A 288,358-nucleotide genomic window follows, 5' to 3' on the forward strand; every position below is an offset into this window, starting at 1 on the left:
GTCTCCCAGCATGACAACGACCCGAAACACACAGCCAGGGCAACTAAAGAGTGCCTCCGTAAGAAGCATCTCAAGGTCCTGGAGTGGCCTAGCCATTTAGATTCCATCACTCACAGTTGAAGAGTACCTATGATAAAAATTACAGACTTCTACATGCTTTGTAAGTGGGAAAACCTGCAAAATCGGCCGTGTATCAAATACTTGTTCTCCCCACTGTATATATTTTGTACACACTATACAGATTAATTAAAATGATGTAGATATTGTCCCTGTGGGAAGAGTTGGTCATGAGACTTTTTCCCAGTATTGCTGTATTCAAAAGAAACATATTAAAACCATGTATTCCAGGTGAGCATGTGCCTTCCCATGAACATTGAGACTCCTCTGGGCCAGGCTTTCATCCTCCTCCTCTTCAATGTGTGGGCGTTCGTGATGGTCTGCATCTGCTACATCTCCATCTACCTGGATGTACAGAAGCCCCAGTTCCCCAGCCACAGCGCAGATGCTAAGATAGCCAAACGCATGTCTGTCCTCATCTTTACTGACTTCCTCTGCATGGCGCCCTTCTCGTTTTTTGCTATGTCCGCTGCCTTTAAGGTTCCACTGATCACGGTCACCAACTCCAAGATACTGCTGGTGTTGTTCTTCCCTATCAATTCCTGTGCCAATCCTTTCCCCTATGTAATATTTACACAGGCCTATAGGAAAGATGCCTATCTGTTACTGAGTAGCATGGGCTTATGCCATACTAAAGCTAATATGTACCAAACGGAGGCATATTGCTGTGAGAATGTAGCAAAGACTAGTTCTGAGCCTCTGGGGACCAGAAGGACAACACTAAGGATGGACATTCTGCCATTACAGAACCAGTACCTGAAAGAGGTTCGGGATTAAGGGTAAATGACATGCGTCCTAATCCTAGACCAGAATCTAAAACACTCTTTAATGTGCTGGGTGTCATATTCAATGAACTCTAAGAGGACGGTTGTAAATGTATAATTTTTTCCTTATAATATTTTGTGAACTCTTTTACATTTTGATTCGTTACAAATAAAGTACAACCCATTTTCCAAAAAAATTGGGACACTGAGTATGCAAGGGACAAGGCCGAAAACCAATACTGGATGGCTATGATCTTTGGGCCCTCAGGCGGCACGGCATTAAAAACAGACACAATTCTGGAAATCATTGCATGGGCTCAGGAACACAGACAATAGAAAACTATTGTCTGTGAACACAGTACTTCCCTGCATCCACAAATGCAAGTTAAAACTCTACCATGCAAAGAAGAAACAATATATAAGCAATATCCAGAAAGGCCGCCACCTCATCTGGGCCCGAGCTCATTTACGGTGGACTGAGGTGAAGTGGAAAACTGTGGTCTGACAAATCAAAATGTGCAATTCTTTTTTGGAATCATGGACGCTGCGCACAGTTCAAAAGCCAGCATCTGTGATGTTATGGGGGTGCATTAGTGCACATGGCATGGGTGACTTGCACATCTGTGAAGGCACCATTAATGCTGAACAATATATACAGGTTTTGGAGCAACATATGCTGCCATCTGCCGTCTTTTTCAGGGAAGGCTTTGCTTATTTCAGGAAGACAATGCCAAACCACATTCTGCACGTATTACAACAGCATGGCTCTGTAGTAGAAGAGTCTGAGTGCTAAACTGGCCTGCCTGCAGTCCAGACCTGTCACCCATTGAAAACATTTGATGCATTATGAAATGAAAAATACGACAACGGAGAACTGGTGAGCAGCTGAAATCCACTATCAAACAAAGTTTGAAAATATTTCACTTTCAGAATAACAGCAGTTGGTCTCCTCAGTTCCCAAACGCTGACAGAGTATTATTAAAAGATGTGATGCAACAAAATGGCAAACATGCCAATGCCCCAACATTTTGGAAACGTTGCTGGCATCAAATTCAAAATGTACTTTTCCCAAAACAATAACATTTCTCAGTTTCAAAATTTGATATGTTTCTGTGTTATATCTGTGTTTCAATATATACTGTATTTTTTTATTATATTTATCTTTTGCAATAATGTCAAGCACTATCAGAAAGTATCCACAGACATTTGTTAAACCACAAGTTTTAAACCAGACTTGAATTTCAGGAAAGGCCAATTGTATAATTGTGTTTTTTTTAACAGTGTTTCACAACTGCTAACACACATTTCCAGAATGTGAGCCACATTTACTCAAAACACCCACAGTAATGACCAAACCCCAGAATTCTTGTACCATATGTTACACTCAAAATCATACTGTCTGGTATACAGGTGCAATATTTGAATATCATCAAAAAGTTGATTCATTTCTGTAATTCCATTCAAAAAGTGAAACTTGTATATTATATTCATTCATTACACACAGACTGATATATTTCAAACGTTTATTTCTTTTAATTGTGATGATTATAACTGACAACTAATGAAAATCCCAAATTCAGTATCTCAGAAAATTTTAATATTACTTAAGACCAATACAAAAAAAGGATTTTTTGAAATGTAGGCCAACTGAAAAGTATGAACATGAAAAGTATGAGCATGTACAGCACTCAATTCTTAGTTAGGGCTCCTTTTGCCTGAATTACTGCAGCAATGCGGCGTGGCATGGAGTCGATCAGTCTGTGGCACTGCTCAGGTGTTATGAGAGCCCAGGCTGCTCTGATAGTGGCCTTCAGCTCTTCTGCATTGTTGGGTCTGGCGTATTGCATCTTCCTCTTCACAATACCTCATACCTTTTCTATAGGGTTAAGGTCAGGCGAGTTTGCTGGACAATTAAGAACAGGGATACCATGGTCCTTAAACCAGGTACTGGTAGCTTTGGCACTGTGTGTAGGTGCCAAGTCCTGTTGGAAAATGAAATCTGCATCCCCATAAAGTTGGTCAGCAGCAGGAAGCATGAAGTGCTCTAAAACTTCCTGGTAGACAGCTGCGTTGATCTTGGACCTCAGAAAACACAGTGGACCAACACCATCAGATGACATGGCACCCCAAACCATCACATGACTGTGGAAACTTTACACTGGACTTCAAGCAATGTGGATTTTGTGCATGTGACTCTCTTCCTCCAAACTCTGGGACCTTCATTTCCAAAGGAAATGCAAAATGTACTTTCATCAGAGAACATAACTCAGCAGCAGTCCAGTCCTTTTTGTCTTTAGCCCAGACGAGACGCTTCTGACGCTGTGTCTTTTCAAGAGTGGCTTGACACAAGGAATGCAACAGCTGAAACCCATGTTTTGCATAAGTCTGTGCGTGGTGGTTCTTGAAGCACTGACTCCAGCTGCAGTCCACTCTTTGTGAATCTCCCCCACATTTTTTAATGGGTTTTGTTTCACAATCCTCTCCAGGGGGCGATTATCCTTATTGCTTGTACACTTTTTTCTACCACATCTTTTCCTTCCCTTCGCCTCTCTATTAATGTGCTTGGACACAGAGCTCTGTGAACAGCCAGCCTCTTTAGCTATGACCTTTTGTGTCTTGCCCTCCTTGTGCAAGGTGTCAATGGTCGTCTTTTGGACAGCTGTCAAGTCAGCAGTCTTCCCCATGATTGTGTTGCCTACAGAACTAGACTGAGAGACCATTTAAAGGCCTTTGCAGGTGTTTTTGGTTAATTAGCTGATTAGAGTGTGGCACTAGGTGTCTTCAATATTGAACCTTTTCTGAGATACTGAATTTGGGGTTTTCATTAGTTGTCAGTTATAATCATCAAAATTAAAAGAAATAAACACTTGAAATATATCAGTCTGTATGGAATGAATGTATACATTATACAAGTCTCACTTTTTGAATGGAATTACTGAAACAAATCAACCTTTTGATGATATTCTAATAATATGACCAGCACCTGTATATAAGTAATCTTTGTCCTACAAAACCATCAAATACAATTATACTACTGAATACTGATTGCACACTGCTGAAAGCAATTGAAAAATATATTGTAAAAAGCTATTGGTTAATGAATCAGTAACCATAATGTGTCTGTACTCTGCATGATAGTATAGACCAGAGGTCTCAAACCGGTTCCACGGAAGGCAGAGTGTCTGCAGGTTTTCGCTCTCACCTTGTACTTAACTGACTAATTAGGTCACTAATTGGTTCGTTTCTACCCCCACCTGGTTGTTTAGGTCTGAACTGGGAACCAGTTTAAAGGAAAACCCAAAAACCTGCAGACACATGGCCCTCCGTGGAACCGGTTTGAGACCTCTGGTATAGACTGTAAATGATATCTAGAGAGTATGCTGAAGTGTACAAAAATCTAAATGTACACTTCTGTTCAAAAGTTTGGGGTCACTTTGAAATGTCCTTATTTTTGAAAGGAAGGTCCATTAAAATAATGTAAAATTGATCAGAAATACAGTGTAGACGCTGTAAAAGTTGTAAAGGATCTGTAATGGAATATCTATATCATATTTAATGGCGTACAGAGGCTCATTATCAGCAACCAGCAGTCCTGTGTTCCAATGGCACGTTGTGTTTGCTAATACAAGTTTATCATTTTAAAAGGCTAAGTGAACATTAGAAAACACTTTTACAAGTATGTTAGCACCACCTGAAACTGTTATGCTGATTAAAGAAGCAGTAAATACAGATTTCTCTTAAGGGGGGCGTTTTCACCCAAGTTACCCTAATAGTGGGTTAATGATCTCTTTCTGGAATTTAGCAAAGTGGTTTTAAATATCTTTTTAGTGTGTTAGCGATTGTGAAAAACACATTGTTACAGGCATGTGTACAAAAGTCAAAGAGCGCCGCTCTGTGGACATGTTGCGCATATGTAAATTGGCTCCTCGTGAATAGCGGTTCAGTAATAAAACTACTACATAATTGATTAGTTGTCATTTTGATAATTACATCACTAGTTTTAGGATTACATTTTATAGTTGCCTGATTACATTACTGGTACAACAGTGCGACCGTCTAAATTTGAAATGTAAATACTTGTCAATATTTGCAGCAGCTGTTAAGCGACAGTGCGTAGATAAAATGAGATCAATAACCAAAGGGAATGAAGAGTCCCCGCCCTACAATGTGCTCGCTGCGACGACTATCACGTCACCAGAAAAGTTTACTTCGCGGTCCGGAGGGAAACGTGATTTTTAACCGCAGAGGATCTTTTCCAGACAAAAACCGTTTGAAAGTTCATTCTGGGTCAAAAGGAAGCTCGGTGTTATTCGCCAATGTTCAGAATGGTAAATACATGTGTTAACGTGTCAGAGTGCACCAAAGCTACTTCGACAGAAGAATAAAACGTTTGGAGAGGGGGTCGGGAATAAAATATCGTTGTCCGCGCACTGCACACTATTTTACTATGGCAAAAAAGTGGATAACGTGTTTATGTTCATGGATTGTTTTACTTAATCCGACTTTTGGCACACTTTTGGGGGATCAAGTCAATGGTAAGTTGAAATGCAATAATTATTAAATTTTCTGTCAGAAGTTGCCTAGATTTAAATCAGTTCCTTAGAATTGTTATGGTCTGTTTGGTAAATTCAGTTTTAGAGTTATACCAATGTAACTGTATGTAATAACACAATGATTTCTGTGAACTTATTTCTCAAAACGCCATTATATGACATTAAATGTACCCTTTGTTGAATGGGGTTGTATAAGATTTAAAAGGCTTGTGTCGTTGGTACATTAATCCATTAAAGGAGATTAGCAGCTAGAATTTCATACTTGTACATGTACTTTATTACCTTAAATAGAAAGACCCAGCATTCATTGTTTATGTTTGGGAGTTTCATAAAATCTATAATATATATATTTTTTTCAAATGTGATAGTTTGAACCAGACATAATAAAGGTATTCAGAAATAGGTTGCTATTTCTGTGGGCATATATCAAGGCATGGATTTTCTAGGCTTTGTTGGGGCCCACTCTTCACGATTGTATGGTACATCATCCTACAGAACGGGACTTCAATCCCAGCCCACAGTACGCTGCCCAGGCTTTCATGGAGCAACATTCAGGTGGTAGTGATTAAAACCGGGCTGGCTTCTGGAATGTATACAACTTCCCCGTAGCAACCAGTCAGATTAGTTACACTTCCAGGGTGCAACATGCGAAGAATTCCAAAGCCTGGGCTGTGACTTGGAATGTCAGTGTGTTGGTTCCATAGTGTTCTAACGCATTGTTTGGCATGTGTTTTGCCAATTCAGGGCAGTACAGTATGATAAGGAGTTGTTTCCATTCTATTTGACATGCATCCACACTGGTGAGCGAGCGGTGTGTAGGATGTATAGCGTCTTGTATGTTTGTGGGTTATGTGCGAGGGTATGCAGCCTTTGTCCCTGTTTGTGGAGGTGGGGAACTGACAATGCAATCTTCTTTTTTACAATCTTCTTTTTCACACAGTAGAACATTGCTTGGCCCTATAGAGGTTTGAGTGTATAATGCTGAATATATTTAAAAAAAAAACACATATATTCTCTTCTCATTCCATTGGTTTTGCACAGTAGGGGCTGTGCGGCTTGCCAGTGTGTCACACAGAGTGTAGGGGAATGGAAAGAGAAGTGAAATGACAAACTAAGACTTTCACCTCTAGCATCACTTGACTCACTCTTCACGACTTGCAGCGCGGTAGAAAGGTTGGCTTCCCGTGATAACGTATTTGTTTAACTCTGAAAATGGGTGGTGTTTCCTCTTTGCCCAGTCCACTGAAAAATGGTGGCCGTTAGCCTGGTCTGCTAATTCTGTCATTCCAACTCCTTTGGCCAGGCTTAATACCATTATGACTACAGTAGTTTGAAATATTGGGCAAATAGGCCTGGCTTGATTTTACTTAGACAGCCATGTGGATAATAGACTTGCTTCATGTCTGTCTGGGTTGTCTTGCCAACAATTACCATTTGATCTGGGATCAGACTAAAGCAATATCACTTGACTGAGATATTGTAGCGGGTGATCTGAACATTACTGACAGACTCTTATTTTTAAACTTAGTTTTGTTATATTGTATGTGTTGCTCCCTTAGCAATGGGAGAGGAGGAGTCTGGTATGCAAATGCAGTGTGGTTTTTAATATAAGTCTAACAGTTTCACCTTCTCCTGCTCAGTCTTAATACAGATTAGAAACTTACATTTTAATTGCTGAGTACTCTCCAATCCTCTATGTAGATGTTTTTGTTTATTTAAGAAGTATTCTCCAGATATTGACTATTGATCTAAGGCCAGATAAATGACTGAGATATTCTCCACTACAGCAATAGGCTTTAGAAATAACCATTCCTTCCTGCTCTCATATAGCTGAGCGTTATGGGAGTTCCCATATTTACCGTGTCTCTGGAAGACCTGCGCTTGGCCATAGGGATGACTCCGCCCACATGTCAAGACGTCACGGTCACTCCCCCGAACCTACTGCGCCCCCAGAGCCCCTCATTGCCGGAGCCCATGCCTCCAGGATCCACCTCAGCCGGGATGACATCAGAAAACTGAGGTTACCGTCTAAAAACTATTGTTTCTATTGGAAGCTAGGGTTTTCCTAACTTCACTGTGTCACGTTTTTTTTAATTACCACTAGGTGTTGTTTTACGATTCACGAACCATTCTGGAAATACACACATTAATCAATGCGTGAGCCGTACTGGTAGCTTCAAATGCGCAGCATGTCGATGTGTGTTTCATTTTCAAATCTAAAATCGAGCTCAGCTCCGCTCAACTCAACTGAATTCTCTTGGACCCGTCCAGGTTCCGACCCACGGTGGGGACTATTCACCTGTCAGAGGGTCATGAGGCCAAGTTCAACTGCTCCATCGACGTCCCTGAAGCCCACCTGGACCTCATCGTGCTCTGGTGGAAGAACAACATGGAGCTTTCCGGGAACCATCAGGTGGTCATCAACGAACTGCAGACTACTTCAAATGGGGTCATGACCCTGTTGTCCACCGTCAGGTAACTCTGATGGGATGACTGGGGTGGGAGCGGGGGACGTTCCCCGCACACAGGATCTGAGGAGAGCAGTGCGTCGATACCTCCGTCCTTTGCGAATGCTAGTTGTTTAATAACTGCTTGAGTCACAAGCCACAGTTGACCTACGTCAGAGATCGAAAAACACGAAACTCATGAGGCCACAGGGCTACAAATCAGGTGTGAATGTTCTGAAACAGTGTTTCCTTTTCGGGTGTGTTTCAGCTTAAGTCGAGTGCAGAGAGCTGACGCCGGGGACTACAGCTGCAGACTGAGAGTCAGTGACATAGTGATAGAGTCCCAGCCTATCAGCGTCCAAGTCGAAGGTAAGCCAAATCATTTACTTGAGTGGTTTTTAACAGTTAATGTCTGAGCTGATTAGTGTGAGCAACAAATGTCGCAGAGTCAATTTCTTCGTTTATTACTTAGTAGTAAAGTAGTTATTTTAGATGTAATGTGCTTTGTTGATCAGTGATTCTGCATTGGAAATGCCGTCAATCCGTAATCGCTGTGTGTTTTTAGGTCTGCCGACGTTCATCAGACAGCCAGATGACATGAACATAACCGTGAACAGATCTTTTAACCTGTGGTGTGAAGCGGTTGGCCCTCCCAATCCCGTCACTATCCGCTGGCTACGCAACGGGGTCCCTGAGATGGGGCACCTACCCTCACCCAGCAACTACACAGTAACGGGTATGTGAGGGAGACACACATACACACATTCTGTACACAGCTGCTGTGGAACATACCAGATTTTTCAATGTTCAATTATATTTTCTGGAATATAAGGAATTTTAAAAAGGGTCATATTTTATCAAAGTTAACCGGTTATTTTAGGGTGAAAATGAGAGGCAGCGTAAGTGACAGTGAGAGCAACTGGCCGTATGGGAGAGCGGGAGGGAGCTAGACTCAACCAAATCAAATGAAATGGAAAAGAAACACCCAGGAAAGAGCTGTCACTTATTGATTTGCGACCGTGTACAGGTAATCTTATTGGCGCTTGACTTGTGATGGAGTTGCCTGAATTGCTGGATATTAGAGAGGAACAGCCGTGCCTCCCCCTCTTGCCCCTTCCTGAAACTAGTCCTGAGATGCTATGTGCTCCTAGATGCTATGGGCACCTGTTAACGTTGCTTTTAGGATGGTAAGTTATGCTTATTCTATGTTGTTGTTAGCCTAAGCTAAGCATTGATGTCATTGCCAGTCGCAATTCCACAACAATATATTATAATAGCGGAATCAGCAACTTCCCTGTTGTGCACAAAGAAATTAAAGATCCCTCCTGTTTATTGTTTGTGGATTAACATTAGCTACCTTGCCTCCCTTATGCCTTTGCCTATTTAAGTAACCTACCTTATTACAAATGGTTGAATTGGGGAATGATTTAATAAACATACTGTATACAGTGAGGGAAAAGATTATTTGATCCCCTGCTGATTTTGTATGTTTGCCCACTGACAAATGATCAGTCTATAATTTTAATGGTAGGTTTATTTCAACAGTGAGAGACAGAATAATATGTTATAAATTGATTTGCATTTTAATGAGTGAAATAAGTATTTGATCCCCTCTCAATCAGAAAGATTTCTGGCTCTTAAGGGGAGTGCTGCTAATCTAAGTTTGTTACCATTATAAAAGGCACCTGTCCACAGAAGCAATCAGTCAATCAGATTCCAAACTCTCCACCATGGCCAAGACTAAAGAGCTGTCCAAGGATGTCAGGGACAAGATTGTAGACCTACACAAGGTTGGAATGGGCTACAAGATCATCGCCAAGCAGCTTGGTGAGAAGGTGACAACAGTTGGTGCAATTATTCGCAAATGGGAGAAACACAAAAGAACTGTCAATCTCCCTCGGTCTGGGGCTCCATGCAAGATCTCACCTTGTGGAGTTGCAATGATCATGAGAACAGTGAGTAATCAGCACAGAACTACACGGGAGGATCTTGTCAATGATCTCAAGGCAGCTGGGACCATAGTCACCAAGAAAGCAATTGGTGACACACTATGCCGTAAAGGACTGAAATCCTGCAGCGCCCGCAAGGTCCCCCTGCTCAAGAAAGCACATGTACAGGCCGAGTCTGAAGTTTGCCAGTGAACATCTGAATGATTGAGAGGAGAACTGGGTGAAAGTGTTGTGGTCTGATGAGAGCAAAATCGGACCACAACACTCGAGCTCTTTGGCATCAACTCGCCGTGTTTGGAGGAGGAGGAATGCTGCCTATGACCCCAAGAACACCATCCCCACCGTCAAACATGGAGGTGGAAACATTATGCTTTAGGAGTGTTTTTCTACTAAGGGGACAGGACAACTTGACCGCATCAAAGGGATGATGGACAGTGCCATGTACTGTCAAATCTTGGGTGAGAACCTCCTTCCCTCAGCCAGGGCATTGAAAATGGGTTGTGGATGGGTATTCCAGCATGTCGGTCTCTCACTGTTCAAATAAAACTACCATTAAAATTATAGACTGATAATTTCTTTGTCAGTGGGCAAACATACAAAATCAGCAGAGGGTCAAATACTTTTTTCCCTCATTGTATATATTTGGTTGTGTCAAAACACCTACTGGAAAAGTTGTTTCCAGCCCCTAAGATGAACCCCATTCTAACCATATTATAGCCTACAAATCAAAGGCCAAAACTGCTGAAAGCATTGGTGTGATTCAGTGTCTGCGGCACTCCAGATGAGGTGTTTTATGCAGAATCCTAAAATAGTCATTTTTGTACTAGGTGTCTGTATCGAGAGCTCAATGGTAGGAGACTGGATCAGAGACAAGAATCTTTCTATTTCAATTAGCATAGATTCTGCCAGTCATAGTGGTCATTTGAGGGGAGCCATATAAAGGCCATGACATACCCTGACATACCATGACATACCCCACTTATTTAATTTCTAATCGAGCACTCTCCATAGTTTACAATAAAACATAATGCCCTTAAACAGAAAAGTGATTATTCATAAAAATGTTAACACATTCTAAAATTGTGATTAACTTCAGAAGTTTTTAAAATTATTTTAATTGTTTCACAGTACTAATTATGTTTATTATTTTTCAGTGCAGTGGTGTGTGTGTGTCTGTTTGTGTGTGTGTGTAACAAGCGTGACAAGTGCAGAGCTGTGTTAGTGGTCTGAATACTATGTCACTGTTTCTGCATTCTCAGTGTTATATGGCTCTGTCCTCTCCTGTGAGTTATATCACCGTATCTTTATGGGCCTCTTGAATTTCAGTGCTGATTGGCTAAACAGTTTCAACCAGACAAACTCTATGCATGTGTACATTGTATACCTTAAAAGAACAAGTAAAATATTTCACCAAACCGGTCCTTTCAGTTAGTTTAGTTGGGTGAGAAAGTGTCTGCTGGTTAATGCTTGAGGTCCCACTGTTCACTACTGATAAAGATAATGTCCCCCTTTCATAGCAGAACTCTACATCTTGATTCCCTGGTGCTACCAAGGCCATTCAAGACTTGTGTGGGATATAATAAAACACAATTTGAATGGAAAGATTCTTGTGGTATTGAAAGTAATATTTGTTTGTTTTATTAGTAGTGAGTCGTGGTCCTTTACGAGTTCAGACGGTAATGAGTCGTGGTCCTTTACCAGCTCAGACGGTAATGAGTCGTGGTCCTTTACCAGCTCAGACGGTAATGAGTCGTGGTCCTTTACCAGCTCAGACGGTAATGAGTCGTGGTCCTTTACCAGCTCAGACGGTAATGAGTCGTGGTGCTTTACCAGCTCAGACGGTAATGAGTCGTGGTCCTTTACCAGCTCAGACGGTAATGAGTCGTGGTCCTTTACCAGCTCAGACGGTAATGAGTCGTGGTCCTTTACCAGCTCAGACGGTAATGAGTCATGGTCCTTTACCAGCTCAGACAGTAATGAGTCGTGGTCCTTTACCAGCTCAGACAGTAATGAGTCGTGGTCCTTTACCAGGTCATAGGGTAATGAGTCGTGGTCCTTTACCAGTTCGGACGGTAATGAGTTGTGGTCATCTATCAGCTCAGACACATTTTGGGCCTACTGACTGGTAGTTTGGAGGTATGGGGTTAACGGCCAGCGTGTGCTGTGTTTTTGGAGTGTTTGTAAAGGGGCTTACAGGCAGGCTGGATGGATCAGACCGAGGTTTGGCTCCTTTGACAAAGGGCTCATTCACGGGGCAGCCCTTAACCTCGCTCGGCTCTGCAGGGAGGGGTCGGCCACAGGCTCCGATCAGGGACTGCCTGGCTACAGGGCTGGCTGGCAGGGTCTGCTCACAACTACATCTCTGGATGTTACAAGGAGTCTTCCTTCCCGTTAACAATGAGCCACTTCCTGACACAATTCCCATTGAAGTATGGGTCTTTTATTTTGTTGCCATTATTACTAGGGGTGTAGCCTACTACGTGTCGCGTATCCTGGCAAACACTGAGCAATTTTATTTCCTGTATATTAATGTCCAGTCGGTTTTTTCCAGAACAACACCAATCTGTTACATAAGTGTTTTACTGACCCTGGCTATATTACAACCACACAGTCTTCTCTGATTGCAAGGGGATCTCCTGTCATTTGTAGATGTTTGAGTAGTCACTACTCAATTACTTTAGTGATATAGGCAGTGATTTGTTTACAGTGTAGGGTGCAGTGCATGTACAGTGCATGCTCGGCTCTTTCAGGTTGTTCTGCTACTAGGTTAGTTCTGTAGGGAAAGCTCGGTAAAATGGAGGCACCGAAAAAGATTGGAGACTGCCAAACCTGGTAATTACACACTGTGTGTGGGACTTGGAACCACAATCCAAGACTTCCAGGGTTACAAATAAAGATCATGCTTTTGGTTCGCTTTTGACATGGGTTTAAATACTACTGGATATGCTTCATGTGAGCTAAATGTGCCTTCCATCTGTGGAACCATTAGAATAGTCAGAAAAGTCCAATTCCCCTGATAGTCCCACAAAGTAATATTTGCATTACAGACTTTCCTTCGAAGCCTTTGGTAGCGATGTTGAAAGCGGACGGCACCGTTCGCTCAAATCCCAAAGCAGTGAAAGTGACATTACCCTGCCCCAGGACAGGTGTTCTGCTTGTGTTCACCAGAAATCCCATGCGTAGGGTCTTTAATGTTTCCTGACCAACTGTCCAATCTGGTCCTCATATAATCATGCCCCCCTTATTCATCCCCAGCTTTCTGAATCAGAGAGTTTTATTGCCAAGTTTCACAACAAACAAGGAATTTGCTCTGGCAGTTGGTGCAACAATTAATACAAAAGGAATAAGGGAAATAAAAACAAACAGTGGACTGAGCATAGAAATAGTAGAATGTGCATTAATAAATTACAAAAAATAACTAAAGTATATGTAAGGTGCAAGATTTTGTCCAGTTGGGGGTTGTTTATGTATGTGGGGAGGGGTTATAGATTTATCCAGTTGAGGGTTGTGTGTGTATTTGGAAGAGGGTTATAGATTTTTTCCATTGAGGGTTGTGTGTGTATGTTGGGAGCGGTTGTGTGTGTATGTTGTCTGTGTATGTTGTGTGTGTGTGTGTGTGTGTATGTTTCAAATGTGATTATCCTCTCTTTCCCCCGCAACAGTTAAAAGGAAGTACCATAGTTACTTCATTTATGCAAGCATTAATGTATATGTCTGTAATATACACTCACCTAAAGGATTATTAGGAACACCATACTAATACTGTGTTTGACCCCCTTTCGCCTTCAGAACTGCCTTAATTCTACGGGGCATTGATTCAACAAGGTGCTGAAAGCATTCTTTAGAAATGTTGGCCCATATTGATAGGATAGCATCTTGCAGTTGATGGAGATTTGTGGGATGCACATCCAGGGCACGAAGTTCCCGTTCCACCACATCCCAAAGATGCTCTATTGGGTTGGGATCTGGTGACTGTGGGGGCCATTTCAGTACAGTGAACTCATTGTCATTTTCAAGAAACCAATTTGAAATGATTCAAGCTTTGTGACATGGTGCATTATCCTGCTGGAAGTAGCCATCAGAGGATGGGTACATGGTTGTCATAAAGGGATGGACATGGTCAGAAACAATGCTTTGTTAGGCCGTGGCATTTAAACGATGCCCAATTGCCACTAAGGGGCCTAAAGTGTGCCAAGAAAACATCCCCCACACCATTACACCACCACCACCACCAGCCTGCACAGTGGTAACAAGGCATGATGGATCCATGTTCTCATTCTGTTTACGCCAAATTCGGACTCTACCAACAGAAATTGAGACTCATCAGACTAGACAACATTCTTCCAGTCTTCAACTGTCCAATTTTGGTGAGCTCGTGCAAATTGTAGCCTCTTTTTCCTATTTGTAGTGGAGATGAGTGGTACCCGGGGGGTCTTCTGCTGTTGTAGCCCATCCGCCTCAAGGTTGTGCGTGTTGTGGCTTCACAAATGCTTTGCTGCATACCTCGGTCTAATAATCCTTTAGGTGAGTGTATGTCTGTATGCAATTCTATGTAAGAATGACTTTAAGCCATCCCTGGCTCCCTTCAGCCGATTGACTTTCAGCCTGTGACTTTATGCTTTACTAGAATCCACTAACCAGTTGAAATGTTGTTGGCCATTTAGATATAAATGAAACAGAACTTGGTTTTGTAGGGGAGCCACCAACCAATGCAGTGAATGTGGGTGTATTGAGTGAGTGTCTGACCTCTGCAGTGAGTCGTCCCTTTTCACTCTTAGTACTTGTTTAATGATCTGTCATTTGAAAGGCCCTCTGAAAAACACTGTCTTTTGTCTGCTTCCGTGTAAGTGGCACACTAGCCCTTCATAGCACTGGTAAAAAGTGATTCTCTGTTTTGGTGGTGTTTATGTTTTACCAGTCATTCTTTTTACCTTTTTTAATTTTTTTTTTTTTAAAGAAAGGACATCTGAACTGGAACCTGTAGTGTTTTTTTCTTGACTATATTTAGCTAATCTAGCTGTTGCCTTAAATAGACTTCTATTTTAGTCAAAGCACATCATAGGTTGAGTAACTCTCTCTTTTTGGACCCTGGTAGTTAAAAGGGTGTTTTTTACATTGGTGTTAAACCACGGTTGTAGGTTGAGTTACTCACTTCGTCACTCTCTACAAAGGCTTACGTACAGTCTCTTTTCCTTTCTCATTTTGTAGTGGGAGTTTGCGTTGTATTACCTGTAATGCATTGTACATTTGCATTTTAGTAATTTGAAGATGATGTCTGGGACTTCTCAGATGAATAAAATAATTTTTAAACCTCACATTTTGTTCTAGATGTGTAACAAGATTTTTGTATTGTTACTAATCTATAATTATATTCACTATTATGCCCCATTTAGACATTTAGAAATTAAGTTTGGTCCTTTTTGGTCTGATGGCGCCACTTCTACAGCCAGCATCTTTAACATGTGTTCTCACTGTTCTCATTGGCATTCTGAGTTTTTTCAGCAAGCTGGTTCTTGTAGCTACATTGGGGAGAACAAGTATTTGATACACTGCTGATTTTGCAGGTTTTCCCACTTACAAAGCATGTAGAAGTCTGTAATTTATATGATAGGTACTCTTCAGCTGTGAGTGAAAAAAAAAAAAAAATCCAGGAAATCTAATTGTATGATTTTTAAGTAATTCATTTTCATTTTATTGCATGACATAAGTATTTGATACATCAGCATAGCAGAACTTAATATTTGGTACAGAAACCTTTGTTTGTAATTACAGAGATCATATGTTTCCTGTAGTTCTTGACCAGGTTTGCACACACTGCAGCAGGGATTTTGGCCCACTCCTCCATACAGACCTTCTCCAGATCCTTCAGGTTTCGGGGCTGTCGCTGGGCAATACGGACTTTCAGCTCCCTCCAAAGATTTTCTATTGGGTTCAGGTCTGGAGACTGGCAATGCCACTCCAGGACCTTGAGATGCTTCTTAAGGAGCCACTCCTTAGTTGCCCTAGCTGTGTGTTTCGGGTCGTTGTCATGCTGGAAGACCCAGCCAAGACCCATCTTCAATGCTCTTATTGAGGGAAGGAGGTTGTTGGCCAAGATCTTGCGATACATGGCCCCATCCCTCCTCCCCTCAATACAGTGCAGTCGTCCTGTCCCCTTTGCCGAAAAGCATCCCCAAAGAATGATGTTTCCACCTCCATGTTTCAAGGTTGGGATGGTGTTCTTGGGTCTGTACTCATCCTTCTTCTTCCTCCAAACACGGCGAGTGGAGTATAGACCAAAAAGCTCTATTTTTGTCTCATCAGACCACATGACATTCTCCCATTCCTCCTCTGGATGATCCAGATGGTCATTGGCAGACATCAGACTGGCCTGGACATGCGCTGGCTTGAGCAGGATGCGCTGCAGGATTTTAATCCATGACAGCGTAGTGTGTTATTAATGGTTTTCGTTGAGAATGTGGTCCCAGCTCTCTTCAGGTCATTGACCAGGTCCTGCCGTGTAGTTCTGGGCTGATCCCTCCACTTCCTCATGATCATTGATGCCCCACAAGGTGAGATCTTGCATGGATCCCCAGACCGAGGGAGATTGATCGTCATCTTGAACTTCTTCCATTTTCTAATTATTGCGCCAACAGTTGTCCTCTCACCAAGCTGCTTGCCTATTGTCCTGTAGCCCATCCCAGCCTTGTGCAGGTCTACAATTTTATCCCTGATGACCTTACACAGCTCTCTGGTCTTTGTCATTGTGGAGAGGTTGGAGTCTGTTTGATTGAGTGTGTGGACAGGTGTCTTTTATACAGGTAACAAGTTCAAACAGGTGCAGTTAATACAGGTAATGAGTAGAGAACAGGAGGGCTTCTTAAAGAAAAACTAACAGGTCTGTGAGAGCCGGAATTCTTACTGGTTGGTAAGTGATCAAATACTTATGTCATGCAATAAAATGCAAATTAATTATTTAAAAATCATACGATGTGATTTTCTGGATTTTTGACAACAATCTGAATTAAAACAGACCCATAGAAAAATGAAACCTCCAAAGCAATATTCATATGTCATCAAATGGGTTACCTGTCCAAATTAGATCACTTGCCATTGTTTATATTTTTTATATTTTTGTTTATGTTTTGTATATATTTTGTAGCCAAAGACTGGGCATCAGCGGGTCTTGTTTCTAGACACATACATTTTCTCCCTTCATAAGACTTAATGGTTTCTCACAAATATTTTATTTCATACACAACCACAGGAAAATGTGGCATTCTGGACATCAGGGGGTCTTGTTTCTAGACCCAGACTTTCTCCCTTGATAAGACTTAATGGTTTCTCACAAATATTTTATTTCATACACAACCACAGGAAAATGTGGCATTCTGTGATAAGTCAGAGAAAGCCTAAAGTCCAGTTAAGCTCACAAACTAAGCAAGTTTAATTACTAAAGCAGAGTAGAAACATTACATCATAGTATGAATTATCAAATAGTTAAAACCGAGCAATATTTCTGTATGTTGTGCATGACTAAATCAAGTCATGTTGTCTCTTATACAGTAAGTCTGGTGCATATCTATTGTGTCATCCTTTGGTTAAGCCTTTATTACATTCAATTGGAGTGGGAGCACCAAACCCTTTAAATGACTCATGAAATTCTTGGTTTTACGACCTAGAATGTTTGTACTTCCTTACTCTCTAGATATGCAGAAGAACTTAAAGTTGTATACTGTAGGGGTAAATGCTAATGTCACCATCTGATGAAAGGACACAACAGAAATTTATTAATTATTCAGAGGAATGTAAACAACGAGCTAAAGTGCTTTCAGTTCCGGTTAGCTATTATGTGCAGAAGGAGAAGTGCATTGTGGAATGATTTCCGAACTTGGGGGCAGAGCAAGCAAGTGCATTGTTGTGGAAAAGGTTTTCGAGCATGAAAACACTGGACAGTGTGGGAGAAAAAAACTGTTAGACAAAAGGGACATTATGGAGCAGGCCTACACGTCGTAAGCTTGGCAGCTCCAGGGTTCAAACACTGGCACTGTGTGTTGTGGTAGCCAGAGGAAGGAACCAGGCATTGACATAGATGTCCAACAGTCTGAACCCTGATAGTACAGAAGCGGTTGCAATGGGAAAATATGCACATGCTTAGGAACCAGAAGCGGTTGCAATGGGAAAATATGCACATGCTTAGTTAAATGTTTAGGTATGATTACACCCTATTCTGTCACCCTATTCTGAGGTACCAAATATATTGGGACAGATGAATATAATCCACAAATCAGGCACTTATATTTAGTAATTCAACACATTCTTTACATGCAATAACTGCCTGAAGTCTGTGACCCACCAGACGCTCTGTGTCTTTCCTGGTGATGGTCTGCCAGGCCTCTGCTGCAGTCATCTTCAGTTGTTGTTTATCTTATCTCCTGTAAATGAAAGACGTATTTGATTGACTTGGCTGGCCAAGCCAAATCTTTCCTTTTTATATAAATATAATAGCCCTTTCATCACATTTCAAAGATGAGGTGGTATATCAGTTCTGTTATTTTTTTACACCACCGACTTTCCTCTTGCCTGTACTTTGGTGTCTCTTCATCTTTGCCTCATCAATCCACGGTGCTTCTTTCCAGATCTCTGCAGGCACTTTTAGGTTTCAGTCTAGCCTGGTTGAAGTCTTCTGTGGGGTTGACACATGAACATCAACCACATGGAATGGTTCCTGATCGGGTTTCTTCTTCATTACGTCTGTAGTTACTTCTGTAGTTGTCCACTGGCTGTAATTTGGGATTGTTGAGCTGACTGGTGTGTTTCAAGGATGTTCCAAACAGTTGATTTTGGTGTCAGCAGTGTGTGCACAAACGATACCTTCAAAGAAATTCTAGTGAATGGGTATGGTGTCCATACTTTTGACAGGTACTATATATTTTATCCTCATATTATTTTTGGATTTCAAATCCAAACCTTTGAGACAAAATAATAACTGTAAAAAGGTTTCTGTCCTAATAATTACAGCGGGCACTGTGTATTTATATATATATATATATATATATATATATATGGATATATATATATGGATGGATATCTCTCTCTCTCTCTTATTTATTTATATATATATATATATATATATATATATATCATATGAATAAAAATATTTTATGACTTTTATTGACAAAGTGGGAGACTATTTAGCTGAAATCAAACCCATGTTGCAGAGGAGGATACTTTTTTTTAGAACATCACTACATCCCAAATAGTCTTTCCCAGCATTTGATCTCAAACTACAATACACCAGTCACATCACCAGTTCTCGTTTGGCCTACTCGGCACAAAAGCTCTTCATCCTATCCTGCTGACACTGCCTTTATCAGCCTTTTTCATGATAAATAACATTTATACTTACATAAAGAGTACCTGGCAGCCAACAGCATTCCAAACTTCATCCGACGGTTGGCTTGACTTAAGATAAACAGGGTCGGTCCTGGTTGGTCACTGGATTTAAGACCAGATTTCGCTCTGTTATCCATGGTCACTTAATCATCCCCAACTTTCAGTTGTCTCATTGATTCACTCTCCCGTCTTTCAAAATCACTTAGATAATTTCCTCCTGCCCTCTTCATCGAAAGTTGAGGTCAACTGGGTCTGCATTGAAGCTGTTCTGACAGCTTGTTGTTACCCAACACCCTACTGGGACACTGTTGGTTTATCCTTTCATTTTTCAGCCATCTGTGTATGTAGCAGGGCTTTCGTTAGTCGGCTATAGACACTTTCCAGAAGAATACAAATCAAATTGATTTTCAGCTGGGCAAAATAATCTTGTATTTATTACAGTATCGGCTATACTTTACATATATGTTGCTTTATTAAAACATTTATGATTTATCAGTAAAGATGAAATGGGAAATGTTGTACTATAAAACTTATGCTATCAGAACATAATTTTCTACTTTATTTTATTGTATGAACATCTTAGCTAATCATTTGAAAACAGTTACATAGAACTAACAGTATTTTAATGACTTCATATTGCTCTATGCTATATGTGTCCGGTATATTTCTCAAATGTCTGGGGAAAATGATATGTTGCTAATCACATTGTCTGGCGACAGTTTGTCCTGACAGAAGCCCTGACATGTATTCCTAATCCTTCTGTACAATTCAGTGAAGGTGTTCTGCTCTGTGGTGTTTTTGTCTGTAGGTGTGGACAGGTACACCCAGTTCAGCTGTGAGGCGCACAACCATAAAGGAGTCACTACTTCCAGAGAGGCTAACATCAACATTAAAGGTAATTGGGACTAGATCACATGGACAGAGGAGACCTGCCACATAAGCCGTCCTACACTCGGGCACTTCAATATTTCTCTTGTTTTCTTTATATATTTTTCAAAGCAAAAAGTCACACAGGAAACTATATTGAGGTTTTAGTCATTTGGCGGACACTCTTATGCAAGCAAATTTTAGAGAGAGTGGGATGGGTGGGCACTGGGCCCAGGCAGTAAATCTTGAAGAAAAGAAAAGCCCCATTGATATTTTTCAAGTGCACATTCAGACACAGCTAGCTGTCTAAGCAACAATACCGCTCCATATCTTAGAGGATCCGAATCCGACCTGTTCTCTGATTGTGACGTCTGTGTTTGGTGCGTCTGCAGTGCTCCCGGCTCCTGTCTCAAATGTCATGGTGGTACAGCGTGAATCCAACAAACTCGTTTTGAGATGGACCCCTGGACATGATGGATTCTCCCCTCTTACTGCCTGCCATATCAAAGTACGCATAATCCCATAGTCTTTGTCTAGTGGAGAATGACAGAAAAGCAGTATCAAGCCAAATAAACAGCTTCTGAACTGGTAACTTCACCCATTTTTGAATTCAAGCTAATATCTTCCAGTTTATGTCTAGGGAATTCTGCTTAAGGGTTGTTTTTAGTTTGGTTCCTAAACTACTTTGTAACAATTGGACACCCATTCTATATTTCTGGTGATAAATGTATGTTAAATGTCTACATGCCCTTGTGATGAACATGGAGCTTTTCCCCCAAGGTGAAAGAGGTGAGTCGGAGGAGAGGAGAGGTCAGGCAGACTAGGATAGTCAATGCTACAGTCCCTCCGTTCCAGAGTGATGTCCCGGGGTTACAGGCCATGACCCGGTACAACATGAGCGTCTTCTGTAGCAATGAGCTCGGCCAATCAGCAGACAGTGCCTGGGTCCAGAGCAACACTACAGAAGGAGGTAAGTGAGATAGCCGGAGTGAGATAGTAGTAAAGATACTGTACAGTCCAATGGACCCTGGTAGTTGCATTTAAACATGATATGGTCTAAAGATGTACCATGCGAATGGTTTCTCTTGAAAAACACTCAGTCATTGCTTTTATAGGGCTTCATGCATATCACATACTTGCATGAGATTCTGCCTAACTTTTCTAAACCGCCAGAACTCCTGGTCATGCGTAAAGGAGTGCCTCTATTTTAGATGCAAGGCTGTGTATTGTTACTGTAGTCTGGATCTAAACTGAATCAGTTTGGGTCTGAACAATTTTCTTTGTTCCCACATCCCATCGAGTATTCAGCCAGATCTTTATTTCCTCTCATCAGAAATAGTTAGAAGTGCGTAATACATTTAGAATGACAGGGATTTCTTAGACACCGTGCGTCACATTCAAAATGTGTCTGATATTATCTTTGCATATCTTCCTGAGAGGCCACATCGGATGTAGCGAGCCGGTAGTTGTTTCATGGATAAAGAAAACAGTTCATAGTTCACTGGGTGGAGCCACTTCCGACTTCCTGCCTAAACTAGAGCTGCCATGGGGTATTTAAGTAAACAGACCCAGTGGAAATATTTCCATGTAGAAACATCAGAAATGCTTTGCCCCCGAATGTATCTCCGTTATCGGGATGTAACGTCGAAGGACTGTCCGACTCTGGCTCATTAGGGCCGATGTGAACACTGAAATACTGACCACGCAAAACACCTAATAAAACTGAATGAGGGATAGTTGAGCATGAAGACAGCTCAAAGGTGGCGTTTCGGTGTTGTGACCCTCTGTGTCGCTCCGTTGTTCTTGCAGTCCCGTCGGTCTATCCCCGTAACGTCACCGTGAAGCTCAACGAGTCAATGCTGGTGATCCGGTGGAAAGCCCCCCCCCAGGACAAGGTCAACGGAATACTCACGGGGTACGACGTCATCGTCATGTATGGCAGGCAGGACAACAAGGTGAGACTCACGGAACCTCAAGGACAGGGATGCTGACACCCTTCACTGTAGGAATTCAGTCATTACAACGGTGGTTTTTGGTTAGATTTCAGCGGTGCCCCACCCCTCATCTGCGAACGTTATGTGCATTTCCCACGAGCAAACGAAAGATTCCTACGCGAGATCTAGGATAGCGTGAATTTCATACAACCCTTAAATGGTAGCTTAAAGTCTTTTGCAGGAATAATGTCAGTGTCAATCTGAAACTTCAGCACAGAGAATCAAGAACTGAGGTGGTTATTTGATTTCCCTTAAGTCAGTTCGTCCAATTACTGGCCCCAACTCTGGCCTCATTTCATTCTCCCAAAACGGAAGGTCAACTTCCTTATTCTTCTTTTATCTTGATCTAAAGGGTCATGGTATGTGTCCACTCCCACCAGTGAACCAGCCTGTAGAGTGCTTTATAACTCTCCCAGCATAGTGCTCTGTAGTACAATAGCAGGTTTCCTCCTCTTCCCATCTTGTCCAGGCTGTGCAGATTCAACATTTGACCCGCCTACCGCGAGTGTCTGAGTCAATGGTCGCTGCTGTACTGAATGGAAAACAACGGTTGAGCTCTGTGCCACACGGCACCCTATGCTCTGTTTCCAAACTTGGTCCAGGAGTCCACTAGGACTCCTTTTGGTGTTTGCGCTGGCTGATTGAAATAGTCAGCGCTTCGGAAATGTGGACCTGTGTATTTTCAGTGTCGTGAGTGCAGCCTGTGGGGCTTTTGCCGAGAAGTTGTGCGAGACAGTAGGCACGTGCCCCGTCCTGTCCAAATCTGACATCGCCACTCGGCACCACACACAAAGGCTTTGTAACGTCAGCTGTGAGTGAATGGATGCATGTATAATTGCAAGCGCGACGTCATCACCACACAAAGGCTTTGACAGAAACAACGTCAACACATCAGCGACTGGAAATTGTGATTAGACCAACGGCTAAAACCAGCAAACAGCTGTGTTCTAGAGAAATTATCAGTTGTACTTAACAATACACTGCTGTTGTCTTTTTTCTTTTCAATGTTATAATAGTAAGCTGAAACTACATGTGGTTGAACATACCACACGATAGATTTGAAATTTGACATTAGGCCAGCCAACATGTGCCCATGTGAAATACCCAATTAATTTCGCCGGTCATGGGGCAAAACGTTTGTGTAATGGAAAGGAAGGTTTTGAGTGAGGAACAGAAGGGTTAAAATTAAGAGACCACTGCAAATTGAACGCTTGTGTTCCTCACTCAAAACTTTCCTTTTCAACTTTTTTGGAAAATAAATAAAAATCAGTGGTCTCTTAATTCTTTCCAGAGCTGAATATAATTTTTCTAAGGATGCATCATGATCAGACTTGTAGTTTTAATGGACTTCAACAGCTGAAATGGAGATATGCATCCAAGTGTTATCAACAAAATCGTATCAAAAAATATACCCATACCAAAAACAGTGTATCTTAATACATTTCCACATAGCTCTTTTTGGTACTTCAGTAGCAAGAAGCCCTCCATGACAAGAAGAACAGAGTGGGCTAATAATATTATATAATATTTAATATTTATTCATGGCCAGCTATGTAAGTTTTAACATTGCCACCAAAGGTCTACTGCAGGATATATCTAAGTAGTAAGCTGAATTAAAATCTGTGCTTCAGTGTTATATATACACCAGAGATGGCAACTTAGACAACCTGCAGGCTGACCGCACTATGTGTTTTCTCCTAATCTTCCAAATCATGTAAGTAATCCAATCACATTACAGAGTTTGGGTAATCCAGATGTTATTTTACTGATTACAATTTTAGACAGTTAACTAGTAACTGTAACTGATTACATTTAGAAAGTAACTATACCCAACACTGATGGAAATGTGTTAGAACCTGATGGAATGAGATGTTCTCTGTGGCTGAACAGAGTCCTGAAAACAAGCCACATAAACTCCCAGTATTGTGTCCTGTTATGCTTGAGCTATTATAATTTGTCGAACAGTACATAAACAGAAATGTGTACAATCTCTCAGATCTCCTGTCAGTTAAAGGGCCTTGGTTAAAATACATTTCTCTAATATTTGAAGTAGTTCAATGAAACAAATAAGATGGTGTCAAAGAAACTACAGAGAGATGTGCTGTTGCCTTCCCTAACTAACTATTTATAGACAGGGAGTTTTCCACTGGTAACTGCTTCCAATGTATTGTTTCACACCAAAATGTTCATTCTACTAAATATACTGAAATGAAACTGAAATATTTTAACAACAAATTCAAGTATATTGTTGGGGAAGTGGGCCTTTAACTGTTCTGTCACTTTTTTTAACCTGTCCATGTGACATGTCACTGAGCCTGTCTATCAACAACCTAGTACAGTAGACTGCTACTTTACATGAATTCTATCACTGATCAGCTAGACAGTATATATATTTTTTTTTGTGCCACAGGCTAGCAAGGCCAGTCGGTGCTAGTCAAGCTCAGATCAATTTTATTTTTCCAAAATAAAAGGCCTGGTGTGAAACTGTCAGATTGAGACAGTACACAATGTGTACCTTCCACACTTCTGTGTTTTTCAGCGCTTCCGTTCACTCAGTCAGCATCTTAGCTGGTGACAGACGAACACCAGCTGTGGCCGTGCGGTGGTGTTGCACAACCGAGGGCTTTATCCCTGCCATGCATTGCCCCACAATCCCAATGTCTGCTCTGTGTATCCATACCGTCCCGATCACCGCACCGTCCCCATCACCAGGTCTGTGCCCTAACTGGCGACTTAGTGCACTGCGTTGTGATAGTGTATTACGTAAGGAATAGGGTGTCATTTGGAAAGCATGAGCATGTGGTTGATCAGGCTTTTCATCTTCCTCTTTTTTTTTTCGAGCCCTTAGCTTACCAGTGTTATCAGAAGTAGGAAAATCCAGAAAGGCTTATCAGTTTATTTATTTTGTCACGTTTTTTGAATTTGCTTACTAAGATTTTGTACATTTACAGTATTTGGTTTACAGTACTCAGAAAACAGTGGTTTTCCTGCTCCGAATGGTTTGCTGAACTTGATGATACACCAGTAACCGTTATTTTTAAGCGACCACTTCAAACACTGTCATCAAAGTGTTCACCTGTTAGTGGTTCAAATCACTGTCATCGCCTTATGTGTTCACCTGTTAGTGGTTCAAATCACTGTCATCGCCTTATGTGTTCATCTGTTGGTGGTTCAAATCACTGTCATCGCCTTAGGTGTTCACCTGTTGGTGGTTCAAATCACTGTCATCGCCTAAAGGTGTTCACCTTTTGGTGGTTCAAATCAATGTCATCAAAGTGTTCACCTGTTAGTGGTTCAAATCAATGTCATCAAAGTGTTCACCTGTTAGTGGTTCAAATCAATGTCATCAAAGTGTTCACCTGTTAGTGGTTCAAATCAATGTCATCGCTTTAGGTGTTCACCTGTTAGTGGTTCAAATCAATGTCATCAAAGTGTTCACCTGTTAGTGGTTCAAATCAATGTCATCGCTTTAGGTGTTCACTTGTTGGTGGTTCAAATCACTGTCATCGCCTTAGGTGTTCACCTGTTGGTGGTTCAAATCACTGTCATCGCCTTAGGTGTTCACCTGTTGGTGGTTCAAATCACTGTCATCGCCTTAGGTGTTCACCTGTTGGTGGTTCAAATCACTGTCATCGCCTTAGGTGTTCACCTGTTGGTGGTTCAAATCACTGTCATCGCCTTAGGTGTTCACCTGTTAGTGGTTCATATTCAGTTGGATGAAAATGTTTTCCTTCAGGAAATTAACATAAAGGGGGGGGGGGGGGGGCACATTTTCGTTTTTGCTCTAAGAAAGGAGTCTGTTAAAGCAATTTTAAAGTGAAACTTAGAGGCAAACCCTTCGAGGAGCCTTTTTCAAATGGTCCCTTGGAGAATGTTGAGTGTAGACCGCTGAATGAACCATAACCTCTGTAACACGTTGGTGTGTCCGTTAGATCCACAGCACATCCAACACTGCCACCGTGGCCCTGCAGGATTTCAACACCACATACAGTGTTCAGGTGGCTGCCTGCACACGAGTCGGGAGCGGCATGCTAAGTCCACCAGTCAGGATCTTCGTACCAGAGAACAGTGAGTAGGCCGCCCTATGAAGAGAGCTGGCAACACATTCACAACCTATACATAACACATACATAACACATTCATTAGCAGCACAGCAACCTTAAGTTGACGTTAATTTAAGGTCTTGCTTTTGAACGACAGGAACATTTTGAAAAATAGTATGCGTAGGCAATTTAATAGAAGGGTAAGCAAGACAGAATTTGTGAAATGAGCATCCCACCCATCAATCAACTTTAATTTGAGTGGAAATTGATTGTCCCTAAAGGGGACACATACACACACAGAAAACCTATGATACCAAATACAAGGTAGAGTGTTTAAACTTCGATCATTTTCAAATGCTGCTTATGTATTCTGTTATCGCAATCATACTTTGATTGAATGTACTTATTCATGGCCCGTCCGGTTCCAGATTGGCCCCTGGCTCCCTCTGCCAGTCCGGACATCAGAGGATCTGACTCTGTTTACATCGTATTAGGGGTTGTGTGTGGCTTCTGTCTCCTGTTGCTCGTCATCTGGGTCGCCATCTGCATGAGAGACAGGATACTGGACACACGCTTCGGGTATGATAGCACCTGAGTGCTTCCTGGCATTTTTCTTGTACGATGATGTACTGCGGCGGCTGTGATGTCCTGCAGGGTAGCCCAGTGTGCTGTAAGTTTTGGGCCAGTCAATGAAAGGCTGCTGGTCGTAAATCCTCGAGCCTATAAGGTGAAAATACGTCACTTAGTTAGAATCTGTTATTAGCATACTTAACTGGTAAAATGTAAATGCTCTACAGTACGCTGTATTTACCGACCTGATCCCTATTTTAAACCTACACTAACTGTGTGCCTTAGCAAGAAGTCGCTTGTCGACAGAGAGTTCGTTTATAGTATGGCTGTCTAAAGAGTATTGACGGATGGGCGTTTTATCTTATTAGTATTTTTCTAAATCTAACCAATAGTGTTGTCCGTACTGTAAGCATCTGATTGTGATTAGTTAAAATCCACTCTATTTTGACTCTACTGTATCAGCGTTAGAGGTGACTCTGTGTTTTTATACTTCAGGAGGTGAAGGGATAACAGTGCTGGGTCACTCTGGCTTCCTTTGTGGAAGTGATTGAATGTTGAGCCATGGATGAAGTTACTCACTATATCCTGTACCTTGTCAATAAAGCAGCCTGTTTCCTTTTAGCCATAGTAAACAACTGCACCTGTCTCCTGAGGTCTTGGCTTCAGTGATTGTGTCGTGTTCATTAAGCACCCAGAGGCAGAAAGTCTGACTCTTTCAGATTTGGTTATCTCATAAAATAATCCTGTTTGTTAGGGAAGACAATGGGGGGAAAATAACCTTTTTTTCTAACATGCAATGAAAATGGCCGTTTGTCATTGGACGAACCCAGGTTGTCCCCGTCTGTTTCAGTTTGTTGTCTTACATGTTCTATCTGTTAAACACAACTCTCACTAGTCTAACTACTGCTTATATGAAGACAGAGGTACAACAGCTGTGTTGGAAGGAAACACTCCCTCAACTTTCCAGTGTCTGGAATTCATTAGGTTAAAGCTGTGACTCAGTGTTGCTGTTCAGAGTATACAGATAAGAATGTGTCACGTTTTTCAGCTGGCAAACGACATTGCCAGACACAGGAAAGCATCAGTTCATGAACTTCATGATGAATCTAACCTGACAACTAAATGACACATTTTTTGTTTAGATTTATGTTTGCCATGGTAGGAACTTTTGTGTCTCTCTGGCTCCCCCTGCAGTCATATGTTTGGAAGTGGCGAGAAGCTTCAACCCATCGTGCAGTATGGAGCCCAGAGGTCCTACAACAGATCAGCCATTGAAATTACACGTATGTTAATCACATTTGTACTTCATTTATCCAGACTAGACTCTATACTCTACAAGGAATGGGTAAACTACAGCCTGGGAGATGGTTCAAATCAAGGTTTGAGAATAAAATAACATTTCTGGTCTCTCTGAAACCTGTTTATCTTGATGGAAAGTATGTGTAAATGATAATGGACCTTTTTTATGGAAGCCCTATTCTATCCTAAGGCCTACAAATATCTATTGTATTTCAATAAAGCCAAAAGGTTTTCCTAAACCTGTCATCTACTGTCTTATAAAATGACAACCTTGTTTTCAAAAACGTTGGGACGCTGTGTAAAAGTTGATGCTAGCAACATGTTTCAGAAAAGTTGGGACAGGGGCATGTTTACCACTGTGTTGCATCACCTCTTCTTTTAACAATAGCAATTGGGAAGTGAGGAGATCAGTTGCTGTAGTTTTGGAAGTTAAATGTTCCCATTCTTGCTATATTATTTCAGCTGCTCAACAATTTGGGGGCTCCTTTGTCGTATTTTTTGTTTCATATTGCACCAAATGCTTTCAATGGGTGACTGGTCTTGACTGCAGGCAGGCTAGTTTAGCACTCGGACTCTTTAACTACGGGGCCATGCTGTTGTAATACATGCAGAATGTGGTTTGGCATTGTCTTCCTGAAATAAGCAAGGCCCTCCCTGAAAAAGACGTTTAGCAGGTTTAGCAGCATATGTTGCTCCAAAACCTGTATATATTGTTCAGTATTAATGGTGCCTTCACAGATGTGCAAGTCACCAAATGCTCTATGTACTAATGCACCCCCATACCATCACAGATGCTGGGTTTTGAACTGTGAGCTGAGAACAAGCTGAATGGTCCCTGTTTTCTTTAATCCGGAGGATGCGGCATCCATGATTTCCCCCCAAAAATGTCACATTTTGATTAGTCAGTTTTCCACATCGCTTTAGTCCATCTTAAATGAGCTTGGGCCCAGAGAAGGCAGTGGCGGTTCTGGATCTTGTTTATATATGGTTACTTCGTTGCATGGTAGAGATTTAACTTGCAATTGTAGATGCTGCAACGTACTGTGTTCACAGACAATGGTTTCCGGCCTTGTCTCTTGCGTACAGAGATTTCTCCGGATTATCTGAATAATTTAATGATATTATGTACTGTAGATGATTTGATCCCCAAACTATGCAATTTTATTCTTAAATTGCTGTGCTATTTGCCCGCACAGTCTTTCACAGAGTGGTGAACCCCTCCCCATCTTTACTTACTCATCCTTTCTGGGATGCTCTTTTTATACCCAGTCATGTTACTGACCTGCTGACAATTGACCTAATTAGTTGTGAGATGTTCCACCAGGTTTTATATTAGCATTACACAACTTTTCCAGTCTTTTATTGCTCCTGTCCCAGCTTTTTTGAAATGTGTTGTATATTGAAGAAAAACAAGATCTATTTCTAAATAAAGTTCACTATTTATCCATATGCAGTTGGTAACCTGGGTGTGAGTGATGAACTCCAAGCCAAACTACAGGACTTTATGATCATGAGACACCTTCTCTCCATCGGGAAGGTGCTAGGAGAGGGTAAGGAGGACATTCTTTTGAACATGTATCGCACAAAATGTTCACGTTACAAGCTATGTCATTTTTTAATTGTTTAATCATTTGTGGAAGTTTTTCAGTCACATTTTATGGTGTAATATATTGCTACTGATAATTTACAGTTATTTCTGACTGTAAATTGTAAATAAATTTTTTATTGACCAGGGGAATTTGGCTCTGTGGTGGAGGGAACTCTGAAACAACCGAATGGAACATCAGAGAAAGTAGCAGTGAAAACCATGAAACGTAAGCTTGACTCCCATTTCTATAGGTCAGATTCTGAGAGGGTTTTTATTTTTGCTGCGTTTTGCGGAGTCAGCCAAGAAGAGACAGTCACTGAATGACTGACTGAGTGTGTGAATGACTGGCTGACTGAGTGTGTGAATGACTGGCTGACTGAGTGTGTGAATGACTGGCTGACTGAGTGTGTGAATGACTGGCTGACAGAGTGTGTGAATGACTGGCTGACTGAGTGTGTGAATGACTGACTGACTGAGTGTGTGAATGACTGACTGACTGAGTGTGTGAATGATTGACTGACTGAGTGTGTGAATGACTGACTGACTGAGTGTGTGACTGAGTGTGTGACTGACTGAGGGAGTGTGCGACTGACTGAGGGAGTGTGCGACTGACTGAGGGAGTGTGCGACTGACTGAGTGTGTGACTGAGTGACCCATTGTTTAATAGCATAGGGGTTAGAGACACAGTCTGCAGGGCAGTTTAGAGTGAGGGCAATGAAACATATTTCTCTCTCCCAACTAATGTCCTTGATAGAACTTATGTGATGAAATACATTAATTCCGTGAAAAAAACACAACAAAAATATTTAATTTTGATTGACAAACAAGTAGTATACATATTTTCACAAGTGTTCTAAGAATTGTATACAGTCTTTTCATTTCTATTCCTCTTCTGTCTATTTTTAAGTTAAACTGTTTTAATAGAACAAGTGAATACAGTTACCTGAAACCAAATCATAATGATACTCGAAAATAACTAGTCATTGTTACATGATGTAGGTCATTATTTTCATTATAGGTAGGCTACTGTATAGCTATATGCTAGCCATCTACAATAATCTGTTTAAAATGAAATGCATTAAATGTACATTTGTGATTCACAAATGGCGTTCCATAAAATAGGTTTTGGATTAGCACAGGAACTGGGTTTTGGCCACTTCTCAAAACAAAGTGGGCATTGGCCCATAAATGGCTGCCCTTGAACCCCCACCCTTGTTCTCCACAATCACTTCTACTAACGGCCTGGCCGAACTTGACTTGCCTAGTTTTTCTTGTTCTTACTCTGAGAGTGATATCATAGATGTTTGATGCGTTATTCACAGGCTGGCCCCACATCTGTTTGTGCTGTTTAAACAACTCATATTGCTATTCATGCCGTGTTTGGCATGCCAGTGACACAAGTTGGCAAGACGGTGCGAACAGATCTAATACCAGGCCCCTCTGGGTTTATTCGTAAGCCGTATTTTACAGGACAAAATGTATCATGCCACCTACTGGCAGTCTAGCCACACTACATCTGTAAACAACAACAGACAAACCACATTGACCAACCATTAAAGACAACAACAAAGTGCAGTAGTAAAATTGCGATACAATAACCTTGAGCTTGGTTTAGGAGACACGAAGTTAAGTCTGTTTATTGTCAAAATAACAGAAGAAATGTTTTTAAGTTGCCTCATACTGTTTTCCAGTGGATAACTTCTCTCAGAGGGAGATAGAGGAGTTCCTGAACGAGGCCGCTTGCATGAAGGATTTTGACCACCCTAACGTAATCAGGCTTCTAGGTAGGTCTTCTCGAAACGCTGAGGAGAGGTAACCGCCAAGTGACTTGGCAAGGTTTAGTCGACACTTTATTAACCAGGTTTTTTGCATTGACATGCTCCTAGGTGTGTGCCTGGAGGTGGGGTCTGGTCACTTCCCCAAGCCCATGGTGATCCTGCCCTTCATGAGATACGGAGACCTCCACAGCTTCCTGCTGCGCTCACGCCTGGGCGACAGTCCTCTGGTGAGCTATCCCACGGTTTCCTGAGGACCGCGGTCATTGTCTTAATACGGGGGGTGACGTTGTAATGATGTCGTCTTCTTGTTCTCCACAATTCAGTTCCTGCCCACTCAGACGCTCCTGAAGTTTATGATTGATATCGCCATGGGAATGGAATACCTCAGCGGGCGCAACTTCCTTCACCGCGACTTGGCTGCGCGCAACTGCATGTAAGTTTTTTTTTTTCCTCCCAGATTAACCAAAATCAACGTTTTTAAATGGATCATTCTGACTCATGTGTTTTGATCGATTCCTTGGTCTGGTCCTACAGGCTGCGTGATGACATGACCGTGTGTGTGGCGGACTTCGGCTTGTCAAAGAAGATCTACAGTGGTGATTACTACAGACAGGGAAGAATAGCCAAAATGCCGGTCAAATGGATAGCAGTGGAGAGCCTGGCGGACAGAGTCTTTACAGTAAAGAGTGATGTGGTAAGGAACATACACACATGCATTTGAATTTCATAAATTGATCAATGAAATTTATTGTTGCATCAGCAGTGGCTTTTACAGATGCGCAGTGGCTTAGAAAAAACTCCTTAGAGCAGGGGTGGGCAATATTTTTCACTGGGGGGCCACACTGAAAATGCCAGAGAGCTTCGTGGGCCAGATTACTTTTTTAACCAACATGCCTAAAAAACACACAACATAGCTAACTCTGTTAACTTGCGTGTTATATTTATGCATATTTATTTCCCATGCAACACCATTTTCATAATTGAACTTAATTTGCTTTAACAATGTTTTTCTTTTTCGGTCAACAACTGTTATTATGGCTGGCAAAGGCCTAAATAAATCCCTTTTTAGGGTTATTACTCAACAGAAATGTTGCAACACATATATATTTGCCTTAAAAATTAACTTTCAACTCAACAGAGTAAGCTACATTATATAAGGTATAGTGTATAACAGTTATATCGGTATAATAGTTATTAGGGCAGACAAGTCTATGAAATCACTTCTGAAGATTTTCACTCAAAGCAAATGTTGGTATAATTGTCGTCATCTAACTTCATACAGTATATTTTTTGTACTACATTCTTTTAACGACAGCGATTCCAGCAGCCCAGAGCAAAGAAATCAACTTTTAGGGCTACTCGCTCAATATGAACAGGAGAGCCTCGTATGGGCGTTGACAAGTGAGGTGAAGTCACGAGTAATTTCTGTTGAAGCAGTGTGCGGTTCTGTTGAAGCAGTGTGCGGTACTGCTGCAAGATGTTCATCAGTGAGGCTGCATCTGCGCTTGGACTTGTTGAATTTTGTAGCATCCCTGCTTTCGTTATCAGCTCGTAATCTTAGGCTCATTTCCAGAGATCGCTAGCCATCAATTGCGTATAGTAGTACGTACAAATGATAACTTCCGCGCGTGGATTGTGGTGCTGGTCCCTACCTATCATAGCAACGCAAATACCTAGTTTCAACTTAAATTTGAAAAATAAATAAATATGCAACAGTAAATAAAGTAACGAAATCTGCGGACCTCGTCAGGTATTTTTTATTATTTTCAAAGTTTTGGATATATCGCGGGCCGGATAGAATGACTCAACGGGACGGATTCGGGGGCTTTATCTTGCCCAAGTCTGCCTTTGAGTCAACATAAGGAGGAACCTAGAGAGGAACCAGACTCTGAGGGGTGGCCAGTCCTGTTTTGGCTGTGCCGGGTGAAGGTTAGAAGAGTACATGTCCTTTCAGGCCACATCAGTATTTTTGCACGTTCAGATGACAAGTAATAAATACGTGTGGGCTGTCCGGAGACACTAAGGCCCAACTCTAAGGTAACATCAGACAGGGCCCACCAGGCATGAAGTAAATCTAAGTCCAGTGCCTTACCATTCATATTCACACCCCTGGGCCAGAATACACTTAATCATAGACCTTTCTGAAGAGACATGTCTTTAGTAGAAATGTAATGGTTGAGACTGAGTCTGCGTCTCTCACCTTAATCGGCAGATAATTTCACAGTAGTCCTGCCTCCAGCTGTTTATTTAGTAATTCTATATTCAGTTAGGAGGCCTGCATCTTGTGATGTTAGTGTATGTATAAGTATGTATGGCTGGACCAGTTCAGGGACGTTCGTAGGAGCAAGTCCATGCGATGCTTTGTAGGTTAGCAGTGAAACCTTAAATCAATCCTAGCCTTAAAAGGCAGCCAGTGTAAAGAGGATAATATTGGAGTATTGGGATCACATTTCCTTTTTCTTTCCCACTGACCTGTGTGTACATTTCAGAAAAGGTTTCAGACACTTGAAAGCACTATAATTATAGTAACACCACTTCCCCTTATGTTAAATAAATGAGCAGAATAAAAAATGTAACATTTAAAAGAATAAGTAAATGTAAAAGCAAATTGAAATTACATCAAACATTATTTACACTTTGACATTTTGCAGATGTATTTCACATTATATCTTAGCAGCAGATAGTAATACCCCTGTGTTTTGACTTTCAGTGGGCGTTTGGTGTGACCATGTGGGAGATAGCGACACGGGGCATGACGCCATATCCTGGCATCCAGAACCATGAGATTTATGACTATCTACTGGAGGGCCACCGGCTAAAGCAACCAGCAGACTGCCTAGATGAACTGTGAGTATTTATTTTCTGTCTACAGGTCTGGGATTGAGTCAGGTTTTAGTAAATAGGAAAAGTTAATCTGGTACCAGTTCGGCATCTTCTGCGGTTGTCGATGATCTCCCATTCTGATTCAACAAAGAGATCAGCGACCAGGCTAAGGAACATGGCCAATATAGAAAAACGTTAGAAGCAATTGTAACATTTACATGTTGATTATCTAGCAGACACATGCTTATCCCGAAGGACTTAGTTCATATATTTTCATACAAGGCCCCCCTTAAGAATTGAAACCCACAACCATGGCGTGGACAGCACTGTGTTAAACCGACTGAGCTACACAGGCAAAAGACAACGTTTCAGTTCTGATTTGTCTGTCCACCTGTGCCTGCCCACCAGATATGAGATCATGTACAGCTGTTGGCGTGCAGACCCCTTGGATCGGCCCACCTTCATTCAGGTGAGAAAACTGCTGGAGAAGCATCTCTAGACTGTCTACATCCTAAATTGGATATTCAACTCATACGCTATGAGGGTAGGAGCCTTTCACTTCTACCTCATCATTCATTTTATGGACCTGATGTCCCAGGTATATGGGAACTGGCTTCGAGGTCCACAGTTTAATATCCCTGTTTTATAGCATCCTACTTTTCACCAAGCCCATAGGGCTCAATATAGGGAAAAGGGTGTCCATTTGGGATTCCCACATAGAGTTAGACAGACTGTGTGAATGTACTGAATACTGAAGTGGTGGGTTCTCAGGTCCAAGAACTACTGGAGAAGCTGACCGAGAAACTTCCGGGGGCCTCCACCAGCAAGGAAGACATTATCTACATCAACACCAGTTTCCCCGAGGAGGATCAGACCGGTGCTTGTGCAGACCCTCACCTGGACGAGCCCCTTTTCAGCTCCTCCCCTTCCTGCAGTCACAGCAACCAGTTCAGCACATCCCCTTCCTGTAGCCACCAGCTTAGCCCCTCCCCTGTCTTCAGGCAGCAGAAACCGGACCTCCCCCTTTTCAGTTCCTCCTCCTCCTGCAGTAAAAGTCACCAGATATTTCACGGCAGAGATCTGGTGACAGCGGACATCCATGAGAGTGCGGAGGAAAAGGTGGAGGAAGATGACCGTTATGTTATTGTCATCTCGAACACCAATCAGAGGGGGGACCCTGTCGTCGCCTTGATGGCAGCAGCTGAAACGGCGCCAGCTGAAGCGGCAACAACCGTAGATAGCCACACTCCCCTGTTGTCAGGGGACAGCCTGGGCGGGGCTGTGCATGGTGATAGCCGTGATTCGACGGGCAACGTCTCTGTGACGGAGCAACATGCAAGTGACACAACATTGTTGCTATGAATGAGGTGGAACACTGGGACTAGAAATCCAGTCATTTGAAACTAGAAAATAAACTCTTTCTCCCAGGGCTTCCATGTCGGATGAGGATACACAGCACCGGACACAAGTTGAAAATATAAGCGCTGGATTTTGCTCTGCAATTGCTATATTTTCCACAGTCAGAATTCAAGAATAAGTGGCATCTGGAACTTAAGTATTTGCCACAACATTCAGTATTTTATCTGCACTCCTGTCTTTTCAGGACAAACTAGTTGGTATTATTATAATGACCCAAACATTGGTTAGAACGGTTACCCGTCTTCCAAGGGAGCAGCGGTAATGTGTCTGATGTGTTGAGACTGGGGTAATCTGTAGTGTTGTGTTGCCACGCTTCAAATTCTGTTTCCCCCTGGCAATTGGAACTAATTTAAAAAAGACAAATCAAAACGGATTCCCTATTTATGGCATTGTTTTGTGTGGCATTATTAGAACAGAATTGACTTCTTTATTCCTTGATGCTTTGCATTAAAAAAGGTGTGATCAGTTGTCCTGAGGCTTTTTTATGTCAAATGGTTACCACTAGCAATCGGTTTTATTGCCAGATATGTACGAGATGCTTCATTTGCACATCACTATTAGAATACTTCCAATGAAATAAGCTTTGCTCAAGAATGAAGTCCGTGTATTCCAGGCAAATATTGAAAGCTGTGAACAAGGCACCAATATGGCCAACCACTGTTGTAGATCAGTACTAAGCTAGTCTTGTAGCTAACTAAAACATTCACACTGTGCCATAAAAGTAAAAATCGATGTAGTGTTTTTAAAGAGGCAATGTACTTTACATTATATGTTGTATGTCAAGAGTCACTGAAAAAAGTAATCATGTAGAGTGTGCAGCCTTGAGGTATTCCACCAAGGTTAGGCAATGGACCCTGAACAGTGCACAAGGTCTAATTGTATTTGAATGATTTTAATTCCAAAAGTTCAAAATTTTGCTAAACGCGAATATAGCCTGTTCAATGTTGATATCGAAATAACTGTTAAGTGATTTGCATGATTTGTTTTCATGATGCAATAAAAAAATTCAAATACAAAAATCTGACCTTTTTTTATTCTGAAAAATGTTAACATCCTGGAATTAATAACTCAACCACACCGTTTTACATTTGCCTGATCTTGTTGGGACACCGAACACTTCCATCCAATCTTCTGTTGAAGTCTAACACTTCCCCGAGTTGGTTTGTTGGAAAGGAGAATAAAACACCAGGAGTCAGGTCAATTACCGTATCATATGTCCATTTATTACAGAAGCTTCTGGAGACACGTGTCGCCGCACAATGTCTAAGGATCAACATTCAACAGATCATTTTATACTTCTACTACGCCCAAAAGATAGTCGTTAAATTCACAGAACAAGTGTGCTATTGGTCCAGTTCCAGTTCTATTCCTTATAAGGATAAACGCAAACATCTTCTTGTCCCCTCCTGGTTTCTGTCTGGCCTGTCAGACTATGTGTGTGTGTCTCTAACCTGTGTCCTGTTTCTCAAAAGACAGACATACTAAATCTTTCTCTCCCCGGCAACCGCTTGAACAGGGTTTCCTATTCTCCTACTTGCTCCTTCAGTTTCAGTTCATATTACAAACATTTAATATTTTGTTTCATTGGTTACAACAGCTTATAACAGTTCACTAACTTATACAATCAATTCATCTACATTGGTTACAACAGCTTATAACAGTTCACTAACTCATACAATCACTACATCTACACTTCCTAACCTTTACCCCCAAAAGCTAACATAATATTTTTATATTTCCCAATCCTAACCTCAATACTCCAACCTTTAGTACACACCCTAACCCCTAAACTACCCGAAATGTTACAGTTCTTAAGCTTATAAACTAGATTTGACTGTTTTTGGAGACTTCTGGCATAGTAAAAGTAGGATCACACGCACGACGATTTCAGTTTGCAATGGTTTTCATAATGTCTGGTCATTCAAAGCTTTTGCTTTACACGTTCCCGATGGGTTAATTGGTGCAAGGCATCCAATGCTGAAATGCAGGTGTGTGACGTTATTTCCACTCAGGTGAGTTGGCCAGCTCAGCTCTGCTCCGCTCGGCTCAGCCACGCAACAACATTACATCTACTGAAAACATGGCTGCTTCTGTACGGGTGAGGACGTGGAATTTCAGAAATACATCAGTGAAACCCTGGCTCCTGCTTTTGACAGGAATTGTTTTTCTAGGCGACGTAAATAGCAGGGTCATGGCAGCTCCAGAACCAGGACAATGGAGTATTACAGTTGTCAATGTAAGTATTTAGTTAGAAATTCTAGCTAGCTAACTTGCTAGCTGTCAAGCTAAAGAGCGTTCAACCTAGCTAGCTGGTAGAAAGAACAACAGTGCGATTCATCCAAGCTACGGTTCTACCTCCCAAAATAGCCAGCTAGCATCGACTAGGTTGCCTTGGGCTGGGTCGTTTTTTTTGGCTTTGTCGTGAACATATTCTGTCTTTATCTGCACGTAAGCTTTTGTAAGGTTAGTGTAAAGGTTGGTTTTGATGGAACTGTAAAATAATGGTACTGTAACGGTTGATTTTGAAAGCAATCTAGGAAAATGAACTACAGTACTGTATATGCAAGCTAAGAGAAGCCCCTTAGAGAAGTCCACTGTAACCAAATAACGTTAGCTAATTTCCAACCATTTAGTTAAGTAATTGCTAGCTACACAACATCTAGCTGACTATGTAAATAGTGATGGGCTACGTCCCAATACCTAGCACAGATCTCCTTTCTCCTGATTAAAATATCCACTTGTTCAGTACATTAACTACTTCCTATAACTCGAAGTAAAATCATTGATTAGGTGAGGTGAGTTTCCATCAGATTTCAGTAATTGAATGGGAGGGAACAAGGGCACAATGGATGGAAGGATAGAAAGGCTTATTGGAACTCAGACTCTGTTTTCCATAGAGGTCTTCAGGTGTCTGTACATATCCCATTCCAGAGTAATGTGAGAGCATCCGTGACCTGGCTGTCATACACTCAATGAGGGTGACCAGGGCCTGTCTAAAGGATCTGAGTAGGACCAAGTGCTGACCTAGGAGAAGTGCCACCTGTCCATGAAGCCTGAAATGTGACCTGAAAGGACATGATTCCTAAATCAGGCAAATTGTGTGGTTCAAGGTCAAATTGGAGGTTTTGATATTCCACAGAGGGCTGCACTGAGACATTTTTGTCAAGGAATTTGCAGGCATGAAAATGGCTGTTAATCAATTCTACATATTTTTAATGTAGTTGTAAATATTTTTGTGGGTGGGGATGTTTTTTTTTACCCCCCTCCCCAAACCTATTGCATTTCATTATATGCTCAAACCGACTGATTGATCCTGTCCTCAGTTAGTGCACGCCTGTTCTAAATCATCAGTTTGAATGCACATGGCAGGCCAAAACAGTATTCAGACTACCTTCAGGGCTAACCATTTCTCACTATTGTCTATGTTAACCCGTTTATTTTATTTTTTAGACCTCAAGACCCTTGCTTTTGAGGAAATCCATGTATAAAGACACCGACATCAAATTGAAAGGTATGTTGATGTGTCAACAGGGTTTACTACTGTAACTGTAAACTTAAGTTGGTTTCTACAGATTTCAATGACATCGTAGTTTTGTTTCATGGAGTGTTTTTGAGAGCTCTGCCAAATGTAGATACTCAACACAGGATCCAGATCATACAGTGGTTATGTAAAAGTGCCCAAAGAACTACCTTAACAGATTTGTTGTTTGTCTTTTAGTGGTGTCCTTTGGCTGTCCAGAGGAGGTGACATTTACCATTCAATGGTACTTGAAGTACTATCCCTGTCACAATGAATTCAATAATATTGAGGTAAGTACATGTACTAAACTATTTCTGAATTGTATTCCATAACCTGTTATTGTTTAAATGTGGAGCCGACAGTTCATTTTATATTTTTCTGTTGGTGCCATAAATGTCTGCTGTAATTACTATGCTCTAATTAAGTTACACATTTTCATAGTTGGTATGATCTGAATTATAATATTACTTACACAGTTTTTTTTCTCTTTATATTCAGCAGCTAATATATGGTTCAATTTTTTTAAACTGATATGTAATGTTAATTCGGAATATAAATCCATCACTTTAAAGGAAATGTATGAGAGGACGCCGCTGAGTCGAGGACAGAGCATGGATCCAAACCCGCTGGGTCCAGGGGAATGCATCGAGCACAAGCACAAACCCTTGACCTGCAACAAAGACCTGCGTTTCTTCCCAATGCTTAATGTATGACATTATTGCTTACGTACATTGGATCACTGGGTTTTTCACACTACTGGGCAGACCTGGTTACCCATTCACCACATTTGTTGAAACTGGCTGGGACAACATGCAGCACGGAAACAAAATATTAAAGTGAACATTTTGTTCGGTTGTGGAAACCATAAAATGAAAGTGACGGTTTTGGGTCCGTTCAGTACTTACAGGAAAGTATTATTTGCTATACTTTGTGTTTGACTTACTGACAAGCTTCTGTGGCAACCTTTTTTTCAGAAAGCCAAGGCGGAACCACGGCCTGTTGTACCGCCTGTTGAAGAGGTTGCGGTGAGATGTTGCAATGTTTTAGTCGGAGGGTGTCTCAGTTGTCCAGGGGTTGTGGTGTTACAAACTACTATACGTTGTTGGAACAAAGTGCAGGCTGTGAAAATCTTTTGGCTCTCACTTTTTGGCTTTGGGTACTTCTAATGCTCGTAAAACACCTGATGCTGAAGCCCTGGCCTGAAGGCTCATCTGTACGTTACACCACTTATTTAGTCCTCCACCACACCCACGATAAACTTTTTCTATTGCTGTTTTGTGAATTCTTATGGTTGTATGGTATTGGCCATACACCGCATAGACTAACATTTCTGGATCTAGGCTAAAATTCTTACTTGTTTTATTTTCAAAACAAATGTCGGTTCAATCCTACCCAGGGTTCGGATGAAAACTACACCAAGTGGACGACAGAGGAGTATGACCGAGTCTTCAGTTTTAAGAACGCCAGTGTGTCACTTAAAGACGATGTCATCGCCACCACATGGAAAGATGGCCCATATCTGCTCGTGGTCGTGATTAAGTCCGACAAACCGGAGGCGAATTGGAATCTAACTGGTGGGTTCACTACATGAACCACAATGCACCTCAACTGGGTTGAGTCCATTAGGCACTAGACAAATATAAAGATATTGCAAATATGACAAAAAGGAACAGACTGAAAAGGGGAGGGAGCTCTTTGAATTTTCAACTTCCCTACAAGGCTTACCAAGATGAAAGTAAAATGTGTTTTTGTAGTGTAAATACTATAAATTAATTTAAATTACATTTCATTGGCTACCATTTTAACATGTTGCTTGATTGTTGGCTCTTTCATGAATAGATAATGGATTATCTTTGCATTTGTATAAAAAAGTTTGATCTGTTATATCGACACTTTCGACACTTGTCAACACTTTCTGAGATTCATAATTTGGATAATGTTTTTGTGTTGAATGATATGCTATTTATTTATGTTTAATGTCTGTTGTATAATATCTTTATATTTGCAGTCAATGTGGTAATGAAAGGGACTCATGGTTACATCTCCATCACTGAATGGCCTCTAATGACTGTGAGTATTTATTGGATATATTATTTTCCCTCTTTTATTTGAGTTGGGAATGACTTTTGAAACGTTGACACATTGGCACATTGAATTAACAACTGTCGGAATTACATTGCACCATAACTCAATTGACGGGGCTGGTATCTGGCCAAGTGTACAGTAATCATTGTCATAGTGACATTGCCTATTTGAGAGGGAAGTTTTCTCCCTCTGCATTCAGTGGTTTATGGTGTCTCTGTGTTGTGTGTTCAGACCAGCAAAGACTAGATTTGCCGAAACACCATTATGTGCTGTTAGACAGTTCTGACAACTGTGTATTTGTATGTACATTCTCACTCCTCGTACAGAGGAGTCGGCTCAGTGCGGTGATGACGTGAGGAGCTTGAACCCTGTTATCAAATGCCGATTTGGGTGCATTGTGTTCTAACACCTGTCTTATCCACTTCCCTCAGTTTTACATGCTGATGTGTGTTGTGTACATCCTGTACGCCTTGCTCTGGTTTATGTGGGCTGCCTGCTACTGGAAGGACCTGCTGAGGATCCAGTTCTGGATAGCTGGAGTTATCTTCCTCGGCATGGTGGAGAAGGCTGTGTTCTGTGCCGAGTATGAGAACACCAACATGGTCGGGGCAGCCTGTGAGTTCACCCTCCACCACTCCCACACATTGATTTGGACCAATATAGCACCTAAGGAATATATTTTGCGAATGAAAAAACAAGTGATTGTCCCACTCAGTGCAAACCAGATGAGATGGTATATTGCTGCAGATTGCTGTGTTTGCCATGCTGGTTGAATGTGCTTGGAATTCTAAATGAATCACAGAGTGTAACCAGCAAAGCACCCCCACACCATCACACCTCCTCCATGCTTCATGGTGGGAACCACATATAGGGAGATCATGCGTTCACCCACTTTGCGTCTCACAAAGACATGGTGGTTGGAACAAAAAATCTAAGGGGCAGATTTTCATCAGTAAATTGTCCATTCCTTATGCTTGTTGGTCCAAGCAAGTTTCTTCTTGTTGGTATCCTTCAGTAGTGGTTTCTTTGTATCAGTTCCACCATAAAGGCCTGTTTCACTGAACAGTTGATGTTGACATGTCTGTAACTTGAACTCTGTGAATAATGTATTTGGGCTGCAATCTGAGGTGCAATAAATTGCAGATTTCTGAGGATGGTAACTTGCAGTGAACATATCCTCTGCAGCAGAGGTAACTCAGGGTCTTCGTTTCTTCTGGCAGTCCTTCGAAAGAGTTTCATCATAGTGCTTGATGGTTTTTGTCGACGACACTTTCAAAGGTCTTAATTTTACGTGTTTACTGACCTTAATGTCTTAAAGTAATGGACTATACTTTCTCTTTGCTTCTTTGAGCTGTTCTTGCCAGACATAATGATGACAGACATAATGATGTTCCACTATATACCCACACTACTATGAGTAAAGTAAAAAAAAAAAAAATTTGAGTCCGAGAATAATCTTGGCTCACGTTTTTACATCAGACAAGTTTTCTAAATTGCCTATAGAAATAAAAATGTGCCAATTGCCTATTTGGTTAATCGTTTGGTTCATCACTAGTTCTATTTGGTCTAGACCCCAGGATGAATATCTCCTTCCTCAGTTGGTAGCTAATAAGGATCTGAAAAGTCTTTATTAGCCCTGAACTTTTAATATTTACAGATGTTAATGATCTGAATGGATACCTGTACATGTAGTATATTAACAATGCAAAGCTTCCACAGTTGCTTTTACATAACCTACCAAAGTATTTCCAAGGCTAAGCGTTGAAAGTCAAAGGGGGTGTTAGATTCTGAGCTGTACCTCAGTGTTGTTGCTCACCCATGTTTTCGGTTAAGTTATCCAATGGCAATGTTGTTATTATTGCTGTTTTCAGCTCCGGGCCTGCTGATCTTTGCCGAACTCATCTCTGCCCTGAAAAGAACCCTGGCACGGCTGCTCGTCATCATCGTCAGTCTGGGATATGGCATAGTCAAGTGAGTTGACATGAAAGTAAAGGACTTCACGTGGCTCTAAATCTATGCGGGAGTCACCCGAGCGACCAGTCAACATGCGCTTTTGTCCTGTAAATTCACTGTGTGTTTTCCCTGTCAGGCCTCGACTGGGTACAGTGATGCACCGAGTGGTGGGACTGGGTGTCCTGTACTTTGCCTTTGCTGCCATCGAGGGCGTTCTCAGGATTACGGGTGTAAGTACCATTCCTGATCCTCTACCAAACTTTCTTTTAGAAAGTCTAATCTGATTTCTAGGGCTGTTTTAAAAAAATATTATATTTCCATTCCTGTTTTTGGGAATTATTCAACACATTTTTTATTCACTTAAGGGTCGTGACAACGGCCCGGCGCTCATTACTGCCATTGCTTTAGCTGTGATGGACTCCTGTGTTGTCTGGTTCATATCCTTGTAAAATTAGTTGTTTCATTGTTATTTATCCTTTTAGTTCATAATACACTACATCATTTTAGTGGGGGAGTTTCTTCGGTTACTCCTCTGTAAAGGGTTCAGTTATTTTCCTCTTCTCTAGTCTTTCTTCATGAATCACTCGGTCTCTCACCCGATTCCATTCTTCCTTTCTCTGTTCTTTTTTTAATCGATTCCTTCCTTCAGGCAAAGGACTCTGACCTGGCTCTATTGGCTAACATTCCTCTGGCTCTCCTTGACTCCTCTCTCTGCTGGTGGATATCCTCTGGCGTTCCTTTGGTCTTCCATGGGGCTCCTCTGTCCTCTGGCTGGGGCCGTGAGCCACTCAGGTCTTCCCTGGGATTTAGGCTCCACTACTTCCTATCTACTGATTCACTTCTAATCCATAGGGTCTCTGCATGCCAAGCCAGTAGCTACATGCTTTACCCACTTCTGCTCAAAACTAGATTGTGTTGAAGTGTGTAAGAGGGCAAATACTTGCTATTGTACTAGCTGGCAAACCTAGGAGTGAAGGTCAAGGAGCTGGGCCTGGCCTATAGCCCTTCCCACCTGGGACCTGATCTCTGCTTTAATCCCAGTCTTACTAGTCATTGTTCATAGAGGGAAAATGATTAGATCTTGTATGTTGTTATTCCTGATTTTGGTTATGTTTTGCAGTTAATGATTCAGTCGAATTCATGAAATCTTGTTAGTTACTTTCTGTACTATTAGTGTCTGATATCTAGCCCAGACGTTGTTCCCTTGACTGCCTCCTAACATATTCGTGAGCCTGGCTCAAACCATAAAGACACTGAAACTGAGGAGAAATCCAGTCAAGCTGTCTCTGTATAGACATTTTACCAACACACTCATCTTCGCAATCTTAGGTGAGTACGTTGTTCAATTGATTTGCATCCAGAAAGACAATTTTCTTGTTGTTTTTATCTTTGTGTCATAATTTATATTATAACTGGAATAACTCTTTATAAAGATTATGTAATGCTTTAATGTCTTCTCCATTGTCGAAAGGTTTTCCAAAATATTCTTAATTTGAATTTCACTATTCATTATTATTCCTCCCCTACCTTTAGCTTCAATAATTTTCATGGTGTGGACAACAAAGAAATTCAGACTAGCAGAATGTCAATCCGTGAGTATAAATTTGTTTAAAATTACCGCAAATGGACAACTCGGTCATCTCCAAGGTTTCTGAGCACTCTGCATTTCCTGAGACGCATTTTTCATTTTTTTTTTTAAATCAACAGCATTGAATCATATGCCTTTTAGAGTCATGTATTTAGCTATATCAGGGTTCACATTTTCATTCTGTTTCACAGGACTGGATGGAGCTCTGGGTAGATGATGCCTTCTGGAGGTTCCTGTTCTCCATCATACTGTTGGTTATCATGTTCTTATGGAGGCCGTCTGCTAACAACCAGAGGTAATGGTCTGTCTGTGGCCAGTGTTATGTTTTTATGAAGACTGACCATAGCAGTGGTCATGATTAACCTGCCGGTTATGTTCACAGAAATTTGCAGTGTGAGGGATGTTCCAGAGGCTTCTTTTTAGTCTGGTCAAAAGTATTTTTGTCAAATGCACAAAATAACATAGTGTCATTCTGAGCAGTGACATTCTTATGACATGGCATGTGACATCTATGCAGTAAGCATTAAGTAAAATATAAAGCAAAAAAATAGAAACAGGAAAAAGTCAACAATTGCTGCTAGTTTACATAAGAATAAACTAGCAGCAATTCCAAGGAGTCCCATGCCTTGGCTATGTTGTTACTATATCCACGGCAATATGTTGCCTTATCAAAAACCACCAAAAGTAAGAGAGAAAGTGCCATGTCTTTTGATTTTAGACACACCATAGGACTTCCTCTTAGATTGTTGTAGCACTATAACGCGTTACAACTGTTAATTCCATTTGAACTATTTTCTTCAGGTATGCGTTTACCCCTCTGATGGATGACTCTGACGATGAGGAGATAGAGGAGTTCCTGGTGTCAGCTAATATAGGTACGGTACCTGTTTTTTCTTTTTTACTCCAATAATGATCATGTGAACTTTGAGCATTGTGATATTGTTCTCTCTGTATACAGCTGATGGCATAAAGCTAAGAGCGACCAACTCTAAGAATGAGACTAACGGCTCAGCCAAGCCTCCAGGACCCAACCCGGTTAGTAGCAAAACAAAACCTTTGAAAATTGCTTGGTTGATTATGTTTGACTAAGCCATTTTGCACCAGTAAATCAGTGGCAACAAAACCCCTTCCAATTCAAACACAGTATGCAAACAAGACTTCTTTCTGTGCCAGTTGATTTTCAGGTTACTGAACATGATGACTTGACACTTTCCCCACTCAAATACAGGCATGCAATCTCTGCATGCAACATGCCCATTCACACGCCTATAGAAAGCTTACATCACATTGAAGGGGGTGCCAGTGTTTTAGAAAAGTTTGGGAACCAATGATCTAAACACACTTTGTATTATTGTGAAGTGAATTTGCATATAAAAAATTTCATAATTGGATTACTTTCCAGTGTCATTGTAATGCAGTGGGTGTAACTTATCACCTTCACAATCACACACCAAGTTAGTTGGCCTCCATCTCCATCCATCTGAGGTTGTGGTTATTCAGATATTTCGAGGATGCATTTAGCAGAACAAAGGGACAAGGTTGTTGAGGGACATCAGAGGCCATCAATATTCCTTGAGCACCATCAAAGTGATGATCAACAAGCTGAAGGTGAATGGCACTGCCAAAACCATGCATAAATCAGGCTGTCCCTTTGCACTCGATTACAATATTAACACCCAACTAACAGGCCAATGGGAACTTTGACAGAGATACAGGCTTCTTTGGCCAAGTCTGGACAAAGTGTGAATTTTTGGTCTGTATGTTAGGGTGGCAAGAATGAAGCCATTACTCAAAACCGCCCCGCTTGAATCTTTTAAATTCTGTAGCCGTTTATTCCTACAGAATCACAGGTGGGCTATTAGATATGAGCAAATCAAATTAGTTTTTCAATAGCACATTGTGTTATGGTAAATTTGCAACATTTTAATTCATGTTTGTTACTATACATATACTACCCTGTAAAGATGCCATTTCCTGGTGCTTTGCTGAGATTTACTTTGGTTCCTTGGTTGCATGGGATTTTTGGCCCTAACTAATTTTCCTTCCTGAAAATGTACTCCTATCAGATTTGCAGAACAGATGAGCATGTAGTGTGTATTCTAGTGAAGTGGTTTCCAACCCGGGGTACTACGACCCCTGGGGTACTTGAACTCTCCACCAGGGTACTTCTTAAGGCATGCAGGTTTAATGAGGGGGTTCTTGAACTCTCCACCAGGGTACTTCTTAAGGCTTGTGGGTTTAATGAGGGGGTACTTGAACTCTCCACGAGGGTACTTCTTAAGGCTTGTGGGTTTAATGAGGGGGTACTTGAACTCTCCACGAGGGTACTTCTTAAGGCTTGTGGGTTTAATGAGGGGGTGCAGGTAAGAATAGGGGGCATAGTTAAAAATGAAGTTTGGGAAACACAGGTCTAATAAATAGCATTGAAACAACAGGGGGCATTGTTGAGTAGTCATTGCTTTGTTCTGCTCCATTCTTTTCCCCCCACCTGTCCAGGATGAAGACTTGAAATGGGTGGAAGAGAACATCCCTACCTCTCTAACGGATGTGTAAGTATAAATTTCCTGCTCAATTGTGTATCAGCACGCAATGTTGTTTAAAGTGAATACCATTCAGGGGTGATTGTAAAAGCAAATATTTTGTTTATTCTAGAGCGCTACCTGTCCTTCTGGATTCTGATGAGGTGTGTATATTCTAAAAACAACACATTACAACTCTGGCATATATATACACACACACACACACACACACAGAGTATCTCAAGGAGTACACCCCTCACATTTTTGTAAATATTTGATTATAACTTTTCATGTGACAACACTGAAGAAATGACACTTTGCTACAATGTAAAGTAGTGAGTGTACCGCTTGTATAACAGTGTACATTTGCTGTCCCCTCAATAACTCAACACACAGCCATTCATGTCTATACCGCTGGCAACAAAAGGGAGTACACCCTTAGGTGAAAATGTCCAAATTGGCCCAACGTGTGAATATTTTGTGTGGCCAACATTATATTCCAGCACTGCCTTAACCCTCTTGGGCCTGGAGTTCAACAGAGCTTCACAGGTTGCCACTGGAGTCCTCTTCCACTCCTCCATGATGACATCACAGAGCTGGTGTATGTTAGATCTTGCGTTCCTCCTCCTTCCCTTTGAGGATGCCCCACAGATGCTCAATAGGGTTTAGGTCTGGAGACATGCTTGGCTAGTCTACCTTTACCCTCAGCTTCTTTAGCAAGGCAGTGGTCGTCTTGGAGGTGTGTTTGGGGTCGTTATCATGTTGGAATACTGCCTTACTGTCTTTGGGAGACAATGGCGAGGCCTGTTCTGAGTGGAATTTGTCCTGTTAAACCGCTGGTTTTGGCCACCATGCTGCAGCTCAGTGTCAGGGTCTTGGCAATCTTCTTATAGCCTAGGCCATCTTTATGTAGAGCAACAATTCTTTTTTTCAGATTGGTTTAGACATTAATGGATGTGTGTTAAGGTATTTTTAGGGGACAGCAAATTTACACTTATACAAGCTGTCCACTCACTACTTTGCATTGTAGCAAAGTGTCATTTCTTCACAGTGTTGTCACATGAAAATATATTTATATAATAAATAAGGGGTGTATATAGGTGTACTGTGTATATACAGTGGGGAAAACATGTATTTGATACACTGCCGATTTTGCAGGTTTTCCTACTTACAAAGCATGTAGAGGTCTGTCATTTTTATCATAGGTACACTTCAAAATGCTAATTAATTACTTAAAAATCATACAATGTGATTTTCTGGATTTTTGTTTTAGATTCCGTTGCTCACAGTTGAGTACCTATGATAACCTATGGAAAAAATGAGGGGGGGGGGAGAGACTCACCTAAAGGATTATTAGGAACACCTGTTCAATTTCTCATTAATGCAATTATCAAATCAACCAATCACATGGCAGTTGCTTCAATGCATTTAGGGGTGTGGTCCCGGTCAAGACAATCTCCTGAACTCCAAACTGAATGTCAGAATGGGAAAGAAAGGTGATTTAAGCAATTTTGAGCGTGGCATGGTTGTTGGTGCCAGACGGGCCGGTCTGAGTATTTCACAATATGCTCAGTTACTGGGATTTTCATGCACAAGCATTTCTAGGGTTTACAAAGAATGGTGTGAAAAGGGAAAAACGTCCAGTATGCGGAAGTCCTGTGGGCGAAAATGCCTTGTTGATGCTAGAGGTCAGAGGAGAATGGGCCAAATGATTGAAGCTGATAGAAGAGCAACTTTGACTGAAATAACCACTTGTTACAACCGAGGTATGCAGCAAAGCATTTGTGAAGCCACAACACGCACAACCTTGAGGCGGATGGGCTACAACAGCAGAAGACCCCCCCGGGTACCACTCATATCCACTACAAATAGGAAAAAGAGGCTACAATTTCCACAAGCTCACCAAAATTGGACAGTTGAAGACTGGAAGAATGTTGCCTGGTCTGATGAGTCTCGATTTCTGTTGAGACATTCAGATGGTAGAGTCAGAATCTGTTACCATCTGTTACCAACCTTGTTACCACTGTGCAGGCTGGTGGTGGTGGTGTAATGGTGTGGGGGATGTTTTCTTGGCACACTTTAGGCCCCTTAGTGTCAATTGGGCATCGTTTAAATGCCATGGCCTACCTGAGCATTGTTTATGACCATGTCCATCCCTTTATGACCACCATGTACCCATCCTCTGATGGCTACTTCCAGCAGGATAATGCACCATGTCACAAAGCTCGAATCATTTCAAATTGGTTTCTTGAACATGACAATGAGTTCACTGTACTGAAATGGCCCCCACAGTCACCAGATCTCAACCCAATAGAGCATCTTTGGGATGTGGTGGAACGGGAGCTTCGTGCCCTGGATGTGCATCCCACAAATCTCCATCAACTGCAAGATGCTATCCTATTAATATGGGCCAACATTTCTAAAGAATGCTTTCAGCACCTTGTTGAATCAATGCCACGTAGAATTAAGGCAGTTCTGAAGGCGAAAGGGGGTCAAACACAGTTTTAGTATGGTGTTCCTAATAATCCTTTAGGTGAATGTGTGTGTATATATATATATATATATAACTTCACCCTGCTTTTCATTTCATTAAATTCTCAGGTGGCACTATGTACAGTACTATGATATTGAAAAAAATTAATATTCTCTATTCTTTTACAAGGAAATCATGACCACAAAATACGAAATGTCCAAAATGGAGTAACACAGGTAGTCTTCTACCAACGGTGGGTGCAGATCAGATTGGTTCCTTCTGAGATTGGGTCCGGTTCATGGCATGGAAGAGACTGATATTTTGGAGTGTGGAACCTGTCATGTTCTTTCCAAGACTCGAACCTATGATGGTCTCTACAACATTACTGGGATGTAACTCAGCACCATTGACTGCAGTCAGCAGGGTCTTTTTCATTGTGCGTCACATGGAAGAAAACGGATTGAAACGACCTGAACTTGTCCAATGAGAAATTTTAGTTTTTATTTCCGTACTTAGCTTTTATGTTAAATGCTTTATTTATTAATGTTTTCGCTGACTAAAGTGGACATACTGTTTCTTGGAGATAAGAGGTCTTTATATTGTTTTAAAACCAATTGGATACATTACATAATGGCCATTTTTATTTTGATAGATACGAATCTGGAATCTCTATTAACCATTCAATATGCTTCCGAACCAAAGTATAGTGTGTGTTTTGGTTTTACAGATTGACCAGAAATCCTCACAAGTATAGTAAAACATTTTTGCCGGTCCCCATGTTGACGACATAAATTTCCGGTGTATGGGTTAAAATCAGAATTAGACTTACAAGTAGGGTTAGTGCCAGAATTGAGGTTTAGGCATTAGGGTTTAGGATTAAGGTTGTGCTGGGTAACGTTTAAGCAAACATATTAAGTTGTTGAGGTTGGATTTTTGTTTTAATTGTCCTCATGAGTATAGAAATGCAAGAATGTGCATGGTTATCTAGGATGTGACGCAAGTTGTGAGTTGCGCAGTACTAAACAGAAATGTTCAGGTCAATGCACCTGTAGAACTGCATGGCTGTGGTCTGTTCAGAAGGATGCAACACCAAACCGCATTCAGATAGAAATGTATAGCGTAGCACGTGTGTGTGTGTGTGTGCGTGCGTGTGCGTGTGTGTGCGTGCGTGTGTCTATACGTGTGTGTGTGCGTGCGTGCGTGTGTCTGTGTGTAATGAATAGATCGAAGTCGCTCTGGATGGGATTGTTTTCTCAATGGCTAAAATGTAAATGTAACTAAAAGGATTCTTTGTTTCATCTGCAACATTCACAACACGTCCCTTTGCTGAATGCACCGCCACGGAGCGGTTGGTTGAGGAATTGCTGTAGTTCTGGCCCATGATCTTCAGCAGTTGTGTGTTTTAGATATCAAAGAAATGTGTAGTGGAATCTTTGTCCCACATCACAGTGGCCGTAGGCGTTGGCCAATCAGGACAGCAGGGCGAGGCTGGTCATTGACTAGCTGTGTTTTTAATGAGCAGAGGGAGAGTCTTTAGCTTGCTTCCCTATCTGCAACAGTGTTTTACAATGTCTAAAGAAGTTGGGCAGCCAGCACAACACACCTGGGGCCAGGCTATGGCACTTGTTTTCTCTGGTAAAATAAAGAGCAATATTACCTGAGCTCGATTTTTGGTGTCCTAAATGGGACCTTAATCCCTATGTATTGTGCTTCTGTTGACTGAAGGACCCCCGTGGCATTTAGGACTAAAATTTTCATTTAACCCCCCCCCCCCCCCCCCCCCCCCACACACAAAAAAAATATTTTAATGTTGTTTTACGAAAGGATAATTAATTGGGAAAATTGTGTGATATGTTTTTGATATCTGCTATACTGTTAATCTGTTTATACTGTTAATCTGTTTCTTAGACTCCTCTAAATGTGAACCAGATATAATGGCCTCTTTTACCATTCATATATTAATGAGTGTTTATTTTGCCATTGGAAAGGGTTGCTGGTATTCCAGGTGTCCTGTTTGGTAAAGGTTTAAGATCTCTAAAGATCTTGTGTTCCTGTAAAGACAACAGGTACTGGTGCCATTTTGATTGTGTAGGTGTAAGTTAGTCTTCAGTTTTTTATTTGTGTTCATGAGACAACACAAACGTGGAGGTGTTGGTTTCATGTGGACGGACATTCCTGATCCTTGATGGATAATGTCTAGGGGTGTGCTCCATGTTTTTGTGCTGTCATTGCCTGGGGACAAGGTTCATTTACCACATCAGAGTTCCCTAGAACCTGTCCAGAACCTACTTGTTGACCCTTATGTTCTACCAACTGACCAAGTCCTCTCAGACCTTCACAGATTGGGTAGAGTTTAAGGTATGGTCCAAGTGATTGTTGGGGACCCTACTGTATTACCGCTTGTATAAATTAAGATTTAAATACTTAATTATTTTACCAGCTGTCTGTTTCTGTGAGTTGATTCTGTCCACAGAAAACATTGGTTTTGACTGACTTTTTATTTTATTTACCTGACTAGATGTTATCTGCCTTACACTATTTTTGAAGGGTTTATGTCTTCAGAACTATGCTTGAAATTCCTTCAGAAGTTGCCCACTATTCTATATAGTGTGCTACTTTGGACACCGGTCAGAAGTAGCCCACTGGGGAATAGTGTATCATTTCAGAGGCCCCTAGATCAATGTACCAGAATTGCCTGTATGTCTTCTAATTTCTGTTGACGTGGAACAGGGATAAATTACTCCGGCTGGGTGGGGTCAAACACCATCTAACACACCTGAAGTAAATCAACTAAATGCTCCTTTTTTTCCTAATGCATTTAGTTGACCTAGGTTTGTCAGCCATAGGGCAGGGCCCCGGAGGACTGGAGTTTCCAATCCCTGAGTAGAAACAGCATGCCTACCATGTTAGTGGTATGCCAGAGTGAGAAATCTGTATTTATGACGTTTGTTGAACATTGTTCTCTGATTATCTGCTTTCATTGTGGTCGTTAATTTTATTGTAAATAAAAAAACAACAACTTTATTTTACCAATATGTTTTTGTATTTTTGCGGTCACATGACAACCGATGTTCCACTGTCTATTTTGATCCTCCAGTATAGGGCTTCGGCCTGATCTAGTTAGGAGGATTTTCTCTGGCTGATGATGCTAACGGTGCCAAAGAGGTTCTCTGACACGGTGGTGGTCCTACAGTGTACCGCTGGCAGCACTCCCCAACTGTTAGATTTAACAGTCTGATTTGGATTTAACTGTCCTGGCAGATTCCTTACCCAACCATGTGTTCATATTGACTTTGGGTGATGTCCTCTAGTCTACTGAAATGAGATGGTATTCTGTTCCGTTTGTACAGCTGTTAGTGGGATGTGGACGGCACAAAAACGAACTCCTTTCCATCCTAAAAAACTCAGAATATTTCCATTTACTGTATTTACCATGAGGGAGAATGTGGGTCATGTTTTTTCATAGGGTGATTACCAGACTGAGCTATTTTCTTAAATCTTAGATTTTCAGAGTAATTACTAGCTGTCTTTCTTGAATGTTTAGTAACATAACAGTTGACAACATTTTGAGGAGGTGCACCCTATTGTATAGAACCAACAGTGTTCCAACAAAATGTTCCTCAGTTGCACTTGAATAAACCCTGACTTTTCCACAGAGGCCAGGAGCCTACAGCTGTTAATGCTGTAAAGAATGTAAAACGCTGCAATCTAGGGACCACGTCTTATGAAATCTTGAACAACGTCTTGCATGTATATGTCATGTCACAATGAAAGCTTGTTTATCAATAACATGTTTTAAAAGACTGCTTTCTTCAAATGGATCAAGTGAGGGAAAACTAGGTTGAATGACAGCATTGTTACAAACTTGATCGCTCCAGTCCAGGGGCTTTGTAGTACAGGGTTATGAAATCCTTGCGTAAAGCCAACCACAAATACAGGAGAACGTCAAGTCTTGGCGAGGTTAGTGACTAACAAGCCTGACATAGTTGTTGTCACCTCCCTCCATGGCCCTTGAAGTTCCCGTGTGTATGTTTATACATATCATTATAGTAATATAGAATTATACATTCAATAATATCAAATAAAGAGCCACATTTTAAAACCGAAAGATGGTTTGACAACTAATGTAGAAATCCTTTTCTGTGAGAAAGATCAAACGACTAATTTAGTCACTGTGCCTGTACTTAAAAAAATAAAAAAAAGGAAAATTTAAAAGGAAAGAAATGTCACTGTCACAAAGTTCACTGTATTATCGGTGTTGAGGATATTTCCAAACTGAACTTGGGCTATATTGTCACACAAACATCAGCAATAGCTCAATTTGATATATTTTATAGTACATAATGACTTTCCTAAGGTCAACACTTCCTTTGGCTGTCATTTCTTTTGGATACCAGTTACTTCTGAAGGCTCTCAAACTTACAGTTCCTTCATCACTCCTTACTCCTTCAAAAACAAATGGTTTTGGTAGAGGTTTGGTAAATATTTAATAAATGCTTTCAAGTGTGTGTAATCAATATCTAAGTTAACTATACAAAGTGGCAGACAAGTAGACATAATAACTGTTGTTTTTATTAACTACTCAAACCTACTAGATATTTTAGCATGTGGATGGATTGAGTTTTGTCCACAGGCTACTATTAGCTAGCATTACTATAGCCAGTAACCAGTTAGGGTTCACTAGCAAGCCTAATAGTTCATCAGTAGCCAGTTTGTTAGCAAGCTAGGCTTAGCTAGTATTAGTTCAGTTGTTGAGTTATACTATAAACATTCAATGCATATTTCATTTGATCAGGCAGGAACTTACTGGTATGAACAAAATAACCAAAAATTGACATGTTGTTTTTGTTATTTGTCTTTTTGTTATTCCATGTAAAATTTTAAAACAAATGATGAAAGTGCTTTTTTGAATTCAAAGAGAAAAATAAGATTTTTTTTTATTATTATTGCTCTCCGTTTTCACTTAGAAATCAACTATTGGACATCAAAGAAACATCTGTGTTTCGTTTTTCTGTTTTCACATTATACTGAATGATTCAATGACCAAAAGGGACACTGACCGCGTCGGTAAATAACCCATTGGTTGTGCTTTGAAATGGTTGAAAGCACAGTTGATGATAACATTCAATATTTAATAAAGTTCTGGTGGTCTTTCTGAGTGGGTAGATAACCCATTAAGTATGACCTGTGAGGCCCTCTTTACTGATCAAATTGTTGTACTGTATGTTTCATGTTAGCTGCACTGCTGATACCTTGGAGGTTTAGCCATAGAGGGAGGGAAATAAAAAAACACAGAGGCTGTCGAGTAGTGTACCTGGAGACCAAATAAGCACACATTCTGCTCTCCTCATCCACAGTTGGACAAACTTCAGACATTATTCCACATGGAAAACCATCCTCCGCCAACCTCTCCCTTTTCCTGCATAAAATAACCAGAACAAAAATGCCTCCTCTGTTTTTTTCCTACAGAACTATCCCACTGACAAAAATCTCCCTTTTCCCTGTTTTCATAAAGGGACTCACCAACCGGGCCGGGGGAAAGAAAGGCCCCACTGTTTCCCTTTCTGAACGACTTACTGGTTTTCTGTAGAATTCCATATTTGTTATTTCAGGACCCATTTTGAAATGGGTACAAAAGCAAAGAGGAGACAGAGGGAAGAGGTTGTATGTTGTCGTTTCAGTAGATAGAGTCGAGGCCGGAGGAATCCAGAGAATTCAGTATGCTGTGATGGTCATTTCATTTGTTGTGTAAATTAATAATAAAGTGTTGGAATTCTGCAGGAGCTATGTAACTAGACTAGAGATCACCTACTTAAATGTGATAATGTTAATTTCTCTTTCTGGGTTCCAACAGACCCCAGGACAATGTTGCACGCTACCATATATTGTAACTTGGTAATAAACCCTTGCACTTGGGCTTCTCCTGGAGGCCTCGTCTCCAAGGAATGCATATATCATTACTTTTAGGGGAAATAGCTCTGTTATGTAGCAGTGATTTATTGTGTGCCCCAGCCACCATTCTCCTATCCAACTGTCTCCTGCAATATCTCCCTGCCCTCGACTTCCATAAAACATGTCATCAAACAGGCCGAGCACACAGCCTCAAATTTGGCAGAAGGCATGTTACTAATAATTATAAAAGGAATTCTTGAGAATACATTGTTAAAGAGCATTGTTATTTTGAAGCACCTCCAATCGCAGCGTGGGTTTTTGTCTTCGGTCTTACTCCCTACTCCCCCAGCCCTCTATCCTGGAAGCTTGTGGTTCTTTTGATCTCCTTTATTGCAATTTAAACCCTGGGACGTGGGGAGATGGGAGTGGAGGAGAAAGAGAACGAAAGAGAGATGGCACATGTGGTGAACATTATACCCTCTCTCTCTGATAAACATATAATTGAAAAACACATTGAGGTATATCTTTAATTTCCTGATGGCTATTACTTTAGTAAAACAAAAAAAACTGATCTGATATTCCTTTGGTTCTAATACTGATCACCTTTGACCTGTATTCTGGTTTGTACGGTCGAGGGACTTTTTGAAAAACATGTTTCTTATTTTTTTTTTTTACTTCAGACCGGAGCATTGCAGATCATAGTACAGACCTCTTGCTTTCTGATAGGTTACTTGAGACCAGTGGTATTCAAACATTTTTTGAGGGACCCCATTTTTTCCAACTGATTATTGGGGATCCCATTGTTGGGTTTAGAATGCTTTTTCAACTTCACTAGAGTTCTCGGATGTTGACCCTAACTTTGAATACTACTGCTGTATATGGTATTTTTGGATACGAGTGCAAATCAGAAACATGTTGTGTAGGACTGTCTTTATTTCTTGTATGGAGAAAGCGTTATTTGCAATAGTATTAAACTAATTAAAACATTAGATGACTGATATGTACACTGCATTGGCAAGACCGCCAAGTATATACTGAATATCATCCTATCCAAGAGCTGTATTATTGCTTTCTTCTATTGTAAATATAAAAATGCTGTTGTTTAAGTTTTTGTCTTACAATCAAAAAGCCAGTAAGCCAGCAAAAAATTATAAAACAGGTAAAAGCCCACTGCAATGTGTTAAGAAACAACAAAATATTTAGATTATTCAGAGCTATGTGAGTGCTTCATGTTTAACAGGTTCAGAGTCTCTAATTCTCATACAAGTGCACTTATTTTGACTAGACCTGTATACAGTAAGCAGGGAAAAGGGTGCCCATTTGTACACAAAGAGGGGTTCAGCACTCTTCGAAAATGTACAGTTGTTTTCCATAAAAAATGTTAACAGAAATTGAAGTAGATTTTTTTGTTTTTCTTTAAACTAAAGAGTGGATATTTAAACAGATCTAGCCCATGGCCTTGCACATACACAAGCATTGCCTTTGGTCATCATTAAAACCCCAGGCTTGATTCCTGAGCCAGTCAGAGAAAATAATCAAACAAAATAAACTGCATAATATTACCATTCCGTTGCCACTCGGTCAGTCAGTTATACTCATTCTTATACTCAGCCGGTAAAAATCAACCATTCTCTCATTCATTTCAGTTCTCACAACTATACTTCATAGTCTCTACGTCAGTCCGGCATTGTCTCATCCGTTTCATTCTACCTCTCCCGCTGTACTTCCCACTCTTCTCTCCTCTTCCTCTCACTTGTTCCTCTCCTTCCTCTTCCTCTCACTTGTTCCTCTCCTTCCTCTTCCTCTCACTTCCCCCTGTTTTTTCCTTCTCATTTTCCTCATCCTCCTGACCCTCGGTCAGTCCGACCTTCCACCTCAGAAGTGATACGGCGACACCAGAATGTGCACCTTCGCCACGTGCTTCGCCTGGAAGGTGCGGTCGGTGTACTCGGACATGTCCACGTCCACGCTGACGTCCTGGGGCCCCGTTAGCCCCTGAACCAGGATCAGCTCCCCTGTCTGGCGGTCCGACCTCTGCATCACAAAGATCCCGCGGCTGTTGCCGCCGACGATACCGAATCTCAGGCTGTCCGGGCCGGGGCGGCCGGGGGCGGAGGCGGTCGCCATCCGGAACAGGGTGGCCGGAGTCTGGAGGTCGGAGGGGAGGGAGAGGTAGTGGAACGAGACTGTCTTAGGAGCCAGGTGACAGGATCGACTCTCCATGGGACAGGGGTTCCTCTCACACTGACTTCAGGGGAGAAGAAAGGAGATGTCAGAGGGGGGAACCGGCAGTATTTCACTTTTAGTTCATTTACGGGGGGGAACGCCAACGAATACAATAGTTAGTAATAGTACAAATCGTGACTGAAGTATTGTTACCGAAAAGTAATCCGTTATGCATGTCAATCCTTCTGGGAAAATGAAGATGAAAGTGTGCAATTATCTTCCTCTGCTGTGCTTGTGATTTTTAGTGAAATGGAGGAAACCTGTCACCCCGTAATGTTTCTGTCTTTATTCTTCCATCTACCAGTGCACCTGTAGGCTCAGTAAAAACATACTCTGAAACATACTAGTAAAACTATTTCTCTACCTGCATGTGCTCCTTCTTTCTGCTTCTTTCCTGGTTGCTTTCCTACTCTCTTTTTCGGTCTCCTTCCACCTCCACTCCCCCCTCATCCAGTTTATCCCCTGCCTCATTCTCCCTCTCCTCCACCAGCAGTCTTTCAACACACTGATGGTTCAGTAGGAGTGGACGGGGCTACATTTCATACCTTTATTGCTTTTAAATGAGGCAACTTGTGAGTTGGCAAACATGCCCTAAGATTGAGGCCAAGGCAGCTTGAAAGATGGTGGCGGTAATGATCAACTATGAGCAGAAGGCTAGGAGACAGAACCCCTAACAAGAACAGATGTTTGTGGGATTCGGATTTTAAAATGCTTGCTGGAAAATAAAATAGAAACCTGGAGATGTTATTTGGAGTTATTTTATGACTGATTGTCTCCAGTGTAATGAACACACGTCTAAACACAGTCGACAGAACATTGCTTGGCGACCCAAACTCCTTGCCTGGGCGAAACGTGTCTACAAACAGACATCACTCCAAACAGTCATCAGGAAGTAAAGCCAATAAAGTATAAACTTGTTTATAATGGAAGATGCCTTAAACGGGAACGTCCGTGCTAGAACGTGTTTCGAAGTGGATCCTGCGTACTGAACTCAAACAAGTCCAAAAGCAATCCTCCACATTCATCGCTGTTTAACTCCGGAGAACGGTTTTATACATCTGAAGAAAATCTTTCCCTCTTAATAGCAAAACAAAACAAAAAATCTGTCTTCCGTTGCCAGAAGAGTGGACATTTAGTCACGGAGGAATGAGAAAGAAAAATGTCCGTCACAGTGGCTCAATCAAAAGATTAAGAATAGCACACTCCCAGTTAGGCCGTGTCCGCCCACCCCCCTCGCCTGGGTCTCGTTGGTGGAATGTCTGGAACACCACCGCATGTGGGGGGGGGGGGGGGGGGTGGATCTCCAGTGGGCCGCACGCGAGGCCATGTTCATCTATCTACCTGTCGGCCCGTGTCTACTCACAGGGTTGACGTCTTGACATAGGTGACGTTGCCGTGTGGTCTGGGACAGGCTGGGCTCACACACTGGAATCCGCCCCCGGTGTTGATGCACGTCGTCCCCCTCGTGCAGTTGTGCTGCTGGGTCAGACACTCATCCACGTCTGCAGGTCGGCGTGACGGAGGGGTGGAGGGGCGGGGGGGGGGTGGAGGGGCGGGGAGGGAGAGCGAGAGAGAGAGAATAAATGAAACATGAAAATAAAGATTGAGACGTCCAGCCTCTGAATCGCCTGACTGACGCCCTGCTTCCTGGTTACCGTCTCCGGGGCTGCTAGGCTATAGGATTGCGGGACTGGCTGTTTATTTGGTAGTTTAGTTTAGTCTCCCCCAAACGGCTCGTCTCCGGTCCTGGACCGAGACATGTCTCCTGTTTTGCTGGGAAGTGGTGAGGTCATCTGTTCCATTTGTCAGTAGGGAAAGTATAGCTTGATAAAGTTGTGAAGAGCAGATGAAACTAGACGGGGGAGAAGACTCTACATCCAGACCAGAGGCTGACTAATACAGAGGAGCGATACAACTGGAGTCGTTATTTGGGTTAAAAATATCCTAGGCTCTTGAACATCTAAAACTAGGAATCTTTCTAAAAACTGCCCCTTGTCTTGAATCCATTGGTGTGACCCAAAGAGTAAATCACTGATTTGTCTGGGTCTGAGGAACAGTAAGTCCCACATCAGACCAATTAAACACACCCAATGCCAAGGCACAGGTTCTGTCCCAAACCATTACCCCAGCTCAAATCCTTAACCCTCTTCTAATCATTAGACCTCCCCATATCATTACTTCAGTATTGTTTCTACACAAGGATTTGACAGACTTTGTGGTTTTCAGACATAGCCCTTGTCCAGACCTCTGAGCCTGTTGCTTTATAGTCCCCAGCTCTGCAGGCCTAAGACTGATGCCCATGAATGGGCCATTGTCCTGCCCTGGATCTCCTCTTGTTCTGGATCTCCTCGATCTCCTCCTACCCTGTATTCCCTCCTACCCTATTTCTCCACCTACCGTATGATCTCCTTCTCCCCTCCATCCTCATTGCCTGCCCTACTCTCCTCCGGTCACTTACCCTCACAGCTCCTTCCGTCCGGCAGCAGTTTGTATCCACTGGGGCAGGTACATTGGTATGAACCAGGGACGTTGACACACTCAAACACACACAGCTTCCCCCCCTGGTCCAGACGGTACACCTCACACTCATTTACATCTGGGAAGAGAGGGAGAGGAGTTGATGATCACAAAGGTTGGACTACAGAAAAACAGTGGAATGTTGGGAAAAAGCGAGAGGGGAAAGAGAGAGAAAAGACAAACACTAACATCATACTTTCCATCATATTTCCAAGGATAAAGACAGGAATACAGGATAGAAGAATGGAAAAGGAAGGATAAGATAGACTTTAGAAGGACAGAGGGAAACATTGGGAAAAAATAATCCAGGGTGACGGGTCAGAACCCCTCAGTCAACTTTCCTGTCTGGGATGCGTTCTACAGAACGTTGTTTAATGCCTAATTGAGAGCCTGAGACCTTAACACCCATTTTACAGCTCAAGACGAGAACAATGTCTAGACACAATCCAATCAAACCTGCATTGGAGAATTTACAAAGTAGCTTTTTTCCTATGATCATTAGCTCCCACAACTTCCTACATCCGCCAGGGTGAAGCCGTTACAGGTGTGTTTTCAAGAATTGGACTGTTTGGGCTCGGCACAAATCTTGTAACTAAAGAGACTTTGTAAACATTGCTATGGTGGGTCTTGATGAGCCTCAGACATAACCTTTGACCTGTGTAACAATGCCCCACTGCAGCAGGAAACTTGGTTTCAGGCAGTATTTGTTATCTTTCTAATAACTGAAAAGTGGACATATTGCCACGTCTATCAGAGGTCTCAACTAGTGTTTGGTGGGTAGGAGCTAAGCACTGTTCCTAGACAACGTCAGCGTTACTCTGGCAGATGTGGCTGTCGGAGGCTCCGCTAACTCTAGGCTGCTGAGGGAAGGGCGGCTCATTGCAATGGGTGGAATGGATGGAAATCATGCAAAGGTAGACAATGTGATTACTACCATCACAGTCATTTAATTCCAGCTAGTACTCTGAGCCTGTCCTTCCCTATTAAGGCACCACCAGCAGCCTGATATGGCACTCATGGAACCCAGCTACAGTGTTGAGCCACAGCCTCTTTGGCACAACCTCTTAAACCAGATGGGACACCCCAGGCTAACCTGACCAAAATCACCAAGCTAACCTGACCAAACTCACCAAGCTAATTTGTCAAATCTCATCAGGCTAGCCTGAAAAAACTCACCTGGCTAATCTAACCAAACTCACTAGGCTAACCTGACCAAACTCACCAGGCTAATCTGACCAAACTCATCAGGCTAACCAAACTTGACAAGCAAGCCTAACCAAACTCACCAGACAAACCTAAACAAACTCATCAGGCTAACCTAGCCAAACTCACCAAGCTAATCTAACCATACTCACAAGGCTAACCTGATCAAACTCACCAGGCTAATCTAACCAAACTAACCAGGCTAACCTGACCAAATTTACCAGGCAAATCTAACCAGACTCACCAGGCTAACCTAACCAAACTCACCAGGCTAATCTAAACAAACTAACCAGGCAAATCTGATCAAACTCACCAGGCTAATCTAACCAAACACACCAAGCTAACCTGATCAAATTCACCAAGCTAATCTAACCAAACTCACCAGGTTAACCTGACCAAACTTACTATGCTAACTTGACCAAACTCATCAGGTTAACCTAACCAAACTCGCCAAGCAAGCCTAACCAAACTCACCAGGTAAACCTAAACAAACTCATCAGGCTTACCTAGCCAAACTCATCAGGCTAACCTAGCCAAACTCACCAAGCTAATCTAACCAAACTCACCAGGCTAATCTAACCAAACTCACCAGGCTAATCTAAACAAACACACTAAGCTAATCTAACCAAACTCACCAGGCTAATCTAACCAAACTCACCAGGCTAGATCACATTCTGTCTTACCCTGGCAGATACTGTTATCTGAGGTCCCGCTCATATGGAACCCGGCGTCGCAGCTACAGTGTTGGGCCCCAGCCACCTTGGCACAGCGGGGTCGTCGGCTGAACGCCGGGTCATTCATGACGCTCCACTCGGGTGGCGCTGAACGCCAGAGAGAGAGAAGACAGAAGTTATACTTTGTTTCCACTTTTGGTGTCCTGCGGGAGATTTTCACAGGGTCGTGCATTAAACAACACAACAACCACAAGTCAACCTCACACATGAACATTACGACACATGGAAAACATGAACACATACACGTTTTAACTAGGCAAGACAGCACTACAACTTTATGCATATATATATACGAATACAGTATGTACAAAAAAAATAATGAAATAAAAAGATATTAACAAACAAACTTGTACTTGTTTTTAGTTCTGCAGTTTATCTAAAAGGTATCACGTGTTGTTCAGCTGTAAGATGTCTATTACTGACCAGTCTGTGTCTGGTGCTGGCAGTTGGATCCACTCCAGCTCTGTGGACAGGTGCACTTGTACTGGTTGAGCCCCTCTACACATATCCCTCCATTCTGGCATGGGTTGCTGGAACACTCACTCACATCTATGGACACATTGATCACAGTAGTGAGGGGAAGTCCGACTCTTTCTACTGACTCGGGTCTTGTCGATTCGTTCAGTAAAAACTTTGAATATTTTGTGTCATGTTATTCATTGGAGTCAGTAATGCCTACACACCCCACCTGGGCCAATGAATGTCCATCATCATAATGCTGTTTGTGTCTTTTCAACTCCGCTGCCAGTCGTTCAAATGAATGAAACGACCGTTCAGCTGAACGATAAAACTGAACGAGTCAGTCCTTCACAAGTCTTTTTTTTACTTAGGCAAAGGCTCCGTGCTTGTTTTCATCTGTTTTTTTCATGACATCAGTAATCAACTATATACATTATTATAGTCAATTATCAGTTATAAACACGTATTTATGATGTTCCTGCCTTGGTCTATTTTTCTCTAAGGAAAAAATTAGTACTGAGTCACTACAAAGAATCGTTCAGAACTAACGAATCGTTCGCGACTTGCACATCTCTAGATCACAGCCAAGTGAGGGTGAATGAATAGGCTCTGTGCACAAGCGTATGGACGAACTTCCGTTTTAGCCAGATGTCGGCATATCATTTTCTGGTTTACTTAAGGCGATCACCTGCGTCGCCCAAAATTTCAGTTTTTAGTAGATGTCTCCAAGACCTGCCTAAAATAAGCATTAGTGATGTCCATCGAATTGTTGATGCCTGGTCCGCTGCTCCAACAAGCAAGCGGAACAAGGGATTTAAACTCTACGTATCGAGTTGTCTGCACAACTACGAGGGTAAGTAGTTTACTGTGGTGTGCCGGCCGTTTAGGTGTTTACTAATGCGGATGAATATTAGTAAGTAAACCGGAAACTGCAATACCGACTTTTAGACAAAAGCGGAAGTTCGTCACTACGCTGGTGCACAGAGTCTATTACAGATTTTCCCTTACCAAGATGGCTGCCCCGAAGTCCCTTGGAATGTCCATTCTCGAAATGGGTCATTCACAAGCAGCTTTCTTGAAGGCTTCATTTCGGAGGAATGATGACACTTTAATTAGAGCACTGACAGAACTGTTAATTTGGCTACATGGTTTGCAAATTGCAAACAACGAAAAACGCCAACTAACATTACACAACCATTTTGAAGATTATTGTATCTAAATAAATCTAAATAAATATGTGCAGGTTTCTAAACCACTCATATTTGCACTGATTAGAAAATTTAATAAATGCCACCAGGTAAAAATGTAAATTAACTTGAATATCACTATCAGATAAATTGTTAGCCCACTATTATGGTGTACGGTACAGATTTACACTTTTTGTGGATTTGGGGTGAATTTTGTGTGTTGTTCTGACCCTGAGCAAGGCACTAAACCCACATTTCTGTCCACTCAACTGGTAAAATAAGGGTACACACGGATAAAAAATGCTTTGATGAAGATCTGTTTCTTATTCAAATGACGTGGCTCTTTTATTTGAATTAAGCCAAATGATCTGGCTTAACAAAAATACTCATGATGTCCAAAGCAAGTATTTAATTTAATTCTGCGGTTGAAACTGTTGAAAATGCATAGTTGGTCCCTCAAATGAATGAATCCACTGTTAGTTCTCTGCTTGTCCCAGGCCAATCCAGAGGCTGTATAAAGGAGGGTATGTCTGCTCTCTGTCTAGGGTACTTGTGATACCTAATACAGCAGATGGGGACCAGACACACCCGGTACCATCACTTACAGAGGACAATTCATTCCTTTCACTGTCAATACCTCTCCAGACTCACTGTTCAAAGTGCTTGAAATAAGAGATGAGTCATTGCCGTCTGTATACATACTGTTTTAATACTGAGCTTGTTGGGATGAGACAAGGCTGTAACTACGAAATTAATACCACAAGGAAAACGAATCCACTATGGGCTACTGTGAGCACTAGTACACATAACATATTAATAGTTTATTTAGTTTTAGGCCTATCCCATTAACTACCTGTAACATTAACCCTAACCTCTAAGGTGCTGTTCAGGTTTTATCCTTGTTAAATCGAAGTTACATACAGTATAAAACCCCTCTAAAATGTCTAGTTCTGAAATTAATTTGTGATCCATTGTTGGTATCGTTTGAGATCGATGGACATTCAGAGCTGGAGAAATGGAGAGACTGGGAGATCGGGGTGTGTTGCCAAAGAATCACGTAAAAAAAAAACAGAGAACTATTGGCTTAGTTTTATTAGCATTCCTATGTATTTGTGTGTAATGTCTTCCACTGACTTCAAGAGTTTGTGTGTTTATGTAGTTGCTAAGAACAATTGAAAAACGATCTTGAATTCATTTGCATCAATTGATAAATCAGAAACGTTTTTTTCCTCCAGCTTGGAAACTTCATCTCACCAAAAACCCTTTTGCATTTGGCTGCAAACTGGATAATGCTAGCCTTTGGATATGAGAAGAGAAGAAATCTGACTCTCATTGGAGACTAGTTGCTTTATCATGGGATTTAGAATAATACGCAAACACACCCTGTACCTCTCCATCAAATCAAGGGGTGAATAGCCCGGAGAAGGACAGGTGGGGATATGACACATTACTCGGCTGCACGTGGAGGAATAACACACACACACCTGATTCAGGGTGACCTTGAATGGTGCGCCCCCTGAACAACCTGGCCGAGAGGGAAAAGGCAGCCTGTCCCGTGAGGCCAGCGGCTGGCTGGCTAAATATTGTTTGTGGTCCCTAAACTCAGATAAGTGCAGCAGAAGAAAAGGTCCATTCTTCGGTGTTGGAGCACCGATCCCTTGACTGAATAAAATCCCTCGTTAAAGTGGCATTAAATATCTCAGAGGACACAGGAAAACACCTGCCCTGGACTGCATTCCATTCCCCTCGCCCCTCCCTTATGTTTCACTGCATCGGGTCCCAAATGCCACCCCATTCCCTAAGCAGTGCCCTACTTAAAGGTGTAATACTATGTTGGCGTGTTATACACTTCCCTGACAGCAGGGTCATCTGTCAGACCTGTGTACACGACATACAGAAAATGGCAGCCACCCAGGAGCAGTCACCATATGATACGCTCTTCTGTGATCACCAGTCCCTTATGTCTCTGGCTTTTCCTACAGTCTCTGTGTCCAGGGTTTCCAGAAGACTAAGGTTAAGCCCATCACACCACGTTCATTCCAGTGCCATGAGACCCATGGTCTGACAACAAGCAACTATGTTAAGCATGTTATTGGTGGCTCGTATCTCGAGCCGACCCAGTCAATCGCTACCGGCAATTGCATTCCAAAGCAGCATCTGCTGAGACACACCAAAGCAGCATCTGCTGAGACACACTAAATGGGACATTCAGTGTGTTTCAGGTCTGTTTATGAATAACATGGGACATTCAGTGTGTCTCAGGTCTGTTTATGAAGAACATGGGACATTCAGTGTGTCTCAGGTTTGTTTATGAAGAACATGGGACATTCAAGTGTGTTTCAGGTATATTTCTGAATAACATGGGACATTCAGTGTGTCTCAGGTTTGTTTATGAAGAACATGGGACATTCTGTGTCTCAGGTCAATTTATGAATAACATGGGACATTCAGTGTGTCTCAAGTCTCTATATGAAGAACATGGGACATTCAGTATGTATCAGGTCTGTTTATGAATAACATGGGACATTCAGTGTGTCTCAGGTCTTTAGGTAAAGGAGATGGTGATGTTTCAAACGATCAGGAATATATGCACAATATCCTCTCTGTGGAGGCATTCTAAAGGGGATAGCCTGTATGTGGAGGACTACATTTAGAACTAGGCTTTAAAATAATATTGAGATGCTGAGAGTGAAAAAAATTAAAATATGTGGAAAGGAGTTTAAAAATATCCAAGTGAGTGAAGATAGTCTTCACATCTATACCTGTCTTGGTGGTCAGCTGGCCCCTGGAAAAGGCAAATAAACACCATTGGATTAGATCCAAAACGCAGTCAGTCCAGAGTTGAACACTTTCACGTTTTCTCTGTCCATATATCCCTCTGGCTGTCTCACCCAAAGCAGTTAGCCCTCAGACCTAAAGAGCCAGTGTCTAGCAGCCCTCTGCCCTCCTTCCCATACCTCTCTATCTTTCTCTCCCATTTACTCTTTCTCCCTCCATCTCTCCTCACTCCTCTTTCTCTCTTTCCCACTGAGCCTCTTTCTTCCTCCGTCATTGGTCCTTATGTTTCTCCAAGACCCTCTGTCTGAATGGATTACTGTGGATTGTGGAACAACAGAGGGTACTGGTTGTAGATGCCAGCAGTGTTGTTTTTTACAGCTTAACAAGCTAAACAAGCTGGGTCCGAGTAGTTCCTTTACAGGAATGTCTGTCTGTTAACCCTTTGGACTGTCAGATTAGATTTTTGTTCTGCTCGACCCCGAGTTGCAGAAAGTACACTACCTGGCACAAGAGAACAGATGGAAGCCTTCGATTATTTCATTAGGAAGCTTAATCTGAAAGGCTGAAACTAGGAATTGTCCAATACAAAAAGCATATTTTCATTTTCTGTTACAAAACAAGGGATTTTGCATTCCTTAAAGAATCAGACCCACGTCATCTGTGCACAGTGACATTGTTGTTAGCCAGTAGCTGCTTTAGCTACTCTCACTACATTTCTATTAAGTTACACGTCCAGTTGTGCAGAACAAGATGCCAGGTAAACAGTGAAAGTAAAATATGTCTGTGGTTAAAGTTAAATACTCATCAGATGAATGGAAGAAAACATGATGGACATCGTAAAAATTTTGCTTTGCTACCGGGTAATTTGATTACCCGGTAGCAAAGCAAAACATTATTAATTAACAAATAATGTATTGTCCACATAGGAAACCACATTATTGCGGTAGGATTATGTTTCTGCTGTGGAAAACTGGCTCCAATTAGGACCTTATTATCCCTTCATTAATACCCCTCTACCCCTCTCTCACTACCCCTCTATCTCTCCACCCATCTCTGTCTACACTCCTTCCCCACATCTCTGCCTCCCTCTCACTTTCTCTGCCCACCTCAACATCTCTCTGCCCCCCTCGGACAGTGTTAACAAAATAAAAGTGTCTTTTATTTTTTATGGGATTCACATTCAACTGGAGGTCATAACAGAATGGCACAATCATAAAACAAAACATGGCTACATAGAAAAAAAACCTGTTCAAAAAAATTTTTTTGGTAGTTTTGCCTGAAAACTTTCTTTGTCTACCTGATCTTGGTTGGTATCAATATATAAAGAAAATAATATATATATATATATATATATATATATATATATATATATATATATATATATATATATATATATATATATATATATACACACACACACTCACCTAAAGGATTATTAGGAACACCTGTTCAATTTCTCATTAATGCAATTTTCTAATCAATCGATCACATGGCAGTTGCTTCAATGCATTCAGGGGTGTGATCTTGGTCAAGATAATCTCCTGAACTCCAAACTGAATGTCAGAATTGGAAAGGTGATTTAAGAAATTTTGAGCGTGGCATGGTTGTTGGTGCCAGACGGGCTGGTCTGAGTATTTCACAATCTGTTCAGTTACTGGGATTTTCACACACAACCATTTCTAGGGTTTACAAAGAATGGTGTGAAAAGGGAAAAACATCCAGTATGCTGCAGTCCTGTGGGCGAAAATGCCTTGTTGATGCTAGAGGTCAGAGGAGAATGGACCGACTGATTCAAGCTGATAGAAGAGCAACTTTGACTGAAATAACCACTTGTTACAACCGAGGTATGCAGCAAAGCATTTGTGAAGCCACAACACGCACAACCTTGAGGCGGATGGGCTACAACAGCAGAAGACCCCCACCAGGGACCACTCATCTCCACTACAAATAGGCTACAATTTGCACAAGCTCACCAAAATTGGACAGTTGAAGACTGGAAGTATGTTGCCTGGTCTGATGAGTCTCGATTTCTGTTGAGACATTCAGATGGTAGAGTCAGAATTTGGCGTAAACAGAATGAGAACATGGATCCATTATGCCTTGTTACCACTGTGCAGGCTGGTGGTGGTGGTGTAATGGTGTGGGGGATGTTTTCTTGGCACACTTTAGGCCCCTTAGTGCCAATTGGGCATCGTTCAAATGCCACGGCCTACCTGAGCATTGTTTCTGACCATGTCCATCCCATTATGACCACCATGTACCCATCCTCTGATGGCTACTTCCAGCAGGATAATGCACCATGTCACAAAGCTCGAATCATTTCAAATTGGTTTCTTGAACATGACATTGAGTTCACTGTACTGAAATGGCCCCCACAGTCACCAGATCTCAACCCAATAGAGCATCTTTGGGATGTGGTGGAACGGGAGCTTCGTGCCCTGGATGTGCATCCCACAAATCTCCATCAACTGCAAGATGCTATCTTATCAATATGGGCCAACATTTCTAAAGAATGCTTTCAGCACCTTGTTGAATCAATGCCACGTAGAATTAAGGCAGTTCTGAAGGCGAAAGGGGGTCAAACACAGTATTAGTATGGTGTTCCTAATAAACCTTTAGGTGAGTGTATTTTATTTCATACACAAACCTACAGTATTGAATCTACTCCTGGGCTGAATTAAGCCTTCAGCCCTTATTTATCAAACCCCTGCTCTGACCGCTAGGCTCTCTGGGCTCTAGTGTCAGGTGGATTGACAGACACACTGAAATGTATGTCAAAGTGTCAGCTTTGTCAAGCAAAGGCATAAACAAGCAACGAGTCGGGATCCATCATTTCCCTCAGCCCGGCATTGATCCAGACCTTACCTTTACAGACCGGGCTGACACCGCTCCAGCTCCCGTTCTCCTGGCACACTCGTGTCCCAGGGCCAATCATTTGATAGCCAGTGGAACATGTAAAATGGACCTCATGGCCGATTAAGTACTTGGACCCAAACTTCCTGCCGTTGACCGGGGCTTCCAGGGAGGGACAGAGAGAGGGAGCTGTTGGAATAGGGAGAGGGAACGAGAGACAGGAGAGTGAGAGAAAAGGAACAACAAGAAGAGGAGAAGAGAGGAGTGCTAAGGTTAGAGGGTCTCAGATTTGCCACAACAGTTGTATTGCATTCCAGCATCCTGTAGTGTTTAGTGCCTGAGGACAAACCCGTATGAAACAGACACTGTTGGTACTGTTGGTAATTTAGGCCTCTAGGACCACTTCATGGGAAAAGACTGATTCAATGCCTCACAGGAACAGAGTTAAGCAATGCCTCATTTAAAAGCTGCCAAACTAAATAAATAAGCAACATAAAATTGTCCTGAAGGAATGGGCTTTTAATTTGGAGAAACTAGGCCTACTGCAAAATGTATAAAGGTTAAAATGGCATCAATAATGCCAGAGAACGGCAAGGTTTTACAGGAATTAGTACCTGCTGCTTTTTCTAAACCTGTGCTTGGTTTCATCATAAAGAGGTTCTGACTTCTTGTACAGCCTATGCTTTTGGAATAAACACCCCATTCCATGTCTATTACATAATACTGTACCTCCCAAAGTAGAAATGTTGGGCATATACAGAGCGTAAATATACAACACCAGAAATAGGAGTTAAGATATTTAAAGTAATTGCAAGCACATGGCAAAACAGGGGCTAGTTTCTTTTTCAAGAAAGCATTTTCATCTACGGTTCACACTTGCACACCCACACAGCGACCAATAAAGAACTGGGTGATATATATTACAGAGCGTTGTTTTCATTCTGATCGCTTCCTTTTCATCTGGACTTCGGGGAGTGACTGCCTTGCCTGAGAATGTATTGTTTCAACTTCTCCCCAGTCTGCCAAGAACTGTCATCCTGAAAGCCACGGATGGTGGAGAACCGAGTGGGTGAGAGAGGCTGGGATTCATTCTAGCTTGCTGCAGTCATGTTTTAGTGTCTTTTTTGATAATATTCAGGCCATACTTACACACTTCTGATTCAGACGAGTCATTGACAATGACACTAGGGTAGTAGTTGTGTTTTTATACCTCCTGAAAAGGCTGATATAATCATAATAGAGAAATTTATGTTTTTTGGTTGAGGGGGGATTCACACACATCCTATCAGCCAATGCCATCTGAGTATGTGAAAACATCCATTGGAAAAAAAAACAAGTGTGTGAATATTGTATTGGAGGCAAAGAGAAAGAAAGGACTGATTATACAGGTGGCGGACAAAATAACAGAAACATCTAACAAAATATCAACATCAAGGACCTAATAAGGTCCTTGATGCCACCATTTGCCTTCAGAACAACTCCAATCCTTCTTGAAATGCAGTCCTAGAAGTCCTCATATTAGTACTGGGATATCGCAACCATTCTTCAAGAAGAAAAGCCGGATATCTTCAAGAAGAAAAGCCTGATATTTTTAGGGATGGTTGAAATCCACTTTGCACTCAGCACTCTGAAACTTCCCAGAAAAGTTAAATGATTTGGTTCAATGAAAGGTTCTGGTGAATGAGGCCACAGAAGGTGTTTGACATCATCCTGGTGTTCATAAAGCCCCTCTTGAATGAGTTCAGCAGTGTGTATGGGGGCATTATCATCCTGGAATATTGGGACACCATGAAACAGAGGGAACAGTGTTTGCACCATTGGGTGCACCTGGTCCTGTAAAATGACCTCATGTTCCTTGGCCGTTAAACGACCATCAGAGCAATCCTCAGACCCAGTGACTCCCACAAGATGGCTGCCCATAACACTGCAGATCCCCCACCATGTTTAACAGTTGGTCGCAGACATTGCGGGCTCAAGGGACCCTTTAGCTTTCTCCAAACGTATACCCACCTGGATATTGGAGTTTTAGTTAAACATGACTCATCAGATCATGTAACTTTTTTACATTGCTCAAAGCCTGAGGTTTTGTGCTCCTTACACCAAGTTATGCATCACCGTACGCTGGCCTTGGATACAAGCGTTTTCTGAATGGCAGCCAAGCTATGTGAAGCTCACAACATACATTTTTTGTTGAGATGGGGTCACAAAGGTGGCGATTCAATTATGAGGTAATTTATGAGGCTGTGCTTTTGGGACATCAAGCAACTATCCTGTGGGTCAGCTTTGACTGTCGACCACTGCTCCTTGTCCATGTCTGGCATATGCAGTAATGATTTTTTTGACTGTTCCCCTTGACACATTAAATAATGTTGATGTTTTTGGGACAGATGCACCTGCAACTCGGGCACAGAGTATTTGGCCTATTTTGAACTCTGTTAATTGCCTCACATTGCTTCGAAAACTCAAATATCAGTGTAGTGATATTCAGACCACTTGCTGACAATGCAGGCCTATGAACTGCCAATCACCCAATGTGACTGGAACAAAATGGCACAGTTCCAGTGGGTCAGTTTCCTCTCCAATACTTGTTGTCTAAATGAAAGCATCCTCTCCCTCTTCTCTCTTCAAAACATAGCAGCTGACGACGGAATGTTAGGATCTTAAATTGTTTCGCCAATAGGACAGTGCAGTACAAGCAAAACACCAATTTCCACATTGACCGAATACACTTCCTGAGTTTTTATGGACGGGTCAACAACAGGTCTAAGAAAGTTCCCGTCACTGAAGTGCTATGCAGGGGTTTTAGATCAGACAACGGAAGAAACAATACTTTTAAATAAGAATTTCTGAAATCGACTTCCCTTAACTTCCTTAAACCCTTAACTTAGTTTTCTACTCTGTAGATGAATGTTGGTTAGAGAGCAAAATGGCCTGGTCCAGATCTGTACATATGATCATTTCAGGCTCCATTTCATTGCACTGTGGAGTGGTGGAGAATGGTCCTCCTCTCTAACTACTCACCAGCCGACTGATCGGCCTGAGGCAGCTTGGAGACAGAGTTCTGTAGGGTTGCCAGTTTGGACTTCATGATGCGCAGTCCCTCCGTGAACCTGATCTCCTGTCCTTTCAGAAACTTCTCCATCTGACGGAGAACACTCACCACCTGGTGTTTGTCCATGCAGTTCTGAGAGACAACGACATAGAACACAACATCTTCTCAATCTGATGGAAAATAACAAATACTGGTGATTTGATTAAATAATGCTGTTCAGAAAAGTAAATAGGTGTATCACAAAGATAAATGGCCTCATTTGAATTAAATAAACACAGAAACTGTGTTTGCCAATTAATGGATCCAAATGCCTCTTACATTGCTGTGCGATATTTGTAGGTTTTCTGAGCATCAACTGCTCATTTCAGGTCCTGTTATAACGTTACATTTAGGTTTTGGTCTGGCCATTGACCTGCGTTGTCTTATTTTCTGAATAAATAATGGGACCAATGTTGTTAGAAAGTACCTGTCAAATCTCTTCAAGATTTTAGGAAAAATGCTCTATGAACAGATAAGTGAAATTTCTGCCTTTTTGATGACATCTAGTTAGTCCTGTGAAAACCTAACACTGCATTCCACATTACTAACTTAATATCAATGCAGGGTTCAACATTAATGATGGCCCGCTGGCCTGGGGCCAGTAAGACCTAACGTTGGGCCAGTAGACAACGACTCAATTTCCACATTTAAATTCATAGCATCGTATTAAAAAGTTTACTTGTGATGTGTCTGTAGTGCTTCTTCTCCCACCTCAGTGTGGTATAGTACCGGAGTAATCTTTTTGACCAATAATATTTGATTGCTCGTCTGTTCTGACCAATGATAGTTTATATAATGCATTCAAGAGTGGGACCCAAACATGGCATGGTAGAATTGAAAGCAACGTAATCCTTTTTATATCGTGGAACAGTTTTCGTGGGTCGAAAACAATAATGGCAAGGGACGCGTGTACTGCTGTACCTGTCGTGCATTCCTGACAAAAGACGATAAGGCAGGGTCATTTTTCAAGGGAACAAACAACCACCGAAAACATGCTCTTAATAAGTCCCTGCAGCGTGTTGCGTGTATTGTAGCCAAACGGGCTGCTGACAACCCTGCAATTAATGAATGAGGTGGCACGTAGCCAAATTAAAAAACTAATTATGAACGCCTACCATGCTGGGAAGAATACGTCCATGACAGTCTGTGAATATGGACAGGGAAATCACATTACAAGAGAAGAGCTGGACATGGGCATAGAAGGGCATCCACCCAGCAGCAGAACCGGTAATCTGCTCCCTTGTTTGAGGGGGAACAGGAGGAGCCCTGCCAGACCCCTACAAAATGACCTCCAGCGGGCCTCTGGTCTGCATGTTTCTGACCAAACTGTCAGAAACAGACTCCATAAGGTTGGCATTTGGGCCCAATATCCTCTTGTGGGACCTGTGCTCACAGCCCAGCACCGTGCAGCTCGATTGGCATTTGCCAGAGAACAGCATAAATGGCAGGTCCACCATTGGCTCCCCGTTCTCTTCAGAGACAAGAGCAGGTTCATATTGAGTACACATGACAGCCGTGAAAGAGTCTGGAGACGCTGTGGTGAACGCTATGTTACCTGCAACATCATCCAGCATGACTGGTTTGGCAGTGGGCTAATGATGGTCTGGGGGGTCACACAGACCTCCACATGCTAGCCAACGGTAACCAGACTGCTGACTGCTGTTACATACTGGGATGAAATCCTCAGACCCATTGTCAGACCTTACGCTGGTGCAGTGGGCCCTGTTCCTCCTGGTGCAGGTCAATGCCCGGACTCATGTGATCAGAGTGTGTAGTCAGTTCTTGGGTGACAAAGGCATTAATGTCATTTGACTGGCTCTCACATTCCCTAGACCTATGGGGTTCTCCAATTGAGAACCTCTGGGACGTTATGTATCGGTGCATCCGACGCAGTCAAGTAGCACCACAGACTGTCCAGGAGCTCACTGATGCCCTTGACCCAGGTCTGGGAGGAGATCCCCCAGGACACCATCCGCCATCTCATCAGGAGTATGCCCAGACATTGTCGGGAGTGCATACAGGCATGTAGGGCCATACACACTACTGACACATTATGAGTTGCCTGGATTTCAATTGTTTACTTTGATTTTCGATGTGAGTTTGAATCCAGCCCTCAATCGGTTGGTGATTTTGTTTTCCATTGACTTTTGTTACATTTTGTTCTCAATGAATTGCACAATGTAAAGTAAAGATTTTCATCTTTAATATATTTTGTTTATTGAGATTTAAGTGTTCCCTTAATCTTTTGGAGTAGTTTACATTATCTAAATTATTTTATTAACATGCTTTAGTCATATCAAAATGCCAGTATCTTCATGAAACATAACATAACATGCACAACAGTGGTACAAATACATTTTCTGATGATTTGATATTTACATACAATAATTCTGTATGTTGTTTTTTTAACTTAAAGTAAAAATTCAGTCCAGGCCAGTATATTTCAGAGGATGTGCTCTTTAACACAAAGTTAACTTGTCATTTTAATTTGTTCTTAGTTTTTGTGTTATATTTATTTGTTTCAAATGTGACAGAAAATAATATTTATTTTGAGAATTCTCAGTAATCTACAGAAGTATTCTAGAATTGTATTGGGGTCTAAAGCATAGACATAATAAAGAGTAGACGCCGCATTGGCTGTTGGGGCGCGAGAAATACGGCCGCCATGTTTGACCGGTCATACTCCTATTTGCGTAGCAGCAGAAGCAACGATGCCAGAACACTGTGGAGCATACTTCTGCTCATATCGGCGGACCATCGAAAACAGGGCTCGGGGGATTACTTTTCACAAGTAAGATTTAACATTACCGTATTATTGGTTGTATTTTGTGACTAGAATATTACCAGAGAGTTGAGAAGGAGCAAGGATCTTTGATATTACTGTACTGAAATCGTATCCAGCTAGCTAGGCTATGTTTACTGCACCAGCCGGTGTTCACCCAGCGAACTGAGACTTGATAAGTCATATTCTATAACACTGACTTAGATTACAACTGACTCAAGAATGCTATTGTAGAAATAAAGCAAATATTACTGGTATAACATTGGCCAGCTAATTATATATTCATATAAATAAAAGACGGTATTATCATTGTTGTGCAGTACTAGCTTAGCTAGTAACTTAGTATTTTGGCGGTAGCTTCACTATTTTCAGAATCAAGTAACTTTTTTCAGTAGTAGTATCTCCTTTATTTACTTGGCCACACAAGCTACTTTTCTTGTCATGTGAAATTAGCACAACTTAAAGTAGCTTCCTATGTAACTAGCCTACTGCTGTGTTTGTGTAACTTTTTTTTTATATATATTTTTTTTGTGTTTTGTGTTACTTAGCTTGCTACATTTGACTGGGTGGTAGCTTTTGTGTAGTGAAGCTTTATTCATGACAGAGTAACTAATAGCTTAGCTCACTGCAATTTCCAAGTAACTTGCCCAACACTGTATTATTCACGTGTAATTCACCCTAACAAAAGTAAGTTACCTCTCATGTCTCATACCCACCACACTTAAAATAAAGGCAACAGAACATCTGATAGTAGAATGGTTTTCAAACAAGCTTATTATTTAGTTCAGCGGTATGTGCTCACCTACAGGTTCAGCCAAGATCACTTGGAGCTCCTATTTAATTCAATCAGAGCGTCAGGTAGGGTTGGTGTTCTTTTAATTACAATTTTGAAAATATACCTAATGAATATATTTGTCTTGTGAGTAATGTATGTATTGTGTGCCTGTTTTCCATATAAGGAGGCTGGAATAACAATCCATCGGCACTTCCAGGCCATCTTCCGCCGCCTGATGGTTCGGTGTGGTGTCTCACCTGTGTAAAGCACTATATAAATTATAATGTATTATTTTTAATTATTATTTTAATAAGGTGCTGAGTGCTGCAGAGAGGGTGATCCGCCAAGCTTCACCAATGCCAGCTCCTAAGGTGTCGACAGTCACAGACATCGTCCGGGAGGAGATTGGAACGGAGGATGTTTTTCTGCTTGGGGAACACATTGAGGAGACTCAGTTTGGCATCGACAACCATCATTCTGACTTGTTGTCATTGGTTGTGTCTGTGTTTCTCAAAATAAGGCTGCACCACATTACCAAACTCACCTCTCTTGAACTGCAGAAAGGGAGCACGAGGAAGAACTGTCCTCTTTCAGGGGTTTTAGAGCGTGTGCATGTGTGTGGTTCCACGACAATTCAAGACTTTAATCCTAAATTCCAGCATCCCAAAACTAATTCTAAGCTTTATCTGTACTTTAACCTTACTCATCACACATAGTATCTTTATGTCATATCTGTCATCATTCTGACAAGATTAACACTGAATCTGAAAGCAATGGCTTAAAACTGCCTGAAAACAGTGGTCTGTCACATTTTATGTGAATACTGCTGTAAGTGTTGTTGGGTCTGTAAATACCTCTGTTTGTTTGTGTTTCATGAACTCTAGCCTCATGGTGTGTGTCTCCAGGAATCCAAATGTTGGTCTCCTTTGCCTTACACTAAGTTTGTGAGCTTGTGTATAATGAAGTTTATCTTTACATTATGTCCTTGTTATTGTCTTAGCCCTGATCCCTTTCCCTCTGGGTTCTGAAAAGCACTTGTAACTGTGTTTTGAAAATTGCTACATTAATTAAGTTTGCAGACTTTTCAAGGGAGTTTCAACAAAGTAAATGTGTAGTTTAAATAAAAACAGTCACTTTTCATTTCATCCTGCTATTTTAGACTGGGACCCGTGTGAGTTTGTTGGGATGGGGGCTGTGAAATGAGAGAGAGAGAAATATATATTTCTGACTTTACTGCCACTATTTACACATTAGGTGTTTCAATCAGAATGATAGTCAAACTGGAAATGTTCCTGTTTTTCTCCCTTTTTGGGGATTATGTTCACAGTTTTGATGAATATAAAACTATGAATATTAAAATACGCCGAACCATGTGTCCTGTATCATAGCTACATGTATGACCTTTGCAGCAAAAAAACCCGCGTGAAAATCAGTAAGGTATTCACTGAGGTATGATTAATTAAATGCGCTGACAGGTCGTTTCACCTGCCAAAACAGATTACATTGAGTGGAGCAGCTGACCGGTCCAAGATGGCGGTCCCACGGCTCGTCAGCGCCAGTAGGCAGTAGCGGTCGATGCGGCGTCTATTCTTTATTATGTCTATGGTCTAAAGGGTCAAAAAGTAATAATTCTAATGTTCTGGAATGTTTTAGCCTATGACCAGACCTTAACTTAATTAGGATGATGTGGCATGACCTGAAATGAGTAGTTCATGCTTGAAAACCAATAAATATTGCTGAGTTAAAACAGTTCTGTAAGGAAGAGTGGTCCAACTTTTTATCAAAACAATTTAAGAGAATGTTAAAAAAAAATAAAGCTTGTGGTTTTACTTGCATACTCTGTGCATAACCTGCTCTGGAAAACTAAGCGGCACATACCAGCACTTAACTAGAAAATCAGAAAATACTGCAATGTTGGCAGTTTTACTAACAACAGCATGCCATCCTCAGCCACACAAATAACTTTGAAATCCAACCTTAGAATGTCTGGATGTGGATCGGTTCCGTAATGGTTGTGGCTACAAATATTGACAACTCACCAGTAGTCCCTGGCATTTCAAACAAATTACAATCCAATTCCCAACAAATTATTGTCTTATCTTGCCAACAAGACCAATGGAATAATATCACTATATTATTATCATTATGACTCTGGCCTTCCACCATTTTACAAGAGATTAAATTTTTTTGTATGATTCAAAAGAATTCCAGAAAGAGTTTAACATGACAAATCAAAATGAAAACCCCTGCTGTACAGTACTTCCATTAGCTACATACTGTATTTCAGCCTGATCCAGCAACACATATTTCAGTCTGGTACAGAATATGTAGTATTTCACTTTACTACATATTCCAGTCTGATACAGTACTTTACTGCATATTTCAGCCTGATACAGTACTTTACTGAATATTTCAGCCTGATACAGTACTTCATTGCATATTTCAGGTTGATACAGTACTTAATTACGTATTTCAGTCTGACACTCCCACCTAGTAGTTGTTTAGGTTACCAAAAAAGGAGTATCTAAAAAAAACAAATCAAAAGCAATTAAATGTTTCCATATTGTGTTCTGGCTCTGGCAAAATCCATCTTTTTCTGGAATCAATCAGACAGATCCCATCAGTTTCTGGGATCAATCAGACAAAAACCATCTGTTTCTGGGAACTATTAGACAGCACCATTCCGTTTCTGTTACCAATCAAACAAAAACCATTGGTTTCTGGGACCAATCAGACAGCACCCATTGGTTTCTGGGACCAATCAGACGGCATCCATCGGTTTTTAGGATGGCTGAAATAAATATTTATTCTAGGAATAACCACCTCTAAGGTATCTACCAGAGCGCAGCTTTCTATTGGGTTGGGAGATGTTGAGAGAGGGTTTGCCGAAGAGGGACTTGTAAATAAGGTGCTACAAGTGAGTCTGGTGTTGCACATTCAGAGAGGACCAGAGCTAAAAATCTAAGTGCTGTGTTGTAGGGCACACTGCTAATAAAGCAGGTGGCGATGTAATACACTATGTCCAATTTAGTGAGGTAACTATTAGCAACAAACCTGTAAATTACTTCACCAAAATCCAGGATTGGTAGAATGTAAATTTTTACAAGAACACGTTTTGCAGCGTGGGTGAACAATGTTTTATTGCAAAACAGGAAACCAATTCTGGATTCAATTTTAGACTGGAGATGGCTGATGTGGGTATGGAAAAAGAGAGCGCCGTCTAGCCAAAATCATAGCTAAGGTCCATTAGAGGTGAGAATATTTTTGGGTCAGGCAGATGGGAGTCATTTCCAAATGAAGAGCCTGCAATATAATTTTACCCGCACTGCGGAATGGATGTTTTGATTTGAGTAGTAGAATTGAGGAAAAGATGGAGAATTTGACTGAGGAGCTGATGGAGATTTTGAATTGAGGAGTAGATGATTTTGAATTAAGGAGTAGACAGATTTTGAATTGATGAGTAGACGCATATTTTGAATTAAGGAGTAGATGGCGAATTTCACTGAGGACTGAATGGAGATTTAGAATTTTGATTCAAATCAAAAAGAAAATTGAGATTTTGAATTAAGGAGTCGATGGAGATTTTAAACTAAGGATTAGATGAAAATGTTAAATTTTTGGGTAGATGGAGATTATGAATTAAGATGTAGATGGAGATGTAGATTTTTTGACAGGTAAGTCCTATGGGTGGTGTTCAAAACCAGACTCCTTGCTGAGAAGAAATTAACATCCAGGATTGTGGTGTAGCATTTGAATGTAGCAAGAAGCCTTGGTAGCCAAGCAACCTGACAAAATCCTTTGGGTTCAAAACCGCGCACCTGTAAGTTACTGGATGTGCATACCCTACTTAAAACATAATAGCCTGGATTCCTCCCATTCAGTCTGTGACCCCTGTGAACTATCCTAGCCCCAGCTGTCTCCACTATCCTGCAGACCCCTTCCTCCCCTGGGTCTGGCTGGCACACCCCTGGGGAAACATGTGAGAGACAGCCATGCCATGCACTCTTTGACAATCTCTCCATCTCTGTTGTTCTCTCAGTCGCTTTTCGTTAACTCTCTCATCGTTGTCGCTCTTTCCTCCTCTGTCTCTCATACCCCTTTGTCTGTCTGTCTCTCCTGCTGGTCCTCTCTCTCTCTTTATCTCTCTCCTTTTCTTCACTTTATCGTTCTACTCCATGTGTCAGACCTTACAGCAGCTGGACCAAAGCTGTTTGGCAGATGTGTGTCAGTGAGACCCATGTACAGAACCATGTCCCACTATATATTTTTCATGGCATAAAATACAAATGTAGTGCCCCAGAACACACCCTCTTCCTTATACGGCCCATAAAAAGTAGTGCACTATATAGGGAATAGGGTGCCACTTAGCACACATATTTAGATAATGAATTCTGAATGGACGAGCTTTGTATTCAGCTTCAGTGCATAGCATGGATGCCATGACCCAAAGAGCAGGGAGCTATTTGAGAGCAGGCTACTGACAGATAAGCTTGTTCCAATCTCTCAGAGAATTTGTAGTTAATCCTTTTAAGGCATAACAACATGTATTAAGGAAAATGTAATTCTTCAGGTGGGGGCATACCTAACATACCTGAAATTACAATCAATGTCCAGACTGAGTTCGGGAACTTGCCAGGATGTAACCTAAAACAGATTAGTGCTTTCGAGGCAGAGCTGCCACCAAAACTTCAATCTGCATCCAACTTCTAAAGGCTAATTCCCAGAGGTGCATTTCCCAAGAGTAGGGAATAACATTTGTTCCCAGTGCTCTATTCTTTGACATTGATTCCCGCAGGCTAAAGGGAAATGGCACCAGCTGATACAGTAGTAGACTGTACTCAGATCCATCCTAGCAACACACACACATCCAGAACACAGTACACTCATGTCGATCATAGCAACACACACAAATACAGTAGACTCATATCCGGACGGCAAGTTTTAAACGCCTGGCCAAAGATGCAGAAGGCATTCACAATTCAGCGATCATGGCTTCCTCATGCATTTTCAATGGTTAATTTACCATGCCCAATGAGATGGTTGTGTCCAAAAGTGTTAGCAACCTTGCACTTTGTTCAAATTATGCACCACTTCCGCTAGAAAATCTTAAAATATTGTGGTATCAGCATGTGTATTTCTTCAGTTTGCAATGAAACAAAATCAAAGCATCTGAATCATTTGCTACTTACTAGTCTAATTCACAATTAAATCCTAAAATGGCCCAGAAAACATTTTGGCACCTTCTAATAGTTAATAATTCGATATCAAACAGGCGATTATCCTCAATTTTTTTTATTTAAATCACTGTGCTTCATTGCAGATGCCTGCAATATGAAAATCAGCCATTCAACCAGTTTGACTAAAGAAAAAGTCCTTCTCCTTCTCCTGTTCAGTTTAACTGTGTGTACTGCAACAAGCATGGAGAAAAGAAAACCAGACAATGGTTTGAGGAGGTCAAACACAAAATTGTAGCCAAGCATAGAAAGTCTCAAGGCAACAAGTTCTCCTCCAGAGACATTAATGTTCCTGTCTCTACCATAAGAAAGGTCATACCACGGTAGCAAAACTCCCTAGACACAGCCACAAGAGAACCTGATGGGAGACAAAATATATTTTGAATTGTTAAGAAAGCACCTTGATCAACTGCCACACAAATTCAAGCTGACCTTCAGAAACAAAGTATGGCAGTTTCAACTCTCCAAGTCAGTGAAAGAGGGTTGTATGGCTGGAGACCCACTGCTGAGAGAGAGGGACATAAGAAACACCAACAGCAATTTGCCAAAACACACCTGAACACAAACACAATCCTTGTGGGACAATATCCTGTGGTTAGATGAGATTATATTAGAGCTTTCTGGTAAAGCACACCATCTTTTGGTTTACGGAAAACAAGATGACGCCTTCAAACAAGATGATCTTCCCCACAGTTAAACATGGAGGAGGTTCAGGTGATGTTTGGGGTTGCTTTGCTGGCTCTGGCACTGGGAGCCTTGAAGCTGTGCATGACATCATGAGATCAGGAGAATACCAAGGCATTTTGGAGTGCAATGTTGAACCCTGTGTTGGAAAGTGGGGTCGCCGTCAAAGGTCATCGGTCTTCCAGCAGGACAATGACCCCAAACACACTTCAAAAGCAACCAGAAATGGTTTAAGACAAAACACTGGATTGTTCTGAGGTGGACAGGAATTAATGTTTCCAGATCTAAATCATATTGAAAACATGTGGAGAAATCTGAAAACAGCAGTTGGTAAGCACCCTTCAAAGCTGTGAGAACAGGAGCAGTTAGCACAAGACTGGGTCAAACTGCCAGTACAGAAGTGGAGGACCTTCATCCATGGATAGGACACGCTTGATTCCAGTTATTTTTGATAAAGGATGTGCTATCAAAAATGTAATCGAGAGTGAAATTATAATGCCATTTCTGTTTTTTATTTTTTATTTAATTTGGTTATGAATAAAAAACAAATGTTCTTCAATACTTTTTAACACGGCTATATTTGCGTGTTCATGTAGCCTATAAGTTGCTAAGTAACTGCATAGTAGTCTATAGCTAATGCAAAGTCTGTTGTTGTAAAGGAAGGGGCGTAATCAATCACTTTTCCTTCAAACTATTCTTAAAAATATCTAAAAATCAGTTAACAGGTAGCCTACTATAAATACTGAAGTGTGAAGTACTAACCTGTCCACCATCACCATTGCAAGTATGGATAGTTGTCAGACACAGCAAAAGCAAACTGCTGCGCAGCACTGACAATGCCATAACTTAATCCAACTGGACTGGAGTTCGTATGATGTCCGAGTTTTTATCCTACTGGTATAAGCTTGTAAGGTGCTTAAAAAATTGAATGGTCAACCAAACTCAAAATGATATCCGATGCTCCTCGGAGGCGTTCGCACTACAGGGAGTTTGTTGAATCAGGATGAGAAGGTAGATGCTGATCATCAGGAGTGTGAGGTGTGACAGAGCGATGCTCGGGACGCGGCGCGGTCCGGTTTTGCGCTCTTGGATGAGAGAACCTGAATCTACTAGTTTAGCTAACCTCAGCAATGAATGTAGATATAATCCCTCCCACCGACACCCAAGTCGCCTTTCTCTCTCTCTCCATATTTTTTTTTTCTTACCAGGCTGTGTCCCCATTCCCAGGCAGACAGAGCATGCAACCATATGTGAGTTCATGGGGTGGAACAAAACTATTGCCATGTGGGTCATTACTCTATACTGGCATAGTGAGCAAGTCACCGCATAAGGGTACAGTTGGAGTTTACGCGCGCGTTAAAATCTGCCATTCGACCATTTACGCGCGCGCTTCAGAGACACTTTTTATACACTGTATAGGTTGTAATTGTTTTGTGGGACTAAATCACCCAAACTAATTATTTAATATGTACTTATATAAAAACAAGGGGAACGGGGTAACAGACATGTTACTGTACAAGGCAATAATGCAAACATAGCGTGCCAATGCATTACGCTTCCACCTGAAACTTAACAACCTGCTTGGAAAACCTGTTTATTCAAGAACTACAGGAACATGTTATATATGGTCACTAACTCATTATACGGGTTGAAGCGACACATACTGGAATTCAGTGGAACAACGTGCTCAAATTTAAACACGGTCCGCTCCACCCCGGCCCCCTATTCACTTTCTCATTCTCGCATTTCCGTCCTTCTCTGGCAGTCTCGTTTTCTCACATACAGACAGACGAGCACAAACACATGCCTACGCACTATCACAACGAATAGAATGTCGAATAGAATGGAGATTCAGAACTATTTATACAGCATAAATTAGTGATCCAGCGAGAAATACAGGATTAGAAAAATGTCAAATTATAAATCATTCCGCTGACAACAACATAATATAGTTCTCTTGCCAGCCTTAAATCCTCTATTATTGCTCCATGATGCTAAAAATAATTGACATATTTTTAGACCAATGGGTATTGCTATCAATTCAGAAGAAGAAGCCGCAACAATATTTGGACCAATTGCTTTGTAGAGTTTTCTTGAGCCTTGTCTCTGATAGGACATTGTACGTGGAAGAATACATAAAAATCAAGGATGTTCTTCGGTTTCTAAGAAGCCATTTTGAGAGCATGTTTCGGGCGATATGTCCTATGATGAAGAAGATGCAGAAGCCAACGAAAATGGTTACAAATCTGTCTGTTTCTCCCTCCGTCTCCAATATATCGATACCATGGCAGCAGTCAACCGGCGGGATGTTAATAGCAAAGCGGGGTATCAAGCTGTGCTTGCTGGGTTAATACGTCATTGAAATGAGAGAGGAGAAAGAATGTCTGTTGACTGTCTCTGTTCGAGACTTGTAACGGTTACCGTGAGTTTTTTCCAGTCTCCATGAAATCTACCAGCATCTCTCACGACACAAACCAACACCAACGGCCTCTGACTGAATAGCCTACTACAACTCACTCTTGATTCGAAAGGAGAAAGGCAAAGGCAGTTCCTATCGTTGTTGTGCCAACCTACCGTCCATGGCTTCTGTGAGCCTGGTCTCCAGTCCCCCAACCCCCGTTGTTCTTGACAAAAACATGACAGACTCTGAGCTTGCAGAGGAGGAAAGGTCGAGTAACATTCTTATCTGTCTGGAATTCTGTCTTCTTTACCCAATCTCATCTGTGCGTCTCAAGTTCATGCTTGTGTTACTGTTGTGTTATGAGCCGAATTCGAATTACTCAGACAACGCTTCGTTGTTGTAGACGGGCCTTTTCACATTATTATTTTATGCATGCGTTATAGCTAGTGAACTTGTAGTAACATTTTCCCAAAACTGAATTCCCACCACGAAAGACACATTTTGGTCTCGATGTCGTTTGTGTGAGCGGCAAAGAAACCTCCCGTCAACGTAACACTGTCATTGACTGAGTAAAAATATGGGATGGGTTCGGTTAGTTATCACGGTCATATTGTTGCATTCTGTGGGGGAGTTATGTGGGTGATGTAACAGCCGTAGTCCCGCCCCATTCACAATGCGCTTCTTTTGCACCCCCTATCGAACACCTCTCGCATTACTGAAAGGATTATGAATGAGAATCTGCTGTGCTGTAAATGCCAGTGCTGAGTGACTATGTTAGTCAGTTAATCCTTTCACACCCCTCACCATCATTAGCCTCTAATTCTATTTTTTATTTTTTTTAAACCCTACGTTATAGCCATTTGACAGTGTTATTATACATTTTGCTTGCAAACTGGGGCATTTAAAATACATTTTAGTAATTTGAGAGATGCTCTTGCCCTAAACGACTTATTATTATTTAGTGTTAGCTGTCTTGCTGAAGGACAGAACGACTGATGTTTCACCTTGTCAACTCAAGAATTTGATGTAGTTACTGGTCGTATTTAACTGCTAGGCTATCTGCAGGCCAGAAAGATAAAGGGAAGTTTGAAATGCACCTTTAGTTTGAAGTTTGTTTGAAAACTTGGGATCATTCTAATTGATATATGCAAATAAATGTCCACTTCTGATCTAAAAGTTTCAATAATATTTCATGTGGTTTTGAAAGAAATGCCCAAACTGGAATTGTAAACCCTTCAGAAGATAGCTAATGGGCATATTTTGGGACTTGGTTGAAAAACATGGGTGATCCATTTGGAATGGGATTACACCTGCGATTTTTATTTAATACTCACATGTAACATACTTACTATTGGAGGTATGCATGAATAACCATAATATTTCTGTTTTCTAAACATCCACTGCCAGTGTTTCCCATCTTTTGAAATGTATCCACTTTAAGGGCCATTCAAAGGAAAAGCATGTTAAGACATTTACATTCACCCTCACCCACATAGTAACTACAGCCCCATCACCAATCAGTCGGTTCTCCACTGTCATAACATGAACACATTAGTTCCCCTCCCTATAGCAAATATCCAGCATGAAGGTCACTCCATTCCAACCAAGGTTCACAAACAAATTAGCATGTAGTATTTACCCTTTTTACCTTCTCCCATCATCCATGTACATTTTCCCATGCCTGTTGAGCCCATTCAATTAATGAATAACTATTATCTGGTTGATATTAGCATGTAGCGTTAGTACTTGATAATTACTTAGACAAGAGACCACTGGCTACTCCAGTATCCCTTTACCCTCCCAAGAATACAGACTTACATTAACTGAATATTGCATCGTTCCATTTTGCACATCACCTGAATGTTAAAAATATGAATGCTTTAAATGTGTATGTGGCCCATAAAGTAGAGTTGTATAGGGTTGTAATGATTCTCACTAATGATACAGAAACATAGATTTTTTTTTTAGTTTGTTAAATGCAGTTTTTCTGATTTCATGGACCGTTGAAGTTCATCAAGCACTCTCTTTGCATTTCATTTTGAATGTGACTTTTCCACAGTTGGTTATTGAAATTAGAAGTGGCATATTTGGTTTTCTGGGAACCATTTTTTGTCATTGTCTACATTGCTGATGACATGTAATGATCTTTTTATTAAAGAGAGGATGGCGAATTGGAAGATGGAGAAATAGATGATGAAGGGATTGGGATTGAAGAGGAGAGTAAGGAAGAAGTGAAAGAGGTGAACGAGGAGAAGGAAGAGAAAGTCAAAGAGATTGAGAAGGAAAAGGAGAAAGGGAAAGAAAAAGACAAAGAAGACAAGATACACCGGCACTCCAGAAAAAGATACAAAAAAACAAGAGATAAAAGGAGGTCAAAGAGGAGGAGGCGCGACAGTCGGAAAGTAAGACCAGGAGCACGATATGTACCCCAGTCATAGTGTAATAACAGCATGCAGAAATGCTGTGTGTCAGTCTAAATCCATACCTATGCATGTAAAACACTACTTTCACATTATACTTATTTGGTTTATTATACATATATACATATTATACATATAGGTTTATTATGGGTTTATTTTGATTCCATATCTTCTACTTCTTGGGAGAGAGTGACATTGTGTGTGAGAGACACGGTTTAAAGTCATAACACATACATTGTTTCCTCTCTCCCAGCACCACTCTCCTTCCAGCAGTTCCAGTTCGGACAGTTACGAGTCATCGCCGGAGCGGCCAGAGAGGCCCGAAAGAGACAGGCCTAAGAACAAAAAGAACCCAGAGAGGGCTCACCGTGGCGGTGACTACGATAGCCAGTCTGCTCCGGTAATACTTAGTTATTACAATTCATTATCATTCAGATTTCCCATGCATAGGCATTTACAATAATGTATATAATACGTTTCTAATTATATATAAAAGTACTAGTAGGCAAGTGTAAACATGCTTTTGTATCGGCCTGTGAACGTTAATATGAAGTGTAATCCCAGTTTGTTACATCACACCACACAGAAACTCTTCACTAACCACATAACCGCGTGTCGGGACTGACTCTTTCCCAGCACGGCCGTGAACAATCCAGCACCGGCCATGGCAACTCCCAGAGGTCAGAGAGGTCAGCGGGTCAGCATAAGAGCGGTGGCGGAGATTACGACAAGTACAGTGACTACAGTGAAGACAAGTATGACTATGAAGGGGAGGTGGAGGATTATGAGGAGGAGGAGCCGTGGCAGGGTAAAGACTCCATGTCTCCGGGTCACGGCATGGGCAGGGGACGCGGATCCAAAGACCAGATGAAGAGAGGTGGCATGAGGGGCACGCAGAAACAACAGCAACAGTGTATGTGTCAATTGTGTCGGTTTGGCGCCAAAGTGTGTTTTTGAATGTTTGGCAAGTTGGCTACAGTTACAGTGTGTATTCCTCTCTGTCGTCTGACATGAGTTTTTGTATTTTATTACAGCTAACAGAAATGTTTAACCTAGATTGGTTTACTGTATTGGGTATGATTGATGTTACAGCGACTTGTGATTTTCAGTTGGGGGTCCGCGGGGGCGGGGCAGAGGAGCCGGAGGAAGGGGGCGGGGCATGCTGAACAAGAACAACAAGAAGCAGATGCAGCAGATGAAGGGCAACAAGAACTGGGTGCGCGGTCGGGGAAGAGGAGGCGGGGGCGAGCAGGCCGGAGAGGGCATGAAACAGGTAGGGAACAATCAATCAATCAATCAAATTTATTTATAAAGCCCTTTTTACAACAGCAGTTGTCACAAAGTGCTTTACAGAGACACCCGGCCTTAAACCCCAAGGAGCAAACAACAGTAGTGTTGAATTTCAACAAAGAGGGCTTTCTAAAATGGGATCAGTACACTTATATATCCTAATTCAACTTCCCTCTCCTTTTCGAAACACTAAAAGGAGAAAGGCTTGGACAGTTGGATCTCCTCTGATCTCCTCCTAGGATAATTAAAAAAGTAAATGTAGTAAATATTTATTGGGAACACGCTCTGGCGATGTTGCGATGTGCCTCAGTGGGTTTAAACGTCCTAACGATCCATGACAAAACTGATCTTGTATTTTTATAATCTGCTGACCAATAGATCTTTTCCCTCTGGTTACCCTGTCTCTAGGATGGCGGTGGGAAGGGCCCTCCTGGTGGTTTCCAGAAGAAACGTCCCATCATGACCAAGGAGTTCATCAACCAACACACCGTCGAGCACAATGGCAGATACATCTGTAAATACTTCCTGGAGGGACGATGCATCAAGGTCAGCTGAGTCAAGTCAGCACCTCTGAGGCTGTAGCAGCGCAGGTTTAAAAATGCTAGCAAGTGTATCAGGAATATCTGCTGGAGAAGCATTTTTAGCATAGCATTTTTAGCATAAGGTTTTTTTGACTATAGTGGAGCGCTGTGGTGCTCTTATGAAAATAGTGGCTGGCATGCAGATTCTTAAAATGTTGGCTAAACACGTGTACCTACAGTGAGGGAAAGAAGTATTTGATCCCCTGCTGATTTTGTAAGTTTGCCCACTGACAAAGAAATGATCAGTCTATCGTTTTAATGGTAGGTTTATTTGAACAGTGAGAGAAAAACGCATCCAGAAAATCCAGAAAAACGCATGCCAAAAACCTTTGTTGGCAATCACAGAGGTCAGACGTTTCTTGTAGTTGGCCACCAGGTTTGCACATCTCAGGAGGGATTTTGTCCCACTCCTCTTTGTAGATCTTCTCCAAGTCATTAAGATTTTTAGGCTGACGTTTGGCAACTCGAACCTTCAGCTCGCTCCACAAATTTTCTATGGGATTAAGGTCTGGAGACTGGCTAGGCCACTCCAGGACCTTAATGTGCTTCTTCTTGAGCCACTCCTTTGTTGCCTTGGCCGTGTGTTTTGGGTCATGCTGGAATACCCATCCACGACCCATTTTCAATGCCCTGGCAGAGGGAAGGATGTTCTCACCCAAGATTTGACAGTACATGGCACTGTCCATCATCCCTCCGATGTGGTGAAGTTGTCCTGTCCCCTTAGCAGAAAAACACTCCCAAAGCAAAATGTTTCCACCTCCATGTTTGACGGTGGGGATGGTGTTCTTGGGGTCATAGGCAGCATTCCTCCTCCTCCAAACACGGCGAGTTGAGTTGATGCCAAAGACCTCGATTTTGCTCTCATCGGACCACAACACTTTCACCCAGTTCTCCTCTCAATCATTCAGATGTTAATTGGCAAACTTCAGACTCGGCCTGTACATGTGCTTTCTTGAGCAGGAGGACCTTGCGGGCGCTGCAGGATTTCAGTCCTTTACGGCATAGTGTGTCACCAATTGTTTTCTTGGTGACTATGGTCCCAGCTGCCTTGAGATCATTGACAAGATCCTCCCGTGTAGTTCTGGGCGGATTCCTCACTGTTCTCATGATCATTGCAACTCCACGAGGTGAGATCTTGCATGGAGCCCCAGACCGAGGGGGACTGACAGTTCTTTTGTGTTTCTTCCATTTGCGAGTAATTGCACCAACTGTTGTCACCTTCTCACCAAGCTGCTTGGCGATGGTCTTGTAGCCCATTCCAGCCTTGTGTAGGTCTACAGTTTTGTCCCTGACATCCTTGGACAGCTCTTTAGTCTTGGCCATGGTGGAGAGTTTGGAATCTGATTGATTGCTTCTTTGGACAGGTGTCTTTTATACAGGTAACAAGCTGAGATTAGGAGCACTCCCTTTAAGAGTGTGCTCCTAATCTCAGTTTGTTACCTGTATAAAAGTCATCTGGGTGCTAGAAATCTTTCTGATTGAGAGGGGATCAAATACTTATTTCACTCATTAAAATGCAAATCAATTTAACATTTTTGACATGCGTTTGACATGGTCCTCAGTCGGAAAAGGGTGGCTTGCTCACTTCAGGTTGGTGGAGAGTGCCTGCCTCAAGTGGAGGAGTTTAAGTATCTAGGGGTCTTGTTCACGAGTGAGGGAAGGATGGAACGGGAGATTGACAGACGGATCGGTGCAGCTTCTGCAGTAATGCGGTCGATGTATCGGTCTGTCGTGGTGAAGAAAGAGCTGAGCCGCAAGGCGAAGCTCTCGATTTACCAGTCAATCTACGTTCCTACTCTCACCTATGGTCATGAGCTTTGGGTCATGACCGAAAGGACAAGATCCCGGATACAGGCGGCCGAAATGAGCTTTCTCCGCAGGGTGGCTGGGCGTTCCCTTAGAGATAGGGTGAGAAGCTCGGTCACCCGGGAGGAGCTCGGAGTAGAGCCGCTGCTCCTCCACATCGAGAGGGGTCAGCTGAGGTGGCTTGGGCATCTGTTTCGGATGCCTCCGGAACGCCTTCCAGGGAAGGTGTTCCGGTCCCGTCCCACCGGGAGGAGACCCCGGGGAAGACCTAGGACACGCTGGAGGGACTATGTCTCCCGGCTGGCCTGGGAACGCCTCGGTGTCCCCCCGGAAGAGCTGGCGGAAGTGTCTGGGGAGAGGGAAGTCTGGGCATCCCTGCTTAGACTGCTGCCCCCGCGACCCGGCCCCGGATGAAGCGGAAGAAGATGATGATGATGATGATGATGACATGCGTTTTTCTGATCAAATGTTCAAATAAAATCATTGAAATTATAGACTGATAATTTCTTTATCAGTAGGCAAATGTACAAAATCAGCAGGGGAACAAATTTTTTCCCTCACTGTACATGAACTGCTTATTGTGTTGCTTTAAACAAGTCTCCTAACCGAATTCTCAATGTCAAATGGTGTTCTCTTCCTTAGGGAGACCAGTGTAAGTTTGAACACGAACTGGTGACTCCGGACAAGAAGAAGGAGCTGTGTAAATTTTATCTTCAAGGGTACTGCAGTAAAGGGGACCACTGCATCTACATGCACAATATCCTTAATTCAGTGTGGATTCATGCGCTGGGGGAAATTTCAATTAATTTGAGTTTCAAGAAGTTAACTGTAATTCCAAAGATCCTCTCTCAAAAAGCTGTTGAAATAGAATTATCTTCGACCTGGCAATGTACATATTAATTCTAGAGTAGAGCTGGGAAAAAAAAACACATAAAATAATCGATAATGACTAAACCGGCCTCTTGTTACAGTATTTATTGTTTTGTACAATATGTGGAATATACTAGAGAAATTAGCTTGGATGTTTGTATGTTTGCTAATATGGGTAGTTAAGAATGGAACATTTGAGGGCTACAACAGTCAAACTAGTAGAAGTAGTTCAGATTGTGATAATTCTCATCTAGGACAGTCCGGTTTATCATTATGAAATCAATAGCAATGTACTGTACATGTCTGTCCACATCGCCCAGCTTTACTCAAATGTTTACATTTCTCTGAGACTAGAATAATTTCTCCATAATAATCCTTGACTCGTGGATGCACGTGAATATCCCTGCAAGTTCTATCATACTGGAGCCAAGTGCTACCAGGGAGACAACTGCAAGTTTTCCCATGACTCTCTGAACGATGTGACTAAAGACCTGCTTGATAAGGTAAGACAAACGCTTAAAACATCTCAAATGATGTGAACTAATGTCTGTCTAACTATTAAGCGGGAAACGTGTTGCTCTAATGGGTCATAATAGCAGCATCTAACAGCAATTACATTTAGAAAGTCTTTAGTCTGACCTGTAGGTAACTACCAGTGTTCAGCTTCAGTGTCAGACTGTTTGGTTCAGACTGTGTCCTATGAACTGGCTTCAGATCATCAACACAGAGGAGGAAATCGCCCATGAGGATGAGATGGAGTTGGAGGACCTGAGGAAACAGGGGATTGCCCCCCTGCCTAAACCCCCACCAGGGGTGGGTCTGCTGCCCACTCCAGGACCCGGTGGTCCCGGGCCAGGCCTGGGTACAGGAGGTCATAATCCAAACCTTGGCCCTGGACCCTCCAGTCCACAGGAGGGAGGAAACATCGGGGCGAATCCAGTAGGGAAGAAGATCCCATCTCTGTTTGAGATTGTGGTAAAACCTACGGTGGACTTGGCTCAGAAGATTGCCCAGAGGTGATTATTTTATCTGGTCCCGTTATCTTTAGTATAACGCAAAGGTCTGTTAACGTGAATGTTTCTGATTAATAAATCACCACCATTAATAATTCAAAATGTTTGCGTTGCAGTGGCTCCAACTTCAGCTCTCAGTCGGGGGGCCAGTTTTCCGGCGACGAGTTTGGAAGCGGGGGCCCCGAGGACAACATGCAGCAGAGCGGACCCAGCTGCCCCCCACCTGTTCCTTCTGGGTCTCCGCCATGCCCCATGGGGGCTCCCCTTCCATCCCATCTATCCCACACCGGCCCCCCAATGCAGCAGAAGCAGAGTCCCCCTGGACAGCATCAGCAACACCAGCCCCCCCACGGATTCCCCATGCCTCCACCTCCAGGTGACTACTAACCACACCCTCTGTCCACGACCGAGCCCCACCACGTGACTGTGGTGGTGGATCCGGTTAAAACCGCTCCTTTGTCACCTGTCACCCTCTCCAGGTCCACCGCCGCCCTTCCTGGGTAACCGACCAAACATGAACATGAACCCAAACATGAGCATGAACCTCCAGAGGCCCCCTCCGCCGTTCCCCCCGTTCCCGGACCCCATGCAGATGCTTCAGAACATGAACGTGCCCTTCCAGGCCCTGGGAGCCATGAGCCAGAACCCTGCCGAGTTCTTCAACATCTTCAGGAACCAGACTCAGACCGTGGGCCTGGGAGGTGGGTCTTACAACGGTCCTTGATGGATTAGCAGATGATAGCCATCGTTATGGCATGTGCAGGAATCAATTACGGGCAGTGTGTCTTCACACCAATGACTAAATTCTTGAACTTGAAAATGTTTGATGATTTTGCAGATTTGGATTTAGTCAAAACTCATTCCCTCCCCCCATCTTTCTGCCACCCTCTCCCTTTCTTTCTCTCTTCCTTCCTCCCTCTCATTCCTCTCCAAAAGCTGACTCGGGTATGCCCTCGGCGCAGAACCCCTCCCATCAGCCGGGGGGCGCTGACTCCCAGCTGCTGTCTCAGATGCAGAGTCTCCCACCTGCTGTCCAGTCCCAGATGCAGGGCCTTCCGCCTGCAGTACAAAAGGCCCTGTTCCTTCACCTACAGCAGCAGCAGCGGCAGGGCAGTGATCCACAAGGTCTGGACGACCAAGGCGGCAGGACCCCCAAAGGTGAATGTGAAGGAATATGTCAGTTATAATACTATAATACTAATCAGTCAAATTACCATAGGAACTGTTCCATCTGATTAATGTGATCAGGAAACCTGGGTTGAAATGTACACCACTAAGATCAATGATTCACACAATCCGCATGGATACTTGGTAACCATTCAGCGATGACTGTGTTTATCTTAACATGCTCCGCGTTGGTGTTCCAGATGACTCTGCTAACTGGTACTCCAGCGATGAGGATGATGGGAACTGCGTCACGGCCATTCTCAAAACTCTGAAGAAACAGAATGAGAAACTCCCGCAGGTGCCGCCATCCACCAAACCTCCCCCCTGCCCCCAGGTGGCCCCCGGGGACCCCAGGCTGCAGAAGGAGCGGGCCCAGCCCAGCGACCCCCGGATGAAGTCAGCCGACCCCCGGCAGAGACCCCCGGACAACATGAGGAAAGACCCGGACCCAAGCGGGGACCCGAGACAGGCCCGGGACCCCAGGAAGGTACAGACATCCAAACCGTACTGTCAAAAGCCTGGGCACGTGTCGCCTCAACATTTCTGTCTGTTACTCGGCGGGAACGTTGAGTCAGTCCCGCTGTTCACGGTCAGCGTCCCCTTCCTTCAAGTGAGCGTTTTCTGATTCTCTCTAAGGTGAGGCCCTTGGAGACACCTAACTCCTTCAAACCTGAGCTCCACCACCACCGCCAGCAGCACCGCAGCAAGGCTCCCCTCGGGGAGGACGATGAGGATGGGGAGAGGGAGCTGAGAGAGAGGGCGTCCCTCATCCCGCTGGACCCCTGCCCAGGTTATAGCCTAGCATTTCCGCCATTTTATATGTATTTATGTTTATAATGAGACATTTGCACGGTCAAATAATAATGGAATATAATGATTGTGTACACGGGCACGGAAATATCCCGAACAATGTTCCTGATATCGAACTTTGACCTCCTAGGGGTAACGCTCCGTGACCCTCGCTGCCAGCTGCAGCAGTTCAGTCACATCCGGGTGGACGTGGTGCTACAGAGGCCGGCGTTTGCCGCCGCCGTGGTCTGGTCGGCCGAGGACCTCATCCCCTCGCTGGTGCCCAAACAGGAGCACTCCATCAATCTGCCCCTACCGCCCCTCATCGCCGACGCCCAGATGAACCGAACCAACAGCAGGACCAGGACGTTATCCCCCGACCACTCCGCAAGCCCCGCCCCTCCGCACATGGACCCTCGCCTGGTCGCCGCCCGTCTGAAGGAGGGCGTGGGGGCGGGACTGGGCAGGCTGCCCTCCAGGACACTGGAGCCACGGAGCTCCACGGAGAGGCTGCTGGATCCCAGGCAACACAAAGCTCTGGGTCAGGACCCCCGAATTGGTCGCTCAGGTAGTCAGGACTCTAAGATACCTGGGCTGAGGGAGCTGGATGGAGGAGGTGAGGTAGGAGGAGGTGCTGGTGGAGACCCCAGGCTGCAGAGGAGCAGTGCTAGCTTAGCCTCTTCGTCCTCATCCTCCTCCTCCAAAACCACTGCGTTAACACTGTCGGGTCCGTCTCCGTCTAAACCAGAGGCCGAGAAGCCAGACATGCTGCCTCCGTACGCCCCAGGGCATCAATCCTCCACCGGCGGAGGGTTAGAGAGCCCCACCACCTCCACCCTGCTGGGGGGGATCAGCCTCTACGACCCCAGGAACCAGGCAGCGCAGCTGGGCCAGCGGGACGAGACAGAGCCCCAGAGGAAGACCGGGATCCTCAAACTTCCAGCCAAGAGAGACAACCACGCCAACCCTCCCGCATCGTCGTCGCCCAGAGGGGGCACAGAGATCACCCAGGAGGGGTGCGGGTCCAACAGTCGACCTCCTACTCTCTCCTCGGCTCCCACAGCGTCCGGGTCAGAGCTCCCCAGTTCCCCGGTGAAGCCCTCGGCGCCCGCGGTCCATCATCTACCCATCCAGGCCCTGGCAGGCCTGATCAGACCCCCCTACACAGACCCCAGACAGGCCAAACCGGTAGAGAAGGAGACCAGGCAGGACGAGGAGAAGGAGGACGATACGAGAGAGGAGGAGGAGGAGGACAAGGTGGAGGACGAGTCAAAGGAGGACGATGATGAGGAAACAGAAGACGATAGGCCGCTGAAAGATGTGTTCAAGACCTTTGACCCCACCGCCTCCCCCTTCTGTCAGTAAACAACCCTGTTTTTAAATGTAGATCAACACACACACTCCTCTGCTTAAATGTCCACATGGAGATTTACAACCCAGTTGAAGACATACTGGATTTTCTGTACATGGATTAGAAACGTGTATTATTATTATTATTATGTAACTTTACATATTTATTTATTTCAATTGTGTAAAAAAAAAAAAAGGTCGGTTCTATGAGATCTTTCCAAGAACAGACTAAAGTGTCACTTATTGTATGTTGACCGAGAGGCTCTAAGGCCAGTCTATCTACGAGGTCAGTAGGGGTCAATGTTGGGTGTGCAGTGACTTGGTTTGTCTAAAATATAACTATCTTGAGCATAAAGTGATGTTATTGGTTAAAAAAGGATGTTAAGTTATGGACAGTATTACGGTTTTAACTTTAACAGGAAAATTATGTACTATCATAACAGTGCTTGACTTGGCCATGAGTTGACCGGAGCTCAGTGCCATGCTTCCAATGTTTTACTGCTTGAGTTCCTTCACTAATGCAGAAGTCTGAAGTTATTTTAGCGGGGTTGAGTACAGGACATGAAGAGGGAGCGTGGGCGCGATGCCCAAATGTGTTTAATTAAAGGCAAACACAAAGGAAGAATTTGAAACCAAACACTCCCTGGATGCGGCTTGACTCTCTTTATACCTGCTTTGATTGGGCCGAATGTGTGGAGGGGCGGGGCCTCCTTGTCCACTGGTAACGTGCACTCCCTTTGCCAAGACCAGCTATCCATAGGTCAGGCAAACTATGGCAAACTACTAACAGTTCCTCTACATACATTCTTGAAAATCTGGGATCACAATTTAAAACCAGCACCTATTTCAGTTCAAGTCAAGCACTGCTTATAACTTAACTTTCAAAATGTTTGTTTATTGAAACAGTACAGTATTTTCAGCCTGGTGTACAACCCTTAAAAAAAAGAAAGTAAAAAAGAATCACTACATTCAAACGAGAACAAGGAATCCAGCATCACAAGACACCGTATAACCAGTGCACTAGTAAAATTATAACCTCTCTTTTCCTTCCGATTGTCTATTCCAATATTATTTAAGACACTTTTACATTTGTGTTCCTTGCTTACTATGGTGGTAATGATATGATATGCGAAAATGGTTAAACGTGGGTTTCATTTGGGAAGTTTTGTGTGCTTATGTACGGTGCTACTTTTGTTGGAGATTGAATGAACGGTTTTCTTTTTTTATTATACGGTATATGGTCACATTTTAAACGGCTTCTTTTGTATCTTAAATGCAGTGCTTTTCATGAATGGTGTAACGTTGGTTTTGTTATTTTGTTTCGTTTAATGTTAATATAGTTGTTGAGTACTGTCTGTAAGGTTGCACTCAAAGATGATCATCAATGCCTTTTTAATCAAAGTCTTAAATAAAAAAAAAAATCCATTTGACATCCTATTCAGAGATGTGGTCATGCATAACAAAATGTATGTCCATATATTATGTTTTATATGTAATTCATTGCACATGTGCTTCATAAGGTATTTATAAGGTATCTAGTATTTTTTCAGCGTGCTCACAAGTTTCATTATAGGAACATGAGACATTGGAGGTCTTTTTTTTACTCATGGGGCATCAATCAGTAAGTTGATATTTGTAATAAAGCATTTTTTATTTAAGTCTGTTTCAAAAAAAATACATAAATAATAAAATAACAGTTGACATGAGAGGCATGAATGCATTTTGGGATAAAATTAGGTATACAGTATATTAGTAATATTGACATCCTCGTTAGTAAAAGCACAGCAAAACAATTATCTTTCTGATCTTCTCCCCCCCAACATGGAATATGCTAAGCCAATCTGCACCGCCCTTTTTGGGTTGGAATAGGGCTAGCAACCAGGATAAGATCCTGGGTCACCCTGCAAAGCATATTAAAACAATTTGGGAGCCCGACATTTCAGTTCCTAAGTCACTTAGAAATGTACATGGTTTCGGTGTCATATATTTTCTTGCACCATTTCCAAGTGACTAGTCTGGGGTGTGTGTTAGGGTCACTTGAATCCTTGGTCCTTTATGTCTACAGGAGGGGCCAGGCTTGGGGATTCTCGGTGCAGGGAGGTTTTCCTCAAACCCAGATCATCAGTGTCTGGGTTAGAGTTCTGCTGGGCTCGGTGCATCTGAAGGTTCCTCTTCCACTGGAAACACATTGATGCGGCCTCCACTCCGTCTGAGTTTGGTTCTGGTTGTTTTAGACCCTGTTTGGCAAATTATCTGTTTTATCAGAGAATACATATATACTATATACCGATCAGCCATTATATTATGACCAATGACAGGTGAAGTGAATAACACCGTTAATCTCGTTATCATGGCACCTGTCAGTGGGTGGGATATATTAGGCAGCAAGTGAACATTTTGTCCTCAAAGTTGATGTGTTAGAAGCAGGAAAAAGTGTAAGGTTCTGAGTGACTTTGAAAAGGGCCAAAGTGTGATGGCTAGACAACTGGGTCAGAGCATCTCCAAAACTGCAGCACCTGTGGGGTGATCCCGGTCTGCAGTGGTCAGTACCTATCAAACGTGGTCCAAGGAAGAAAAAGTGGCAACAGGTTCATGAGTGGCTAAGGCTCATTGATGCACATGGGGAGAGAAGGCTAGCCCGTGTGGTCTGATTGAACAGACGAGCTACTGTAGCTCAAATTGCTGAAAAGGTTAATGCTGGTACTGATAGAAAGCTGTCAGAACACAGTGCATTGCAGTTTGTTGCGGCTGCATAGCCGTAGACCAGTCAGGGTGCCCATGCTGACCCTTGTCCACTGCCGAAAAGAATGGGCACATGAGCATCAGAACTGGAACACAGCGCAATGGAAGAAGGTGGCCTGGTCTGATGAATCACATTTCCTTTCACATCATGTGGATAGCCGAGTGCGTGTGTGTTGCTTACCTGGAGAACACATGGCACCAGGATGCACTATGGGAAGGAGGCAAGCTGGCACAGGCAGTGTGATGCTTTGGGCAATGTTCTGCTGGGAAACCTTGGGTCCTGCCATTCATGTGGATGTTACTGTGACATGTACCAACTACTTAAGCATTGTTGCAGACCATGTGCACCCTTTCATGGCAACGGTATTCCCTGATGGCATTGGCCTCTTTCAACAGGATAATGTGCCCTGCCACAAAGCAAAAATGGTTCAGGAATGGTTTGAGGAAAGCAACAACAAGTTCAAGGTGTTGACTTGGCCTCCCAATTCCCCAGATCTCAATCCAATCGAATATCTGTGGGATATGTTGGACAAACAGGCCCGATCCTTGGAGGCCCCACCAAGCAACTTACAGGACTTAAAGGATGTGCTGCAAACGTCTTTGTGCCTGATAACACAGCACAACTTCAGAGGTCTAGTGGAGTCCATGCCTCGATGGGTCACAGCTGTTTTGGCAGCAAAAGAGGGACCTACACCATATTAAGCAGGTGGTCATAATGTGATGGCTGATCAGGATGTGTATTATATATACAGTACCTCACAAAAGTGAGTACACCCCTCACATTTTTGTAAATATTTGAGTATATCTTTTAATGTGACAACACTGAAGAAATGACACTTTGCTACAATGTGAAGTAGTGAGTGTACAGCTTGTAGAACAGTGTACATTTGCTGTCCCTTCAAAATAACTTGACACACAGCCATTAATGTCTTAACCACTGGCAACAAAAGTGAGTACACCCCTAAGTGAACATGTCCAAATTGGGCCCAATTAGCCATTTCCCTCTCTGGTGTCATGTGACTTGATAGTGTTACAAGGTCTCAGATTTGAATGGGGAGCAGGTGTGTTAAATTTGGTGTCATCTCTCTCACACTCCCTCATACTGGTCACTGGAAGTTCAACATGGCACCTCATGGCAAAGAACAAAAATAATTGTTGCTCTACATAAAGATGGCCTAGGCTATAAGAAGATTGCCAAGACCCTGAAAGTGATCTGCAGCACGGTGGCCAAGACCAGTGCTTGTGCTCAGCCTCATATCCAGAGGTGGTCTTTGGGAAATAGATGAATGAGTGCTGCCAGCATTGCTGCCGAAGTTGAAGGGGTGGGTGGTCAGCCTGTCAGTGCTCAGACCATACGTCGCACACTGCATCAAATTGGTCTGCATGGCTGTCATCCGAGAAGGAAGCCTCTTCTAAAGTTGATGCACAAGAAATCCTGCAAACAGTTTGCTGAAGACAAGTAGACCAAGGACATGGATTACTGGAACCTGGATAAACTTATTTGGTTCAGATGGTGCCAAGCGTGTGTGGCAGCAACCAGGTGAGGAGTACAAACAAAAGTGTGTCTTGCCTACAGTCAAGGTGGTGGTGGGAGTGTCATGGTCTAGGGCTGCATGAGTGCTGCTGGCACTGGGGAGCTACAGTTCATTGAGGGAACCATGAATGCCAACATGTACTGTGACATACTGAAGCAGAGCATGATCCCCTCCCTTCGGAGACTGGGCTGCAGGGCAGTATTCCAACATGATAACAACCCCAAACACACCTCCAAGACGACCACTGCCTTGCTAAAGAAGCTGAGGCTAAAGGTGATGGACTGGCTAAGCATGTCTCCAAATCTAAACCCTATTGAGCATCTGTGGGGCATCCTCAAATGGAAGGTGGAGGAGCGCAAGGTCTCTAACATCCACCAGCTCTGTGATGTCGTCATGGAGGAGTGGAAGAGGACTCCAGTGGCAACCTGAAGCTCTGGTGAACTCCATTCCCAAGAGGGTTAAGGCAGTGCTGGAAAAAGATGGCGGCCACATAAAATATTGACACTTTGGGCCCAATTTGGACATTTTCACTTAGGGGTGTACTCACTTTTGTTGCCAGCGGTTTAGACATTAATGGCTGTGCGTTGGGTTATTTTAAGGGGACAGCAAATTTACACTGTTATACAAGCTGTACACTCACTACTTTACATTGTAGCAAAGTGTCATTTCTTCAGTGTTGTCACATTAAAAGATATAATCAAATATTTACAAAAATGGGACGGGTGTACTCACTTTTATGAGATACTGTATATATACAACACCTTTTCCAAAAGGGACATAAAATATAAATAAAAACAGAGTGCAATGATGTGCAAATCATTTAAATCCTATATACAATAGAAAATAGTACAAAGACAACATTATAATGTTGAAACTGAGGCATTTTATTGTTTTTTGGAAAATATACCCCCATTTTGAATTTGATGCTAGCAAAACATTTCAAAAAAGTTGGGACAGAGGCAACAAAAGACTGGAAAGGTTGTGTAATGCAAAAACATTTACCTGGTGGAACATCTCACAAATAAGTCAATTGGCTACAGGTCAGTAACACGATTAGCTATTAAAATATAATTCCAGAGAGGATGGTTCTGTCAGAAGTGAGGAGATGGAGGGGTTCACCACTCTGTGAAAGACTGCACAGGCAAATACTGCAACAATTTAAGAATAATGTCTCTCAACGTAAAATTGCAGAGTTTAGGGATCTCATCATCTACGATACATAACATTAAAAGATTCAGGGAATACGGAAAAATCTCTGTATGCAAGGGATAAGTTCAATATTGGATGGTCGGGATCTTTAGCACTGCATTAAAAACAGACACAATTCTGTAGTGGACATCACTGCATGGGCTCAGGAACACTTCCAAAAAACCATTGTCTGTGAACACAGTATGTCGCTGAATCCACAAATGCAAGTTAAATCTGTACCATGCAAAGAAGAAACCATATTTAAACAAGATCCAGAAACACTGCCGCCTTCTCTGGGCCAGAGCTAATTTAATGTGGACTGAGGCAAAGTGGATAACTGTCCTGTAGTCTGACAAATCAAAATAAATTTTTTGGGGGGGAATCAGGAATGTTGTGTCCACCGGACTAAAGAGGAGAGGAACCATTCAGCTTCTTATCAGCGCACAGTTCAAAAGCCAGCGTCCGTGATGGTATGGGGGTGCATTAGTACACATGGCATGGGTGACTTGAAAATCTGTGAAGGCACAACACTGCCTTCCAGGCAACGTCTCTTTTAGGGAAGGCCTTGCTTATTTCAGCAAGACAATGCCAAACCACATTCTGCATGTATTACAACAGCATGTATCCGTGGTAAAAGAGTCCAGGTGCTAAACAGGCCTGCCTGCAGTCCAGACCTGTCACCCATTGCAAACCTTTGGCGCATTGTGAAACAAAAAATGTGACAAAGGAGCCCCCATACTCTTGAGCAGCTGAAATCCTATATCAAGCAAGAATGGGAAAATATTTCACTTTCAAAACTAGAGCAACTGGTCTCCTCAATTCCCAAACACAGAGTATTTTTAAAATAAAAGGTGATGCAACACAGTGGTAAACATGCCCCTGTCCCAACTTTCTGAAATGTGTTGCTGGCATCAAATTCAAAATGGGCATGTATGTTTCCAAAAACAACAACATTTCAACATTTGATATGTTGTGTTTGTACTACTTTGAATTACGTTTAGGGATAAATGATTTGCACATCATGGCATTCTATTTTTATTTGGATATTTGCATTTTACCTGCACCAACTTTTTTTGGAAACGGGGTATTATATATTGTTGTATGTAGTTTTATATGTAGTTTCATCATTTGAATCACAGGACATTAGGCAAAAAAGGAGACAGGTACGCAGAGGGAGATAGAGAGGAAGGGCCCGACTGTGCTTGAACTGTTAAACCAGACTCCAGCATGAAAAGCAATGCACTTTCAAAACAGACAGGGACCATACAGTGTGTAGATCTTTCGGTACATGTGTATTTCTAAACGGATGGGGAACATACAGTGTGTAGATCATCTGGTACATGTGTATTTCTTTGTAAGGATCTGTTACCTTAATACAGGCCGTCTCTGCTGATCTGACCCCCTGCAGAACAACCTTAAGTAGGTTCTGGGCGTTCTTCACAAGAATCTCATCTGAAGACTTGCTTCCAGCCGTCAGTGCGTTAACACTGGAAACAGATTCCAAAATCACAACTTGGCTATAAGAACAACATTCCTACTGTACGTATTTACTTTCTGATAAAATGTAAGATAATTTAAGATATTTTGATTCAGTAGTTACATTAGTGAACACGATGGAATTAGGAATCTTTGATGTACATTTTTGTATATAGGAAGGTAACACGTGTGGAACGTCAGGGATTATTTTAATCCAATAATTTGAAAACAAACTGTTTCTTGACACTTTATGTTTTGTATAACATGTGTTCTTATGAATACATTGAATAGATTGGTTTAATTGTTGATTAATCACTCACCTGGAGATGATAGTGAGTTGATTAGTGATAGTGAGAATCTGTTCCACTCTTAAAGACAGCTCAGCGGAACACTGTTGGTCCAAACAGTGGTTTACTATGACCTTCAGAAAGTTGGTGATGGACTGGCAGTTTGAGACCACACCCTTTGCTGTGCCGACAAACATCTCTTTGTTCTGTAATATATATTTCAAAATGGCTTAATCTGTGATGGTAAATATAAAAAATGTAAGCATTCCAAGACAGAGGCTGAATTTATCCCAATTTAACCAGACTGCACTAAATTCTTTCCAGTTGAAACAATAAGTAGATGTATTGGTTGATTGATCTTCATCACCAGTATTGGTCCTTTCCTCCTCAGGTACTGGGCCATGTGGTAGATCTGGTCCGCCATCTCCCTGGTTACCTGGACGATACGGTTGCCCTGAGCATCCCACTGGTCTGTCTCTTGTTTGAGGAACAGGGAGGTATAGGTAAGAGAAGGAGTGGTTGTGGTGTACATGAGGGACCCGGTGGAGTTTGTCAGGAATGGGGTGTCCCCGCAGACAGCAGACTTTGAGGCCTCCTGTAAAGAAATAAGGTTTATATAAAGTGAATGTATTGAAATGTAAGAAAATGGACAAGTATTTTACACTGGCAATTAATTTTTTGGCTTAAGTAGACCATATGTAATAATAATGATCATAATTTATATTTTTAATGTATCCATTACTAAATTATTTAAATGATCAGCTATTTTATACTCACACATTGTTGAGTTGCCATCACCGATTCATGTTGGGGATTTTCACCACTTATACTGGCCTGTCCTGAGACATTAAAATTCTCTGTATTGATTAGCTGCCAGGGTGCAATCTCTGGTTGGTAATCAACCCTCTTCATGGTAGTACAAAGACTTGTCCCAGTCATCCACTTTTTGGAATCCCCTGATCTTCCACCCTGCAGACCAGCCTTGATAATAACAACATTGAATAGATTGTATGACATTATGATCAGTGTGAGACAATCCCCAAGTGCTTCAAAGAGCAAGCCTAACTCTACCAACAGACACAGGTCCACAATGAACAAAGCCCAACTCAAATAAAACAAACTACCTTGACTTTTTCCTTAGCCTCCTGGATTAGCTCATCCACCTTATAGAGCTCCTCAGTTACATAGCGAGCCTTAGCAGACCAGCATTGAATCCGTATCTCCAGGCTGAGAGTGTCGTCGATACAATGGCGCTCTGTTAAGAGTCTGGCTCGGCTCACTATATCTGAGATCTGGAAAGACAAATGATCGTTGATGGATCTCAGGGCAACTCGAACATGAGGCTGGCGAATGTAATTAAAACAGTCTTCAACACTCTTCGTTGCAGCTCTGACATTCTTGATGAACAATTCTGCAGCTGTGTCAAATCTTTCTTGGGCCTCCTCAGACATCTTGTCATCTTCATGATGCTCAGCAGCGGTGTAAGCGATGTTTAAGATGTTTTTAATCGGGTTGACATAGTCCTTATTTGCTTTGTTCAAATGGCCGGATATCACCCTAATTTTGATCAGCAGTTGTCTTTGGAGGAGTTCTGATCTGGCAAATTTAAGGATTCCTGAGAAGGGCAGAATGTTGTGGTTCTCAGCAACCTGTAAGAAAGCCTCAGTAAGAATCTTCAACTCCCCTTGAAGTTCTGTCAAAGTTTTCTCTTCATAGGCGCTTTTACAGTTCAAGCTAGTTAGTCTCGCTGCCTCTTGTATTCTCAGTGAGTTCTCGGACATGGCCGTCAATCTTTTCTGAGGGGTCAACTGTCTAATCAATGATTCCCTTGTTCCCAAAATAGTATCCAGGGATTTCAGTAAAATTTGGATAGACAGTGCCCATAAAATACAAGGCCCTTCAAGTTGATCTGCTTGACTTGGTGTTGATGAGCTAGCAAGTTCAGCCAGATGTCTTGTGTTGTTATGTGCTTTGTTCAGCTTGCTCTGTAAAGCCATAAAACTCTCCTGACATTCACTTGGGGTGGTTATATCAGACGATGTCAACAGCTGCACAACATTGGAACAAAGATTAATTACTTTGCTGAGCTCCTGAGCAGTGCCAATGTTCGGCTGACAACCTTGAAACATTGAAAAGATCTGCTGGTACCACGCTCCAGCAGCTGGTATGAGGACTTTTCTGAGGTTTTTGATCAAGTCAGACAGTAATGTACTGTGTTTGTAGAGAGTGTCTATGCTCATGTTCGAGCTCATTGCGGTCTCTTGAGCTGTCTGGACCAACTGAGGCGTCAGGGTCAATAACTCTGACCTGAAAATATCCAATGTCTGCTTATCGACAGTGTCAACAAGAATTGAAGCTTCTTTTGCCGCCTGAGCATAACAGTTTGACAGCTTGAGAACTCCTGTACAGGATTTGCTGAGAACCGTTACATCTTTTTCTTTAGTCACAGTCACAACTTCATACAACAGGGGCAGAAGGTCAAAATCAAAAGGTTTTGCTTCACCTGAAACAGCTGTCCCTTTTAAATCATATTGCAAATCTTTGCGTGCCATCATGGGATCTCCAATTTCTTTATCTGAGGGCTCAACTTTACATTCAACTGGTGAATGTCTTTCTGAAAGAACAGGAGACTGAAGGCAAACATCTCCTACTTCCTGATCTAGAGCTGATCCTTGAGCTTCATTGGTTATTCGAACTGAGGGTGAAACTCTGCAGTGGCGTGCGTCCTCTCGCAGTGGACTAAGAAGATGTGGATGTTTCTGTCCATCTAGTCCTTCTCTTAAAACTTGAAATTGCTGGATCATCACTGAGGCGTGGTCTGAAAAGCCAGAGGATACATCCAGACCTAGGTTGGAACTAGAACCTATCTCTCTGATAGCTCCAACCACCTTGGTCTGTGAAGCTTCAACTTGTTTCAACAGCACTAGTAGACCATTGCGATAAATAGGGTTGTTACTTTTGTCTAATTGCCTTCTAACAGTGTGGAACACCTGTTTTGTCTGGGAAATAAGGTTATCAGCTAGCTTGCGGAACAGCTTGAGGTTCTTAGCTTTATACGCTGCTTTGCATTCATGCCATTCATTAGCCATTTCAGAAACTGCCAAAGAAGTGAACTCTTTAACATTGAGGACGTCACAAAGAGCACCCTGCAGCTGAATGGTCTCCTCATCCCATCGCTGACACAGATCATGGAGTTTTTGCACAACTTCAAAGAACTTCTCAGAGTCTGAACTGTTGCTATCCAACTCCAGCATGAGAGGTTTGATCCCAGCCTTTAGCCGCGTGAAGCATGCCCTTGAGTTCTCCATGTTTTCTAGACCCTTAGAATCTGTGGCAAAAGATGAGATGAAACTGGCAACCTGGATCATCTTATCAGCCTGTGAGAGAAGATCCATGAGCAAGGGCTGCATAGAATCTGGGTTTTTCAGGAAATCTTTGCTTGAATCACCCACTAGAACCTGTCCAACCAAATCCACCAGCTCTTTGTGTGAACTTGACGCTATAACACCGGTGTCCAGAACAAGGTAGAGAACTGCAGTCATCATGACACGGTCAAGCAGCCAGATTCGCTGTATCAATGAAGAACAGATACTGTCTAATACCTGGTTCAGCTTATCATCATCAGGATTCTCTGGAAACCTTATGAGCCTGTTTATTTCTGACCAGAGCTGTAGGACATGTCGACAGTGATCGACCACACTGTGCTGAAGTTCCACCCGTGAGGAGTTAGCCACTGCGATGCAGTGGAAGACAAGGTCTCTTAAGAGGCTGTCAAAGTAACTGTCCCTGATCGAGGAAGAACTGGCAAGGAGCCTTATCAAACTGTCACGTCTCTCAGTATAGTACCCACACACACCTAAGACGCCACCACCTGCACGGCATTCACTCTTGAGTATTGTGACAATTTCATTCACTGTGCTTTCCACTTTGCTCAGAATGTATGTTTTGGAGGCTTGGGCCTGCTCACTGGTTGGGTGTTTTATGGTGGTGACAATGGCTGTGTGAAGCAAGGAGATGCATTTCTTTAAGGTGTCCAAACAACTGTGCAGGTTATCTGTTTGAGTAGGGTCCTGTAGAGAAAAACAAAACAAAGTCTTCAATTACCACTGGACCACTGGTTGACTTTTTTCCTTTTTATGTCAAAGACTGTTGAGTGCAAATTATTCTTTATTGTTTATCCAAGAGGATGGAGTTGATTCGGTGGAACCAAACTAATATTGTCATAGCTCATATTCTGTTCAGCTTGACCACTGAAAGATGTGAATGCAGCAATCAGTTGGTATTACAAGGCTGAGTTGAGAATGTTCCATCCAATTACCTGTAGGGCCTCAGCCCGTTCAACAACCAGTTTGTTCAGAAGAACCAGGGCCTCTGAAAACCTTTGGAAGGCCCTAAGTAAAGCTTTGATGTCCAGCGAGGAACCCAGAAGGGAAAGGCAGTCCAACACCCTCTTAGCAGCTGCTAGGACCTTTCTCACAGTAGCATCATCCTCTACTAAAAGTATCTGGACATAGCAATGGAAAGAATCGATAACAAGGATTTTCAGAGGTTCTTAGTAAAAACAGTCCTTTCTGCTAGTTGAGAGATGCCATAGTAAACACTGATATTTACATGCTAAACTACATACTTTGATCACTCCCAGCAGGACATTCTGTGTTGCTGAGATGAGCTCCTCTCTGTGCTCAGCTAGGCTAGGCTGAATACTGAGCTTCTGGGTTGCTAGGAGGACATGCTGACCAGACAGAATCATGGGCTCCACTAGGTATGACATGTCTCTCTTCATTTCCTCGTCGTCTGTGACTTCTGATCGCCTTAGAAGACAAAATAATACATTGGCAAAGCCAGCAAAGATGTATATGTTTATTCTTGAAAACAAAAATATATTTTCGGTCGGGAGATAAGAATTGCTGTGATGAAACAAGGCAAAAACTGGGAATTGGATATCACAAAACTCTGTGGAATGCAGAGCCTTCTTGTTGCAGCAAAGTCACTGCATGCAGGCAAACTCAGTGCACATTCCGAGACAAAGGATAGAGAGAATTGGAATGCAGGATCCCATCACCTGTAAGCAGCAGCAGCCATGTTCTCTGTTGCTCTGGCTACAACCTGTGCCGCCCCCTCCAGCTCGCTGAAATGTTCTGGTCCCTCCCGCCCGTCGGCCCCCTCATACAGCAGAACCAAGTAGACCAGGTGTGATGCGATCGGTGCCACCACCTTCTCTACTGCGGCTGTGTTGATCAGGCCTCCCTGCCCCAGGAGTGGTGCCATGTCGTACTGGGACACCGGGCGTGGAACCTACCAAGGAAACACACAAGTGATGTTATTAGAAGTTGAATTGGTAAATTAGGGATTCTCCAAAATGTGGATTTGTTTGTCGGTGGACACGTTTTCAGAACAAATGCAGAACTAGATTGTCTTTTATAAAGAACTATATAAAATATAGGTTAACTACATTGTTTTAAAGTACTACATTTTCTTAAGAGAAGATTAACACTTTCATTCTGCAATACCTGTTTGTCTTTTTTTTTTTTTTATAAAAAGGGCTCTCATTTTTCAACGAAATGTTGAACTTACCTGTGACGATGACAACTCTATCGACTATTCCGTTGGAGCATGGTGCTGTAGTCCTGTCTCATCTGGACATTAACATTAATAATTTACATGTGACTGAGCGAGATGCTCTGTGCTTGATGTCAGTGTTCCATGGCAACCAACTCATATCAGCTCACATTTCCTTATTATTATTTAAGACCAAAGGCTAACTATTGGTCTGCCACCAGAGGGTGCCACGCACCACAACAAAGGTATAGACTGCAACAATGTCAGGTTGGGAGAACATTTCTTAATTTAAAAGAAAGAGAAAACACGCTGTTTTAATCTCAGATTTATCAACAGATAAATATACAGCTTGAACGTGTTCAAACAATAACAGAACAATAATTGTATACAAATGATAATTCAGTGACAGTAGTAGATCTAAAACAAAACCCCAAATACCTATAGTGTGAGAAAGTTGAAACAACATACACATTTAAAATAAACCATCACAGTTACAACCAAAACATGTCAAGTGTTCACCTCTCTGCTAACACCCATAGATAATGATTTCAGGTGCAAAGAAGTGTGAGTGTGTACAGTATTTGGCATGCCAGTGAAATGAATGGGTGAAGTTAAAATATAAGGTACATTTGTTTTTACAGAGCCTGGTAGAGATCACTGCACAGGTCAGTTTTCAAAAGCTTCCACCTCTTCCTCATCATTATCACACAAAACCCCTCTGATCAGCCAGGCAAGGTTCTGATATGCGCCACATCTTTTTACACCTACCCTTGTTTCAGTTGGGGTTTGCACATTCATAAATGCAACAACCCTTCTTACGCTCACGGCTGTCAGTCTAAAAAGTCTCACATCCGCACGCAACTTCTCGCTTGTTCGTCCGTAACGTCGTTCAATATACATAAAGGTTTGGATTGTAATGGGTGGAAAACACAGATCCACACATTGAGATATAGACACTGGGGCCCATATTACAGGCTTATAGGTTTCTCACAAATTATTTCTCAATGAGCTACAGTATGTGCTTTAAAGGTGGAGATCTGAGTTCTGGGAGTCATGCTCATTAAAATGTATCACACAACTGTATACCTGTATACGAAAAGTGTCTGAGCTGCTTTTTTAAATATGTATCTCAGTTTGTAGCTTTATTTCAGCACACTTGCATTCCAACATGTTGATTTAAAACCGAGCAGTTCCCACAGGCCTTACTAGTTTATGTGGTGATGGAGGACAGAGCAGCACATTCCCTAACCTTTCTATTTTTAGGGCATTACTCACCCCTGTTTCTCTGCCATATGGGGGGGGGGGGGGGGGGGCTTCTCTTAATGGGATGTGGCTAAATAGGTGTCGTTTTTTTCAATTTCAGATATTCATCCAAGCCTGGATTCAAACTGCAGTGTTCAGCTTCACCATTGCATAACTGTGGTAAACATGAACTGAAACAAAAACAGGTACACAAAGCAACAGAGTTTGGACCCAAGTTATATTCGTCCAGCCACCAGGAGTAAAACATTCTTCTATTTGGTCACTGTCATGTTTTACATGATAAGGACCAGATATGAATCAACATTGAGGATTATAAAAACTCTGACATTTAAAACTTTAGAAAAAAGTTGTGGTGTTATTATTCATCTGGATACCTGGGCAATAGCTCTTTGCCAAAACAGCATTAGACATTTGATACTCAATGAATGTAGCCTATATTGCACTTTTTCATTACAACATTTTTAGTAGCTTAAAAAAATTGGAGAGATTGGAAAAACTACTCATTTTAACTGTCAAACTAAATGTTCTAACTAGCATCTGATGAATGGCTCAATACCAATACATTATCTTAACCTCTGAAACATCAAGGAATATTCATCCTTTTTGTACTACAATGTCATTACTACAGTTTATGCAGTAAACATCTTTCTCATCTTTGACCTAACTCATTCGAAGAAATCTGACAGTACCAACATTTCTGAAATCTTCTCAACTCCCGTCTGAGTCATGACCTCTGGCATACACCACTGATGAGATTATAATCTTAATTGCAGCAAGAAGAATGTTTCTTTGGCACAGAAATGCTTATCTAAATATGATTACTTTGTTTATGTACTCTACTCTATTCACTGTCTCAGTTGCCGGACTGTGAAGACAATTCTTTATGAAATGTGTCTAAATTAAGTGTAAATATAATATTCTAGCTACAGTGGTGTCGATGATATCTGCTTTTGTAACAACGGGCAGCTTCCTTGGGTAATGGCTGAGATGAGTTTCCATTTTAATATACATACAGATTTAGTATCTGGACCAGTATACTCATTAAAAACCTTAGTTATTTTGTTTGATGATCAGTCTTTCTTCATGAAAGTGACTACTTTAATGTGTGACAAAATGTATCTTTGTTTATGGTGAATAGGTCTACACATAACAATCGAATGATGATTTGAATGGACTTGAATTGGTTACCCACTTACTGTAGCAAACATTATGAGAGGAACATGTGAGATATTCAAGAGATATTTGTGAGCAGTATACAGTACGGAATTAAAAGAAACAATATTTCCCACTCAGGAAATGTCACCAGAATAATATACAAACTCATATACCATACTTTACATGACGTATCTTTGACCTTGAAACAAAAGGAAAATCTTTGGAAACATGGAATTAACTTGTATCAACTAGGACATCAGTGCTTTATAGAAAAACATATATATGCTTAACATTAGACTTCAAAACCCACAACAAACCCCTTCTCAAAGCCCCAATTTAACACAATATGGCTTCAATATGTATAAAAATAAATTTTGCTTTATTAAAACAGAGCCCTGAGGGTTTTCGTTGTCCTGTCCGATAATATCTGTGTCACCTCCATGTCATTTCCACTTCCTTTACAAGGACGTAAACTTCCTTGAGTATATTCAGGGATGTGCAACACTTGGACAGTTGCAGATAAAAATAGAATAAATTCCGCCGACACAATTCCCTGTTCCGATAAATCTCACGATAATTTCTCTTCTGAACAATTCATCTATCTGAACATGTTCATTCCTGTTGTCAGCGAGATACCTCCATTTATTGGATTGGCAGGAAGTTACCTTCAAAGGCTCCAAGGGACTAGTTGAATTATTTAGCGAGTGTCCTATTTGTTTGGCACCAAACTGAAGAAATACTGTTGGACCTTTGATATTATAGACATGAAATGTAATCAAAGCTTTAACAATGCGTGAGAGTGCTAACTGACACCTACAAAGGCTGAAAAGAGAGAAGGCCAAAGAGAGCAGCTTATCTTAAAGTTAGGAGGTTAAACTGAGGAGGTCATTTGACCACAATCCTGTTGTAGGACACAGAGGACACCTCTCAGGAGGGTATGAGGAGTTGGACACAAACACACACACACACACACACACACACACACACACACACACAGACAAGACACACACACTTGCTTAGTTGTTGGGGTATGAGGGCATTTGATTGGCCAGTGACCATTGTCTTGACCTCCTCCTCTGTATTCTGTCATAAAGGTCTGTGTTGACGATGTTCTCATTGAGAACACTGTAACATCAACAGAAAGTAACATCTTGAAAACTCATGCTAATAAAGATGTCCCCCCCTGATTTTCGGGTTATGATTTTGTTCACGAATCAAAGTGGATAATATCTAACAGACTGAAACAGGAAAGTAATCCTTGGGCTTGTCCAATAAGAAAAACAAATTCTCATTCGCTGTTGCAATGAATTAGGATCCTAATGAAAGTGACCATAGCAAACCACACCGACCATCACATCAGATGTCCGTTTCTTCCGTGATCTCCGGTCCCCCACCCACAAAATAGTAAAGTCTCCCTCCGAAAAATCCGGAGAATATTTCTTTCTCTTCCACATATGGAAGATTGAAGGGCCCTTGGTCCTGATTTGCTGGCTGTGATAAAAGCCCCCAGCTGATTGGATCATCCATTGACCCAATCCCTGCGCTCACTGACTGCTTTTGTCTCTCATTGGTTCTTTTCCACCCAATCCCAGCTCTCGTCACTATCCTTCCGGTTCATTTCGGCCTCGATGATCTCTCGGTAGCGCCGGCGGAAGAAACCCATCTGGGAGAGGGGGGAGGACCAGAGGAAAAGGGGTAGAAAAAAGGAAGAGAGGGAGAGAAAGTGAGGAGAGAAGAAAACACTTGCTGTTAACTCAGGGTCAGTGGTTAGGTGCAGTGGGGAGGGATGTTGCCCTAAGGCCAGATGTCTGACCTGGTAAGATTTACAAGCTTTTAAGACCACTGCCTCTGCTCATATAGGCCTCAACACCCGACAGTTGCTATAATCTCAGGTTCAGATGTTAGGGACAGATTGAGTAACGGCCAGACTTCTGACCATTTGTAATAGTCGCAATACAGCAAGTGCCTTGCAGAAAGGCAAAATGAAAGACTTTTCACCTTTTCAGCAATGGGAATCAAGCCAGCAAAACCTTCAGTAACCAAATGCTCTAAGTGCTACGCTGCCTGCTGCCCAGCTGTTCTTCAGGGTCAATGCTTTTATATTTTAGTGTCTATTATATAAGACATTCAGAGACTGACAGGAAAGTAAGACGAGTGGGTGAGTGTGGGCCAGCAGGGTGTCGGATTCCAACCCACGCTTGTACTGGTCCGTGCATCCCCGAGGCTGCGGCCGCCAGACCACTCCAAGTTATTCTAAGGGTCAGTGGGAAAGAGCAGCGGTTAGTGAGGTGGACCTACCGACAGATATTTGACCAGTCGAGTCTGTAATATACTGGCCATCGTGCAGAAACCACCAGGCATGAACCACGTGAGGGGATGTTCAGAACACCGGCCAGCACAGGGTTTGTGGACAGGATAAATCGTGAGACGCGTTGCCACGCAACGGTGACAGGGGTTTGGCTGTCAGCCATTCTGCTCCTGGATTTTTTATCTTGCTTTATCTTGTTTCTGCTCTTCTAAATGTTTTATTAAATGGTGACGTGATGGCTGTGTGTAGTGTTATCACTGTAACGTGTTTTACTGTTGTTGCAAGTTGGTTAGTAACTGCCACTCAGGGTTAAACAGGAATGTGCCTCAATCAGCAGCCAACAGGCAAACTGATTCAATTCGCCATTTCAAAAAGCATCGCGCTGTCTTCAACTGGATTTTGCACTCCTTAACATGGAGTGAAGCTTGTATGACAATCACACAGACTGATTCAGTAAATGCTGGGTAGATAGAAAGCAATGAAGACACACAGATGAATAGATAGCACACCCTGACAAATACTGACAGGCGGTAAATAAACAGACCATGGTGTGTGTCTAAACAAAGAGATGACACTACTGTAATCTGCGAGGCTAAGCTCAGCGGGGGAAAAAACTAAAGATGACGTTTTCCTCTCTCTCTCTTTCTAGCAGTAACTCCATTCATTCATCTCTCTGTTCGACCAGACCGTTCATTGATACGGACCTCAAGGCTACGTCCCAAACGTCACCCTATTCACTACAGGTCACTACTTCGGTCCAGGTCCAGGGCCCTTAACGGGAAACTGTAAAGACACGTGCAGCTCTTGTAAGAGGGGTTGATTTTGGCCGGGTAAAAGGACTTAGGGAAACAAATGGATGGATGGCTGGTTTTAAACGCGCACACACACGTAGAAACACGCACACACCCACGTAGAAAAATGCATGCACACGCATAGAAACACACACGCACTCGCACATACTCCCCATGCACACACAAGACATCCCGGGACCAACATTCCAGGGTTTAGTCGTGGTTTTCCCAGTGGGAAAAAGAAGGGAGTAGGAAAAGAGGAAAGAACAGACGTTTTGTGTGAAGAGATGCAAGGGGCCTCTGACCAAGTCATTGGTGTGATTGCCATTTCCCCTCCCGAGATCTCGCTTTGTTTCATGTGTGTGGAGTGCGGTGTGTGTGTGTGTGTTTATGGTCGGCGTAAATTATAGCAAGGTCCGTGTTTTGTTCCTCGTACGGTTGTTAAAGTCCAGCCAAGAGCAGCTTCTCATGTGACTGACTGCATGCCGCTCTAATCCAACTGGACTGTGTGAGAACTGAGCCCTGGAAAATGGAGCACTGACAATGGCTTGAGGACCGAAACATTGTGACTGCCCATAACAAATCACAATAATAGTTTATTACAAATGAAGGGGGAAAAAACTGGCACGGAAAAAAACAAGGGTTCATAGTGTCTATACACTCCGTAGGCCCACAAACAATACAGCTTGTTGTTTACGAGCTTAAGAACTGGGGGCAAACATGTTCTTCTGCCAATCGTCATTATTCGGTGGTGGTGACATTACCATGACACAGCAATTAAAGATAATTAGGTGGTGAGGGGAGATAATTAAATAGCTTGGAGATAATTATGATAGGATACATTTTTCATAAGCGTAAATCATGGGGCACAGTCTTTAATGACCCTAGCGTTTATTACTTTGTGTTCGAATTTTCAGAAAGTGTGATATCCCTACTGGTGTATTGGCTGAACCGAGTGCTGGATCATTTGGTAGTGACAGAAATGTATTTCCCCCCACTAAGAAACAGAATGATTTGACAATGATTCATATCTTTCATACCGGTCCAGGAAAATATCTCTCTGTGTACTCTGGTTTGGGATGTAAAGAAAACGTCTGGGAAACCCTGAAGCAAATGAATACTGTTGTTTGCGTTTCCCAACCAGAGGTGGTGGTCTAAGCTGGAGTCTAATAACACGGCGAGCCGCTAACGCATTACCAATTGCATTATAATTCATTCTTCAATCTTTCTTTGAGTAGCGACTATAGCAATAGATACTTCATTAGGTGTGCCATTAAGGGGTCGTTTTCCCACCTGGAAAGCTTAAGACGAATACAATTTATGCGTGAATCTCAGTATAAAATCACCTGCTAAAAGATATAATTCACTGTAATGAAGAAGACAATGTGTATTTCTGTTCCGCATTACCTTCCAGAGTAGCACTGCCAGCAGTAGGAAGATGAGTATTCCCACTAGCAGGCTGATGGCAATGATCCATCCGACCACATAGCCCCTTGGCTCCTGGCTGTGGAGCGCCTCGAACACCAGCTGCAACAGAATGACAATACAATTAAACACAGCCTCGATCACAGAGTTGCGTACAGCCGACTCTTGGAACACAACGTAAAGACACAACCTGGTGTTGTACATCAAATCACAGCCGTCTGGTTCAGTCTTAAACGTTTTTGAAATGATGTATACTTAAGTGTCCTATTTTTCCTTCAACAGGAAAGTTGAATCGAGTACATTTCTGAAGGATTCCATATGGTGTCTGAACATCAACTTAACATCAGCTGGGACACCACAGGAGTCCCTCCAGACGCAATCAGATGCGACAGAGATACATCTTAACATCCTCGCGTGCATGATTACATTCAATACACAGTATACAGGTTACAACTGACACCAGCAGCACGACAGAACAGAAGACGTCCCAAATGCACCATGCAAAGAATCAGGTGCTGATTTGGAAAAGAGGGAAAGACACGCGTATGATGTATACTTCCCGTTTGATAAAGCGACTCCAGTGAAAAGTCTGTTCCTTTTTAAACAGGCTCTTGGGAAGTTCCTTTTCTAGAACAATACAGACGTTATTACTTGGTTGTGACATGACTGACCAAAATCCCTGTTAATGTGCTCTACTATTGCTCGGATTCTGTAAGACTCAACAGTGAACTGTCGACAGTAGTGTACTTTAAAAGGAATAGGGTGCTGTGTGGGGCAGGGGGCCGGCCGTGTCAGGGGTGGGAATGTCTGGAGGAGTTCTCCAAATTGACATTTCAAATATGTTTGATGTCCAACAGGATGAATTAGATGATCCTTTGGCTGTATGTTGTATAAATCACACAACTCAAATAATCTCCAAATGAAAGAATACAATAAACAGTTCTGTTCACCAAGTCAACCAGGCCCGGCAGATAACATTTTAAAATCATACATCATAACTGGAAGTATGTATATAGCCATTTAATCATGTATGGAATGATTCCAAATGTTACGTCTCCGTGTGTATGAAATTAAACTTCATATTGTAATATTCTGTTTTTAAAATGATTTCCAAACTAGATGAATTCAGTGCTGCTGTATAATAATCTAATTTGTGAGCTTAATGTTTCCTAGTTGGCAAACAACAAATGAGAACAACAAACATTTTCAGTCTAGAAAATGAGGCAGACCACTAGAATATGATAAAGTTAATGTAATTGCTGACTGGCTCCTTCCCATGACAATGATTAATTGATACTCAGTAAATTATCAGTGTTTATTCTGACAAAACACTCAGTTGATTTAACCCTTCATGACTTAGCTAACTGTCAACCACAAGACAAGGGACAAGCTTGAACACTGAAGATGTTGACTGGTTACTAGCTGGGAAAGAGTGTGTGTTCGTCTGTGTGTATACACGCATGTGAATGCTACTGTGTCTGTGCATGCCAGGAATACAAAGACTGCATTATAAGTATGAAGGATGTCTCTCTGAATTACAAATGAGTGAACAAGAAACTGCTGGTTTAAGATTAATATCATTTTTCAGATATCACTGTTGGTACTTAAAGCTTGTCTTCAAATAATATGTGAAACAAAACATATTTTTGATCTGCTGATTGAGCTGGCTTGGTTTATTGGACAATACATACAGTTCCAGACCTGCAAAGCTCGTCCCATCTGACAGTCCAGACAGACTAAAACAAACGCTGAGGACATTAAAGAAAGATCTTGAATAGTATATGAACAAAGGTCTGGGCTGAGGGTGGGAAATCCTGCTGGTATTCATCCATCTCAGACAAACTTCCACAATAACACACCATCCCGACAGGAACATAACGAAACGTCTTGTGACCTTGAGGAGTATAAACAAACGTAACCTCTTCAAACCGTGATGTGTTCAGTCGAGAATACAGTCAAGGTGAGGCCAGCCTATTCCTTATGGAGTGCCCTACTGTTGAACAGGACCCACAGAACCTCAGCAGAAAACCATAACACTATAAAGGAAATAGGATGCCGTTTGGGACCGCGGACCGTCATCAGACCACTTTGCCGTGTGAGACTCCAGGTCTCACGGGATGTTAAGATCCAGATGAGGCAACGCCGGCTGAGAGACAGAGACACAGGAACTGAAGCCAGTTTGGTGATCAGGACAGATCACTCTGATTCACCCATTCTCTCTTGGGATCGTGGACGGTCCCTCCTGTCGTTACGGACGCCGGACCATTTGCGTTTGCGTGTACATGCTGACGGTATCAAATGAACGCGTACCAAAGCTTTTGGAACATTTATGCTCTGATTGTTCCTATTCATAGTGTTCTTCTAATATATACAACAATCACCGGACCTGTTGCCGTGACACACGGGAAAAGAGGACATCTAGTCAACTGTTAATGAACAGCAACCCTGCTGAGACCACAGTAGAGACTAACCAAGACTATATCCTCCCAGACGACCAGAAGTGATAATGATAACACCTAAAATATTTCACATATACCAGGCCTACCGCACTGCAGATGATCTGACAAGATAATTATAATGATTAAAATCTTTCTCTAGGGAAATCTGAGGGATATATACCAGGGTTAGTGAATTCAGAGACATGTCAAGGGGGTTGGGGGTAGTTCATTTAGCAGACACCCATGGGTTGAAGGTTCAACTGGGGAGAGGGGGACTTAAAGTTGTCACTGAGCGCTGAAAAGGCAGTCAGTCTCGTCTCAATCACGGCTGAAATTTGCCATTCCTCTCGGGGCCTGCAGTGAACTGGAGCGACTGGAGATCAGAAGATGCAGCAGCGCAGTGGGGCCTAGGTCTGGAGACGGAGCAGCGAGCTGGGGCCTGGAGGTCGTCAACTTAATCAGCTGAGAGGATCTGGGATGGAGGGACCCTGACTGCTCATCACTTCCCTCCACTGTTCCACAAGCACATGTCCAATCACTCAACCCATCTTTCTGTCTCAGAGAACAGGCCCTTGAGAAGCACAGCTGAGGACCCCCAAATACAATGACACCTTACACACACATAAACACATGCACACACGTTCAGGTGGTTCCCTATTAGGATTACATTTCTGCATCAGCTTCCACATTCAGCTTCTAGATTCAACACGCGAGTCAGCCTGATGCGCAACACATCACAGTCAAGGCATTGAAATGTCCAGATGACATTCAGTCAAGGCCGATATAATGTCTGAATGACCTTCAGTCAAGCCCGTTAGAGTGTCTGAATGACATTCAGTCAAGGCTGTTAGAATGTCAGAATGACATTCAGTCAAGGCTGTTAGAATGTCTGAATGACATTCAGTCAAGGCTGTTAGAATGTTTGAATGACATTCAGTCAAGGCCGTTAGAACGTCTGAATGACATTGGACAATTGGATGTGAACATAATGCACATGGCTCTGCAGTAGGAAATCTATATGAGTAATGTACTTACTGACGTGTCTTCTGATAGGCCATTAGGGAGTTCCAAGGCCTTCCTATCCACTCTCACGTTAGCCCTCGTCACAAACTGGATCAGCGACGAGCTGTCCTGTAAGTGTATATGTGAGTAAGTGTGTGTGTAAGAGAAAGGGGGTTTGTCATTACTTTACACTCACACTTTAACTCACATTATTAAAAGCCTGTGTAAAGCTTTGTAAATATACACGTTGAAGGCATGTAACAATTATTGAATGTATATATATATATTAATGTATTAATTAGTCAATGTAAAAAATAGACATAACATGTAACAACTACGTTATAAGCATGAAACGTCCATGTGATTAATGTAATTTTACCCTCTTGAGTATCTCTGTGTTCAGTAGGAGTTTCACATCTATACTGATAGCCTCCTCTTTGGCCTGGGAGCCCAAAGTGCACAACATGGACAAACATGCTCTTCCTGGCCGGTCGCAATCCTATTGGCGGAATGGTGGAGAGAAAGAGACAGCATGAGAGAGGGACCGGAAGAGAAACAGAGGGAGGAACAGATGTTTTACGACACTGAACACATCATATATCCATGAGGTAAACGATTTCCATAAGTCCTGAGATTCTACTGATTGCGACAGTCCAGATGTCTGTGTGTGTGTGCTTATTTTTGTGTCCATGTGTGTCTCTGTCTCTGCATGTGTGTTGAAGAGCTGGTTTTAGGAAAAAGCGAAATAAGCGGTCGTTTAGGGATCCCGACCGACATGGGTGAGTGGGCCCCAAATCAAATTTGGCTGTGCATGCGTTAACTTACCAGGACCCTACGGCCAGACTTGGTGAAGAAGGCGAAGATGGTGTGGAAGATACTGTCTCTATCCTGGGGAAGCGAACAGGGCTGAGGGTTCCGATGGGGGGTGCAGTTCCCCCGTCCCTCGGCCACCTGGAGTCAGGGGGGGGTTGGGGTTTGGGAGCGAGAACAGGAGAGCAAAACTCATCAGTTTTCTTCAACAATGTAGACATTCGACAAGTAGCTCCACAGCAAAATCAACCATTTGACTTTAAAAACCCTCTGAAGGTCATAAAATCTTCTCCCCATCCAGCACAGCATTCACAATGTGTTCACCAGTTCAACGCGCTGTCGACTTGTTTTAATTGTCAGGCTGCGCGACACTTCGTGAGCGATGGGAAAAGCCTGTGCCTGCTTCCCCTGACCGGATCTTGTTCAGATGACCGGCAGCTGGTGGGACTCACAGGGGAGTGAGGTTTACATTGGTTCTCATTGGACCTCTGGTCAAAAGTAACTTACTATGTGGGCTGTAGGGTGGCTTTTGGGATTCAGGCTGTCTATCAGGTGTACTGTCAGCTGATGCTGCCTGGCACCACCAACCACACCACAAACCACACCCCAAACCCCCAACCATCACTACCAACCACACCCCAAACCCCAACCGATCACCACCAACCACACCCCCAACCACCACCAACCACACTCCCAACCACCAACAACAACACCCCCAACCACAGCCACCAACTACCACCACCAACCACCACCAACCACACCCCCAACCACCATCAACCACCAACAACTACCACCACCACCACTATCAACCACCACCCCCAACAACACGACCAACCACAACCCCAACCACCACCACACCCCAACCTCTTTCTCTACACCACTAACTCTCTCTACACCCTCTCCCTCTACACCCCTATCTGTCGCTCTACACCCCTATTTTTCTTTAAAACCCTATCTCTCTTTGTTAAAATGCCAGGTTTTTGTGATCTAAAAGAATCAGACAAAGATAAATAATGTCAGAAATGTGTCCACTTTTAATGTGACCTATAATGTGAACAATTCATTTGAAAAACAAACTGAAATATTTGAAAGGGGGGAAAATGAAAAATAAAAACCTTACAATAACCTGGTTGCATAAGTGTGAACACCCTCTTATAACTGGGGATGTGGCTGTGTTCAGAATTAACAAATCACATTCAAACTTAGACACCTGCCGTCATTAAAAGTGACTCTGATTAATCACAAATAAAGTTCAGCTGTTCTAGTAGGATCTTCCTGACATTTTCTTAGTTGCATCTATCTCCCTCTGTACACCCCTATCTCTCTAAACTCATCTCTTTCTCTCTCAACACCCCATCTCTCTCTCTCTCTACACCCCTACAGTATGTCTCTCTCTCTCAACACCCCTATTTCACCATACACATAATGTAAGGGCTTTACTGGTATAGAAAACCTTTATTTATATTTCCAAAGCAAGTGATAGTGAATTATGACAATAAATAATAAAAACAATGTCTACCACCCAGACCCCTCCTTCTCTCCCCTCTAATCTCTCCACCCAGTGTTCTCTAACCTCTCTATTGTCTTTAATTCCACCCACCATCTTTCCTCCATCTCCCCCTTCACAGCACCTCTATGACTCTGGGCTTAACCGTTCAGTGTGTCCTGAGTTTGTATTGTTTCAGACCACTGCCTGGGGAGGATGTCCATGTCCTTAATGACACCCTGTTCTCTGTATTGCACACTATTATCTTTACTAGGGCCTTTTTGTTTCAAGCTGACAGCAGTGTACTCTGTAGGGGACAGGGAGCCATTTGGGACGCACTCTATGATTCATAGAATGGGCTAACTTTAACTCAGATCTAAGAGAGAAGAGGAAATAGAGAGAGAAAATGGGTGAGAATGAAGACGAGAGAAAGAGATGAAGATGAGGGAAAAGAGAAGAGGGGAGGGAGAAAAAGATATGGAGAGAAAAGTGGAGAAAGAGAAAGATGGCAAAGGAAAGCGAGCAATGTGTTTATCCTTATTTCAACCTAATTAACCTAATTGTACTTCTGAGAGTGAGACAAACAATGACCTTCCTAGAAGATAATTGAATAGTCTGAAATTCTGAACAGATTCATGGTATGTTTAGTTTCCCTAAGGTAAGAGCACAAGTCTTTTCTCTGTGATATATATTATCTATATAAATAAAGGCATTGCTGACCCTGAAGCATGTTATTATTTTAACAACGGCATCCAGTACCCTGGTTAATTAAAAATAATGTTGCTTTTGGCGTTAGTGTTAAGATCTCCATTTGGTCCCATCCAGATTGTTATCGACTGGGTTTAATTTGATTCATTGTTACTTTGTTAGAAACACCATACACTCCAATACACTTAAAACTGATTACTCGTATGTTTGACCCAACTGCCAGGTTGTAGGTGTTGGGTCACTAGTCGGTTTGTATTCTTTAAAAACAGCTGGGTTATTGATGCAGGGATAATGGTTATTTATGCTACGCTCGATACGGCATAAAGTGGGGAGAACAAGTATTTGATACACCGATTGCCGATTTTGCAGGTTTTCCCACTTACAAAGCATGTAGAAGTCTGTAAAATAAAAATCCAGAAAATCACATTGTATGATTTTTAAGTAATTAATTTGCATTTTATTGCATGACATAAGTATTTGATAAATCTGAAAAAAAGAACTTAATATTTGGTAAAGAAACCTTTGTTAGCAATTACAGAGAACATACGTTTCCTGTAGTTCTTGACCAGGTTTGCATACACTGCAGCAGGGATTTTGGCCCACTCCTCCATACAGACCTTCTCCAGATCCTTCAGGTTTCGTGGCTGTCACTGGGCAATACAGACTTTCAGTTCCCTCCAAAGGTTTTCTATTGGGTTCAGGTCTGGAGACTGGCTAGGCCACTCCAGGACCTTGAGATGCTTCTTACGGAGGCACTCCTTAGTTGCCCTGGCTGTGTGTTTTGGGTCGTTGTCATGCTGAAAGACCCATCTTCAATGCTCTTACTGAGGGAAGGAGGTTGTTGGCCAAGATCTCGCGGTACATGTCCCCATCCATCCTCCCCTCAATACAGTGCAGTCGTCCTGTCCCCTTTGCAGAAAAGCATCCTCAAAGAATGATGTTTCCACCTCCATGCTTCACGGTTGGGATGGTGTTCTTGGGGTTGTACTCATCCTTCTTCTTCCAGCCAAACACGGTGAGTGGAGTTTAGACCAAAAAGCTCTATTTTTGTCTCATCAGACCACATGACCTTCTCCCATTCCTCCTCTGGATCATCCAGATGGTCATTGGCAAACTTCAGACGGGTCTGGACATGCGCTGGCTTGAGTAGTGGGACCTTGCGTGTGCTGCAGGATTTTAATCCATGACTGGGTAGTGTGTTACTAATGGTTTTCTTTGAGACTGTGGTCCCAGCTCTCTTCAGGTCATTGACCAGGTCCTGCTGTGTAGTTCTGGGCTGATCCCTCACTTTCCTCATGATCATTGATGCCCCATGAGGTGAGATCTTGCATGGATCCCCAGACCGAGGGAGATTGACCGTCATCTTGAACTTTTTCCATTTTCTAATAATTGCACCAACAGTTGTTGCCCTCTCACCAAGCTGCTTGCCTATTGTCCTGTAGCCCATCCCAGCCTTGTTTAGGTCTACAATTTTATCCCTGATGTCCTTACACAGCTCTCTTGGCCATTGTGGAGAGGTTGGAGTATGTTTGATTGAGTGTGTGGACAGATGTATTTTATGCAGGTAACGAGTTCAAACAGGTGCAGTTAATACAAGTAATGAGTTGAGAACAGGAGGGATTCATAAAGAAAAATTAACAGGTCTGTGAGAGCTGGAATTCTCACAGGTTAGTAAGTGATTAAATACTTATGTCATACAATAAAATGCTAATTAATTATTTAAAAAACATACAATGTGATTTTTTGGATTTTTGTTATAGATTCCGTCTCTCACAGTTGAAGTGTACCTATGATAAGAATTACAGACCTCTACATGCTTTGTAAGTAGGAAAACCTGCAAAATCGGCAGTGTATCAAATACTTGTTCTTCCCACAGTATATGTGCAAACATGGCTATGGAATGTTCCTATGCATGACCCAACGCAGAGTACCTGGCTACAGCCCTTAGTTGTGGAAACAATCTAAAAGCCACTAACAGGCCGTGGCCCCTAGAAAATAATCTGTGGATGGTTAAATAAGTCAGTGCGTACATCATCCAAACAACCCAACATGTTGGGTTAATCTCAGAACCCAATTGGGTGGATCAAAATAACACTGCATGTGTTCTATCCACTGTTGAACCAATGCTTGGTTACCAAAAACAAGATGTCTAATAAAGGCTTAACTTGTTGTTGTTATTTTGTGTTTCACACTGAAATAAAACGGAAATATGTCAGGGTGAAAGTAGGTGTCTTTCAGCACATTGTTTGACTTCCGCCCCCTGTTTATCTTATCTGTGTGGCGCTAATAGATGTTTTTCACTATAATACAGTAGAAGAAAACCTCCCTGCAAGATGACCTCTTCTTATCCCAGCAGGGGCGGGGGGGGGCGGGGGTGGGGGGTGAGGAACGACACACGACTGAGTCAGTGTTAACACAAATCCTCTGTGACTTCCTGTTCACTACTCCTTGGGTTTTGGTTGTCCAGGGCCTTTGCTTGTGATCCCCGTGACTCCAGATCTACGTCAAGGATGTTACACAATACGCTCTGCAGGTGTGTGTGTCCCCCCCCAGGTTTCAACCTCAGTCCATCCCCCCGCTCGTTCCGTGCACGCCATCTAATCCCTCCAAGTGATTCCAGATGTGGTCATGCGGGGTGGGATAGTGTCTCGGCAGTCTCCACAGTGTCAGCTCCTGTCCTACTGGTTACGCAGTCGACACAATGTACCGGTTGAGCTCCCCCCCAGATCTATACATATGAAAGGGGTGCGGCAGGGGCCAAGAAAACACGGCACCCACTGTCACCAGAGTTTTTCTCAGCCTAAATGTTGTTGAGACAAAGTGATCGCTGAGGCTATAGTAGCTGTGTCAACATTTCTCCTTGATCCGCATTTATCTTGGCCTCAGAGGGTGCCTTGCACTGCTCGAATAGGTCCTGTGTTCCGTGACCCAAGACCACGGATCAACTAAAAGCCTATTATGGCGCCTTGTATTAAGTGTGTTAGCGAATGTGGTTCCAGAGCATTCAGCTGTGAAGGAAAACATGGGTGATGAACTTCAGTTGACCAAACGGAACAAATAACATGGAAGTCCCGCAGGTGGATGAACCACTAAAGAGGTGCTGCCCCTTGGGTAAATGGATGTGTGGTTGAATGGGCATACACATAAGGTTGCTCGTTATGGATTTTCTTTAGTCGTATTGTTCCTCTCTAGGTTTCTTCCATATAGTATTTTTTCTAGCCACTGTGCTTTTGTTTGATCTATTGACTATTAACTGCTTAAGAAAATGTGATTTTGCGAAAATAATGTGGATTGCAGAAGGTAAACTGCTGTAGGAAAGACTGACGGAGAGGTAGATAAACTGCTGTTGGACGGACGAATGGACAGGTAGACAGCCTGCCGTTAGACAGACAGATAGACAGGGAGACAACCTGCCGTTAGACAGACAGATAGACAGGTAGACAACCTGCCGTTAGACAGACTGACAGACAGGTAGACAACCTGCCGTTAGACAGACTGATGGACAGGTATACAGCCTGCCGTTAGACAGACAAATAGACAGGTAGACAACCTGCCGTTAGACAGACAGATAGACAGGTAGACAACATGCCGTTAGACAGACTGATGGACAGGTAGACAACCTGCCTTAAGACAGACAGATGGACAGGTAGAAAACCTGCCATTAGACAGACAGACAGGTAGACAACCTGCCGTTAGACAGACTGACAGACAGGTAGACCACCTGCCTTTAGACAGACTGACAGACAGGTAGACAACCTGCCGTTAGACAGACAGATGGACAGGTAGACAACACGCTGTTTGACAGACTGATGGACAGGTAGACAACCTGCCGTTAGACAGACTGACAGACAGGTAGACCACCTGCCTTTAGACAGACTGACAGACAGGTAGACAATCAAGACAGACTGATTTTTGGCAGACTAGACAGACAAACAAACCTGTGTGTCTATGATGTGAAACATGTCGGCCCCATTCCCCACCAGACGGTTGGGGATCCTGATGTCCACCATGGAGCCAGGTAACCTGCTAGGACCATTGTTGATCACCTGGAATAAGATGGTGGAGAAATGTTATGTAGAGGCAGATGAAGGGGGAGAGACAACAAAGAAGTCAGAGGTGATAGAGGTAAAGACCTGGGGTTATAGAGAGATGGTCGAAGATGGAAAATAAGGTGAATATTTACCTGTGGTACAGATCTACACTCTAAATAAAACTGACACGAATTGACTCAACCCACACTAGTGATACCAGTACCTGGAAGGTGAAGTTGAGAGGCTGGAAGTTACACTCCATGTCCTCTAGCTGAACGAAGCGAGACGCATCAACGGAGTTCCCATACACAAAGGACTGTGGGTTTACAGCACTGTGGATGGACAGTTAAACAGACATACAGACAGACATTTCAACAAACAGTCATTCAGACACAGTGCTTAGTATTTTACAGTACCAACAGATGCATGTCCATTTGACTATTCAAGGCTAACAAATCCCATTTTTGGATATTGCATATCTTTCAGTTCTTTCAGAATTGACAGTTTGGCTTAAAACAACTATATATTTATGTAAATATGCAGTGATTGGTTAGAAATGCAATACCCGTTGTCGTACTGGAGTGGTAGGTCAGTTCTATGCAATAATACAGTGATTTGAGCGTTTTATGTGGAAATTGTGCACTATGCAAGCCTTCACATAAAATGTGGGGAATGTTTGATTTCGCAAATAATTCTGCAATCCCACTTAAAAGCACTTTATCTCTAGCTGCACTTATTCAGAGGGTTCAGACAAGGGGGGGGGGGGGGATCCTGTCTCCTCCTACAACAATTTTCCTCTGAATAAGTGCAGCAAGATCTGTCATCTGATTATGCAGCTCTGTTACAGCTCCATTGTCTGATAACGTAACACTGCTGTAGTCATACTGTCAGATAATCTTGTCAGATAATGTAGCTCTTCTGTCTGATAATGTGATGTGACACTGCCCTCTGATAATGTAACTCTGCTTTCTGACCATGCTGTCTGATAATGTAGTCATGTTGCTATCTGTCTGGTGTGTTCAGTTGTCCAAGGTCCCAGGAAGAGACAACCAGACATACATCATACATTACCAGAGACAACAGCAGTCCATTTGCATACTGGTTTTACTCTAGTTCTCCTGGAAAGACTCAGATCTTCCTGTTTCCACTAGAGGTGTAACAATTTTCATTCTAGAATGATTAGGTTCGATTTCAAACTACGAAAAAAAAAAAAAGAGGTTTGCGATTCAGTGATTAAGTCACCGCACGTCATTGATTGTGGCCAGCTGTTAACACCTCCACCATATCCATGCAACTGATCATGTAAGGTTCATGTAAAGGAGTTGGCACTAAACCAATTGTTTTAAAAAAAAAACTGTTAAAACAATTATACTGCTCTATACTTGCAGACCTATTATTTGTTTAACTTTGGCAGCAACTATAAAACTCTACATTAGAGATTCTGCAGCAACAATAACACCTCCGATTTTCATATTGCCTTCAAAATAAATGTTGCGGTGTGTCTTTAGTGTGTATTGTGTAGGCTACATTTTCAAAGGAAAAACGATGTGGTGGAAAATATAAACATAATAAAATTACTAACTTTAATAAGTTAAAGGACACTGAGAAATGGTTAGAGCTTAAGTAAGTTAATTTAAAGAACATATCTAACATGAAAAAATAATGCTTGTCATCATTAGTTTCGGAGAGGGATTGTATTATAAATCCAACCACACGTTGTTTTACATCCCCCCACTGTAATGTACAAGAGATACTATTCAGTGCAGCACTGAATGTATTGAACAAAATACTCAGGAGAGTTTGTAACCCCCAATGCAACACTCTGTACTGTACATGGAATTCATACTGCCTCATTAGTTAGTAGCTAGTGGATTTTCTTAGGAGTCTGGTAGGCGATTCATGAACAGTTTTAGATAATGGTTATTTGAGAGTAAGTGGCAAGAAAAAACTCAAAGAAATAATAAATGCAAAAGCGAAGTTTATGGCAATGGATTTGCAGCCTTGACAAATAAATTCCAAGGTTTAAATAGTTATATTTAAATAGGCAACAAATGCTGGACATTGTTGCCTCCAATAATAAAATTATTTTTTCCATTGTAATTGTTAGCAAGTGTTCTATTTTTGAGAGTTGTTAAATTTTGAGTGTTAATTTAAATATTCTATGTTTTTGTTATTTTTACGCTGTATTAAAGTTATTTTAATAAAAAGCTATTGTTTTTTATTTACAAAACAGGGCCAAAAGTCTTAACAGCAGTGTAGTCAGCACTGAAAAAAAAGTTGATCATCGAAAATAGAGTTGAATCGTGACCTAAACATCGAAAGTCAAATCGAATTCAGGATTTGGAGAATTGTTACACCACTAGTTTCCACCTATGCTACCCATCTCACAGGACCAAGGCTCCGGTGGAGCTGCTCTTGTCTATATGCCAGCACAGTATCTTCTGAGTTGGCATTTACATAAACATTTCTTAACCATGAACTCTCACAAAGAATCTTTGAAATTTCAACAAAACAGAAAAGAAATTCCCAGGTACCAGAAAACAAAGTGACTGACAGGTCGGATCTGAAAATGTATCGTGATGGTTGTAAAGCTACCTCAAACATAAACCTCAGCTTTTCTTTGGAACCTAATAATGTCTTTTGACTAGATTAGGAGTTCCTTATCATGGGCATGGGTTTCACACGCATTGTGTAGCTTTGCCCTGAATATGGCCATTTGCATTGGACTTTCCAAAGAAAATATACACAAACAAATACTCTTGGCTCTGCATGATCATTTCCTACAATTTTAGAATTCAGAACTGCCTTAATTCTATGTGGCATTGATTCAACAAGGTGCTGAAAGCATTCTTTAGAAATGTTGGCCCATATTGATAGGATAGAATCTTGCAGTTGATGGAGATTTGTGGGATGCACATCCAGGGCACGAAGCTCTCGTTCCACCACATCCCAAAGATGCTCTATTGGGTTGAGATCTGGTGACTGTGGGGGCCATTTCAGTACAGTGAACTCATTGTCATGTTCAAGAAACCAATTTGAAATGATTCGAGCTTTGTGACATGGTGCATTATCCTGCTGGAAGTAGCCATCAGAGGATGGGTACATGGTGGTCATAAAGGGATGGACACGGTCAGAAACAATGCTCAGGTAGGCCGTGGCATTTAAACGATGCCCAATTGGCACTAAGGGGCCTAAAGTGTGCCAAGAAAACATCCCCCACACCATTACACCACCACCACCAGCCTGCACAGTGGTAACAAGGCATGATGGATCCATGTTCTCATTCTGTTTACGCGAAATTCGGACTCTACCATCTGAATGTCTCAACAGAAATCGAGACTCATCAGACCTGGCAACATTCTTCCAGTCTTCAACTGACCAATTTTGGTGAGCTTGTGCAAATTGTAGCCTCTTTTACCTATTTGTAGTGGAGATGAGTGGTACCCGGTGGGGTCTTCTGCTGTTGTAGCCCATCCGCCTCAAGGTTGTGCGTGTTGTGGCTTCACAAGTGCTTTGCTGCATACCTCGTTTGTAACGAGTGGTTATTTCAGTCAAAGTTGCTCTTCTATCAGCTTGAATCAGTCGGTCTTTCTCCTCTGACCTCTAGCACCAACAAGGCATTTTCGCCCACAGGACTTCCGCATACTGGATGTTTTTCCATTTTCACACCATTCTTTGTAAACCCTAGAAATGGTTGTGCGTGAAAATCCCAGTAACTGAGCAGATTGTGAAATACTCAGATTGGCCCGTCTGGCACCAACAACCATGCCACGCTCAAAATTGCTTAAATCACCTTTCTTTCCCATTCTGACATTCAGTTTGGAGTTCAGGAGATTGTCTTGACCAGGCCAACACCCCTAAATGCATTGAAGCAACTGCCATGTGATTGGTTGATTAGATAATTGCATTAATGAGAAATTGAACAGGTGTTCCTAATAATCCTTTAGGTGAGTGTATAATTATAAACAGGGTGGTTAGAATTCTGAATGCTGATTGGCTGAAAGCTGTGATAAGAATACCAAATATCACAGGCTAGATATCACATTAGTTTTTATGGCTATAATTAAGGTGGTAACTGGTTTATAATAGCAATAAGGCATCTCAGGGGTTCATGGTGTATTGAATATATTAATAAGAACTGCTGTTAACTGTGGTCTATTGACAATATACCACATCCTCTAGTGCAGAGTTGTCAAACCGGTTCCACGGAGGGCAGTTTTTCCTTTAAATTGGTTCCCAGTTCAGACCTAAACAACCAGGTGAGGATGGACCTAACTAATTAGTGACCTAATTAAACAATCAAGTACAAGGTGAGAGTGAAAACCAGCAGACACTCTGCCCTCCGTGGAACTGGTTCGACACCTCTGCTCTAGTGCCTAATTATTTAAACAAACCAGGTTGTAGTCAGGTGACATCATCGAATAACATATGGTGTAGCATACATTTTGAGGTTCAATATAGACAGGACTTCGAGCCACTCACCCAGTGATAATGGAGTCCACCTCATGGACCAGTGGGATAGACAGATCTAACGTATTGTCCTGCAGTTTGTGCTCCGGGTTGGCACTACAATGACAAAAACAAAAGAGGCCTTTCACATATAGTCGGATTCATGCAGATGATGACACAAGTTGATAATGTTTAAAAGGAGAAAAGTGAAAGAACCAGAAGAATAAGAAAAAGAACCAGAAGAATAAGAAAAGGTAGAGTGGTTAAAGTAAAACGTTTTCTATTCGAACGAGAAACATGAACGACAAAGCTAAGTACAGAATTCTGTCTGAAGAAGAAGAATAGCTTTTGTATTTATTCTACTGCTAACTCCCACTGAGGACGTATTCACCATCACTCACCCATCTGCTCAGTGGCAAACATGCATTGAAAATGACCTGCACATACAGTGGCTAGACAATGATGGCATCAGTTTATACATTAGTACACTAATAGTAATAATAATAGTAATAATAATAGTAAATATAATAGTAATAATTATAGTAATAATAATAGTGTAGTAGTGAAATTCCAAGGCAAATGCAATTACCAACGTCAATGTTAGCCAAAATATCGTCTTTCACAACTCTGAAACCCTGATTACATAATTTGTAAAGTGTCGAAATTAAATGATTATATGTTACGGATCCACGTTGTGTTTATGTAATTTGTAACTAATTACCTGGGTTTGGGCATACCAAGACTAAAACACACACATTAATCGAGAGTATAACGTCTCGACTTACCTTTTTGCATGAACGTAAAACTGCAACGTCTCGTTTTCCCCTGAAAGCCGGCTTGTGTCGAAGATGACTGCAAGATGATACTGAGGAAGCACAAAAAAAGATTGTAATTTTTGGGGAAGAAATTACAATTGGGAAAGTTAAGTAACACAATGTAAATGATGTAACTGTCAAAACCGTTTGTTTGCTTTGTTGGGCTCTTCAGGTTCTAATCACATTCCCAGTGACTGTATTTAGTAAAAGTGGTTATGGCACTGTTTTGATTAATAATTACAATGAGATTCACAGTGATTACAGACAACATTGTAAATGTGTAGGATGACATCCTGTTCTGTATGAAATAACGAAATAGTACATTGGATTGTCTGGAAATAAACGTTGGTCAAAACAACATGTAGGGCATTTGGGGGTGTGGGGCTTAAGGGTGCAGGGGGAAGAACATTCAAAACATTTGTTCTAATGTTCTAATGCTAACTGAGCCATGACAAGAGCTATACCTTAGTTTGTGCTCTCATGAAGGGAAATCCCACGCTGCATTTAAGGAAGTCTAAATCAACAAGAGCACAGGAAATGCCCTTCTCCTCCTGGAAGACACAAAAACACAGGAAAGGAGGTGAGGAGAGTGAGATGTCCTGAGGTGGAAACAGCATGAGAAAATAGGAATACCCAAAATATCGACAGACATAGGAGAAACATACACACAGGGATGGGGCATGAAGAGAGTCAAAGGATAGAGGACAGAAGAACGAGACATTGAGAGGAAATATACAGTATGCACTGTATAAAGGACATAGACAGCACAGAATGAGAAGAAGGAAGAGACAGGAGAAAGTGTGTGTGTCTGTGTGTGTGGAGGGGGGGGATCTAGAGCTCCACACTGGAACTGACAACTGTGACAGTGAGAAAGTGCACATTAATCATTGATGACATGCTGGTTCCTTCAATTCAAAACCTGTTCACAATGCGGGTTTAAATGTATTAATATACAATGACATGTGTTCAATGAACAGACTACAATAAAAATAAAATGATCACGCCCACACACTCTCTTCACTCCATGGCCTGTGTTTGGAAGCTTATATAAACATGGAGCTTCACCGGCTGGACTGTATAAACAGTGTGTCCCTGTCCATGTGTGTGTCTGTGTATTTGTCTGTGTATGTGTCTGTGTGTGTGTGTCTGTGTGTGTGTGTTTGTATAAACACTTTGGACTTGACCCTGTGAGGAGGAAGAATTCAAACAGTGAGAGTTCACTAAAGGGCTCATGTTTCTTTGTGTGTGTGTGTGTATGTGTGCTGTGTGTGTGTGTGTGTGGCGTGGTGTGAGTGTTTTGGAAGGGGGTGTGTACACGTGCTGTGTGTGTTATCAGTGTAAGTGTATTATAAGTGTGTGTGAGTGTGTTTGTTTTCGCGTACATGCTGGGTGTGCGTGTCTGTTTGTGCACGAGTACATGTCTGTGGAGGAGGATGAAGAAGACTGTGACGCATCACAACTTTGACAAGCCCGCTGATGAAACCAGACAAAGTAGTGCTTCTGGAATGTTCAGTAGAGCAGGAGCTGGAGAAGTTAAATCAAGGGACGAAAACATTTCAGAATTTATGCCCGCAGTGGAGAATCATACTGCAGACGTTAAGTCTTTTAAAATACTATATTGTTACTTATAACACAGCTGTCAGCTTGGAAATGTTTTTTTCAAATTTCTGTAGCGTACGGCAGCTTAACTTAAAAACTCCCTGGGCCGGACGCCAGTCAATCACAAGACATTGACACCAATATAGCTCCTTATTTCAGAGTGTCAAGGCAATGTTTATTTGTTCTCACGTCTTGGCCAGGGATTAAATTCACAACCTTCTGACCTTACTTCTGGCCTTTACAACATCTGAATAAGCAGCTTATTGACCAGTGAGCGGACTACCATCTCATACTTCTCACTCATACAGGTGGATGTAGACGCACCTGTTACTGTATCCTTAGAAGTCACCCTCATTCTCTTACTTTCACCCACCACCCATTAGCAGTCTTTAGGACTTCCCTCCTCTCTTCTTTGGTCACACAGCTAAGAGGAAATGCACTGTCAATCCATTGTCACTCCACCCCTCCCTCCCTTAGTCAGCATTTTCCCAGCTCCAGAGCCCAGGTGGTGGGGGGGCAAGTACCATCCCCAAACCCCCTGCATGGACACATCCAGGGTCCCGGCAGAGAGGGAGGGGACCCAAAAAGTACTGGCAATCGAGGAATTTCCTGTCTGTTTCCTGTTCTCCCGCAGTGCAGTTTGGATCCCCAGGGAAGGGTGTTAACTGGTGTGGGGGGGGGGGGGGCAGGTATGTGAAGGAAGAGAACTACAGTGAGACAAGAGAGGTAGAGGGACAGGCAGAGCGGAACATCTGAAATGCCTTCATCCCTATAAAAACTTTGGTGCGCGCAATGATCACTTAGTACATCAAGTTACAAATAAATAAATCACAAGTTCGTTATTTATCATATCTACTTATGATGTGTAACATTGCTTTGGCAATGGTTTCACATGCCTACAAAGCCCTTTAAATTGAACTGAGAGAGAGAGAGACAGAGAGAAAGAGAAGGGGGCAGGGGAGGGGGAGTAGTCAGCCTGTTTACCCATCACCCACCTGGCAGGGTCTTGAGAGGGAACAGAGCAGACATATGGCTTTTCCTCTCCATGGGGAGATGAGGGAGAGGGGACTGCTGTCTGTTTTTTCAGCTCTCCCTCCCTCTCTTTATCACTTTCTCTGGTATTTATCTCTTTCTGTATCACATTTTCTATGGTCTTTCACTGTTTTTACTCTCTTTCCAACCACGTTCTCGGCTTTCCTGAAATTCCTCCTGACCTTTGCTCTCTCTCTCTTTCTTTTCCCCCTCTTTTTCTGTCTTCACTTGCTTTCTTACTCCATCAACCTCCTTCCCCTCTCCTCTTTCAGTCTCTTTAGTATTTCTCTGCAGTGAGACTATTCATGACGGGATAACAAAAAAATCACTAATTTTGCTTAAGTTTCTTCAGTGTCAATAATTGCTCGCAGGGAATGGTACCAGTATCTCTGCCCGCCCTTTCTCCCTTTCTTCAACTGTCTCTGGCCTTCTTCATTACGATCCCATTACTCTTCTATCTCTCTTGCTCTCCCTGTGACCCTCTCTTTTTCGCTCCCTCCCTCTGTTTTCCTCTCAGTCTGGTATCTCCCAGTCTATGCCCTTTCATGTCAGGAATCCCACAGACGGTAGACGCCATTAAATCTCACTGGGTTCGTCAACCTTTCTTAAGTGTCAGCAGAAGGTATCAGCGGGACCGTAATTTGTGGGGATGATATTACCCGCGAGTCCTGTTTGACATTCCCAAAACATTTCACTCCCTGTCCTTCCTCTTCGCCCGCTGACCCGACTGTATCTCTGACACTCCCTGGTAGATTTCTACTTCTGAACTTTCACTCAAAACGTAGATCGTCGTAAGCAGAGTGGGACATAACCCAGACTCCCTGCCAGTCGGTCCTAACACTTGCCGACCATCTTTAAGACGGGAGCAGTATGGCGGAAGCTCCCCCGACACACCGGCTTATATTCATCTGAACTACAGCTGTCAAAGGGGAATGTGTTAATAAGTGCATGTGTCTTCGGCCTGACCCTTTTAAGCACATCACATGCTGCTGGACATCGCTGAAAACGTGCATCTAGCCGACATCAGTCAATGACGGCCAATGAGACTGTGTTTAATATGTGATTTAATAGAATTCATTACGTTTCAATTATCCATGTTTCGCGGGCCTTTTGAACCCATAGTTTAAAGAACAGTGTTTTATGGTTTGAGAGAATATCTTGATACTGTGAATGGCTATTGCCATGGGGAGGTTTAGAGAGCAGACTGATGGAGCTTAAAATACAACACATGGGTAGTCTTTGTTTTATGATCTAGAAGAGATACCGCTCTGCACAAGTCCGGCATTGTAGCTAATCAAAATATCTCAACCTGTTACATGAATACTTCAAACCGTTTGCATAATGTCATCTAATGTGCTTAGTAAGTTGTTCTAACCTGCTCCGAAAAGTCCACTGTGAATGTGCCCGATCTAAACAAACCTCTTTCCCTATGTCGTTGACCTCTACTTTTGTAGCTACTAACTGGGAATACAACTCCATGCTTTCTGGCGCTAGAAAAACAGTGGCAAGGCAGATTTACTATTGGTTTCCTGCTGTTATCTATGCAGCAGGTTGTGAGGAGGCACATACTCCTCGGCTATGATGTTTAGGTGTCCAAGAAATTCCCCCTAAATCAACACAAGTTCATCCCTTTCACCAACACCATTCCAACATTCCCTCTCACTGCTCCCTCCTTTCTATCTCTCCATCGTTCCAGAGATACGCTCCCTCCCTAACCTTCACAGCATAACTCACAAAGCAGTACCTGCTGTTTTGTCCTAAAATGGATTTAGCGTTTTCTAATGCTTTTCTTTGGTCTCTTCGGTTCAGTTCAAACACACCCTCACCATATGAATGTGGACTTCGCCACAATCACCATCCGTCTAAATCAGAACACTGCTTTGTTTAAAAGTCTAACACCGGTACGGCATCCTCCCGGTCCCTCAGAACGTCTTCAACCAGAACCTGTGCCGACGTTCCAGTCTACACTGCAGTCTATTTCAAAATACTTTAAAAGCCGGCAGTAGTGGCGCTGGCATAGGAAGAAATGTAATACTTCAGCTGTTATAATAGCATAGCCACAAAAGTGTCAAGCCCACCCATCTGGCAGTCCTGGAAGTCCTGTAGCCTTCATAGGACATTATTCCAGTTGGATTTGAACCCGTGTCAGTGGCCTATCCTCAGGCTCCCGGAGGAGCGTGTTGTTGTTGAGCTCCTGAAACCAATTTACCACCATGGGTTTTCAGACATCTCTGGTTGCAAGAGAAAACGAAAGACGACCAGACCAACACTCTAAAAGAAGGGGGGAAAGGGAGTTCATGCAAGCACACACACAAACTGAGAAAGAACCTCAGGGGAGTAGCAGGAGCTATGAGCTGGTAAGAGGGTAAAGAGGGGTCGTATACACACCTCTGACTTTCCCAAGCAAGAGATATGTCATTTTGAAATGTTTTGCACAGTAGTCAGAGGGAGGTTGTTGCTGTGTGAAACAATGCAGACCTGAGTATAAATATTATTCAGAATCCTCTCAAATACATCCTTATGCATATTACCCATTTTTGATTGAGCATGTCTGTTGCAATGGTCCAAACATTTCAGAAACCTCAACCGCTTGGCCACTCTTGGTAGGTAAAAACACACACACGAAGTCTTTGAAAGATTTCCAAAAGCATTTGAACCCCGGTCTGGCTGTGAGAGATTCCACTTTCTTCTACTAATATTGTTTGGTTTCTCTCAGTTAGTTTCTAATCCAGCTGATTCCTCGACCTCTCAGCTTCTAAAACAAAGAGTACCTCAACTTTTCACCTTTATGGACAAAGAGGGACTCTGTTACAGGCCGTAAGCCAATACTAAATGTCAACCTGACGATAACGATTCATTAAATTAGCCAGGTGAAACTAAAACACAAGATATTTCAGTCAAATAATATTGTGCTTATTAGATTCTATTCAAATATCCAGTCAGTTTTTGGTAGTCTTTTTTTCTATCGCTCTTTCCATCACTCTTAACCTCTACTTTAATTCTTTAACTCTTTGACCTCTATTTTCTCTCTCACGCACTCTCTGGTCTCCCTGTCTCTCTAATCAAAGCTGTGGTTGACTTATTCTGGATCTGACTGGACTGCAAAGCTTCTCATCTCTCTTCTTAGTCTACTTGTATTTTATGTAACGACAATGTATGGACAAAGAAGACTGACAGACAGCACTCAAAAAGAAACGTCCTGCTTCCAGCCAAAAACACAAACACTTGTATTTGTTGCCTGGGAAAATCATTTATAGTTTTTGGGGAAAAGTATTAGTTTAAATGCGTCAAAATCTGTAATAGAAATATTTTCACACACTACGCATAATGGGAATTGTTGGCTTCATTTGCTTTCACATCATAGCATATTCAGTGTCTTGTGCTTTTGTAAGATCTGAGAAACAATCCCAAAATTCATGGTTTTCAGGATTTTGCGGTTGTAGAAATCCTTTTCTGAATATTAGCTTCTGAGTCCAGCAATCATTTAACAGGGGTTGTTGAAAAATTTGAGAATGCTGGGAACATTTGTGTAATTTGGCAACCCTATCTCTTGACATGGTTGGCCAGTACTGAGTCAACCTAAGGAAACAGAGAGCTGCCATTACGTCTTTGATCTACACACACAGTCTGTCTTCTGTCATGCTCCTCTCTCCTCTTTCCTCTCTCCTCTCTCTTCTCCTTTACTCTATCCTCTCCCTCTTCTTCTCTCTACCCTCCACTCCTTCCCATCTCCTCTCATTTCCTACTCGTCTCTCCAGCCCAAGGCTAGGTTATGTCTGTCTCCCTCTTCCACAGTTGAGGCTAAGGCATTTTCTGAAGTTATTGCATTCCATGGACAATTTTAATTTCCTAAAGTTACCACTGATCATGATCAATTGTTAATTAGAAGCCAACTGGTTCTTACCATCCATGCTGATTGACTGAAAGCTGTGGTCAAATCAAATCATATAAAATGGTTGTGAAGAAATCTACTGTACTAATTGTGTTTATGATGACAATAAGGCAGCTCAATGATTCCTGTCTATGGCCAATATATCATCCACTTCTGCCTTTTTGCTTAAATAAACACTCCTCGTGATCCTTAACACATTTATTTAAACATTTCCAAGCAGCAACCCACAAACATAAAATAGACATGGTCTATAAAATGTAAAACAACACTTCAGCCTATAGAACTGCACAACAAATAAACTACGTAGTACTACAAACAGCAGAAAAAACAACATCAACAACAACATGAAGCCTAACATGTAGTCAGACAACACTTCTACTTTAATAATAACACAACAACTAAGATTTCTGCCAGAAGTTCATATGAACTACTTCCCTTCACACAACAGCTGGCCCTAGCAACCAGAGAAACAACAAGAACAAAACAGGAACACACCTTCTGCCAGTAGTTGATATAGAAGACCTCTTTGGAGAAGTTGAAGTAGATGTTGGTGTCGTAAGCGTCATCCCCTGTGTTGGAGATGGTCACGTTCAGAGAGACATTCCTCACTCCACCCAGGGCTAGATGTGGACTCACATGGAGCCTGAAGGCAGGAATACCACAGTTACTAAGATCTTACATGGGGACAGAGACAAGGAACACAATGGGAGAACTAGGTGGGTTGGGAATGGAACAGGCAGGGATAGGTGGAGGCAGTCAGCAGGAGGAATCAGCCATTTCAGATGATGGACTACTATATTTCAGTCAATGAGCTACTGTATTCCAGTTAATGAGCTACTGTATTCCAGTTAATGAACTACTTTATTCCAGTTAATGAACAACTATTTTCCACCTAATGACCTATTGTATTCCAGGTCATGAGCTACTTTATTCCAGCTAGTGAACTACTGTATTCCAGTTAATGAACTACTGTATTCCACTTGATCAACTACTGTGTTTCAGTATTGTATTTTGGTCAATGATCTACGGTATTCCCATGAATAAACTACTGTTTTCCAGTAAATGAACTACTGTATTCCAGTTAAAAATCTACTGTTCTTCAGTTGATTAACCATATTAGTTGAGGCATGCCATTCAGTCAATTAGAGCAGTGCTGATCAACCGCAATTGATTTCCGTTCCAAGAGATCATTATAGATCAAGTAATTCAGACTAATTTATTCAGAAAGCAACAGGCCTTGCTCTAGCAGGACTGTACGTTTTACTACACCGAACCACTGAATAACAGCAGCACACTGCCAATGACTCACACCACCTGACCTCACATGGAAAAGCATGGATGGTTTCCAATGGTCAAGGGAGCCAATGAGCATGCAGCATGGTTCCACTGACCACACCCAATCCTCCCGTGTGTACAGCATGATGTCAGTGGAGATGGGAGCGGCCAAAATACGAGACACGCCCCCACACCCACACATACGGGAAAACCTCTATGTGTGAATATGCTTCAGGGGAAAAAGGGGATTCTGATTTTGACATGCACAACGTGGACTGAATATAACTCTCTCAGACAGTCGTACACGAGACATAAAATAAGCTAATGGGTCAAACTGCAGAACAGACAGAAGGGAAGTGGAACAGGCAGACAGGCAGGAAGAGAGACAGATAAATACAAACAGACAGGCAGGCAATGTGTCTTTGTGCTGGTTTTTACCCAGAAAGCAGTAGTTGCCCATGGAGTCTCAGGTCAGCGGCACAGTCATCAGACAGACAGTTCTTCTCAAACCATGTCTAGAAATGGAAACAGAGGGAGAGAGGGAGGGAGAGAGAGAGGGAGATTGGGGGGAGAAGGAGATAGGCAAAGCCTCTACGTGACCTCATGATCTAATACATAAAAACACGCTTATTATATTGTACTTCTTATGGAGTTTTGAGAACACAACTGGTTTGCCTAAATTGAGCCCAAACCCCCATTGTAACCATAACCTCAACCTCCAGCCTAAAGAAGAAATGTAGGACCAGCAAACGAGGACCAGCAGAATGTCCTCACTAGTCCTGATTCACCATGGGTTACTACACTAGTGAGACCTGTGAATCAAGGTCTGACATTTGGTGTGTATGTGTGTGTCTGTTTGCGTGTGTGTCTACAGCATGGCTAGTCTCCTTTTACATTAAGAAGTTCCAGGGTATTTTCAGACTGTAAGAACAGCCAGCCAGTCATCTAGAACAGCTTTGTTTTTTGCTTGGCAGAAGACTGAATTAGCCTGCGTCCTATATAACAGCCTAGTGCAGAAGGGTACAGACTTGTCCCTGGTTTGACCATTAGGATTCTATAGGGGAATGGGAACTGTAGGGTGTGAAGAAAGACAGCCAATGAAACAGCCTTAATTCACATCAATTAGTTCTGGAACAGTTGAAAGCTAAAAGTTTACAACTATTCACTTTTTAAGGAGCAGAAGAGTTGGAAGTGAGATTGGTGGGTGTGGATTTGAATGTGAATGGAGGAGGAAGAGGAGATGGCTGGGGGAGGGACCAGAGTGTGTGTGTGGAGAAGGAAGACAACATGGTTGGAGGAGGAAGAGGACATGGTGGGGGAGGGGGGGGCTGGAAAAATAAATTCATCAATTTTCTGAATTCCACTCAAGGAAAGAAAACACAGCAGTAACACCAAGTTGTAACTGAAACCACCTCGTTATAATGTTCATTTGAGGTTATTCCTTTTAAGTTATTTCTCCAAATTACTCTGCTGGTAAATGCAGAGGAAGACGTGACTTTGCGTCTGTGTATCAGGAAAAGAGGGTCTGATACTGGAAATACTCTCAGTAACTAGTAATCCCTTTTGTAACTGAATATACAGCACATTATAATCCCTGATTGACCGGAATGTTCTGGCGAACTGATAAACTTGGGAGAGCAACAGACCAGGACGTTGTCCAGGGATGGTCAACTGAACAACTTGGCTGTTGTGCCAACACTCTTGGCACGGTCACTAGCGGTCGTTGTGTGGTGGAATTTCAACCTTCATAGGCCACCTCTTACCTCATTCCTTGCTGCAATCATGTCTCCTTTCCTCCAACGTAACACTGGCGACAGAGCAGGCAGGTCCTTGTCCAGGTGACCGTCGACGACATGCTTCCCCAGAGCGTAGGCCACTTCGAACGTGATGGCCGTGAACACGTCTTTCACGTCCTTCTGCAGAGACCCGCAAAAGAAGTCAATGGCTCTATAAGCACGACGTAATCTTGTAAGCCAGAAACACATCTTACATTTTCAGTTTGCCTTGAGAACGGGCTAAGTGATACCACCTAGAAAGGCCTTTATCTTGAGTTACCATCACCATCTCTGAGTGGTTTTTAAAATAGTTTCCTCCTGTTCTCTGGAAAATAAAAAAAAGAAATGCAGAGCCACCCAAGTTCAAGGACTGGATCTGTGTTTTAGAAGCCCACTTAGGCCAATCTGAACATTAATGTCCTGGCTCAGATATTATTTTTACACGAACCACCGTCTTTTCATGCTAAGTTCCAACTACCCAGATCGACATTTCAACAGGCCAGTCCAGCACAGCTCAACTGGTCGGGCTTGACTTGTTTCATTAGTAGGAACTGCAGAAATGTAATACATTTCATAACTAACAAACGGCCTTCTCGACCTCAGACGAAGGGTTTATTTTTGGCATGACGGCACACAGAAACAACAAAATGCTGAAAATGATTAAATCTCTGAATACGATCAAACCTCAACGTCCTCGTTTGAGAATACAGTTTGAAAGCAGACACATCTCGATTTTCATTCATCTCAGATCAATTTTAACTTAGATTTATTGGCATGGGAAACACTTCTCTACGTACCCTAAGCAAGTGGACCATTAGAAAGACACAGTATATGACAAAACATTGCCATGTTTCTCATGGCAACAGATGTCACCGCCCTTTCTCCTGACTACCTCATTCTGCATTGTCATGACATCTCGGTTCCCTGTTCTTAGGAGAGTTAAAGCCTCTGGTGGTGATTGGCTGCATCTTTCTGTCTGTTAACACCCAATGACCGGAAAAACCCATACAAGCCGATGGCTCTAGTTGCCAATACTAGTGTCTGCCATCTTGGAGCCAAACCCTTATGTAAACACAGCGCCCCCCACCCCCTGTTTTCATCACTCCATTTTCCACAGTCAGTGAACACACCCATCCCATTCCTCTTACAGACCATCAGCCCACACACACTGAAACAGACACACACACACTGAAACAGACACACACACACACAAGCACACACTGAAATGTACACACACACACACACACACACCTTGAAAGACACGCATGCATGCGCCGAAACACACACCTACACGCGCTGAAACGCATTCTGTAACACGTACACGCACACCCACTGACATCCTCTGTGTGAGGCTGGCTGTCTGCAGCTTCACAATGGTGAGAGAGTTATGGCAGGAAAGAGGAAAAGTGTGGGTATGGGCCAGACATTAATGGACAGAACCAGGCTCGGTATCAGCCCTTATTACCCCACTGGGAGGCGATACCACATGGCAGCCTGCCCTGGTAACTGGCAAGATCCAAATTGCACACTTCAATCAAAGGGGAGGGAAATGATTATCTAAGATCTGTTTAAGTTCATGAATTGATTGAAGTAAATTGTTGGACCGTGGACCTACCCACACAACTCTCTCACTTAAGCAGAGCATGGTCAAGCGAGCGCAGGCACAGTGTTACACAGGGTTACATTACTCCCGCCCCAGTAATTTAATAATGGATTTATGAAATAACGATTATCTATGTGAAAAATGAATGTTCTTTCATAGAACAAGTGCATTGGGGAACCAAACTACTATGGTAACTGTCTACAGAGGGTCCCTCTGCTCTGCCCTCCGTGGCTGGGAGGTGACCCTGACAGGGTGGAGGTGAAGGGAGTCTGGCAAAGTCCTCAACTCCCGGTAGTGTTTCAGCCTCCAAATGGCCCCTTCAACGGAGTGAACCTACCCCCCAGAGAACGCAAATCTATGAACACACACTCAACCCCAGGGACCAGGTCAGTGGCCGCTTTCAGTGGCAACTCAGCGCTCCAACACTATCTCATCTTTTCATGGAGTCACGGGAGAATAAGCGACATGCGTAAGACATAAGACATAGCTCTGATCCACAACCTCAGAACACAGGTCACCTTTAAGTAGGAGAGGAAAAAGTGCAGGGCCCTGGAAGTCATTAGGCGCTTCATTAAACGACTATGCTGTTTAGAATGGGTTACAGGGCGTTGCGTTAGATCTTGTCAAACAGAGACTGTGTTTTTGAGGGAGACAGAGACAGGGTTATTGTATACCACAGAGACTGTGTTATTTAGGGAGACTGAGGCTTTGTTATTGTCAGAGACAGAGACAGGGTTATTGTATACCACATAGACTGTGTTATTTAGGGAGACTGAGGCTTTGTTATTGTCAGAGACAGAGACAGAGTTATTGTATACCACAGAGACTGTGTTATTTAGGGAGACAGAGACAGGGTTATTGTATACCACAGAGACTGTGTTATTTGGGGAGACTAAGACTTTGTTATTGTCAGAGACAGAGACAGAGTTAATGTATACCACAGAGACTGTGTTATTTAGGGAGACTGAGACAGGGTTATTGTATATCACAGAGACTGTGTTATTTAGGGAGACTGAGACTTTGTTATTGTCAGAGACAGGGTTATTGTATACCACAGAGACTGTGTTATTTAGGGAGACTGAGACTTTGTTATTGTCAGAGACAGGGTTATTGTATACCACAGAGACTGTGTTATTGTGGAAGACCGAGTTATTGTGGGAAACAGAGACAATGATATGTGGGAGACAGAGACTATATTATGTGGGAGACAGAGAGTGTTTTATTGTGGGAGACAGAGAGTGTTTTATTGTGGTAGACAAAGACTGTTTTATTCAGGGAGATAGAGACTGTCAGAGAAAGAGACTGTGATATTGACCGAGAAAGTGATGTAGTGGGAGATCCTAGGCTGGGCACAGGAACAGAACGATGCCTGGCTGGACCCCATGATCCAGTGTTAATTCCTCAGTGGGCCATGCTTACATTAGGCGGCCATAAAAGATCCCTATATGTTCTTTACCCCACCAACCCAGCCTCTTACCTCAGCCACACCCATTCATCCACAGCCCCAGCTTTCTAACACAAACCTTTATCCTAAACTCCCCCAACCCAATATAGCCTCACAGCTTATGCCAGCCCCAACTCAGAATCCTTCCCCATCTTGGTGCTGCTGTAAACTCCTGTATTTATGGAACACATGAGTACCTGAGCTCCAACAGCGACACAGACCCTCTGGGTGTTAATGGCCTGTTGCATTTAATTGTGTGACTGGAATGGACCCACACAACAACTGGTCCGTCCATGGAGTTACCAGTCACACACACACACACACATGCACACGTGCACACACGAGACAGTTTGGAAGCTTGTGTGAGAGTACGTCACTTTCTCCAGTCAAAGGCTGTCATTGTATGAACCGACGGTCATTAGCAGTCACACCTCAGGCAGGGTCTGTACCCTTAAGACAGAAGGAGAATGTGTTTCTGTTCTTTAGAAAGACGTTGTCTTATAGAGAATGGATTATAAAAATAAAAGAGTTGAGATACTTGAATAATCGAATACACAGACAGAGAGAGAGTCAGAGTGAGAGAGAGGGGGGCACCACTTATAGAGAAAAGGACCAGAGAGAGAGAAAAGACAGGAGCGAGTTTCCATACACAGATTCTATGTCAGTAAAGTCATAAAAAAGTGATGGAAACCCGACATGTGCATAAAATATTATCACTGTTGACAGACCATTTCTTTGTTTGTGTGGTGGAGGAAATATTGACAGAATAACTGTCATCTCGAAGTAAACATGGAGTTGCACAATGCTAAGGTCTATATTATGTGGCCTTCCCACAACAGCTTGACGGAGCATTCCGTTGAAGCAAGAGATGAAATGCTACAGATTGAATATGTTATGAAGAACTTACAGACGAGCCAAGTGCAAAAGGATGCTTCTTTCTCGTAATTATTGCGTTACATATTATTGTGACACATGACTTAGGTGTGGCTGTCAAATAAAAACCGCATCTCACTTACATAGCCTTCTCATTACATAGCCAAGGTTAGCCAAACCACAGTGTATTGATGATCTACTGACTCGAGCGCAGGTGCCAAGACCAGACTGTAAAGTCAGAGGGGGTACATTCACAAAGGCAAAATAATGAAGTGGGTCAACGATCAGTCGATGTTGAAAACACGTCAAACTATCGAGTTTCATCCGGAATGTGGCAATGTAAGCAGACTGACATTAATGTGCACCTCGTCATGGTGCACTGCTTTTGATCTGCAGGTCAGTCTGGTGAAAACACTGGGAAATGCATAGACTTTTTTAGGCTGATTTTAAATGACTTCCATGACTATCTGTTGCCAGTTACAGTAGATGAAAACCTTGCCAGAGAAAAATAAAGATAGACTGAGAAAAAGAGAGTGAAATGGGTGGATGGGGGGGGGGGGTGGGGGTGGGGGGGGGGGCAAGAAAGGCTGCGTTTGAGCGAGGAAGAAGGAAGACACAGGGCCAATAAACCAGGGTCCATTTCCTCTAACGTTTTTGGCCTGTAACCCTTATAAAATGGCTGTCCATAAATGACTGTATAAAAAAAGGTTGTTATCCAACAAATAAAGTTTATTGTCATGATTGAAACTAAGGCAATCTTTCGCAACAATTTATTTACACCAATGTTTTCATACAGTCATATTACAACATGAACGATGTGGGGATGAAAATGCATCTAGGTCAGGTAGTACCTGTATATCATCTTCTGTTTGTCTAAAAGTGTGTTAAAAAAAATCTACTATCACTGATAATGCTCGTCATTTCCCACTCTGATTTACTACGTAGCTGTGTTCATCCGGCTCTAAGGAGTTCTGATGGAAACAGAAGAAAAACATGTGTTCCTGCGAATCTTCTCTACCAGAAAATGGCTTATCATATTTTGCTCAAACAGTTCAAAAGTTTGTAGGTAAAAAAGCAAAACTGGTTTGTATCAACACAATCGCATTACACAGGAACCGGATATTGCACACTGAAGGTTCTATGTACTCAGCCCCATTTCTTTCCCGTTTCCCTCGCAAAACCATTTTCATATCAGCTGACCCCACGTGAGACCATGACCCCTTGTTTAGGAAATGCTTCCCTTGCTAAACATCAGTCGCTACTCTCCTTGTTTCTCTAAACCCCTTCATCAGGTCATGGATCTGATTTCAACCCTAGAATACCCGCATCCTTTACAAGTCCTCCACACAGATCAGCCACCAAAAACCAGAAGCTAGTTGTCATTTGCCTATTTGTCCCTTGGCCATCCCACCGTTCTTTGACCTCTGACAACTTAACTAGCCACTAGGCTGTGTACAACACACATTAGCCTGCAACTCTTGTTTTTCATGTTGTACCAGTGGGAAAGGGGCTACTTCAGATGCTGAACATGAGCCAGTCCATAATTTGTTAGCCGGTTGGCTAACTTCACACAGGTGAAGCAGCTGAATTTGGATTTTCGCAGCAACAGACTCTAGTCTCCAATGCTATTTGACCAGAAAAAAAGCTGTGCCATCCTTTCCCGTCGTGGTCTCTTTCCGTCCCCTCCATTCCTCTCGCTATGTCTCTCTGTCACCCCAGTGGATGAGGAAGTATGACATCAGCCTCTCCAAGCTCTTTCTCCCGCGCGTCTACGCAGCCAGGCCCGTTCTCTTCAAAACGCAGGCACACTGTAGCCCACTGGTTGTAACGCCTCGCGCTTGGCTAAAACACACAGAGCAGCACATAAGACCCCCCCCCCCCCCCGGGGAACCTCCGGCAAACCATCCCCTTTCCTCTCCACATACACAGCCTCACACAGAGCCTGAGGATAAGGTTTCTTTAGGAGTTGTGTTAAGACTTCCTTTTAGGGAAGTCCCCCAGGTTTATGCAAACCGAGGGGAATTGTGTGCATACATTTTCTACAGAGCAAATCTATTTTTTCATTTATTATAACCGAACAAGTTTTTTTTACAATAGATACAATCGATAAATTCACCCCCCTCCTTCGCCCCATTAGCACGATTTACCAGACACAAACAAGGCATTATCTTCACCTGGACTAAAAAGCATCCCAAATGGAGTTTCAGGATAATGTCCTACAAGGCAGCAGAGCTGAGAAACAGTGGTCTTGTGAAAGGGGGAAGTGGATATAAACTTTGAGTGATGGATGGGAGTCATCCCCTCTGAAGTGATAAAAAAGACAGATGTTATTTGAAATATCCTGTGACAAGTCCATTCCCTTCGCAGATGTATAGACACTGTGCGTTAGCCACAAGGATCTTATCTGACTAGATGTTCCTATTGCATCCCAGAGGATTTAAGCGAGGGTCAGACTTTTCCTGATATGACCCGAGACAGTCTTAAGTCATTTCCCAGACATACAGTCGGCAACCAACCAGGGTTCAAACAGTATTCAACATCTTGCTTTAGCCTCCAGAGGGAATGGAACAGCCTCCACAGGGAATGGACAGGACTGGGAGGATGCTTGAAAGGGTCAGGAGGATGAGGAGGGGAAATGAGGAGGACAACAAGGAAGAGGAACAGTACAAGAAGGTGGAGGATTAGAAAGAGGAGGGAAAAAAATTACAAGGAGGTGTCTCTTCTCACAATGAATACGAGGCCTGGTGCCAGACCCAGGCTTTCATCAAGGCTGCTCAGTGTAGCGACATAGACTGACAATAATGAGAGCATGCGTCATCCTGGGCTTGGCTCAAACCCTCGTCTCGCGCGTCTGGGGCAGAGGACTCGGCCAGGAGAGATTAGCTGGGTCTACTCCGGCATGGTGGAAGACAAAGTAAAGGTGGAAACATGCTCAGATCACCCTCCAAGGTTACACACAAACTTGAACCCCGTTATAAATCACATCATATTTCTCATTCCTGATGCATGGCTACATGAACTGAAACATTTAGTCCTCACCAAACAAATCATGCTGTCAGACGGACTGAGGGTTTTTCCACTGGATCGATTCAATGCCAACATACACACACAAAACTCTAGAATGCACGCACACACACACACACACACACACACACACACACACGTGCACGCATGCACGTGCACCTTTTTTTGCCAATCCATTATACATTCTCCAAACCAAATAACCTTCAAAATGTCTCTCCTGTTTAACTAGGGAAGCCAGCAGCTCAAAAGGCAGTGTTAAGGTGTCTCTTAAGTTTCCATCCAAATCCTTCTATTTTTCAGCTGCTGGGTTTAATCTACATACAAGACTTTATAGACAAAATTTTTACTGTACATGACAGCAACTCTTTCAAATGGTTGGGTGGGAGAAAAGTCTGATTAAACTGAAGTTAACATAGTTGTAGAACATGAGGTACGGAACACTCTGAAAAGGAGCAAAATCAAATCTATTTGGGGTTGAACATCACAAAACCCTGTTTTAAATGAGACTCTATACAATGCTCTACATTTGAATAGTAGTAGTGGTGAAAAAGTTACAGAGTGTGTACTACCTCTACTTCCTGGCTGAAGGAGGGAACGTGTCGATATGGGAAGTCAGCATATTAGAGGACTTTCACTTTAAAGCAGGAAACCAGCACCACACGTGTGTGTAGAATGTGTGTGTGTGTGTGCGTACTAAGTGTATATGTACTCAGTGTGTGACTGTTCATCAGGAGGAAATGTGTACCATCTGTGAAGTTGTCTAACCCCAGGTGGAATCCGACTCTTGAAACAACAACACAAAACATTCCCTCACAACAGACAACAGAATCCTTCCTGATGGTAACCAGTAGTCCGAAGAGCTCTAAGAGGCTGAACGGATCATAGAGCCACACTTCTCTCCAAACAGCTTTTCTATATTATCCTTCACATGACCAGGCATATACATTGATCAGCAATTACATTAAGACCACTGACAGGTGAAGTGAATTACACTGATAATCCTGTTATCATGGCAACTGTCAGTGGGTGGGATATGTTAGGCAGTAAGTGGACATTCTGTCCTCAGAGTTGATGTGTTAGAAGCAGGAAAAATGGGCAAGCGTAAGGATCTGAGGGCCAAGGGCCAAATTGTGATGGCTAGATGACTGGGTCAGAGCATCTCCAAAACTGCAGCCCTTGTGGAGTGTTCCCAGTGTGCAGTGGTATGTACCTATCAAAAGTGGTCCAAGGAAGGAATAGGGCTGTTTTGGTGGCAAAAGAGGGACCTACACAATATTAGGCAGGTGGTCATAATGTCATGGCTGATCGGTATATCACCTTCATACAACTGGACATGGGAAGGAGAATAATTTGATTGCTTTCTGAAACTGTGTGTGTGTGTGTGTGTGTGTGTGCATACAGTTACAGTAAACCTTTATGAGCTCAGCCACATCATGTAAAAGGCATTCAGGACCCAACCTTGAAACATATTTTTTCTTTTTTAAAGCTGGAATTCATAGACACACACATGCACACACACAAGCACGCACACACACGTGCACACACTCAAAGTGCCACACCTCCACGTTGCTAAGATGACACATTAGCAGGTTAAAGAGGTATAAAGTAAAACTATCACGGTTTTAATAGGTATATTCTGAAAGCACACAAACAACATTGCAAGACCTTTGGATATCCATTCCATTGTGGATAACTAGAATGTTCTAAAGGGAGTGAAAACATCAAACTAACGATGAGTTAAGGAGTAAGTACCTTGTATTCCTTAACTCTTCCAGCGCAGGTGGAAGAGGTTATCAATACACAACACACACACAAACCCACACAATCACAAAAGACAGAAAACAATACACACATTAAACATAATACACCACAGACAAAGAACACCCATTAGACATTGTATGTTATGCCATAGACTATTTTCTATTTCATGACCTCATCCACTTTGGCACAATTTCACTTCTTACACTCTTAGCTTTTCCTGTCGACTGACAGGGCCATTGTTAAATCACTTAACTAACACAAAACGGAGTAAGCTATATGATGAAAACAAGCAAGAGGGTTTATTTGGTCGTTGCCTCCCCATTCTCTGAACTCCGGAGAATGCCAGAATTTTCAGTGACACCTGAAGACCTTGTCCACCTCTGCTCTGACCCCTGGCTGGCCTGACCTGTTGCTGGATTCATCCCTGTGGGAGTCACCTCCAGGAAAAACACTCACTTGGCTGAGGCTCAATGAAGCAAAACACATGTGCATAAACAAACACACAGAGACACACACACACGTACACACACAGAGACAAGGGCTCTCAATCAACATGAAACAAGTGCACAGTACCTTGTACTGCAGCAAAAGAAAGGAGAATTCAGACCAGTTCCTTTTATGGAAGCAACATGCTTGGCTTGGAGACTTGGAGCGAGCATGTGTTAAAGTATGTGTGTGCGTATGCATGTGTGTTTATGGGGCTGCAGTCAGTCTGAAGCATGGCTTCAATCACATTCTCAACAGCCACTATAAACAAATTAATTTGCAGCTCAACCAGAGAGTGGAGCATGGAATGGGCTATTTTACATTCTACTTACAAGTAATGTCTTCATACAGAAGATGATTCACGATTACGGACCAAAGCTGCCTGAGGCTGGAATCAGAATCAAGGTAAAGGATAGGCAATTATTTTCCCATTAAACTGCCTATTGTGATGTTAACACAATACTGGAGTCTAATCCAGTGTTGATTGGGGCAGCAGATTTGAATGGTAATCGGAAAAATGCTAGATAAATTATGTATCTGAGCCTATCAGGTTAAATAGTTGTGTTTCGGTCCTTGAGGGTCACAGTCAAACCTAATTGCTCTCTGAGGATCATGGAAAAATCTTCATTTTTGTCTTTGGGCAAACAAGTTAACCCTAATCGCTCCCCAGGCACTTCCATTAGCACCTCTACAATTCAGAAGGGAGGGGGGTCAGATTAAAATAGGAAGTCCAATTTCATCACCATTCTATAGTGTGGGTATACGTCGGGCCTGTTCCAAATACTCCAAATACACTCACCTAAAGGATTATTAGGAACACCATACTAATACTGTGTTTGACCCCCTTTCGCCTTCAGAACTGCCTTAATTCTACGTGGCATTGGCCCATATTGATAGGAAAGCATCTTGCAGTTGATGGAGATTTGTGGGGTGCACATCCAGGGCACAAAGCTCCCATTCCACCACATCCCAAAGATGCTCTATTGGGTTGAGATCTGGTGACTGTGGGCATGACAGTGAACTCATTGTCATGCTCAAGAAACCAATTTGAAATGATTCCGGCTTTGTGACATGGTGCATTATCCTGCTGGAAGTAGCCATCAGAGGATGGGTATATGGTGGTCATAAAGGGATGGACACGGTCAGAAACAATGCTCAGGTAGGCCGTGGCATTTAAACGATGCCCAATTGGCACTAAGGGGCCTAAAGTGTGCAAAGAAAACATCCCCCACACCATTACACCACCACCAGCAGCCTGCAGAGTGGTAACAAAGCATGATGGATCCATGTTCTCATACTGTTTACGCCAAATTCTGACTCTACCATCTGAATGTCTCAACAGAAATCGAGACTCATCAGATCAGGCAACATTCTTCCAGTCTTCAACTGTCCAATTTTGGTGAGCTTGTGCAAATTGTAGCCTCTTTTTCCTATTTGTAGTGGAGATGAGTGGTACCCGGTGGGGTCTTCTGCTCTTGTAGCCCATCCGCCTCAAGGTTGTGCATGTTGTGGCTTCACAAATGCTTTGCTGCATACCTCGGTTGTAACGAGTGGTTATTTCAGTCAAAGTTGCTCTTCTATCAGCTTGAATCAGTCGGCCCATTCTCCTCTGACCTCTAGCATCAACAAGGCATTTTCGCCCACAGGACTGCCGCATACTGGAGGTTTTTCCCTTTTCACACCATTCTTTGTAAACCCTAGAAATGGTTGTGCATGAAAATCCCAGTAACTGAGCAGATTGTGAAATACTAAGATTGGCCCGTCTGGCACCAACAACCATGCCACGCTCAAAATTGCTTAAATCACCTTTCTTTCCCATTCTGACATTCAGTTTGGAGTTCAGGAGATTGTCTTGACCAGGCCAACACCCCTAAATGCATGGAAGCAACTGCCATGTGATTGATTGATTAGATAATTGCATTAATGAGAAATTTAACAGGTGTTCCTAATAATCCTTTAGGTGAGTGTATAATGCTTTATAGGTTGAAAAGTGTTCCTTCACTCCCTTTTCTCATGAAGAATGTCATGTTCTTTCACAATTTATTTACTTCACAACAACACCAAGTAAGTTTAATGGCTTTCTGGAGTTTGAAGACATCCTGTCTTTGAGAAATACACTTCCTGTGGCATCCTGATAATGACTTAAACAGGTACCAAACATAAACAGGAATAGCATTTATTTATTTATTTCACATTTCATCATTTCATCTGACATTTCAAGAGACCTCTCTTGGAAAAAAGGGAAGAATATACAATTAAATCACAATGCATAAAGTAATGTAAGATAGTGAGTATGCCCCCTAGAATGTTGAGGTTTTTATATTTGGACATATTGACATGTAATATTCACTTCAAAAGTACTGACAGATAATGGTATCCTAATTTAACAAATGATGCTGAAAGAGTATACTTGAACTTGGCGGGATGACAAGTGCAGATTGCCAGCAACCTGGGGATTTCCTTCACTTGATTCTAATTGTTGCTATTTTATTGGACGGTAAAGGTAGGTTGTAACTTTTTCAATTGCATCTCTCCTTATTTAGTTAAATTGGGTTACCTCCATCAGTGAAAGTGGTCGTAATTTCTCTCAACAATCCACGTGTCTAAAACTGTAAAGAAAAAAAAGAAAATCCGGGGTCGTACATACTTTTTCATGTGACTGAACAGTAGCCAATGTCGAATGATCTAAAGCACTGTTTCCCAATTCTGGTCCTGGGGACCGAAAGGGGTGCATGTTTTTGTTTTTGTCCAAGCACTCACACACCTGATCCAAATGATATACTTGATGATAGGTTGATTAGGTCAATCAGGTGTGTAAGTGGTAGGTTAACATTTGAATCAGGTGTGTGAGCGCTTGGGCAAAAACAAAAACGTGCAACCCTTTGGGTCCCCAGGACCAGGACTGGGAAACAGTGATCTTAAGGAACGGTGTGATGTGCAGGAAATGCACCACATTATCCATAAATGATTAAAAAGGACTGATTCTGACGTCATGGCAACGGCACAATCATATCTGGATAAGCAGACATGGGTATTGTGGCGTTTCATCAAGCGTCCAGTCTGGCCCATCCCTGTCCCTGTTTGAGCTCCCTCTCCTATCTCTCCCATCCTGGTGACTGAGCGAAGAGCGCTCCAGATGCTTCCTGTTGCCTGCAGTCGATCCAGTCACAAATCCTGCTAGGGACACTTTTACCGGGACATTCACTGTTATTCTTGGATCCATTGTTTTAGGAGATTCAGAAAACTGTCAGTTAGGACTTTGTATCTGCTAACCGAAAGCTAAACATCTTTCAAATTCTGTGTGTGCTGGCTTCTGGCCAGGTTACTATTTGCAACGCACTTCAGTCAGGCATCAAGTAATGCTCAAAATGTTTTTAAACATGTGTAGCATTTACTCGTCCCCAAACCTGAACCCAACCATAAGAAGAAAAAACATGTAAACAAGTGACAAAGTGACTCAAAAGATTCAAAATCTTTCTCGACAAGATCTGTGTCATTAGAAAGAGTTCCCATCACTAGCGCGCACACACAAACACACACACACATCCTCAACCCTGACCCTTGGATTCCTACTTTCCCTGTTTGAGACTTCTGACCACTCCACAGCAGATCTGAGCAGAAAGATTACTGAGGTCATGTTAAATAGATAGGCAGAGGACAACCCTATTGTAGTGGAATGGTAGAAATGCCCCAGAAGTACAAAGCCCATCTGGCCCTGTAGGGTTAGGCAAACCCTTGTTTTACTCTATAATTATAACTAAGTTAATCATTACAATAAAAATCAAACACATGTAGCAGGTCGGTGTAGTAAAGGATCACGTCGCAGGAGTCAGATTATCTGTTACTAACATGTATTTACAATACTACATTAATTATGATAGGCCATGCATCCAATTATCTATTACAAACATGTATTTACAATACTACATTAATTATGATAGGCCATGCATCCAATTATCTATTACAAACATGTATTTACAATACTACATTAATTAAGGCAGGGCATGCATCCAATTATCTATTACAAAGATGCATTTACAATACTACATAAATTAAGGTAGGCCATGCATCGAATTATTTGTTACAAAGATGCATTTACAATACTACATAAATTAAGGTAGGCCATGCATCGAATTATTTGTTACAAAGATGCATTTACAATACTACATTGATTATGGTAGGCCATGCATCCAATTATCTATTACTAACATGTATTTACAATACTACATTAATTATGGTTGGCCATGCATCCAATTATCTATTACAAACATGTATTTACAATACTACATGAATTAAGGTAGGCCATGCATCCAATTATCTGTTACTAACATGTATTTACAATACTACATTAATTATGGTAGGCCATGCATCCAATTATCTGTTACTAACATGTATTTACAATACTACATTAATTATGGTTGGCCATGCATCCAATTATCTGTTACTAACATGTATTTACAATACTACATTAATTATGGTTGGCCATGCATCCAATTATCTGTTACTAACATGTATTTACAATACTACATTAAGTATGGTTGGCCATGCATCCAATTATCTGTTACTAACATGTATTTACAATACTACATTAATTATGGTTGGCCATGCATCCAATTATCTGTTACTAACATGTATTTACAATACTACATTAATTATGGTTGGCCATGCATCCAGTTATCTGTTACTAACATGTATTTACAATATTACATTAATTAAGGCAGGCCATGCATCCAATTATCTGTTACTAACATGTATTTACAATACTACATTAATTAAGGCAGACCATGCATCCAATTATCTGTTACTAACATGTATTTACAATGATACTTTCATGATCAACTTTTCTTTGAGAAAGTAAAACTAATAGCTCTTAATAGTTGGATGGAGATTAGGTCGTTCACAAGTCTTTTTTACTTAGGCTCCGTGTATGATTTCATGTGTTTATCATAACAATCAAAAATAAACTACTACTTAGCCCAATTATTTTAGACCTACCAGGTGTCCAATTGTCTGTTACAAACATGTATTTCTAATCATATTGTCTTTATCTATTTTTCTTTGCGAATGTAAAACTAACAGCGTATTCCATGGTTGGTTAGAACTCGGGTTTGGGCATACATTCCAATTGGGATTAAAGTTGGGGTTAAGGTTATGGTTAAGGTTATAGACTGTGACGGTGAGAAGAATCCATCCCTCAGTCAATCCTGGAAAATCCACATTGGAAGGCTTACAACAACCCAGTGCTGTAACGCTGTCTAATTCGCTCAAATACTGTCCAGTCTGACACATGCAGACAGTGCATTCTATGAAAGGCTTTACTCCAAGAACAGGATCCATTCAATGTTTCCACTGTATTTATTCCTGTAGGCTACTGCTACACAAATGGCATCCTATTCCCGACCAAGTGAACTACTTTTGACCAGAGTCTTCGAAGCAACCCAGTGCACTAAACACGGCATAGGGTACCATTTGGGACTCGTCCTCCATGCCTTTTAATATGTTTCCATTCTAAGCTTTATAAATAGAGTGGAGCTGCCGTGTTTTAATAGAAACCAGCTGGGCACTATTACCTTCCTCCTGCCGTGTGGATTCATTGTATCAGCTTTCTGTGTGTGTGTGCATGTTTGTGTGTGTATTAGTGCGCTTGTGCGTGCGTACGTATACGCGTGTGTTTGCGTGCTTGCCCGCATAGTTGCATTTGTGTGTGTGTGTGTGTGCGTGCGTAGTGTTATTGTATCAGCTTTCTTGGCCCTCGGTAAATGAAACCAGCGGAATGGCATCGGGGGAATAGAAAATGTCTTACCGCTGCAGAACTGTGAGGAGGCTAACAAAGCATGCAGTGTGGTAGCAGTGACGTCTGGATCTGGCCCGGTCTAAGAACATGCCAGTGGCAGCACCGAGGGTCTCTGGGTATGGTGGGGCATGGGCCATTCACCCGGGTTATGTATATCACCATTTCAGCCGCTGTTTGTGTGTATGCGTTTGTGGTTGCGTGTGGATCTTGCTCTGTTCCGAATGCGCCGGTGGCCGGGTCGATGTTCTGCAACCGTTAGCGTGTGAGTCAGGTTGAGCTACGGTTGTAGAATTTACAGTGTGTGTGTGTGGGTTGAGGTTGCCGAACCTTCAGTGTGTCTGGGCCAAGAGTCGACAACTCACAAGGTGACGCGTTACGGGGGGTGGGGGTGGGGGGGGGGGGGTTGGTGCTTCGCTTGTCCTTAAATAGAGTACAGCACGGGCGGTGTTAACAGTCATGTGGATGATGTAGCTGTTAAACTGAACCGCGTCCCACTCATGCAAGACTTTGGACGACATCCCATTTGGCTGTGGAATCGACGCGGGGTCTTAAGCCAACGACATGTTTCACGTCCTCAGTAAACATGCCACTTCCACGGATAGCTTTACGAGGCACAGGGGCGCTACGTCAGGTTTAACTGTCTCTGTGATCGCACCGTGCGGGCCGTTTACGGCGTCAGTGATCCATCCATCCTCATATGCATATTTACTTTTCGACAGGCCTGTCCCCAGGCCCCGTGGTGGTACGTGTAACAAATGTGCCCAGACCCTCTGCAGAGGGTCACCACCATCTGCGGTCATTAGAGTGGTGTAGCTAGATAGCATAGCAGGCTACTTGGTCCGTCACAGTCTCTGAGGAGAGTCTATATTAAGATGCAAAGCTCAAGCCCAACCCACAAACAGTTGTCTAGTAGCTAATTTAGCAACATGCTTTTGGGCCCCCTGGGAACTCCTCCTGGTGGCCCGTCTCTGGCTGAATGTTCAGTCTGGCCTATAGACAATATTCCCAGACCAGTCTGTGGTGTAATGTCCACATGGACCTATACACCATATCCCCAGTTAAGCCCCTAGTAGCCTTGCTTTGGCTGGAACTGTTTCATATCCTCTAACAGTGGCCTGGCACCGCTGGGTATTTAAAAGCCGACCACCCTGCTCTGATGTCTGAAACTTGGAGTTCCTTCTGGGGGGAAAAGATGGGTGAGAGCACTGGGCTTCGGCCGGTTACATTTAAAGTGAAGAGGCCATGGTGACCCACACCAAGGGGACGTCCAGACTGACAGCCAGCCAAGACAGAGGTAGAGCAGGGTTAACGACACCTCTTCATAACATCTACCTCTTCATAACACCTACATGTTTATTTCATCTACCCCTTCATAACATCAACCCCTTCATAACACCTATCCCTTTATAACATCTATCCCTTCATAACACCTACCTTTTCATAACATCTACCACTTTATAACACCTATATCTTCATAACATTTACCCCTTCATAACACCTACCTCTTCATAACATCTACCCTTTCATAACACCTACCTCTTCATAACATCTACTTCTTCATAACACCTACCTTTTTATAACATCAACCGCTTCATAACACCTACCGCTTCATAACACTGACCTCTTCATAACATCTACCTCTTTATAACATCTACCTTTTCATGACAGCCCATCCTATGTACCAATGAGGTGGACATAAGAGAACCCAAGTACCAAAGTATTTCCTGCTTCAGTTCTGTCAAAGGGAAAAAGCACTTGAGATCCAGATGCAAAACGTATACCAATACTAAATCAAACCTGCAAACTATTTCATGATTAACTTTCAAGGGTGTCTGCTAGAGTACAGTGAACTCAAAGACAATAAACAAAGAAAATGATTGAATTTGAGACTTAGAAAAGTAGGGGGGTAGAAAAAATAGGTTGTTTTTATAGTTCAGCTCTTTTAATCACTTAGTCAAGCACACCGCTCCTAGTCCCCCCATTACAACTACCCACATCATTCAGTTGATCGCCCTTGAAAAAATCTACCCCAATTCTAACTTTTGCCCTAAACCAAACAGTTAAGGCAAAATAATGTCAGGGAAACTGTCCTCATTCATCCAATTACTGATTTAACCACAGTTTGGGGATATACAGATCTGAAAAAAATTAAGAGACCACTGCACCATTTTATTTTCTTTCCAAAAAAGTTGAAAAGGAAAGTTTTGAGTGAGAAACAGAAGCATTCAATTTGCAGTGGTCTCTTAATTTTAACCCTTCTGTTCCTCACTCAAAACCTTCCTTTTCGAATTTTGTGGAAAGTAAAGAAAAAGGTGCAGTGGTCTCTTATTGTTTTCCGGACCTGTATATTAACTATAAACAACTATTTATTAACATCCATGTCATAGTTACTGTAAGCCAGAAACACACACACAAACCTTCCTGGTCAACCACCCAAATCATTTAAAATACATCATCATAACAAGCCTGTGGGGACTTCAGTAAATTATTTTAGAAAAAAAGATTTCAGCTAAAAATAACCAAAAAGTCCATCTGGATGTCTGGTTTGGCTTTCAACCGCCGTTCCCCTGCCAAACAAAACTCGTTTGAAATAATCAACTTCAAAGACTTGCATAATTTTGGCAATTGCTATAGAAAAATATGTTATTGCTGTAATATCAGGAGATCCACAATATGATTGGATTTACTGAGTAAGTGCTCATTTGTGATTCAGGTGTCAGGTGAAAGGACGTGTGAAACCTGTTTGGAACTAGAAGTCCATTACATGTCAGGTCAACAATTTAGCCTCAAGATTCATAGATCAACCAAATCTGTGTAAAAAGTATATTTGACTTTCTCTGATTGTTTTGCACCAATCCTGCGTCTTTGGCTTCGGGGGAGGTCCGCAGAAAACAGTCACAACTAATATCTCCCACATGTAATGTGGGATCACTCAGCTGTATAGAACAAGTGCCCGGTCTGCCTCGCCAACCGCTGTTCAGAGAGGGAGGACCACAGACATGTTCTCCATCATACTTGCATGAAGACAGTTGGCAACCTGACTGGCAACCTAAAGGTTCTAAGATTGACTCCCTGAGCCGACAAGGGGAAAACAAATCTCCTGTTCTCTGCTTGAGCAAGACAGTCGACCCTGACAGCCCCCTCGCATCTCTCCCATTCGAAGGGGTTGGGATAGAAGCTGAGGTAAAATTCTGACCGGACTTTGTGTTCCACTGATGATTAGATGAACATCCTCTGCCACCGCTCCCACTTCCGGTTTGGTGAGAGCCAGTCAGCCCAGCCCCCCCCCCCCCCCCCCCCCCGGACGCAACTCCCTTTAGGCTCTCCATTCCATCACCCATCGGAGCGAGATATAAACGGCGTGGTGGAGTTTGCGCGCGTGCGCGTTGCCAGCGTGTGCGAGTGCGTGTGTGAATGTGGGGCCGAGTCTCCCTGCGGATGTCGACGGCCACCAGCTGCTTTCCATTAGCATTCCTCAGCCTGGCTCATGTGGGCAGACATTTGAGGAAGATAAATGATGCAATTGGATGAGGAGACGGAATACCTCCATCCCCTCCCTCTCTCACCGTCTCTCCCCGTCCTTTAGACGCTCCCCCCTAAGCCCTAGGGTTTAACCGTTTTATTACGGGGACCGGTTTAGCACACGTCATCCCGTCTCAGAAAGTGTGCAGGCCCGTATGAAGCCACCCAGATCAATGCTGTGACATGGTTTCAATCCTTTTAATCTAACTGTAGTGTTACATCCAGCTACATGAACCCACAGAAACAATCACAGGGACGGCTAACTTCAGAGGGTCCCGTCGATCCCTATGGAATTAGCTACGTTAGCATCCTGTTGTTTTTGGGCTCGTATAAAATGGTCTGCATAGCGCTCTGCACCTTGATGGTCTTTTGCCTCTAGGGCAGTTCAAGTTGTTGATAGAGGACCTCCTTGTTGCGGAATGTAATTGCTTTTCTTAAACTGCTGGTAAATATTGTATGTTTTTGTTACGTTGTGTGTTGTACATTGTGTATGATTTGTGTCCATGCAGGCCTCCTTTGCAAAAGTTAATTGGTCTCAATGGGATTTCCCTCCTAAAATAAATAATGGATGTTTTTGTTTGTCTCTCCCTCTATCGCTCTCTCTCTCTTCCTTTCCATCTGTCTTTCTATCTCTCTCTCTCCCCTCTCTCACTCTCTTCCTCCATCCCATCTCTCTCCCTCTGTCCCATCTCCCTCCTCTACCTCTCCCTCTCTCTTGCCACATTACTCCTGATTATGGTGATTCTCAAGTCCCCACTCACAAACACACAGAGGATTAGACAAGTGCTTTGCTCCTGGTTATTTTCCTCATCCATATCCACTGTGTCTAAGGATACACTGAGAGCCGTCAGGGCTGCAGTCTAAGCAGTGTGGTGGTGTGGTTTTGGTTAGGTTGGGTTCTCGTACTGTGGCTATTCCACTTGTGTGGGATTCTGAGCTAGCGGAGATGAGTAAGTGAGCATTGTATTTGGTACTGAGTCTTTGGTCGGCTTTTGGGCTATTACCGATTCAGGCTGTAGCTCTGTAGAAGAGTGTACAACTAAGAAATCGTAAAAGTAATTGATATAACATATTCACACGTCTCTGTTCCTCTCGCCGCACAACAAATGCAGGAAAGTATACCCTTTCAACACACCAAACTTACAGTAAGCCAATTCAATTCAAACATGAAGTGTTTGTGTGTGTGTGTGTGTCTGTTATTCGGTGAATGTAAAATGCTGAACATGTGTTAAATGAATCTTATACAAAATATAATGCACAAATAAATGTCACACCTTTTCTAAACTCACATAGGAAAGTCAAATACAACTGGGTTACATCAAAAGACATTAAAGGTGTCACACCTTTGAACAGCAGTTCCTTAGGGAGAATGCTATAACCCAGATGTTACTTTGGAAGTGTAATTTTGGCAACACAATTTTAACGCATTTAACTTCATTGATCTCAAGTTCATCAAATAATTTCATGATCCCTTTAACGGGCAAACAATGTTCTGTTGTTTTGTAGACCATTCAATTTCATTCCTTTCTATTCATTCCCTTTATAATACAACCTATTCCATTCCACTCCCTTCCAGACTGTTCTATTCCATTCCACTCCCTTCCAGACTGTTCGATTCCATTCCACTCCCTTCCAGACTGTTCTATTCCATTCCACTCCCTTCCAGACGGTTCTATTCCATTCCACTCCCTTCCAGACTGTTCTATTCCATTCCACTCTCTTCCAGACTGTTCTATTCCATTCCACTCCCTTCCAGGCTGTTCTATTCCATTCCACTCCCTTCCAGACTGTTCTATTCCATTCCACTCCCTTCCAGACTGTTCTATTCCATTCCACTCCCTTCCAGACTGTTCTATTCCATTCCACTCCCTTCCAGACTGTTCTATTCCATTCCACTCCCTTCCAGACTGTTCTATTCCATTGTACTATGCAGCTCCACTCTGGTGCCTGATGAATACCTCTCAGCTCATCACCAGAGTAGTGTTATCCCTACTGGGACATTAGAGAGTAACAGCTGTCAAACCTAATCCACAGTTCTGCACTGGCCACCCAGAACACAGAGCAGGAGTCCCAAATGGCACCCGATTCCCCCTTCAGGGCCCACAGGGCTCCGTAGGTTGCCATTGGGGAAGCAAAAAAAAAGATGTATTGATATTTCAAAGATGTTGAACATGTGTACTTTTGGAATTAACAGGATAATACTTCACAAATCTACTATGTTTATATCTGCAATGTAGACACTTGAAGCTAACAGTTTATGCGCTTTCTGATTGCACAGCTGAATTAGGATAGACAAATCTGACCGTGTCTAAGACTCAACAATTAAACTCCTGGATCAGAACTTCACAGGACTGAGGGGATGAATAAACAGGCACATTGATCGCTCAAGGATCAATAACAATGTCACTATGGGCTGTTCAAAGGCCTCACACATGACATGACCATGTTGTGTGTCCCAAGTTAAAAGCCTTAGCATCACACATGAAGCTGTGTAATAGAGTTTTTCTGTGTGATCAAGTCACAATCAACATTGCCTGTTCATCCATCCAGAGAAGTCCTGATTGTTCTGCGCAATAAAGAAACCTTTCAAAAGATTTGAAACCTTTCAAACGATTCAAGGCTTTCTTCCAGTCCGCCTGGAGGCCCAGATGGCGATGGCCATTCTGGGTAATATTCTACGGGCACTAAAAGACAGGCCAGCTTGGTCTAACAGATAAAGTATCTGAAATGTTTTCGAATGGGGTTCAAACCCAGGGCTTCAAGTGGGGAGGGTGAGAGAGAGAGAGAGAGAGAGAGAGAGAGGGAGAGATGAAGAGAGGGTTAGCACAGTAATGACAGCTCATTTTACTACAGAGTTCCATTTATCTCAGCCTCCCAGGGAGAAATTAGCCTGGGGTCCACAGTAAAGAATGTCAGTGAAATTTACAGGCTCTGTGTGCGGTGGTCTTTCTGGTCTCCATTAGAAGGAGGTGAGACATTAATGCACAACCCAAGGCCTTTGGACACACAGGTCCATTCTACGGCTGCCCCCGAAACAGTAGGCTACGATAAAGGAACAAACGACTCATGAAGTGACAATGCGGGGTCTGTCTACCATTCCTACTGTGCAACAAGCAGTCATGTACACGTTAAGATCCACGCGAGTCATAGTTATTAAGGGTTTTGGTGACACACTGTGTATTCCTGCACCTTAGCTGTAGATGACAACTCAGTCAGAAAGTGAACTGTGCTTTTATGAGGTACTTTCGCCCAACCTTTGTCCAGACCCAGCAGGCTGCGGTCAAACACCAGTCAACCAGGCGTTTGTCAAACGGTCACACAGTAGCACACACTCAAGAGCAAACAAACGCGCGGAGCTCTCCCACATGTAAACAAACACACAAGTCTGAATAACCAGTATGATTAGCCTATTGTTTCATTTGTAATGAATGCATTTTTAGCATTGTTTTGGGACAGTCCAAACTATTTAGACTGACTAGAAGTTGCCACCGGAGATTTTAGCGAGATTTAACATCAGAACGCTGGAAATAAACTCAAAGAAATGAGCCTCACAAACAAGACTGCCAGAATAACTCAGTTACTAGGGTGGAACACACTTTGGGTCGTGAGAATGAAACAGAGAGTTCAGCCAGGGACAAGGACAGAGGGAGCCCTGGCATGAACCAGCTCCGAATCATCAGGGTCGGGCAACATTTGGCACAGTGCGTCTCAACACCATCCTATCTGGATGTAAACAGGTTAGCAAGATATTTCATGACGTACAGTCGCTCAGCCTTGTCCCCGGGCTCTTCTGCCCATTTTACATAGTCTGAGGAACACTATAAACGACTCCTACAGCCCTAACCTAGGACCTTGGCGGTGCTGGCTCAGATCCACAATGATTATATGACTGACGTGCCCAGTAGAGAGGGGACTTCCTCAGGCCAATGACTTAATGACGTTGTGGGGACGTCCTCAGGACAATGACTTCCTGACGTTTTGGGGACGTCCTCAGGACAATGACTTCCTGACGTTGTGGGGACGTCCTCAGGACAACGACTTCCTGACGTTGTGGGGACGTCCTCAGGACAATGACTTCCTGACGTTGTGGGGATGTCCTCAGGACAATGACTTCCTGAGGTTGTGGGAACGTCCTTGCTACGTGTCTTAGCAGGGTAAAGACTCACCTTAACGTAGGCAGTGTACTGCTGGCAAGCCTCTCTGTTGATGTCCAGGGACAGCCGGTTGGCCACAGAGCTGATCTGAGCCCCGTTGTGAACAAAGTAGACCCGGGAGGGCTGGCTCCTCTGTCTCTTATCCACGTCCGCTGTCAGGTTATACATCAACTCTGGAGATAGATAGAGATGGTTAGATAGAGTGGGAAGACGGACACATGGGATTGTTTGTGCTAAGTCGTCTCTATTTACACAGCTTAAACAAAACGTGTTTGTAAATTCACACAGAAGCAAGGAGGCCAATGTCAGGCCCAAGAGTTGTAACACGCCTAACAGCACCTCTTAGTAGTGGTTGTGTTTGGACCTAAAGTGGATTTTTGTTAGGACAAATATTCATCACTTCTCCCTCCTAGACACATAGCACACACACACACGCACACGCACGCACACACTCACATTTACTTTAGAAGTGCAAACACGTGCTAAACACAAAGATTATCAATCAACTAACGTAATGCAGACCTAAGCACACTACCAAATATGCACACATTCAAACAGACAGACTTTCAAAACAAGAACTGGACTCCCTCAGCTGAGTCCCTTTGAGTAAAGGAACACTGTTCCAACATTTCGCACCCTCTATTTCCATTCACATGATGGTAATGTCATAATTTTAACACCATGTTAGTTACCGGGTCAACAACACTGTCAGTGAGTTCATCAGAGAACACCATGTTAGTTACCGGGTGAACAACACTGTCAGTGAGTTCATCGGAGAACACCATGTTAGTTACCGGGTCAACAACACTGTCAGTGAGTTCATCAGAGAACACCATGTTAGTTACCGGGTGAACAACACTGTCAGTGAGTTCATCGGAGAACACCATGTTAGTTACCGGGTCAACAACACTGTCAGTGAGTTCATCAGAGAACACCATGTTAGTTACCGGGTGAACAACACTGTCAGTGAGTTCATCGGAGAACACCATGTTAGTTACCGGGTCAACAACACTGTCAGTGAGTTCATCAGAGAACACCATGTTAGTTACCGGGTCAACAACACTGTCAGTGAGTTCATCAGAGAACACCATGTTAGTTACCGGGTCAACCACACTGTCAGTGAGTTCATCAGAGAACACCATGTTAGTTACTGGGTCAACAACACTGTCAGTGAGTTCATCAGAGAACACCATGTTAGTTACCGGGTCAACAACACTGTCAGTGAGTTCATCAGAGAACACCATGTTAGTTACCGGGTCAACAACACTGTCAGTGAGTTCATCGGAGAACACCATGTTAGTTACTGGGTCAACAACACTGTCAGTGAGTTCATCGGAGAACACCATGTTAGTTACCGGGTGAACAACACTGTCAGTGAGTTCATCGGAGAACACCATGTTAGTTACCGGGTCAACAACACTGTCAGTGAGTTCATCAGAGAACACCATGTTAGTTACTGGGTCAACAACACTGTCAGTGAGTTCATCAGAGAACACCATGTTAGTTACCGGGTCAACAACACTGTCAGTGAGTTCATCGGAGAACACCATGTTAGTTACCGGGTCAACAACACTGTCAGTGAGTTCATCGGAGAACATCATGTTAGTTACCGGGTCAACAACACTGTCAGTGAGTTCATCAGAGAACACCATGTTAGTTACCGGGTCAACAACACTGTCAGTGAGTTCATCAGAGAACACCATGTTAGTTACCGGGTCAACAACACTGTCAGTGAGTTCATCGGAGAACACCATGTTAGTTACCGGGTGAACAACACTGTCAGTGAGTTCATCGGAGAACACCATGTTAGTTACTGGGTCAACAACACTGTCAGTGAGTTCATCAGAGAACACCATGTTAGTTACCGGGTCAACAACACTGTCAGTGAGTTCATCGGAGAACACCATGTTAGTTACCGGGTCAACAACACTGTCAGTGAGTTCATCGGAGAACATCATGTTAGTTACCGGGTCAACAACACTGTCAGTGAGTTCATCAGAGAACACCATGTTAGTTACCGGGTCAACAACACTGTCAGTGAGTTCATCAGAGAACACCATGTTAGTTACCGGGTCAACAACACTGTCAGTGAGTTCATCGGAGAACACCATGTTAGTTACCGGGTGAACAACACTGTCAGTGAGTTCATCGGAGAACACCATGTTAGTTACCGGGTCAACAACACTGTCAGTGAGTTCATCAGAGAACACCATGTTAGTTACCGGGTCAACAACACTGTCAGTGAGTTCATCAGAGAACACCATGTTAGTTACTGGGTCAACAACACTGTCAGTGAGTTCATCGGAGAACACCATGTTAGTTACTGGGTCAACAACACTGTCAGTGAGTTCATCAGAGAACACCATGTTAGTTACTGGGTCAACAACACTGTCAGTGAGTTCATCGGAGAACACCATGTTAGTTACCGGGTCAACAACACTGTCAGTGAGTTCATATGCTTTCCAAGTCAGCCAAAGCGCTGAACGCGCGTGTGTTTGGCCTTACGCGCAGAGCCACTTTGTTGCTATTGTCAATCAAAAATTGCATTTGCATATTATGTATTGTATTAAGTTTTGTATTTTCCTATTATATCATTTAAATGAAACTGTTTTCATTGTTGATCACTGTTGTGGTCTTTATGGGATCTTACTGTCATAAACATGATTTCGAACACGTGCATAGCCAGCAGTAACTACCTCAGAGGGGTGTCATCTAATAAAACAGAGGGAGGGACAGCAGCACACACCCCAGTCATATCTAAAGAGTAGCACGTCTGTGTGTTTCTGTGTGCGTGTGTTTGTGTGTGTGTGTGTGTATAAGGGGGTTGCCTTCCATGACCTAAATCTGCCAGGCGGAAATATGGGGGCATTACCGTCCCAGGGGTAGTCACCCAAACGAACACACACACAGAAACACACCCACTCGGATGGGGACACACCCAACACACTACGGGGCGTTGTCACCAAACAGAAACAACCAAGGTGCTGCAGTCAGTCAGTCAGTCAGTACCACTTTCCAGGGGTCTTGCCAAACAGCAGAGAACAGAGAAGCCTTATTCCTGCTGTTGGGGCTGGCCTGGATCTCCTCATTATGAAACAGCAGGCTGCTTCCCTGTCCTGGGGGGCACCACTACCCCAGAAGGAATCTCAGGGGTGTTTAATAACTTTGCCTCGCCCCGGGGAGACGCACAGGCGGAACTCAAATGTCAAATGTTGCGAGCCAGAAGAAAAGGGCATTGAATTTGAAATATATAGGTGTGTGCTTATAACTTATACATTCTTTCAGACTAGAGTTTGAAAGCTAGAGTGGTCTTTTTTTCCGTCCTACCCCTGATAAAGCACAATGTGTTATCTGTACATGATTATGAAACAGAAACGGATGACGTAGACTCTCCCCACACTACACTATGACCTCAACTAAACAGTCAACTAGGACCACACCTTGCTGGACTTACGGGAATCCACGTGCTTTGGTTGTTTGTCTGTGATGGAGTTCAGCCTGGTCTCAGATCGCTGGTGTTGTGTATTCGTCATCATCATACCAAACAGATGTGGTACTGTCCTGAACCCTGTTGTCCTTACCTATCTGTCCTGGCAGTTGTTTCCCTCTGAAGACCAGGCAGATTGTAGCATTGAAGCAGTTGAGATGCTGTGGGCCCTCGTGACACTCAGGCACAGTGATGTTGATGGAGACAGGGAGGTATATGGACACATCCACGGTGATCACTGGCCGGGACCTATAGGCCAAATACAACACACTGTCAATGGACCTACAATCAATATAACACAACACACTGTCAATGGATCTACAATCAATATAATACAACACACTGTCAATGGACCTACAATCAATATAACACAACACACTGTCAATGGATCTACAATCAATATAATACAACACACTGTCAATGGACCTACAATCAATATAACACAACACACTGTCAATGGATCTACAATCAATACAATACAACACACTGTCAATGGACCTACAATCAATATAACACAACACATTGTTAATGGACCTACAATCAATATAACACAACACACTGTCAATGGACCTACAATCAATATAATACAACACACCGTCAATGGACCTACAATCAATATAACACAACACACTGTTAATGGACCTACAATCAATATAACACAACACACTGTTAATGGACCTACAATCAATATAACACAACACACTGTCAATGGACCTACAATCAATATAATACAACACACTGTCAATGGACCTACAATCAATATAATACAACACACTGTCAATGGACCTACAATCAATATAACACAACACATTGTCAATGGACCTACAATCAATATAATACAAAACACTTTCAATGGACATTCAATAAACATAATACAACACACTGTCAATGGAGCTTCAATCAATATAATACAACACACTGTCAATGGACTTACAATTAATACAAAACAACACTCTGTAAATTGACCTTGACAGTTTGTTTATTTGTACTGGTCTGACCGACATCCACACCGTCATAGAGTACCACTGACCATTTTTTTTGTTGAGTGCACTTACTAAGTAGCACGCTGGAGCGGACAAAGTCCACGTCTGTGCATGACATGAAAGCATTCCAGCTAAAAATACAACCACTCACCTCAACAACACCACACTATCAGACATAAACGCACCAACGGTGATATCTGCAAAGGCAAGACAATGAGGTCAATGAGAGAAGCCCGGGCTGGTGAGAATTCATTTGGTTCTTTGATTATGTGGCCTAAAACACAAAGGCTATCAGTATCAACAAAGTGCCAATGTGTTGTTTTTGTTTACTGCTCTTGCTGTGTGTCCACTCTTAATGTGGAATGCGGCCAGCAACATGACTGAGCATCACAAGGCTTAGCGACTGACCAGTAACCACTCGGTAACGGGAGGGGAAGTAGGAAAAGAGTGAACAATATCAACAATGTAGGACGTTCCCTACATTGTCATGAAGTTTATTTGCTCAACTACACTCACCTAAAGGATTATTAGGAACACCATACTAATACTGTGTTTGACCCCCTTTCGCCTTCAGAACTGCCTTAATTCTACGGGGCATTGATTCAACAAGGTGCTGAAAGGATTCTTTAGATATGTTGGCCCATATTGATAGGATAGCATCTTGCAGTTGATGGAGATTTGTGGGATGCACATCCAGGGCACGAAGCTCCCGTTCCACCACATCCCAAAGATGCTCTATTGGGTTGAGATCTGGTGACTGTGGGGGCCATTTCAGTACAGTGAACTCATTGTCATGTTCAAGAAACCAATTTGAAATGATTCAAGCTTTGTTACATGGTGCATTATCCTGCTGGAAGTAGCCATCAGAGGATGGGTACATGGTGGTCATAAAGGGATGGACATGGTCAGAAACAATGCTCAGGTAGGCCATGGCATTTAAACGATGCCCAATTGACACTAAGGGGCCTAAAGTGTGCCAAGAAAACATCCCCCACACCATTACACCACCACCACCAGCCTGCACAGTGGTAACAAGGCATGATGGATCCATGTTCTCATTCTGTTTACGCCAAATTCTGACTCTAGCATCTGAATGTCTCAACAGAAATCGAGACTCATCAGACCAGGCAACATTCTTCCAGTCTTCAACTGTCCAATTTTGGTGAGCTCGTGCAAATTGTAGCCTCTTTTTCCTATTTGTAGTGGAGATGAGTGGTACCCGGTGGGGTCTTCTGCTGTTGTAGCCCATCCGCCTCAAGGTTGTGCGTGTTGTGGCTTCACAAATGCTTTGCTGCATACCTCGATTGTGAGGAGTGGTTATTTCAGTCAAAGTTGCTCTTCTATCAGCTTGAATCAGTAGGCCCATTCTCATCTGACCTCTAGCATCAACAAGGCATTTTCACCCACAGGACTGCCGCATACTGGAGGTTTTTCCCTTTTCACACCATTCTTTGTAAACCCTAGAAATGGTTGTGCATGAAAATCCCAGTAACTGAGCGGATTGTGAAATACTCAGACCGGCCCGTCTGGCACCAACAACCATGCCACACTCAAAATTGCTTAAGTCACCTTTTTTTCCCATTCTGACATTCAGTTTGGAGTTCAGGAGATTGTCTTGACCAGGACCACACCCCTAAATGCATTGAAGCAACTGCCATGCGATTGGTTGATTAGATAATTGCATTAATGAGAAATTTAACAGGTGTTCCTAATAATCCTTTAGGTGAGTGTATATTTGACAAGGTGGTTATTTATAAAACTTGAGATGAAGGCCGTTATTATAATAGTGATTTCTGTGCTGTGTCACCTGTAATCTATTGTTTAACTTGATGGTACCTGGGTATCCATTGCCGTCCATGTCCACATTGCCAGAGACTGATTGGCCGAACATCTGAAGGGCGGGACTAATGCTTCGTCCAGACAGCCTCTGCAATTAATTGCATAAAACATTAGAAACACAAATGCACACAAACACAGACATGCACAAAGACACGCAAACACTACTCCTACCATAACAGATCAGTGTTACTCCCACCATAACAGAACACTGTGTCAGTTACTGGCACCACAACAGACCACTGTCTGTTTCTTAATATCCCAACCACACATGAGAGCAGGGCTACGGTTTTAGTGAACTGTAGTTTGAGGGTGGTAAGTACAATAGTGCACTAAGGGACATAGGGGCTCTGATCAAACGTAGGGCACTATATAGTCAGCTACTTGGAACTCAATGTTTGTTTCATGTAGTTAATATCCACCATGGGGATCCTTTGTTCTGGGCTACTGGCTAATGAAAATACCCTCCAGTGTGTGTGTATGTGTGTGTGTGTAAGATGAGTGGAAAATCTCTTCCCAGGATAACATTACCACCTGGGTCTTTATGACACGATAGTCAGAAGTCGTTCCCAAATGACACCCTATTCCTTATGGAGTGCACTATTTTTAACCAGGGTGCATAGGGATTAGTGTGCCATTAGAGTAAGGGAGTGATGTTGGTTTTGCGTCAACACAGATGGAGCTGGGATGTTATCCTCGTTGCTAACACAATAAGTTGTGTGTGTGTGTGTGTTTGTGTGTGTGTGTGTGGGTGTGACTGAATTAGATATTAAAAACAGATGAGGCTGATGATTTGGTCGTTGATGTCTCTCACACAAGGGACATGATGTCTCAATTGGCTTAAGCTGAATTGTCTGTTCATGTTCCAGTCTCCCTTCCTATTATTAAAGTCTACTGTAGTGGAAGCCTCTTCTTTTCAACTACTGCCTTGTTACTGCTGCCATTTAGCTTTATTTTAGTCCCACGCAGAAAATAAATACCATTTCAACATCTAAAAGAATACATAACAATTAAGTTATATGTATTTAATGCAAACTTTTTGTCTTTTATAAATCCATAGGTGTATTAAATCCATTTCAAATTAAATAAATTGGGACCAAAGTAAAAGTTTCTAATTTCGATCATTAGAAGTACATATTTTTGTTGTCTTCTCATGGGGTGTCTAACCATTGAAAATGTCTTTACCAAAGAATATTTGTTGATGATTCCTGTGGCATCTCCATGATAAATATAGATCGCTCCACTGTACTCATCTTCTTTGGGTGCTCCTATAGCCACATCTACAGAGAGTGACAGAGAGAGAATAGGACAAACACATATACACAGAGATAGAGACACACAGAGACAATTCTTACAAAAAGTTAAGAAAAACCAAGACTGCATTTTATCTCCAACTGCTTTTCAACTGTTCAGTGTGTTAGGACCCCGTGAAGAAGTGTGTTAGCTTTGCGCCAGGCCGTGTTCGGGAAACACGTTATATGGTCTTAATAGACACTTAAGTGTTGTCAGTGCCCATAAACCCCAGTGTGAGACTTCTGAGGGAGTGGAAACAGAAACATAAAGCTGAAGGCAGAAGAATTAACTTAAAGGCAGCATTCCGAATGACACCCTAATCCCTACATAGTGCACTACTGTTGACCAGCACCCTTAGAGCCATTTGGAACGCAAGCCTATATCCTGAAACCACTTCCAACCAAAGTGTGTAAATGCACATTCCCCTTATAGAACAAAAATTGCTTTTCAGTGGTGTTGGCATAGCGTGTCATAGCACAATGTGAATGAGTACTCTGAGTACTCTGAGTCATACCATGACAATGAAACAATAAAAAATGCAGAGTGGTTTTACAATATTAGTCACTTAACTAGCGAACCACGTTTATTTTACATGGTGAACATGGGTAATTGAAAGCTGAAAGCAATTCTCATATTAAAACAAAAACTAGCCCTACTTGCTAAATATGATGGATAGCCCAACATGATAAATACAGCCCTGCCCGCCCTCCCCTTTGTTTGGTTGGCACGTCCGTGTGATGGATTTCCCAACATGCTAAATTAAGCAATGGATAGTCAGCCGTACATGAAAAATATAGCTGATAGATAGCCCTACATGCTAAATACATTGATGGACAGCCCTACATGTTGAATACAGCTGACAGATATCTCCATATACTAAAAAAAGCAATGGATAACCCTACATGCTAAATACAGCAATGGATAGCCCAACATGTTAAATAAAGCATATAGATAGCACTACATGCTAAATACAACTGATAAATAGCCCTATATGCTAAATACAACAATGTATAGCCCTCCATGCTAAATACAGTGATAGAGCGCCATATATGCTTAATACAACTGATGGATAGCCCTACATGCTAACTACAGTGATGATAGCCAAACATGCGAAATACAATGATAGATAGCCCTATATCCTGAATACAACTGATGGATAGCCCTATATGCTGAATATAACTGATGGATAGCCCTACATGCTAACTACAATGATGGATAGCTCTATATGCTAAATACATTGATGGATAGCCCTACATGCAAACTACAGTGATGGATAACCCTATATGCTAACTACAGTGATGGATAGCCATATATGTTAGATACAGTTGATTGAGCACCTGAGAGCAGCTGCCTGTGCCAGCTGGGTGGCCATTAGAGACAATAACAGAAGCCCCTTAGGCAGTATCCGCATCTGTCAAACTGAGAGGGATGATGAGAGACGGATGAAAGCAGGAAAACAGCCTCCAGTCTTCCTCATCCTTAGCTTTCCAATTTGACACACACGCCAAGAAAAGCCTTCTTTAGACTATGCCAGTGATTGCCAGGAAAAATAGAGTGTGTGTTTGTATGTGTGTGTTTCCGCGTGCACTGTGCAGCGCACGCATGTGTACGGTGTGTCTGGGTGTGTGTTTGCATCTCAGTGTGTGTACTCATGCAATGTGTATAGATATGAGCAAAAGAGGGTAATGCTCTCTGTAGATCCCCCTCACCACAGGATAATTGAAACAGATTTCCTGTGAGAAAAAACATTTTGGGGGTTTCACTAGCCAACGTATTGCAAACAGCCAACATACGCTAGCGTCACCATGTTTAATATTGTGGAACAAACACTGTTTGGCTTGGATGTATCACATTCCACAAAATTAGCCACTACATTAGACCGCTTCTCAAAAATATAAGTGAATATCCATGAGTGTGTCGTTGAGAATTGGGGAATTTATACAACAGCAATGATACACAGGTTTGTGAAGTTTTCCAAATTAACATACATACTATATTTGCTAAAACTGAGTTAGTTGAGGGACACCTACCTTGGTATCCGTCGTCATCAATGTCTCCTATTGCAGTAATAGACTCTCCAAAGTGAGCATTGTAGGCATTATCTCCATTTAGGAGTCCAGCCTCCTCCATAACCCCCTGAAAACAGTCAGACAGTGGGATGGTAGTGATGTGACAGTCTAGTACTTCAGAGAGAAAGGATTATGTCCTATGACTATGAAATTTAAAGGGAAACAGTTATCATGACACAACCCTTCACTTTAAAAGGAAATTGATGATGTGACAAAGTGCATTACAGAGAAATGGTTATAACGAGGCACAAGGCATTACAGAGGAATGGTTACGATGTGACACAGGGCATTACAGAGGAATGGTTATGATGTGACACAAGGAATTACAGAGGAATGGTTATAATGGGACACAAGGTAATTTACCATTACTATAAAAGGAGAACTGTTAAGAAATAATACTTTGTGGGGATGGTTATAAGTAAAGTGTTACTGAAAATCTCCAGTTTTGGCTATAATTTACAGATGCTTTCAACTTTGTTTAGTTAACTGACCCACATTGAAAATTCAAACAACCGAACTTACATTGTTAACATCCTACACTAGCTGGTTATAACATCTCTATGATAATACAAATACAACTGGACCAAACACAGACACCAACCTGTACAAAGTAAAATAATCCCTACTGGTAAATCAATAAATATTTAGTTAACCCAAAAGCTGGTCGGACATGAACTGATAAACAGTCTAAGTAGGTCATATACACTATGTCTACACACTACAGTCAGTTATGTTGATATATGGTAGGTCCGACACAGGCTGACGGGAAGGCTATAAAATACCCCAAGTCCTAGAAGTCCAAATATTTCGTTTAGAAAATTCCTAGTTTGAGGATTTCCTCCCTGGTCATTCCCTTCTGAATAAGCTACCTTTTGAAAAACATGGGACACCCTTTCCCTCCCCAACACAGATCCCGATCATCGGACTCACATTGCCCTTGCTGAGGTAGACGGAGACCTGTCCCTCATCACGTAGAGTGCTGTACATGGGCGCTCCAACGAGCAGGTCTGAGAGGCCGTCCCGGTTCAGGTCAACTGCACACAATGAGGAGCCAAAGTAAGACCCCATCTGGAACCAAGCAGAGCCACAGAGCCAGGCAGACAGCATTGGGTAAGACATCAAATCGATGCAAGTACATTCTTTGGTTCATTGTCTTCTAGTTGTGTTTTATGCATTTTATTTGACATTTATTTCTATTCTATACTGCCCCAGATTTCGTACAGACATAAACAGCATTGTTCATATAACAACAAACAGCTTTTCATTGATGTTGTTATCTAGTATACGGTAAACTTGTCATGTAAATAGTATGTGTATGTATTGACTAATTCCTAGCCACAACAGAAATTCTCTCTGGGATGAAAAAATGCTGTATATATTCTTCATTGTTCTATTTAATTTATAACTGCATATTCTGTTTTATTGTGCTTTTTTCATTGCAAGAGGTGGTTTTCTTACCCCTGTGTCCTTCACAATTCAAGATCCCTTTTATATCTCTACCAATAATAAAGGAAGATTTACAAAACCTAGGCTCTTTATTTACCAAAAATAACTTTTTATTTATTATTAAAACCATGCAAAATGTCCTTCCTCTCTGGATGTGTCCAGGATTGTAGCAAATATACTGAATAGTGTTTTGACCAGAGCCCAGCTGCTAAGATGACATTTTAATAGGATGCTATTTGGAACACAGCGTGGAGCTTGACTGAACCCCCCTGCCACCACCACCGCTGCCCTGGAAACACTTGACATGAACAGATGAAAACAGAGTGGAACTTCTGAGGGAACAGTTTACTCAGGGGCCCAGCACGCTTCACCTGCAACAGCTCTGTGTAGTCTAGAACACAACGCACGCTTTCCCAGACTTAGATTAAGTCTAAAGGTGCTCCATTGAGCGTGCTATCTAGTGCACAGCCAGGCACAAGGCCAGGAAACCAGCAGATTATCACTCAAGTGTAGGTCCATGTTATTTCTGATAACAGTGATTGCTTACAGATGGTGAAGGTGATCCAGATCAACACACTGGGAATTGAATAACAATATGTGGCTCACGCAGTAATGGCTGAACAGCATACAGTACTGTTAACCGGGGACATTATATCTGCCACGTACCATTTTCCCTGAGGCTTGAAAGATCTTCACCAAAGACAACCCATCAATTCTGAATATATATACCTGGAGATAAAAGATAAAAATTTAAAAAAATATATTTACAATACAGTATTAAAATGTTAAAAAAAATATGTTTTACATTTCTGTGTTTAGACAAAAATCTTCTTTAAAATAACATGTTAACAATCAGCATTATATTTTTCAATTCAGAGTCCTAGAGTGGCCTCTGGTTAAGAATTAGACCCATAGCCCTTCCAGCTAAAATATTCCTCCCACTGTCTCGAGCCACTCAAGCATCAAGGCCTAAAACATGCTGTATCTTTAAAACATTTTGTTAATGAATATATTCAATACGGCGCACCGGGGAGGACTAGCTGTCCAGACAAAAGAAAACATATGACGTTCTTCCTAAAAGAGTCCATTCTTGTACATACTTTCCCCCCTCCTCTGTGTTGTGGGGCTCCTGCCGCCACATCGATAACGTTAGGGGAGGAGAAGTGTCCAGCAGTCACCCCATAGCCTGGAGAGGGACAGACACAACATGAAATAGTGAGCAGTCAGAGCATTGCCGGTTAAAACAGACAGAATCAGTCAGATACGCAAATACAATAAAGGAAATTATCCCTGCGTAACTATTTTATTATTAGAAAAAATTGGCCAGGCTAGTGTAGTATAAATCACTTTGTGACAGCTGTGAATAAACAAATGGCTTTTTTTTATGTATTTATCAACTGACTGACAGACAGGTAAAGACAAAGAAATACTGACTGAATGACAGATTGATCAATTGATCAACCAAAGAATACAGTATGTACCTAGATAGCTGTATCTGTGAGAGTCAACGTCTTCTTTGTTGGGGTTGTAGAAGGTGTTGGAGCTCAGGTTGTAGACCTTGACTGTTCCAGTCCAGTAGTATGATCCTGGAGCTCCCATAACCACCAGCTCCTGGAAATGACCAGAGACCATACATCCAGCACCATTAGAAATGACCAGAGACCATACATCCAGCACCATTAGAAATGACCAGAGAACATACATCCAGCACCATTAGAAATGACCATAAAACCACACTATACATCAGCAACATTACAAATTACCTCTGTTGCACCGTACATCAGCAATGTTACAAATTATGACAGACACACCATTCATCAGCCTCATTAGAAATTAGAACAGACAGAAAATACATCCAGCAACATTAGAAATGACCACAGACACACCATACATCAGCTACGCTACAAATGACCACAGACACACCATACATCAGCTACGCTCCAAATGACCACAGACACACCATACATCAGCTACGCTCCAAATGACCACAGACACACCATACATCAGCTACGCTCCAAATGACCACAGACACACCATACATCAGCTATGTTCCAAATGACCACAGACACACCATACATCAGCTATGTTCCAAATGACCATAGACACACCATACATCAGCTACGTTCCAAATGACCACAGAAGTATATCATCTCCGTTGGAGACCAAAGCAAAATTTGCTTGGTCCCAGATCTTTTGGAGCTGTCTACCAACACAATCCATCCTTTGTGATTGTAATACAGAACAAATTTAGGACCAGACGACATACTTGCACTGACGCCAACCACCACCATTCATTCATGTTAAGAGACGTTGGAGGCTGCAGACTACATGGATGGTGAAGGGATTTACAGGTGTAGTAGAGAGAATGAACATGCCGTTGGAGGTGAATCTCTCTAACCGATGACCACAGACCACACTGTATTCCCTGACCACGGCTAACCACACACCACCCCCGCTGTATGGTAGCAGCATGTTTTCTTTAGATCGTCAGAGGATTTCATTCAGAGCTCAAATGAGAGTCATGGCTTGGAAATGACTTTAAAAGGACATGGATGGCATTCCAAATGGCATTCTCTTTCCTGTTTAATGAACTACTGGTGTCAGTGGGGCTCAGATGAAAGGTAGTGTGCTTAAAAGGGAATATGGCGGCTTTTGACACATTCTGTTCAGTCTCTTGTTGTGGTTTTTTCGCAGCGTGGACTACGAATGGAAATGAATACAGGCACATTACAAGGAAATTAATGGCAAAATGTTGATTCATGTGCAATACCACTGTCAAATATGATCCCTTAAAATAACATTAGACCCTGAGATTCACTATGAGGATTACATTGGAATCTGATCTATAAATATTAATTTTCATCTAACAATAAAACAGGCCTTTCCCTGTCCTTAAGTCACAGCTATGATAACATCACTAGCAGTGTGTATCTCATACCACACATATTAAGAAAATAACAGCAATAGAAAAATAAGCAAACAGTGTTAACATCAAATCATTGACTGTGGAATGACTCCAAATGTTCTTCCATTTGCCTCAACTTTGTTACGAAACATAAAAAGTGTAATGGAATTACAAGAATGTATCTTCTAAGAAAGTAAACAAACATCTGGAGTCCTTGATCTGAAGATAACAATAGATTCTGGAAAGTCTGGCTGTCGTTTGATTTGAGAATGTCAGAAGGTTGTCCCGCTGTCATACATCTGTGAAAAACTAAAATACTTAGATGAATAACTACAGTTCAGAGACAAAAGGTTAAGAATAACAGTTGTCTATTATATCAAACAGTCTTTTTCTTCAAATTTCACAGATTCCAAATATCTGTTCTGAAGCTTTTCCAAAAGTGTTTTTTCAATAGCATTTTACTTGTCAGACCATTATAAGGCCATAGCGAAGGAACATTATTTTTGTATTGTTGATCCTATGTATTAAAGATCCTATGTACTAGTTTAGTATCAGTCCACTGATAATGCAAACCCCAAACCTTTTCACATCAGCGTTCAGGCTTTTAAGATGGAGGACTTTCAGGACAATGAGCTACATAGGAAAGAATCACGTGACATAACTACGTTGTCCGATATGACTTCAATGTTTTGTAAACCTGACCAGCGACTTACACACTTTTTTGGATTGCATTAAATAAAAAATTTTGGGGGAGGTAAATATCCTTTAAAAAAATCCTGACATGTTCATCTGTACTCTTACATAATGTACAATATTTTCCCATTTCCTAAAACGTTTAACCCTAAACTATGTGATGATGGATTCCCCATAGCCTAAAATCTAAACGGAATTCCAAATCTCACTAGTTAAACTGAGCGCTAACCAGGTTGGATGCCAAGCTAAGACAGCATTGGGTAACAAGGTTTTGATGGACAGACAGATTAACCTGGTTCTGGGCTGGGGTTTTGGGTTCTGCTATTGTTATGTGATAGTGACCCTGCACAGACGAGAACAGAGACATATCAGCACTTTGTGGTATCTGGGATTGGATTTGGGTCCACCAGGATCTGTAAGGTATGGTAAAAGGTGTGGTGTTATTGTCCCGTGACGGATCAGAACAGAACCCTGCTCTGGGCAAACAGACGGAGCGCTCAGCAAATAACTCAAGTCAAATAATTGGATCAAACTTTAATGGACTGGCACTAGTTTAAAGAGCACACTCCCCTTTGACACGTCCTTATGTCAATCCGCCCCAGCCTCAGCACAAAGATCATGATTGTGTCCTAAATGGCACACTATTCTCTACATAGTGTACACACAATATGACTAGACTGCTAGTGACCCTGGTTGTTTTTGTTTGAGATGTATGGGCAACAGAGTGCCGTTTGGAATAGAGAACATGTGGTCAAATATTAAACAAGTATCTGGAGCATGTGAGCCCAACCACACGTCGGTATTTAATTATCTGAAGCAAAAAACACGTCTTGTGCAAATAGTCTGGAGAAATTCGACAGTGGATAAAGTTGTGTGAATGCAAGAACAAAGGGTTTGACTGATAGCAGCGCTTCCACTGTTGAAGGCAAAGGAAATCTTTATTTGCTTCTGACACTATCTCTTCACGGGAGGAACAAGGTTCCTGCATTATATCAAAGAAGTCAAGTGAGGTGAATGGTGATCCTTTTAGTAGCCTGTGGAAACAGGAATGAGTGAGGAGACTGTCTGACTGTTTTGGCAGTTATCTGCCTGTCTGTCTGTCTGTATGAATGCTTTGGCAGTTATCTGTCTGTCTGTCTCTCTGTCGGTCTCCGAAAAGATACTGTTACTAATCTATTTCCCTGCCTAGATTATCCCCTAAAACTGGCACAAGTAACTTCTGCTGTAATAGCGCTTCTGCATATTTTACTACAGGTGGAATTGAACGCATTCGGTGAATTTGAACTCCATCAATACGTGTATTGGAGTAATATGGGGCAGATGACCTGTTTCAGAGCTCATGTTGAATTCAGCTGAAAGAAATCTTGAGCTGAGAGCTGTGTGCGTGTGTGTGTGTTTACACGTGTATGTATGTGCAAAGCATATTCCAGTTGAAGAGAGCAGCCTAAACACAGTGTGACTGGTAGAGAAAGACTGAGGCGAATCAAAGTAACACATGTATTAGAGAAATAACAATAGGTTAACATGCAGAATGCACTGCGACTGACCTCAGTAAAAACGCCTGCTATCCCCGCTTGGCATGATCCATGCTCTTCCCCATACATCTTCTTATAGTCTGCAGGGAAGAAGCAAACCACAAATTATTTTGCTGTGTGCCTGAGCCAGCACTTCTAGTCCACTTCTTCCTGCATTCCATAGTGAGCTAGTCAAAGTCTTCACCGCCGGCCAAGTCAGAATCTGGAATAAAGGGAAGAAAGTTATCCCGTCCAAAATGGCATTCTATTCCAGGATTTGGTTCTGTCCAGGCCCTGGTCCAAATGAGTGCACTATATAGGGAAGAGGGAACCATTTGGGATGTAGTATTAGACATTGGGGGAAGTAACTACAGATTAAAGCCACTTTCAACAAAAGGTCCCACTAGGGGAGACACTCTGCCTCTTAAGTTACTGAACAATATTGGGCTTGGATCTCTCCAATTCGCACTGTACACATGGTCCCATGTATGGCCTAGTTAAAAACTGTGTGTGTGTGTGTGTGTGTGTGTGTGTAGTCACTAGGAGAAAGGAAGGAAGTGTCAACCAGTAAGCCAAATCAAGAAATAAAGCCGTGCCTCTTTGAAAAACGAAACTCACTTGGCCTAATCAAAAGCAATAATGTAATGAAATCATGGCTGCTTCCCATATGGCACAGTATTCACTTTATAATGCTCTCATTATGACCAGTGCCCATTGGGCTGAGATCAAAAGATGGGGCTCTGGTTTAAAAGTAGTGCGGTATGAACGGCGTAGGTACCATCTGAATGCAGCCCATGACACTTGTATAGAACATGCTAGGTACGGTCTTGGTGGGTCCAGTGATGCTGCCACCTCTGGTTCACACTGTCCACACTGCAGCGTGGGTTGGATTCCAACCGCTCTAACAAAAAAAAGCTCTACTCTGACAATGTCCTGTCAATGAAAGCATGAAGTGCATGAAAAATATATTTCAAAATAAGAGAACATGCAAGGTACTGTCAATGTACAGAATTCCAAACATACTTTTAAGCAACACAATTTTTTGCTCTGTATTCCAGCACTTTGGAATACATGTTTAAATAATTAAATAACTAGAAGATCTTCAATTTGTCATCTTTATTCTAGTGTAGGGCCAGTCAGTGATATGCAAATTCTATCATGATGAATATAATTAGATGAGAAGAGAAGACCTGATTCTAGGTCAGCAAAAACAGTCACGGTCTACCCCGCTGTACAAATGTATATTGTTCTTAACAGATTCACCGCGTTCAAATAGTAAAATATAAGAAAAGTGAAATAAATGCATACAATTATGAGGAATTATTCTAAGCACCTTGAAAAACACCATGCCATTATGTATTTGCCAACATGGGTTTCTCCAAGTCAGCCCCTCTTTAAAGTAAATGTTTTCCTAGGGAAAGCATCACAGAGGGAGTACACATACCAACTCTTTACCTCGCTTGGTTGGACCAGAACAATGACTGTGTGTATGTGTTTGCTTTGTGTGTGTGAATTTATATGTGTGTGTACTATTGTCCTTCAGCAGCACATCCAAGTGTCTATTTATGTGTGTGTGTGTGTGTGTGTGTCCTTGGAATCCCAAGGTGTCATTCCCGCCAGACAGAGATCTCATATTTCTGTCTTGAGTTGGTTTGAGAAAGACAAAGAGAAAACACTTGAAGGCTCTCAGGGTGCCAGCTAGCCTTTAAAGGCAGGATATCAGCCAGTTGTCTGGTGGTGTGTGTGTGTGTGTGTGTCTACATGCGTGCCTTGACTGTAATTATAACTCAATCAATCTGGAGAGAACGTGTGCCATGATAAACTCCATGCACTGTTTATCTCGGGGACATACACAGCTGAAAAATACACACATACACACAGATGAGTGTAAATGGAACATGCACAGGTTGAATAGACCCTCTCCAAGTGTTCTTATGAAAGCAGTGAACTTCACTAAAGTCTGTCTTCAAGTTGTGTACAATGAGAGTTTATTTGCCCAAAGGAAGAATTCAGTTTAAATCTACTTGAAATGTAATTCCATTCAGTAACCTAGACCCAGCCACTGTTGCAGATTACACATGCTAACCCAGGATCTCTTTTGGCTAACAGGAAGAATAAAAACAAGCACGACCCTGTTAATTTTATAGATATTTATTTTCAAATGTAATTAAGTCGTGAATACATATGCTAAAAATAATAAATTAATACGTTCAAAAATGTATTTACCCTCCCCACATTTAGAAAAAGTAAATATGTTGTGGTGTGTAAGAACTCAATGTATGACACTGTGTTTGGAACAAGACGCCCTTGGGCTTAAATCATCGGTCAACGCACCTGATGACAAATACAACGAACTCAGACTTGTGTGGACATTATGTTTCATGTATGTCCTTCAAGTAACCTGTGGAAACCAGCTGACTAAACCAATCCCGCACAGGGTTGGCATGAAAACAAGCTGCTCATGGAATGCTGTTAACTTCGTCCCAGCTATCAACATGTGGTGGAAATGGCATCCTGGCCCACACGCCAAACCCAGTACGAGGGTATCCTGATGACGTTCAAATCTCCTCCAGAGAGAGACATGCTATCGAAGCCTAGACTAGATTTTTTTGGACTGATCTGTGATGGAAGTGAAAGACAAAAAAGTGCCTACATTCTCGATCGAAGGCAACCGCCGCTGCATGTTTAAGATTATGAGCCCCACTCCAACACTGATGAATAAACCGAACACGGCATTTATGCTGCTGGGGAATGACGGGAAGCCTATCCATGAGTAATCTGATCGGAGTGGCCAGACGTCTGCAACGTGTGCAACTGGAGTGGTGCTCAGATAGCGGAGCTCAGGTGAATCAGACCTGGGCTAGTGAGCACCTCTGCTGTAGCTGTGGCAGACACCTGAAGTGATCACGGTGGTTTCTGTTACACTTGAGGAAACACCTCTTCCAACTCCCATTCACAAAATGACAATGCTGCTATTGACGAGAACAGTCACACCTTTAATGTAAAGGTAAGGGTCGCCGTCCTCCAAACGAAATGAACATCTAGCATTTCGACAAAACGTGAACCAAGACCGATTTTGTGTTCTCCGTGTGTGGAATGTCATTATGTTACTCCTGTTGTTAATGGTTGCTGTTTGTGCAAGGACCTGAACATTTGGACCAGAACAAATGGACCTGAACATTTGGACCGAAACATTTGGACCTGAACATTTGGACCGGAACATTTGGACCTGAACATTTGGACCTGAACTTTTCCAGACATGAGACTGACTTGTCACCCCAAACAGGTACAGGGAGGTGCTCACCCTAGATGCAGACAGCTCATTTAACCATTTCAAGGTCCAGTCCTTTACTGACAGGCTGCTTAGGTACCAGGCCCACATAGAAATAAGAAGCCACTGTTATCAGCGCAAACTCGTGGTACTGATATTCTGGATCATTGGCCATGTCCGCAGGCTGCCAGTATAAGGCCTTCAGATAGCAGGCCTACATTATTAAAGGGTACAGCAGCTGGTGAGGTACTGCCCCGTGTCGGGGGGCAAGGAAGCGTTATCTGCACCACAAGATGTCCTCCCATACAGAGACCTTGGAAATAATGCATTTTGTGCTCGTGCGTATCACCGTACCTTCGTAGCAGGGTATCAAGGGTCTGGTCCGGCCCTGCAGAGTGGGAGGGATGATGGAACAGTAGCCATGAGGAAGGATGTGCTCCGAGTCATAGTAGACGTTCTTCCAGCGGTGGGCACAGGCCTGCAGCCGGACACACCAGGACAGGAGGATCAGAACAGAGACACACCAACACTGGCAGGCAGAATGCAGCGTCTCACTCAGGTAGGACTGGGTGAGTCCCCCCCCCCCAACAATACCTCCCCAAACACACACACACACCCAAAGAGTAACCCAGATAAATATATATATACCCAGTTTACACTTGTTACTGTGTACATTTAGACATATTTGTTTAAACCCGGTCAATTCCTTGGACATTGGTTTTCAAAGTTGTGTTTAATTGGCTACTTACAGTGCCCTCCATAAGTATTGGGACAGTAAGTCAAAATGATGAATGAGGGCACTTACATTTCCAGCATATCACGGGAGTGAAAGTGACACAACTACTGACCGCAGAACACCCCGCAGCAAAAATGACAAAGGCTAAACTGCAAAAAACTAATCACTGAAAACATAAAGGCCAGATTAGAATTTGCTAAATGTACAGTGATCAGCCAGTAAAGTTTTAGAACAGAGTTTTAGGGATGAAAGAGATGCACCTTTATCAAAGTGATGGGAAGGCAAAACTGCAGAGAACAATGGAACTGCTGATGATCTAAAGAACTGGGGGCAGTGTCATGGCATGGCCATGCGTGGCTGCTTCTGGAACAGACTCACTCATCTTTATTGATGATGAAATGAATAACGGCAGCAGCAGAATGAATTCAGAAGTGTACATAAGCATCATGGCCAGACTCATTGGGTGGCACTTCACAATGCAACAAGACAATGACACCCCAAAACAAGCCAACGGAACCAAGGCGTTCATCAGGGGTAGAAGTGGAACGTTTTAGACTGATCAAATGAGCAAAGCATCTCAAAGAACGATACCAAGTTTGGTGATTGGGTCAGACCCTCTCCTGTTATTGTATCCTAGGGATTTGCAAATAAATACTAGCTTTTATACTTCTTACATTGGCTTTAAGTTGAATTGTCCTAATACTTATGGTCACGTGATATGGGGGAACTCTGAAAGTGCTGTTATTTTTAGTTTGTAAAACAAATATGAGCTGAAACAGACAGAAACAACGGTAACAGTCTGTACTCTTGACTCATATTAATCTTTTAATCATATATTCATATGCCTTGTGTGTCCAGCAAAAATAGCCCTGTATGTATGAACAGTGTTTGAAAAATTTTAAAAATGTAATTGTTATGTGTTATCTTATTAACGGCCATTTCTGTAGAATTTATTTGAATAATTGAATCAGAAATGTGGATGTTATAAACCTCAGAAATCTATCACGTAGTGTTAACCCTCTCTGAGGGAATTGTAACCTGGTTCATGTACTGTAGTAAGGGTCTTTGTACCCCCAAATGTTATCTCTGTTCCTTAAGTTCCAACTGCTCAGGAGAGTCGAAGATTAAGAAATACCTCCTCCAAGACACTCCCAATAAAGCTGCTCTGCTTCTCTTTACAATTCTCCTGAACCAGGAATTCCACACTGAACTCGCCTGAGGGAGTCAAGGAAATCCCAGCTGGCCATGCTTCCCTAGCCGGACGGATATGAACCCAGGTTGTAGTTATGCAACTGCTCAACAATGCAGTTTCTCGGAGCGCAGAAGCATTTTAAAATTTCTGAATTGATGGAAAGTTCTTCAACACGGTTATCCAATGAAGATCCTAAGATCCATTTAGCAGCCCCTCTATAGCACAGCAAGGATGAAAAAGTGAATCACTTGGTGGAGTACATTTTTCCACAACATGTAGATTTGCAAAGAATACAAAACCATCCTACAAATATGTACCTATAAAGCAAAGCAAAAAAAGACATTTGGTGAAGGTAAAGATAAAGATAAATAAATTATTTAACAGTTCTCTAAACAACTCCTCCGGGTTATCAATAACCAGAAAGGACATGATACTCCTGAGTTCAAGCAGTCCATTGTGAAATTAACTCACAGAGCTCCATGAATGAGCATGGTAAACCACCATTAAGAAAAAAAAAGACATTAATTTAAGACCCAGAAAGTTGTTTCTTTGTTAATATTGCACATTGACAGGATTCCTCGCCTTAATCCCTTAGCCTATGATGTTTTGGATAAGCTTATTAGACTTTTGTTTTTGAGTGTGTGTGCATTTTGAGTGCATCTTAAATTAATAGGAAACTATGGCAGTGGTCTCCAAGCTTCTTTGTACAAATTATGCCACAGAAATGTGGTCAGAATTGAGACTGCATCCAAAATGACTAGATAAAAACATGTTTGCGCTCCACTAGTGCCCTGCCGAGATACCAGGGAGTTATTTGGGATGCAGTTGTAGAACCCAGTGGGGAAAGTGGTCAGGGTCTCTTTAGTTGCTGTTGGGGACAGTTATGTTCTCTATACTTTTTCACACATGCACGCGTTAGGTTAAACTATCGTTGTGGGGACATTTAAAATCCTATTTTCCCATAACCTAACCCTAAGCCCCACCATAACCATGACATTTAACTATAACATAAGTCCTAACACCTAAAACTAACCCCAATTATAACTGGAAAAACCTAACCCCTATGCTTAAAAATGTCTTATTTCTCATGGCGACTGGCAAAATGTCCCCACAAGGTTGAATTTGAAGTACCGTAAATCAAGGACAAATACTGTTTATATGAAGAATTGAGGTCTCTGTATACCCTGGGGTACAAACAAAACTTCCCTCTCCACACAGTGAGGTTGCCCTTGACCGCTGACAAAGAGCAGTCACCTTGCCGGATGTTTCACTCTTGACACACACATTTTAGAACTGTCCTTACACAAACATTTAGTCCAATTTCCTAGGCCTAGGTAAATCCAGTGGTCTAAGCTGGTCCTGGCATCTAAATTAGCCTACGGTGGTCCTGGGGTCTAAGCTGGTCTAATGTGGCCCGGTGGTCCAAGCTGGCCTACTGAGGTCTGGAGATCTAAGCTGGTCTATCTTGGTCTGGAGGTCCAAGGTGGCCTACAGTGATCTGGTGGTCTAAGATGGCATGGGAAAAGCCAGCGTTCTAAGGTGGCCAAGGGTGGCATGGGAATCAAAGATAGCCACCCTAAACCTAAAGCTAAGAATAGCCTTTTTAATTCAGGGAACCATTCAAACGTTCCAACAACATCAAATAGTCCCTGTTGTACTATCCTTCTAGGGATTTTCGGTAAAACACAGAAACACACCCACACACAGAATAATAATCACATTATTACCAGTGAGCCTAAATTGGATTCTGTTCTGACTCAAGAGAAAGGCAAAGGAAGAGGACCAATGTGAAGCATTATAGGAGACAGCACACAGTTACAAAGCCAGTTAGAGCGGGTAGAAGGGTTGTGTAGCAGAAGGCAGGCACAGTGAGAGAGCGAGAGCGTCAGGTGACTGCCTGGCAGAGGGCTGTCTGTGATAGCACTCGTGTTTTAGATGAGTCTGGCCTACAGTGAAAGCAGTATGCTGCTACTGGCACACCGACGAGGCCACTACTTAACACAACTCAGTTCTGTAACACCGGACGTATACATACCCGCTTCAAAGAACCAGCAATGTTACGTTTTCTTTTCTCTGACAGGATCATGTCCACCGTCATACGCACTGCTGTCCAGTCTGATTGGTTAAGAGTTTCAGCCTCACTAATACGCAATTGAAAAGACTGTACAGATGCTACATTTACCGAGCATGTCACAGGAGCGTTGAGTAGGATCAGGTGATTCTGTGCATGCAATCTTATACATTATGATCCAAAAACACCAAAATGATCCTAGTTCAGCACTGCTAGCCTGAGATGCTCCATACATAGGCTCAGTACAGAGCCGCATCTGCCAGGCAGCCCTTCCTCTCCTCCTGCGGAGAAACGTGAGTCCATTCAGATGAGATAAAAACAAATGTCAGCAGGCTGTCCTCGACAGGGGCCAATGCACAGACACGTGGCTCAGTCTGTTATCACCAACCCTGCCATACAGTAAAAAAAAACAACACTTTGTCAAACTGCAACAAGGTCTGTTTTAAACTTCAAATGTTCTTTATATTTTTGCTTAACCAGATGGTCTACAGATCAGATGCTAAAACTATAGACAAACCGTCAACTAGCGTATAGCGTATAGAGTCCGCTAGACTGTCGAGCTATAAAGCATCTGTTCAGGAACTCACCAAAAGTGTTACTTTTAAACCTCTGTAATGAGTCATGAATAACAACAGTCGGAAGTGGTGCAAACACCACGGCGATATACCACTTCAGCAATGGACAGAGTTTTGAAATGGAACAAGATCTGATCACCAATCGCAAGATCCCTCCAACTCCCCCCTTATCAACAAAACATATTTCAACACACTGCCACCTGCCAGCGGTGTTTGGAGTTTCTCTCCACAAGGCCAGGAGAGGCTGCCAGTGTCCTTCTACTCTGTCTTTCTCTACGTGGGCTTATAGTCTTTGAAAGGTGTCCTTCGTCCAACCACTACTCTGGACGCCTCCGGCCTGTCCAGACGTTTTCAGGGCCATAGAACCTCCCCAGGGCCCAAAGTCAAGCTTTGGGGTCGAAGACGGAGGTTTGGCGCCTTCATCGACCCACTGCTTTTTTTAAAGGAACGTTAGGAGACCACCGTCATGGAGAACTGAAGCGTAAACAAACGCAGCCAGCTGCCTTCCAATCCAGGAGTAAAGCTCACATATAGAAACCCGGACTTAGAGAGCCACAGCCATGTTGACACGTCAGGGAGCGCTACCACCGTCAGTCTGATGACCGCTCTAAGACGGTTGAGGTATATTCAAATCAACAGCCAAGCCGTTCCGCTATCTCCAAACATAATCCACACAAGAAAACACACACAAACACAGAAACACTTTTGAAGTGCACACACAGACAGAATTGCACACAAATAAAACAGCATTAAACAAATAGGAAATTCCAAAAAATAAGCAAACAAAATCGTATAAATATATCACTTCGAATTGTATCCACTTATCCATTTCAAAACAGTGATACAGCATTGCCAGTAACAAGGCAGAAAGGAATATTTTGATTTAAAAAACATCTGGGATTTCACTATGTGGTTCATGGTAAAACATGGTGGAACAATGATAGCAGTTTAAACCCGGCTAGTTTTACAAGCATACATGGTTTGTGGTAAACAATTGCTGATGTATCGAGGTATTTTCTCCTCGTTTTCAGTTTTTGGAAATTATAGATGCAGCCCCATCCTCCCAGTTCACCAAGTTGCTTCTACTTTCTAACATGGAGTTGTTTTCATCCAGAAAATGCTCACATCAATTCAACGCTTTTAAATCTGTAACAAAGACTTTGGGGGAAAACAGATGAAAAAGATTACGAAACATGATCAGCGCGATAGCGTGAAGTTTGAACTCACCAGTACATTTCCATTAGGTTTATCTTGCCGGGCCAGGCTGACCCCCATCCACTCATCATCCCTGTCCCCCTGGCACGTCTTCCCACAGGACTCCCTGGCTTTGTTCCCTGCAGGTGACAGACAGAAGGCCACAGTGTGTTAACATTGACAGTAACACATGGGGTTGACAAAGAGCATGTCTTTCCCATTTTCTAAAAGCCAACACATGAAAGGGATGCCTAGTGGCAAGTCCAATACAGTTCTAACAAACTATTAACTCTGAACTTGATCTTCTAATCTTTTGGAGAGATCTTTCTGTTTGTTGATGTAGCAGAAGTCTTTTGGTGAACTTTGGTCCCATGATGAGTGAACTTGCTTGAAGTCTTTCGATGTAATAATGCAATTTTTAATTGGGCACAGGAGAGGGTAGTGCCCGAAACACAACTTGTTGAAAGAAATACCATTCTCAAAGCGCACCACACATCCAACCGGTGTCATGTGATAGAGATGAAAATATCTTTAACAAACGTTTAAAGACGGATGATCAGTAGATGCAAAAACTAGCATGGTTTTCTATTATGCCTTGTTTGCTGGAAATTAAAGATTAAAACAATATAACACGACAGAAATGAATGGTGGTTAATGGCATTTGTGATGGCATATGAGATGCCATATGAGATGCCATATATGAAAAATAAATGTAATTTATATTAGGTTAAAAACTGAGCAGCCTGAGGTTTACTACTGAACAGTGAGAATCACGATAATACAAACTTACAGTGAGGTTCAATATTAAAAAGCCTTACAGTGAGGATCACAATTAAACAGTCTTACAGGGACATTTTCTATTAAATAGTCTTACAGTGAGGTTCATTATTAAATGGTCTTGCAGTGTGGTTCACTATTAACAAGCCTTACAGTGAGGTTCATCATAAGTCTAACACTGAGGTTTACTTTTAAATAGTCTTACAGTGAGATTCACTATTAAATGACCTTACAATGAGGTTCACTATTAAATAGTTTAATAGTGAGATTCACTATTAAATAGTCTTACAGTGAGATTCACTATTAAATAGTCTTACAGTGAGATTCACTATTAAATAGTTTTACAGTGAGGTTTACTATTAAATAGTCTTACAGTTTGATTTAGTCTCACAGTCAGGTGTACTACTGAACAGACAGCGGGAACATAGAACATGTTAAGTCCATCCACATTTGATCTGAATGCCAGGCAGCTTTAATCAGTATTGACACTAAACAAACAGATATGGTTCAAACCCCACGCTGCAGTTCAGAATGTTGTGTGTTTGTTTGTCTACAGATAGATGGACAGCATAGTGCTCGAGGAAGATAGGAAGAAATGGTTGAAACACAAGCTTATTCCTTAATGGAAACCTATTTCCAGTAACCTTTTTGTGTATAACTTGTGACCAGGGCCCATAAAGTTGTGGTTACAAGCAGTGTGCTGTGTTAGAATAGTGTCATTTGGGACAGTGTAGAATAGTGTGTCATTTGGGGACAGTGTAGAATAGTGTGTTATTTGGGACAGTGTAGAATAGTGTGTCATTTGGGGACAGTGTAGAATAGTGTGTCATTTGGGACAGTGTAGAATAGTGTGTCATTTGGGGACAGTGTAGAATAGTGTGTCATTTGGGACAGTGTAGAATAGTGTGTCATTTGGGGACAGTGTCTTGTGTAAAGGTCATCCCACCCTGTTTAATCATTACCGGATGTTTAGCAGAACTCTACACTGAAGGAGCTGCCCAGCTATTTCATGTTTGCTAACATATAAAAGTGGCTTAGAAAATGTCCTTTGATGGTGCTATTCTGACGGCTTCTAGGCCTTGGCGTCCATTTATTCTGGTTCTCTACGACATTCTTGAACGCTGAAGAAGATCTAAAGGACATAAGGAATGTCTGAGAAAGGAGAAAGGTTGTCCCCATCCCAAATTATCCCAAACCCTATGTAGTGAACTCCTTTTCAACAGGGCCATTAAGGTTCTGGTCCAGAGTAGTTCACTACAGGGATTAGGGTGCCACTTGAGCTGCGGCCTAAGACAAAAGCATTAGTGCCATTAAGACATAAAACTACAATTTAACAGTAAACAGCAGTAAGGAAAGCATTTACTCATTCACATTACAAGAATTTACTGGGAGAGGGGTGGGGTCTGGGAGGGGTGTGGTCTGAGAGTGGGAGGGGTCTGAGAGGGGCTGGGGGTTGCTTGGTAGTGGTTTGCAGGTATTAGGAGAGGCTTCACTGTTGTAAATGGATATATAATCCCTTTACATATCTCTCTTTCATCCCTCTTCATCTATCTCTCCTTCATCCCTCTTTCTCCCCATCTACGTCATCTTTATTTATCTCCCTCTACTTCAACTTTTTTTTTTTATCTCTCTCTCTACTTGGTCTCCCTCGTTATCCCCGTCTGTACTTCTCACCTTCTCTTTTCTGTCTTTCTCTATCCTCCTGTCCCCATACTTCAGCAACCAGCCAGCGGCATGGGTGCCAAACAATCCTGACCCCTGAAAGTTTCAGTTCCTCAGCCTCCCATCTCAGACCACGGGTTGGTGTTCCCCAATCACATCACACCCCCTACAGAGTGCACTACTGTCAGCCAGGGTCCAATGGCTCTGGTCAAAAGAAGTGCACTGTATAGAACATAGGTGGACATTTGAGCTGCAGCCACAGATTTGCTGGAGCAGTCAGTGTAAATATGAAAAGTTATAATTGACGCTATTTCCGCAGTTCATCGCTAATATTTTCTCTGAGACACCCTAGGGCTAAACTCCCTCTGTCTGGAGTGATTCATGGTAGCCTTCTCTCTCTGTGTGAGTGTGTGCCTTTGTGCACGGGCATGTGCGAGCGCTTGCATGTGGGTGCGAGAGAGAGAGCGGGAGCAAGGCAGTAAGAAAGAGAGAAAGGTCAGGGAGGAAGCAAAAGAGAGAGACGTAAGAGATAAGGAAAAGAAAAAGATATATAGAAAGAAAGAGATAGAGAGTACCGCAAAAGGGCCCCAGGTCTGGCCTGATGCTTTCTTTAATAACGTATGTCTTGTTGGTGACATGGAGATGTAAGTGGGGGTTCTATTAAACCCACATAAAACCTTTGCTCTCTTGACAAGAAAAGGAACTTTGAGATATTTCTTCTGCTCAGTTTTGGCACAATCTCTTGGAAAATATTTGTTAAAACATGAATTATATCTATCAAAATATTTCTGGACTTTTGGCACCCCAAGAATGTTCTGTTTCTGTATGTCTTCAAATAATATTAACTAACAGCTGAGCAGCGTTGAAGCTTGTCACTGCCCACTGTATGTTTGGTATTTTGATAGAATGTACGATATGAATACAATAGCAGCAGATATTGTACCCTAGCAGTTAAGAGCATTGGGCCAGTAACCAAAATGTTGCTGGATTTAATCCCGGAGAAAAATGTGTTGTTTAGCCCTTGAAAAAGTCAGATCACTCTAACTGTACCAGGCTTGCAGTGGGTCATAAATAATGTCTGATTCCCTGGCTTTGACCATGCTCTCCAAGGTTTTGACCCAGCAGTATGTACAATGGCTGCCAAATGGTCAGTGGCTCCGTGTTTCAAACAGTTCTCAATGAATAAAAAAAAGGGTCTGTGTCCAGTGGTGGTCCTGAATATGAATGCTTTAGTCCTTGGATGAAGGTGGTGTGTTTGTAATTTATAGAATGCTCTACTAGAGGGTCAGCGTGTGGTGGAACTAAATAGAACCCTGGTCTTAGGTTGTGTGATAGTGTCAGTACTGAATAGAAACCTGGTCCTAGGTTGTGAGGTAGTGTCTGTACTGAATAGAACCCTGGTCCTATTTTGTGTGATAGTGTCAGTACTGAATAGAACCCTGGTCCTAGGTTGTGTCATAGTGTCTGTACTGAATAGAACCCTGGTCCTGGATTGTGTGGTAGTGTCTGTACTGAATAAAACCCTGGTTCTAGGTTGTGTGGTAGTGTCTGTACTGAATAGAACCCTGGTCCTAGGTTGTGTGATAGTGTCAGTACTGAATAGAAACCTGGTCCTAGGTTGTGTGATAGTGTCAGTACTGAATAGAACCCTGGTCCTATTTTGTGTGATAGTGTCAGTACTGAATAGAACCCTGGTCCTAGGTTGTGTGGTAGTGTCTATACTGAATAGAACCCTGGTCCTAGGTTGTGTGGTAGTGTCTGTACTGAATAGAACCCTGGTCCTATTTTGTGTGATGGTGTCAGTACTGAATAGAACCCTGGTCCTAGGTTGTGTGATAGTGTCAGTACTGAATAGAAACCTGGTCCTAGGTTGTGTGGTAGTGTCTGTACTGAATAGAACCCTGGTCCTATTTTGTGTGATAGTGTCAGTACTGAATAGAACCCTGGTCCTAGGTTGTGTGGTAGTGTCTGTACTGAATAGAACCCTGGTCCTATTTTGTGTGATAGTTTCAGTACTGAATAGAACCCTGGTCCTAGGTTATGTGGTAGTGTCTGTACTGAATAGAACCCTGGTCCTATTTTGTGTGATAGTGTCAGTACTGAATAGAACCCTGGTCCTAGGTTGTGTGATAGTGTCAGTACTGAATAGAACCCTGGTCCTAGGTTGTGTGGTAGTGTCTGTACTGAATAGAACCCTGGTCCTATTTTGTGTGATAGTGTCAGTACTGAATAGAACCCTGGTCCTAGGTTGTGTGATAGTGTCAGTAATTAATAGAACCCTGGTCCTAGGTTGTGTGGTAGTGTCTGTACTGAATAGCACCCTGGTCCTATTTTGTGTGATAGTGTCAGTACTGAATAGAAACCTGGTCCTAGGTTGTGTGGTAGTGTCTGTACTGAATAGAACCCTGGTCCTATTTTGTGTGATAGTGTCAGTATTGAATAGAATACTGGTCCTAGGTTGTGTCATAGTGTCTGTACTGAATAGAACCCTGGTCCTGGGTTGTGTGGTAGTGTCTGTACTGAATAGAACTCTGGTTCTAGGTTGTGTGGTAGTGCCTGTACTGAATAGAACCCTGGTCATAGGTTGTGTGATAGTGTCAGTACTGAATAGAACCCTGGTCCTGGGTTGTGTGCTAGTGTCTGAACTGAATAGAACCCTGTTCCTAAGTTGTGTGATAGTGTCTGTACTGAACAGAACCCTGGTTCTAGGTTGTGCGGTAGAGTCTGTATTGAATGCTGGTTCTAGGGATTGTGGTTAATCAGCGTTTCTCTGGTCCTTCATGACTGTGGGGTTGGTTGTTCAGTACTGACCTCTTCCCAGGTCCATCTCAGTGCATTGTCTCTCAGGGTTGCTGTGGACACGACACTTGAACACGGCTCCTGGGGTGTGAACAGAGCTGCTGTAGATAGAGTTGGCCTTGGGAGCCCCTACCAGAACCCTGTAGACGGAAACAATATTTTAAACAAGTAATAAATTAACCCATCTTGTCTCAGCAATCAGTCAAGTACTGAACAAAAGGGAGGGGGACAAGGGAGAAAAGAGCTGTAGGTGGAAGTGTTGGGGGTTATATAAGCATATATATACAAAGACATATATAGGTTGTATCAGCCTGTATTATATACAGAGACATATTGTAGGACGTTTATATCAGTCTATAAACAGAGACATAGGGAGGCTATATCAGTCTACATACAGAGACATATGGAGGTTGTATCAGTCTATGCACATAGAAATAGGGGATTTATATCAGGCTGTATACAGAGACATTGGGAGGTTATATCAGTCTATATACAGAGATAAGGAGGTTATATCAGTCTATATACAGAGATAAGGAGGTTATATCAGTCTATATACAGAGACATAGGGAGGTTGTATCAGTCAAGATACAGAGATAAGGAGGTTATATCAGGTTACATACAGAGACATAGAGAGGTTGCATCAGTCTATATACAGAGAGATGGAGGTTATATCAATCTATATACAGAGACATATGGAGGTTGTACCAGTCTATATACAGAGACATGGAGGTTATATCAGTCTATATACAGAGATAGGGAGGTTATATCAGTCTATATACAGAGACATAGAGGTTGTAGCAGTGTATATACAGAGACATGGAGGTTGTAGCAGTGTATATACAGAGACATGGAGGTTGTACCAGTGTATATACAGAGAGATGGAGGTTGTACCAGTGTATATACAGAGACATGGAGGTTGTACCAGTGTATATACAGAGAGATTGAGGTTGTACCGGTGTATATACAGAGAGATGGAGGTTGTACCAGTGTATATACAGAGAGATGGAGGTTATATCAGTGTATATACAGAGAGATGGAGGTTGTACCGGTGTATATACAGAGAGATGGAGGTTGTACCGGTGTATATACAGAGAGATGGAGGTTATATCAGTGTATATACAGAGAGATGGAGGTTGTACCGGTGTATATACAGAGAGATGGAGGTTATATCAGTGTATATACAGAGAGATGGAGGTTGTACCGGTGTATATACAGAGAGATGGAGGTTGTACCGGTGTATATACAGAGAGATGGAGGTTGTACCAGTGTATATACAGAGAGATGGAGGTTGTACCGGTGTATATACAGAGAGATGGAGGTTGTACCAGTGTATATACAGAGAGATGGAGGTTGTACCGGTGTATATACAGAGAGATGGAGGTTGTACCGGTGTATATACAGAGAGATGGAGGTTATATCAGTGTATATACAGAGAGATGGAGGTTATATCAGTGTATATACAGAGAGATGGAGGTTATATCAGTGTATATACAGAGAGATGGAGGTTGTACCGGTGTATATACAGAGAGATGGAGGTTGTACCGGTGTATATACAGAGAGATGGAGGTTGTACCAGTGTATATACAGACACATATGGAGGGCCACATTTTGAGAAACCTAATAGTTACTTAACATATCTTCCTCACAGTTGTGTAAAATAACTGATTGTGTTCTGTCATGTGAGATGAAAGGATTTTGTTCTCTTGTTTACAGATGAAGCTATTGTTTACGCTTTTGCCCCCTGTGGCTTCAGCAGTCTCTTTATGAGCTTCAGTCCACATTTACTACCTTGCAGAAAGCGTTTCTTGACCCGAAACTGTCAAAGCTAAGAACATGCTAATTTTAAATGGTTAGGGTTTGATCTGAACAGAAGATTCAGGACATGTCGCTGCAGTTTGTACCAGAAACTGGTCATTCTTGATGTCTCCTACACCAATGAACTGCACTCTCTGAAGCCTAAAATCTGCCTGTGCTTTACTACAGTCAACAATCCCTTTGATCTCTGCTGAGTTGGGGAGATATTTTTTTGCTTATCACAAATGTTCCCTCTCTGGCTTTTCAGAAAGATGTTCAGGACCTTTTGAGTTTTAAGGATTAGATGTTTTTCTTGATTTGTTGTGTGGGATGGGTTTGTGCGTATTACTGTGTGGGTTTATTTTTTATTTTTTATATATACATGTACTCTGTTAACATGGGTAATTAATTAACTGTGAAATGACATTTGTTCACAGTCACAAAGTGACTACCCAGTCATAAAACATTTACACTTAAAGACAATGAAGATGAAGAAAAAGAAAAGCCAACCGCATTGGAGGATGTTATTTTTGATATACTTTTTAGTAGTTTTGGTTATTAAACTTCAGTTATAAAATGTTATCTGAATGTGCTCATGGGGTAATTTAGGCTAACTTCTGCTTCCATTGTGCAGGTATGAAAAAAGCCATGTCCAATTAGAGTAGGCCTTGTCTCATGAGTTGTAGTAGATGGAAACAAAAACTCTAAGTAAGACTTAAATAGCTGCTAAAATGAACATTGCAGCCAGCAACAAAATCTCACATGTCAAAGGCACATGTCAACAGCACACATCCTATTATCAATGTCACTGTAGTGGCATCTCATATTCATCTGCCCCACTCCAGCACAGGGCAAGCCCAACCTATTTAAGTATTGCATCGTATATTCAAGGTTGGAACTGAGGGAAACACGAGAAGGCAAGGTCCCAAAGGGAAATCAAATAAAAATCAACTTCCTATTAGAACATTTGTTTTTAGTGACGTTTTCACCAATGGATACATGGTTAAGTCACGGCATAATGTCACTGACTCATGAGAACATAGACAATGGTTTGTGTTGTGACAGTAATAGTGGGACATCACTTAACCCTTGAGTGCTGGAAGCCGGGACATATCAGCTACTACAGTATAAATGTCCCAAATAAAACAAATGACATGCACAATTCTTAAACTCAACCAACGAATCAAACTGTAGACAAAATTAAGATGAGACAAACTTCCACAGTGACTAAAATCGATACATTTTGTCATTATTGTCCCTATGAACTCGCATTGTTGCATCGGCCATATACAAGAATGCCGTAGTTTTACCAAAAGCAGATGTGGAGCAGTTTTCGACTTTACACTTTTAAATGAGACATACATTTGTGTTGGAAAAAATGTATTATTAACTTTGTGATTTAGACTGCAGCATTATTCTGCAACAACGGCGTACAGTCTACGCAGCGTGCACACATCTGAATGATCCAAATACAATCCATAAGAATTGCGCAACAACCAAACTTTGCCATTAATGTGCAAGGGCGGATACTAACTGCAAACAGCCCAGATTATAGTTACAGTCCTTGTAAAAAATATAATAGGCTTTCAAAAGTACACATTTATGTATGAGACTTACCAGCGTGTATTGTCATGATAATGCTCTAGAACTGAATATCCAAAAAAACTTGAATCAGGTCCACGGAACACAATAGGATGTTCTAAGTCAATGTTGTATGAGTAAACTACAGAAACGGATAAAAACACACAGAGAACATAGAAAAGGGTTCTCTTCTGATTCAGAAAATGAGACATCCTCCTGAGCATCCTCGTGAGGGACATCACTGGTTCTCAAACAAAAGCCCGTCAAGGTTTCAGTGCTAAAGAATAAGTTACAAAAACTAAAGACTTCAACTAGTTTCTGAGGTCTAGCACTCCGAACATTGAAAAATGTCAGTGGTAGGGGTCGAGAATAAAAAAAAAAACGTTCTGGTGAGAAGTAATGGTCACGTCAGCTGCTCTCCATACTGTGAATCTGTGGAACTTGTGTCTCCTGCACAGATTTGCTCGCGGCGGTGATAAGTGCGGTCATAGTGAAACGCGAATGCGGTTCGGGGCGCGAGAGTCACATTTCACAAAACAACCCGCCTAGCACTACCACCGTGTGTGCAGTGATGCCCCCTATCGTTCAATGGTGCCGAGCGAATCAAGTGAAATAGAAATTACCAGTTTAATTATGATTTTTTTATGACATCGTCTGGTCTTCAACAAATTTACGCAGGCTTCATTGCGGTAATATCTGCATTAAACAGGCGGTAATTCACTACACAACAGGGCCCGTTTCAGTCAGCTAGTGTTAAGGGTTTAAATTGACTGGAAATCATCTTAAACCTTTATAATTACACCCACCTTCAACGATAAAACAAAGCATTTCCTGGTTCCATATGCAAGTTAAATGAAATGCATTTGCAACATGATATCAGGCTAGAACAATCTCTAATTAAAATACCTTAAAATATTATCCCTTACCTCCAACAATAGCTGACTATCTAGGGAGATCTAGATAACGTTAATGAAACACAGACTTAATCCGGTCTTACAAAACTATGATGGCCATAAGTGAATGTAGCATGTTCATACTGTATAAAACCTTTAATAAGTTATGTAAATAAGCAGAGGAAGACAAGTATTGTACTATAATAAAATTGTATTAGCTCAAAATGTAGTAAATTGTCACATTGTGTCCTACAGTACAGATAATAACTTTTATTTACAATATACATTATGTTATGAGTAGATTTTATCAGTCTCCACAAAATATAAAGTAGAAAGGCTGTGGGAAGAACCAACACACATGGTACTAGAGGCCAGTGTGTCTTTAAGTGATTGAGTGCACAAGTACAGTTAAAGGGTAATCTCATCCATATATATATTTAGAATCTAGACATTCTATCTCTATGATCTCATCAGCATCATAAGAACAAAGTGACATACAGTAGAAAGGACACTAAAAATCAACTGATAAAATAACCATTTACCAACCGAAAAACAACAAACAACCAAAGAATCAAATCACAAAGAATACATTGATCAAAACAAACTCATTGCACAAGCCAACCATTCAAAGAAAATGTAAAACAAAAAGAATGAATTAACTTTGGACAAAAACAAATAGTATTATTCATTAATTAAAAACAGCAATATAATTTCATGAAATTAGACTGGAAGAATCAGCTACTTGGATGATATTTACCTCTAGTTCCCTCATACCACAAGCTATGCAGCTCACACATAGACAGCACACCAAAACTCCAACGTGCACACAGGCACCAGCACGCACCTGTACGCACGCACGCACTCGCTCACACACACACACACGCACTCACTCACACGCACGCCAACACGTACAAACACAGAAAGAAGCCAGTAAAGCAGACAAGACAGTAGAAAGGCTAGATGCAGTCAAATAGCAGTCATCCGTCTTGTCCTTCAGCAGCAATTCAGTACATCTCCAACCTTAAAGAACCAGCATCCCTCTGAGATGTGACCCTCACCGTAGCCAGGGCTGAAAGAAAGGGCAGTGAACAGAAACGCATTAACTGATTTACAGTTCCACAACTGACTCAAACAAACACAGTTTTGCAATGAAGCCAAATGGAATACACTGCATGCGTGTACGCTGTGCTTGCCTTAACATTATAACAGACAAGGGACAAGCCGCGTCACCCCCCACGCGTTTCCACTGCCTACTGTAATCACAGCAAAAGGCTCCACATGACAATGGTTCACCATGGAATATATCTGGATGAGTAGGAGTTTAGAGGTCCACTGTACTCTAACAGCTGTTCTCAACTCCGAGCCCAGGGACCCAGAGTACTGCCTGTTTTCTATCTGGCAGTTAGTTCCATTTCATACACAGCTCCGGAAACAATTAAGAGACCACAGCACCTTATTCTTTCCTTTCCAAAAAAGTTGAAAAGGAAAGTTTTGAGTGAGGAACAGAAGCGTTCAATTTGCAGTGGTCTCTTAATTGTATCCCTTCTGGTCCTCACTCAAAACCTTCCTTTTTGACGTTTTTTGGAAAGGAAAGAAAAAGGTGCAGTGGTCTCTTAATTTTTTCCGGAGCTGTATATATTAGAAGGCTGGTATGAGAAACATTGAGCACACTCGTCCAAAGCCATGGGTTCATATTCTCTGGGTATGCGTGGTCGTATATGGCTCTTTGTTAGTACCATTTACGGCCAGAAGGAATAGACGCCTGCGTCCTCTTTCTCCAGAACCTGCTGTGTTTGGTCCGGCGGGAACTTCAGAATGGAGGTAATGACTTTGGCCATCGTCTGTGGGAGGGGAGAACACATACAAATGACTTACTAGCCATCTTACAAAGAGAAGTAAGATGATTTCAAATCAAAATGGCGGTATCTTTTTTATTTACCTTGTTTTTTTCAGTGGACATTTCTTACATTTCAACTATAAGGTGGGGTCTGGGCATGTTCTTCATATGGGTTTGGTAGATTGATCATGACAGTTCCGCAACAATATTTTGGAGGCATGTGTCTCTAATGGTTCTCAGCGTCTCAATTCTTGGCCTCCGGGTTGGGATCATAGTAGTAAAACTAGTGCAAAATCCCCATCTCTTCACACAGCCCAGATCCAAAATGGAGGCGCAGTAAACCCCGGTCTTGCCACGCCACGCCCTGACAACAAATCCCTGACTGCAACCCACCAGGATGCAACATAAACACTCAACTCCTGTACAGCCATTCAATGAGCTTGTATTAGCAACAGCAGTCGACCACTCGGATCCAGAAAGATTCAGTGAATCCCTGCCCACCCACTCACGACCTTAGATCCCTCATTGCCCTCAAAACCACCATCATCCACCCAGTTAAATCAGCCTGCTCACAGAACAATTAAACCCCCTGACACAGCGACAAAGAACCCAATTATCTCCCTGCTAAACAACTCCAGGCTCATTTACCAGAGTAGGCAGCATGCATTAAGCTAGCCCATAAATACCGGCTCTAATAAGAAACAGCGCTGGTGTCTGAGGAAACCAGGGGAATAACCGACCAATGCTAAACAAGGCCAGTAAGTCTTAAAGATGTCGCCATACGTCATGTGAGTAGTATGTTCAGGTATGCGTGTGTTCTGAGGTCCGGGTCTCCTTAAGGACATCCTTCCGTTACAGCAGGGGTAGTCAACCACGCAACATTCAGCCCAGGCCAATTCCTGTCACCACCTGACCAATGAATACAAATTCCAAAACTTGCATTGTAGCTAATGTTTTGACCAAACCTAATGTCTGACATCCTTGTAAGTCAGTGCTTTTTGACTCCGGCCCTGCGCGGCTGAAAAAACGCTTATCAAACAGGAACTGATACAGAGCTGGGACATCTGGTGAAAAGGTAAAAAAAAAAAGATATACACACCGAGAACGGGCGATTCAGGAAACAGAGTTGAGGAGCAGTATGTGCTTAATCTGAATTCACCTGGTAGGCCCTTCATTGCCTGATATTGGGACAAATCGCGGTCTGATAAAGGCGTATTCAACAAGGACAAGGGCGGCATGTGTCTGGCTAATACATACAAACTCGTTCAGCTCTCGTGCATTCACGCGTTATCGTCCACACTGGCAATGGCTTCCTAAAGCTGAACGGTTTACATAACCATTAGAACCCGCCTTGTGTGTTTGTTTTTGTGAGATACCCACTGACTACAGCACCATGTCAACTAGCACTGCTAACTCCCACACAACATTAACCGGCTAATAGACATACAAACACAGAATTACTTTAGCATGGGTCAACGCGTTTGTGTGGGAATGGAAACGTTTATTGGCCCCTCTCTCCACGCTCTCTCTTTCTTCCATTACCCTGCCCCCCTCTTTTCCTCACGGTCACCCATTGAGGGAAAACAAACAAATGACAGTTGTTCCTTCACTGAAAAACCTTATCCTCAACTAACGTTTTCATTGAGGGAAAGCGACTGATTGAATGGACAGATTTCAAGAGTTCAAATAGTAGTTGGTATTTTCATAAAACAAACTGTACATTGTCGGCTTCCTTAATCAGTAAAGACTTTATTACATGTTGATTATTGATTATTGACGTATGCGTGAATTACCTTTGTTTCCCGTCCCATCATGTACTCAAACAGGACTTTCCGCAGATATTCAAACTCTGTGGGTTCTGAGAAGCACTCAGCAGTGTAATGGCCAGGATCTGAAAACAAAAAAACAAGAGTAAAATTGATGTGGGATAAAGAACATCCCACATTAAGCGATGGATTGTCACACTGCAAATATCAGCAAATCACAGTTTAGGATGAAGACACAGCGGGAACAATGCAATGGATTCAGTAGAATGACACAAAACACATTTAGACTGAGACATAGTTCTAAGTTCTAAATGTGAATTCCAGAATTAATTGGGTGCATGTAAACTTGAGTCAAAAACATGGCATGGAATCTAACATTATCTAACATTCCTTTTGAAACTTTGGCAGCCATTTTGTTTATGTGACATTATGTTCCAATTAGATACAGATCTAAATACTGAAACACATAAAGCCGTGGGATAAAACAAAAAGTGACAAAAACTGGAAAGAATGACACGCACTCGACAAACCCACCCTACATATACACACACACTCACTCACACACACTCACTCACACACACACACTCACACACACACACTCACACACACACACTCACTCACTCACACACACGTAGGTTGTACTATCAAGGTGAGGACCGGCAACCTAGTACCACTTAAAATAACTATTTTACCTAAAACCAAACCCTAATTCTAAACATAACCTTCTAGTTAAAGAGCGGACCTGCCAAATGCCCTCACTTCACATGATTTCCCTTGGGTTTTACTAAGTAGCACAACAGTACAAAAAGTACAGTTCAGACATATTACATGGAAGGACTACTGTAACAGGGTGAAATCACAACTGGTCACAGTATAAAATAGCATTCCTGTAAAGACTGGAAGCTGAGCCGGGAACACAGCCTCACTATTTGTACCCAGCGCATTTGTTACACATTTATTTTTGTTGACGAAACCGATGACAGGAGCAGTTCATAGTCGGCTGCTTTATTACGTGTGCAATGATGCCCAAGGGGATTCTCTTGCTGCTTATTTTGAGTCTGTGACAGTTGGGAGATGGGGAAATTATTTCCTGCAAATGTATTTGCAACGTAACGTTGAAAACAAATGCAATTGCGGCAATGTTTAGGCCAGAAAAAGCCTGGCACAAAAAAAGAAAAACACTCCCGTTTCTCTGGAGCAGTCATTCAGACGGATAACGATCTCAGAGAAAAACAAACAGCTTGATCTGGAAGGAGAAACGGTCGGGTTCAGAAAGGGTAAGTTATGAAGGGGCTGAGGTGACGAGACAGGGAGGGAAGAGTGACCGTGTTCTGTGATAATAAGGCGCGGAGAAATGAGCTGGCTAATAAATCCTTTCCATCTCCAGGCCATGAACCACGGGATGAGTAGTCCCGCTCTCATCGGGGCTTAGTTCAGACTACGTAACCGAGCAGATCACACGGTCCCAGCCCCAGAAGGGAGCGGAGGACATTACACAGCACCTCAACCACCAGCAGAGTCTCCAGCACAAGTCATTTACTTCAAGGCAGTGTGTTCCCCCATCTGTGCCGAACATTTGATTTCACATTGTTCACAACCGCCAATAAAGGAGGAGCCCTTACAGAGATGGCGCTGACGTATGACGAGGCTATCCGCGGTGGTGTAATGGAGGGGGACGCGACCAGCAGGCTTCTCTCCGGCTACTGCGGAGCAGTCAGTAAACATAAGGAGAATGAAGGGATGGGTTGCGCCCAAAGGGGAGAGGTTACGACCGGACCCACCAGAGAGGGTTGTTCAAAGGCCCGGGTCAAAAACAGTGGACTACTAGTCCTTTGAAATTGAGTGGTGAAACTCCAGGACGGGGGGACAGTCCGGGGGAGAGGCCGATGAGGCCGCGTGCTGATCTGCTGTGCATTAGTTGGGGGTGGTGGAGGGGGTGGGGGCTTTGCGTGGGAAACGCAAGCCTGCAAAAGCCATTACGTACCGGGGTGAATTTTCACCCCTCCTCCTCGGCCCTCTTTCCTCTTCTCCGACAGACCATTCTCTTCATAACGCCAGTAGGGACGATCCGTGAAGGGCCCAGCGTTCTGTTCCCTAAATGGGCTCATCAGTTCATTCATGACCTCTAAGATAATATGATGGACAGGTAACGGGGCTGTTACAGCAGGGGTCATGGGGACGGCAGAGTTTAGTCTAACATCTGGGGTGGAAAGTGCCAGGCGTCTAAAACACATCAACTGTCTCAGGGTTTTGCCAGACCCCGTCATGACCCACAGGCCAAATACCGAAACCAAATGTCAATCAACAGCATTAAACGTGACAATAAACACTGAGCTCCGTTTACATATATTTACAAACAAACTGGGGAAATAAGATTGTGGACTCGAAGTCGTGTGTAATCATGCGTTTCTCTTGAGGAATCAGGCATGAACCCGCAGATGAAAGAGGAGACTAAAACCATTTCTAGTAACTTACCTCGAAATAATCTTAAAATCGAAAGCCGTAAGCAAGCAGGGGTGCCTGAGAGTTTGTGGTGTTGCACATTAATATTCATATGTTTTATGTTACCTTTGAACTTGTTCCCCAGATGAGTGACCACTGAGTTCTTGTGGACACACCTCATCTTGTCCTCCAACGAGTGGATCTGAAAACAAACAGAAATGATCCACATCTCTTAGTCGGAACCGGGAGGTCCGGGCACTGTTGTCATTTCACTTGGTTTGGAGACTAACTACCCTTCAGTATACTTTCTAATTGGTTTGTCCTGCAGGTTCTGTCCTTCAGTTCCTAAACTTACATATTTGTGTGTTTAATGGGCCTTTGCCTTTTTAAGCTTGTTTCTTGCCTGAAGACTTAACATGTCATTTAGAGCACCAGTCAAACTTTTGGACACACACATTCATTTGACTGCTACTGTACAACACAAATATAACAGTGCGGCACATCTCTCCACCCAAAAACACTTCCTGCATCGATTTGTGATGGCAGTTTGTTATTTAACACCCGTTGTTATCCCCTAGCCTGATGCATGTTTTCCCACTTCTGTCACTGTCCATGAGGAGGGATGTGACAGGAGTTAGAAGTCTCGAACATGACAGTCAATCTGTTGATCTGGCACAAACTGTTCATGATGATGAAGGTTTATTTGTGGGAAAATGCTCTGTCAGCAACACGCTGTGAGAATGTGTGTGTGTGTGTGTGTGTGTGTGTGTCCAGGCTTCGACGTGTGTGAGAAACACAGTGGGAAGGGGCAAGGCAATTGTTTATGAGGTTACTGGAAGAGTAAACAGATGTTCTGTGTAATTAAGTGAATCCATAAAGAGCAACGTTCGGTCAGGACGGCCGAAGGGTAAAAGAGTCCTGGGAAAGATGGGACGGATGAGACTCGAACGCAGACAGACTGAGGCGTGCTGACACAGGCCAACTGACGCCCTTTCAAGGCCGCGGGGGCCGACTCCCGAGCCGACCCGTGCCCTGCTAGCCTGGCTACGAATCTGCCATCGCGGCCGGAACCACGACAAGCTAGCGACGCATAGCGGATGGGGGGGGGGACGACACTCACCCTGTCAACGTAGTGCTGCTCCTTCAACCGTGCCTCACTCAGCAGCGTGGTTTTCTCAGCCAGCAGGACCTGCAGCTCCTCAGCACTCATCTGAAACAACGGAACAGAACGACCGTGAAGAAACACGTCACAAAGACGACACAGGTCCAGGTCGCATGGGAAAATGGTTTGAATACCTTTCCCGTGTTAGGGTTAAACAAAATAAAAGTTGAACCTGGACAATGGATACATATGTTAAATGAGACTTATGTCACAGCGGCTGTGACAGCACGGAGACAGAGTGACCTGACGTCTACTGTACTCTACGATAGAGACTAGCTAGTGAGTCCCGGAGTGTATAACCCCAGCATAACACAATCCCTCCAAAGTTATTACATCAGCGTGGAAATATGCAGCACCGAGGTGAGAGAGGAAAAGAGCGCTGCGTGTTGGGGCTGCTCATTCATTTGTGTAGCGTGTGTAGTGTACGTATCCTGGCAAGGGTGTGTGTGTGTGTGTGTGTGTGTGTGTGTGTGATTGTGTGTGTGAACTGTGCGTGTGAACTGTGGGTGTGTGTTAGACAGCGGGGGTCTCGCTACACCACAACACATGGAGGATAACACTCCCCTCCTGACTAACCCCCTCCCCCAAAACTGCTCCCTGCAATCTCATCCAGCAGGCCATGTTGCAGCAGGCCTTAAATGATAGAAGTCTGCAGTACAGAAAAGGACTGCTTCCAAAATGTCTCACAGGGTCAACAGCCTGTCTAGGAAACACGTTGCCACTTAAGACAAAGACTCTCTGAGGAGGCACATAGGAAACGGAGATGGAGGATAGATAAGAAGGTACTTCATTTTCAGTTCTCAAGCTTTTCCATACTTTATCTGAGCTTCATGGAGATTGCCTGGAATAACAGCATAGTCCCAAACTCCAAATCCCTGCACATCTGAAACCTCAGCCAGGCCGTAAAGATCTCAGCTCGTATGTGAACCCATCTCTGATCGAGGATGGTCGAGGTGGTGTACTGCTTCTTTAAACCGACTGTTTTCCAAGGGGAACATTCCGGTGCAATTCATCCTCCGAGCATCCGGCAAGCTCTGGAGACGAGCCACCCCACTCATAGATCCCAGCGCCTGATCACAGTGAAGAATGCGAGCGACATACTTTGAACATTAGCCTTGAACATAGCTCGAGCCTCTAAAGTGGTTTTATGTAACGGTTAACACGCACAAAAACAAACACAGACTCCAACACAAAAAAAGAGGATAACCGATGCCAACAGTTAAGCTGGTTAAACTCGGTTTGAACTTTGGAACAATCAGGGAACATACTGAAGACCTGAGGGTATATGGACGCCCCACGTCTGGTTTGACTTGGCTTTCCACACCGGACCGGTAATGCTTCTTCCATCTGACACATAGGTGTTTCAATTACGGATCCGCAGAGAGGCAGGGTCAACACAATAGTCGATGCTGTGAGTCCATTGTGAAAAGGGGCGAGCAGGAAACCGTGGATACGACTTTATTGCTTCAACAGAGTCCTGTTCTAAATGTCATCTATCCAAACTAAACCAAGCCAAGCCTCCAGGGTTGCATGGTCCCCAAAATGCACCTATTCCCTTTAGAGTGCACTAATTTTAACCAGGGCTGTAAAACCTGTAATAAAAAGTAGAGGACTAAATAGGGAATAGAATGCCATTCAAGATGCACGTTTTGTCTGTCGGTGAGAGAAAACCACATAAATGGCAACTTCTTTAACATCACGTGAGCAGGGGGGGTGGGTTAACTAAATACAGTGGTTAAACCGGTTAACCTGCAAAAATGGTGGCGACCGTAGCCCCAAATTTAACAGAGGTGGTCCAGTAACTGCAGGGTTGCTGGTTAAAATCCTGTGTGGCCAGGGAAGAAATCAGCCACCTATGGTAGAATATTTGAACAGAAAGGAAAGGAAGGATAACTTTAAATTGCGATGGGCAAGTTCATCAGTTTACTTGTTTTCTGGTTAATATATCAGTGTGTGTGACATTTAACCCCTGGACTGCTCTATGGTTCCTTTGCTGTTACTTATGCTCCTGGCTTAACCCGCCGCTCCCAAAACGTGTATGAATTAAGATGCTGCACCTCTCCGCTGTTGCTGAGCGTCTTGGCCTGCAGGTCCTCCAGCTCCTTCTGTACCTGCCACACTCTGGCCCCCATCTCCTCCTCTCGACTCTGACATGAAGGAAAACAGCAGAGTCATTTCCTACAGATCGATCCATCCCTTCTTAAAAACACTAGGTTGGCCCTCAGAAAATACAGTAGTTTCAAAGGTTATTTTTTATTTATTTTTCTCTCCGATTTAATTTGCTAATTTTCTCTCTTTTTTTCACAATGCCAGTGTAAACGGAAGAGCTTTCGTGTGTACGTTTCCTCTCTGTATAGTCTGATACAACAACCGCAAAGTGTCGTCAGTCGATAAAATAACTAGTGCCATACTATTCACCTCCTAACTTAAATAGGTCTGGACCCTGACAGTCATGAGTGGGATGAGAAGACCACTGTTAATGTAGTTGACCTAAACGAGCAGAGAACACTTCCTTACTACATATTTAGCCTACACATTGCCATAAACTTATGAGACAGAAAGACAGGCTACATATCATTCAGTCTAGTACTGAGTAATGTAAATGGTTCAGCAGACACTCAGAAGGCATCTGTGATTTGTCTGGGGGACTGTCGGTAGGAAGGTTGACTGAGTGGTAATAGATTCCCGATGATGGGTGGAGTAGATTCAATGAAGCACAAAGCAGAAAAATAGGGCAGGGTGAAACTGACAGGAGTTTCGGTGTTGGAGCCTCGACTATTGTTGCCATGACAATATCAGAATCAAGATACCATGAGAATCAGGGAATGGACACAAAGACGAAAACGGTTCTAATGTTGGATCAGAACTCATCCACTTTCTATAGAGAACCGGCCAGTCGTTCTGTCTGTAACAACGACATTAAAATGCAATGTTAGCCTCATAACAACATAGCTACACACACACAAAAAAAATCTCTCTAACCATAGCTGGTCCTGCCATGTCTACAAAAAGCAGTGTGGGGTTTTTACTCACGCAGAAGAGACTCATGTGTTATTCATTTACAACAGTACTGTACCTGCAGGACCTGCTCATATCGTTGGACCGTTCTGTTTAAGTCATCGTCTTTCTGGGCAATCACCTTATGGAGCTGACTTGTCTCCTCCTGATGGCTGTCAATTAGCTCCACCTCCACGCTCTGGGCCTTCTCTGAATGGAGGAAGGTAAGGTCGAGAAGGGTGGGGAGGAGCAGTGAGAGCAGGAGAAAGATGAAGAGGAACGCTGATTTAGGAGCAGTAGAGCATTTTAGATAAAACTGAATACGATGGTCCAAGCAAATATTACATTCAGTTCAGCACCCCTGCTCTTAGATGTTTATTAAAAAGGGGGAGAAAATAAGCACATGGTAAACCTTGAACTTCACATATTCCGAACTAGTTACTCACTTCCATTTTGGGAGGATGTGAGTGACTGGATAACATTGAAAACATATGGTGACTCTTTCAGACAAAGACAGCTTCTTAATTCAATCATTGTAGAACTATGTTTCACCCTTATTTTTCCCTGTCTAAAAAGCCCCCAATTCTGAAAAGTCTCCTGTTTGTGTTTTATCGAAAAACATTTTTTTTAGCAATTACACTTTTCCCCTCACAAATGAACATGACAAATGACGAAACAATGCTGAATGTGTCGGTGAACGTAGAGAGTATGTTGAGAGTATGAACTGATAACTTTAAATCAGTTTAGTCACACCAATTCTTTATTACATACAATTATTTTATATCAGTTTTGTGCAGTGAAGTGAACAGGTTGTACCCTTCTCTACATTTCTAACGTATCAATGGTAATAACCACCAGCATCTAATCATGCAATGTCATGTTAGAAAGCTCTGATTCCCTCTTACCAATGGCCTCCTTCACTGCAGCAGACAGCTCTTGTTCTTTCAAAGCCATTTGCGTGTTGAACTCCCTCATCAGCTGCTTTAGGGAGGAGTTGTGCTTCATCTCCAGATCCTCAACCTCAAGCCTGTTCAATGGGGATAGAAACATTTCAAATACATAATAAATGAATAGGGGGAAAAACAGCACCACACAGAATACGAACACATTTTCAGATGCACTTGCTGTAAATAGTTTTGTGGAAATTGCTTAAGTAAAAAGGTTGTTAAAGAAATGTGTTCTTTCTCATTTTTATTGGGTTGATTGCACCAACGCGGAATATTAAGTCAAACTCACTTGAGCTTCTTCTCATTCTCTTGGGCCAACTCTTTCTTTACATACTCCAGATCCTGCTCATGTTCTCTCCTTAGGGAACGGAGATCTTTTTGTAGCCTGTTGAAATCTTTCTGCAACTTCTGTTTCTCCTGCACTGCCTCCCCTAGCTTATTCTGCAGGGACAACAGAGATTCGGCATCCCCATCTTCCTGTGTCAAAGAGTTCTCCATCTCTCTGCCTGCTGCAAGACTCTTGGTTTGCTTTGCAGTGCAATGCTCCATGACTTCACTTGTGGTCTGCCCTGGTTTTTTGAAGCCATCGATAACTGTATTTTGCTGTTCTATCAGTGCAGCCTTTTCAAGCAAATCTTCCTTCAAGGAACTGATTTCAGACAGAATGTTGACCCTCTCCTCTTCCATTTCCTTTAACTTCGCCTTAACCTCCTCAAGCCTGGAGAGGGTGTTATCTGCTTTTGACTCATCCTGGCTTGAAACATCTCTCTGGAGCAACAACAGCTTTTCCTCGTACATGTTTTTCAAACTCTCCAAACAGCTTTCTTTATCAAGCCTCTCATTGTTACGTACCTGCTCAACATGTTTTTCTTGTGCTTCTTTCAGCTTGGCAATGGTTTCCTCCTGGTTTGAAATGTCTTTATGAAGCAACAGTAGCTTTTCCTCATACATGTTTTTCAATCCCTCCACAGAGCTCTCCTTATCAATTCTATTATCATTCTGTACCTGCTCAAGATATTTTTCATTTTTTTCCTTCAGCTTAGCTAGGGCTTCTTCTTGGTTGGAAATATTTTTCTGAAGTGAGGATATCTTTTCCTCATACATGTCCTGCAATGATTGTAAAGAGCTCTCTTTCTCCAGTCTCTCATCACTATGTACTTGCTCTAGGTGTTTCTCCTGTTCTTCATTCATCTTGGCCATGGCTTCCTCAAGGGACTTTCCTTTCTTCTCTAAGGTCTCAATTTGCTGCATCTTTGTCACTTTGTCAACTTCAGCCTCTTCCAACTTTGTCTGAAAGGTTCTGATTATATTTTCCTTTGCTTCGAGTTGTGAGGTCAAATGTTTCCGAATCTGGCTGATTTTCTGCTCAGCTTTCTTCTTTAGCTCGGCCACTTTGCCAGCATTGTCTTTTAACAACCTCTCTTCAACAGTCTTCAGATTCTCTTCATTGCTTTTGAGAATCTCAGACTTTGTCTTCTCATAGACATCCTTCTGCCGCTCCAGCTCTTGTGTCAAAGTTAGGTTCTGTCTCTCCAGAGTCTGCAGTTTCTCCTGTGTTGTCTGGAGTAGATCACCACTCTGGGCTCTGAACTGCTCCTGAGTCTGCTGAAGATGATCAGTGAGCTCTTGTTTCTCTCTCTCCCTAATACAGTCCTGCTGCTTCAGGTCAGCAGTTAGCTGCTCACACTCCTTTGTCCTGAGTACCAACTGCTGCTCCAACTCACTGAGTCGGTGATTGCAGTTCTCCACCTCCAAAGTGAGTGCACTGACTTTCTGCTCCTTTTCACTCAAGGCTTGGTCAATCTCTGACTTGCTGATGGACTGATTGCCGATGCTATCTGCCAGCCTTTGTAAGGCCTCATCCTTCTCAGAGACCTGCTTCTCCATGTCTTCAAGACAGGTTTGGAGAGACTTCACAGTATTGTGGTTTTGAGAGAACCTGAACTCTGCTTCCCTCTTTAACTCAATGAGCTCATTCTTGAGGGTGTCAGCCTGCTTCACTGCAGATAGCTTCTCTTTTTCTAGTTTGTTAATAGTCTCTTCCATTTGAAAAACAAGGACCTTTCTTTCCTCCTTGTGCTGCTGCTCAAGCAGTGATATGGCTTGGTCCTTCCCCGCAAGGCTACCTGATAATTGGGTCTTCAAGTCGTTTATTATACTATCCAAGTGGCTGATATCCACAACATTAGTTTTGATATTCTCCAATAAGGTGCGGTTTTCCTCACTGAGCTGTTCGATGCAAATAACTTTTTCTGAAAGAGCTTGGGAGTGGTTCTCAGCATCCTTCTGCAGAGACTCCCTCTCAGCAGTCAAGGCTTTGATATCATCTTTGTGCACATTTAGCTGAAAAGTCAACTGGTCTAGTGAACTACATAGACTTTTATTCTCCTCAGTCCTCTCCTGTAGTTGCCCCTCCAAGGAGTGAATCTTGTCCACACTGGTTAGGATAATGTTTTTAAGATGTGCAACTTTCTTCTGATTACACAGAAGCCTGTCTTTAAGCTCTCCTACTCTATTGTCAACTCGTTCAGAGAGCTCCTTTGTACCACTTTCGATGCTGGCCTCAATTGCCTGACAGTAAGACACAAGTTCGTTGCTGATCCCAGCAAACTGCTTCTGCAGTTCTTTTTCCTTGACTTCTAGTTGTAGAGAATGTTCTTCAAGTCTCCTCTGAACAGCCTCCCCTTCCTTTCCCTTTGAAGCCTCAAGAGCTTGAAGCTGCTTTTCTGTGTCTACAACCTTCTCAGAGAGTACCTTGAGCTTCTCTTTTGCGTTCTCTTCAGTCTTGTTCAGCTGATCCTGGAAGGAGTTTCTCTCATTAAGAGCTGTGTTAAGATTTCTCTCAACTGCCTCCACTTGCTCTTTGAACATTGCCTCAGTTTGAGATAAACTCTCCAACTTGACTGCTGCTTCCTTTAGCTCAGCTTGGAGTTTCTGCACAGTAGTCTGTCTCATGACCAACTCCTCCTTTAAATCATTCACCTCCTGCAAAACTTGCTCTTTTTCATCCTTGATGGTTTGGAGCTGCTGGGTGATATCCTCAACTTCCTGTAACTTCTCCTGCAATATTTGTAAGTGTTTCTCCTGCATTTCTTCTTCATGTTGTGCAAGCTTTTCCTGCCAATGACTCTTAAGCTTTTCCTTCTCTTGCTTATGTACTTCACACATCTTTTCTAGTTCTTCCTTGTGGTTGGCCTCAAGCTGGGACATAGCGCTGCTCAGGCCTTCTGAACTTGTCTGAGACTCAAGGATTTTATCTTTCACCTGCTGTTCCTTCTGCTTTAGCTCTGCCTCTTTGTAAGCCAGCTCCTTTTTCAATGACTCCTCTTGCTCCTGAAGCTTTTTTTTAAATTTCTCCTGCATCTCTTTGGTCTTTGTTTTAAATTTCTCCATCTTTGCCTCCTGTGATTTTAACTTGGTTTCCATGTCTTTTTTAACGTTCTCCAATTTCTTCTCATGAGCAGCTTTCTGGTCCTCCAGCTGTTTCTTTAGTTGTTTTTCTTCCTCTTGTTTAGTGTTCAGTTCTTTAGTGTATGATTTTTCCTGTTCAGAGAGCTCATTCTTAACCTGTTGCAACTGTTTATCTAACTCATGAAGTTCCATTATCTTTTGTTGAAGAGAGTGCTCTTTCTGCAGGCAGTCACTTTGAGTTGTCTCCAGTTTTTGCACCAAATCGTTTAACTGATTTTTGCAGCATGAGAGTTCATCTCTGATCTTACTGAGATGGGCATTAGATTTCTCAAGGCCCTTCTTTTCTGATTGGGCCTGCTTTAAACTCTTTCTCAGCTCCTCTAATTCTGTAAGCTTTGCATTCCTGTCTTGAAGAAGTGCCTCTGCTTCTTCCTTTAAGCTTTTCTCACAGACAAGGTGGGCCTCAAGGTCCTTCTCTTTCTCCTTCAGTACCATCGTCAACTTGTTGAGTTCCTCTTTTAGAGTCTTCTCCATTCCCCCCAATGAACTTTCATGGTGCTGCTTGATTTCCTCAATATCTACACTGTGTTTGGTCAGCACCTCTTGCAGCCTCTGCTCCAATTCCTGTCTGGCTGACCGACCAGCATTTTCAACTGCATCCAGTCTCTCCTCAAGAATCTGCTTGCTCCGCAACACCTCCTGAAGTTCTGAGGAAAGGGCTTCCAACTCAGTCTGTTTCACATCCAGCTTCTCCATCATCTTCTCGTTCATGTCTTCTACATGAGCATGAAACTGGACCTCTTTCTCCTTCATGATGGTCTCTACTCCAGCTCTGTGTTTTGCCCTGAGCTCCTCCATAGCAGCATTGTGTTGGGCTAAGGCCTCCGAGTGAAGCTCCACCTTGTGCTTTTCCAGCTCAGTCTTGCAATTCTCCAGCTCCTCACAGTGTTTCCCCTCTAGTGTAGCCATCTCCTCCTTGTGTTTTCTCCTCAGCTCCTCCATTTGAGTGGAAAGATCATCCGTTGTTGGAACTGACCCAGATTGGGAGTGCTGTTCCAGAGAGCTCTCCAGTTCCAGTATTCTCTGTTAGGAGATGTACCATGTTTATTATACATTTGTCACAATACATTTCAAGTTTGTAAACACATGGAAGTATATTTATTGTTTTATAATTTACGATGTACATCTTTGAATAGAGTAGCTACACAAAATCATTTCAAAACCTCAATATCAATAATGCAACTTTTTGTATTCATTACCAATCAGATGTTTAACATTGTTGTAAATCATACTACACTCCAAATGGATGAAGAACAACCAATCAAGAGGACTTACAGTTCTTGCTGCCTCCAGATCTAACCGTATCTTTTTGGAATTTGTCTCAGCCTCTTTCTCTATGGCAGCCTTCTGCAGTTCTGCATCTTCCAAAGCTAGAGCAAACTGCTGCTCCCTCTCCTTGGCAGAATGCCCCAGCTCCTCTTTACACTGCTCCTAAATTAAATGCACATTTATGTATGTTTCAAGTCTATTTGATATATTAAATAAATACAATGTAATTATGTGAAACAGCAATCAAAACAGTAAAAAGATATGCAGAAATACACACCTAGAAGTAAAGCACAAGCACTTTGATTAATACTACAACAGACTTTCTTAGGCAGTAAAAATAAAACATTTGATATGAATATACCACAGCCTGGCTGATTCGAGTGTTGAGCTCTTCCTCTTTAATGGCCAGTGCTTCACTATGTAGCTTCTCCATCTCTGACATCTTCTCCTCTGAGGTTTTCTACAACACAATATTATAACTTCATATTATAGCAATGGACGAGGATAATATTGTAAGTTTTGTGGCTTATTTGTTAAAATGTATCTTCTTAATATCAAGCAGTGTACTATTATTTAAAGTAGTTGTAATATCAGTTAGCATTTATTTAATAAAAAAATAAAACAACATTTCATGCCTTAATGCCTTAGGAACACCTTGGATATTATTACTTCCATATTAAAAACAGGAATTGCGCAGGTCTGGGAATTGAACTGATCTGGGAATCTGCATTGGATTGCTAGTCTGGCCTAAAAAAGCTCAACAGCAAAACTGTTGTCTTTATTTAAAATGGGATTAGCGAATCCCTTGACATGATGTAGTACTTGTAGATCTTTTTACTACAGCTGGACAATTAAGAGTATATTAATGTCCTTGTCAAATCCAATAGGCATTATTTTATTCTTGATTGACAGTTACTGCACTTTTGCATCCATAATCGTCAGTTACATGTTAACACACTAACTGTGCCCTAAATGTGTATATTACATTCAAATGTAGAGAGGCTAAACCTATTCCTATCTAAATGTGTATATTACATTCAAATGTAGAGAGGCTAAACCTATTCCTATCTAAATGTGTATATTACATTCATATGTAGAGAGGCTAAACCTATTCCTATCTAAATGTGTATATTACATTCATATGTACAGTCCCTGACAAAAGTCATGTCGCTTGTGTACAAATTGACCTGAAGTGCCGCTGAAATATATTTCTAATCAAGATGTCTTTACAAGAAATGGCTCATTTGAATCCCAACAGCTTTTGTAATAATGTTTCAGTGCAAAACGAAACTGTCAAAAAGTATTCTAATATTCACAGCTTGGTAAAGCCCACTGAGTCAATTTTTGCAAAGACATAAGTGTTGTTGCCTTGTCATATGAGCTTCACCTGTGACTAATAATGGATAAATTAGGTCTCAGGTGTGTATAAAAACAACCCCAGTACACTAGACCTTCACATCAAACTGCAACTAGACCTCTGCAAACATGCCTAAGATTCACCCCGAGACCAAAGTTTTGATTATCAAGAGGCTGAAGATCAGATCCACTGCTGATGTGGCAGACACCTTCAATGTGTCTCAGCGTCAAGTACAGAGGATAAAAAAAACATTTGAAGACACTGGAGACTTTTTGACAAGCCCAGGTCAGGCAGACCCCGCAAGACAACTGCTCGAGAGGACCGTTTGTTGGCTCGAAAATCCAAGGCCAGCCCTTTTTCCACTGCAGCAGAGCTCCACGAGACCTGGTCACCTGAAGTCCCTGTGTCAACCAGAACAGTTTGTCGGATTCTGTCTCGAAATGGCCTCCATGGTCGAATCAGTGCCCAGAAGCCAGCACTAAACAAAAGACAATTGAAAAACCGTTTGGCATTTGCCAAGGCCCACAGCCTGCTAAAAGGATGGATGCTGGAAAAGTGGAAGAAGGTGGATTTTTCAGATGAATCTTCTGTTGAATTACACCACAGTCGCCGCAAATATTGCAGGAGACCTACTGGAGCCCGCATGGATCCTAGATTCACCCAGAAAAACAGTGAAGTTTGGTGGCGAAAAATCATGGTCTGGGGTTACATCCAGTATGGGGGTGTGCGAGAGATCTGCAGGGTGGAAGGCAACATCAATAGTCTAAAATACCAAGAAATCTTAGCTACTTCTTATATTCCCAACCATAAAAGAGGCCAGATTCTGCAGCAGGATGGTGCTCCATCGCATACTTCCATCTCCACATCAAAGTTCCTCAAGGCGAAGAAGATCAAGATGCTCCAGGATTGGCTAGCCCAGTCACCAGACATGAATATCATTGAGCATATGTGGGGTAGGATGAAAGAGGAAGCATGGAAGACGAAACCAAAGAATATTGATGAACTCTGGGAGGCATGAAAGACTGCTTTCTTTGCTATTCCTGATGACTTCATCAATAAATTGTATGAATCCTTGCCAAACCGCATGGATGCAGTCCTTCAAGCTCATGGAAGTCATACAAGATATTAAATTTGGATCTCATAGCACCACTACTTAATTTGCTGACATATTTTTGTATTTGCAGTGAATTTGTTCAATTTCTGTATAGGCGACAAAACTTTTGTCTTGCCAAAATTTGACCTTTCTGTCTTGATTAAATGATAAATCTTTTTTCAGTGAAACTAATTTATTTCAGTGCATTAAACATCATTTGGGAGGGTTTCAGCTTTTCATATGAGCTATTTCTAACAACAATTGATTAATTAAAAGTCAGGTTAATAGCAGGTGTTTCTACAAAATAGATAAGCGACAAGACTTTTGTCAGGGACTGTAGAGAGGCTAAACCTATTCCTATCTAAATGTGTACATTACATTCATATGTAGAGAGGCTAAACCTATTCATATCTAAATGTGTATATTACTTTCATGTGTACAGAGGCTAAATACATTCATATCTAAATGTGCAGTGATGAAGGATGATTTGTACAGTGGGCCAACCAATGAAAATGGCAATGCATTTCTGGATACCCAAATAAAATCCAGATGAATGAAAAAGAAAATAATCTTTCTTCCAGAAAAGTTTAAGAGCTACAACCAGGAAGAGCAGTGTCGTAGGGGGAGTTTCAAAAACCCTTCAAACTGAAAAGTGAAATGCAATGCGCACTGTATGGTAATGAAAATATTTTTCAAGACCAAATCCCAAGCAAAATATATCTGTCTGTGGTTTCCTAGTCTGGGTGGTAAAATGGAGAGTAACAGGATGAAATTCAAATACTAAGACTGGGGAAATGTCAAAGATTTACACCTCCAATTTAGTTTGTTGCCAAAGCTGCAAACCTGAAAAAAAACATCAAAATCTATTTGTAATATTTTCTGGTTGTTTGTATTATTTGATAACACTAACTCACCAAAGATCTCCTCAGTACCAAAGACCTCTTGGTCAGGGTTGGCTGGATGTGAACGCAACCATACATGCTTGGTAATACTATAGTAGTGTTAGAGAACTGAGGCAGAATTGTATTAGTATTTTAAAATTGCTGACCCTCACCTTCATGATGGTGACCACCTCCTGCTTTACCCTGGAGAGCTCCTGCTGCAGACTCTTCCTCTCCTCCTCCCCGGCCCTCTCCACCTCCTTCATCTGCTCCTCCAGCTGGAGCTGCAGCAGCCTCCGTGCCTCCTCAGCCCTCTGTGCCATTGCCAGAGCCTTCTCCAGCTCCTCAAAGGCTGGGGGGGAGCCACACAGATCCTCAGTTACATAGTGTACACAAACACATCCACATTGTTGCGACCATAACAGAGAAAGGAGATCCGCTCACCAGCTTTCTCAGACTTCTCCTTCTGCTCCTGCAGCTCCTCTTTTTGGGTGGCGACCAACTTGTTTCTGGAGCGGAGTTGGGCTATTTCCTCTTCCTTCATCTCCAGAGTTTCATGCATCTGACGTTTGGTCTCCGCAATGACCATGCCCTAAAAAAGGTACAGCCAGACATTTAAAATTCTGAGGACAGCACAACAGCATCAGGGGACATGTGAGGAAATCATTCAGTTCAGATCCAACCAGACAGACAGACACTCTAACCAAGAAAAGGAAGCAGATGGGACACAGTTGTGAGACCGTAATTCTTAAGGTATGCATGTACCCCCCCTCCCCTTCATTACTGGTATGAATGTATCTAAATAATACAAGATGCATGCCAGTAATGTCAAATCCAGGCTCCTAAATTGTTGCGGTTAGATGCGCGGTTAAAACCACATTCCTCTGCGTGACCTCGATGAGCCACTGTCTCCTCCTGCAGATCAGAGGGTCAAACACTCCCATGCATACGCCACTGTTGCGGAGCTGGAGGTTAAGGGTCAGATGCAACAAACGTCAATGGAGTGTCTCGAGTCTCTGCGCTCAGGGGCACGGCACAGATGTCTACGTTTCAAAGAATCACTCTAATCTAAACATGGCAGCGAGGAGGAAGGGGCTCTTGAAGTTGCGACCCACACAGCGGAGGCGGGAGGGAGGGCTTAATCAGTAGCACGCTTCAAGCCAAGCCCAATACAGAACACCACTGTTTTTGCCATCAATTGTCTGCATTTGAGAGGTGAATCCAATTACGTCTCGCTTTCAAAAAGGAAAGGGACCATATTAATCTAATAACATGTGCAGCACACATTTTCACTTTTACTATCAGGAAAAAACATGACACAATGTCTCAACAGGACTGGCATGAATTACATTTTTTTCCCATGTTAATCAAAGTTGACATCTTCAAAAGGATGGAGGTTAAGATCACTGAGGCCTAGAGCACAACTGAGGGAGAGAAAAGCCACCAACTTGTTTGTGGTTGTATGATCAGGACTGCTAAAGAAAAGCCAAGGAGCTCATTGTGGATAACAGGAAGTCTAAAGGCTGCAGTCACGCCCCAGTCCTCATCGATGGCACTGAGGTGGAGCGTGTGCCCAGGTTCAAATATCTGGGTGTCCACATCTCCGAGGACCACTCCTGGACCCTCAACACCTCAACTCTGGTCAAAAAGGTGCACCTGTACTTTTTGAGGAGGCTGAAGAAGGCCTGCCTGTCTTCCAAGATCCTTGTGAAATTTTACTGCTGTACAATCGAGAGCATTCTGACTAACTCTGCCACAGTGTGGTTTGTCAGATGCTCCGTGGCCAACCGGAATGCCCAACGGGGTGGGTGAAAACCACCCAGCACATCACTGGTGCTTTGCTCCCAGCCATCATACACCTCCAGTCCAAGCAGTGTCTGCATAGGGCGTGGGGCATCATCAATGACCCTTCACATCCACGCCACAAACTGTTTGCCCTCCTACCATCAGGAAGGTGGTCTCTTCATTCCTGCACCAGCAGCCTCAGGAACAGTTTCTTTCCAGCTAATATAATCCTGCTGAACCAACACTAACCATACCCACCCGCCCAACACTTCGTACTGCCTCTCAGGGACCTTGTTGCACCACTCTCTTCGTACTACCTGACTGACATTGCTTTGCAAAGTCTGATAAGGACGTTTTCAGTTACTGCATGTAAATGTCTACCACAGGAATCTCATTGCTGCTATCCCTGCATTTCAGTTTCACATGCTACCTTGCACCTTCAATTTGTCTTCATTGAACATTTAGAATTGCCATTTGCACTTGCATTTACTGTACATCTACACATCCCACTTGTAAGATATATTATACTTAATTGTTTTATTGTGTAAATGTTCCTGCACTCTTCTACTTGCACTTTTGGTTAGATGCTAACTGCATTTCGTAGTACTGTACTTGTTCAATGACAAAGTTTTATCTAATTATGTTCCCAAATGTAAACACAGATATACATCTTCCTAGAGAAAATTCTACAAATCCCCTCTTATGATCTAAAGTCCGATTTTGCTATTGCCTGCAAATACACAGTCCAATTCATTGTCAACGATGCGTGGCAAAGAATGAGCAGCAGCCTACAATTAGGTCGTTTAAACAAATTAGTCTGCTGAAAAGTTACCCAACCCCTCTGGTTCACTCACCTTGTCTTGCTCCAGCTGTTCGATGAGGTTCTTTGCGTCGCGCAGCTGAGTGATGAGCTTGGTCTTCTCTGTAGTGTGGAGCTCCTGTAAAGCCGACCCGACACAAGGAGGTGTGTTAACAATGGGTTCAGCTGGATGATGAAGTAACAGCACGTGCACTTAGACATACTTAACACAGACATATGATTTGATAGAATCAATACTGGGTGTGCTCTGCTGATAAACCATACAACCCTCCAACTGAAACGAGCCGCACGTAGTGAAAACAAGAATATCCCCTCAGACCCATGACGATTCAGCTAGAGAAAAATATTTTTAAAACAATATTTTCTAAAACAACAGATAAGGATCTACAGGTGGGTGGTTTTCAGTGTCGTAAAGACACTACTGCAAACACAAAGGCATATCTGTTTTCTGGCAGACGCTATAGTAATTGGTCATATAGACAAATAAAGTGGTACAAATGACCTTTCTTGCCATGTGATTAATGTAGCAGCTGCCTGAGCAAACTATACTAAAAACAACAGTTGATACAGATGTAGCCTATCAAGAACCATTAACCATGTGGCGTTCACATTTCATATTAGAGCAGTGGGACAATGATAGATTGGAAAATGTCAGAGAGTGAGCCCTTAGAGACTTGAATTCACCACCCAGACCATTCCCTCAAGCTCCTGGTCTCGCTATAGCCCACCAGGCCCACCAATTCACCAGGCCCACCAGCCCCACCAGCCCCACCAGGACACCAGCCCCACCAGGACACCAGCCCCACCAGCCCCACCAGGACACCAGCCCCACCAGCCCCACCAGGACACCAGCCCCACCAGCCCCACTAGGACACCAGCCCCACCAGGCCACTAGGACACCAGCCCCACCAGGCCACTAGGACACCAGCCCCACCAGGCCACTAGGACACCAGCCCCACCAGGCCACTAGGACACCAGCCCCACCAGGCCACTAGGACACCAGCCCCACCAGGCCACTAGGACACCAGCCCCACCAGGCCACTAGGACACCAGCCCCACCAGGCCACTAGGACACCAGCCCCACCAGGCCACTAGGACACCAGCCCCACCAGGCCACTAGGACACCAGCCCCACCAGGCCACTAGGACACCAGCCCCACCAGGCCACTAGGACACCAGCCCCACCAGGCCACTAGGACACCAGCCCCACCAGGCCACTAGGACACCAGCCCCACCAGGACACCAGCCCCACCAGGACACCAGCCCCACCAGGACACCAGCCCCACCAGGACACCAGCCCCACCAGGACACCAGCCCCACCAGCCCCACCAGCCCCACCAGGACACCAGCCCCACCAGGACACCAGCCCCACCAGGACACCAGCCCCACCAGGACACCAGCCCCACCAGGACACCAGCCCCACCAGCCCCACCAGCCCCACCAGGACACCAGCCCCATCAGGACACCAGCCCCACCAGGACACCAGCCCCACCAGGACACCAGCCCCACCAGGACACCAGCCCCACCAGGACACCAGCCCCACCAGGACACCAGCCCCACCAGGACACCAGCCCTAGCCCAACAAGGTCAGGTTTGGGTTAGCAGCAGTCGCCCGCAGCTACCATGTCTCAGAAACAAATCATCTCAACACAAATCTGAAACAGACCGGCCTGTCTCCCATGAAAATGAATGAAAGCTGTGTGAGCAAGGACCTGTATGCTGGCTAGGAGAGCAGAGCGCGTGTTAACCTCTGGCACTTTCTGTCAGTGAAACAGCCGTTCCCAGACATTGGCCAGGTCTAATACACTTTAACACAGAGACGCACACATTCAGTCACAAACACACACACATCCTATAACTGCATTCAAACACTTCTGCCCACTGAATACAGATAGATGACAGTTGTTATCACCGGCCTTTGACATGACCCCATCTGACCTTTGGAGGAGTCCCAACTGGAGGCGCATTGGCTCGAGAGCCCTACTGTTAGCCAGGCTTGTGTCTGTGATAGATATATGTGAGCAGTGGTCTCAAATGTTAACTAATGGCTGAAGTTTGGCCATCGTAGGCAGGAAAACTTGATCAGAAGACAAAAATCTCCCAATGCAATGGCCTGAATGCAATAACAAACGCTATAATTGTAACTAACATTTGCACATAAGTAATTCTGTTCTTCAGTTCCAGCCAAGGAGTTTAACAACAAAGTGGTCCTCACCATTCCTCCCCCACCAGCCTCCAATGACACTGGTAAACTCACCTTGGTTTTCTCCAGCTCCTGGAGTCTTTCCTGGAGCTGTTCCTGCAGGGCGTCGTTCTCGCTGGTCAGCTGGGCGCAGCGCTCCTTGTGGGTCCTCAGCAGCTCCTTGCACTTCTGGAGCAGATTCTCCTGTCGTGTCACTCTCTTCTGCAGCACTTCCATGGTTTTAGATGGGTCATCGTTGCCCTCTGCTGTTCATAGGAGGTACAGTAACTCAGTAATAAAAATAAATAAAAGAAAGGAGATAACGGACATTGACCGAGGAGATAACACCAGGTGCTGCTGAACTAGTTTAGCATAGAATGTATTCGATGAACCCGATAAGACAAATAACCAGCTGGAAATAATTCAACTTTACTCGTACCGGGGTCTGAACTACAAACCCGATTCCAAAAAAGTTGGGACACTGTACAAATTGTGAGTAAAAAAGGAATGGAATAATTTACAAATCTCATAAACTTATATTTAATTCACAATAGAATATAGATAACATATCGAATGTAGAAAGTGAGAAATGTTGTAATGGCATGCCAAATATTGGCTCATTTTGGATTTCATGAGAGCTACACATTCAAAAAAGTTGGGACAGGTAGCAATAAGAGGCCCGAAAAGTTAAATGTACAGATAAGGAACAGCTGGAGGACCAATTTGCAACTTATGTTAATTGGCAACATGATTGGGTATAAAAAGAGCCTCTCAGAGTGGCAGTGTCTCTCAAAAGTCAAGATGGGCAGAGGATCACTAATTCCCCCAATGCTGCGGCGAAAAATTGTGGAGCAATATCAGAAAGGAGTTTCTCAGAGAAAAATTGCAAAGAGTTTAAAGTTATCATCATCTACAGTGCATAATATCATCCAAAGATTCAGAGAATCTGGAACAATCTCTGTGCTTAAGGGTCAAGGCCGGAAAACCATACTGGATACCTGTGATCTTCGGGCCCTCAGACGGCACTGCATCACATAGAGGAATGATACTGTAATGGAAATCACAACATGGGCTCAGGAATACTTCCAGAAAACATTGTCGGTGAACACAATCCACCATGCTATTCGCCGTGCCACTCTATAGGTCTAAAAAGAAGCCGTATCTAAACAGGATCCAGAAGCGCGGGCGTTTACTCTGAGCCAAGGATCATTTAAAATGGACTGTGGCAAAGTGGAAAAATTTTCTGTGGTCAGACGAATCAAAATTTGAAGTTCATTTTGGAAAACTGAGACACCATGTCATCCGGACTAAAGAGAACAAAGACAATCAGCGCTCAGTTCAGAAGCCTGCATCTCTGATGGTATGGGGTTGCATGAGTGCGTGTGGCATGGGCAGCCAACACATCTGGAAAGGCACCATCAATGCTGACAGTTATATCAAAGTTCTAAACTCAGCAAAAAAAGAAACGTCCTCTGACTTTCAACTGTTTTTACTTTCAGTAAACTTAATGTGTAAATATTTGTATGAACACTAAAAGAGTCAACACCATAAGACAAACTAAAAATGTTTCACAAACATGTGACTAACAGAAATGTGTCCCTGAATGAAGGGAGGCTCATAATCAAAAGTACCAGTCAGTATCTGGTGTGGCCAACAGCTGCTTGAAGTACTGCAGTGCATCTCCTCCTCATGGACTGGACCAGATTTGTCCTATTGCAGACAGTCTGAGCACTGATGGAGGGATTGTGTGTTCCTGGTGTGACTCGGGCAGTTGTTGTGGCCATCCTGTACCTGTCAGGCAGGTGTGATATTCGGATGTACCGATCCTGTGCAGGTGTTGTTACACGTGGTCTTCCACTGCGAGGATGATCAGCTGTCCTTCCTGTCTCCCTGTAGCGCTGTCTTAGGCGTCTCACAGTGCGGACATGGCAATTCATTGCCCTGGCCACATCAGCAGTCCTCATGCCTCCCTGCAGCATGCCTAAGGCACGTTCACGCAGATGAGCAGGGACCCTGGGCATCTTTCTTTGGGTGTTTTTCACAGTTGGTAGACAAGTCTCTTTAGTGTCCTGCGTTTTTGGAACTGTGACCTTAAATGCCTACTCTCTGTAAGCTGGTAAGGTCTTAACGACCATTCCACAGGTGCATGTTAATTAAGTGATTATGGTTCATTAAACATGCACGGAAAACATTGTTTAAACCCTTTACAATGAAGATCTGTAAAGTTATTTGGATTTTTACAACATTATTGTTGATATACACAGTCCTGAAAAAGGGACGTTTCGTTTTTTGCTGAGTTTAGAACAACATATGCTCCCATCCAAACGTCATCTCTTTCAGGGAAGACCTTGCATTTTCCAACATGACAATGCCAGACCACATACGGCATCAATTACAATGTCATGGCTGCATAGAAGAAGGATCCGGGTACTGAAATGGCCAGCCTGCAATCCAGATCTTTCACCCATAGAAAACATTTGGTGCATCATAAAGAGGAAGGTGTGACAAAGAAGACCTAAGACAGTTGAGCAACTAGAAGCCTGTATTAGACAAGAATGGGACAACATTCCTATACATAAACGTGTCTCCTCAGTCCCCAGACATTTGCAGTCTGTTATAGAAAGAAGAGGGGATGCCAAACAGTGGTAAACATGGCCTTGTCCCAACTTTTTTGAGATGTGTTGATGCCATGAAATTGAAAATCAACGTATTTTTCCCTTAAAGTGATACATTTTCCCCGTTTAAACATTTGATATGTCATCTATGTTGTATTCTGAATAAAAAATGGAAATTTGAAACTTCCACATCATTGCATTCTGTTTTTATTCACAATTGTACAGTGTCCCAACTTCTTTTGGAATCGGGTTTGTATAATGCTCCACTGCACCGGACAACACTATGTGAACCTGGTTGATGTGTAATCACGTGTCAGGCCTGAGTATCACCGAATCCAGCCTGGCTGTACAGTACCTGTGTCATCAGAAGGGCTCTGCAGGACGGAGGCCGAGTCCGGAGCATCTTTAGCCTGAAGGGGATGTTCAACCTCAGGGGCCACGGCGCCACCACTGGCCTCCTGCACACGCTTCTTCATCAAGGCAACCTACCGGAAGAGGAGGACGAAAATGGCAATAAAATCAGAGAAACACACATCCGAGACCCCACCCGACACAGTCGAGACTGAACTGGCAATGTTCAGAGTGGATGCATTGAAATGGCCTTAGAATTTGGATTTGTCTGATGTATGGGGATTTAATCAGTTGGAGAAAAAAAAAAATCCTAATCAAATTATTGGGCATTTAACAAATATTTAACAAAATCTTTGTTTCCTTTTCACCGTGCTGTCTTTTAAACACATGCATATAGTACCTGAGTCTGAAGCACAGTGATCATCTGATCCTTCTCCTCTAGGGCAGCATCAAACTCCTCCTGAAGGTGCTTCTTAGCCTGCTGGTCCATCTGCAGCTCCTGGTTGGGAACATTGTCACACTCACAGGGGGAGACCGAGACTACAGGTTCTATAATACACACTGTATACAGGGAATATTGTTCTGGTGAAAAAACATGCAACTCTACTGCCGGGACTCCGCTAAACACTTGAGGGCATGTGGAAAAGGCTGAATTATTTGACTGAGAATGTTACATGCAGTACTTTAAATCGGGATAGAGCTCCACACACACAGTGAAGAGAAACTAGACTTTCACAGGGGATGATCACGGAGGCAGGTGCAGGTCGGAATCGTACCTCTCTCAGCTCCCCTATCCTGCGGAGGGCTTTGTCTTGACTTTGACTGAGAATGGCCTGAGGAGAACAGTAGACAACATGCCAGGTTAGCTAATGGGGGAAACATTCATGGGGCACGGGCAGCTTCCATCCATCCTCCCAACAGCACGGAAGCAAAAGTGTCTCTATGTAATTCGGCAGCGAGCTTGTTCCTGAAAAGTACCTGGGTTTTCTCCTTGTCTCTCTGTACTGTTCTGTAGGTAGTGACCAACTGCAGAGAGGCAGAAAGAAATTGGCACAAAAAAAAAAAAAGGTCAGTAAAACATATTTGTAGGATTCACACTGACGTAAGAATAGCATACCAACAACCTCCTCTTATCATCATATTTGAGACTAATTGGACAACAGAAGAGACACCTCACTTTAAAACTGAAACAACGGTCACATGATCGCCACAACTTGAAAAGTGACCTCACCCTGTCTCGGATTGATCACCACCAATCAGAATGTGTTTATGGTGTACAGTAGGTGATTTGGGGAAGGCGATGCACCGCCCTCACTGTTTTAATATTATAGAATCATTCGTCAATCACATTTGGCCTTCTCAACCGCTCTTTTTTATGCAAGGTGGGATGGTTTATATAGAAGGATATTTCAGATGGATGATCATGGCACTATGGTACCCCTTTAAAGCTACCCAGTAGATTATAACAGTTATAAAAAAGTGTTGTGGAATACACACTGACCAGTCATTATGCTAAATGAAAATAACCTGTGCTTCTGACAAAATTTAATAGGTTGACACATACATCAGGAAGGCAGATAAGCAAACGAGCTCTCCTTTTAGTCACAAGTTCAGATCTTGCACTGAAATTGAAAGTTCTGCATCCGTAACCCAGTGGGAATTTATATGATACAACATGGAAAAACCCACTTGAATGGCCCTCCAAAAACTCTTCTATTATATGGAGTTCCCACTTCTCACACATGGTGATTCCTGAGGTCACCCAAGGAAATGAACCCCCGATAAAACAATTTTCGGCTACCACCAAAAACAATCAATGCAATTTTTTTAACGTTTCATACTTATTTACCAGCGTGATTACTGTTCATCGTTAATGGTTTATGGTTAGGGCACTTTTTTGTCCCGATAGGCATAATGGACAGCCTTCTCAAAGAGTTCAAAATAAATGAACATCCAGCTAGTATCTACGACTAGAAAACTGATGAATGACCACCTCCCGCAGGGTTACGAACACAGCGTCAATGTGGAAAACAGAGAAACCCAACGCAACAATCCAGTCACTACAGACAGCGCCAGGAACATTGTGAATGCTGAACACATTTAAAAGGATCCCGTCTTCCCGCGCCACCAGGAACCAAGGCTGGCGTCCTGAAACCCACCTCAGAGTATTTCCCTCTGTACTTCCCCAGGCTCCCCTCCACCCGGTGGAGCCGATGGATCAGCTGGTCTTTAGACATGGCCGACAGGGGCTCGGGGCTACCGTACAAGTCCTCCGCCTCGCTCTCGATGTCCGACGGCGGATCGTACGCCGGGGTCGAGGGGATGGCGGAGGGAGACGACGGAGCGGCCAGGGCCTCGTTCTCCCCCGGGGGCGTGAGGGAGTTGAGGGAGGGGCTGCGGTTCAGGCTTTCTTTGGACGGCGAACGGAAGAGGCCCTCGGCCCGAGTGGCACCCCGGAAGAGAGACTCGACTGAGGGGACGCGGAGCTGGAGTTTCTGGGCCAAAGACTGGGGCTCCTCTCTCTGGACGAAAGACAGGGGAGTGGGAGGGTAGTACTTTATTCATTTCTTTATGACAGACAGCTTTGAACTGAAACGTATAGATGTATGGTGCATACAAACATTAGCTACTAGCATGTGATTTCAGTGAAAATTAACACATGCGTGGGTTAACGATGTTTAACCAAAGGATTTGGACTGGTAGACTACATACCAAAATTCAAACGCATGCTCACTTAATTTGAATAGCTGTTGACCAAATCAACACCAATAGCTGTTGACCAAATCAACACCAATAGCTAAAGGGACAGGCAAATGCTTACCAAGCTGATTACGCTAGCGGGACGGGCTGTGAACTTACCTGAGGAGAAGCCCTCCCGTCGCCGTTGATACTTCCCCCAGGGGACCCCGACGCTCTCCTGCCACCCTGGAGGACGAGCCGGAGAGAAAGTGGAGGTCAGAACAACCTCGGCCCGGGGGTTTAAACAGGGCTGTGTCTGAAATGGCCAGGGCGCGGGCAACCCGCTCAACATTAAGTGCACTTCTTTAGACCACTACTTTTTTTACTTCTACTATGGGACCAGGTCAAAAAAGTAGTCCAACGCACGGTTAGCCGCTGTTGCCGCGGTCAAAGGTCCTGCACTTCATGGATAATGGTGCACCATTTCAGCCACAGCCGGCAACGTTTCACGGGCCCATTCGTTTTCTACAAGTCCCACCACACCCAGCCAGCGTGCATTATAACGCCCTGATTCCACTGTACTGCAATATTAGAGGAGCCGACCGTCACACGAGGCTCTGAGTATTAGTATTGCTAGGACAGGAGCAATGCAGGAGTTTGTCGGTACTGCGGACGGGTAACCTCATGCAAACTCGGAGGAAACAGAGGGGTTAAATTACAACGTAGAAGGCATCTCCCTATTTGACACTGTACACACAGAGAGGGGTTGAACTATAAATGGCAGTTGTTGCAAACAACAACTTGAAGACATTTTGTGTCTCTATTCCGCAGCCATGAGGTCACAGCAAAACGTCAACACGGTTAGAGGAGGGTGTAGCTGAAGAGGTCGGAGGTCGTAAGCATGGCATTGCCCGCGGCGGGATGTTAAGGTTTCTACTAGAGCCTAGTAGAGCCTTGTGCAGTAGTGTTGTGGTGAACGTTAGCTAGGTAGCCAGGCTGGTCGGTTTAGAAAAAAAAGACAAGGACGTGTTCATCAGCCACAAACAGAATGAAAATGTACTAGAGGAAGAAGCGATTAACTGAATTATCAAAAGAAGTAGTTTCTTTAGGAAAAATAATAATGAACACGACCCAGTTATCAGCAACACTTCTCTTTTTTTTTCTCCATGTCTTTCCTCTTGTGGAAGCAGATGAGAGATTAACTGAATAGTGTATATTCTGGTTCATGACATTACCTTTCTTTTGCTGATCAAATAAAGAAATAAGAACAAGGATTTGCTTGTCAAGCAGCAGCTGTCCCTGTCCCATTTTAGCTTAATACGATTTGACACGGTCTAAAAAAGAAACACTGGTATAAAGACAGAGTTTACCACCCACTATAAAGCAAAAAATATTAAACCAAGACAACGCAAATGAAAGAAGTAGCCTAAGCATCAGTCTACTTTTTAAACTGCTTCCCAGATTAACCACAGCAGGAGTTAATATGCAGTGCTAAATGTGACTCTGAGGTAATTTTGGGTGATAAAGGGAACGTTTTACATTTATTTGTAGTCATCTTCTCCTGGGCTACAAAAGTCTGCCTTTGACTACAATGATAAGTGGTTTGCATTGGGCTTGTCTGCAGAGTGTTTCTAGACACAGGAGCACAAAGTGAAGCAATTCAAGGTGGTGGAACACAGGCTAGCCCTAACCGACTGCATTCAATCAATAATGTATGGACTGACTAATGTCCTGCTAGTCTCCAGGCCTGCACCACTCAACCCACCCCCATTCCACACTGTCTACCAATACACATTATAAAATAATGTTTAGCTGAGGCTGTGTGCTGGGCAAGACAGCAAGCACACTCCAGTCCAATAGTCAAATTTGGCTTCAAATTTATTTGATTTCGCAATTAAAGTAAATAAAAACAATTACAGTGAAATGACTGGGGCACGGTTAGCTTGAATAGGAACTGTTGTGTCTGCAATTTACCTATCTTTCAATGGAAGAATAAATTCGACATATTTGTTCTTTAACCCATCGGTCTCGATATAAAAGTAGGTTGAAAATAACAATAATGGCGACGTTTAGACGCTAATGATGATAACTTCACATTAAAGTCAAGTCATGGAGGGAACTAGGTGAAGCTGTTCATTAGCCAGCACCTGACCAGTCGCCTCAGACCCAAGGGGGGCAGTAATCGAGAGCAGGAGAACATCTCTTAAATAAAATAAAGCTAGGTCTCACTGCAGCACTAGCACTCTGGATGTGGAGAGTGAAAAAAGTGGGTGGGGCGACGGGGGGGGGGGGCTGTAAGCAACATCTACCAGCCGGTCATCAAATGTAAGTCTGATGAGGGCTGGTGAGGCTGCAGCCAACAACCATCTGTGGTTGTACAGTCTGTCAGGCCAGGGCTGGTGAATAGGGACAGTGTTTTCCCAGTAATCGCTCAGTGGCAGTGGGAAATAGAAGAGATATCTCTAGTAGATGACTAGCCGTTCTGTTGTGGCACTCTGTCAACAGACAACTACGCAGGTCAATCACCCAGGAGAGTCTGCAGTCTAGCAGCAGAACACACACCCTAACACCCTAACATCTAGGGTGTGTCCATGACATTTAGGACACGTCATAGTTGCCCTCAGTATCGAAGCCAGCCGATGAAGAACAGCATCCTGTTACCTAAGCCAGTCGGGCTTGGCGTAAAGACCCCTAAGTGGTGCAAACAAGATCTCTGCGCCGTACCTCAGAACAACCCTTTACTATGGTACTATAATTGCCATATACCAAAACCCACCTCACGCCTTATCTCTTAAGTCTGGTCAGGTGACGATCTGGTGTTAGATGAAAGATGACATGGTTCCATGGTTAAAGTAGTGTAGGCGAGCGGATTTCTGTTCATCCCCAGGAGTGTGCTGACAGCCTGGATGGAGATTAGGCCTATCTCTGAGAGCGGATAATGAGCAAATCCTCCAGACAGACGAGGTTAGCAAAGACTCTGTATTCCAACAGAAATATACTGCGGACAAGTCTACAGGGTTGGGTCCGCTGGATTTAAATTCAGTCAGTTAAGGAAGCAAACTTGAACTTTTAACCTCAAACGCTGCTGGCTGACTTAATATACAGTGGCGCTTTCCAATGGCATTTTAACACATTGACGGGAATGGGGACAGAGTGAAATCTTCTCCATTACCCTGACATCAGCTTGGCTGCTTGGGATTCTCTCTTTTCAATACTCTGACATCACTCAACACAGATTCCAGGGCATGGTATTATTTGACTAGCTGTTTATTTGAACCCCACAAAAAAAAAATTACGTCATACAACCAAAAAAAAGATGCATCCAAATAAATATGCACATATTTTTTATGGCTCCACGAAGACCTTCAGCCAATATGAAAGCTAAGTGAAGAAGATCCAGAGGACCATCACATGATCCTCCAAACCAAATAAAAATACGTTTGGGGTGGAAATGAGGAGCTAAGAAGGGAATACAATCTAGTCAACTATATAGTAGAAGGCGGTAGGGGTTTCAGGGCAATGCAGCTATAAATAATTAATAACAAAAACACCTACGGACAAAGAGGGAAACATCCATTTATTTCAATGCGGACACAGCACTAAAGGAAGGGGGTACTGGTTAACAACAGACCGGCATACCGCAGGAAGCACCGCAAGCTTCTACGCCAACAGTCACATGTACAAACCAACGGACACCGCCAAAGGGATTAGGTGCAAGGTTAGGATATGGTGAGATGCCTTCAGGTTTTACGAACACCAAAGAAAACGGACAGGGTGGGAGAGCGACAGAGAGAGAGAGAGAGAGAGAGAGAGAGCGCGCGCAGGGGTGCAAGCAGTCTGGTCCAACAGAGGCCAGCTCCACTACCTTCTACCTGGGAGCAAGGGAGGAGGAGTGACGGGGCGGAAGGAGGCAGGGGTGGGGAGGGGGTGGCAAACCAAACTCACCGCGCTGGCCACCTGAGCCACCTGAGGCGCTCTGGGGGGTCGTTTTGATTGGTCCAGAGCAAAGATAGTATATTCAGAGAGAAAAGCAGGTTCGGCTATCATCCCGGCCAGCACCTGACCTCAGGTCAAAGTGTCAACGGGAGGACAGGTGAGAGGGGTAGAGGGGAGACAGAGAGCAATGAGAAAAAACAACAACACCATGAGAATGAGTGAAACAGCGGTGAGGAGTGGAGGGGAGAGAAAGGGAGAAATGAGGGAGAAAAAGGGAGAGAGATAGGAGCGTGAGAGAGAGAAAGCGAGAGAGGAGACAACCTGACAAAGAGAGAGGGAGAAAGACAGACAAAGAGACAGAGGGCAAGAATAGCCAGTGACACAGAGAGAGACAGACAGAAAGGACAGCTGAAAAGAACACCCAAACAACATCAGGGCTTTGTTGCATTTACTCTATTTGACATCCCAGTTAACGTGTCCTTCAATGTTAAACTGCCCCATATAGAGATAAAAAGACAGACTTCTTTTAATTCAGGATGTGCTATTAATTAATCCATCGCTTGGAAAATTAGCCTAGATTTTTGTGGGACAGACACAGCGATGTCAAAGGAGAAAAGGCTGGAACTGACATGAACTAGAAATGCTGTGAAGATGATGCAGAAGAGGAGGGTGCCTCTAGAGCCTGGCTATCTGAAGCTACAGTAGGGTATAAGCTGAATACTGTCAGAGAAGCCTGCCTGAAACGTTTAGCTTACTATTCACTGCCTCAGGCTATATTCGGTTTGAATAATTGAGACTGGCCGGTGAACATCTTTGGCTTGGGCTGACATTTGAAATGCAGAATCAATAAATTACTTAGAGGGAGCGCATTTCTTCTAATGGATTTGGAAATTGGATACGGTGAAAATAAGGATGGTTATGAGCTTTGGTTGAATATTTTCCTAGGTCTGAAGGCATGGATTTGTCAAACTGGATTATAAAACACCTATATAAAACATCTCTACAAAATTGCTGTTGTTTGTATTGTTATTCATCGAGATTTGTCCAGATAAACATGAACATCTCTGTTGACCTGAGTTCCACCGGCAGTTTTAAGAAGATCCTTGATTTGTTGTTAACTGCTTCAAAACGGCCTACTTCTGCAGAGCTGGTGGCTACAATCCAAAAACAAGGCTTGTTAAAAAGTGTTTGCATGTAAACACACTGTGGTTCGCCCGTGGAATAAATTTAATTATAAGGCTGGAAGAATAAAACGGACAGGAAATAGATTAGACCTTAGTGAAGACAGTCTAAAAGATTTCACTTCCATTTAATAGAGCAATGAATTCTTAACCCTATTCACTGGGTCATTTACTGGATAAAGACGTCGTTTTCAGACCTAATAAGTGACTGAAACGATGAGGGCTCTGAACCCCTGACTTGTCTGACTCATCAGTCTACAATTGTCACTGATTAGGCTAACGTGCTCTGTGTCTGTCACGGATGATTTGATCAGCTTGTTAAGCTTTCATTGATGGAAGGCCCGCAACTAAACAGACAATACTTGTTGAACAGCTTGCCTTTAATGTAAGGCTGCAGAGAAACCTAACGTTTTGAAACGCTTTAGGACAGTTGTATCCTGATGTGGCACATCATGGTGGCATACTCCTCTGGGCCATTGCAGACCGACACTGAAGTCATTCATTCAAGAGGTGTAAGATGAACTGAAGGTATAAAAGGAATCCACACTTTTTATAACTGATCTATTAGGCCTATGTATAATGAATAACCGGAAGGGCCAGTTTCCAAAACGAAACCATTTCCTAGAAACACAATTATACATTAAGCCTGCCTTAAATCAGTTTCCAAGAAAATAGCCCAAAGAGTACCTTCTAGGGCTAATGTAACATAATGGAATCCTGCCAGGAAAGCCCCACTAAGGGGGCAGACTGTACTGTAGGTCTGTTTCTCCTGTCTGTGCAGGCTGAGGTTGCTGTGGAGAGGACAGCAGTGGAAGTAGGATGACACTATGAACATTTCTGACTGGGACTCGTCGGGCCCTACCTCTCTGTCACTAGGTGAGGCCGAGACATCTTGCTGAGGGGAGGAGAAGGTATGGCTACTGCGTCGCTCGCCAGGGCCCACCTTAAAGAAAAGGATTGATGACAAGGATATTAACAGAACGGGGTCATGCCTGGGAAATTCACATCAAGTTAAGGTTCAAGTGGCGTTAAGGTTCAGTTCATGCAAGAACGTCTTTCAGCCTATCAAAACCCATATACTTTTTTTTTTTACACCTCTCTACTCAACTGTTGTGGAAACATATAGTTAACTTATTTCAAATGGTAAAACAATCCCACATTGTATTTTCATTTTCCACCTTTGCCTGCATTATTTGAGTCAATATGAAAATTAGAATGCAATCAGGTGATTTGCATATAACCCTAACTCTTTACGTTTAACTTTTTTGGTCAAACAAACAGGTAAGGAATATTCAATTAAATGCCTATCTGGCCATTATAAAGTATGATTGGAGTGATGACTCTCAAACTGACCTAGCTTGAAGAATCCCTGGCAAGAATCCCTGGAATTTCCATTAATGTAGGTCTACATAATGCATAAATTCTGTATGGAGTCTGATAGTAAGTTAAAATATCAGCACTTAAAAAACAGCAGCAAAAAGAAACCAAGCTAACTTTAGTAAACAATAAATCATATTTTTGGAAAACATTACCAGCATGCTAAACAGGCTTTACACACCCCACAATATATTTCAAACGCAACACACAATTTGAGAACGACAAAAAAAAAAGTATATTTGTTTAAGTACCAGTAACATGCATAGAGCTGTTCAAATAAAGCCTTTAACTGTCTACCTAGACAACTAATAGGAACTGTAGCTGCTGTACTCCCTAAGCAGCCACTCAGCCTTGAGTGACTTCCCATTGGTAGGAAAATTGTTTAAAAAAAAACTTGAGAGACAGGGCTTAAGAAATCGAAACCATTCTTAAGTAGTTCCACCTTGACAGAGCCATGAATGCAAAGAATACCCATCCATGATATGACAACAATTGTTTCTGTCAGGGCTCCAATAATGGAGTAAAAACTGATTTGGGGTTTTGATGGATTATGACAGATGAACTAAGGTCATGTGACATTTACGTTGTAGCCTATCTTTCAAGAAGCCACGTGTATATATTAATGAACAAGCTAGTTGTTTGTATCGTAGAAATTGCAGACGGCTAGCTGTGACATGCAAGTTCAATAGGCAGCAACGATTGATTTGACTAATGTAATGTACCATTTTTTTTAATCCATTGTTGTCTTAGAATAGGGATTTTTAATAGGCCCTCTCTATAGGAATTGTTCTGTTATTATTTGTAACGTGACATGACACTGTAAAACTGCTCCCGTCCCATGGAAGCTTAGCTTAACTAGCTGTTGTGTTGAAATTGAAACAGCAGGTATGCAGAGAGGATTTTTATTATGATTCCCCTCTATCGCCCAGGATCCACAAATTGAAAGTAATTCTTCAGTTATGCACATTTTATCTTAATTACTGCAAATAAATAATGTAACGTAAATACCAAGCATTTTGTACACGTTTCTTTTTTTATCAATTATATATAAATTCCTATACTGCTGAGCGGTTGGATCAGCCGATCTTTGACTAGCAGTAACTGATTAGAGCTTATATAAGAGTTGTTCAAACCAACGTACTGTAGGTATTTGCATTGAGGAGATAGCTTGCGTCGTTAGCTATAGTAGACTACTTAACGAAGTTACATAGTGAAACGTTAGCTAGCAAAATATGGTTGTTGTTTCACCGAAAGTAAACACGTTAACTACGCTGATATTACACGGACATCAATTAACCTGAACTGGCGTAGCTTTCTAAGCATATGAACAGTTGGCCCAGACAATGACATTGACAGCTGAACTGTGAATTAGCTAGTTAACGATAGCTAACTAACTTAGCTACACAGTAACTTAGCTAGCTGGTCAACCAACCTGGGCCTGTTGCGGTGACTGTGCATTCCTTTGTGGCGACTGCTCCTCGTTGATCTTTTGCTTTAATTTTTTGAACATATTTTTACCCTGATTATGTTACTTCCAAGCAAAAGGTTTTGTTTTTAAATGCAATTGCTGCATCCAATATTGGGTGTTCTTCCTGGTCTCTCTTCACATCTCTTGCAGGTGAACAGAAACAGTGCGCACTGCGCATGTGCAGCCGACGTGGAGCAAAATGAACAACCATATATAGCTACGGGAAGCAGAGTTGAACAAATAGTGCATATGGTTTGGCAAGTCAGGCGGATCGGGGTGGGTAGCCGACCGTTCATATCAAATTATTAATTATTTTCTATGCACTTCCTTGATCAATCAAATGTACTGAACTTTAAAAATGTAGGCTAACAAAATGGCTTTTAAGTTAACTTCTGCTAGTTACAGCGTGACTTGAACTTCGCCAGGCATTGTGGTGTGTATTCTTTGCTGTGAAAACTTGAGTAAACGGTGAACAAAAGAGGGCGCTGTAACACTGTAACAATGGTTTGACATATGGTAGGTGGATTTTCAGATATTGTCTCAGGCATTGGTACAATTCGGCTGTCAGACTGAAAATTCTCTCATCATGCCTATTTGTTGTTGACCAAATTTGTTATGCCTATTTGTTGTTGACCAAAACATCAAAACATTGGACCCTATAGACTACATTAGACCTTTTGGTAAGAGCAGACATTGCTGTTCTGACTAACCTGAATTGAAGTGATGCTATTCATTAATATTCCCTGTAATAGGTTAGACATATTTCTCACTATATCTAGGCCATCATTCATCTAGCCTATAAAGATATAAACTTATGGGGTTTGGGTTAGGACCGCTAGTCATGCTCCCTCTGTAGATTTTCATAGAAGTTGGTTGAATTATCTACATAATTGTAATACACCCAGGAAATTGATTCTCAGCCTGGAAAATCGTTCCTGGCCTATATCCAATAATGGGTTGTATTAAATGTATTTACTGCTAGTTGTTATTTTAGATTTCCTCTAACCAAAGCCAAGAAAGGAGCCCTGGCCTAAATCATATTTTACTGCTAAAACCATGAAACAAACACAAAAATGTACAGGTAGGCCTATTTACCCGCAACCTAATGAATATCTAGAACTTATAGCAGCCTACATAGTAGCTATGGTAAAGGTGAGTAGGTTAGGACAAAGTGGAACCTTTTCAGTAATATTAAGTGTTTCATGAGAAATAACCTTTTGCCAATAAGCTCCACAATTTTAACGGACCAGTCCTGTGTAAACTATTAAAGGAGATTAAATCGATGGAGCTCTATTTTTAATTTCTTGACATGCCATGTAAAGGTGTTCTCAGCTGTTTGTAGTGTGTGTCAAAAACAGATTCCAATATCTGTGACTGTAGGAGAGCATCCTAATGGGTTCCTCAGACAAATATATGCATTAGATCAATGCATTAGACCATTAAAATGAGTCTCCTCAAGTATCCAAAATCCCTCACGCAGACTATCTCTATATGATGGATCTGAACAAGAGCTGAAAATGTACAGTGTACAGGATGCTCTGTGAATCATCCTGTAGAGCAGCGGTTCTCATCAGGGGGGCCTTGGGCCTGAGGAAGGCCTCAGGGAAACACTAAGGTATGTAAGCCATTAGTATTTAAGCCCTGACCAGTTCTCTCACATTACTGAAATACAAATAGTATGTTTTACATTGGCAAATACTTGAACATAAAAAGCTGAAGCATGATGTCTTTTTGGGTAGGCATGTGCAATGTGGTCTAAGGGAATAAAGAAAGATATGATACGGATATCTGCGACACCTGATTTCGTATGATAGGTTATTTTACAAAAACTTATGATATGTTACATATTAATTTTAAGGTTACAGTTAACGTTTTCACAGCACTGGGGTTAAGGTTAGGATTAAGGTTATAAAACGAAACGGTTAAGTTAACATTAGGTATCACAGTACTTGGGTTAAGGTTTGGGTTATGGCTAGAAAAAAATCACCTCTGCTTGAATTTGAACTTACAACTATCAGAGTAAAGGTCTGGGATGTTACCACCCATCCACCATCCTGACCACAATGGTATTCCAAAACTCTGTATTTAACTCTTACTGCTCTCACCACTGCCTCTAACAGGCAGTCTTTACTCTAACGTTACTTGACGTAAGGTAAAATAGCTTACGAATTCAGATATCAAAGATTTATGATATATTTTTACATATGGTCCCTGAGACCAGTTCGGTATGTAACAACTTTGTGTTTGAGAGATGTTTTCCCCATTCTTGGAAGATTTACTCCAGGTAGTTCAGGTTGGTTTAAATGTGCCACAGACTTTTAATGGGATTGAAATCAGGACATTGACCTTTTTGTTAATGAGCCACTGGAACATTGTTTTGATCTTATTCTTGGGATAGTTTTGCTGCTGAAAGATGAATTTGCTCCCAAGAGGATTTTTTTTGAAGCAGGTTATGTTGACATATTTCTCTGTTTTTTGCTCCATCCATTCTTCCTCCAACTTTAACAGCCCAGCCCCAGAGAAGCATACCAACAACATGATGCTGCCACCACCTATACGTCACTGTAGAGATGATTTGTCCTGAGCCTTGGGCAGTGATAGGTTTGGTCTCATCTGACCTGCGTCCACTGTCATGCTTTCCGGCATATTCCAGATGTGCTTTCAGATGGTACCTTTTGAGTAACAGCTTCTTTCTTGCCACCTTCCCATACAGGCCTGTCTTTTTTACAGGGCTCTTGATATTTTTAACGGGTGCAGCATTGCTCCACTCCCCACGACTGAACTCTGTAGTTCTTTCAAAGGGATTGTTGGCCTATATGGGTTCTCTCACAAGTCTCCTTGATTGTGTGCTGAGTTTTGAATAATAGCTTTTTCTTGGCAGTGCCTGGGTGGTGTGATGCAGCTTCTACTTCCTGACTGTTGATCCAGCTGTGCTCACTGAGATATCCAAACACTTGGATATCTCAGTGTTTGTACCCTTTCCCTAATCCATGCATTTGTATTACTTTCTAACTCTAACTATAAAATGCTCTTTGGTCTTCATCCTCCTTTTCACAGCTGGACCAATAAAGCTTTAACAGTAGTTTTATCCAGAAAATTCACACATTGAGACCAGTGTTCCTTATTAGGGACATTTCTTTTATATGGGAAATTCCACCACACAGGGGTTGATTACTCACAAGTGACATATTTGTAAGTGACATATTTACAGTGGATACTAAAAGTCTACACACCCCTGTTAAAATTGTGATGTAAAAGAATGAGAAAAGATAAATAATGTCAGAACTTTTTCCACTTTTAATGTGACCTATAATGTGAACAATTCAATTGAAAAACAAATGGAAATCTTCGAGGGGGAAACATTTAAAATAAAAAACCTTACAATAACCTGGTTGCATAAGTGTCTATCCACTGTACATTATTATATTTTGCTAACAAATATTTTATACCATAAGACAAATGTCACCTTACAATAATAAATGTTCAGTGTTTTAAAATAAAATATGTACCATTGTCCATTGAAATTTGATTCAGTAATATGACAAACTTGGTCAGATGTTTGAATTATATTTCAAGGTTAATATAAAAGAAAGTTGAATGAATGGACATCCCTGAAAACTAAATGCAATCCAGACTAACTCTTGAGGTTGACATGCATGTAGTATTCTCATGCATGTAGACTTCTCCACGCATTGACCTCATTTTCTCCAGAAGTCAACAGTAGTCCTCATACGGAGTGAGCATCTTTTCAAATTCTAGTCTATTATTTTGTAGTCCTTTAATATTATTATTTTTTAAACAAGTTTTTCCTTTATGGTTTAATTGAAAAAAATTCATGGGTGGTCCTGAAAGATTTCTTGGATTGCAGGGGGGCTAAAATGTTGAGGCCAAAAGCTTCAGAACCATGAAGTGACAGAATGAGGAAGCGCTTGTCACGGCTTCGGGGTTTGGACAAGGAGGAGCAGGAGAAGGCGTGGTGGAAGGATCTTTTTAATGGTATCCTCACGAACCAATGCAAAATAAGTATATACAGGTGACGAAGCGTCGTACAGCTCTTTAGTAGGTAGAGACAATCACACACAAAGACAGGGGGAGCAGAGGGAACATATATACCGGGGGAAACAGCGATGATGAGGAACAGGTGCACTAAACGAGACACAGGTGAAATGTATGATGAGACGGTGGTGTCAGAAGGCCGGTGACGTCGACCGCTGGGGCCCGCCCACTGCAGGGGGAGGTGAACCAGCAGAGGTCGCAGTTGTCACAGTACCCCCCCCCTGACGCGCGGCCCCAGCCGCGCGACGACGCCGGCCTCGGGGCCGACCCGGGGGGCGCGGAGCAGGGCGGTCCGGCCGACGCTGATGGAAGTCGCGGACAAGGACGGGAGCCAGGACGTCCTTCACCGGAACCCAGCTCCGCTCCTCCGGGCCGTACCCCTCCCACTCCACGAGGTACTGGAGGCCCCCCGCCCGGCGCCTCGAGTCGACGATGGAGCGGACAGAGTACGCCGGGGCCCCCTCGATGTCCAGAGGGGGAGGGGGCACCTCCCGCACCTCACACCCCTGGAGGGGACCATCCACCACCGGCCTGAGGAGAGACACATGAAACGAGGGGTTAATACGGTAGTCGGGGGGAAGGCGTAACCGATATGTTACCTCGTTGACTCTCCTCAGGACTTTAAACGGCCCCACAAACCGCGGGGCCAGCTTCCGGCAGGGCAGGCGGAGGGGCAGGTCCCTGGACGAGAGCCAGACCCGGTCGCCCGGCCGATACACCGGGGCCTCCCCGCGGTGGCGGTCTGCGGAGGTCTTTTGACGGCGGACAGCGAGCCGGAGGCGGGATTGCACTGCCTCCCATGTGCCCGCTGCCCGCCGGAACCAGTCGTCCACCGCAGGGGTACCGGTCTGGCTCGGCGTCCACGGCGCCAGGACCGGCTGGTAGCCCAGGACGCACTGGAAAGGCGTCACTCCCGTGGAGGAGTGGTGCAGAGAATTCAGTGCGTATTCCGCCCACGGCAGAAACTCTGCCCACTCCCCCGGCCGGTCCTGGCAGTAGGACCGGAGGAACCTACCCACTTCTTGGTTGACCCGTTCCACCTGCCCGTTGGACTGGGGATGGTAGCCCGAGGTCAGGCTGACCGAGATCCCCAGGTGCTGCATAAATGCCTTCCACACCCTAGACGTGAATTGGGGACCCCGGTCAGACACGATGTCCTCGGGCACCCCATAGTGCCGGAAGACGTGTGTAAACAGGGCCTCCGCGGTCTGTAGGGCAGTAGGAAGGCCGGGCAGGGGCAAGAGGCAGCAGGACTTCGAGAACCGATCCACAACGACCAGGATGGTGGTATGGCCCTGGGAAGGGGGGAGATCAGTCAAAAAATCAACAGAAAGGTGGGACCATGGTCGTTGTGGAATGGGCAAGGGGTGCAACTTGCCCACCGGTAGGTGCCGGGGTGCCTTACTCTGGGCGCACACCGAGCAGGAAGAGACGTATACCCTCGCGTCCTTGGCTAAAGTGGGCCACCAGTACTTACCGGCCAGGGCGCGCACTGTTGGCCCGATGCCAGGATGACCGGAGGAGGGAGATGTATGCGCCCAGTAGATGAGGCGGTCGCGGACAGACGCCGGCACATACGTACGGCCCTCAGGGCATGTGGGCGGAGAGGGCTCGTCGCGCTGCGCTCGGGCGATGTCCGCGTCCAGTTCCCATACCACCGGTGCCACGATGCATGACTCCGGGAGCACGGGAGCATCATCCACAGGCCTCTCCTCCGTGTCATGCTGGCGGGACAGCGCGTCAGCCCCGACGTTCTTACTCCCCGGCCTGTAAGTGAGAGTAAACACAAACCGGGTGAAGAACATAGCCCACCTTGCCTGGCGAGGGGTCAGTCTCCTCGCTGCCCGCATGTACTCCAGGTTCCGGTGGTCAGTCCAGACGAGGAAAGGGTGTTTAGCCCCCTCTAACCAGTGCCTCCACGCCGACAGAGCTCGAACCACGGCCAGCAGCTCACGATCACCAATGTCGTAGTTCCGCTCCGCCGCACTGAGCTTCTGGGAGAAGAAGGCACAGGGACGGAGCGTGTTACGACACCCCGTCCGCTGGGAGAGGATGGCACCGAGCCCCCAATCGGACGCGTCCACCTCCACGATGAACTGGAGCGACGGGTCGGGATGGGCCAGGACCGGAGCGGTGGTGAAACGGTGTTTCAGTTCCACGAACGCCCGCTCCGCGTCCACGGTCCACCTCAACCGGGTCGCCCCCCCCTTCAGAAGGGAGGTGATCGGAGCCGCGACCTGGCTAAAGCCCCGGATAAACCTCCTGTAGTAATTAGAGAAGCCTAAGAAACGTTGCACGTCCTTGACCGTGGTTGGGGTCGGCCAATTACGCACGGCGTCAATGTGAGGCTCCTCCATAGCCACACCTGCGCTGGAAAAGCGATATCCCAGGAAGGACACAGACGACTGGAAAAACAGACACTTCTCGGCTTTCGCGTACAGGTCATGCTCCAGCAGTCGAGCCAGCACTCTGCGCACTAACGAGACATGTTTGGCGCGGGTAGCAGTGAATATCAAGATGTCATCAATATACACTACCACTCCTTCGCACAACAAGTCCCGGAATACGTCGTTGACGAAGGACTGGAAGACTGAAGGAGCATTCATCAACCCGTACGGCATCACTAAATACTCGTAATGGCCAGATGTGGTACTAAAAGCGGTTTTCCACTCGTCTCCTTCCCGGATACGCACCAGGTTATAGGCACTCCTGAGGTCTAATTTAGTGAAAAAGCGGGCCCCGTGCATCCTCTCCACCTCCGCAGAGATCAAAGGGAGAGGGTAGCGGAACGGAATGGTGATCTTGTTCAGCGCCCGGTAATCGATGCACGGGCGCAAACCACCGTCCTTCTTTTTCACAAAAAAGAAACTCGAGGAGACCTGTGACTTGGAGGGCCTAATGTATCCCTGTTCCAACGCTTCCGTAACGTAGGCGTTCATAGTCTCCGTTTCGGTGCGGGACAGTGGATACACGTGACCCTTCGGGAGTGCGGCTCCGTCAACGAGGTCTATCGCACAATCCCCCAGCCGGTGTGGTGGCAACACAGCAGCCTTGGCTTTGGAGAAAACCGTAGCCAAGTCCCTGTATTCGGGGGGAATGGGCACGGCGGGCGCACTGTCTGGACTCTCCACCGAGGTCGAGCCAACGGAAACACCCAAACACCTACCCTGGCACTTCCGCGACCACCCCGACAGACGTCGACTAGACCAGGAGATGACGGGGTCGTGTAGGGATAACCAGGGGAAACCTAAAACTATTGGGAATGTGGGTGAGTCGATTATGTGAAAGGATATGGTTTCACTGTGTCGGTTGTCGGTAACCAGGAGGAGGGGAACAGTGCAACTCGTGACCAGACCTGACCCTAGTGGCCGGCTGTCTAGAGCTCTCACGGGCAGGGGGGTGTCGAGGGCCTGGAGGGGTATGCGTGACCGCAGGGCAAAAGACTTATCCATGAAATTTCCGGCTGCGCCTGAGTCTACCAGCGCCTTACACCGGGAGAGCCGCGGAAAGCCGGGGAACCTAACAGGGACAGTGCACATAGAGAGGGAAGAGGTTAGTGGTGAATGTGCATGTGCTACCTGGGGTGATGCGGAAGTGCCCTGCCTGTCACCTCTTGACTCGGGGAGGGAGGTGCGGTGCGGCGTGGTTGTACGGCCTTGTTTCCTCTTGGAGGCACTCCGCACCTCTCCTCCCCTACACCTGCCCGACAGCGCAGCCGTCCCCAGGTCCATGGGGACGGCGGCGTCTGGTTGGCAGGGTGGAACGGGCGGGCCTCTTCCGGGACGTCCTCGGGCAGCTAGCAGGTTGTCGAGACGGATGGACATGTCCGCCAGTTGGTCAAAGGAGAGGGACACGTCTCGACAAGCCAGCTCCCTCCGGACGTCCTCGCGAAGGCTACACCGGTAGTGGTCGATCTGAGCCCGCTCGTTCCACCCCGATCCCGCTGCCAGGGTCCGGAACTCCAGAGCGAACTCCTGCGCCGATCTCGTCTCCTGCCGTAAGTGGAACAGTCGTTCACCCGCCTCTCTCCCCTCGTGAGGATGGTCAAACACGACTCGGAAGCGGCGGGTGAACTCGGTGTAGCTGCCCTGGGTGGGCTGCTCGATGTTCCAAACGGCGGTGGCCCACTCCAGGGCTTTCCCAGACAGGCAGGAGACGAGTGAAGAGATCTTCTGGGCTTCGGTCGGCGCAGGATGCATCGCCTGGAGCGCGATGTCCAGTTGTAGCAGGAAACCCTGGCAGCGGTCCGCCGCCCCGTCGTAGGCCCTGGGCAGCGGAATGGGCATCGCTCCCATGCTGGGCGATGCGGCTTGGGGAGGTGGAGAGACGGCCGGTGCTGCGGGGTTCCACTGGCTCAGCTCTAGGCGCTGCACCGCTTTCAACACAGTGTCCATCGCGGCGCCTAGGCTGGCCAGCAAGGTTGAATGTACTTTTACCACCTCCGCAACACCGGCCTCGCCTGTGGCTCCTTGTTGCTCCATATCCTTGTTTGTCGTCTTGGTGTGTGATTCTGTCACGGCTTCGGGGTTTGGACAAGGAGGAGCAGGAGAAGGCGTGGTGGAAGGATCTTTTTAATGGTATCCTCACGAACCAATGCAAAATAAGTATATACAGGTGACGAAGCGTCGTACAGCTCTTTAGTAGGTAGAGACAATCACACACAAAGACAGGGGGAGCAGAGGGAACATATATACCGGGGGAAACAGCGATGATGAGGAACAGGTGCACTAAACGAGACACAGGTGAAATGTATGATGAGACGGTGGTGTCAGAAGGCCGGTGACGTCGACCGCTGGGGCCCGCCCACTGCAGGGGGAGGTGAACCAGCAGAGGTCGCAGTTGTCACAGCGCTGGTGTAGATGTTTTTGGTGTTGCAACTCCCTGTTAGGATCCTTAGTGGAATTGTAGCTCTAAACATGAAAAAACGCTAAATAGTTTTGTAGAATTTACAACACAACTTTCTATTATTAGTCGCAAAGGGATATTTATTCTAGGGGACGTTGAGAAGATCTTTTTGGCATGTCTGTGCATTGTTCCGAGGACAATTGTGCAGATCAGTCTCTTTCATCAGTTCTATGAAATGGTTGTCACTTGGTGTATAAGTATGGTCATATTTATTTTACCATTATAAGAAGGAGTAAATCTTATAGTAAGACGTTTGTTGTTCGATTTTTGGTACTTAAAATACATTCCTCCACTTGAATAATATATCATTTCTATATTTCTGATATTTGGACCATGTACTTAAGCTTGTGTCCTTAAAGTACTACTCACCAATGTATAGCTATTTTACCAGATAAGTGAGTTAAGACCTTGGTTATTGTTTATGGACATCTGTTGGGTACATTGGGTATTTCTGTTTTGGTGGAAATCTTAAATAATTTATCACTGGTTGGAAATAGTAGAGACAGAAAAGGGAAGTATTAACTCCAGAATTTAAAGACATACTGTACATAAAAGTCATCTTGGATTTTGTTATTTTGTATTTTCTATAACATTATTTTTGAAAATGTAGATTTAAATATGCAGGGCAAAAAGTCTAATGTAATCCCTTTTAGGCAGCGAAGTGTTAAGACTGAGAATGTGGTATCCTTTGGTTTGATAAGGAATGACTCAGGTTGTCTTTGTGAATAGATTACATAAAACTTTCAGCCCTTGGAAAAACATTAGGGCAATCATCATGATGCAGACCATAATGGTGACATACCCTTTTGGGTCCACTGCAGACAACAGCCATTATATCATCATTGCATGTCACAAAGCTGTGGGGATATCTCGAGGTTGTGTTGGGTCTCCATACAGCGTGTGAAAAGGGAGTTTGATTCATGCATGGTCAGGCATATAACTGACAGAGTGGAAACAAGTCAATCATACTAGCTGACTAGGTCAGAACACTAGAAATTGGTATGATCTTAACTCTTCTTGTCACTGGCCTGTAGGCCAGGATACCTGCCTATGCGGGGCAATATGACTTTATGTTGCATAATAAAAATTTCATGACCAGAACTCTCAGCTGTCATCCCTCCTCTCCTCCAAAAACACTGTGAGTGGATCTTATCTTTTGTCGGTTGCGCTTAAGCAGAAAGGTGAAAAAATAGGAACAGGTCTTAACACAAAAACAAGCAAGTTCTCTGTTGAGATTGTCTTCTTCTTAAACACACACACACAACCAAGGCTGTTCTCACAATGATAACATAAAACTCGTCAGGGACAAGTAGAGTAGCTTTTAACTATGACTTGAATCGCAGGTGTGGCACTGTCTTAACTAGAGTATACGCGGTGGAGAGCTCGCTTGCGGTGGTGGTGTGTCTCTGCTTGTCACTTAACGAGAGGTGGCCTGTTATTTCCTTTGGTCGTCCACATGGAGAAACCATCCCCGGAGCTCTCACTAGTGAAACGTGTGTATGTTTTATAGGAGGAGGAGAAAAGCTGATCAGTGCCTCCGGGTGCGCTTGATTGACTCTGATCCCCTGTACTCACATACTGAGGGGGAGCTACTTTCCCACAGGTGTGGGAAACTCACCTTTAATTGCCATTTTCACCTGTGTGTGTCACTTTGGGTGTCCCACCAAAGTGGGCAATCTGTGACAGGTTTAGAAACTATCTATCTAATCTATATCTACTGTATTTATTAATCAATACTAGGCTCCTACTTTGACTGTTTACAGAGACAACTACCCATTGACTTAGTCAAGAAATATTTGGACACTGACACAAGTTTTATTATTTTGGCTGTTTACCAAAATACATTCAAGTTACAGTTAAATAATGTGGGCTTAACGTGCCATCCATCAGCTTTAATTTGAAGGTATTCACAAATGACCCCAAATTGGAGGATGGGTTTAGGAATTACAGAACTTTAATATGTAGCCCCCTCTTTTTCAAGGGACCAAAAGTAATTGGACAGTTGACTCCAAAGTTGTTTCATGGACAGATGTGGGCCTTCATTATTTCTTCATCAATTAAGCAGGTAAAAGGTCTGGAGTTTATTCCAGGTGTGGCATTTGCATTTGGAAGCTGTTGCTGTGAACCCACAACATGCAGTCAAAGGAGCTCTCATGCAAGTGAAACAGGCCATCCTTAGGCTGCAAAAATGAATCCATCAGAGAGATAGCAGGAACATTAGGAGTGGCCAAATCCACAGTTTGATACATTCAGAGAAAAAAAAGAATGCACTGGTGAGCTCTGCAACACAAAAAGGCCTGGACGTCTATGACAGACAAGACACGTCTATCGTAAAGAGAGGACTTCACAAGAGCAAATACAAAGGATTCACTACAAGGTGCAAACCATTCTTAAGCCTCAGGAATAGAAAGGCCACATTAGACTTTGCAAAAAAACATCTAAAAAAAGCCAGCCCAGTTCTGGAATGGCCAAATCAATCACCTGATCTCAATCCGATCAACCATGCATTTCACTTGCTGAAGACAAAACTTAAGACAGAAAGACCCACGAACAAACAACTGAAGACAGCTGCAGTAAAGGCCTGGCAAAGCATCACAAAGGAGGAAACACAAGGTTTGGTGATGTCCATGCATTCCAGACTTCAAGCAATCATTGCCTACAAATTATTCTCAAAGTATTAAAAATGAACAATTTATTTATGATTCTGTTAATATGTCCATTTACATTTGAGCCCCTGAAATAAGGGGACTGTGTATGAAAATGGTGGCAATTCCTAAAATTATCATATGATATTTTTGTTCAACCACTTGAATTAAAGTTGAAAGTCTGCACTTCAATTTCATCTTGGTTGTTTAATTTCAAATCCATTGTGGTGGCGTACAGAGACAAAATTCTGAAAATTGTGTCATAGTCCATATATTTCCGGACCTAACTGTACACTCTGAGCACAAAAAGACATCATTTGGTAGATCACCGCTGGGTTTGGGAGTTACTGTAGCAGACATTTGGACCTAAATTAAAGACCTGGGAAAATGAATGCAGATGCTGACACGCTGTCACGTTGTTCTGTTAATTTCCAAAGCCAAGTTGGAAAATACATTGAAGTCACGTCCCCAAAAATCTGCAGTATGGCAGGGGAGCAAAGGTGTAAGAGATGAGGATGTACCACGTGTGGCTCTATGTCTACCAGTGCCTCTACTGTGCCTATGAGTTTCTGTCTGTTGAGAACTTGCACCTTTTACCAAGCAAAAGGATATGAACACATTTGTTTTTGTTGATCACTTGAGATGTTTTGGACAGGCGTGGCCCACTAAAAATAAATGAGGTGATCTAAAAAATTTAATCATCATATTTGGTTATTCTCTTGTGTAAAACATTTATTGTTAAAGCTACATCAGTAGAGAGGTATGACTGTAAATGTTCTAATAAGTACACCATCACAGCACGACAGTGAGATATTTTGCAGGGAAAATTGAAAATATGGTTGAATCTCTGGAATCTGGAGGGATGGAGTTAAAAGAGGCATGAGTTGGGTGTTGGGGTTGCTTTTTGGTTTAAGCTTTATTGCGTGGGGCTGGGTTGGGTTTGGACAAGAGCATAATCAGTCACAAATTAGTGTTTGTGTGCATATGTGTGAATGTGTGTGTGTGTGTGTGTGTGTGATGGTTGGTATGGAAATCTGGATATAGGTGTGTGTGTGTTTTCTGGGTGTGTAAGCAGAAGTGAGCTTCGATAAATGTATATATTGTGTGTATATACACTGATCAGCTATAATATTAAGACCACTGACATGTGAAGTGAATAACACTGATAATCCCGTTATCATGGCACCTGTCAGTGGGTAGGATATTTGGCAGCAAGTGAACATTCTGTCCTCAAAGGGACAGCGTAAAATGGGCAAGCGTAAGGATCTGAGCGACTTTGACAAGGGCCAAATTGTGATGGCTCTGATCCAGTCATCTAGACTCTCCAAAACTACAGCCCTTGTGGGGTGTTCCCAGTCTGCAGTGGTCAGTACCTATCAAAAAGGGTCCAAGGAAGGAAAAGCGGTGAACCAGCATCAAGGTCATGGGTGGCCAAGGCTCATTCATGCATGTGGGGAACAAAGGCTGGCCCATGTGGTCTGATCCAACAAACAAGCTAATGTAGCCCAAATTGCTGAAAAGGTTACAGTTCTTTCTAGTTGCTAACAAAATGCAGAATTGGGCTCATCGCGTCAAAACTCTACACACAAGAAAACTAGACCCAACATTTGGAGATGAACATCTAACTGCCATGTCAAAATGACATTCTGCAATCAAAACTTAACAGGTCATTTTTGGATCAATAAGAAACACATGCAAATGGGAATTACACATTCAAAACAGCAGCACACTGGTCAGCTGTATTCAACACACTGGTCAGCTGTATTCAAAACACTGCTGTCGTATGTTCTTTGTAGACCTTTTTATTTTCTCATATAGGCCTCTGTAAAAAGTTGTTCAAGTGCAGTAAATCTATTCAAAGTTCAAGCAACACAAAATTAGATTATTTGTTGCTCTTGCAGGTGTTTACAACAACACACAAAGAAAAGTAGAATTACTGTACAGTCGTTTTAGGGATCCCACCTTCTATTAGTGTCACTCTTCATGTGTTGCGTGAACCAGGCGCAGGCATATCTCGCGTTTGTGGGTTTATTCAACAATCAAAGCAAAACCGAACAATGAACGGAAAACTATAACTATTGACTGAATGAAACAAAAGTGCGAGACAATGCGTCTTATACATATAATCTTCAGACAGTACATACACGTAACACTCACCAATAAACGAACTGACAACAACAATGATCCACAATGTGGGGAGCAGAGGGGAAACATTTAAACACTTACAAATTAGCTAACAGGGACCTGGTGTGAACGATAATAGACATATGACACAGAACAAGTCCGGGGTGCATTTGTGTGTGATGGGAAACTCTGGCATGGCGGCGCTGCTGCTCACCGCACCGTGACAGTACCCCCCCCCCAAAGGCCCGGCCACCGGACGGGCCAAGACGAACCCCAGCCCAAGGGCACAAATAAAGGGCACAAGAACCCCCATTGGCAAAAACCCGCCAAGGGGGCGGAACAGCCGAGACTAACCAGGGCGGCGGAGCCGTCGGGACAGGCCGGGGAGGCAGAGCCGGCGGAGGATCAGGAGCCGGGAGAGCCGGCAGAGGATCAGGAGCCGGCAGAGGGCCACCTTGCAACTTACAGGACTTAATGGATCTGCTGCTAGCGTCTTGGTGCCAGATACCACAGCACACCTTCAGAGGTCCAGTGGAGTCCATGCCTCGATGGGTCAGGGCTGTTTTGGAGGCAAAAGGGGGACCTACACAATATTAGGCAGGTGGTTATAATGTTAAGCCTGATCAGTGTGTATACATACACTCACCTAAAGGATTATTTGGAACACCATACTAATGCTGTGTTTGACCCCCTTTCGCCTTCAGAACTGCCTTAATTCTACGTGGCATTGATTCAACAAGGTGCTGAAAGCAATCTTTAGAAATGTTGGCCCATATTGATAGGATAGCCTCTTGCAGTTGATGGAGATTTGTGGGATGCACATCCAGGGCACGAATCTCCCGTTCCACCACATCCCAAAGATGCTCTATTGGGTTGAGATCTGGTGACTGTGGGGGCCATTTCAGTACAGTGAACTCATTGTCATGTTTAAGAAACCAATTTGAAATGATTCGAGCTTTGTGACATGGTGCATTATCCTGCTGGAAGTAGCCATCAGAGGATGGGTACATGGTGGTCATAGAGGGATGGACATGGTCAGAAACAATGCTCAGGTAGGCTGTGACATTTAAACGATGCCCAATTGGCACTAAAGGGCCTAAAGTGTGCCAAGAAAACATCCCCCACACCATTACACCACCACCACCAGCCTGCACAGTGGTAACAAGGCATGATGGATCCATGTTCCCATTCTGTTTACGCCAAATTCTGACTCTACCATCTGAATGTCTCAACAGAAATCGAAACGCATCAGACCAGGCAACATTCTTCCAGTCTTCAACTGTCCAATTTTGGTGAGCTTGTGCAAATGTAGCCTCTTTTTCCTTTTTGTAGTGGAGATGAGTGGTACCCGGTGGGGTCCTCTGCTGTTGTAGCCCATCCGCCTCAAGGTTGTGTGTGTTGTGGCTTTCACAAATGCTTTGCTGCATACCTCGGCTGTAACGAGTGGTTATTTCAGTCAAAGTTGCTCTTCTATCAGCTTGAATCAGTCGGCCCATTCTCATCTGACCTCTAGCATCAACAAGGCATTTTCGCCCACAGGACTGCCGCATACTGGATGTTTTTCCCTTTTCACACCATTCTTTGTAAACCTTAGAAATGGTTGTGCATGAAAATCCCAGTAACTGAGCAGATTGTGAAATACTCAGACCGGCCCATCTGGCACCAACAACCATGCCACGCTCAAAATGGCTTGAATCACCTTTCTTTCCCATTCTGACATTCAGTTTGGAGTTCGGGAGATTGTCTTGACCAGGACCACACCCCTAAATGCATTGAAGGAACTGCCATGTGATTGGTTGATTAGATTATTGCATTGATGAGAAATTGAACAGGTGTTCCTAATAATCCTTTAGGTGAGTGTACATCCATGTGATGTAAAAGAAAACATGACTCATCTGACTGGGTGAACTTCTTCCACTGCTCCAAGTTCCAGTTCCGACGCTCACGTGCCCATCGTGGGCTTTTTCACGGTCATCATGGGCACCCTGACCAGTCTGCGGCTACGCAGCCCCATACGCAGCAGGGGGCGATGCCCTGTGTGTTGTGGCACATTCATCCTGTAACCATCATTAACATGTTCTGTGATTTGTGCCCCAGCAGACCTTCTCTGGGTTCAGACCAGAACGGATAGCCTTTGTTGCCCTTGCGCATCGATGAGCCTTGGGGACCCAACACCTTGTCACCAGTTTGTGTTTTGTCCCTCCTCGAACCACTGTCGGAAGGTACTCACAGTCACCACTGCTGAACGGGAACACCCCACATGCCTTGTCATTTCCAAGATGCTCTGACCCAGTCATCTGGCCATAATAATTTGGCCCTTGTCAAAGTTGCTCAGGCCTTTACTCCTACCCATTTCTCCGACATGCAACACATTACCATCTAATCTACCCAGATCTTGACATGTGCCCTTGTTAGGAGACGATCAACGTTATTTGCTTCACCTTTGAGTCGTCATAATATTGTGGGTCATCAGTGTAGTTTCCCCATTTTAGGGTACAAAAGGCTTTGGGAGAATTGGTTTCACAGCTGTTTCATATTTGGACAGTGTTTTTCCATCGTGCATGCACAAGAGAGCTGTCAATATCTAGTCTTGATTCTAGACTTTGCATTTGTATTCAGAGTATGATGCTGGTGCCTGACAACACGAGGGCCAGTGCAAGTCAAGCTCAGAATAAATTGATCATAGAACACAAGGCATGTCAAAATCTGAACGTTGGTACATTAAGAAGAAGCACTGGTGAGCTTAGCAGTGACAAACAACCCATATAAACCAAGAAAGACCATTACTGAGGGATGATTGTGTGATGGTAATTCTATCGATCAGAACTCTTTTAGAAGGAAGTACAGAGACGAAATTCTCTGGGCACAATTAACAAAGTTCCATAACAGATTGACAAATATGCTCCATGGCAACGAAAAACATACTAACAACTGTCTGACAGATCAGGAGCACTCTCCAGGAGGAAGGCAAAGCTGATGTGTCAAAGACTATCATATGCAGAAGTGTCCACCAGCAGAACCATATGACAGATACCAATAGCAAGACTCGGAACGGTCAGGTTACAGTTTCTCAAATAGGACTTAAAAAAGCATGTAGAATTTATGGACAGATGAAACAAAAACTCACATTAACACAGTGTCATCCAATCAGGTTCTCAGGACTAAAAAGCCATGCCAATCACCATCTGAATCCATGAATGACTTTCATGTGTGGAAAACAAGACAGACAAAGAGTCCCCTAAAAAGCAGGAACCGAAGATGACTGCAGTGAAGGTCTGGCGGAGCCTCACAGGAGAAGATCTTCCCCAACGACCAGGGATGTCTTTCGTTCGCAGACATCCCGCAATCATCGCATGCAAAGGATATGCAAACAAGTACTAAAAATGATTTCACTAAACATGATGCTTGCATGTGCCTCATCTGTACGAACATGCTTCGAGTGATCTTTAGGATGTTTCCGGGTGTTAACTACTGAAACTAAACACATTTTATTTTACAATACTTTGTTGGAATCAAACAGGTCTACTTCTTACTTTGTGTTTGCAAATTGGGATTCCGTGTGAAATAAATGGAAACAGGGTAAACTATGTTTAACAGTAGCTTCAACAACACAGGCTCCCGCCCCCACACAACTGGAGGATTGACATAACAATAGGTGGCCTTGCAGCCTCACTGCTTGGTTTCCAGTGTTTCCTATCATAGGGAGAAGAGAATGACATTACAGGAGGTTTACAGACGCCTTCGAGGAGAACCGAACAGTAGAAGTCTGTATACGGTATACAGTTTGACCCCAGGAATACTGGGATTCATCGCAGGGAGATTCAGTCCAACTTCATTACTGTCATTCGAATACACTGTGTAATTACTGTCATTCAAACATATCATTACTGTCATTCAAATAGTTATTTCATGGTAACCCAATCAACCCCTTTTCTGGTATCCTGCCATGCTAGGAGACATTTCTGAAAAAGTACCAGTATCGCCTGCTGCTCACTGCCGTCAATGAGAAAATAAAGCAACAACTGAATAAAAGATGACAAGGCACCTGGTCACAATGATACAAAAGAGAATAGCGGTACCATGCTGAAGAAACACTACTAATGGGTGTCAGAGGGGCTTGTACAATCTGTGTGTATGTTTGTCGGTGTGGTAGAACAGAAGAAATACATATATTACCATGGGAGACTGTTGCATATGGTAGCCAAAATGAGGAGTAAAGCCTTGAAATATTTTCTCTGCTGCAGTTTTGCCAGAATTTTGTATTTTTTTTCTGGATTATTTTCACCCTGAGCGAGGAGACATTTATCTGTAAACCATCTGTATTAGCGTGATTTCAACTCCGTGACACTTACTCCCCCACACACCTGACAGAGACACGCATCCGCAATCGAACCCCAAACTATCACTGACAGCATCAGCCAACGCACCACGAACTGTAGTAGGCACCCGGACCCGCAACCCGGGACAAATATATCGGTCTGCGAATTGGTGCTATGCTAGATTTGAAAGGGGAAACATAAGCATTAGCGAAAGATTAAAATTGGTTTCTTTATAGGAATAAATCATGTCTGTCACGTCAGCATAGAAAAGATATTAGGCATGAAACTTTGATGCCGCTACTAGATTATGGTGATATATCATACGTGAATGCCTCATCTCCTCTTCTCAAATCTCTGGATGTAGTCTATCACTGGGCCTTGCATTTTATCACTGGTGCAAATTTTTGCACTCATCACTGTCTGTTATACGCTTCAGTTGGCTCAGAGTCACTGACGTCTAGAAAGGCCAGACATTGGTTGATGCTTTTATATAAGGTAGTCATGCAAAAACCTCCTGACTATCTAACAGAGAAAATGAGTCGGAAGAACAGCAGTTACCAAACACGCTCTCGAGACCGGATAGTGCCGGAGATATAACACACGCCTGTTCAGAACTGTGTAAAACTGCTTTTGAATATTTTATCCCACACTCATGGAATGTCGTTTAGAGTGTTATTGAGTTAAATGTTTTATTGCCTCTGTATGACATTTTAAGTTTCTTAAAAATGATCTTATCATCAATTGTAATTGCTTTTTTTTTTATGTATGTTCTATTTCCATTTTGTATATGTTTTTATTGTTCTAATACAGGGCTCAGTTGTAAAATCTCAGTTGGTCTCAGTTGATTTCTTTGGATAAATAAAGGTACATAAAGTTCCCTTGCCCATCAGAGCCCTGCAGAGCAGTGTTCCGTCACTAATATATTTAATTATATTTATTGTCTTTATTCATCACACTGCACTTGTGTGTGTGCATAGCCCAGCACATATATATGATCTAGCCAAATGCACGGCTGTGGCTGTCTTAGGTTGTCCCGGTTTCAAAAGTGGGATCTTGCCCATCTTTGGCCATCCAATCCTCTTCAATGGCCACATTCCAGCGCTGTACAGTATAAGGGATTGTATGAGGATGTACCCTCTGAACAATTAAAAATGGGGCATAAACTAATAATAATCACCATGTTTCCCTCCTTGGGACCACTTCACATGTTATATCATTTGATGCTCCTGTGCTTCCACTTCCACTGACCTCCACTTACCACACCGGGCCACAAAGCTATGGCCAGCATCATCCATATATTATATACACTCACCTAAAGGAATATTAGGAACACCTGTTCAATTTCTCATTAATGCAATTATCTAATCAACCAATCACATGGCAGTTGCTTCAATGCATTTAGGGGTGTGGTCCTGGTCAAGACAATCTCCTGAACTCCAAACTGAATGTCAGAATGGGAAAGAAAGGTGATTTAAGCAATTTTGAGCATGGCATGGTTGTTGGTGCCAGATGGGCCGGTCTGAGTATTTGCTATCTGCTCAGTTACTGAGATTTTCATGCACAACCATTTCTAGGGTTTACAAAGAATGGTGTGAAAAGGGAAAAACATCCAGTATGCGGCAGTCCTGTGGGCGAAAATGCCTTGTTGATGCTAGAGGTCAGAGGAGAATGGGCCGACTGATTCAAGCTGATAGAAGAGCAACTTTGACTGAAATAACCACTCGTTACAACCGAGGTATGCAGCAAAGCATTTGTGAAAGCCACAACAAACACAAACTTGAGGCGGATGGGCTACAACAGCAGAAGACCCCACCGGGTACCACTCATCTCCACTACAAATAGGAAAAAGAGGCTACATTTGCACAAGCTCACCAAAATTGGACAGTTGAAGACTGGAAGAATGTTGCCTGGTCTGATGCGTTTCGATTTCTGTTGAGACATTCAGATGGTAGAGTCAGAATTTGGCGTAAACAGAATGAGAACATGGATCCATCATGCCTTGTTACCACTGTGCAGGCTGGTGGTGGTGGTGTAATGGTGTGGGGGATGTTTTCTTGGCTCACTTTAGGCCCCTTAGTGCCAATTGGGCATCATTTAAATGCCACGGCCTACCTGAGCATTGTTTCTGACCATGTCCATCCCTCTATGACCACCATGTACCCATCCCTATGATGGCTACTTCCAGCAGGATAATGCAACATGTCACAAAGCTCGAATCATTTCAAATTGGTTTCTTGAACATGACAATGAGTTCACTGTACTGAAATGGCCCCCACAGTCACCAGATCTCAACCCAATAGAGCATCTTTGGGATGTGGTGGAACGAGAGCTTCGTGCCCTGGATGTGCATCCCACAAATCTCCATCAACTGCAAGATGCTATCCTATCAATATGGGCCAACATTTCTAAAGAATGCTTTCAGCACCTTGTTGAATCAATGCCACATAGAATTAAGGCAGTTCTGAAGGCGAAAGGGGGTCAAACACAGTATTAGTATGGTGTTCCTAATAATCCTTTAGGTGAGTGTCTACTTGTGCTCTATTTACCTGGGGAAGTGATGGCACCAGGATGCATTGTGGGAAGATAGTGTGTGATGACTAATGGTGTGCTGGGAAACCCTGGGTGCCCAGGCATTCATGTGGACGTCAGTTTGACATGTGCCACCAAAACATTGTTCCAGACCAGGTACACCCCTAAATGACAATGTTATTCCCTGAGGGCAGTGGCCTCTTTCAGCAGGATAATGTGCCCTATCACACTGCACACATTGTTTGGGAATGGTTTGAGGAACATGATGAGTTCAAGGTGTTGCCCTGGCCTCCAAATTCCCTCAGATCTCCATCTGATTTAGCATCTGTGGGATGTGCTCTGATCCGGAGGCTCCACTTCACAACATACAGGACTCGAAGGATATGCTGTTAATGTCTTGGTGCCAGATACCACAGGACACCTTCAGGGGTCTAGTAGAGTCCTTGCCTCGGTGGGTCGGTGCCGTTTTGGCGGCATGCGGAAGACCAACAGCATATTATCAGGTGATCATAATGTTTTGGCTTATCAGTGTATGTACAAAACGTCCTTATTACGTATTTATTACACCCCAAACACTGGGAGAGAAACACTCATTCAAAATATATATATTTTTGGCACACAAGTCGGTTATTCATACGCCAACGGTTCCTATGCCATTTTGTGCCAATTGACCAACTGTGAACAATTTCCATTAACAGAGGAGAGCTGAAGTGAGCTGTTATTGATCATACAGATTAAACAGAAGATAGTTGCAAAGAGCTGTTATAGATCATTCAGGTTAATCAGAGAATAGTTGAGGTGAGCTCTTATTGATCATACAGGTTCTACTGTGGAAAGTTGAAGTGATCTGTTATTGATCAAATAGGTTTACCAGAGGATAGTTGAGGTGATCTGTTATTGAACATACAGGTTATACTGTGGATAGTTGAGGTGATCTGTTATTGATCTTATAGGTTATACTGTGGATAGTTGAGGTGATCTGTTATTGATCAAATAGGTTATACTGTGGATAGTTGAGGTGATCTGTTATTGATCATACAGGTTATACAGAGGATAGTTGAGGTGATCTGTTATTGATCATACAGGTTATACTGAGGAGAGTTTAGGTGATCTGTTATTGATCATCCAGGTTATACTGAGGATAATTGAGGTGATCTGTTATTGATCATACAGGTTATACTGAGGATAGTTTAGGTGATCTGTTATCGATCATCCAGGTTATAATGAGGAGAGTTTAGGTGATCTGTTATTGATCATACAGGTTATAATGAGGAGAGTTTAGGTGATCTGTTATTGATCATACAGGTTATACTGAGGAGAGTTTAGGTGATCAGTTATTGATCATACAGGTTATACTGAGGAGAGTTTATGTGATCTGTTATTGATCATACAGGTTATACTGTGGATAGTTGAGGTAATCTGTTATATCACATGGAGCCTGCTTAAAAGCAGTGTCCTATGTAGGCAAAATAGTCCCAATTAAGATTTAATTCAAGTCCTCATTGACTGTCAAGATTGTTTTATTGTGGGTTTGTGAGGTAGGTAAGAGGAGGAAACAAACACACCAGGTCATAAATCTCTTGACATCATCACGTTATCAATCTCTTATGTCATGAACACACTTTTTTAAAAGTAATTATGATGTCAAAAACGTTGTCAAAAATGGCCAGTAATAGCCATTATAACATCATGAAAGGCCGGTATGACAACACAAACACTCAGAAATGGAATTGACCATTATGACAAAAGGTGGTTAGATGCTTTAAAAAAGGTTGGATTAGCTGATAACATAGGTAGAATAAAGAAATTGGATGTTATAGTAAAAGTCTTTTTTTTTAACCTTAATTCAATCAATCAATCAAATGTATTTATAAAGCCCATTTTACTTCAGCAGTTGTCACAAAGTGCTTTTACAAAACACCTGGAAAACAACAGCAGTGTTGAATTTCATTCAATGCATTGGTGAAGATGACATGAATATATTGTGAGGGAACGGAATCCAGGGACACAAGCAGAATTATGCCAGAGAACAATTGATTTCACCTATTTAAGCATTCTCAGGCTGAGAATGAGAGGGCTTTTATGCTTTTGGGATCAGTTACCATTCGGTGGAAAACAGCAACGATCCCAGTGCCTTCTATTTTGCCAACAAAACACTCATGTTTGGAGTAGTGCTTCAGTATACTTGGATTGCTAGGTGTAACGCGGTTTCTGTTTTCCCTATTTTATTGTAGCCTATAGGTCCAGAAAGCAATAAGTACAAAGCTGTTGTCAAGTCCTGACAATGAGGATGCCCCTAGCCATCTCTGCGCTGGTCTGGGGGCCATAGCCAGGACCTGGCAGAATAGATGCCTATAGGCATCTCTGCGCTCTTGTTTCAAGTTGTCCCCAATTAGAGGCATTTGGGGATCCTATTTAAGTTGTTGTATCTATGCTTGTGTTGTTGGTTATTGTTTGTCAGATGATTTGTGTGGTCTTTTTGTGTGGTTTGTGTGGAGCGGTTTGTGTTGTGCTTTTGTTATATTGTTACAGTTGTTTCCCATTAAGCATCTTGGGGGGACTATGGGGCCCTCCGAGGAGCCAGTGTCGCCACCATAGTGGTTGGAGGGGCCCCAGCTGTTGTCACTTCCTCCCCCTGCCCCAGTGTCCCGTCTCGCCTGGAGCTGCCCTCTCCTCTACCGGTGCCTCCACCTGTCCTGGCATCATGTACTGCTCTGGGGGTGGAGCCTCCACCTGTCCCGGCACCATGTCCTGCTCTGGGGGTGGAGCCTCCACCTGTCCCAGAGCCTCCACCTGTCCCGGCACCATGTCCTGCTCTGGGGGGGGTGCCTCCCCCCTCCCACCTGGGGTGTTCCTGGTCTTGCAGTCAGGAGTCCGCGCCATGGGGGGTGGGCACTGTCAGGTCCTGGTTAGGTCTAGGCATCGCTGCGCTCTTGTTTCAGTTGTCCTCAGTTGGAGGCAGCTGGCCTGCGTTGCTTCTAATTGGGGATCCTATTTAAGTTGCTGTGTCAATGCCTCTGTTGTCACTTATTGTTTGTCAGGAGACACTGGTGGTTTGTGGGTTCCTTTTGTTATGTTGTTCTCCATTAAGCTTTTCTAACCGTCAGGCTGCCTGTGCCTACTTCCACTACACCCGCAAGCCATACACAGCTGTATTCATTTTGTTTGTTAACAGCCATGGTCTTGGTCTTGTACCGGTGGTTTTCCTTTGTTTTTCCTGTTTGGCCTTTTTGCACCTTCTTGCTATGGATATATTTATAATATATAATATTATAAACTATAATATTGAACTTTAAGTCTCTGGTCTTTTTATTTTTGCAATCGCCACTTGTTATGACATTTTGACTAACCTCTTTACCAAAATGTATTGTATAAAGAACCAGAAAGACCAAGTAAGAAACAACTAACCTGGTCCTTAGACTACCTCTACAGCTCTTTTCTACACTGTTTAAATGTAGAACATCACGATATCATTAAAATCCTCTACAACACTTCCCCAAGATCAAAGACATTTAACTTTAAAACCAAGCTATAGTCTATACAAAAATCTGAATTTCAAGCAGAGCTCCTTCCACAAAGCATTTTGTCTTACAGTATGTGGTTAATTTGGTGTTATTACAGCCCCAGCATTCAGTATCCTGGTTTCATTGTTGCAGGTATCACATAGTGGTTAATGTACGGTTAATGTCTTGCGAGAGTTGTGTTATAGCCCCAAACAGTAAAGCCTGTATTGACAAAGCATCACCAAATGGAGTCATTATGATATAAAACTAGACTAGGGCACATTGTGAAGACAGGCCAAGAACTACACTCTGTGTTTTCTATCACCATTAGAGCGTAATCAATATCTTACAGGCCAAAACAGCAACAGAGTGCTGATCTCTTCTGAATGTTGGTGTTGTTGAACTGCAAAAAATGGTAAGTACCGTTTTTTGGGCTTTCGCCGGATGTTGCATAATGAACTCTAATGTCAGTCAGACTGTAGTCTGCATTCTCCCTGGCAGTGACAAAACACAAGAACAATAGTCTTTCTTTAACCGAAACTGACGCAAGATAACGACTTTTCACTGTTGGGCATGTCAGTCCATCATTCCTCCCCTCTGGATTATTTCCTCTATATTGCTCTTTCTTTCTCTCTCTCTCTCTCTCTCTCTCTATCTCTCTGACTTGGCCTTCCTTTCTCTATCTTTCTGCCTTTCCTCTCTTTCTTGTCCCTAATACTCATTACCGTGGAATTGGACAACTTATGTTTTTTTTCTTTTCGCAATTTACTGGGTCGAAAGTACTGGATGTACTCTGATAAGACCCATGATAGCTTCAAACAAACATCTTGAAAGGATCTCCTCTGCTTTGGTATGCATCCAAAATGGTTCCCTATTCCCTACATAGTTCACTGCTTTTAACCCAGGCCATAACACACGGGCTCCCTATATAGAGAAAAAAAGTCATAGTCTCTCATCTATGCACTTTTTATGGTTTTTAATTGGTAGTGAGTCTGTGAAGTGGCTTTATACTACGCTTATGGGATTCAGGGCATGTTTGTCCATGCATACGTGCAAGCGTGTCTCTCTATGGGTGTGTATCTTTGTTTGCATGTGTGTGTGTGTGTGTGTGTGTGTACGTGTGTGTGCATGCCAACTTTGTATATTTCAGGGTTGCTTGGAGCTCTAAACCATATTCCTACGCAGATCCCAGAATATAGAGTATAACTGGTCAAACAAAAGTCTTTACTGTAATATGATTTCGTCCCAGAGGTCTAGCTGGAGTGGTTGCTATGCAACCTCCTACTGTTTTATTCAGAGTTACATAGATAATAGGAAGACTCTGAACATGGGTTAGCGGTCATAGCAGATAAAAGACCACTTGTTAGATTGAGGAATATTCACTTGCCTAATATACTATCCGGGCAATAATTGAATGTGCTGCGAGGTCTATGTGACTACAGCAGAGCTAAAGCATTTCGTTTCATTATACGGAGCTTGAAACTGATAGGCCTCCTGTGTGTCAAGAGCACAGGTCAATTTGAGCGAGTAGTAGAACTTCGAGATATAATTTGAATGATTAGATGCCGGTCAGATCTACTGCATTTTCTCACCACGGGTAACACTCATCTTCATTAATCACCCTCCCTTCGATGGGTATCTACATACCCATCAGTTCCCCCTCTCTCTCGCTGCATCCTGCCATTTTTATTGGCAGGCTGATGTTTACTTCAGATTGCTTTTCATGGTGGGTGGTCAAATTTCACAATTTTTTTTGTGACCGATTGGGATGAGGTCCAGCTGGCTCAGGAGAAACGACTGGTGTTATTTCTCACCACTCGGTGCAGAGATTCTTCCTCATGAACAACGAGAAAAAATTCAGTCAGGTGACTACGCTTCAAGCTACTGTGTGTGAATGTGTGTGTTATTCTCAGTTTTCCAATGGTCATTACTCATTTTTTTCTCTGCGGAGGCCAGGTATTTGAAAATACTTTTTCTAGATTGGAGCCAAGTTGCCAACCAACCTCATTGTCAGTTTAGGAAACCGAGGACACTGATGTGAATTCTCATTGATCGTTTGGGTTCTCAGATGTTGTTCATTACTTTCCATTAGTTAGGTGAGGAGGAGACCCGGGAGACTGCAAAAGGGAGGAGAGCTGCGTGTGTGTGCGAACGTAGTAATTCTTCACAAAATTCACTCATTATCAAAAGAGCAGTTTGAGACCTGGATGCAAATTGGTTTAAAGCCTTTGTATATCAGACTGCATACCATAAATATAAATGTTTTAAACACGATTTTAAAAATCACACCAGGGTGAGGTCCCTATCCAGGCACTCCGCAATGGATCGTGCCTACACACTGCTCATAGCTAAGGTGTAACGGCCGTAGACCGTTAAAATCGCTAAATTATCCCATTGCTCTAGCCTGTGAGATTGTTATAAAATGTGCAGATTGTGTATTTATTGTCCCGGAACAGAACTTGATGGCGCCACATGATCAGCACTTTAAACTTTCTGCTCTCTTCACTGTTTTCACCTCTTGACATCTGAATGTGTTTGAACGCTGACTCAGTGTTTTTACTGTCAGGATATAGGCTCACTGATCTATATAAATGATAATCGTTTGGAGAAGTGTTATGAAAAATCCCCTTTTACGTGGAGGGAGAAGCAGGGTGAGGCAGAAAAGGCTAACCGCGTGGGCGTGAAAAGTGTACGTGTCTCCCGAATCCCCGTCGCCGTGGAAATAGACCAAATTCCGCAGACACACAAATAGGATTCGGTGTGGAATTATTGACAGGCTTGGCACTGCTGTGACAGAGCGATAGAGAGGCAGAGAGAGAGAGCGAGAGAGAGAGAGAGAGAGGTGAGGCGGTGGCGGAGAGGCAGAAGGTGATAAAAAGGGCGGGGCGGAGAGGCAGAGAGATTGAGTGGCAGAGGGGGGAGAGAGAGAAAGAAAGAGAAATAGAGCTGTGGAAATGACCCGTCACCCTCAACCTTTTAGCTTTCAGCCTCCCGTGCATAGAAAGAAACATTACAAACATTTCCCCATTCCACCCTCGAGTGCTTCTCTCAACTCCTTAAGGGCTTCCCTGGGTTGGGCGTGCGTGGGCCGTGGGTGGAGCAGAAGAGGATGCGAAGAGCGACGGGTGGGTAATGCTGCCATGATGGAGTCCCCCATTTACCCTGCAGCGCTTTACCAGCTTAACACCCCCTGACGAGACAGCGCCCCCCCGACCTATGCAGCACAGTAGAGAGAGAGAGAGAGGGTGGATGGCTTGGTACTGGAGGTGCTTTGCCTGCAGTGTGTGTATGCGTGTGTGTGTCAGCACTAGTTAACAGTTGCTCCAACTTTAGATAACTTCCATCAAACTGCATGCAGAGATATACTCCAAAAACAAATCTGATTCTGGGAAAAAGGATAAGGGACACATTAAAAGAGGATAAGGGACACATTGAAAGAGGATAAGGGACACAATGGAAGAGGATAAGGGACACAATGGAAGATGTGATGGCAATTTCATCGATCAGAACTCTTAAAGGAGGAAGTACAGAGACAAAATTCTCTTGGCATAATTACGTTTATTTGCAAATAGAGAGACGCGTCAAACGCTTACAAACATAATCATCCGAGGAGTCTCTAACTTATTACATGAACAGTTCGTATTTATAGTGGTAAGTTGCTGGCTATCTGTCTTGTGTCACATAGGTTTTACCTGAAGGGAGGGCTGTCCCCCCCACCTTATCCTTCCTGCCATAATGTTTACTGTTGTGTTTACCTAAACAAGCCAATTGCTCCTACTTCCCCCCAAGGACCACATTCCTAAGGAACAAAAGGACTGACACCCTTCTTAGTCTAGGCAGGAGAACATGGTGAAAGTACCTAATAATCCTCTGATATTATACAGACTTGTGTCACAATCAAAGTAAAGATTTACGTACCAGCCAATAGAAAGACAAACATTTCCTAAATGTACCGTAGTTCAAAATGTCCATAACAAAGAGGATAAGGGACACATTGGAAGAGAATAAGGGACACATTGGAAGAGGATAAGGGACACAATGAAAGAGGATAAGGGACACATTGAAAGAGGATAAGGGACACATTGGAAGAGGATAAGGGACACAATGGAAGAGGATAAGGGACACATTGAAGGAGGATAAGGGACACTTTGGAAGAGGATAAGGGACACATTGAAAGAGGATAAAGGACACAATGAAAGAGGATTAGGGACACATTGGAAGAGGATAAGGGACACATTGGAAGAGGATAAGGGACACTTTGGAATAGAATAAGGGACACATTGGAAGAGGATAAGGGACACAATGAAAGAGGATAAGGGACACATTGGAAGAGGATAAAGGACATATTGGAAGAGAATAAGCGGCACTATTGGAAGAGAATCAGGGACACATTGGAAGAGAATAAGGGACACATTGGAAGAGGATAAGGGACACAGTGAAAGAGGATAAGGGACACAATGGAAGAGGATAAAGGACACTTTGAAAGAGGATAAGTGACACATTGGAAGAGGATAAGGGACACTTTGGAAGTGAATAAGGGACACATTGAAAGAGGATATAGGACACATTGGAAGAGGATAAAGGACACATTGAAAAGATAAGGGACACTGAACTATCAACTGAAAATGACAAAAAAGAAGAGAGCACTTGTGAAACATGAATTCAAACACACACACACACACACACAGAGTGCCTGTATAAACGTGGACTTGAGTCAATGCATTTAAGTATAATGTATTTCTGATTCAGTCTCTCCTAGGTCTCATCCCTATCGTATTCTTCTTGTAGGTTCTACTCACACAACCCATTTCCTGTAAAGGCGCCAAGTGCATCCCAAATTAGATCCTATTCCATTATGAGTGCACTTCTTTGTCTGGTTGGGTGACAAATAGGGTGCTAAAGAGGGTGCCATTTGGCCTGTACAATATTTCTCTGAGATTCATAAGGTTCAGCTTCCGCATAACGGGTTCTGGGAATCCAGTGTGCAATTTTACCTTTTATAGAAATAAATACACACAAGCATCAAAGTGTGTGTGTGTGGCTTATCTCAATACTGCACTATGCTATCTTGTCATGTAGGTTATTGTCTGTACAAAAGAAGCATGTAAACATAATCATCATAAACCAGACACAGACATATTCTCTCACATGAATGGATGGATGCATGCAGAAACACACACACACACACACATTTGCTTTTTTATGGTGGGATCAGAAATCCATGTTCCCTATCCCCTACCCGTACCTTGACCTAAACCTAATCTAACCCTAAACCTAACTGTAAGGCCGTAACCTAAAAGTAGCTCCAATTGCCCCAAATACACACACACGCACACACACAGAGGACAGCATAAAAAAGGCCTGTGTGACATTCAGAGTTTCTTCAAGTTAGTACAGGAGCATTGTTCAGAGAAAAATATTGTAGTTCCTCATAATGGTGTCCCACCAATTAGGGCATTAGGGGTGGAGCTCTGCTTGTGATTGTATTTGTTTTTATAACGATTAAGAAAAGAAAATATTTTCAGATAAAACTATATTTTCTTATAATTATGGATTATGTTAAAAATTCGATAAAAAAAAAAATGTGATGATATTTTACTTACAAGCTGATCAAAGCCCAGCAACTCTGGCCTTTGGGAAGAAGGCTCAGCACTGGGATGTCATATAAACAGAGATTTTAGTAAGAGGAGGAATAGAATCCAGCAGGGAAATGAACATAAGAACCCCTAACACTCCACTTTGGCTTCCTCCAGGAGGTTCACGACTAATCATCAGCTTTAGGCTCACGCACTTGCAATGTAAACATTCTAACAGCTTTACGGTTGATTGGTCGTAAGTGAATACTGCAAAAAACGCTTCCCCAGAAAACATCCACTGTTTAAAACATACCGTAACTAGCAGAAAAAATACAGATTGTAAGTAAAATTCAAGCAACAGTTGTCAGATTAGCTTGTGTAGCTAACATTAGTTAGCTAAACAAAATAACTGGCCTGCTGCTGCTAGCCAACACAAACAACAAGGAACACAAACAGCTAATTGTCGTTAACATATTTCAGTACTAGACAAAACTACAAAGACACCAGGGGAAAACAACTACATAATCCTTTGGAAAGTGGTCATGTCTTTTTTTTTATCCAATTGATTCCAATGCACTCCTTGTGGGGCCTTACCCAGAGTGCACTGCGTGGCCCATTAACAATGTACAAGCTGCATAACCAATGGGCATTAGTATTATTCCAATTAAGTTTCAAATCTCCCCAACCATCTCTGATATGAATGTCTTGCCTATGGGGAGAGCTGCACCAGATACCAGTGATTTCATCACATGATTTTTACAGCACAGGGTTAATTTACCACTGGGGGCATTGAAATGAATGAAAACCACCAGATATATAAAATCCACCTTCCAAGGTTGGATAGCTGGCATATAACGGGCGCTACGCTGCAATTGCGGCAAAAATTGTTAATTGCATTTTAATCAAACAATCACATTTATTTATAAAGCCCTTTTTACAACAGCAGTTGTCACAAAGTGCTTTACAGAGACACCTGACCTTAAACCCCAAGGAGCAAACAACAGTAGTGCTGAATTTCAGTGGCTAGGAAAAACTCCCTAAGAAGGCCACATTTTAGGAAGAAACCTAGAGAGGACCCAGGCCCAGAGGGGTAACCAGTCCTCTTCTGGCTGTGCCGGGTGAGATATTAAGAGTCCAATTGGAATAATTAATACATTTCTCTGGGCTAAATCCAGAGGCTATTTGATTTTATACAGAAGTATGACCAGGTGGACAAGGACAGGGACAGCAACGGGCCACCCAAACCAGGTACTCCGCAGGTGTGAACCAGGAACTCATCTCTTCCTAAAATGTAAAACTGGAGGAAACTGAGAAAAGTTAGAAATGCATTCCTCATATCCCCCAGCACAATAATATAGCAGCGTAACACCTTGGAACTGAGACGGGGGTTCCGGCGACACTGTGGCCCTACCCGGGGGAGGCCCCGGACAGGGCCCAACAGGCAGGAAATCAATCCACCCACATTGCCAGGCATCAACCAAAGGGATACCCACCAACCGCAACCCCCCTGAATGAGGGCCGAGTATTGCCAGCAGCGTACAGCCCAATTGCACAAGTGCGGAACAGAGAGTCAACAACAAGTCAGTGACTCTTCCCCCGAAAGGCATTGGAGGGAGGGCATCCCAGTGGCGACGAGAGCCCACCTGGCAAGACAGCAAGGGTGGACAGTATCAAGCCTACTGGTCACCTTCACACCCCCGGGCCAGGCTACACCTAATTATAAACCGTGCTGTAGAGATTAGTTGTTAGTAGACACTTGAAAGTTTGCACTGAGTTTGCATTTCTAACCTTAATTGGCAGATCATTCCACAGGAGTGGAGATCTATGAGAAAAGGTCCTGCCGCCAGCTGTTTGTTTAGAAATTCTAGATACAATTAAAAGGCCTTCATCTTGCGATCGTAGGTTACGTTTAGGTATGTATGGCTGGATCATTTCAGCAAGGTAAGTAGAAGCAAGTCCATGTATTGATTTATAGGTTAAGAGTAAAACCTTAAAATCAGCCCTAACCCTAACAGGCAGCCAGTGTAAGGACACTAGGACAGGAGTAATGTGTTAAAAATTTTTTGTTCTAGTTAGGATTCTAGCAGCCCTGTGCAGCACTAATTGAAGTTTATTTATTAATTTGTCTGTATAACAAGAGAGAAGAGCATTGCAGTAATCTAGTCTAGAAGTAACGAAAGCATGGATTAATTTTTCTGCATCAGTTTTTGATAGAAAGTTTCTAATTTTTGCAATGTTTCGAAGATGAAAATAATCAGTTTAGAACTCATTACAAATTTAGTATGAGTGTCAAGTGATACGTATCTAAAAATTCAAGTGTCCCCATTGACACCTGGTCAGGGAGGTTCAGGACATTTTTAGGACAACTGAGATTTTGAGGACCATAACTATTTAAGGAGGAGTCAGTTATTTGTTTTCTAATGGTGATGATCTTTTCATCAATTGTAGTTCATGCATTCATTACAACTAAAGTGAAGACCCACCTCATCTACTAAGCTTTGTTTTTTTGTTAACTTTGCAACTGTATCAAATTTTGGATTGTTTTTGTTCACCTCAATCAGGTTGGAGAAATAAGCTGATTGAGCAGACGTGAGTGATTTTCGGTATTGTAGTGTACTGTCTATCCAAGCTAGTCTAAATACTTCCAACTTGGTGGAGCGCCACTTTCGCTCCAATTTTCTGGAGGCTTGCTTAAGTGCTCTTGTATTGTCTGTGTACCAGGGAGCAAGTTTCTTGTTGCGTATTTCTTTTGTTTTTAGTGGTGCAACTGTCTAATGTATTTCGCAGTATTGAGTATAGATCCTCGATTTGATCGTTTACAGATTTATTTACTCTGTCGTTAATGAGCGAACTTGTAAGAATATCAAGGAATTTATTTGTAGTCTGAGAATTTAAAGTACGGCTTTTGAAACTCATTGTTTGCGGAGCAAGTGGATTTCTTGTTTTAACTGTAAATGTAATAAGACAGTGATCCGATAATCCAGGATTTTGGGGGGAAATTATTAGATCTACAATATCTATTTCTCGTGACAGGACTAAATCTAAGGTATGATTGTGGCAATGTGTTGGACCTGAGACATGTTGGATGAAACCCATTGAGTAAATTATGGCTTCAAAGGCTTTTTGAAGAGGATCTTTGGACTTTTCCATATGAATATTGAAATCGGCAAAAATTAGAATACTATCTGCCATGACTACAAGGTTAGACAAGAATTCTGTAAACTCATTGAGGAACATTGTGTATGGGCCTATAAATAGTAGCTATGTAAAACGATTTATCGGCCTGGTTAACTTTCATGAGTAAAACTTCAAAAGAATGAAACTCAATGATGTGTTTGAGAGTAAATTTATATTTACCGTCATAAATATTAGCGACACCCCCTCATTTTCGGGATGCATGAGGGATATGATCCCTAGCATAACCAGGAGGAGAAGCCTCATTTAAGGCAGTGAATTCATTAGTCTTTAGCCACGTTTCACATAAACCAATAACATCTAGTTTATGATCAGAGATTATTTCATTTACAACAACTGCCTTTGGAGCAAGGGATCTAACATTTAGGAGTCCCATTTTGAAATGCGAGGTGATACAGTCATTTTTATTTTTATTTGTAACTGAGGTGGAGGAAGGCTTTATCTTAATGAGGTTGTTTTTGTTAGCACTACCTTGTTTAACTTTTCTCAGCCTGGAACGAGTCACAGTGGCAATAGGTAAAGCTGTACTAACTACTCTGGCTATGCTATCGACAGACTCCACTATGCTAGCAGGCTGGCTAACAGCCTGCGGCCTGACCTGCACCCTCTCTCATGTTAAGGCTATTGGAGTGAGACTCCTGTCAATGTTCCTAGATAAAAGAAGAGCACCACTCCAGCTGGGATGGAGTCCGTCCGTTTTTAACAGAGCGGAAGATTATATTGTACAAGCTACACATTATATTTATCAGAGCAATAATGAATTGCTTGAACGGACCACAATACTGTACATATGTGATGATATAAAAAAGAAATCACCATTTTGCATCGCCCCTAATACACAGCTAATCAGGAGCTGCCACTGGTTCCTACACCCATTTTTTTTTTTTTAAAGGCTGAGTATTCTTCAAGACTTTCATTCCCTTGAAGTATAGCCTATGCATAACCTTGGGGAGATGTTTCAGTGAACAAATAAATATGCAGGTTTTATACCTCACCCCCTAGTTTCTTTCCTGCTTCAAGTTACACAAGAAAACTATTTCTGGTTCCTTTTATCATTATGTGTCTATAATCCTCTGTTAACCTTATTTCACCAACTATGTAAAGTAAGAACTACGACTGAAAACCCAGCTGAACCCCTTCCCCTTTGCCCTCTATTTGTCCATTTATGTTAAATGTTAAAGATTAAATATCCTCCTAAACCAAATGCTTAACTATCACTGAGGTTTTTATCTTCTAGAATGACTACAGGGATATTTTCATTTGAATTTCATTTGTCAAAAAGTGTGTTCTACAACAATGTAACCCAAAGTTAGGTTTATTGATTCCCAACCCAAAACCTTGAATCTAAATCATCTGCTAAGTACTTTTACACACACCCAGACTATTATTAGTTGTGATGGTGCTGCTAGTTTTAGACCACATATTGTTTACTGACAAAATACAGAAAATATACTTAAAGTTGACAGTATTATATAGAGAGTGGGTGGTGAGCATATGAGATAGGATGTGATTGTTAAGAGTACATAGTACACATGAATGTACAGTACCTTACAGTTGATGAACACATTACAGATTGACTGTCCCTGTATATGCACCTATTAAGATGTAAGAAGTAGATATTTGGGAGCAGTACACCGTGGCTGTTTAATTATCCGTTAACAGTTTGGAGGGGTGAGCACGGTCTCATTAGTCTCTTCGAGACAGATGGCCGGTTACGGAGGGCCAAAGCACAGGGAAAAACTGTTGAGGTGGCTGGATTTTACGGTCATGATTGACCTTAACTACCTTCTGCCTGGACGGAGGAGGATATTTGAGGGGAGGGTTTAGCAGTGATCTTGCCTGCATGCTTCCTTGCCCTGGAGTAAGGATGGCCCTCTGAAGAAGTCAGGTGAAAGCCGATGGCCCTTCTTGCGACGCGTGGCAGTTCACCTCAGCAGAGGCCAGGCGGACACTAAAACCGCACAGGGCTTTTCCACAACATCCACTGTCTTCGTTAAATGCTCCAGGCCACCACCCGGTCAACATCTCCACGGTACACAGATTCATCCCAGTCAGGGTTGAGACCGACCACAGTGGTGTCATAGATGCATGGTTGGAGGTACAGTCGTTGGGGATGAGTGAGGTGAGAGCAAGGTAAGAGCATGATTCTGGAAGTTATGGGTTCAGTTTAGGATTCAGGGTTATATTTATGGTTGTTTATAGGTTTAGGGGAAAACATGATTTTGAAAGGGAATAATCTTCAGGGTCTCCACAAGGATAGTAAAAGGTCAAATTTGGATGTCTGTGTGTGTCACTGTGTGTGTTGTCAACTGCGTTTTTGAGGATGCTGTGATGATATTTTAGCTTAATTCAGCTCCTGACTGCGGTGCTACTATACACTAATCTCTTGATTCTACTCTAGGATGGCAGCTTGCCCCCTGTGCCTGGATCTCAGTTTAAGTCGATAAGTCAACTGAGCTGAAGTACTATACCCTGGATTCCCCCAGTACATATACAGTCCCTATAGAGATAATGGACACAAATTACTTTTTATATTCAAGAAAGAGTCATTCTTGAATTGAAGTCACACTCACAGAAGTCAGAAGTCTCAACGTCAGAAATTAACATTCCACCAATATTATGATGATTTATTACTGGAGTTAAATTAGGAATAGTGTAGGGAAGGACAAACACTGTGATGAAAGACACACTACAGAGCATTTGATATGGACTAATCAACTACATTCGTCAACAGGGACAGCGTTGACAAAGCTTGATAATGCTTAGCCTCCAATGTCGCCTAATGAGAAAAAAACTGTAATTTGTTTTTATGCCTGATAATCTATCGCATATTTTGGTGAAGAGAGAAACAGCTGCACAAAACGATTCAAACCCCAGGGTGTTTAGACTTTACTATTTAGCTGGTCCAGTTTAAAGTTTGAAACAGACAAACAAATTTACATGGACATTGTTGACAAAGCTCATTGAAGTACTGTGTCTTTATAATGTTGAGCTTCCAAAGTTACACAATGAGAATACTCTATTTGTGCAGCAGTACAGATTCTGCCTTAGCCAATCAAGAGAGATATTGTTAGATTCATCATATTGTGGTGTTGGTGTTTGATTTTTCCCTCTGAGTGGTTAGCTAGTTATGCAGACCAACCCCCAGCACTGTCACATACGCTGTATAGATAAGAGCTGATATAATGCTTGGTTGTCATATTGTACATCTCCTCTACATCCCTTGTCATTATTGGTCCTTGTTTTATCTTTCTGTTGCATCAAAATAGAGCATTTCACTCTTTCGTCTAGTTTATATAGAGTGATTATGTGCATTAATTTGGTGTTTCATTGGTAAGTAGCCTACGCTAGTAGTAGCTTAAAGGGTAAAAACATATGTAAATCAGACAATCTGCAGCGATTACTTTAATGTGACTTGCATCCAGCTAAAGAGTCTGCAGTTAACTAGTTTTTCTCTCTCACACAGCCAGCTCCAAATTGATTTTAGCCTGAGGTACTGTAGTGCAATTATTAAACAATAAAAGTGATTCTTTCTCCAAAATCCCATTATAGATATTTCAGCAATATTAGCCCTGAATTGCATCAATCGCATACAGTAGGGCCTTGAGAAAGAAATGTCAGGAATGTTTGTAAAGCCTAGAAAGATTTAATAAAGAAAGAATTGAAAAATAAACTCAAAGACAGTCTCAGAATACTATTGTCAGAACTGATTTGTTGTTGTTATTAAACTAAATGTTTGATTGTTTTATTTAATCAAGACATTATGCTTTACTGTAACATTTAAATACATAGCTGTTTCCACCCAACTGTCGCTAATATCAAGTATAAATAACCTTCCCTATACTATTGAAAGCTAAATTGGTACATTAATTAGTATGGTTCCTCTGATATCGCTGTGTTATATCTATCTCAGCCCGTCAATTGGAGTTCCTGTTCTCAAGATGAGAAGGACCAAAATGTCTTGTCACTGTGTCTTCTCAAATTAAGCTTTTCCCGGTTCATCATAAAAAGATTTTTCCTTTGCAGTTCTATTCTTCAGTAAAGGATTTTTTTTTTACCAAGACCATTTTGCTTCCTCTTTACACTAGCCATAAGGAGCTGTATTGTACTGGCCTGGCTTTGCATTACCCATAGATGCTAGAATAGTCCAAAAGAACAATAGCCTTGCTGATTGTACTGTACTAAAGAACAATAGTACTGCTGATTGAACCACGAGCTTGGAGTCACATGGGTCATGTCAGTCAGGTTGAATAAAAAACGGAGAGGAGGCCTGTGATGTGAAACAGGTGTGAGTCTAGATCTCAGTACAGCCCTGGACAGCCCTGTGATGTGAAACAGGTGTGAGTCTAGATCTCAGTACAGACCTGGACAGCCCTGTGATGTGAAACAGGTGTGAGTCTAGATCTCAGTACAGACCAGGACAGCCCTGTGATGTGAAACAGGTGTGAGTCTAGATCTCAGTACAGACCTGGACAGCCCTGTGATGTGAAACAGGTGTGAGTCTAGATCTCAGTACAGACCTGGACAGCCCTGTGATGTGAAACAGGTGTGAGTCTAGATCTCAGTACAGACCTGGACAGCCCTGTGATGTGAAACATGGAATAGATATAATGAGACAAGCTAATAGTACAATTGTCTTCTGCTATAGTAAAAGCTAACTGTATCAGATTTATTATGGATCAGTAGGGATTGCACATTTAGGAACAGATAGATTAACTTTGATTGGCAACAAAACTATCCGCACCCGTATCATTGTCTCTGTGTGATTTTTAAACAGGTGTTTGTAACACATGTGTCTGTAATAGAGGAAGTATTGATACCATGACTGGTATCAAAAATTATAAATCCACAAAGATGGCAGTCATTGGCTTTAATAGGGATCCTGCTTTAAGCAGACACTGCCTGCAGGATTTAGTGGCCTCAAAAAAGGGGGCAGCCAATCTGTTCCTAGGTCCTGCAGGTTTTCGATCAAAATGTGTGTACATTTTTATTCTCAACACTACCATCTTTATGATCCATGGATGGGTTCTGCAGACAAAAAATCTTAAGGTAGGAACTTCCTGTGATGTCACCCAAGAACAGACTGTATGCACAATACACAGGAAATGTTAATGTTTAATTAGAGACAATAAAAAATACTAATGGGTGACAAATTGACGGAAAAACCTGAATGAATGGTGGAGCATAAATGCAGAGGCTTCCATACAGGTGTACTGCATGATACAATGAAACAATTATCCTATCATCCTCTGGCCCTATTGACCTTGATTTTGGATTAATATTGCAAGTTGAAAGTATCTAAGTGATTTTGAAAGAGGGTCCATAATTGTGTCCCTTCCAGGATGAAAATATTCCGATCCACCGGCACAAAGGGTCACTGAATTGTTTGATGATAATGAAAATGATGTGAAACATATAACATGGCCTTTGTAGTCTTAAGGTCTCAACACATCAAAACACCAAATGAAGGAATGTCTTTAGGAAGAACACTTTTCCATCCCTCCAGTAGAGTTTCAGACATTCGTAGAATCTATGTCAAGGTGCATTGAAGCTGTTCTAGTGACTCGTGGTGGCCCAACACCTTACTGAGACACTTCAGGTTGGTTTTTCCTTTCACATGTCACCCTCCTGTATGTATGTATTGCTATTGATTATTAGGACTGTTATGGTCATGTAAGGTTGATAAACTGTGTATGTGGCTCACCTTCATTGTCATGGGCTGACTAGTGGCCTCTGGGCAGTGCCGGCTGTAGTCTTTTGGGTGCCCCGAAGCAAAATTTGATTTGGGGCCCCCTTTCCCTTAGTGGTCAGAGGCCCCCTAGCGGACGGGGTCCCTAAGTGACCACTTATGTCACTTATGCCTAGAACCAGCCCTGCCTCTGGGTGTTAGATGTTTGGAAGTTTGCTGGCCTGTTGCCAGGTCTGGCCTGTACTAGTAAGATTATCTTACCTTCTCTGTACTATCGATTAGGAATGTAATGACACATGTGGAATGGTTACACACGGTTTATACCCTCAGCTGTGACATTTATTCCTTACCTGTATTTCTTTTACACGTAATAACACAGACCCGATGGGCTCTTTCCTGCTAAACTGCGCTTCGGCTTTTGCTCAGTGTCCCGTGTTTTAATTGATTCACTTTGATAATGTGCAACTTAACAGTTGCCGCTGATTAAAGTACAGGTTTTAAATAGCTGACCTCGAAGGACGAATGGAGCATATCCTGCTGGTCCCTGGCACTAAAAAGGTTGAGAATAACTGTATCCTCAGAAGATCATCTGTTAAGCCGGAGTCTGTGAGTGTAGGCAGCCAATGAGTCTTGTTTAACTTTAATTAAATTGTGAATCTATCGTCAGTTATTATGATTAATTGAAAACGTCAGTGCAGTGGGATGATCCGTCTTCGAGAGGGGCCCGCGGATATTCCTCACCTCTCATCTCTTGCCTCGCCTTTCCTTGCCGCAAAGCTATTACCGGGGCCAGGTCCCTCTGTCTCGGTGCTCTGACTGTGGGTGGTGAAAATGGGAAGGATGAGAAGAAGGATGAAAGTGAAGTGCGCTGTGCGCCGGTGTCCCCCATCCCCCTCGTGGCAGTCTTTCAGGGATGGAATCTTGGAGTGCCTGATTGCTCCTGCGGAGCTTTATTTTTCTTCTCTCCCCAGGCCCTACACAACTCTTCATTTCATTCCAGCGTCTCTATAGTTTCTTCTCCGACGCCCTGCTGATATCACCGCCCTACAGCAATTAGAAAGTCCCTGTTTGAACCGGCTCTCCTGCTGGCCCGGGAAATTACGTTGAAATAATGGATGAATTAGAGCGCATCTTTTACCTGAAAAGGCTGTAGGCATACTGTACCAAAAGGAATGCTTTTTTGTTCTGGTGCATCTCATCAGAAGCCCTGGTCGCCTATGGGTCCCAGCTGGTCAAAAGTACAGCATTACAAACTATATGTACAGGATGTTGTAGGATGTCTTTTAGGATTCAGTCCGTCCCGCCCGCTAAGGGAGTTTTGTCCTATTGGATTGTCTTCACAAATGACAAAGACAAGCTGAATTCAGTGAGTGGTAAAATTCTCTGTGTTTGAGTTTGTGTGTAGTGGAGGAAATTAGATGGACATCAATATGGTTTTCAAAGATATGAAGAACACACCCAATTACTCACTCAGTACAATCACTCTGTCAACACAACATTCTTTTTTTTCCACACCTGCATGTGCACTGATTGTCTCATTCCCCCCTCACAAACACACACACACAAGCACAAGCTCTCTGAATGGGTACACCAAAGTTGACTGCCCTTAAAAACATATATTTTTACTAATCCTATCTCCAAAATTAACCTCAACAACCTAACATTTAAGCCTAAATTTAACCTAGCCCTAATGCCTAAAGCTAACCCCAAACTGTACAGGCTCATAAAATGTACCTTTTCAAAATGGGAACAGGTAATTTTACACATCAGTCACCCTTCAGGTTAAGCTACACTTAAGGGACATTTGTGTCAAATTATATAGTTAAGTAAAATTTCCTTGAATTCGTTTTTTTTTTTTTTTTAAGAGTCCCCCTCCCCCAAATCCATTTCAGATGTTGTAGCTATTACATCTTGTGCAGCCCTTTTCTTCCCTCACCATCTTTGTTGATTCGTTGCTTAGTTGATACAAGCAAGCCAAATGGATTTAAAATTGAAACATAAATATCTTTCATTAGTTTGACATTGTACTTCTCACACTACATTATAAACCTTGTTTTCCTAATTGGACAATGAAAATGCTAAATACAAAAAAAAATTATTCTGATGTCACAATTTTCATTCCACACACATTGCATTTTAAGTGTTACCCTAACCCAATACCTCAAAAATATAGTAGGCTATTAATGACTTCTCATCTCATCTTCTTCTTCTCATCTTCATCCACTTATCCGGTATCAGGTCGCGATGAATTACCACAACATTTTAATAATTTAGAAGACTCTCTTATCCAGTGTAACTAGAGTTAACTGTCTTGCTTAAGGACAGAACAACAGATTTTCTTTGCCCCACCTTGGCTGTTTGAATTCGATCTACCAACATTTTGGTACTGGTCAGAGAATCTGTTCGTTAGGCTGCGCCTTGTCATTAGAACACATTACTCACATTTTTAAAAAGAAGCTACTGGTCCAGTGTGGCTTGATTTGAGGCTGACTCCTGATGTAGGATTCTACATGCTCATGTGTATCAGAGCAGAGTGGGAGAGACAATGTGAATCTCTAGTTTTGTGTCCAGACTTCTCCTTCTCACCACAGAAACAGCCCGCTTTGGTTTCAAAGCTACACTGTTGTGCAAAGTCCAAGCTAGTCATTTTCACACAGGGGTCAGAGAAATAAGCCTGGGGCAACTCAAAACTACTCAGGTCACTTATTTTTGTACCCCAAATGGCAAGAAGTACTGGATCCTGGCATGTATGTTCGGTAAACAAACAGCCCAAATCGGAGAGGTGCCAGATTCAGTCGATTTTCTGTCAAAACAGATACTGAGATAGCTAGGAAGCTTGTTATAGAACGGCTGTTTGACTTAACAGTAAGTTATGGTTTTTAAACAGTGTGCTGAGCTAGGGCATTGAAACAGCATAATTCCTGTATGTGTCTGATACTGCAACTAATGCAACAGTTACCAAACCTTTCTATTCACACCCCCCTTTTATCATGTGAGAACAGACAGGCTCCGACTGGGGACAGAAAGGGGCTTGCTTCAGCCTACTGTCTGAGAGAAACTTAACTTCCCCAATTCTATAGCCTAGACTAGAAACCACGCATTTAAAAGTTTATAATATTTTCTTTCAGCTGTAAAAATGTAGCACAGTGGAACCATTACCAATTCATCGCTTATTTGGGGAAATTAAAAGATAATTTCATGTGTAAAGTTTCATTTGATACAAATTAGCTGCCAGAATAAAAGGGTTTGTAAGCAAAAGGAAGGGGGATGTGTTAGGAGGTCTTCCACTGATTCCTTGTATATTATGTAATAATCATTAAATAATTGACATCTGAAAATCTCTCCTTACCTATGTGCAGATGGCAGTGTAGCTGAGCTGGCTAAACGTCCAGGACACACACTTCATCTATCGTGACCTTGCACGGAGGCCTTGTATTGTGATTCAGCTTCCTGAGGTCAAAGGTTGTGGCTTAATTAAATCTCCAAATTGATTCTCTCTCTGCAGTTACTCCCAAGGTCTAGACAATATTTACAGACAGAACACATCAAATCTCCACATAGTGCATTCAGCTTAAAACTGCAGCTGGCAGATGCAGAATGGATATGGGTTAGAGAAAGGTGGAGGAGAGAAAGAGAAGAGAGAATAGAGAAAGCGAAGGAGAAAGAGAGGTGAGTAGAGGAAGGGAAAAGGGACGTAGAGACACTAGGGAGAGGTGAGAAGAGGGAGGGAAAGAGAAAGAAAGAGGAGAGGGAATGGGGGATTGTGTCTTTAATAATGTGAGATTCATCTTTTGAATGCAATGTATTAGTTATACTGTACTGTAAGTCTGTGGTACATTTCTCGAGGCATAGTTTCCCCTTGCAGTGTATTCACTAAAGCCTTGTGTGTTTTGAAAAGTCAATGCTGAGAAGCTAATCCTAATTCCATTGTATTTAATAAGTGTCATGTCTTCCGACCATTGTAATGCTTTTCTATAGTATCATGTTAGACCAAAACATAAACCATTAGATAATCCTATGGCATTCATATTTTCCCTTTGCATGTAATGTAATGTGGAGTAATGTATTTATGAAAATATATCTTGTGATTTGTTTTGTAATGGGAACAATTTTTGTGATACCGTGTTGATTAGGAAGAGATGCTTTTCGTCTTCATGTTCCATCAAAATGTATTATTCCACAGAATAAGCTCAGGCTTTTCTGACTTTTTAGGAGCCACATTAAGAGTAATTGTGTGGGCTTTTTGCGACCATATTTAAAATGTTTGTATTTTCATACTTTTTTGTATTGATGTTTTTATTTTAATATTTTACAAGCTCATCACATGGTGGGCTAGCGGTAAAAGCACCCTACCAGTGATCTGAAGGTTATTAGGTCATATCCTGAGCTGACAAAAAATGCGTTGTTGTGACCCTGAACAAGACAATTAACCCCATTGGCTCTCCATTGGTTACCTGGCCAATGTGTCAGCCTCCCCTCCGCCACTGTCCAATCTGGATAGGGCATAGGTTAAATGTGGACTTTACACTATGATTGGAAGTAGTGTTCGAGTGATGACAAGGTAAATTAAATCAGTGATCATTTGTAAAAGAGACTCGGTATCCACATGACTCCCCGTTAAAAGGTTAATTTAATTAAACCAAACAAAGCCCCGACGCGCGGTCTGTTTGCGTTCCCGTCAATCTCTCGCTCCGCAGTTGACACGGATTTACAGACTCGTGGCGAATAGCCAAGAGTGAAATATGACTGGCTTGGTCACAGCGTAGCAGTAACGCAACACACACCCTGCGAGTAAACAAACCCCCCCTAAGCCGCACAAACTCATTAGCATATTATCTGACAGGGCCTCTGTAAATCCGTGCGGTGTGTGAACCGTCCTCCTCCCAGAGAGACAGATAAGGCTCGGCAGGATGTTCACGTCGCCGTCCGCCAGCGCAAATGAAGCAACGTTTCATTAAGGAGTTTAAGTCGCTTTTCATGAACTCAGAGTCCGCTATCACCATTCTAATTACAGCCTGTCGCCCCGGTTGTTTGTTTAACGGCTTCTTAGCGAGTCAACCTTCTGCGGTGAAAGGGGTGGATAGGGTTGTTTGTCGGTTTCAGGCAAAGACGATGGATGTTTCCAAAATGCCCCCTCCTATTTAATTCTTAAACAGTGCGCTTCTTTTGATCAGCTGTTTTGGATTCACTGTGGAAACACTGGACACAGAAGGATTTATAATTAGTTGTACAGTGTTTGCAATAAATCATGGCTTCCCTTACATTATTACTTGTAATTACCAAGGCATTCGAGTTGCTCAGACTTTAAATCAAATCAAATGTTATTTGCCACAAGTCTGGTTAACAGCAGTTGGAGACTGATAGTGAAACACTGGGTCACTTTTTCCTAATACTAATGTGTGTGCATGTAATGTATGAACAAGTGCATGTGTGTGTGGTTAGAATGTAGTTTGGGTTAGTAAAGTAGCCACTAAATGGTTAGTGTAAATAGTTGACAAGTCCAGGTAGCTATTGAGTAAGCATTTTGTCATCATGTTTAAGTCGTAGGGCTTGGGAGCTCCAAACTGTGTTACGGGTCCTGTCAGTTATAGACATGATGCACAGCTACTGCTTGTCTGCATGCCAGGTTACAATGGGATACAGCAGGGATACTCAATTTAGGGATGGTAATCCCTGAAACACACAAGAACATTTGGTCAATTACGCGATACAGAGATTGGGATGATTGAACTTGTGGTAACGTTTCTGTGATCTTAAGTGTGACTTCCATTGGAAAATTATTTTCATATCTTCATACGGTCTTGGATGTACAGTCTTACTAGACCCCTGTTGAAAGAGGATCTTGGGCTCTCCTCTCGAAAACGCTGATGTCCAAGTCGTGAAGAATGTACTGCTCCATCGCTGCAGTTTGTAGAGGACTCGGAAGTGTCGAAGTCGCCATGTGTTCTGAAGCACATCCAATGCCATTCTGCTTCTTATCACGCTGCTTGCTCAACCAGGAAGTATATGCTTGAACCTGGCCTGGCAATGACACTGCTAACTGTAAAGCAATGACTGTACCTCTGCACCATTCACCAGCCCAAATTCACAACGTCAGGACTCAATCTGTCCTTTTGGGAAAAGTAACCTATGTTGCTGTTTAGATACTGATGTGAGAGAATGATTCCACTTAGTTAACCAGTAGGAAAAGGGTTTTGTTTTTATATATTGGTTGTCTGCAATAAACCTTTCCCTATAAAGGTACAGTATGAGATGGTTTAAGTCATTAGCAGAGCAAAAAAAAAAAAGCTAATGTAGAAGCAGTGACCTATCTTAGTTCCACTGATTTACACACAGTATTGATGTTAGTGATTCTTCTGTGCATGCTATTGATTACTGTTGAGCAAGCGAATCAGTTTTTGTCTGGAGCGACGACTTGGCAAATGTTGTGGTTTGAGCAGTTCTTGAAGAGAAGTTATATTTCTGTTGGGAGGTGGGGGGTAATTTATGTGACCTCGCCCATGTGGAAAATTGGTTTTCACATTTTGCTTACTCATCACATACTTTTGACTACAATGCATTATGAAAACATTTCATAAGCATGTTATAAAACACTCCAAACTAACTGGCTCAGGGCCAAAACTAATTTGTTGGACTGGTGCTGGTCTCATTGTTGGACTGGCACAGGTCTCACTGAAGAAAATATCTGGACTCTATCTATACATCCTTCAACGTTTTCCACATTTGGTCATGTCAGAGTTTCAGGCCTTTAAATGTTTTATTTTATTTAAACAGTATAATCCCCATACTCTTGTATTAATTGTTGATTGAAACTATGTATTACAAATACTAAACTCATTGATTATCTATGATCATGAATGGAGAACTCTTTAAACCATTCCTAAAGGTGTAACCAATAATTTAAAAAAAATCAAGTAAAGGCCTGTCATGTCCTTTGGTGGACGGTATCTTGCTAAGCCAGTGGCAATTAACAAATTAACAAATGTTTTTATGGCCTAGACTGATCATACATGTGGCAACAATAACCCAAGCACTCGCAAAAGATTAGTGCAATGTACTGATATTTTTGTGAAGGAAAGCCCCTGCAGCCCTCTGCAAAAAAGTTGAAACTGGGATAGAATGTCACCTTTTACACAGCCACAGGGATTTTATTAGGAGAGATTTTGTAAGTCAGTGTGACCTACAGCATTTTATTTTCCTGGACATTTGAAAAATGTTCAGACATTTTAAAACTACAAAAATGCTTTCAGTTCTATATAATTATTGTCACATGTTAGCCAAGACGTTAATGCAATAAAATAACGTAAAACACAATGTTTGGACGTAACAGATCGTAACAGAAATGCATACAAGATGTTTCAACATTATAAAATACTAAACAGCCTATTATATAACAATACACTACTGCCATTTCTATAGGAACATTTATTTAGTCTAGAACTGAGGAGTCAGTTTTTTTGCCCAATTGAAACTCAGTGACAATTGCCTCAAAACCAGGGTGGTGTCACCACACTCGGGTTTTAAGGGCTCTTGCCCAAGGTTTTGTTTATTTAGCACAAAGTGTTTTCTTACGTGTGGCATTAACGTAGTTGGTGTGAAACACATGCAGCCAGACTGGGTGAGTGCTTTGTTTTCACGGCACACAATTCATTTCAAGTGCACAGCGTTGTTTGGCATATCAGCTGAGCATCCACGATTTTGGTGGAGCTATGATACTGCTGTTGGAAAATCCAAACTGTACAGTTCCTTTGAGCAGCTTGCGTTGAGCATTACCCTGGTTACTTTTTCCTCCCAAAGACATGATCTTGCGGCCTTTTTAACTTGGTTTTTGAGGGAGTACCCTATCCGTGAGCACACTGTAAATTGAGATAAATCTTTACTTTTTTTGGCCAGTTAGGGTGCACTTCAATGAAGTCTGATATGTGAGGACTTTGCATGCAGTTTGAAAATTTTGGAAACTTGGCAATTATTTTTTTCTTCCAGACAGTTTGGCTTGCAGCCAATACTTTTACTGGCTTTTTGTTTTTTATGTCGGCCAAAAGCCTGCAATAGCTGTCTTATGGAAACCCGGAGCCTGGCTTATAGAAGCTAAAGCAGACTGGTTAATCAACCAATCAGACCAGTTGTCCTAATGTTATTAGACAGGATGTGTGGCGCACAGAGGATGCCACAGACAAGTGATTACCACAGCAATAAAATGCAGGAGGCCTGTAACTGGTGGGCACACAACAAGACTTCTGGATAAAATATCTTCTGTTGTCTGTGGGACTCATTGTACTCACAGTTCAGATATTGGTTAATTGAACTATGGGTGCTCCCAGAAGCATCACTGAAATCTGATTATCATAATTTTTTTCTACAAGTGTCCCATAGTTGTTTTGATGGTGTCATTCTAAAATTACAAAGGGGGAATTTAATTTAATTGCGGTAATTAGAATAACTAGTCCAGTGTTAGATGTCAAATTATGCATGTTAGTGTTATACTTCATCTTTTACTTGTGGAATAATTTCAAAAGCAGTCAAAAATTTGATTAGGGGTTGCCTCAGGGTCTTTTCATTGAATGTGTTTCTATTTTTTTGTGCATCATACACTGAAAACATATTATAAGCGCAACACTTTTGTTTTTGTCCCCATTTATCATGAGCTGAACTCAAAGATCTAAGACTTTCTCTATGTAAACAAATCCCTATTTCTCTCAAATATTGTTCACAAATCTGTCTAAATCTGTGTTAGTGAGCACTTCTCCTTTGCCGAGACGTGATTCAGACCAGGCCATCTTCTTCCATTGCTCCGTCGTGTAGTTCTGATGCTCACATGCCCATTGTAGGCGCTTTCATCAGTGGACAGGGGTCTGCATGGGCACCCTGACTGGTCTGTGGCTATGCAGCCCCATACGCAACAAACTGAGATGCACTGTGTGTTCTGATAACTTTCAGTCAGTACCAGCATTAACTTTTTCAATAATTTGAGTTACAGTAGCTTGTCTGTGGGATCGGACCACACAAGCCAGCCTTGGCTCCCTACGTGCATCAACAGTGTTGGGGAGTAACAGATTACAAAAAACTGTAATCTGTTACGTTACCAACAAAAATATTGTAATCGGATTACAGATACTTTTGAAAAAATGTATGATTACTTTTGGATTACTTCAATTGAAAAAGAATAGGTGCGCAAAATAATTATGACACGTTGCATGTTTGAGTTTATTACTGAAAGTTATAAAAACATTGTTATTTGAACCAAAATATGAATTGTGCGCCTCAGTTGTGTGTGTGATCATCATGTGCACAAAGGTGGACGTCATTTACTTTAAGCTAAGAGTGCAGGTTTATAATCACAGTTTATTTCTTTCATTTGTGTTTTGAAAGTCCATCACTGGTGGCCATAATAACCGCAGGTTACTTTCACGCCAGTAAATCTTATTTCTATGCAGGTGTTCACGATTGCAAACTAGTATTTGCATGCTGGTGGTTTCTTCAACATTTTGACAATGTTGGTTGTGGAGCAAATCAGCACACTACTGCAGATTTAGTTTATGCGCCAAAAGCTACGGATATCTTAATATTTATATACAACACTGTCAATGCCTTTTCGAGTAATTGCCATTTATTTTTCAACAATGTTTTGACGCAATTAAAAACATGAATAAAACATAGATAACAGAACAGGCTTAAGCATCATTAGATTTTGAGTTACATGTATGTTCAGATAAAAAGTCAAGTTCTGGAAGTTCTAGGTTTATTGGATTAATTGGAATGAATGAATATCTGACCGACCTTTAGAGTGTAATGTAGAGATGTAGCCCAATAAGTTAAACCCATAAGGTAAAATGTGAATTCCGTTTTTGGCCAGCTTTGTATACTCTAACATTGATTGATCCCACAAAAGGTGTTCAGTTTGTTTTAGGCTATTCCTGTTTGTTTTCCAAAGCCTCTTGATATTAAAGTAATCTAAAAGTAATTCAAAGTAATCAGATGATGTTACTGAGTTTAAGTAATGTTTTTAGTAAGGTTTTTATTCTTTCTTATTTCAAATGGATATTTATGTAAAGCACTTTGAATGACCATTGTGTATGAAATGTGCTATATAAATAAAATTCCCTTGCCTTGCCTTGCCTTGCCTAATGAAAAAGTTACATTACTGATTACAGATGTGGATAGGTAACTTGTAACATACCCAACCCTGTGCATCAATGAGCCTTGGTCGCCTTTGACCCTGTCGGCAGTTCACCGCATTTTCTTCCTTGGACCACCTTTGATAGGTACTGACCACTGCAGATCGGAAACACCCCACAAGGGCTGCAGTTTTGGAGATGCTCTTACACAATCATCTAGCCATCACAATTTGGCCCTTGTCAAAGTCCCTGTGATCCTTATGCTTGCCCATTCCTGTTTCAAACACATCAACTTCGTGGACAGAATGTTCACTTGCTGCCTAATATATCCCATCCATTGACAGGTGCCATGATAACGACATTATCAATGTTATCTTCTTCACATGTCAGTGGTCATAAAGTTATGGCTGATTGGTGTATATTATTGTGCATTTTATTGTTTGTATATTTATGCGTACAGTTAGGTCCAGAAATATTTGGGCACGGACACAATTTTCATAATTCTGGCTCTGTATGTGTAACGAGAATGTGCGTGGAACACTCATGCCCTCCACCCCGGCGTGGTCTTGACGGAGCCGCGCGTCAAGGTGGGGGTACTGTAACGAGGACGCGCGTGGAAGATGCACAGGCAACACACAGAAATACAGGCAAACCAATTATGAAAAACTATCCCGAACAAGAAAGTGCTTGAGTGGCCCTGATTTAAATGCCATTGAAAATCGATGGAAAGACATTGCCATTCATTGACACACCCCATCTAACCTGACAGTGCTTCAGAAAAGTTGCCACAAAGAATGGGAAATAATCCCAAAATCCAGATATGCAAAGCAAATACTAAAATACTCAAGAAGACCTCAAGCTGTGATCACTGCCAAATGGTGTTTCTACAAAGTATTGACCCAGCGGACTAAGTACTGTATGTATGTAAATTACATATGTCTTTCTTTACCCTATTATTTGTAAACTATATTGTTATGTGTTTTATGGTTGTGTATTGTGTGTGTGTATAAACAACAACAAACAAGCACTAAGCCTGGTCAAATGTCATCTTAGACCATGGCGCTAATTTAAAATGCAAGCTCTGACCTCAACATTAACTCAACCAGTCACATAATCACAGATCTGCCTCCAGAACAAGATTAATGTCCGCCCTGTCTTCCCTGACTGGATAAGTCATCCGTTATAGGGGACATGGCAGGAGGAGGTGTAGATGCTGTATCAGAATGCTGTGCTGCCTTCCTGCCAGTATGGGTTGGCGTCATTTATTTCACCTCACAGCATGAGTCACACCACCTGAACTTCACAAACTGCTGTTACCTGCTCAGTCCACATGTACTTTCGATTGCTCTAATTTGTGTATTTCTTTTCATTTCTCTGCATCTCTCCCCTGTCTTTTCTCTCTCCTTTCTTTATTTTTCTCAAGGACATCACATTGCATTCTTCCAATTCGGCACACACCTGGATTGAACCCACGACCAGTTCTTCACAGAGACGCATGACTATCCCCTCTGCTAGCTTAGTGGTTAGTGCATCTGACCAGTAACTGAAAGATCAGTTGTTCTGTCACTGAGCAAAGCAGTTAACTCTTATTCTTTTCAGGTCATTGCTGTGAATGTGTCCTCAGTTTCACAGCATCTCTATTGGTTATGAAAAATGTTGGCTTTTAAGATAAACTATCATGCTCATTTGAGGCTGAGGAGTGCGTTTCTCATATCTCCATGTGCTACATTTACCTGCCGAACTGACTCAACAGTTGTGTTGACATGATTGGTACTTTACGTCTGAGTGCCTGAAGGAACCACACTCAATTATTTCAAGCTGCTTTGATTAGCTGGTACCCATTTCTCCACGTTTACCACATACCCACATCCAACCTGGAACCACTCCCTTCCTAACACATGACTTAATGTCATTGCTAAGCCAAGACTCACTTACATTTTTACATATTCCTTTCACAACTATGCATTGAGAAAGACACATCAATACCAGATGAGCATCTAAGCGGGAGCATCCCTGTGTCTCCATATGTGTAATCTCGTCCCCAGGCTATTGCACACATTTCCTGTGAGCCTGTTACAACTATTCCAGGGAATTTAGGGAGTGACTTAATCATTCTGTGGGAGTGACCTTATAGTTATCTCATGTTGCAACCAGGTCTCATTGGAAAACTATTTAGCGAAAATATTGAACAGCTGAATTTGTAAGATATTTCGGTTGGTGAAGAGTCTTGGGAGTAATAATCATTGTAACACGTGAACTATTTTACATAAATATTTGACAGACGAATTTGCAAGACATATTACATTAGGTGAAGTAAAATTTGATTCATAATCCAGAATGATATTCCAAAAAGCATCGATTGGCTGCCTGCATTTTCAACCCAGATCTTTCAGCTCTCCAGATGTGTGCACTACCCATTGCTCCAAATAGGGATTTCCTGTAAGGGGGTGGCAATTAGTGTTGTTAGCAAGGTCGCTACAATGTTACAGTACAAGTGATTTTTTTTCAAACCCAAACCTCAAACCTAACCTTAAACCCAGTGCTGTGATACCTAACCTTAACCCAAACCTTAACCCCAGTGCTGTGATATCTAACGTTAACTGTAACTTTAAAAAGCATTTATTACATATTGTAGCGACCTTGGTAAGGCTATTACTTGTTCCTTTATGGAGAAATGGGTAGGACGCCTGTCTGCAGAGCTGAACCTCGCCGGTTTGAGGCACAGCTTGGATGTTTTGTGTAAACTCGTAATGTATGATAGGTTTTAGTAGCATTCGTAACATATGTTACGTTTTAGCCAATTCGTAATGATTTACAGATTTCAGTAGTGCATTGTAAAGTGACCTAATGTAATGTAACAGATCATATGAGATCAGGTTCCACAGATATAGTATAATAGTTTACGTATTCAAATGAGACCAGTTCGGTACCCTTGTTCAGTTTCCTGTAGCAGTTAGTTAAACAATCAACATGTATTGAGTGAGTAAAGGAACATAATAATTGCAATGACACTCTGAATGATGGAACAGTAATGAACAGATGAAGTATAGACTATACCATCACTTGAAACACACTTCCTGGTTAACCAATCATGATTATGGTTATCACATGTAACAAATGGATTACAGATAGTATAGAGATAGAAGTAAGACCAGGCAGGCACACCACTAGTACTTATGCAGGTCCAGTAGTTTCAGACAGGTGCGTTTCAAATTCACACATGCTTTGGCTACATTTACTCAAACAGCCCAAATTCTGCAATTTCTTTCAGACTTGACCTGAATGTTTACGAGACACATTAGTTGAAAAAATATCAGAGTTAAGCTGCCTATGAAAATTCATCCTTCCTATCTCAGATTACGGTACCACATGTTCCATGTTCCAAAATAAATGAATACCCTAAGCGCAGCATGAGAATTACCTTTGTGGCTTCTACCTGCACACCTGCTGGGTTTCATAATTAGTAGTTGTACTCTGGACCTTTCGGTAAAGAAAGAGCTTTGTAGAAAACGTGAAGTAGTCTCCACACAGCACCTGTCCTCCATTGGATCCTCGGTCATAACTTGCTGTTTTTCTCCTATGTGTTTGTGTCAAAGATGCTGTTAGCTATTAGCTTGAGCATGCTGACTTCATCAGAGACAGGGACACGTATAGAGCCCAAGAGAAACAAACAAATGGTTCTAATTAGCTTCTGTACAGTCGCGTTGTCAGAACATTGTGGGGATGCATCCTCCTGCTGTAAGCTTTTATAAGCAACATTAAAGACAAATAATAAAGGCTTACATCCA

The 288,358-nt window shown here is 42.7% G+C and overlaps 7 protein-coding genes and 1 pseudogene across 13 annotated transcripts; 4 read left to right on the top strand and 4 right to left on the bottom strand.

Annotated features, from left to right (window-relative positions):
- Nucleotides 1-894, top strand: part of LOC105029047 — an 18,916-nt pseudogene extending 18,022 nt beyond the window's left edge.
- Nucleotides 895-5,069: 4,175 nt separating this feature from the next.
- On the top strand, nucleotides 5,070-36,605 carry mertka (c-mer proto-oncogene tyrosine kinase a). 2 transcript variants are annotated; one of them, XM_010902167.3, is made up of 21 exons: nucleotides 5,070-5,416; nucleotides 7,265-7,454; nucleotides 7,706-7,909; nucleotides 8,150-8,250; nucleotides 8,447-8,617; nucleotides 20,014-20,100; nucleotides 20,465-20,580; nucleotides 20,853-21,042; nucleotides 21,882-22,027; nucleotides 25,999-26,134; nucleotides 26,538-26,688; nucleotides 27,874-27,962; nucleotides 29,433-29,528; nucleotides 29,712-29,792; nucleotides 31,258-31,350; nucleotides 31,453-31,571; nucleotides 31,668-31,777; nucleotides 31,879-32,038; nucleotides 34,055-34,191; nucleotides 34,576-34,636; nucleotides 34,939-36,605. In XM_010902167.3, the coding sequence occupies exons 1-21, from the start codon at nucleotides 5,329-5,331 to the stop codon at nucleotides 35,527-35,529; spliced, it is 3,117 nt and encodes a 1,038-aa protein (XP_010900469.2). In that variant the 5' UTR covers nucleotides 5,070-5,328; the 3' UTR covers nucleotides 35,530-36,605. The 2 variants fall into 2 exon arrangements, 1 of the variants encoding a protein (XP_010900469.2); XR_002196733.2 differs by lacking the exon at nucleotides 34,939-36,605 and having other exon boundaries at nucleotides 31,879-31,940.
- Nucleotides 36,606-37,591: 986 nt separating this feature from the next.
- Nucleotides 37,592-51,496, top strand: tmem87b (transmembrane protein 87B). 2 transcript variants are annotated; one of them, XM_010902168.3, is made up of 19 exons: nucleotides 37,592-37,822; nucleotides 39,037-39,097; nucleotides 39,305-39,396; nucleotides 39,679-39,813; nucleotides 40,081-40,131; nucleotides 40,503-40,680; nucleotides 41,115-41,176; nucleotides 41,623-41,806; nucleotides 43,063-43,162; nucleotides 43,281-43,374; nucleotides 43,510-43,581; nucleotides 44,365-44,473; nucleotides 44,678-44,736; nucleotides 44,924-45,027; nucleotides 45,534-45,607; nucleotides 45,691-45,767; nucleotides 47,229-47,281; nucleotides 47,385-47,415; nucleotides 49,914-51,496. In XM_010902168.3, the coding sequence occupies exons 1-19, from the start codon at nucleotides 37,667-37,669 to the stop codon at nucleotides 49,953-49,955; spliced, it is 1,734 nt and encodes a 577-aa protein (XP_010900470.1). In that variant the 5' UTR covers nucleotides 37,592-37,666; the 3' UTR covers nucleotides 49,956-51,496. The 2 variants fall into 2 exon arrangements, with proteins under 2 accessions (XP_010900470.1, XP_010900471.1); XM_010902169.3 differs by lacking the exon at nucleotides 43,510-43,581 and adding an exon at nucleotides 43,794-43,865.
- A 5,033-nt stretch (nucleotides 51,497-56,529) lies between these two features.
- LOC105029042 (fibulin-7) lies at nucleotides 56,530-83,252 on the bottom strand. The gene is made up of 8 exons (XM_010902170.3): nucleotides 82,902-83,252; nucleotides 72,595-72,757; nucleotides 69,586-69,762; nucleotides 62,720-62,845; nucleotides 62,246-62,383; nucleotides 60,301-60,438; nucleotides 59,206-59,344; nucleotides 56,530-57,864 (listed from the first exon to the last, which is right to left on the bottom strand). Exons 1-8 carry the CDS (start codon nucleotides 82,980-82,982, stop codon nucleotides 57,492-57,494), a joined length of 1,335 nt encoding a protein of 444 aa, XP_010900472.2. The 5' UTR covers nucleotides 82,983-83,252; the 3' UTR covers nucleotides 56,530-57,491.
- A 1,058-nt stretch (nucleotides 83,253-84,310) lies between these two features.
- On the top strand, nucleotides 84,311-97,457 carry LOC105029044 (zinc finger CCCH domain-containing protein 6). Its single transcript, XM_010902171.3, has 15 exons — nucleotides 84,311-84,807; nucleotides 86,699-86,942; nucleotides 87,214-87,360; nucleotides 87,597-87,873; nucleotides 88,070-88,233; nucleotides 88,659-88,796; nucleotides 91,280-91,394; nucleotides 91,901-92,010; nucleotides 92,222-92,523; nucleotides 92,637-92,896; nucleotides 93,000-93,221; nucleotides 93,457-93,678; nucleotides 93,888-94,174; nucleotides 94,324-94,477; nucleotides 94,628-97,457. The coding sequence occupies exons 1-15, from the start codon at nucleotides 84,719-84,721 to the stop codon at nucleotides 95,839-95,841; spliced, it is 3,945 nt and encodes a 1,314-aa protein (XP_010900473.2). The 5' UTR covers nucleotides 84,311-84,718; the 3' UTR covers nucleotides 95,842-97,457.
- Nucleotides 97,458-97,542: 85 nt separating this feature from the next.
- LOC105029049 lies at nucleotides 97,543-104,905 on the bottom strand. Of its 2 annotated transcripts, none has more exons than XM_020046429.3 (5): nucleotides 104,179-104,905; nucleotides 103,832-104,035; nucleotides 103,088-103,649; nucleotides 102,661-102,778; nucleotides 97,543-98,063 (listed from the first exon to the last, which is right to left on the bottom strand). In XM_020046429.3, the coding sequence occupies exons 3-5, from the start codon at nucleotides 103,249-103,251 to the stop codon at nucleotides 97,860-97,862; spliced, it is 486 nt and encodes a 161-aa protein (XP_019901988.1). In that variant the 5' UTR covers nucleotides 103,252-103,649; nucleotides 103,832-104,035; nucleotides 104,179-104,905; the 3' UTR covers nucleotides 97,543-97,859. Both variants share the same exon structure in this region; 1 of them encodes a protein (XP_019901988.1).
- Nucleotides 104,906-110,485: 5,580 nt separating this feature from the next.
- Nucleotides 110,486-197,951, bottom strand: itga9 (integrin, alpha 9). The gene is made up of 28 exons (XM_029119909.2): nucleotides 197,443-197,951; nucleotides 194,044-194,171; nucleotides 188,827-188,933; nucleotides 183,380-183,503; nucleotides 179,788-179,855; nucleotides 176,124-176,253; nucleotides 175,743-175,828; nucleotides 175,309-175,371; nucleotides 174,127-174,264; nucleotides 173,158-173,263; nucleotides 171,020-171,114; nucleotides 169,835-169,925; nucleotides 168,150-168,195; nucleotides 167,110-167,264; nucleotides 163,541-163,701; nucleotides 140,856-141,008; nucleotides 139,531-139,607; nucleotides 138,313-138,460; nucleotides 131,759-131,845; nucleotides 131,265-131,344; nucleotides 130,513-130,596; nucleotides 126,254-126,362; nucleotides 125,938-126,045; nucleotides 119,821-119,946; nucleotides 119,375-119,494; nucleotides 119,029-119,124; nucleotides 115,538-115,657; nucleotides 110,486-112,694 (listed from the first exon to the last, which is right to left on the bottom strand). Exons 1-28 carry the CDS (start codon nucleotides 197,643-197,645, stop codon nucleotides 112,596-112,598), a joined length of 3,108 nt encoding a protein of 1,035 aa, XP_028975742.2. The 5' UTR covers nucleotides 197,646-197,951; the 3' UTR covers nucleotides 110,486-112,595.
- A 541-nt stretch (nucleotides 197,952-198,492) lies between these two features.
- Nucleotides 198,493-236,097, bottom strand: golga4 (golgin A4). Of its 4 annotated transcripts, none has more exons than XM_010902174.3 (24): nucleotides 235,879-236,097; nucleotides 233,932-234,012; nucleotides 231,898-232,011; nucleotides 228,133-228,198; nucleotides 227,433-227,795; nucleotides 226,252-226,299; nucleotides 226,050-226,106; nucleotides 225,674-225,772; nucleotides 225,278-225,407; nucleotides 222,383-222,570; nucleotides 220,161-220,244; nucleotides 217,966-218,113; nucleotides 217,695-217,873; nucleotides 214,552-214,650; nucleotides 214,197-214,352; nucleotides 209,740-213,944; nucleotides 209,409-209,530; nucleotides 208,583-208,713; nucleotides 207,564-207,653; nucleotides 205,465-205,554; nucleotides 204,471-204,546; nucleotides 201,930-202,027; nucleotides 200,036-200,140; nucleotides 198,493-199,368 (listed from the first exon to the last, which is right to left on the bottom strand). In XM_010902174.3, exons 1-23 carry the CDS (start codon nucleotides 235,954-235,956, stop codon nucleotides 200,039-200,041), a joined length of 6,804 nt encoding a protein of 2,267 aa, XP_010900476.2. In that variant the 5' UTR covers nucleotides 235,957-236,097; the 3' UTR covers nucleotides 198,493-199,368; nucleotides 200,036-200,038. The 4 variants fall into 4 exon arrangements, with proteins under 4 accessions (XP_010900476.2, XP_010900477.2, XP_010900475.2 ...); XM_010902175.3 differs by having other exon boundaries at nucleotides 208,646-208,713; nucleotides 222,383-222,573; XM_010902173.3 differs by having other exon boundaries at nucleotides 222,383-222,573.
- Nucleotides 236,098-288,358: the final 52,261 nt, after the last annotated feature.

Source organism: Esox lucius, chromosome 5 (assembly GCF_011004845.1).
Source record: "Esox lucius isolate fEsoLuc1 chromosome 5, fEsoLuc1.pri, whole genome shotgun sequence".
Taxonomy (NCBI): domain Eukaryota; kingdom Metazoa; phylum Chordata; class Actinopteri; order Esociformes; family Esocidae; genus Esox; species Esox lucius.

Excerpts from the sequence above, each read along its gene's own strand:
- mertka (XM_010902167.3), top strand. The coding sequence starts at position 5,329 with ATGGCAAAAAAGTGGATAACGTGTTTATGTTCATGGATTGTTTTACTT. Across the intron at positions 8,618-20,013 it reads CAGCAACTACACAGTAACGG|GTGTGGACAGGTACACCCAG; the intron begins GTATGTGAGGGA and ends TTTTGTCTGTAG. Across the intron at positions 22,028-25,998 it reads ATGGCAGGCAGGACAACAAG|ATCCACAGCACATCCAACAC; the intron begins GTGAGACTCACG and ends TGTGTCCGTTAG.
- tmem87b (XM_010902168.3), top strand. The coding sequence starts at position 37,667 with ATGGCTGCTTCTGTACGGGTGAGGACGTGGAATTTCAGAAATACATCA. Across the intron at positions 41,177-41,622 it reads CTGAATGGCCTCTAATGACT|TTTTACATGCTGATGTGTGT; the intron begins GTGAGTATTTAT and ends CACTTCCCTCAG. Across the intron at positions 45,028-45,533 it reads CCGTCTGCTAACAACCAGAG|GTATGCGTTTACCCCTCTGA; the intron begins GTAATGGTCTGT and ends TATTTTCTTCAG.
- LOC105029042 (XM_010902170.3), bottom strand. The coding sequence starts at position 82,982 with ATGGCATTGTCAGTGCTGCGCAGCAGTTTGCTTTTGCTGTGTCTGACA. Across the intron at positions 62,846-69,585 it reads TGTCAGCCCGGTCTGTAAAG|ATGTGAGTGAGTGTTCCAGC; the intron begins GTAAGGTCTGGA and ends ATGTGTCCATAG. Across the intron at positions 60,439-62,245 it reads AGATAACAGTATCTGCCAGG|ATGTAAATGAGTGTGAGGTG; the intron begins GTAAGACAGAAT and ends CTCTCTTCCCAG.
- LOC105029044 (XM_010902171.3), top strand. The coding sequence starts at position 84,719 with ATGGCTTCTGTGAGCCTGGTCTCCAGTCCCCCAACCCCCGTTGTTCTT. Across the intron at positions 84,808-86,698 it reads GAGCTTGCAGAGGAGGAAAG|AGAGGATGGCGAATTGGAAG; the intron begins GTCGAGTAACAT and ends TTTTTATTAAAG. Across the intron at positions 94,175-94,323 it reads AGGCCCGGGACCCCAGGAAG|GTGAGGCCCTTGGAGACACC; the intron begins GTACAGACATCC and ends ATTCTCTCTAAG.
- LOC105029049 (XM_020046429.3), bottom strand. The coding sequence starts at position 103,251 with ATGTTTGTCGGCACAGCAAAGGGTGTGGTCTCAAACTGCCAGTCCATC. Across the intron at positions 102,779-103,087 it reads CAACTCACTATCATCTCCAG|TGTTAACGCACTGACGGCTG; the intron begins GTGAGTGATTAA and ends ATCTGTTTCCAG. Across the intron at positions 98,064-102,660 it reads CAGAGACGGCCTGTATTAAG|GGTCTAAAACAACCAGAACC; the intron begins GTAACAGATCCT and ends TTTGCCAAACAG.
- itga9 (XM_029119909.2), bottom strand. The coding sequence starts at position 197,645 with ATGTCCCTCACGAGGATGCTCAGGAGGATGTCTCATTTTCTGAATCAG. Across the intron at positions 168,196-169,834 it reads GGACGGCAATGGATACCCAG|ATATCACCGTTGGTGCGTTT; the intron begins GTACCATCAAGT and ends TTGCCTTTGCAG. Across the intron at positions 141,009-163,540 it reads AGTACACTGCCTACGTTAAG|AAGGACGTGAAAGACGTGTT; the intron begins GTGAGTCTTTAC and ends GGGTCTCTGCAG.
- golga4 (XM_010902173.3), bottom strand. The coding sequence starts at position 235,956 with ATGTTCAAAAAATTAAAGCAAAAGATCAACGAGGAGCAGTCGCCACAA. Across the intron at positions 225,408-225,673 it reads TCACTGTGCTTCAGACTCAG|GTTGCCTTGATGAAGAAGCG; the intron begins GTACTATATGCA and ends CTCTTCCGGTAG. Across the intron at positions 222,574-225,277 it reads GAGCCCTTCTGATGACACAG|CAGAGGGCAACGATGACCCA; the intron begins GTACTGTACAGC and ends TCCTATGAACAG.